This window comes from Microtus pennsylvanicus, chromosome 13, assembly GCF_037038515.1.
Source record: "Microtus pennsylvanicus isolate mMicPen1 chromosome 13, mMicPen1.hap1, whole genome shotgun sequence".
NCBI lineage: Eukaryota > Metazoa > Chordata > Mammalia > Rodentia > Cricetidae > Microtus > Microtus pennsylvanicus.
Genome location: NC_134591.1, coordinates 68,650,230 through 68,894,022, shown reverse-complemented (window position 1 = coordinate 68,894,022; position 243,793 = coordinate 68,650,230). Strand labels below are relative to the sequence as shown.

General features: G+C 49.1%; 5 protein-coding genes across 16 annotated transcripts in view; 2 read left to right on the top strand and 3 right to left on the bottom strand.

The window, feature by feature from the left end:
- Nucleotides 1-422: 422 nt before the first annotated feature.
- Hspg2 (heparan sulfate proteoglycan 2) lies at nt 423-101,478 on the bottom strand. Of its 9 annotated transcripts, none has more exons than XM_075946554.1 (103): nt 101,333-101,478; nt 67,327-67,462; nt 66,486-66,536; nt 60,519-60,628; nt 60,362-60,420; nt 59,784-59,944; nt 58,184-58,234; nt 57,679-57,807; nt 57,189-57,434; nt 56,985-57,104; nt 56,379-56,510; nt 56,039-56,183; nt 55,800-55,951; nt 55,548-55,694; nt 53,400-53,563; nt 52,931-53,110; nt 52,626-52,822; nt 52,371-52,518; nt 51,688-51,815; nt 51,279-51,365; nt 51,141-51,199; nt 50,940-51,007; nt 49,991-50,131; nt 49,691-49,867; nt 49,404-49,583; nt 49,194-49,312; nt 48,721-48,832; nt 48,492-48,605; nt 48,281-48,408; nt 47,898-47,984; nt 47,315-47,364; nt 46,932-47,026; nt 46,566-46,706; nt 46,097-46,288; nt 44,891-44,929; nt 44,328-44,429; nt 43,676-43,867; nt 42,327-42,410; nt 39,839-39,931; nt 39,489-39,569; nt 39,136-39,366; nt 37,067-37,180; nt 35,759-35,886; nt 35,571-35,657; nt 34,421-34,479; nt 34,083-34,247; nt 33,899-34,009; nt 31,569-31,669; nt 31,302-31,482; nt 30,668-30,793; nt 30,406-30,558; nt 30,185-30,327; nt 29,731-29,866; nt 29,495-29,649; nt 29,085-29,235; nt 28,267-28,412; nt 28,042-28,177; nt 27,298-27,449; nt 27,027-27,162; nt 26,779-26,930; nt 25,993-26,128; nt 25,653-25,804; nt 25,148-25,286; nt 24,912-25,063; nt 24,322-24,457; nt 24,051-24,202; nt 23,279-23,417; nt 22,225-22,376; nt 21,913-22,057; nt 20,722-20,867; nt 20,284-20,425; nt 19,645-19,796; nt 19,155-19,296; nt 18,896-19,036; nt 18,008-18,142; nt 17,709-17,890; nt 16,960-17,155; nt 16,583-16,762; nt 16,084-16,344; nt 14,290-14,494; nt 13,023-13,120; nt 12,357-12,623; nt 10,996-11,105; nt 10,681-10,828; nt 10,486-10,602; nt 10,153-10,170; nt 9,570-9,681; nt 8,087-8,231; nt 7,905-8,004; nt 7,638-7,747; nt 7,414-7,522; nt 6,139-6,237; nt 5,622-5,843; nt 5,056-5,300; nt 4,495-4,666; nt 4,278-4,400; nt 4,128-4,184; nt 3,243-3,318; nt 3,048-3,126; nt 2,828-2,895; nt 2,590-2,673; nt 2,053-2,156; nt 423-1,942 (listed from the first exon to the last, which is right to left on the bottom strand). In XM_075946554.1, exons 1-103 carry the CDS (start codon nt 101,393-101,395, stop codon nt 1,770-1,772), a joined length of 13,644 nt encoding a protein of 4,547 aa, XP_075802669.1. In that variant the 5' UTR covers nt 101,396-101,478; the 3' UTR covers nt 423-1,769. The 9 variants fall into 9 exon arrangements, with proteins under 9 accessions (XP_075802669.1, XP_075802670.1, XP_075802671.1 ...); XM_075946555.1 differs by having other exon boundaries at nt 66,495-66,536; XM_075946556.1 differs by lacking the exon at nt 10,153-10,170.
- A 15,913-nt stretch (nt 101,479-117,391) lies between these two features.
- Nucleotides 117,392-118,280, bottom strand: LOC142834303 (uncharacterized). The gene has a single exon (XM_075946653.1). It carries the CDS (start codon nt 118,269-118,271, stop codon nt 117,420-117,422), a length of 852 nt encoding a protein of 283 aa, XP_075802768.1. The 5' UTR covers nt 118,272-118,280; the 3' UTR covers nt 117,392-117,419.
- Nucleotides 118,281-138,724: 20,444 nt separating this feature from the next.
- Cela3b (chymotrypsin like elastase 3B) lies at nt 138,725-146,899 on the top strand. Its single transcript, XM_075946264.1, has 8 exons — nt 138,725-138,827; nt 140,275-140,360; nt 142,346-142,443; nt 142,551-142,685; nt 143,554-143,690; nt 144,004-144,146; nt 145,863-146,015; nt 146,812-146,899. Exons 1-8 carry the CDS (start codon nt 138,788-138,790, stop codon nt 146,827-146,829), a joined length of 810 nt encoding a protein of 269 aa, XP_075802379.1. The 5' UTR covers nt 138,725-138,787; the 3' UTR covers nt 146,830-146,899.
- A 36,797-nt stretch (nt 146,900-183,696) lies between these two features.
- On the top strand, nt 183,697-221,704 carry Cdc42 (cell division cycle 42). 4 transcript variants are annotated; one of them, XM_075946767.1, is made up of 7 exons: nt 183,778-183,804; nt 204,721-204,842; nt 206,032-206,186; nt 208,858-208,930; nt 212,695-212,804; nt 212,906-213,103; nt 220,216-221,704. In XM_075946767.1, the coding sequence occupies exons 3-7, from the start codon at nt 206,082-206,084 to the stop codon at nt 220,303-220,305; spliced, it is 576 nt and encodes a 191-aa protein (XP_075802882.1). In that variant the 5' UTR covers nt 183,778-183,804; nt 204,721-204,842; nt 206,032-206,081; the 3' UTR covers nt 220,306-221,704. The 4 variants fall into 4 exon arrangements, with proteins under 4 accessions (XP_075802881.1, XP_075802884.1, XP_075802882.1 ...); XM_075946766.1 differs by lacking the exon at nt 204,721-204,842 and having other exon boundaries at nt 183,697-183,804; XM_075946769.1 differs by lacking the exon at nt 204,721-204,842 and having other exon boundaries at nt 183,697-183,804; nt 218,720-221,704.
- Nucleotides 221,705-242,121: 20,417 nt separating this feature from the next.
- Nucleotides 242,122-243,793, bottom strand: part of Wnt4 (Wnt family member 4) — a 22,256-nt gene continuing 20,584 nt past the window's right edge. The window contains exon 5 of the mRNA XM_075945791.1: nt 242,122-243,793. This exon is cut by the window's right edge and continues 1,202 nt beyond it. The gene's annotated coding sequence lies outside the window, so the exon portion shown is untranslated.

The following is a 243,793-nucleotide window of genomic DNA, read 5'->3' as shown; positions in this document are numbered from 1 at the left end:
ATACAGGGAAGGACACCCATTGTAGGGGTACACTGGCCACCAGCAGTCGGTGGGTCTTAGATGGGACAGCGTCCTAATGTGGAGGCTTCAGTGCACCAGGGAGCAGGGTCCCCTGCTTGGCTTGTCTGAGCTGCTAACTGTTGGAAGCCAGCTCCTAGGCGACTGGGAATGCTAACTGGGCTGTTGGACTCAGCAGAGCCTCTCTGCAATTCTGCCTCTGTCTTCACTGGGGCCTCTACAAACCTTTCGCAGCTGATCTGTAACACAGCACACATGCACACATGTATATACACATAGATACACGAACAATGCTGTGACAAGTATCCTGAGATACCTGAGAAATAATATTAGTCGTTAGGATCGGAAGAAAATTATCTGACGTTGTCAAGGGCCATGTTTGTGAGTGACTTTGTAACCAATAATGACATAGCTTATGAATTTATTGTCAATTCAGTAAAACCTGATTTGTTGAAAGACATAATCTTTGTCTGAAGCATAGTGCTCATGACAGAGAGAACAGGTCGTGTGGGGTGGGCGCTGTGCTGGGCAGGTCCTGTAGGCAGGGGTGGGCACTGTCCTGGACAGGTCCTGTGGGCAGGGGTGGGCACTGTGCTGGGTGGGTCCTGTGACTGGGGTGAGCGCTGTGCTGGGAGGGTCTGAAGAGCAAGGGTGGGCACTGCTCTGGCCTGGGGAAGGGGTACCAAGGGCAGGAACTGGGCCATTATCTGATCGTGAAACTTATTTGGTTTTGCTTTTCCTTCTGATCTCAGAAACCCTGCCCTGCCCTCCACCCCATGCAATACTGAGTGGACCCCTTGTCAAAGAGACAGGAGACCTTTTGGCGGGGATAGCACCATTTATTAAGAAAAGATCAGATGAAGACCACGGGGGTTCCCTTGAGGACCCGAGGCCAAGTATCCCAACAGCCGTAGTCTGGGTCTGCTTACCCCTCAATTGGGCCCTCAGGCTTCCGGGTGGGCAGGGCATCACCCCTCCTCCCCTTCCCAATCTGAGGCCTCAGCTGCCCCCACCAAGACACTGGTCTTCCTGATTCCTGCTCCCCCACGCCCTGGGCCTTCACCTCCAGAAGAGTAGGGGGTACGGCCTGGTGTGGTGGGACTTCATTGCTGGGCTCTGCCTAGCCGGTGGGGCGGGGAAGAGTTGGTCTCCCTTGCAGCTCCTGAGGGCAGGGCCCTGAGCTGTGTGTGGGTAGTGGTGGGGAATGCAGGTGGAAGTGGGCTGGGTGGGAGGGAAGGCTGCCAAGGACATGGGGTTTCTGGCTAGGTGGGGGTGGAGGAAGCTGGGGTGTGGCCGGGTGGGGAGTGAGCTGCCTTCTGTTCCCAGCACAGTAGCTCAGGCCACTGCAATGTCCCCACATTCTGTGTGACAGTGAGGTGCCAGGTGGTAAACTGAGGTTGGCACTCAGAGCAATGAGGACTGTCCTGGGGCTGCTAAATGGACAGCCCAACTTTACTTTGAAGTGGGGAAGGAGGTGGAGCAGTTTTGAGCCCTACCGGCCTGACATCAAGTCCCAGTGGCCTTCTGAGGAAAACCTCTTCCAGTCCACCTGCCCTGCCCACCAGCCTTGGGGCTCTGCCCACACACGTGGGGGAGCTGGCGCACCCACCCTCCAGTCCAGCCCAGGGTGGTAGCAGCAAGCGTGGCATTGCCTCAGTCTCTTACAAAAAGTCATAATAATATTAATAATAATATACTCGACATTGTCAGGCTGGGTGCTGCCCAAGAGTCCGTGGGAGGGAGGCGGGTGCCTATGAGGGGCAGGGACGTGTGTTGGCCCCTGCTTGGGCACGATGCTGCAGGTCCAGGGGCTGTGGGGGTGGGCCTCCAGGCCGGGCTGAGTGCAGCACCAAATTCTTGATACAGCCTGTGATCCCAGAGGAGAACTTGGCTCTGGTGAGTGTGGCCACATCTGGGGCACCACCTGTGGAAGAGGAGCGTGACGGTGGGTCAGAGTGGCAAGGAGGCCAGACTGTAGCGCTGAAGGCTGCCATTCCCTCCCCGGCCTGTCTCGACACCCTGCGGGGTACTCACCAATGAAGACCATATCCTTTGTGTTGACCGCTACATTAGGACCTGGGGACCGGCCGCTGACAAGTTCCTCACCGTCCACTTGGATGGAGCCTCTTTGGCCCTCTCTGCAATGTGACAGGGTCAGGCCCATTGCCCTGAATTCCCATCCTCCACAAATGTCCTCTTCTTGTCATTGAGACTCACCATAGGTGGACAAATCTGGCCCCTGCTTACTCTCAGGTCCCTCCTCACCTACTGGTTATACACAGTCACCTTCTGAGTCCCAACCTCAGGTTGCTTCTCTTTAAAAAGTCAAGGCTGGGCTTGAATTCAGGATCTTCTTGACTTTACCTCCCAAGTTCCTGGGTCACAGGTGTGCACCACCCTGGACCCTGGTGGAGCTCTGCTTGCCGGCAAGGTGTCCTTCCCACATCACCTTCTCATTCGGTCTCTAGGATCTCCAAGCCTCCTCCTCTTTACCCTCCCCTCTGGAGGGTGAGCTCCTGGTCCCATGCCCACCTCTGGTCCCTTCCCCTAGTGCTGAACTGGATTTCTTACCGCAGTGCCGTCACCCGATGCCACTCGCCGTCATTGATGGGGTCCTCAGAGACAAGACGGGCCTCCCCACTGCCCAGTTGGTAGCTGGGGAGATCCACGAAGGTGTGAGTTATGGGGTGGGACAGGAGGTTAAAGGTGCAGATGGCATTAGGGGTGTATGGCTGGGACACCTGGAGCTCCAGCTTCCCGTGGGAGAAGCCAGGGATGGAAGAGGGGGGATGGAGGTGCTAGGATTCACCTGAAGACAAGATGGCCATCTTGCAGTCCAAGGCTAATGAAGTCTTTGCTGCGGCTGGCCTCTCTCACCTGCCAAGGAAACGTAGGGTCTCTAGGGTCCCACATTGGGGAGCTGAGACCCTGCAGGCTGTCACCTCGACCTTCCTGTCTGCACTTCCCCAACCAGGAGGCCAGTTTCCAGCCCCAGGGATCCCAAGACCCCCAGTTGGTTGTCCACTCACCTCACCCTGCCAGAGCAGGAGCCCATTGGCTGTGCTGGTCCGAACCTCGAATTCAATGGTCTCAGGTGCTTCAGGAAGGCTGGGGAGAAGCGGGGAGTGTGGGGGCGGGGCAGGAAGCAGTGGGTCAGGGGAAGCCTGAGTCTCAGACTCCTGTTAACCCTGCTGGACCCAGAGGGTCAACATCACCTGTCTTACCTCCTGGAGAAGATGTTGCCGGGGAGGCCTAGGAAGCCATTGTCGTGGAAGTAGGCTCCATATTGCCCAGGGGCATCTGTGCAAGAGTAGGGGACAGTGAGTGTGCACCACTGTGCCCATCTCATTTTATTATTATTATTATTATTATTGAGCTTGTGTATATGATGTGTGTGTGTGTGAGAGAGAGAGAGAGAGAGGTGTGAGTGTGGGCGTGATTGTGTCACAGTGTGTGTGGCGCTTGTGCAACAAATTTAAGGGGTCAGTTCTCTCCTTCCATCAAGGGTTTCAGAGATCAAACTCAGGGCATCAGGTCTACACGGACCCACATTTTTACTTCTTTTTTTTAATTTTTAAATTTTATTTATTTGAGATGGGGTTTCTCTGTGTAACAACCCTGGCTGTCTGGAACTCATTCTGTAAATCCGGCTGGCCTCAGATTCACAGAGCTCCACCTGCTTCTGCCTCCCAAGTGCTGTAGGTCTGGAGTCACAGGCAGTTGTGAGCTCCCTGATGTGGGTGATGGGAACTGAACTCGCGTCTTGGTAGGAGCCTCCAGCCCTCTGAACTGTCTCCAGTTCCACACATTTTTACTTTTAGGTATGAAGAATTCCAAAGCATGAGCCCTGGACCGTTCAAATGTGGCACACAATAAATGCTTGCTGACTGAAGGATCTGACATCAGAATAGTTTGAAGGCCATCCCAAGGTCACCTTGCTGATAAGTTGTTTATGACTTTGTCCTTCTTTGTTCCTGCCTATCTGGGCCCAGTGAGCTCCTCCCATGGGCTTGTTTTACTTGAGGACCCAAACTGAGGTATAAATAACTCAAGGAAAAGGGCTGAGAGACCAAGACCCGTTTGCCTTGCTGGCCACAGGGAATACTTACCATTGCCTCCACTGCCTTCAAGGTGCCAGTCAGACTCCACTACGTTGTACCCAGCGCCTGTGGGGAAGGGTGGGATCTAGTTGGTGGACACAGATACCCAGTGACTGTGTCTGGCCCCAGAGGAGGGTGGATACAACTCAGAGTAAGTACCTTGTTGGCAGCGTGGACCAGAGAAGCCAGGAGGACAGAGGCAACGGGTACCCCGGCAGGTGCCACCATTCAAACAAGGCTCTTGGAGCTGGCAAGGGTTTTCCTCATGCTCACAAAGGTCTCCTATGGGCCAAGGCAAAGGCGGGTGAGCAGGAGCTAGAGTTACCCTCCGACCCTTGGACCCACGTCCTGTTGTGTCCTGGGCTGGCTCTGGTACCTTTAAAGCCATCTTGACAAAGGCACTGGAACTCATATTCACCCGCAGGCATGCATGTGGCGCCATTGCGGCAAGGCTGGCGCTCACACGGGGAGCTGTCGTAGCATTGGCCCACACCCTGGCTGCCCAGGAAGCTGTAGGTAAGGTCCAATCGCTTGCCATTCACAGACACCTGCGGGCAGAGGAACACCGAGGAACTCATGGGATGTGGAAGGTAGACACATGGGTGTGTTAGCAGAGAGAGCCTGCACTGGAAAATGTCTGGGAAGTCGGGCATGCAAAGTAGCGTAGGACCCTGAGTGTGGGAGGCCTTGAAGCTGAGTACCTTCTACATAGCCAGTTCCCAACATGACTTTAAATAGTAGGGACTTTTTTTTTTTTGGTTTTTCGAGACAGGATTTCTCTGTAGCTTTGGAGCCTGTCCTAGAACTCAGTAGGGACTATTATTATCGCTATTTTGAAGAAACCGACTCAGCCGAAAATGTGTAGTCCCAGGACCCTGTGAGTGGTAAGTGGTCCCACAGTGAACCTCCCTCTGTCCCTCTGGGGGCTACTCCTCACCTCGCCCACACAGCCATGGAAGTGGGCACTCATATTGGTGGCTGGGGACAGCTGTATGGAGGGCTCCACGCCCCCCAAGTAGAGCAGCGTGTGCAGGTTGAGACCCTGGCTCTTTCCTGGTGAGGAGCGCAGCACAGGGCGCCCTCCATCCACCCGTAGGCTGCCATCTTTGTTGAGGCGCTCTGCAGACACTCGGTGCCAGCGTCCCAAGGCCAGTGGCTCATGGCTCCGCAGAACAGCCAGACCTGACGAGACCATAGGTGGCATTGGGTACTGGAGGGACCCTGACACTCCCCCACTCTAGGATGTGATTAGTGGGACACTTCTCATATATTTGCCAAATCTCTGATGACAAGTTTGTGCTGGACTTGAACTCACAGAGATCCACCTGCCTCCTGAGTGCTGGGATTAAAGGTGTGTGCCACCACTGCTTAGGGGTGGCCTTTAAGTCACACAGAAGGTCTGGCTCCTGTCTTACCCCATCTTGCCTCTTGGCAACATGGTGACCCAAAAACAGTGCAAAGCTTGGTACCCAGGCTCATCCACACGAGGCACTCAGTGCTTACCTGACCCTAGCTCATAGCGGAACTCCAGGTGGCCGCCAACCATCGCTAGGGACACAAAGTCTTCCACGGGCCCACTCTTGCCACCACTGAACAGCAAGAGACCATCAGGTGCCAGCGGCTTGAACTCCACATCCAGGCGTAGCTCATGGTGGGTATTGGTGAGAGCCGGTAATACCAGGTAGGAGCCAGTGCCAGACATAGATGGGGTAGTCACCGTCACACCTGTAGCAGCGATAGCTTAGCTAGGAGCAGGGGCAACAGCAGAGTCCTGGGCAGGAGTCCTCCCTTGCCCAATCCCCTACCAGAGCCTCAGGACCAGCCCTGACCATTAGGCTGAAGATTTCTGGGAAGAGAGAAGAAGTCCTCTCGGGGAATCCCAAGTAAGGGACTCAGGTTAGACAGTAGTGTAGCCAGCTGGCGTTAACATCTTGCTTTAGACTAATTTTACTCCTCACAGGACTGTGATGGCCCCAGTGTGCCTTGGATAACGTCCCCAGCCATCGTAGCGAATACTCACCTTCCTCACACCTCATCCCTGAGCGGCCCAGGTGGCAGCGACAGGTGTAGCCTCGACCATCTGGACGGTTCACACAGGTGGCGTCGGGCCCACAGGCCTCTGGAGACATAGTGAAGAGACAGGGAGATAACTCAGCAGGGGAGATTATTGTGCCTAAACTAAGCCTCCCACACCCCTGGGGACCTTGTTAGCCTGGGAAGACTGTCCAGGTCCTTCATAAGAAGGACACTGTCAGAGAGGACCTGCAGGGACAGCTGTGGCATTAAGTGACTGTATCTGTGTTTGTTTTGCTGTTAGGCAGTCTTGCTTTGCAGCCCTGGCTAGCCTGGAACTTACCATGTAGTTCAGTCTGGCTTTGAACTGGTACACGATCTTCCTGCCTGTGCCTCCTGAGTGCTGGGGTTATAGCTAAGTGCTACCACCCAGTAGGCTTTTTGTTTTTTTAGATTTGTTTTCATTTGTTTGTTTGTTTGTTTGTTTGTTTGTTTATTTATTTATTTTCCGAGACATCGTTTCTCTGTAGCTTTGGAGCTTGTCCTGGAACGTGATCTGTAGACCAGACTGGCCTCAAACTCACAGAGATCCGCCTGTCTCTGCCTCCTGAGTGCTGGGATTAAAGGCGTGTGCCACCACCACCCAACTTTGCTTGCTTTTTGAAACAGGGTTTCGTGTAGTCCTGGTTGGCCTCAAACTCACTATGAATCTGATGACCTTGAACTTCTCACTCCCCTGCTTCCATATTCCAAGTGCTCGGACTACAGACAGGCACAGTACACCTAGTTTATGAGGTACCGGAGACTGAACCCAGGGCCCTGGGAATGCAAACATTAGGCAAATACTCTAACCATTGAGTTAAATCCCCAGCCCTGTTTATGGTTTCTTTGAGACAGGGTCTCTCCCTTTGTCATCGAGGACTGCCGGGAGCTCATGGTAATCCTTTTGTCTCAGTCACCCATATCCTGGGATTATAGATGTGTGCCACCATGCCCAGATTGCAATGGCAAGCTTGGGGTGGGGTCAGGGCTGTAGCTAGGTGGCAGTGCACTTGTCTAGCATGCGCAAGGCCTTGGGTTCAATCGCAGCAAATACATTCACACACAAGACTGTGCCTATGTAAGAGTGCAGGGTACGGGTGCCTGGCTCAGGTAATGGGTGGGGGCAGCAGAGGCCTAGATGGCAGTGTCTGGGCTACTGAGAGAGATTAGTTACCATCATGGGAGGGCTCTTAAATTCTTGAGGAGCAGGAGGAATGGAGAGCTGGAGTGGGGTACTCACCTGGGTGGCAGTGCAGGGCTTGTGAATGCTCACAGCGGCTGCCAGTGAAGCCAGCAGGGCAGACACATCTGTAGCTGCTGCTCTCTGAATCATGGCATTGGCCCCCATTCTGCAAAGCAGTAACAGACATCAAGCCAAGGAGACCACAGTCCTCTCCCTCCCTCTCCCCCCGCAGGGGCAAGCCATGACTCAGGGCAGCAGGGGAGTGGTATAGGAAGAACCACCTGGCAGGGTCGGTCCTGGCAAGTAGGGCAGTGGGAGATGCCATGTGTTGTGAGGTTGAGGTCGTGGAAGATGATCTCCTCGCCTTGGATGCGCAGCTCACGCACACAGCCTGGAGGGGGAGGCAGGATTGGGGGAGGCAGGGTGAGCATATGGAGGGACGGGAAGTTAGTCAGCTGCACTTCATATCTACTGTGTTCCTTTAGCTCGGGCGGCTCTATAACCATCTGGGAAAGCTTAGCTAGGGAGGTGGGGAGAAGAAAGCTCACCAACAAAGCCACTGCTCAGCCCAGCCTTCGGGATGGCACCATAGTCGGGATAGCCACCCAGATACAGCTCCTCATTCAGGTCTAAGCCTTGGAACTTGCCCTGTGGAGGTGGGTAAGTCAGGTCCAGCTACTGGGGTAGGTAAAGGCTGGGAACCGGAAACAGGGGACAGGCTGGCTCTCACCTGGGAGGTTCCGTTGACAGGGGCCAAATTGCCCACAATCAAGGATCCATGAGTGAGACTTCGGAGCAGGGTCACGGTGTGGAACTGGCCTAGGGCCAGCGGTGTGGGGTGGCGAATGGTGGCCATGCCAGAGCCTGCATCAAATCTGCTCCGTAGGGTGGGGCAGGGGCAAGAGAGAGGTTTGTAAACACGGCCTCAGACAGACCCAGGCTGGGCAATGGATCCAGGGGAAGAACAACATTCCCCATGGTCCTGGCTTTGAAATTCTCTTTGATTTGTTTTTCCCTTCATTACCCAACCCAAGCTATCCCCACCTCTTCTGAAAGTTTTCTCCTTCACCACCTTTCGGTGGGAGCATCCCCAGAGCAGGCTCTTAGGACTGGGGGGAGTTCTCTGCTCTGAGGCCCTGCAGACCAGTCCTTAGCTTCACTGCATTTCCTGCTGAGATGGCCTTGCTTTTCTTTGTTACGGTTTGAAGTCCCCCAGCTAGAGTGGTCGCTGCTATAGGGAACAACCTATCTTGTTCTGTTAATGCCTGTAACAGCACCTGACACATGGCAAGAGTCAAGCAAGTAATTATTGGATGGATGAGTGACTGGTTAAAGGATGAGTGAGAAGATGGACGAACTGATAGACCCATGAGTGACTAGATGGATGGGTGGATGAGTAGAGGAACAGGTGAGGAGAATGAATGTTTGAAGATGGGTGGGTGGGTGGACAAATGAGATAGAGAGATGGATGAATGAATTGATACATCAATGGATAGATAGATGGAGGGAGGGATGAGTAAATGGACGGACAGGTAGATAGATGGATGGGTGGATGAGTAGAGGAACAGGTGAGGTGAATGAATGGATGAAGATGGGTGGGTGGATGGACAAATGGGATAGAGAGGTGGATGATGGGTGGATGTATAAATGGATAGATGGATGGATAGAGGGATGAGTAAATGGATGGACAGGTTAATGAATGGATGGATGGGGTAGATGATGGATAGGTGGGTGAATAGATGTATAAATGGATAGATGGATGAATGGAGGGATGAATAAGTGGATGGACAGGTGAATGGATGACTGGATGGATGGATAGATGTATAAATGGATAGATGGATGTACAAGTAAGTGGATGGATGGATGGATGGATGGATGGATGGATAGACGAACGGATGGATGGACAGATAGGTGGAAGGATGGATGAGATAGATGGGGTGGATGATAGATGGATGAAAGGAGTGGATAGATGAAAGAAGGAACAAGTACACGGATGAGTGGAAGAATTCTGCCTACAGTAGAAGACCCCTCTTCTGCCTGCTCAGGATAAGGTGCCTCATTCAGTAGACTGACTGGCCATCAAGGGAAACAGTTGTAAACTCTTTCTATAGCTTCACCATAGTATAACTCAGCCCAATGCAGAATACGTCCAACTAAAACCTGTGTCCAGTTCCCAGTCCATCCCCCCTAGAAGATGGAGGGAGAGATCTCACCGGAACTCGGGCCTTCCGCCCACAAGGCCAAAGGAGATGAAATCAGGCTGCCTGTTGGCCAGGTTGGTGGGACTCCCTGGGATCCGCTTCTGCCCATTGTACAGCAGCATCCCTGGAGGGCATAGGAGTGTGAGCAGTCTCCCCTCTGGTCACCAGCCCTCTGTCACAGTCACCTAAGTTCTTGGGCCAGTGGTTTTCAACCTTGCTAATGCTGTAACCCTTTAATACAGTTCATGTTGTGATGACCTCCAACCATACCAATTTTTTTGTTGTTACTTCATAACTGTAATTTTGCTACTGTTATGAGTCATAATATAAATATCTGATTGCAGATGGTCTCAGACAATCCCTGTGAAAGGATTGTTCGATCCCCCAAAGGGATTGTGACCCACAGATTGAGAATCTCTGTCTTGAGCCTTTCTGATCTATGATCCCTCACTCCAGAATGTGGTTAGGAACCTCACCATCATAGCTTCAGTGACCTGAGGAGAAGAGCCTTGCTAAGAGCTCCGAGATAGAACAAACTTGTTGGGCGCGCATCTTTAGGGTGTGTCTGAAGGAGGGCAGGGAGGCAGAAACTCACCTGAGTAGAGAAGAAGGCCTGGGCAGTGAAAGTGAGAGACCAGCAGGATGAGAGAATGAGGAGAGAGAGAGAGAGGGGTTCATCAGATAAGAAGAACATTGAGCAGGACAGGAAGATGGGCCAGGAGGGCTGGGCACCAAGGCAGCCATGCAATAGGACCAGGTAGAGGCCGGAATGTCACAGAGAGACTGAAAAGCAAGGGGGCATGAGAAACCCAGTGGACTCTGGACAGTTCAGGGCTTCTGTTGGGATTCCTACTGCGATGACAAATCCAAGAGACAGGTCCCCACCCCACCCCAGGCCAGCCTCCAGACCCACTGGGTGCCGGTTTACCATCTGCAGAGTCTGGGCGGAAGGTAATCTTGATCTCAAACTTCCTGTAGGCGTCTTTGATGGTGGGAAGTGGCAGGAAGGAGTAGGGTGTCTGGGTGAAGTAGGGTACCACTCGCTCTGCAGAGAGAAGACTGTCAGAGAGACACCTGTGGACGAGTTAGCACATGCTGCCCATTAGGGCTGAAGTTGTCCTACCTGGCACCTGCAGATAGGCGAAGGCTTTGACCTTGCCCTGCCGGTTGGTGGCAGTGCACACATAGGTGCCGGCGTCCTGGGGGCGAACTGAGGGCAGCATCAGCATGTTGTTCTCCAAGCGGCTGCCGGGTGGCAGGTCACCATCCACCTACAAACACTGACACTGAAGGCCTGATCTTGGCTCATGCCCCCTACTCTGCTCCAGGACCATCTTCAAATTGGGCATTCATTCTTGACCAGGTCCTGTGGTACTGAACCGGCTCAGAGCCTGTCCTAGCCAGGAGGACTGTCAGCTGGCACTTGCCCAACATTTACCTTGCTCCAGGTGATGGCAGGAGTCGGGTACCCTGAGGCCATGCATGGGAAGACAGCCGCAGAGCCAGCAGGTACTCGGACCTCTGGAGGAGTTGAGATCTGAGGCAAGGCTGAGGGGACAGACAGACGTCACCCGTGTGATGGTATCCGCCAACTTTGTGCTAACTTATGCTTTCTAGACTTTTTTTACTCTGGGAGAGAGGCACTGCGTCCACTGTACGAATCGGGGGACTATGGCTCCTCATTCCTGGTTGGACAGAGGCGACCAGGCTGGCTGATATCACTTCCTGCCTGAGCGGACATCTGTACAGCTCGGGGGTGGGGAGTGGAGGAGGAGGGAAACGGACGGGCCCTGAGAAGGGGGCACTAGGGCAGCGTATGTGAGTAGGTGTAAAGTAAGTCTCAGAGTTTGAGGTTAAAAAAAGTAGTTTATGTCTCTACTGTGTTTCTACAGGGTTTTACTTCCATGGTGTCTTATTTATTTATTTATTTATTTAAAAATTAATTTATTTATTTGTGTGTTTACATTTGTGTATGTGTACACATGCCAGGCATGTGTGTGGAGGTCTCAGAGGACAACTTGCAGGAATCGGTTCTCCTCTTCGTGGGTCCTGGAGCTTGGCAGCAAGTGCCTTTACCCCCTCTCCACACCCCCATTTTTTTTTAAAAAAAGGCTGGGTCTCTTGTAGCCCAGGCTGGTCTCTACCCATTCTATGTAGCACAGGGTGGGCTCAAACCTATGATCCCCCTTGCCTACACCTTGGAAATGCTAAATTATAGGAGTATGTTTATTTATTTTGAGATGGCGTCTTACTATGTAGCCCAGGCTTGCCTCAAACCCAAGATCTTTCTTCCCCAGTCTCCTGTGTGTTGAAATGGCAAGAATGTGTCACTACTCTCTGTTTAACACTGTCTGTTTCTTTAAAGTCTACCATTGGACTAGGGTGGGGGTCTCCTCCATCAGAGTCAGGGTTACTTCTCCTCCTTTTCCTGGAGACAGGGTCTCATTTACCCCCCCAGCTGGCCTGAAACTTGTTCTATAGACCAGGCTGGCCTCAAACTCAGAGAATGGCTTGCTTCTGCCTCTGAAGCCAGTGAGCCCAGAAATCCACCTGTCTCTGCCTCCCCAGAGTCCTGGAATTAAAGGTGCGCCACCACACCAGGCCTACTTTTTCTTCTTGATAGCCCTTGGCATGCCACTTGCTCATATCCATTCATTTGCTGGAAAAGCTATCCCTTAAATATAGACACTAGGAGATCCCCAGGATAGCACAGAAGGAGAGATGTAGCAGAATGGAGCTGGCAGCCCCTCAAGGTCCTGTCCCTCCCATGTCCCTTCCCTAGTTCCTAGTGGTCTCTACCTTGTACGAGCAGCAGCACGTGGGACTGGGTGGTACCAGCAGCATTGGTGGCCGTACAGCGGTACTGTCCTGCATCAGCCAGATCCACATGGGCAATCCTGATGACACTTCCACTTTGAACAATTCCAGGCCTTAGGTGTCCTCCAACTTTGCTCCAAGTTACCTGAGGCTTAGGGTCACCCAGTGCCAAGCACTCAAACTCCACAGAGTGGCCGACTACCACGGAGTGCACAGAGGTGCGGACATTGATGAGCACCGAAGGCAAGGCTGGAGGAGAGGCAGGGTGGTGAGCCCGGCTGAGGAAGGCCAAGGTTGGAGGAGGGACAGGGAGATGAGCCAGGCCACACGAGGTCAAGTCTGGGAGAAGGACTTGCTTTTCGTGTGGCCACTCACACACCCAGTTGCTAAGCGTCTATTTGTCCATGCACTCGAGAAGCTGCTAATTCAGTCTGCACTGCTCTGCAGAGCACCCGCTCCCCTCCCCTCTCTGCCTCCTCACAAGACTTGTCATGGCCATGACACCGGGCAAGGTGCAAGCAAGGATAATAGAATAATTCTCTATCGTGTCCATTTACAGGGTTTCCTGGGGAGCAGGGGCAGATCCCACCACCACCCCTTTCTTATCTCTGGCCCTGCTCTTAGCAGAGGCCAGACGCCACCTCCTACCTTGCACAATTAGCTGGGCACTGGCCTGGGCTTGTCCCCAAGGCCCATGGGCCTGACAAACATATGTCCCTTGGCAGCTCTGGTCTAAGTTCTGGATTCTGAGGAGAAAGAAGGGTGATATCATAAGTAGAGCTATGGAAAATGTTTGCAGTTGTGTGAGTTAAAACAGACAGGCCACAGGACTGGAGAGATGACTTGAAACCAGGTGTTTAATCTCTGGGTCCTACATGGTAGAAGGGCCAGTGCCAATGACCAGGATGTAGGTGGACAAGGTAGTGTACCGCAGCATCTCATATCTGTCTGTTTGTCTGTCTGTCTATCTATCCATCTATCATCTATCAACCTATCATCAATATCTATCTATCTATCTATCTATCTATCTATCTATCTATCTATCTATCTATCTATCTACCAACCTATCTATCATCAATATACATCTATCATCTATCATCTATCTATCTATGATCTATCTATCTATTAATCTATCTATCTATCATCCATCAATCCATCCTCTGTCTACCTATCTGTGATATTAGGGATTGAACTTGAGGCCTCACACATGCCAGGCCAGTGCTCTACCAATGAGCTACATCCTCATTTGATTTCCACTTTATTTGGAGCCATGCTCTCAACTAAGTTGTCTAGGCTGCCCTGACTCACCCTGTAGCCCCTCCAGCCTCCCTATTACAAGTCTGTGCCATGAAGCTTGGCTACCACATCCACCTCAGACACAGATTCTTGCTCTAAGCTCTCTGTCACACTGACTTGAGGTCTCACAGTGACTGAGCTGCAGATCTCTGGCCCCATTTTCTTGCGTTCAATAACAGTAGGGGTTTTAATAAACTCAGGGTTGGGCACAGCGGCTCCCATCTGTAATTCCAGTACTTGAGAGGCTGAGGCAGGAGGAGGCCAATCTGATCTACATAGTGAGTTTCAGGCCAATCTGAACTACAGAGTGAGACCTGGTCTCAGAAATACCAAAATACCAAAACCAAATAATACTAAAAAACAAACTAAACCAGAATAGAAGGAACTCAGCCCACTGTTAGCAGATGGCCTTCCAGGTGCTAAGAAAGCACTAAGCATTTTAGAGAAAACAGTACTTCAATTTTCTTGACCATTGTAAGAACTAAGGCTCAGAGAGGACAAGCAGCTCGCTCAAGGACATTGCTCTGTGGTGGGTCCTATAGGTACGTAAAGTGACTCAGCCCCACTGAGCCTTAGGTTGGGAGGTACCTGAGTCCAGTCCACACCCAGCACCGCTCACCGGAGGACTCCATCCTGTACACTGTGTCCAGGAGGCAGCTGACCTCCCTCCTTGAGCCATCGAAGGTGGGTGCCCCGCTCATTGGGCACAGCACAATGGAACTCAACGCTGGCCCCGATGTTCTTGGTCTCTAGCTGAGGAGTGACTTGTACGGTGTGTACGGATCCTACCGGGATGGAAGTGCCAGGGAGATCGCCGGAAGGACCTGTGGAGACATGGGAGGGTGACTGACTGACGATTGATTGATTACAACAGGGTCTCATGTAGCATAGGATGACCTTGAACTCTGAACTTTGTGTTTTCCTGCCTGAATGCTGGGATTACAAGCACAGGTCACCACATCTAGTTATGTGGTGCTGGGGATTGAACCCAGGACTCAGTGCATGTTACACAAGCATGAGCCATATCCCCAGCCTAAGTGCATGAGGTTTTCCATATAGGGTTTTGAGATGAGGTCTCTCATCTGATGTCCAGAATAGTTCTGAGCTCTTAGGCTCCAGGGCTCCCTCAGCTGGGTATCTTGATGAGCTTGGACTAAGGTCCACACCATCACACAGGACACCTAAGGTTCTTTTCTGTTTTTTTCTTTTTCTTTCTTTCTTTCTTTCTTTTTTTTTTTTTTTTTGATTTTTGAGACAGGGTTTCTCCGTAGCCTTTGGTTCCTGTCCTGGAACTAGCTCTTGTAGACCAGGTTGGTCTCGAACTCACAGAGATCCGCCTGCCTCTGCCTCCCGAGTGCTGGGATTAAAGGCGTGCGCCACCACTGCCCGGCTCTAAAGTTCTTTTCTATACATGTATGTGTCATATCCCTAAAATGCTTGGGTACCAGGATACCCTCATCTCAACATTCAAGGGACGTTCTCAGATGGCCTCTCTAGCCAGACAACAAAATCCTTTCAATACAAAATCATTCTTGCTTGTTCTTGTTCTCACAGTCAATCATTCGATGACATAAGGGCCAGTGTGGGGCTGCGCCCTTGGATGTGGAAGGTGGCCTAGGACATGAATGGCCAGGAGGGATACACTTTTTTTTTTCTCTTTACATATGAGAAACACTGAGGTTCAACATGAGATAACATAGCTAAAGTTATCTCTGAGGTCACAGTCCAGACTCTTGACCAGTAAGTTAGGCTGTCTGCTGCTTCTGGACTTTTGTGTCCAAAGACTTGGGTGGCTCTGTAGTAGCCCACAGGGATGTTAGAGTCCTCTTAGTCATGCTGGGGTCCTGGGCCTGTAAGAGATGGTCCTATTGCCGGGCGGTGGTGGCGCACACCTTTAATCCCAGCACTCGGGAGGCAGAGGCAGGTGGATCTCTGTGAGTTCGAGACCAGCCTGGTCTACAAGAGCTAGTTCCAGGACAGGCTCCAAAACCACAGAGAAACCCTGTCTCGAAAAACAAAAACAACAAAACAAAAAAAACCAAAGAGATGGCCCTGTCACTTATTTGCTGCTCTTTCAGTCAAATGTTTACTTTCCTGAGCCTGCGGTGGACAAGCTCAGGGCTGCTGGGACAATAGGGAACAGGTCTTACTCTGAGTGTCCTTCCTGTCCGGCCCGTGAGCTCATTTCCTAGCAAGTACAAAGCAGGGTAGAAAGTGACCTGAAAGCTAGGGAGCTGAGAACAGTATTGGCGGGAAGGTCTTCCTGGACAAGGAGGCTACCTTAGGTCTCAGAGCAGGACACTGAAGATGGGAAACAGCTGGAGGCCTTTGTGTCCCAAGTGGACATACCGGTCAAGAAAAGGCCCACAGGGAAGCTAACCCCTGGCTTCCCACTGACACTCCAGTTGCTTACCTTGGACCAAAACTTGGGCAAAGGCCTCAGCCGAGCCCACCTTGTTGGAGACCTGGCAGCGGTAGCGACCAGAGTCTGCAGGGCCTGTGGGCTCCAAGCGTAGAAACTCATTTCTGGCAACAGCCCTTTCAGGGAGGATGCCGTCCACACGGCTCCACTGGAAGGTGAGTGGGTGTGTGCCGTGAGCCAGGCACTGCAGCTGAACCAGCTTCCCTGGCTGCACTGAGGTATGCTCTGGAATTATGGTGGCATATGGAGGACCTGAGGGATACACAGAGAGATCAGGTGGAATAGAGCAGAGCTCAGGATCACAGCCGGTAGCTGGATCCATGTAGTGCAGTCAAGCCCGTAGGGCCCAAGAGGAGACATGGGTGGCTGCCAGAGCAGGCTTTGGAGTCCTCTAGATAGATAGGGATTCTGCCCAAAGAAGAGCTTGGCAGGGGAACATAGAGCCCCGTGCACCACAGACAGAAGTCAGGAGAGAGTATGGAGGACTTACTCTCCACGTGCAGGACAACAGTGGCTTCAGCATGCCCAGCAGTGTTGGTGGCATTACAGATGTACTGGCCCGAGTCCTGCTGGGCCACCCGGGGAATGACCAGAGTGTTGCCTTCTACCCGGTGCTGCCAGGGCAGTGGGGAGCGCAGCTTGGACCAGTGGATGGTGGGCGGGGGGTTGCCTATGGGGTTGAAGATGGCATTGGTCACTAGGTTGTTCCAGGGACCAATCAAGTGTGGGGTGATAGGAAAAGGTTCTAAGCGACCTATCCCTCCATGGGATTGGCTAAGTGGATGCTTCCTGGGTGTGGCATCATCATGGGAGAATTCAAAACCCCAGGGCTGTCCAGCTCGGCCTTTCTGTGGGTCTCCACTACACCTGTGGCTGAGCAATGTAGAGTGGCCGTGTGTCCAGCCTCCAGGGTCAGCTCAGCTTCTTCAACTTGGACCTGGGGGGCACCTGGGTCCACAGTGCCAGTGTCCACGATCACCTCCACCTGCTTCTGTGCTGTGCCCAGCGCATTCTGGGCTAGACACACATAGGTGCCTGCATCTGATGGCTTAGCTGATGAAATCTAGAAGAAAGCAGAGAACATTGATATTGATTCCTTCCTTTGCATTTTGATTATTGTTTTTGTTTTCTGAGCTAGGGTCTTACGTAGCCCAGACTAGCCTCAAACTCTATGCTTGATGGCAATCTTGACCTCCTGACCCTCTTGCCTCCACATCCTGATGCTTCAAGTACAGGTACATGTCACCATGATTTGCTTACGTGGTTCTGGGAATCAAATTTAGGATTTGGTGCATGATAGACAAACAGCTGAGCTATATCCCAGATGCCTTCCTTCGTCTTTAGCTCCTCTGTGGGCTGCTGGAAGGCTCACCTTCATGACTTCCCATGAGACCCCCCTCCCGTTGCTTAGCTACCAACCTACCCATCATCCAACTACCCATCCACCCAGGCTTCTGAGCCATTCCTTCTTCCTTTCCTTCTCTCTTCTCCCATCTTCCCATCTACCCATCAAGCTCTTCTTCTCTGTCCACCTACTTATGCCCCGTCTAGGCACCTGCTTCAGTCAGCTCTTAGGAAGGACCTCAGTCCCAGACGTGGAGCAGGCCCAACCTCACCTTCAGCATCGCATGGCTATTCATGAGCCCAAACATCCGCGGCTCCAGTTTGACAGGGGTGCCGAGTCGGGTCCAACGGGGGGAAGAGCGGGGCTCCCCAGCACTGATGCACTCCAGGGTGATGTCTTTACCCATTTTCACATGAACAGGGCCCTCGGGGAGCACAGACACTGTAGGAGACCCTGAGGGAGGAATGACATTTAGAGCTTTGGGTTATATAAGGCAGTGGTGGGGCAGGTTTTAAACCTGTAAAAGTTGGACTGGCAAAAGGGGAAGAGCCATGGGTTGGTGTCTCTCACCTTGCACACTAAGATTGACGACACTCTGTGCCACACCATATGCATTGGAAGCCACACAGCGATAAGCTCCATGGTTGCTGGGCCGGGTGCCCACGATGGTAATGATGGAGCCATTGGGGCTGATGTGCACATTGTCTGTGGGGTTGCATTGGGAAAGGGTGATGGTTAGTGTTAGCTATCACTTGACAGATCTAGAACCTCCTAGGTGACGGGCTTGGGAGAGATTATCTTGACAGACTAACTGGTATGGGAAGTCATACGCTAACTGTGGAGAAAGTTACTCCCTGGGCAGGGAATTCTGGACTGCATAAAAAGAGAGAGTGAAGGCCAGGGGGTAGTGCGCACGCCTTTAATTCCTGTACTCAGGAAGCAGAGGCAGGCAGGTATTTGTGAGTTCAAAGCCAGCCTGGGTTTACAGAGCTAGTTCCAGGACAGCTAGGACCATTACACAGAGAAACCCTGTCTCAAAAAAAACCAAAATAATAAGTAGTGCTGAATAGTGGCTTTCATTCATCCCTCCCTACTTCCTGACTGTGGATGTGCTGTGAAGGGCTGCTTCGACTTCCCTGCCTTGACGGAGCAAGCTGTGGCCTGAAATAACCCCTATTTCCCCCCGAAGTTGCTTTCATCAGGGTATTTTATCATATCAACACAAAGGAAGGGAAGGCCAGGGAGGGATCCTTGATATGTGGGCAGAGGATTTGAAGTCACAGATGGCTGTAAGAGGGAGCCCTTGGAGTCTCCAGTGTCACACTCCATCACCATACAAATGGGTTCAAGCCTCACTCAGAGCCACTCGAGAACACGGTATGGGCCCAGCTTTCCACCCTGACCTTCACACGGGATGGCCCTCCCTGCTGCCTCTAGCTCAGGCAGCTAGCCACTCACCCTCCAGCTCCTGGTTCCGGGTCTTCCACTCCAGGTTGATGGGTGTTGCTCCGTCGTGGATGAGGCACTTGAAACTGGCATCTTGGCCCTGCTGCACTGTCATGCTGGGCGGCTCAATGGAGATGACGGGACTCCTGAGGCCTGGATAGAGTCCGAGGGTCAGATTCTAGGCTCAGTTGGGTGGGCAGGCTCCACTCAGGTACCAGGTCCTGCCTGGGCACCGTCCCCTTTCCCTACTCCGGGCATTCGCCATACTCACGATAGGAAGATCCTGCACTGGGCGGGACTGTGATTGTGAAGGAAGCTTCATGCTCAGGGCGGGAGCTACCAGCCACTTGGCACACGTACTCGCCAGAATCAGCAGGGGAGATATGGTTGAGTCTCAGCACGGAGCCATGAGTCTGCAGAAGAGGAAGAGAAGGAAGCCATCAAGGGTTCTGGAGATGAGGTAAGTTTTGAAGTGAGGCTTAGGAGCTAGCCCTGCAGCCATGGGCTAAAGGAGCTTCCAGCATGGAAGTCCTATCCCTTCCCTTTACTGAGAGGGAAAAGGGTTCAGATGCGAGCTGTGAAGCAATGCTAGGAGGAAAGCCTTTCAGCCAATGGTCTCTTGCTCTGGGGCACTCTTCCCCAGTGGGTACCTCTTTCCCATGATCCCATGGATGCGGGAGTCTGCATGAGGCTAAGGTGCAGAGGAAACCACAGGAGGAGACCTTGCTAACCCTGGGCTTCTCCCCAACCTGACCGAATACCTGGTGTCGTGCAGGCAGGCTGCCCCCTCGTTTGTGCCATGTGACCTGGGCATGGGCTTGCCCTGGAACCACACAGTTTAGATCCAGAGTTTGTCCTTCAGCCACGTGAGAGGAGGAGGACTCTATATAGACAGGTTGGGCCAGTCCTGGGGCTGCAGGAACAGAGATGGGGAACAGTCAAGGCTCCTGGGGTGAGGGCAAGGACCTAACTGTGGTGATCTTCTTCAAGGTGACATGGATAAGCCATATCAACCAAGGAGGTCTCCCTCCCCTGGGTTTGAGGGGTCTTGCTGAGAACTGGGTTCCCAATGATTGAGGGTGTCTGAAGGATTAATGACCCAGGAACAGATTATAGGAGCTTTGCTCTGGGTGGGCTTGATCCCCAGCCATAGGAAAGCCAATGCCCCAAGAACAATGCCATGCTGACAATTGTCTGTATTTCAGAATTTGAGACAGAAAGGGATACCATGAGTTTGAGGAGAGTCTGGGCTACAAAGTGAGACCTTGTCCCACTCCCATCCCCCCCACCCCCCAAAAACGATAACAATCACAAAATCTACCAAAATAAAAGCTCTATGTGACAAAACAAGGCCAGGAGAGCGCCACCCCCAACCGCACCCACGGCTCCATGTCACTCACCAGGGATGGGGCTGGGGTAAGAGGCCTCGATGGTGACCAGGACAGAAGCCTCCAGAGTACCTGAGCTGCCAGTCACCTGGCATGAGTACTCGCCAGAGTCAGCTGGGGACACACGGTTCAGCCTCAGTATGTGGCCATGGACCTGGATAGAGGGGAGAGGGCGGGGAAGGGCTGGGAAGCCTCCAGGTGCCCCACTTTGGGCCACATTCAACTCTGCCTCTTATGCCATAGATGGTAGAGTTTAGGAAGTAGGGTGTTGAGGAAGTGGTGTCCTCTCTTATCTCAAGGTGCTGGGTACTGGTGGTGAACCTGTTGTGCCCAGTCTGTTTGCAAATGCTGGCTGATGGCTAGGGCCACCCTCCCTTCAGGGATGGGCTGAGGAAATGAGAGTTGGGGCTGAGGAAGAGGGGCACATGCTGTTGTCTCCAGGCTCTGTACCTGGTGCCCAGCGGGCAGACTGCCTCCACGTTTGTGCCATGTGACCTGGGCGTGGGCCTGCCCAGGAACCACACAGTTTAGATCCAGGGTCTGCCCCTCAGCCACTCGGGAGGAAGAGGTCTCGATGCGGATGGGCGGGACTCCACCTGGGCCAGGGCACAGCTAGTGGTCAGTGGCTAAGGCGGTTCAGCCTCTCCCGGGGTGCCCTACTGTGCAGACTGGATTTGAAGGGAGGGTTGGCTTTTTTCCCTTTCCGGGCCCCTCAGACTTGGAGGGTAGGACTTCCTGAGGATGGGGGTCCCTCTTTCTCCTAGCCCCACCCCCAGAGTCTCTGTGCCAGGCACATCCACAGAGTCATCGATATTTCCCAATCTCCAATAGGCGGTAGGTAGCTAAGAGCTCAGACCTTGGGGCCAGACAGCAAGAGCTCAGCTCCTAGCATGGCCACTTAGTGTGTGATCTTTGAGAAGCTACCTCTGTGCCTCCATTTCCCCAACTGTAAAACGGAGAACAATCATCCCTCCTCAGGGCTAACAGGATGAAATGCGGTTACCATGAAGATCATGAGGATTGGTATCTAGGCAACTCACATCCCATCTGATCAGTTTCCATCATGCCTGGGTCCCTGACCCCCACCACTGTCGGTTCCTGTGTTTTCCTTTAATTGAATCATTTGTAAAACATTTAAGTTCCTAGCCTCACTAGTACTAGTAATAACTACCACGAACCACAACAGAGGCGCCACAGTTGTTGGTATACAACCACAACTAATGGATACGCTCACTAAGATACACCTCAAATGACTTCTAACACCCGGCAGGGCATGTCCAGGCTTTGGGAACTCACTAGATGCCCTAGACATGGAGATAGTAGAGGGTAAAGACCCACTATTCTTCATCGAGGACAGTAATGTGAAGAGGCAAAGTTCTTTGTGTGACATTTCCAGATCTCTCCAGGTGGGGACATTGGAACCCAAGTGCACTGATACCACACTTGAAAGTTCTCAAGCCCGTGAGAGAGAAAGGACCCACATCGTATGACCCGGCCCTCTGGTGTGGGACAACGAAGGAGGGCAAGAGACAGGAGGCAGAAGTCTGGGACTCCAGGTCTCACAGAACCTTTCTTTTGCCCAACTCAGCTGCTGTTCTCCCTCCCTCGTCTCTCTTTCCAGGCCCATCCTGGGATCCTCACCAGGGACATGGCTGTTAGAGGTAGATGCTGTAATGGAGACCAGGACCGAAGCCTCCAGAGGGCCAGAGCTGCTCAGGACTCTGCACACATACTCGCCGGAGTCAGCTGGGGACACCTGGTGCAGCCGCAGCCTTGAGCCGTGGGTCTGGTCAGGGGTGGGGCAAACAGAGGAGCAGGGGAAAGATGTCAACCAGGAGGCCTGGGAGGTTGGGAGCCAGGGTGCAGCCTCCAATCCAGGAGTGTGAGGTCATGCCTCCTATCTGGGCAGAGCAAACCAGCCAGCATCTCTCTCGTTTCTTTTCCAGTTTATACCTGATGACGAGCAGGGAGGCTGCCCCCTCGCTTGTGCCATGTGACCTGGGCGTGGGCCTGTCCAGGGACCACACAGTTCAGATCCAGGGTCTGTCCTTCGGCCACGTGTGAAGAGGAGGACTCGATTCTGATAGGTGCTGCACCGGCTGGGGCTGAGGACAGAGGAGAGCAGGTGGGCTTACGTCAGATTCTCAAGTGGGGTTTAGGAGCCACAGAACAGGAAAACGGTAGCCCTTAGTCGTCTCAATGATCCCTTGGCAGCACTAATAGGGAGCCAGACACTGCTCTAAGGGCCCACCTCCTTGACTACTTAACCCTTTCAATTCCAAACCCTGGGATGATAGAAATGGCCTCTTATGTGGGCTTTAGTTTTTATTTATAGGTATGAGTCACCATGCTTGACATAATATGAAATTTTGTGTGTTTATATGTGTGTTTGTGTGGCAATCAGAGGTCAACCCTAGGTGCTGTTACTCGGAGCCATCAATCTTGATTTTATTCATTTACTTATTTATTTTGGAAACAGGGTTTCACTCTGTAGCCCAGGCTGGCCTCCAACTCAAAGATCTGCCTGCTTCTTGTCTCCTGAGTGCCAAATCTTGTCATTTTGAGACAGGGTCTCTTGGACAGCTGGCCAACGAGCCCTCCTGCCCCTGCCCCACCCCCACAACAGGACAACAGGCTCTCAGCATCACATCCAGTTTTGTTTTGTTTCCCCCGCCCGAGACAGGGTTTCTCTGTGCAGCCCTCGCTGTCCTGGAACTAGCTCTGTAGACCAGGCTGACCTCAAACTCACAGAGATCCACCTGCCTCTGCCTCCCGAGGGCTGGGATTAGAGACATGCCCCCGTACATCTTTCGCTGACAAGAGACTGAGACTATAGGCCAAGTGTAAGTTCCTCAGTCCCGGAGCGACACAGTAGGATTTGAACACAGAGAGCCTTTGTCAACCTTTGCCCTCACCTCCCCCTGGGTCTGTAGGCTTCAACTCCAGACTCCTCTTTCTAGGGAACTGTTTTTCCCGGTCCCTTTCCGGAGTCAGGAGTCAGACTCACCAGAGGGGCTGTTGTTGCTGGGAGAGACGGAGATCACGATGGAGGTCTCCTGGGCATCAATGTTGTTGTTGGCTCGGCACACATACTCGCCGGAGTCAGCCACTGACATCTGGTGTAGCCGTAGCCGAGAGCCATGGGCCTGGGACGAGTAGGGATAAGACAGAGCGAGCTGGGGTCAGCAGCCACAGGGCCCCCACTGACTCCAGCTTCCCTTCCCAGGCCTGCTGAGGCTGTCTCATTTAGTGTCGTGTATGTGTGCTTTTGTGAGTGCGGTGTATGTGAATGTGTATGTGCCGGTTGATGCACATGCCTGTACATGCGTGTGGAGGACATCAGGTGTTCTCCGCCACCACTATCCACTTTGTTCCTTTGAGGCAGGGTCTCTCTGTGAAAGTGGAGTCTTCTGCCAGCTAGGCTGGCAACCAGCGGTCTCTGCCCACCTCCATGTTAGGATTGCAGGCAGGCACCGGACCATACATGGCTTGTTATGTGAGTGCTGGGACTTGAACTCAGGTCCTCACGCAGACCACAGTGGCCTTGGAAGTTACTATACAGCTGAGGATAACTTTGAACTTGTAATACTTCTACCTTCACCTCCTGAGAACACAGCATAATTTCCGGTTGTATGCAGGGCTAGGGAGAGAGACCTCAAGCAACGCCAGTGCTCTACCCGCTATCCTTAGTCTGCTGAGACTGCCTTTCCTCTACCCAAAAGTACAGATGGTTGGAGGGAGAGCCCCTGCCACCCCATTGCCTCAGGTCCTCTCCGTACCTGGTGTCTGGAAGGCAGGCTGCCCCCACGCTTATACCATGTGATGGTGGCCTGGGGCTGCCCAACCACCACACAGTTCAGATCCACGGTCTGTCCTTCCACCACTGTGGGAGATGAGGTCTCAATCCTCATGGGTGGGGAGACACTGGGCACTGGGGACAGAGTAGGGGAGGCAAGGGAATGTACTCAGATAACAGTGACAATACTGGGGGGACCTCTGTCTCCCCAACACTCCCTCGCCCAGCCCTTGTCCACCACGTTACATTCTCACCATGGGAGGGACCTCTGCTCTCGATGGTGACAATGAGTGAGGTCTCCTGGGAGCCAACGCCATTGCTGACATGACACACATACTCTCCAGAGTCCGCTGGGGTCACTTGAGGGATGCGGAGGCGGGAGCCCACAATCTGGAAGAACACATGGCAGTGGGTGAGGTGGAACCTAAGTACCATAGACCCCACAGCCATCGGATTCTGGAAGTCCCCTCCCCGACCTGGCTTGGGTACACTCTGCAGCAGCCTCAGGGACTTCTTAAGGCTGCTGGTATGACCCCTCTGGGTCCCGTGGAAGAAGCTGCTAGTCTTTGTGCTGTTCCTATACTTCACCCCTCCAAAGGCCTTCTGACAGTGGGTCCCACCTGTCACACCCTGCTGTCATTTAGTATGTCAGCTTCCCTTTAGACCACCAGCTGTATGCAGCGCCAGGCACAAGCAGTGGCTTCAGAGGAGCTCGAACCAGGGCCAGCGGGATCAATCTACACCCCAGCGCCAGTCCGAGTCTATTCAGCAGAGATGCTCAATGTTTTTTGAGTGACTGAATGAGCGAAGGATTAGGGGCTAGACTTCACTCTGGACTTCCTACCTGATGCCGGCTGGGTAAGCTGCCTCCACGTTTATACCAGGTGATGGTATGGGGGGCGTGGCTAGCCACCAAGCAGTTCAGTTCCAGAGTATGCCCATTGGCCAGCGAAGGTGACGAGGACTCGATGCGAACAGGGTGCACCACACTCTGGGCTGGGATGAGACAGAATGCAGGCTGAGGGTGTAGCCAGGCCCCTCGCAGCCCCTGCTAGTCTCTGCAATCACTAAGACACTCACAGTGGTAGGGGCTGAGCTGCTGCTGAATGCTGACAAGGACAGAAGCTTCCTGGGTGCTGGAGCCACTGACCACACGGCACACGTACTCCCCGGAGTCAGCCGGGGTCACCTGGGGCAGTCTCAGCCTTGAGCCATGTACCTGAGAGGAACGGGATGGAGGCACCAGATTCAGAGACCAGCATGTCGGCCATCCACCAGCCTAGTTCCCTAGTTCCCTGGCTCCCTCCCAGCCTAGCTAGCTAGGGATTGTACAGACTGGTTAAATCTCAAGACTGCCATGAGATTGCACACGCAAGCTTGCTGAGACTCAGCCAGCACTGGCTGACAGGAAGTCCATTTGGCAGGTGACCTGAAGAATCAGAGAAGTCAAACAATAGGCCCAAGGCTGCCCAGCAGGTGAGTGGCAAGCGTATGGGAACTGCAAATGCTTGAATTCACAGCCTGTGCTCTTTACTTCCTAGCTACCAGGGATCTCTGGGCCCTTCCTTAGCTTCCCACCTCCTACCTGATGCCGGGCAGGGAGGCTGCCCCCACGCTTGTGCCAGGAGATCTGGGGGTGAGCCTGTCCAGCAACAAGGCAGTTCAGATCCAAGCTCTGCCCTTCTGCCACATGGGAGGAAGATGACTCGATTCGGACTGGAGGGGTGACCCCAAGTGCTAGCAACAGAGGGCAGAGTGTCAGCCTCCAGCAGACGAGAGGTGTGTGGCTGGGACAGGGGCCCACTGGACTCATGGGGGCACGGTAGGCAGTGTTGTCTCTGGGGTCTGCCATGGCTGTGGTGGGCGCTTCCTTGTGTGGTATCCAGTCTGTCTGCTTCCCATTCCCTCCCAGCATGGCTACTTACCAGGCACAGAGCCTGCAGGCTCAATGGTGACCAGGACGGAGCTCTCCAGAGGCACGGGCCCTCCCTCCACTCGGCACACATATTCTCCTGAGTCGACAGGAGACACCTGGTGCAGCCGCAGCAGTGAGCCATGGGTCTGCCCAAGAGAGCGTGGCATCAGGGGGGAATACCCTCAGGACCCTAACACAACACCTCCAACCTGCTGCCCTCTGTGAGCCCCAAGGCTTGGCCCTCAGCTCTGGGTCAGTTCAGCCTTGTGCTAGGAGTGGAGGTCGCTGGGAGAAGCCCTGGAGAACAGGCACGCTTCTTCCCACCCTGCGTCAATGCTAAGCACATACTCTCCAATCCTAGCCAAGACCCCCTGCAGTGGGTGTCTGATGACTGTGAACATTCATCCCCTCGGGGACACAAAACACAGTGCATGACATAGTCAGTGGAGTCAAGAGCCTGCAGACCCCAGCACGTACGCTGATTAGCTGCAATTATGGCTCAGTACTTTCGCAAGCTGACTTCTCTGCAAACACCCAACTGAACTTGGTCCCGAGATAACTCTGAAAACAGGCACGACTATATCCTTGTAGACCCTGAACCTCCAACATGGAGAGGTTGAGCAACTTGCCTAAGGTCACAAGCCTGGGTGGTAGATACAACTCATACCTAGGGTGCCCCAGCCTAGGCTTTCGGTCTAGCCACAGCAGGACACACCTGAGTGATGGGGCCCATGCCCCCAGTTCTCCCCACCCAGAACCCCCATTCTTCTTGTCTCCTTTGCCCCTTGTCCTCTACCTGGTGCCGGGCGGGCAGGCTACCACCTCGCTTGTGCCATGTGACTTGGGCATGGGCCTGTCCCTGCACCACACAGTTTAGATCCAGGGTTTGCCCCTCAGCCACGTGAGAGGAAGAGGGCTCAATGCGAATAGGTGGTGTGCTACCCGGAGCTGGAGAAAAAGTCATAGTCAAACAAAACAGATTCTCTAAAGACACCCCAGCCTCCCCTCCCGCCATATCCTAGCCCAGTCAAGTGGGCTACTCACGGTAGGCAAAGTTGGCCCCTTGGTTGCCTGTGACCTTGACTGTAATGGTGGCCTCCTGCCCATTGCCTGCCCGGCAAACATATTCTCCCGCATCTACTGGAGAGGCCTGGAAGATGTACAGGCGGGAGCCACGGACCTGCACAGCCACGAGAGAGGTATAAGGGGGCCTGGGCCTCCCAGAACCCGGCAGGAGCCCCGCACTTGGCTGCCAGGCTGTGACCCCTACACAGCTTACCACCCATGGACCCTTCCACATTCTAGGAGTGAGTACCTGGTGTCGGGCGGGCAGGCTGCCCCCACGCTTGTACCATGTGACCTGTGCATGGGCTTGTCCTGCCACCACGCAGTTGAGATCCAGCGTCTGACCCTCAGCTACTGTGGAGGATGAAGACTCAATTCTGACAGGCAGGACAGGTCCAGGGGCTGTAGGGACAAGGGAAAGGTAATAGATACTTCCCAAGAGAGAGGTCTGGGATTTCCTCCTAGAGCTGGCGCAGCCTTGTAATCTGAGGTCAGGCTCCCATTGCAGAAATTTGACAGCCCTGGCTTGAAGCCCTCCGTTCAGTAACTCTGTTGGAGATCCCAGAAGGAGGATCTCACGGGAAGAGGGAAGAGAGACAAAACAAGTAAATAAGACAGGCAAGGGCCAGATGTAGAGGTGCACGCCTTTAATCCCAGCACTCGGGAGGCAGAGGCACATGGATCTCTGTGAGTTTGAGGCCAGCCTGGTCTACAGAGCGAGTTCCAGGACAGCCAGTGCTATTACACAGGGAAACCCTCTCCCAAAAAAACAAAAGACAGGCAGGCAGTAAGGCTAGGGTGGAGAAAAGGAGGCAGGAGTAAAAACCAAGGAATGACATGGCCAGGAACAGCAGGATAGGCAATCTGGGTCGCTCACACAAAGCAGTCTGCCTAAAGCCAGAGCCTGGGTGGCCTACTATTCCCAGGCAGCAGCAGGAGTCATCGAAGGGACATTACTCCCTGGCAGGCTTCTGTATCACTGGGAGCCACTCACCAGGGATGGACTCGGCAGGTTCGATGGTGACCAGAACGGAGGTCTCTTTATGCTCAGAGCCGAGGACCACATGGCACACGTACTCGCCTGAATCGGCAGGGGACACCTGGTGTAGTCTCAGCAGGGGACCGTGGGTCTGTGTGGATGGAGTGGATTGAGAGTTAGGGAGGGCCCAAAGTGTCCCCACCCGCCCTCTCTAGCAGGCTGGCCCTGGAGTGGCTTTACCTGGTGCCGGGCGGGAAGGCTGCCTCCGCGTTTCCGCCACGTCACCTGTGCCTGCCCAGGCACCACACAGTTTAGATCCAAGGTTTGCCCCTCGGCCACATGGGAAGATGAGGACTCAATGCGGATGGGTGGGGTGCCGCCAGTGGCTGGGCACAGAGAGGGTAGTTAGAGGCCCAGCCTTGTACCTTACTGGCACCCTGAGCAGAGTGTTGAACATGCTTTCTTTCCCACCTCCAGCTCCAGGGTTCTTGCCTCATCTACCCTTGTGACAACTCATAGGGATCCAAGAACTTTATCTCTCAGCCAGGCAAGAGGATGCACAGTGACGATGATGCTCCCTTCTCAGAATCCTACCATAGTTTCCCGACATGCCTCACGGGCCCCGCGTCACCTAAGCATACCCTGCTGGGGTCACAGTTCCCATCAAGTTAGGCACCCTGACCTGACAGGTCATAAAATCACACCCATGCCCAGCAGGTAGCCTACAAATGGCATGGTCTGCCCAGAGCAGGAAAATGGGGTTGCCAGAGGCTAGAGAACCAGCTTAAGGTTGAAAAGGGGGCAGATTTGAACCCAGGTCAGCCTAACTCCCAGTTCAGTGTGGAAGCCCATACTGCTGTTTGTACATGGTACCATCTTCTGGAGCTTGAGGCAAGCTGGATCAGTATCTACCCCCAAGGCTTGTGGCTTCCGGAGCAGGCAGCAGAGGGTAAGAGACACCTCTGTATCCTGATGGCTAGCCCGAGAGATCACAGCACCCTTCCTTGGCCCTGGGAGAGCCTATGGCTTTGGCCCTCTCAATCCCGCTGGCACCTCACCTGGGGTGTAGCTGGGGCCTGAATGAACGCCATGAAGGACAGAGACAACAATGGAAGCCTCCTTGGGTCCCAAGTCACTCTCTACTCGACACACATATTCTCCAGAGTCTGCTGGTGAGACCTGGGGGAGCCGCAGCCTGGAGCCGTGGACCTGGGCAAGGTGGGGCAGAGGTAAATGAGGATGGGGCTGGAGCTGTGCCTACCACTCTGTCTGAGCCTCAGTAGTTCAGACACACGAGCTCTACTCCAAGCCATTCACACTAGGCTGGGAGCCAGCGGGGAGGGAACTGTCTTGGTCCTACAGCACAGGAGGGCTTGGCAGCTGAAGCACCAAATCCACACTCCCCAGGGCTATCCACAGTCAGTGCCTCTGTTCCCTGGTCCCAGCCCCAGGCTAGAAAGCCTCCTACCTGGGCATGGGGAGGCAGGCTGCCCCCTCGCTTGTACCATGTGACCTGGGTATAGGTCAATCCCATCACCGCACAGTTGAGGTCAAGCGTCTGTCCTTCAGTCACAGACGGTGATGAGGACTCAATCCTGACTGGCACGGAGCTGGCACCTGAGGCTGTGGTCACAGAGGGATCAGCAGGCCTCAAGGGAGCCTCGGCTCACCTGACCCATCATGTCAGCCCTGGAGGTGCCATACCTGAGAGGACGACCACCTGGATGCGGGCCTGAGCAGTGCCGGTGGGGCTGGTGGCCACACAGAGGTAGAAGCCAGCGTCAGCAGGTGTAATGGCTGGGATGATCAGCGTGGGGATGTCTGTGTTCTCTGACCGGGCCTACAACATGGAGAGAGTGCTAAGGTACTTGGGAGGGGGCTTGCCAGGACAGACTCGGAAGGAGCAGGTCCTAAACCAAGATCAAGGCCCAATGGCGGTTTCAAGAACCATGGAATTGGGAACTACGGGGATAGAGGCACATGGAATTGGGGACCACGGAATCAGGCAGTAAAAGGGTGAGTGGGGTGCAAGGGTGACCGGGGTACGGGACCGAATTAGGAAACAGAGGGAGCCTGAGGAGAGAAAGAACATGGACGGACAGGTGGTTGAGCGCTGAGACTGTTGATCCCACTGACCTGAGATGGCTGGCTGACTCACCTGTGGGGGCAGGCTGCCTCCCTCCTTCCTCCAGGTGATGCTGGCACTGGGGACTCCAGCTGCCCTGCAGTATAGCCTGACCGTGCGGCCCTCGTGCACCTGGGTCCTCTCGGGGCTCACCTGGACCCTGGGTCCACTGCCTCCTGCAGACAGAAGCCCTGTGAGGATTCCTCTATGAGTCTCCTCTAGCCCCAAGCCCACCTCAAGCCCTGCCCTCTCACCGTGCACCTGAAGCATGGCCCTGGCTACATGCTGCCCAGCGCTGCTGAGGGCGCGGCACAGGTACTGGCCCTGATCTGAGGGCTCGATTGCTGGCAGACGCAGGATGCCACCGTGGATCTGAGCCTTCTGAGGAAGCTGGCCACCAGGACCTCCTGGTGTGGAGACATGGGTCAGCACACCCTGGGACTGCTCTGACTGCTGCCCTTGTCCTCCTCACTGAGGACAGCCAGGGTCTGAGGGTCACTCCCATCATGACCTCACCTGACCATTCCAGAGTGGGTGTGGGGTTCCCTGTGGCGCTACAGCGGAACTCAGCCATTTGTCCAGGCTGCACAGTGAGCTGTGGTGGATGTATGGAGACCACAGGTGCAGTTGAGGTGCCTGAGACTAAAAAGCACGGAGAGCAAGGATGAGGTAAGATCAGAGTGGGGACTGATCTCCAGCTCACAGCTATAGCCCCTTGTCAGTCTTGGCTTCCACCCTAGTCCTGCATAGCTGCTTGTCCACCCGGTAGCCAGAGGGGGCTTTGAAGGTGGGCCTTGTTGCTTCCTTATCTGAGGCCTGCCCATAACGCTCTCCTTCCTCTGTTTCAGAAGAGGGCTCACAATGCCACCTTGGCTTTACAATGCTCCTGCCCCAACCTCCAACTGCTGGGATTACATCTTCCCCTCATTCTGTGCTCTCCAATCCCTTTAATCCCTCTTACCCCTGGCATCTGTCACCACGCACGAGTGTCCTGTTTCTGCTCTTTCACTAGGGTTGCCTCAATTACATTTCCCCCGACATACAATTTAGGAGGCCTGAGATACAATTTGTCTTTCTGTCTCCTGCTTCTTCAGAGCCTAGAGCATGTAGGGGGATCCGTGGGGCCAGACTAGATCACAACAAGGCATACCTTGAACATGCAGCGTGGCTGTGCCCTGGTCCATGGCGAACATGTTGGAGCCAGTACACACATAGGTGCCTGCATCACTTGGCTGTACGTTGCGGATGGTCAGGATGCCATTGAAGTCCATAGCACGAGAGGGCAGCTTCCCATTGTGTAGGCGGGTCCACACCAGGGTGTAGGCTGGAGACTGCAGGGCAGCATCAGGGTGAGGGACATGCGTGGGCTCAGGAAGCCCATGAGACAGACTTCCCCCACCGCTCCCTCTCCGCTCACTTTGCTCTTGGCTGTGCAGATGAAGGTGACATCAGCTCCAGGCCGCACACTTTGGCTCCGTTGCTCCTCCACTGTCACTGTGATGGGCTTGCTGGGAGCCTCTGTGAGTGGGAAGTCTGCAGTGAGCTCCACACCCCTGTTCTGTGTTCCGTTTCTGTGTTACTTCCTCTTAGGCCTGCTGTCCCCATCTCTTCTATGAGACAGGTCTTATTCTGGATCACTGGCTGGCCTGGAACTCACTACGTAGACCAGCATGGCCTCAGACTCAGAGATCTTCCTGCTTCTGTCTCTCGAGTAAGCTTACTCTCTTTTAAGATGGAGTCTCATGTACTGCAGGCTGGCTTCAAACTCCTTATGTAGCTAAGAAAGACCTTAAACTCTTGATCCTACTGCCTCAACCTCCCAAGTGCTGGGATTACTGGTTTGTGCTACACACCTCGTATTTATGTAATAAAATATATATTTTGAAAATTACATATTATAAACTATTATATATAATATTGTTATATAGTATGATATGTATAGATGCCTGCAGAGGTCAGAAGTGGGTACTGGATCCTCTTGAAGCTGGAATTACAGTGATTGTAAGCCGCCTACACTGAAAGAGCAATGTAGGCTCTTAACCGCTGAGCCATATCTCCAGTCCCAACACCTAATTTTTGTGTGGTTCAAATGCAAGGCTTTGTGCATGGCTGGCAAGTCCTCTACCTGCTACGCCACACCCTCAGCCCACTCCTCTGGGCATGTCTTCTTTCCTAGTATAGCTGGGTTGCCATTCCACCTCCTGGTGCATCCCTGGACTGCCCCCCCCCCATGTCTCTCCCTGCTGGCACTGAGCAGCCAGCATGTGGCCCAGCGGGAATGCACTGGTCCCAGTTCATCATCCCAGGCCACAGATGTGCTCTTAACACTTCACTGCAAGCAGCTTCTCCATCTGCTTCCAGACAGCTACTTCTCACCTCCTCCCATCTCCCTCACCCTCTCCACCCGTCTTTCCACCTTACAACCCATGGCTTCAACTTACACTTGTTCAGAAAGCTGAAGCTACCAGTCAGGTGTATGTCTACCTTTCCCACCCCCAGTGGGAAACCCTTCCTTACTCCTCCCTGGTCCCTGAAGGACGGGACCACGATTCTCTATGCCCCCACCCCTCTCTGCATTTCAGAACACTGGGCCCTTCCTTCCTCCTGGGCCTCAGCCATTCCTGTTTCCTGTCACTGCTTCACAAGATAAATGTGTTCTAAAAATTTCCGCATCTGAAATGTCCCCTTTAGTTCCATGTACTGCCTCATTGCTTACTTGACTTCCCTTCAGAGCTAAGATGTTTTCTTTTTTTGGGTTTTCGAGACAGGGTTTCACTGTGTAGCCCTGGCTGTCCTGGAACTCACTCTGTAGACCAGGTTAGCCTAGAACTCAGAGATCCATTTGCCTCTGCCTCCCAAGTGCTGGGGTTAAAGGTGTGCGCCACCAGCACCTGATGACTTTTTCCTTTTTTCTCGACAGGGTCTTGCTACATAGTCCAGGTTGGTCTCCATCTAGAGATCCCCCTGCCTCAGCCTCCTGAGCATGGGTACTAAAGGTAGATCCCACCACACCCTGCTGTGCTTCCACATGTTCCTTGTGTCTACTCCAGTTGAGTTTCCACCTCTGTCCATCCGTCATGTCCGGGTCCAGCCTTCCTGACATTTCCCTGCCCATCCCATACTTCCTTTAGTGGTGCTGGATGAGCGGCTCTCCCAGAAGCCTTTGCTCTAGCTCACATCACTTCTCCCCTACTTCCTCCAATCTCCCTGGCTTCTCTTCTGGCATTTTCTGCCCTTCCTCTCCAGCTTGACAGGTTGGCCTTGGAACTTAGTGGATGCCAGCCTAAGTCCTGTCCTGAATAGGACTCAGCCAATGACCAAGATGAGCTGGCACACACAGACCAGATGGGCCACGGTAACTCCGGTTTTCCAAGTTTCCTCAGCGACATTAAACAACTTGGCAAAAGCTGCTTATGGTCGCCATTCATTTGACCTTGTCCTCCCTTCCAGTCACTTTTTCTCTGCTCCCCTCCCTTGTTGGAATTCTACACGGCCTCTGTTTTGGAGAACCCAAATAAAGACACTTTCCAGGCTGAGCCTCCCTCATCTCAGTAAATGGTACCTTAGACCCCAGGTGTTAGCTTTTCTCTCAAGCCTTAAGGATTATAGTGAGTGAGTCTTGCAGATTCTGCCTCTGAAACAGGCGTGACTCCATCACCTCCCCCATCTTCACAGCTATTGTCCTTGTCCAGAGGCCACTGTGCTCTCTAGGCAGATGCTAGCAGGGGCAGGGAAGAGGGGACTCACCAGTGACCAGGAGCTCAGCCCTGCTGTTGCTGGTGTGATGTAGGTTTCGGCAGGTGCAGATGTAGACACCGGCGTCGGAGGGCTGCACGCTAGGGAAGTGGAGCTCAGAGCCTGGTGTGGGGAGAGGCTTGTCAGGGTCCAGCTCCACATGTCCAGTGGGAACAGGCTGCAGGGCTGTGACTACCTTGATGGCGCTGCTGAGCACCGCTGGGTAACGGCTGCCCATCTTCACGGGACCAGTAGAAGTAGTGAGGTGGACTCCCGTTGACCTGGCACCTCAGGGAGTGTGGGCCGCCTTGGGGAACTACGCTCCGAGAGGGATGGACCTGAACCTCCAGGGTGTCTTTGGCTAATGGAGTGGGGGAAGGAGACCATTCAGCCAAGAAGGCCCCATAATAAAACAGTATCTCTGACACTTTGGTCTCCCAAAGCCACAGGTCCCTTACCTCAGAACTCTATCCCTCAGACTCCCTAGGGTCTGTGACTTTCTCTCCCACCACCCTGGGTCATGGTCCTACTTACTCAGTGGCTGGCACCGGCCTCCCTGCACATTGGGATTACCCACGTAGCCTGGGGCACACCTGTTAGGAGGAACAGGAACCAGCACTGTAATCCCCAAGGGATCTAGTGTCTAACAGTGAATTTGAGAAGCCAGTTTCAGCCAACTGCTCATGGTATGTGGAGGAAGCTCGATGGGTATGTGGAGGAAGCTCCGGATTCGAGAGGGGCTCTGGGAACCGGAGAAGTTCCAACACAGCCCCTCGGTGAGCTGAGACAGAAGTTGCTTGTGGGCTGGGTAAGCTTGCTTGTCTCCAGGGAAGCATTCATTCAATAAACATTTATTAGGGAATAAGTATGCACCAGACACCACGCTCACAAGAGGAGACACGGCAAGGTCCTTGGTCTAACCAGGAAAACGGCATAGAAACTGCATGTGAAGTGAGAATGAGGAAGGGCCCAGGGGCCATTCGGACCCAGGGAGGTGTGAGGATGTAGCCCTGAGACTACAAGCACAATTCCTACGTTGCTATGGATCTCCTGGGGTGGCGGCACACAGCTTCCAGAGAACTGATCACATCTGGAAATGTATTCTTGTAGCTGTCTTTCCCCCTCCCATTCACCTCCTATTTTGGGATGCGACCTCTATTCCGACACAGACCTGCTCTGTTTGTCTGTTTATCCTTAGCAGCTTCAGTACACAGAACACACGTTAGAGGCTCAAAAGAAGTGTGTTGAGCCCTACATGGCAACCACTCCTGTAATTTGGAGGCTGAGGTTTCAGACCAGACTGGATTACACGGACCCGGAGGCCATCTTAGGTTTATACTGAGACCCTGTCTTAACCTGCCCACCTCCTACAAAAAGTGTTCAATAAATGAAATAAGCTGAATCTTGAAGGTCAAGAGGGGTTAGTCAGAAAAGGGAGGGTTTGGGGGCAAAAATGTTCTGCAGACAGGGACATCAATAAAGACTTGAGCACTAGGGATTCAAGAAGTTGCCAGGTACATATCTGCAATCCCAGTACTAGGAGCAGTTCAGCCTGGGCCACATAGTGAGGCCTGTGCCTTCAGCACAGCCTGGGCTACATAGTGAGGCCTGCACACCCTTCAGCATGCTCACCTTGGAGTCTCTCATTTACCCCTTCTCTTCCCACTTCCTTCTGAAAACTTACTGCTCACAGTACTGGCCGGTGTAGCCGGGTTCGCAGGCGGTGCAGCGGTATCCTCCGGCCGCAAGGCTCTCACAGGTGCGGGAGAACCTAGGGCAGGCAGATGAACATCAGGCCCAGAAGCCCACTCCCCGTCTTCCTTCCCCATCCTTCAGCAGGAGTTCATCCTTGGATCTGAGCAGGGTACGCACATGTTCTCTGGGTTGGTCAGTGGGCAAGCACACGGCTGGCAGTCCTCAGGTGTCCCAGCCGTAGCATCCCCGTAGTAGCCGGTTGCGCACAGCTCACAGAACTCTCCGGCAGTGTTGTGCTGACATCGCTGTGGGGGACAAGGGTATCAGACACCAGCCATGAAGCCACACTCACCAAAACCCCCCTCATCCAGAAACACCAATCCTACAGACTTGTCTTAAAGGAGAGTCGTGCAGGGGGCCGGAGAGATGGCTCAGTGGTTAAGAACACTGATTGCTCTTCCAGAGGACCCATATGGTAGTTCATACCTGCCTGTAACTCCAAGTTCAGGGGAACCAATACCCATGGCAAAACACCAATGCATATTTAAAAAAAAGTCATGGAAAATTAAATTATAGTGATGCCCACCAGCTCAGCAGTGCTGAAAAAAATATCCATAGGGATGCCGATAAACCAAAAAGTCCATCTAGGCCTGGGCTTGGGATGCACCGATAGCCTGGCAGGGGGCAGGGAGAGGGTAGGGAGAGGAAATCAAGAATTCCAGGTCATTCTTGGCTACCTAGTGCGTCAGATCTGTCTCATGAAAAGAGTATGTGTGAGATTACTAATTATTAATTCCTGTGGAATTAAAGAAAAACAAAGGTATGTAACTGGGCAGAGCCTTGAAGATACAAGTGTCACTGTAATAAATACATGGAGGGTAACTGGAGAGATGGCTCAGTGGTTAAGAACACTGGCTCCTCTTTTAGAGGACTCAGGTTCAATTCCTAGAACCCACATAGTGTCTCACAACCATCTCTAACTCCAGCACAAAGAGATTTGATGCCCTTTTCTGGACTCCATGGGCACCAGACATGCACATGGCACACAGATAAAGGCAAGACACCCACAAACATAAAAATTCAAACAATATGCAATATCATCCAGAAATAGCCACACCTGTGGCATTAACATAGTGTGTTCCTTGTTTCACTTTGAGTCTGGGACCCTGTCAACTATCTGTGCCCTGGCCATGTGCTTATGAGGACAGACACATACCACTCCAAAGAATGGATGAAAAGGTGTATTTACCAAGGCTTGCTCCCCAGCACCACCAACACCAAAGACAAACAAAAACCCCCAAAAATCTGGCTCTTCTACAAAGACACTGGCCACTTGGGGACAAGCAATAAGGAGCCATAGCTTTCTTTATAAAGAAGAACGGTGTTCCATCTTCGCCTGCTCCATTCTGCCAGGAGCTGTCTTCTATGAACATCCCCCTCCCCATCCTGCTGCCCACCCCTGGCCTTGCCCTGCTTGCTTCTCACCGAGCAGGCTCCAGTCTCCGGGTGACACAGGTCGGAGTGGCCGTTGCATTCACACAACTCGCAGTGGCCAAGGTACAGTCCGCTCCCAGTGCGCGTGTAGCCTTGGGCGCAGTCCTAGGGGACAGAGGAAAAGTTGGCCTCCGTTGCCCACAGGGTTCTAGCCAGAGCCAGGAGGTCTAGCCTTCTGTCCCTCCTGCATTGTCCAGTGTCTAGGCTCCACTGGCTCTAAGGGAGGTCACCCCAGGCTAGCCTCCATCCACAACCTCTCTTAAGAGCCAGCCTGTCGCTCATCTTCACGATCACGGCTTTAGAAGGAGACAGAGCTTGATCTGCCCAGGCAGTGTTAGCTTAGTGAAACGTAGTATATCCCGAATGGGGAACCTGCCTCATTTCAAGACCTTGGTTCCTGAAAATCCTGATGGGAAAAGACTCTATGGAAAAACATCACCGCTAACTGGGGAAGTGAGCTGGAGAGGCCCATGGGAGAAGGGGCCTTGAAGATATTTTTACATTTATTGTGTGTGTGTGTGTGTGTGTGTGTGTGTGTGTGTGCGCCACAGCACATATATGGAGGTCAGAGGACAACTTGCAAGAGTCAGTTCTCTTCTTCCACCATGTGGTTTCTGGGAAATAAACTTTGTTGGAGGTGCCTTTACCATCTAAGCCATCTTGCCAGTCTTTATCACTGGGTTTGCATTCCCAAAGTGCTGGGATTACAGGCGTGTACCACTAGTGATGGTTGATGGGAGGAAGATACTGATGTTAAAGGCTAGCCTCTGATATATATATATAAAATTTCATATATATGATATATACATATATGTACACACACACACACACACACACACACACTTGCGTGCGCACGTGTGTGCATGCCAATCTGAGTTGCATGAGCTCCTGCCTTGAAACTTCAAACCAAAACCAAAATTCAGTAAGTATAGTGATAGAGGTGATAGTGGTAGCACACAGCATCACGGACGCTGGTGCAAAATGGAGATGAAGGATCATAGGCCTGAAGGGCAGTCCTCTCTCTACCCCTTCTGTGAAAGCTGCCAAGGGCCTCCTCTCTGCATTCCTGGGTCAGTTTGTGGAGCTCTTGGGGCTAGGCTGCAACAATGTACACAGGCACATCCCAAGAACTTCTCCTTCAGATGAGGCCATCTTGGGATCTTTGAAGAGCATGAACTTCTACACTGGGATTTGAGAAGTCTGGGGCCCCAGAAAAGGCACACGAACATTAAAGTGCAGAGATACAGACTTGCTACAGCTGTACCCATTCCTGGCATCCCCGGCTGCCCAGCTGGCAAGGGTCCTGTCATCTCATCCGATATTAAGTGGGTCATTGTCATGTGTAGGATAAACTCCTATTTACCAGGAGCTCAGAGCTTGGGCCAGATTTAGTAGAGGCTCCCAGGAGCTTCAGAGTGACAGCCCTCTGTCCGGCCTACTGACCCTCCACATAATACACCATGCCTTGATTTCTTTCTCTGCACCATCCATTTTGTCTACAGCAGACAGACACATCCTTGTCTGGCTCTGATTATGAGATGCCTATAGCAGCATGACATCCCCACCTCAGGGCACTGTCCTAGGTTGGGCACAGGGACCCTGCTGCAGGCCCGGTCTCCATGTGCTCCTCCTTCCATGCTCATCCTCCCTTAAGCCTGCAGTGCCACCCATTCCGTGCTGTGCATCTGAGGCACGTCCCTGTCACCCATTCCGTGCTGTGCATCTGAGGCACGTCCCTGTCACCCATTCCGTGCTGTGCATCTGAGGCATGTCCCTGCTCAGCTCTGGGCCTTCTGTGCTTTTCTTGGTCTCCCCATCTGAAAGTGTGCCATTCTTTAGGCAGTGCTGTCTAGTGGTTAGGACACAGATCTAGGTTGAGGTGGCTCTATGCCCTTGGGTAAGGAACAGCTTGGCTCCTGAGGAAGTGATGGCAGCAATGGAAGAGCAGAAGTCACCTGGCTCCGGGAGCAGTCACCGCCTACTGCAACGGTTACTGACCAAATCACCTTGCTCATACTATGTCACTGTCGCGAAAGCAGCCAGGCCGGCCACACACTCACCTGGCAGGACAACCCGACATAGCCTGGAGGGCAGCGGCATTCTTCCACCTCAAGGGCTCGGGGTCCACCAGAGGGTCCTGGCTGGGCCACTTCTAGGCTCACGGCGCTGATACTGGCTGCCCGTGGCACTGAGGAGAACGTGGCCCGAATCAGAAGTTCATCCAGATCCGCCAGGGCCATGAGCAAGTGCTCACGGGTCGCAGGCTGTCCATCTGGCCTCCGCCAGAACTCCTGGGTGTGCAAGGGAGGACAGCAAGTGTCAGTGGACGCTCTGGGCTTGGTCTGCTGAACTTGTAGCCCTGCATACACTCTGTCGAGGGGAGGACAGGAAATCAAAGCCAAGCGCTACCTACCTCTCGGAAGATGATCTCATAGCTCTTTCTCTCTGGGCCCTGTGGTGCAGGCTGGGAGGCCACCAGCATGATGTTATTGCCCTGCAGAAATATCAGAAAAATTAGCCAGGGCAGTTAGTGTTATTAGAGGCAAGGGTATCCACCACCTCCGGACTCTCCAACCATTTGCCTCCTACCTGTCCATACCCCCAATCCCATTTGCCTGCCCACTGCTCCCATGCCTAGCAGCCAGCCTAAGATCTGAGGGAAAAGCCAACCAGGCAGGGGCAAAAGGCCCACATTGGGCTAGCTGGGTGTTGAAGCATGGCTTCCATCTTCTGTCTGACGACTGTGGGTTCTAACAAGCTCACCGTGATCTGGATATCGGGGTCCGAGAGCGGGCTGCCCTGTGGCCCTGATGTGTAGGAGAGGGTATACCGTAGCTTCCCACCATAGGCCGCCACCTACGGGGAGACAAGATCACACAGGTGAGGGGCAGAGCCTCTGGCTCCCATGTGTTGCACCCTAACCTCAGAAGGCCAGAACTTGTAACACGGAGAGCTGGGCAGCAGGCCCGCTCTATCAGTTCCTCCCTAGCCTCACTCATGGGAGGACTTCTCCGTTCTCCATTGCCTGGCACTCACAGTCAGCAAGTCCCTTCTATGTGTAGGCAATTCCCACAGAATGACAAGAGTAACAACAGTGACTGTCAAGATCTGAAGTGTTAGCCCTGGGCTTGGGGCTGCACGGGCTCTGAGGCCTCATCTCTTGAACTACTTACTGGCTTTGAGTCCGCCTAGACTCACTTCCTTCTTTCTGTAAACTACATCCTTGTTCCTTCTCTCTGTGTCTTTTAAAGTTATTTACTTTGTGTGTGTGTGTGTGCCTATTCATATATATGTGAGTAGAATGAGCCTGGAGTGTATAGGAGCCTATAGAAGTAATAAGAGGCTTTGGATCCCTGGCACTGGGGATCCCCTGGCATTGGAGCTATAGAGGGTTATAAACCACCATGTGGGTGCTGGGAATTGAACCCAGGTCCTCTGAAAGAGCAGTCCATAATCTTGACTGCTGAGCTATCTCTCCAGCCAGCTCCTTGTTCTCTTAAAACAAACAAAACAAATCTTTTACACTCAGGTCCCTCCCAACTGCAGAGGGGAGCAAGCCAGGCCCGCCCAGGCAACACAGTTCTGGATCAGGAAGACAGATGGGATAGGGTCAGTGCTAATGTGACTGAACACGATGAGGCGAGGCGTGGCGTGGCGTGGCGTGGCGTGGCGTGGTGTGTGCTCCTCTCCCTAGCTAGGGAAGGACCGATGCACAGAAAAATTCTCATCTCCCATGTGACCAGAAGCTACAAAATGACACCAGCTGAGAAAAAGCCCCAATGAATACCTGGATACAGCCAGCGTCCCCAGACCCCATGGTTGTATGAGCCATTCTGTTTGCTTATTTGTTCGTTTTGTTTTTTGTTTTTAACCATAGGCAAGTCAGCTGGACTTGTGTCTTTGTAGGCAGGACTAGAAGGCTTAGAGGTTTGTTGCCAAGGGCTTTCATTTTGGCAGCTGAGGTCCCGGTTCTGCCCACTGGACTTTCCTTCCTCTCCATCAGCAGGGCAGCTGTCTGAAAACTACCCAGTGCAGGGTGTCCCTCTGGTTCAAGTGTGTTCATTCAGTGGGTGGACATTTATCAAACACCAACGGATGGCATTCCAGGCCCTGGGTGACACAGGCCCCAGGGCCATTCTCTACCAACTCAGGGTGTGGTAAGGAACTCAGCGTAACCAGATTACAACAGAAAGCCACTGGTTTCCTGTTTGTTTTGGATGCCAGTTTGTTCAGAGTCCCATCTGGGATCCGCTTTCTAGGAAGGGAAAAGCGTGTGCCACACAGGGATGCAAGACAAGGGTGACAGTGTGAAAGCCAGGGTTCAGACTCCAGCTCTGCTGTCGCACAACTGTGGGCGAGCCGCTCAGTCTGAGCCCGACTTTCCTCCTCCGCAAGTAGGAGTAAAAATAATGCTGTGAGGGCACCCTGAGGACTACATGACCCAGGACACATACAGTGACACACTCATCTCAGTGCAGAGAATACACTTGAAGGCCGACATCTCTCCACCACTTCTGGTACCAACCCAGACTCTGGTAGACTCTCCTCGCCTCACATCCCCTGGACCTGACTGGCCTAGCCAGGACTCTGAATGCGGTTTACATGTATTATTCATACCATGACCCCTCCCCTGCTGCTGGAAGCCAGACCTAGGCCTTAAGAGTTCTACCACTGAGCCAAAGCCCCAACCCCTTGGTACCCACACTCTGAAGTGGCTCTCTCTGTCACATGGGGACACAGAGGCAAGATGGAAACAGTATCCAGGGTAATAGTAACAACATTCCGGGCTGGAGAAATGGCGCAGTTGGCAAAGTGCTTATTGTGCAAGCTGGGGGACCTTCTAACACTGGTGAGACAGAGAGAGGCTGATCCCTAGGACTCCATGGCCTACTACTAGGTGAGCTTCCGGGCAATGAGAGACGTGCCCAAAAACCAAGGTGGGTGGTACTTTCTGAAGAATGATACCTGAAGCTGTCTTCTAGCCTCCATAGGCTCAGGTGCATGCGTGCACACACACACACACACACACACACACACACACACACACACACACACATGCATGCACACAGAAAGTGACATCCAGGATGCAAGATGTGTAAATGAGAACAGTGAAGAGTTCTGGGAGGCCAGCGTGCCTCTACAGTGGCAATACAGCATATAGCAAGTGCTTAATGAGTGCACACTAGGTACAGCGACCCTCTGATAGCTGAGGATCCTCTGACTACCTACGACCCTTCCACTTCCTGGTTACCTTGTTCCCTAGGAAGGCTCGGGGCAGCTGCCAGTAATAGAGGCTTCCGGGAAGCAGAGAGAAGCCCTCATAGGAGAGTGCGAACTGGAGGAGAAGAACGGAAGGTAAGAACGGGGCACAGGCACCCCAGCAGGGACCCGGGACCCACCCACCCAAACTCTACAGCGCAGGCCCACCATGCTTTCTGGGCAACCTGCTTCCCGCTCTGGGTCCAGGTCCTCCGGCTGCTCTTGGTCTGTTTTGCCTCACACATGCTCTGTCCTTCCAGTAGACCCCAAGATCAATGTAAACACTTGAAAATTCAGTGGCTCTTTTGTACATCTATTTTAAGATGTAGATGGAGTTGAATGTGGGTATATATGTTTAATCGTAGCATTTGGAGGCAGAAGCAGGCGGGTCTCTGTGAGTCGGAGGACAGTCTGGTCTGTATAGTGAGTTTCAGCATAGTCACAGCGTCACAGCTATATAGTGAGATCTTTTTTTTTTTTTCAGATAGGGTTTCTATGTGTGACTCTGGCTGTCCATGGAATTTGCTCTGTAGACCAGGCTGGCAGAGATCCTCCTGTCTCTGTCTCCCAAGTGCTGGGATTAGAGGTGTGCATGACCTATCGCCTAGCATGTGAGAGCCTAGCAAAAAAAAAAAAAAAAGGAAGGAAGAAATAAAAAAGAAAAATGTATCCAGAAAAACAATCATTCCGTCAGAGGCCTGTGGATGTAATTCAATTGGTGTTTACCTAAGTTGCACGAAGTCCTAGGTTCCATCCTAAACATGGGATAAATGGCATATTAGTACATATTCATTATCCCAGGACTCAGGAGATACAGGCAGTAAGATCAGGGGTTCGTGGTTATCCTTGGCTATAAAGTGGTCAGTTTAGGCTACAGGGGACTATCTCAAAAAGATAAAAAGTAGTTGGGTATGGTAGTATATGCTTTTAATCTCAGTACTTGGGAGGCAGAGACAGGAAGATGGACTCAAGTTCAAGGCCAACCTGCAACCTGCTCCATATAGGGAGACCCTGTCTCAAAAAAAAAAAACAAACAAACAAAAACAACAACAACAAAAAACCCAAAAATAAAACAAAAAAACCAGGCAGGCATGGTTATTATCCCAGCACTTGAGAGGCTAAGATAAGGATTCTGAGCTTGAGGTTCGGCTAGGGCCATTGTGAGACTCCGTCTCAAAACATAAGCACAGCTATAATTGACTTGGTATCTGGTGAAGTTAAAGTGACATCTGAAGTCAATTATGGTTCAGAGAGTCTCAGGAAATATCAGACTAGTTTGGAAATGACCAGAGTCTTGGAAGCATGGTGGGCCGGTCCTTCAGTGAGTGACTTGGTACATACCTGAGAGCCTGCGGAGGAAGACAGAGAAGTGGAGATAGAGGAGGAAGAGGAAGAGGAGGGGGGACCTGCTCGTAGAGCGGCGGTTAGCTGGGGGTGAGGGTGCAGCCCACGAGCAGGGGGTTGGGGGTGGGCAGCAAAACTGGCAAGGAGCTGCCAGATCTCAGCATCCACCCGCCTCTGAGCCTCATCCACCTGGGGGAAAGGAAGGATAGGTGACAAGACAGATGGACAGAAAGACACCATGAGGCTCTGCCTTACCCCAGCCCTATCCAGTTCCCCAATGTGGGCCACCCATAGGCTTGCATTGATGTCCGCCACCCCTTCCTTGTGTCCTTTGCCTTTTTAGCCTAGGACTCAGGCGGAGCATCCTGGAATGAGTAGCTGGAAGTAGGCTGGGTCTGCTGGGGAGGAATCCTGCCCAGGGTGTCCCGCAAGGACAGAAAGTTCTTTACAGTCAGGGCTGACAGCCATGTGAGTGTGGAGGAGGGACAGCTTCCCACACCACTATAAAATCCATTCTGGGGCGTATGTAGAACTGGAGCATGCTGGCCTGGACAGGCAGGGTGGGCGGAGGAGGCCCAGAAAAACCTGGGCCTTGGTTCAAGGTCTGATTCCTTGGTCCCCAGACACAGCCTGCCCTGCCCTAGGTTACCTGTGATGCCCGCTGTGCCCGGCCCCTGCCCTCTGGGCCCCCAAGGATCCTTCCAGTGGTCACTGCTGCCCGCCACTGTTCCTCTGAGAGGGATGTGCGGTTCTGATGGGGTGGAAGTCACAGGCCAGCTCAGCCCTCATAGGGCTTAGACCTGAAGCCAAGGACAGCTCTTTCCGCAAACATGGTGTCAGCAAAGACAGCCACAGTGATTGGTTAGGGAGGTATGCCTTATCTCCAGGCCAGCACACAGGGTCACTCCAGGCTACTAGAAGGGCACATGCTGGCAAATACATGAGGAAACTGGGGAGCTCGAAACAGGCACACGGATTAACATAAGTTAGTTTTCCTGTCGGCAGACCTCCAACTATTGTGACACCAACTATAAACACACCACACGGCTGGTGGGGCACAGCAAAAAACACGCCTCTCCAGATTCTCCTAGCAGCAGTACAGGCTCAGGCAGGGCATTCATGGGTATGGGACATCTCCCATGCAGGGCTGAGGGCAGCCACGGACACGTTCTGTGTGGCAACCCCCTTTCGCACCACTTAACGAGGGCATACCTGGTGAGCCCGGCGTAGCCGTGCAAAGTGAGCCTCCCTCTGTGGGGCAGCAAGAGGCACCAGGGGAGGAGAAAGAGAAAGGTCTGAGGGAGGCCAAGAGAGAAGGAACGAAGGGGAGGAAGGCACCAGAAGGCAGCCAAGTTGGTGAGGGTTGGCGGGGCCTCTTTCCCTCCAAGGAGCAGGGACTGGAAGGCCTCCAAGCGCCACGGCTGAGGGGATTGAAGTGTGGCTGATTGTGTACTGGCCTCAGCTGGTGGGAGACTTATACACTAAGTAAGTCCCACTTGTCCTGGTACCGTGGCCGTGACTGAGCACCACACGTGGGTGCTCTGGAGTTCACTTTTTATTTATTATTTTTATTCTTGTGCATTGGTGTTTTGCCTGCATGGATGCCTATGTGAAGTTGTTGGATTCCCTGGAACTGGAGTTACAGATGGGTGTGAGCTGCCGTGTGGGTGCTGGGAATCGAACCCGGTCCTCTGGGAGAGCAGCCAGTGCTCTTAACCGCCCAGCCATCTCTCCAGCCCCCTGGAGTTCACCTCTTAGACGGTGCCCTTCACAAGACCATCCTTGACGATGCCGCCTTCCTAGCAGATCTCGCTTCAACGTCAAAGGACGGCTCTCTTGCCTAGCTCAGCTTTTTAAGGGCAGGTCTGACCTGGGTGTAAATCCTGCCACTATTGCCCACTAGCTGTGGGACTTAGGTCACATTCTTGACTTTTCTCTAACTTTACTTCTCTCTGCTAGGAAATGGCAGCGAGGTTGCCTGGTTCACACAGTTGTAACTTAAGATGCCTGCATGAGTGTTTAGTCAGAGCTCGATAGAAATGACCCGAGAATCACCATGCAGGCACCCAGCACTCTGCCTGTGGCAACCCCCAGCACAGATGAGCCATGGGGGGTCTACACTGAAACTGTGTCACCATGCACGTGTTGCAGCCTGTCCTGAAAGTGCAAATGTCACCAGTAAGCTGAGCGCTCAGTGTGTGTCAGGGAAAAACCTCCCAGTCACCCTGAGCTGGGGAGGTCGGGTCAGGTGTCCAGCTATGAACAGCGCAGCTGAGATGTAAAGTGAGGTCTGCTGGACCCGAAAGGCCACATACTACATGACATGGCAGCCGTGACCCCATGCTGACTCCACGTTCAGCATGGACCTGGCTTAGAGCTGGCACTCGGGAGGGGCTTCAGGCCCCACTTAGATCTTACCTTGTCTCCCTGGTATGTATCCGGAAGTTGCCAGTAGAAGGACTCCTGGCCAAGGTGGGCGAAGTTGCCAAAAGAGAGCTGGGGCCCACCAGGCACCGATTCCACGGTGAAGCCTCCTGTCAGCTGGCTGTTGCGCTGCGGGTTCACCAGGGCAAAGCCTTGGAAGTTCCCAGGAGCAAAGTGGGTGGAGATCTGGCAGCGGGAGAAAAGACAGGGGTCAGCTAGGTGAGGGCTCAGACGTATCAGGATGAACAGGGCAAGACATGGGGCTCGCTGAGACCAGGACTGAGGGAGACATGATGGAAGGGCATCGGGGCTAATGAAGGGGTGTGCTCAGTGCCGGGATGAGCAGTAACAGAGACCCAGAAGCTCTTGGGACAGGAGTCAGGTCACTGGGTTCAGTGCCGAGGCGAGCAGTAATGGAGGCCCAGGGATGGGTATCCTTGGGAAGCTGGCACTCAGCTCTTACCTGGTGGCGTGAGTAAGAGGAGCTGGCACACTGCTGGGTGACACCCATGCAGAAGCAGGGCAGGCAGCCTTCTGGGTTGCTGGCACTCAGGTAGAAGTGGTGGGGCCGGCAGTGGCTGCAGGTAAGACCTTCCACCTGGGCCTGGAAAAGATGGGAAAAAAAGATGTGGGAAGGGACTCAGGGGTGTCTGCTGGACCCCAGGAGCCTCTGAAGCCAGCCTTCCCAACCATTTCTTGCAGTTGTGAGCAGCTCTGCCTATCCATCCCACGACCAGGCCTGAGGATCCCCTCAGGTACCATCTGACTTCTATTTAGCCCCAGGGGTGGACTGAGCTAGACTTCATAGAAGGCCGGACATTGAACTCACCTTGCATTGGCACTGGCCAGCGGCGTCACACTGGTTGCTGACACTTCCATGGGGGTCACAGCCACAGCCTAGTCCCTCTGGGACTGGACCATCTCCTGAAGTGTAAAGAAGCCACAGATGGCATCCTCAAACCAGACACAAAATACCCCGATCTCTGCCCCTCTCTAAGCCTGTCACTCAACACCAAGGGGGCCTCTACCTGCTTCTGGGGATGTGGGCAATATCTCTTCCCGACCCCACGTGACAGATGGAGAAGCCAAGAATTAAAAAGGTAAAGCCACCTCTCCCAGGTCCCAGGGACACCAAGGGCCTGTTCTGGCTCCCCTGGAAAGAAAAGCACCCCCACCCCCGCCATGCCCTCCCAAGTCTGCAACTCTACTCACTGTGGCAGGGCTGGCCCTGACTGGGGTTACCATGGTAACCTGGGGCACACCTACAAAGAGAGAGAGAGAGAGAGGAGTCCTGAGAAACTGGTGAAGAGCCTAGGTCCAAGGGGGATCTGGGCTTGGACTCAGTGACCCCCACTGTAAGGGGAAAACTCATCAGCCATGTGCACCCATTTGATAGATGAAGCATGGGGGAACCAAAGCAAGGTGGGTCCAAGGCACAGCCGATGAGTTGATTCCATCAGACCTTGACTCAAAAGGTCAAGATCAAGAGGCCTAATGTTGGGTTTGGTGGTGTGAGCCTAAAGCACCTCCAGGACAGGGAGGTAGGAAGTAGTTCAAGGCTATACCTGGCTACATAATGAGTTTGTAGATAGCCTGGACTACATGAAACTCTGTATCAAAATAGCCAAACAGCAAAGGGTCTAGTGGGAAGGGCTCTGGCCTGGGTAAGCAAAGGACGGGCTGGGAGGTGGGCAGCAGGCCAATGCCAGGCTAAAGGGTGAGGCTCACAGAGAGGAGAGCTGATAGCTCAGGTGTACCTTCCTGGGCCCCCGGCACTCCCCACTGCCCTTCTCACCTCTCACAGTGACGCCCGCTGTGGCCTGGTGAGCACGAGTCACACGTGGGGTGACCATCTGTGTCCAAGAAGCAAGTATGGGCAGCCCTGAGAGAGAGGGAAAGTTCCGTCAGTAAGACATCGACTACGCCTACCGGGGTCTTTCACAGACCAGGCAGGCGGGTGAAGTCTATGCCACGAGTCCCTTTCCTACCACCTCCCTCAGTTCTACTCAGGGGCTAAGGGGGGGTACGCTGTCCCCATTTAGGGAACCAGGGCTTTGAAAGTGAGGCTATCTGTCTCCAGTGACACACTGAGATTTAACTATAGTCTCCCCAGTGCTGGGCAAGTGAGAAGGTAGAAGGGGTGGTAGGTACTTCAGGAAGAGCGGAGCCCAGACTCACTGGCCAGCAGCAGCGGCTCCATAGCATGGGCAGGGCTGGCAGTCCTGTGGTGTACCCCGCTGGGCATCCCCATAGTACCCTGGCTGACACTGCTCACAGCGATCTCCCACCGTGTGGTGCTGGCAGCTCTGGAGAGACATGGGGCAGATTGAGGCTGGGCCCCTGGAAGCCAAGGCTATCTGAGGATTGAGAGTACAGGGGCAGGAATCACCTGGCAAATACCAGTCTCGGGCTCACAGATCTCTGAGTGGCCATGGCAGTTGCAGCGTTCACAGGTGCCCAGGTAGAGCCCGCTGGGCATGCGTGTGTAGCCTGTGTCACAGTCCTGGGAACAAAAAGATCACCGGTGGGGGGCTGACCATATGGGGGGAGACAAAAGAGGAAAGGCCAGCAATCACTGTGAAGGAAGTTGGGTGGATAGGTGGGGGAGCCAGGCTCACCTGGCAGGAAGGACCGCGGTACCCGGGTGGACAGGTGCACTGTTCTACTTCCAACGCTGCGTCCTGGCCGGTGTTCTCTGGCACAGCCATGTCCATGCTAATGCCAGAGATCCTGGATGTGACAAGACACATGGTGAAGGGATGCTCACTGTGTCCTGGGAATACCCAGAGTCCTGAGCTCCATCACCACGTGGCCTTCATTCTTCTGCAGTCTCTTGGGCTGCGGCCAACCGCTCACATCTGCTGCTTCCTCCAAAGAACTACCCTCTCCCCTCCTCGCCTGGACATGCTACACTACCCAGCTCCTCTGGGGACTGCTGGAAAGCTGATTCAGGAGATACTGGTCCCCAGCTTCTTAGGATTCTGTAAGGGAGGCAGCAGCATGCTCTCCGTTCTACAGGCAGTGGGTGAGGGGTTACACCATGTTTCTGCTTAGTCTGGAGACCCCTCTGCCTGGCCCCAGCCCCAGCTACCTGCTCTCGGCCGGATGCTGGGTGTAGGATGCTTGGATGAGGAGGATGTCGATGTCTGCCAGGGCCATCAGCAGGTGCTCCCTTGTGGCTGGCTGCCCATCAGAACGCTGCCAGGCTTGCTGTCAAGGAAACGACATACGATCCATTCCTACCCTCCTTTGTGTTGAGGCCCCGAAAGAGAGGAACAAGAAGGGATGGGATGGGGCTCACCTCTCGGAAGGGCACTATGAAGTTGGTGGGCTGCCCGGGGCTGGGCTCCCTTGAGGCGTGGTGCTCCAAAGTGATGCCATTCCCCTGCAGTACCACCAGTGGTTGTCTGTGAAGGGGTGCAGAACTGGGCCGGGGCCGCTGGGTTACGGTGAAACGCAGCTCTCCTCCATAGGAGGTCACCTGAGATGGGATGGGCAGGTTTTCAGTTGGAGACGTTAAGTCAGGTCAGATCATGTTCTTGCTATCCTCTTAATGCCCTGCCTGTTTTGTTCCTCTGACCCACCCACCATGTCTCCTCGGAAGCTGGCAGGAAGGCTCCAGAAGTAGGGTCCAGACAGGAGGTTGTGGAAGGAGGAGAACAACAGCTCCCCAGGTGCAGGGGACGAGATACCCTCACTGGTGGTGTGGGAACCTGCGGCATTCGTCAGGCTGAACCGAGAGGGCTGTTCGGAAGCCCCGAGGACCTGGAAATGCAGAATGTTGGAAAGGGGCAATGGTGGTGGTGGTAGTGGTGGTGGGATTCCCCCATTTGTCCCCCCAGCCCCGGGCATGGCTGTCCCATCCAGCTGCCACCCTCTTGTGGGTACCTGGGCACGGCTCCAGGAGGAGCTGCTGCATTGGCGACTGACTCCCATGCAGAAGCACTTGAGGCAGCCGTCGGGGTTCTGCTTGCTCAGGTGGAAGAAGCCATCTGCGCACTCATTGCACAAGCGCCCCACCACATTGTTCTGTGGACACAGAGTCAGGAGCTGCAGGATGGCCCCCGGGAGACGCTGCCTGGAACTAGCAGCTGAATCCACCCACGGTCTAGATGGGGGGGGGGGTGTCCCAGAGCACCATGGAAAACACATATGTGTGAGGCATCACCGCCACCAGAACAATCACCGCCAGATCATCGGTGCTTACGGAAACCGCTATCCCTTTTCTCATTGGCTAAGAGGCTCACAAATAAGCTAGGATTTGAAACAAAGCAAGTCAATTGAATTGACTACCATGACAACTTATGATGGAAAAGCCCATGTACCATGTGAGTGCCTCTTCAGCCACCTCACTCAACTTGCATTAGAGCCTTGAGAGGAAGGTGGAGATTTCTCTATTCTCATGAAAGCGAGGCTTGAGACATGAACCAACGCACATGGTCACTCAGTGCGTTTTATCTACTCTTCGTTACAAGATTGGGAGTGCCTGACTGCAAAGCTCGCCCGGTTCCTTTCTCCACTGACATCTGAGTCTCCCACTATTGCTGGGACATCAACACGACACCTGACAGAGTGATGCAGGTGAGGGTCAGAAGGTACACAACAGCTGCTGAGGCCACGTCAGGAAACTGAACTCAGGGCGGCCGACTCCTTAACCAGTGCTCCTGCCCAAGGCCGGGACTTCCCTCATGGCATAGAAGACCAGCCAGCCTGGCCTATGGGCCTCAGGCAAAGCCAGCGTCCACTCGCCAAGGTACCAGAGAGGGTAGGCTCTCCTTCCTCCCTTGGCCACAGTTAGGCTAGGATCACGGTCTTGGAGAAAGCAGAGCGCACACACCTTACAGCGGCAGGCCTCTCCCGTGGTGCTCAGGCTGCCTCGCTCATCACAGCGCACGATCTCCTGGTCTGGAGGCAGAAGGAAAGCATTGGCAGATTGGGTTAGATGGGTGGCTCTCCAGGGATTCTGGGCATGAGCCGAGAAGGGGCAGAGGTGCCCCCCTCCCAGCAGGTTATGAGAAGAGGTGGTCACAATACTCACTGGTGGGTCTGCACTTCCCGCCTGGCTGGATGGGGTTGCCTTCATAGCCAGGGGCACACCTGTGGGAGACAACACTGTCACACCCAGCCGGGGCATCCTGTCTCCACGACTCCCAACCACACCCTATCAGCTTCTCACCTTTCACAGCGACGGCCCGTGTAGCCTGGGGCACAAGCATCACAGGTGGCTTGGCCATCCGTGTCCAGAAAGCAAGTGTCTGAGAATCTGTAGGGATCAAGTGGTCAGGGTGGAAGGGTAGAACTGGGGGCCTGACATGCTCATGCCAGGAAATGACCTCTGTTCCCACAGACACATGGAGGGGCATGATGCCATTTCCCGGTCCCTGTTCTTCCTCTGTGGCCTCATAGCAACTGTAGGACAGGAGATGGGCCCATTATACAGAAAGGGAAAGTGAGGTCCACAAGAGATCAAAGAGTATGGGACAACTCGGTGAGAAGGTCAGGACTGGAATCCGTGTGGGTACCCAGTTTTCCTGACAGAGAATACCCCTACTTGCCAGACTACCATATCCTGAGCGGGGTCTGACCTTCGAGAAGCATCGATGTATGGGCAGGGGCAGGGCCGGCAGGCAGTGGCTGTGGCTTGTGTGGCATCCCCAAAGAAGCCAGCCTTGCACTTGTTACACTGAGGTCCTTCTGTGTTGTGTTGACAATTCTAGGACAGGAGAGGGTAGCGGGTAGCTCAGGTCCTACTGAGCAGAACCGGGTCAGACAGGCTCCAGAATGTTTCACAGCTGTGTAGACAGTAGCCTCAAGGTGCCTCCCCTGGCAGTGGTAGCCCAGCATGGAAGCCAATAGCATCGATGGTTCTAAGCACCTCTTGACATGGATCCAAACCTGCCACCCTCTTCCAGGCTGCACCCAGGGCCAGTTCTGCCCTCGAGTCCATTCTGTCACCCCAATAGCTGCTCGGGAATCTGAAGACAGTGGCCTGTCTGTGCCTTCTCTTTGATCAGCTCTGCAATCCCAGTCCTCATCACTATCCCCCAGAGGGAAGGTGTAATGTCTGGACTATGCTTCCTACAGCCCTTGCCAAGGAAGAGAGGCTTTCGGCTCCCTTGTCCAGATACTGTATCTCTTGTTAAGGTATCCAGAGGTCATGGTGATTCACCTGGAGCCATCCGAGCCATTCTAGAGGTCATGCCATGCTCATGGAGACAGGGGAGCCCCACTCCTGTCCAACGTCCAAGTGGCAGCTTGAGCTACTCACCAGGCAGTGGCCATAGACAGGATCACAGGAGCTGGCATGGCCATTGCAATTACAGCCAGAGCAAGTGCCTAGGTAGGGTCCTCCAGGCACCCGGGTGAAGTGGGCATCACAGCTCTCGCAAGACAAACCAGAATAGCCAATGGGGCATCTGTGGGGATCGGATCAAGAGAATGGCTGCAGTAAACACATGCTCTGCTGTTTCACCTCTACTCCAGATAGCATCCCCACGATCCACAGCCGACCAGGGGCAGGTACCTGCACTCCTCCACACTGTGAGCACGACCGTGGTTGGTGGTGTGGGTGGCAGTGGTGTCCATGACGATGTCACTCAGTCCCACACTGGCCATCTTGGCGTTGTACACTGTCTGCAGCAGTATAGCCTCCAGGCTCGCCAGTGCCTGCAGCATCTCAGCCCGCTGCACGGGACGGCCAGACTCGTGGACCCAGTGTTCCTGGAGGGGATAAGGTGTTTTGTCTATCAGTGCCTGCGTGGCATGCATCACTCCGTCCAGGCTGATCCTCCCTCCTAGACCGACCCCTGGGACTCAGGTGCCACCAACCTCAGACAGCTGGACCTGGCGCTGGTTCAGAGTTCCGGGCTGGGTGGGTGTGTGGCCTCGGGAGTGGAGGCGGTAACCTGCACCCACGAGGATCACATCTGGTTTCTGTACTGGTTCCAGCATGCCTCGTGCCAGCTCATAGCGCACCTTGTAGCGCAGGGAGCCACCATAGGAGTCCACCTGGCCAGGACAGGTAAGATCAGGGACGGGCAGCCATCCTGAAGCAGCTGCATCCTGTCCTCCAGTCCCTCACTCTGTTCCTCTGAGGCTCATAGAGTGCCCGGCATGGAAGGCTCATAGAGAAGTGGGCATGGAGAACCCAGACCATGGCAGACAGCACATACCCAAGGAGGCCAGTACAGGGCACTCTGGCCAGCCCAGAGTAGGTGGTCAGGGAAGAACCCAAAGTGGGTTGAGAGGGCAGCAGACAGAGATCTTGCCTTGTCCCCAGAGAAGCAGCTGCCCTCACCTTGTTACCCAGGAACTGCTTGGGTAGGGCCCAGAAAGCATCATGGATGAGGAAGCGGCGTGACAGGTCAACCAGCTGGAACTCCTGCACGGCCGGGTCGACCTGCAGCTGGGTGGAGGAGAGGGGGGGCACACCGGGCTGCGAGGGCATGGTCACATTCACACCTGCAAGGACAAAAGGCGGATGAGGATTGCAGCCCACGATTAGTGGAGAACAACCACTCTGGAAGCAGGGACCCAGGAAGGGATAATAGAGAGAAAATAGAGGCATCTCTCTCTCGGGAATTTAGGAAGCAGCCAAGCAGAGCTGGGCATGGAACACACTGGCAATCCCAGCACTCCTGAAGGATCATGAGTTCAAGTTGGAGGCCAGGCTGGGCTACATAAAACCCTGTTTTAATCCACCCACAAAGAAGCATTGGCTCTTTTCCTTTTCTAGTCATTTGACCTCCTGAAGTTTTGGTGCATGGCCTAGGGAGGGCCAACATGGGAGCCATTAACGAAGCCACAGTCAAGGAAAGGGCAAGAGGCTCTCTACAGCAGGACTTCCCAGAACCTTTGGACCATCAGACTGGGAACAGCCCACTGAGGTTAGCAGAAAACTATTTGGGGCTGAAGAATAGAAACCCAAGTCCTGCTTCCACCATGTTCCTGGGGCCTGAGCCTGGACAAAAGTCTCAGTTTCCTTATCTATAAAATAATGATCCTGGTGGCCCAGCTCATGGACTTATGAAGACAAAATGCACAAGCTGACTTGGTTGGGAGCACTGACTGCTCTTCCAGAAGTCCTGAGTTCAACTCCCAGCACCCACGGGGTGGCTCGCAACAATCCATAGTGAGATCTGGCGCCCCCTTCTGATATGCAAGCATACACACAGGCAAAACACTGGATGCATGATAAATAAATCAATCTTAAAAAAAAAAGTTTTAAAAATGAGGGCAACACGAGGGAGGTGCTCAAAAAAGGGCTTGATTTTATTGTTACGGGGTCACTGGTCCAACCCTCTCCCGACATGTGCACCACCCTGAAGCTCCCATGCAGGATTTCTGGGCAGCACCCTGCCTGCCCCCAGGCAGCACCCTTCACATGACAACAGGAACACTGGGTACCTACACTCTGCCATTGGATGCTCACATGTCATTGGTGGCAATCCAACAGTTTGGCTTTTTGTGTGGTGTATATGTGTGTGGACATGTTTGTGTGCAGATATATGTGAATGTGTGTGTGTGTGTGTGTGTGCCTGTGGGGAGAAAATAACTACATTTATTTATGTGTCTGCATGCACATGCCCCAGCATGCCTGTGGAGGTCAGAGTTCAACTTTAGGCAATCATCTTTTACAAGCCCTCTAGTTTTGTTTGGTTGGCTTGCTTTTGTTTGCTTTTGTTTTTGTCTTTTTACATAGCCTTGGATGTCCTGGAGCTCAGTATGTAGACCAGGCAGCCTCAAACTCACAACTGCCTGCCTCTGGCTACCAGTCTTGGGATTAAAAGGGCGTGCCACCATGCTTGGCTCCCCCACCTATTTTTTTTAATGATTTATTTTCTTTTCTTAATGTATGTATACACACAGAGGTGCAGATGCAAGCAGAATTCAAAAGAGGATGTTGGATTCCCTGGAGCTGGAGCTACGGGTGCTCGTGAGCTGCCTAACCGGTGCTGGGAACTGAACCTGAATCCTTTGGAAGAGCAGCAAGCGCTCTTAATATATTCCCAAATCTGCATCTATTTTTTTTTGAGACAGGGTTTCTCACGGACCCTGGAACTAGGCTGACTGGCCACACCCCTAGGAGTCCTTCCATTTCTGCCTCTCCAGGGCTGGGGTTTCAGGCTCATATTATTGTATTTGGCTTTCACAAGGGTGCCGGGATTTGTGGCAAGTACTTCACTGACTCAGCCATCTCCCCAGCCCTCTTTTTAGTAGTGCGTGTGTGTGTGTGTGTGTGTGTGTGTGTGTGTGTGTGTAGGCACAGGGCCTAGGATCCAGAGTCTGTTCTCCCTACAGCCTGAGGCTACAAACAGGGATCTGGCTTGTCCTAGAGGTTTTTCTGACATAATTCAGTGTTTCTGGGTCACTCCCTGCTCTTTGGCCCTGGTCCTTCTACACCTGTCCCAGGTTCCCGGGAGCCTGGAGCCCACCCATCACATACCCTTGAAGTCATTGGGCTGGTCAAAGCTCAGCCGGATCTGGTCCCGGAAGCGCCGACTGCTCTGGCACACATTGGTCACACCAAAGCAGAAGCAGGGCAGGCAGGAGGCACTGTCCTCCAGGTAGAAGTGTCCATCGGGGCAGGGGCCTGCTGGGAGGCAGGGAAGAGGCTATGGCTGGCCACCAGGAGGAGGTCCTGTGGTATTGGTGTTAGTCGCCCACCCTACCCCACCAGCCCACCCGCCTACAGCACCTCGCTGTGGGACGAGCTCCAGCACGCCATCTGGAATGCCGAACACCATGCCACGTGCATTCATGGCTTCACAGGTGTATGCGCCCTGGTCTGCCTCCTTCACATCTCGGATGGTCAGTGTGCCACGCCCTCCCTCGCTGGTCATTGTCACCCTGGTAGGCCCCAAGAGAGTGGTGGGTTAGGTATGAGCCACAGACTCCACCTCTTCCACAGGCCGGCCACTCCCACCTGCATCGCACCTGGGATGGACAGGGATGTGGCCCCAGTTGAGCCTCCAGTTGATGAGGGGTGTGGGGACACCAATGGCTACGCAGGTGAGAGTCACTGTCTGGCCCCGGGAAGCCTGGATGGAGTGCTGGGGAGGGGTCACCACCTGGGGGGGCACTGGGGACAGGAGAGCAGGAGTTAAGTGTTTAATCAGCAATTAGGGCAGGGAGTGCTGGGAGACTGGAGACTGGTCTAAGAAAACAGATGGAAAGTGGTACCCACCCAGTGCCATCCCACTTCATCCCTAACCCCATCCCTACTCCACCCCCAGCCCCATCCCCATCCCCACTCCACCCCCAGCCCCTCACTCACTACAGCCAAACTCATCACTGCGATCAGGACAGTCAGGTTCCTCGTCGCAGTGGAAGCTGGCCGGGATGCACTGGTTGGTGGAGACACATCGGAACTGTGTGGGCGCACATTCTTCCCCAGGCTCCTTGACAGCTGGGGACAAAACCAGGTGGAGTGAGCACAGGGCACTGTCTGCAGGGCAACACGGCTCAATTCCCACCTTCAGTTACCTACGATGCCTCCAAAACTGAGCCAAATCCAATGGGTTATAAAGTGACCAGGCTCTAGCACTCTGATACAACAGCATAAAATAGACTGAGCAGCCCGTGGGTTAGGCTGTGACCCACACACCGGTCCAGGACGCCATCTTCACAGAGATCTGCTCATCCGGTTCTCTTACCAATACCAGCACAGTGACAAGGAAAAGACTAACAGTCACTCAAATGCGGCAAAGCAGGAGAGACATGGCCAGCAGCTGTCTGCTAACACAGTTCCAAACACAGAGGACCTTGGATGTTTGTCTGCAGGGTCCCTCGCTGACTAATAAGGCCAGCACACCTCCCAGAGCAGGGAACAGACGAACACAGACTAGAAAGACAGGGGCATAGTGGGGCCTGCTGTACTCACGGCAATTGGCCTCGTCTGTGCGGTCCTCACAATCAAAGTCTCCATCGCAGCGCCACAACTTGAGAGCGCAATGTCCATTTCCACAGGGGAACTCGTTAGGTTCGCAGGGTGGAGGGGGCCCTGTGTGGACCAGGCAGGGAGTCATGGCGGTCCTTGGTGGACCGGAGTCCAGTCCCCACGCCCCCCGCCCTACACGGTCCTCACCACAGTCCAGTTCATCACTGCCATCCTTGCAGTCTTCCTGACCATCACAAAGGTAATCTTTGGGGATGCAGTGCCCGCTGTGGCATGTGGCCTCCTGGGGTCCACAGGCTGCGGGCACAGCCACGCTGGGAAACAGAAATGGAGGCCTATGCGTGACTGGAGGTGGAGCTGTTGCGGCTGCCTCTGGTAAAGGTGACACCTTCACAATAGCAGGTGGCAAGGAGCTGAGCTCTGGGACGGCCTCCTCTGTGGACAGAATCCCTTGATGTTTAGTGACTGGGTGGCTCTCACCCCTCACCCCACAGTCCCCCACACTCCCTGAAATCCAATCCACAACCATTCTCTGCCATCCCTGTGTCCCCATCTCCACCCTCTCCAGACCTCTGTGCCTGCACCAAACCCGTACAGCCCAGATGACCCAGAGACTCAGATGTAGCCCGACCCTGGGCAGGCCACCAGGGACCCCTCGAGGTTCACAAGACCTCCTCACCGCAATCGAGCTCATCAGACATGTCCCTGCAGTCAGGTCGCTGGTCACAGCGATACTCCAGAGCCACACACTCGTTATAACTGTGGCAAGCAAACTCCGTCTCGGTGCAGACCCTTGGGAACCAGGGCACTGTTGGTGGGGGAGGAGGCAGGAGGGAAGTCAGGCAGCAGGCAAAGGCAGCTAGGGTTGTAACAGACAGCACAGTCGAGGCATGGCTGTAAGTGGCTCTGGTGTCAAGTCAGGCCACTGTGGCAGACAACAAGAGCAAGAAGCGCTTGGTGGGCACACACATGGCACACGTGGAGCACAGGGCAGAACTCCTTACATGGACCGTCACACAGGTGACATGCCACACGCATGCAGCTACCATGCCATACGCGTGCAGGCTACAGCCTGGCCCAGTGAGGGCAATAGACAGTGGGAGGAGGCAGGCATGTGGCCTTTGTCCTCCATCTATTAGGTTCTCTAGGAACCCCCTGGACCTCAGTCAGGCTCATACTCTCACCTGGTGTCACTGTGACCCCCACAGCAGCTGGGGATGGCGGGGGGGTCTGTGCTGGAAAGGAAGCTATAGTCAGCAACTATCCCACCAGGGACCTGGAAACCGAGGCCCGAGCCGAGCCTGCCGCTGCCCCCTCCCGCCCCAAGAACTCACTGAGGTGAGAATGATAGCTAGGTCTCTGGCAAACTTAGGCCTGGGTCTGAAAACCCAGCAGAGCAAGTTTGATTTTGGGGTGCACTGATAGAGGTTTTACATGCAGAACGAGAGAGCTGATAGCATACTATTGGTTTTTCCCTTAGACGACACCATTGTGGGCCTGGAGTTTGTCCCATCTAGAGCTTCACTGAGTCAGAGGCACATAACATGACAAGCGAGAGCCCGCTCGGTAAGGACGCTGCGTTGGAGAAGGGGCGAGTACCACAGCCTATGAGGAATGAACCAGAACTGGCCCAGGAAAGACTCAGTGGATCAGACAGGACAGCAGGCAGAGTGACAGGAAACATGGGCTGACCCTGAGCACCCAGGTCTAGCTTATGCATCTAAGACTGTGACTTTGGGCCCATTTCCTGTCCTCTCTGGACCGGTTTATATTTCATTTCCCATCCGGCATGGGTTCTAGAGAGAGCGGCAAACACACGGATCTCGTTTGCATCCCCATTGGTGTGGATGACCACTTTTCCTTTCTGAACCTCAGTTCCCTCATCCTGAAAACAGGAGGAATACTTCATGGAACTTGGGAGGCCTGAGTGGACGCTAGGTATCAGGGCCCTGTGAACAGGGCCTACACTCACTTGGTGCTTGAGAATGATGGGTTTTAGGTATAAAAAAAAAGGGTGTGTGTGTGAGAGTGTTTGCATGTATAGATACATATCATAAAGATACACATACATGCCGGGCGGTGGTGGCGCACGCCTTTAATCCCAGCACTTGGGAGGCAGAGGCAGGCGGATCTCTGTGAGTTCGAGACCAGCCTGGTCTACAGAGCTAGTTCCAGGACAGGCTCCAAAACCACAGAGAAACCCTGTCTTGAAAAAACCAAAAAAAAAGATACACATACATATATGTGACATGCCTGAGACTGACAGTCTTCCTTGATTGGTCACCATCTTTTATACTACGGCAGGGTCTCTCTCTTGAATCAGAGCTTGCTGTTCTGCAATCTAGCTAGCTAGCTAGTTTGCTCTGGGGATCCTGATTCTGCCTCCTGACAGCTGGAATTATATAGATGGGCTGCCACATCTTTGGGGTCACATGGGTGCCAAGGTAACACTTCTTTACCTGCTGAATCACCTCCCCAGCCCTACAACTGCTGGTTTTGCTGAATGCCAATGTCTTTTGACTGGGAAGTGCTGAATGAAGGGGGAGTTTTAGCTACTATCAATATACGAAGGTCTGTGAGGATACAGCTTCATGGGTCCTGGTGGAGGGAGCAGTCTGGCTCTAACCAAGCAGAAAGACAGGTAAGCTGGGGCTCCGGATGGAGTGAGTATCCTGTCTCCAGGGGTATGCTAGTCTTAGTCGAGAAGACTGAAGGTAGAGACACCAGAAGGGGCTAGAATCTGAGAAACTGGAGGAGCGACCCCAGTTTGGAGAACAGGCTCACCTCTGCCCAGGTGTCGGAACTTGAATCCCCAGGGAGAGGTGACGTAGGGGCCAATGGAGCCGCTGGAGACCACTTTATACAGGACCTCCTGAATCTGAGGCCCATCCGATTTCTTTTCGGAGCCCACATCAAGCTCAACAAAGACCCAGCCATCCAGCTCCCTAAAGAGAAAGAGGTCTATGATCTCCATACCTCTGCCAAGTTCCTGCCATGGCCAGTCCTGGACCTAAGCAGCCTGCACCTAGGGTAGGGCCATTTCTGGAGCAGGATACCCCATCTATGCTCTCTGAATTTCCATCAAGAGTGACCCATCCCTGCTGGGCAGTGGTGATATACAACCTTAATCCCAGAATTTGGGAGACAGAGGCAGGCAGATCTCTGTGAATTTGAGGCCAGCCTGGTCTACAGAAAGAGTTCCAGGGCAGCCAGGGCTACCCACAGAAACATGGTCTCAGAAAAACCAAAAACGGTTCATCCCTTCAGACCCTCCCTGCCCTGCTCTTGGGAGCCAAGCCACTTCCCATCCCTGACCCCTCCTGGTCGCTCCCACCCCTTCCATCCCCAGGAACCCATCTCACTTGATGAACACCACGCTGACGATCTGGTTTCCCGGGATCTTCATATACTCTGTCTCCAGCTGTGGAGATACGCCAAGCATCAAATGCCTCTCACATACTCTAGTACTGCCCTGCCACCCCCGGGCGCCCCCAATCCCAGGTACTCGCTCCCTCGTACCTTATTCACCACGGCCTCCGACACCTCTCGGAATGTTTTGGAGCTTGCATTCTCCAACTGGGGGCTGTACTCAAAGGACCGAGTAAAATTTACCAGAGCCCGGAAATAGACTATGGAAGAGAAAGTGGAATGTCATGGTGAAGGGGCCCAGTTTGATAGGTGGGAGCCCAGACGGCAGACTGAAAATAAGGGGTTGGACTCCCACACAGGCTGACAGACACCTGTGTTTCCACAGAAAGGCCCAGCACTGCCTGCAACAGCGTAGCCTGCAGCAACCTGAAAGGCCTGCCCAGGACTCAGAGGAGGCTGGCAGGAAGGGGCAGTTTTCAGGGTATGGCTAGCACAAGGATCACCCCTTCATCGTGATGTTTTCCCAGCCGGTTCCTATTCATCCTTCTGGACTAAGCTCAGCCACCATATTATCTGAGAAGACCATCAGGGCTGCCCTGGCTGGTGTGGGGTCCCCACTCTGGGCTCTCACAGAACCTCGACTTTCCACACTGGGAACCTTCCTTCCCTTGTCACCTCAACTGTGCTGGGTACACCTGGGCCACACAACACCACAGGAATTCTCAAGTCCTGAGTCGGCTACTTCAGATACTGACCCATCTCAGCAAGTCTCATTCCTTCTTCATAATATGTGGGGAGGAGAGAGTCAACCACCTTTATATCCCAGGGCTGCTGCCTGGGGTAAAGGATGCTCAGCTTCCCACACTGCTCCTGTGTGCAGAGCTGGCACTTTGAAAGGAGAAGCATGGTCACCTGTCCCCCTGCCCCACCAAACCAGGAGCTCCAGGAGGAAATGAGGACCCTACCCATTCATGACCCAAGGGACTATCTGTGTGTCATGGCCAAATAAACGCATGCCATTCTGACATGACTATAACATACAACTATTCCCGTCAGAACAGGATGTATATGACACAGTTTATAGCCACCGATAAGCAGTCGGCTAGGGTTTGAATCTCAAGTCTCCCTTGATACAGGGTTTCTCTGTGTAGCTCTGGATGTCCTGGAACTCACTCTGTAGACCAGGCTGGCCTCTAACTCACTGAGATCCGCCTGTCTCTGCCTCCTCAGTGCTGGGATTAAAGGCGAGCACCACCACCACCCAGCTAGTCGTAGACCCTGCAGTCATCTTCCCAGCCTCTGCTTGTTGCTATTGCTGTAGGGGGTGGAACCTAAGGGGTGGAAGTCAGGTCACTGAGGGCCTGGCCTTGAAAGGGATATGGAGACTCAGCCCTTCTATGTCTCCCCGCCCCCCCCCCCACCTCCCAGACAATATTAGGCGAACCAGACTCCTCTGCTAAACGCTGCCACCATGGTACACTGTGCCAGCACAGGCCCAGAACAGCAGGGTGAAGTGGTCAAGGTCTAAAATCCCCGAAACAGTGAATCCAAATAAATTTTTCTTCCTTAAAGTCTTTTGTCACAGGGAAGGATGGCTGAGCAGCACAATGCTCTTGAGTTAGAAATGGGGGTTCAACTCTCTATTAGCAAATGAGTCAGACGTTTGTATGTGTGCATACAAGCATACCCACATGCACACGCACATACATACACATAGAGCTTGATACAAAGAATGACCAAGCCAAGCTATGCCATATCCTGCATCACACAAGAGAATGGTGTGTGAACATAGATGAACACACTCTCCCATATTCTCAATTATTTCTTTGTGTGTGTGCACACATGTGCACACGTGCTCATGCATGTGACTGTGTGTGTGTGATGCACATGTGTATGCAGGTGCATGTGCCCATGAGCCCAGGAAGGCCAGAGGAAGACATGGAATGTCTTGTTCTATCATTCTGGTCTTTTCTCTTGAAACGGGGTCATGGTGTCTCACTGAACCTGAGGATTGGTTGGCAGCCAGCAAGCCCCAGTCATTTTGCCTCTGTTCTGATCAGAGCTGGGGTTAAAGGGCTGACCAAGGATGCTGAGGATTTGAACTCAGGGCCTCATGCTTAGGCAACAAGTATGCTTTTTTTTTTTTGGTTGTTTGTTTTTGAGACAGTCTTTCTCTACATAGCCCTGGATGTCCTAGAACTCACTATGTAGACCAAGCTGCTCTTGAACTCACGGAGATCCACCTACCTCCCAGGTGGCCCAGCAATGCTCTTATTCAATAAAGCCCTTTCCGCACCTTGTTTGCCATTGTTGTTGTTTGAGACAGGGTCAGGGTCTCAAATTAACTTTGAAACAGGGTCAGGGTCTCAAATTAACTTTTTTTTTTGAGATAGGATCTTGTGTCACCCAAGCTAAGATCAAATATAATATGTAGCCTAGGGTGACCTCAAATTTCTGGTGTTCCTGAATCCTGGGATCAAAGGCATGTGCCACCATGACCAGCATCCCAATAATTCCTTAAGTCCCTATTATGTACATACAGAATATTTTTGTGTACTCGTGAGTTTAACATGGGTTATAAATATCAGATTAATAAGAGTCACCAAGTAGTCTGAAGTGTGTGCACAGTGCTCAGAACACTCCCCGGCACAGAGTGGGCACAACATGACACCTACTGTCACCGCATGGAGGTAGGGAAGCTCACCAGTTAAGAGACTCACTGTGAAGCAGAATGGCCACTGATGGCCTGGGACGTTTCTGAGATTTATTGTTGCGTCTATAACCCGAGGCCAACAGTGCCCACCCCAAAGGCTACTGGTTCCTGGAGCGCAACAAGGGAGCAGGGTGGACAGTGACTTTTAGCTCAGATCTTCAGGACAAGCCCTAGGACCAGCCCTAGACCGGAAGAGCATCTGAGTCACAAGCAGTGTGGAGGGTCTACTGTGTGCCAGGTGGTGTTCTAGGGCAGGGGGACAGCGATGGACTCAAACAATAGAACTTCCCATCCCCAGGGAATGCAGCTTCTAGTGCGGGGAGCAAGAAAATAAATCAAACCGGTAAGAATGTGTGGACTATCAGGAATGGGGGCTGGGGAGGACACATTTTTCCGTGGGGTTCAAGGAAGCAGTCTCCCTGAAGGAAAGGGGTGAAGCACTTTCAGTGTCTGGGAAGTGCACTGTACACAGAAGAACTGACAAGCGCAAAGGCCCTGAGGCTGAAGTGAGTACGTGTGACATCTGGTCAGGATGTATGTGACATTGTGGGAGGGGCCTTCTTCCACTTTACTCTCTATCCTTCAGACCTAGAGGTGTGTAGACCCCAAGCCAGGATGCTCTCCCTCTACAGTTCAAAATAAGAGGGTCCTTGGGGTACCGGGCCAGGTACTGGAGTGGATCCTACACTGTGAGGGGATACTGTGTCTGCTCTGAACCACAGCCAGTGGTGGGGCTCGGCTCCTGGGTGCTGAGTAGGTGGAGCTTGTGGGTGGAGTGTGGGGCTATGAGCTCCACCACAGAGGCCTCTTGTGTGCAGGCACAGAGGCCCATTGAGAGCCCCCACCCCGGCCCCTGGCCTCAACCCACGGCCAAGTTCGGGTGAGGAGGCCGGGCCTCTGCCCAGGAATGTGCCCACTCCCGAAGTGTTAGAGTGCTACAAAGCCCCTTTCTACCAGGGCCTGGGAAGGGCTGGAGTCCTCCAGCCTGACCCCTTTCTGTGGTCTCAAAGCAGAGGCGAGCCAGGGTGAGCACCCTGGGTGGGTCACTAGCCTGAGCTGAGACCCCACCCAGAGCCGAGGGACTGAGATTGCTGGACCTGTGAGGCTGCCTGGGAGAGGGGATGCTCTAGACATCTGTCCTGACCAGGCCTCCCCCACCTGGCCTCTGACCCTGGTTAATGTATTCACTGAGATGGGAGGCTGGAGCAGAGGAAGATTAAGCTGCAGAGTCCCGGTGTGAGTGGGAGGCACGTACCCCAACCCCTACTGGGCCACCCCAGCTCCAAACACCCATTCCTACTCAGCAAAGTCCTCATCACGACTGGGCTATGTCTCTAGAGTGGGATGCTTGGGTGGACAGCATACCAGCCTACGCAGAGGTTGAGACAAGCTGCTCCCAACTCTACAGCCTGGCTGAATCCTGGCCAGCACCCCTAGAGGAAGAACAGCAGGGTCCCAGCACCATGTTCCAATCTGGAACCCTGGTGGGGAGGCACAGGTACTTGCCTGGCCTTGGCTCTTTATTCAGAGCTATGCCTCTTACTTCCTGTGTGACTCTTGGCCAAGGTGGGCTGTGCAGAGGAACACAGGGAGAAAAAAAGGACTGAATGTCAAGGGTGAGCTGGGAAAGAGGTCTGCGGAACAATGACAGGCAGACAAGGCAAAGGAGACAGAGAGCCAGAGACACTGGGGGAGGGATATACAGAAAGCAGAGTAGGGAGATGGCAGAGGAGCATGTAGACAATGACAAGGATGGGGAGGAGAGAGGGAAGACACAGTGGTAGAAGTGGAGATAGGCAGCCAAGGAGAAAGTGGACAGACGTTTCCACAGAGATGGAGAAATAGGCAGTGGCCAAACCAGGCCCCCAGATGGAGAGCGGGGGAGGCTAACAGGAATGTTAGCAGCTGGAATGGAAAAGGAGAGGAGTGAGGCAGATCCAGGGGTGAAGGGTGCGGTCCAGATGAAGTTGGGAGGAGCTAGAGAGACAGTCCTGCCTGTCAGCAAGAAACACCTCAGGAGCCAGGCGGTGGTGGCACACGCCTTTAATCCCAGCACTTGGGAGGCAGAGGCAGGCAGATCTCTGTGAGTTCAAGGCCAGCCTAGTCTACAAGAGCTAGTTCCAGGACAGGAACCAAAAAGCTACGGAGAAACTCTCTCTCGAAAAATCAAAAAAAGAAAGAAACATCTCAGGGGCTGGGCTCTAGCGTCAAGTCAAGGAGGACAATCCAAGCAAGGCCTTCTCAGAGTCAGCGCAGCCTTCCTTGCCTGCACAGAAAGGGCACAGGTCCTGAACAAGCCAATGCGATACACACTAAGACCTTGGCCATCAGGATGCACGTCTGTGCCTCCCAGGACTAAGTCTAGCTGGCTGGCCAAGCCTCAAGGGCAGTCACCTGTGCAGCATTGGGACTGGAGAGCTCAGGCCCTGCCACAAGCCACAAAGGAAAGACAAGTCCCTGGGCTTGGACTCTCCCAGTAGCTACCCGGTTTCCTGGCTTCCCCACCTCTGATCTTGCTGGCCTGCACTTCAGCATCTCAGAGGAGAAGTGGCCGCCAAGGAGCATGAAAAGGAAATATAGTGCAGAAGGCATCACCCAGGAAGGCCCTGGGTGCTCTAGAAGGAACTAGATCAGTGGTTCTCAACCTTCCTAATGATCCCTTTAATACAGTTCCTCATGAGATGTTGACTTATTCTGTTGCTACTTCGTAACTATAATTTTGATATTGTTATGAATCATAATATAAATATCTGACGTGCAGAATATCTGGCATACAACCCAAAGGGGTTGTGAGCCACAGGCTGGGAACCACTGAACTAGATAGACCAAAGCCTCAACAGGAGGCAGTTCCCAGGGTACATAAGCCCACCCTGGGATATTGCTTATGTCCACAACACCACCTGACTTCTGTCCCTAGCCAGGTACCAGGCATCCTGTGGCCCTGCAAGGACCTATGGGTAGGAAAATTTCAGGCAGCAATCATGTCCTGGTGCCATGAGGTCATAGTTGGCCAGGTATCCAGGAGCCAGTCCTGCATGCAGTGGCCCAGGTAGGAGGCCACTCTCAGACATATGGATGTAGCAGTTTCTCCTGCTCTACCAGCTACGGAACAATGACCTCAGTCCTGGATATATCTAACCACTTTGAACACCGAGAGGCAGGCTGACTTAAGCCCCAATCAGAACTGAGCTTCTGGGGGTCACTATCCTGAGTTTTGTGCTGGTGACATAGGAAACTAGCCATTCCCAACCTTGAGGGTACTCGCCCATCAACTCAACGACTGCCATTCGACAGAAAAGGGACGGTCCCCACAGGATCATCTCTCAGGACCCTTCGGTCTTTAGCCAAGAGATTGGGCCTTTGCAACCAATAGGCCTGCTCTGGAGCTCCGCTCAACAACTTACCCCACTTACCCATCTCGAACCCGCTGCCCATGTCTCCACTGCCCAGGTCATCTGCACACAAAAGGGAGACTTGGTTCAGGATCAAATACTCACTGAGCACCAGCATGGTACAGGGCACTACTACAGACTCCTGGCCCAGTGGTAAAGGGTCTTTCCAACCTAGAATAGCTACTCTACTCCCACCCCATGCCTAGTTAGTTTGGACTGAGGCCCCAAATTCCAGGGACCATCTAGCTGATGGATGGGAGTGGAGAGAGGGCAAGTGTCCCCTACTGTGCACTGTCAGCTATCTTCCCCATCAGTCCTGATGGCTCCAGGTGGCAGAGAAGAGTGGTGGCCAGCCTAGGGTCATGGAGATTGCAAGTAGAGAATACTAGAATCATGAGACCAGGGTTCAGGACACACATCTCCATATCTTTTTTGTTTGTTGCTTTAAAAAATATACTTATTTGTTATTAGTGTGTATGTGTTTGTGACCACACATGAGTCACAGTGAGTATGTGGAGGCTCTAGTTGGCTCTTTCCTTCCTTCTGGGGTTCTGGGATTGAACTGATGTCATGAGATTTGGTGGCAGGCACCTTTACCCAGTGAACCATATCACCAACCCTTGTCTGTGTGTGTGTGTGTTTAAGACAAGGTCTTATTTATGTCAGACTGGCCTCGAACTCATGTATACAGGGGCTAGCCTTGAGCTCCCAAGTTTAGAAATTAAATTAGATATGTACCACCACACTCAATTTATAGTCCATCTTTTAAGGTCCCATCTGGGGTGACTTTCTTGGGCCTTTCAGAAGCTCTGGCAGAAGGAGCGGTCCTCCCTCCAGGGAGACCCCGGCTTACCTCCTGATGCATCATCAGCCAGCAGGTCCTCATCGTCAGAGAGGTATGGGTGGGTCCAGCCAGCGTGGCCAGCTGTGACGGTCTCTGTGTCCTCAGGCAGGGAAAGGCCATCATACGCCCTCAGGCCGTGCGTCACCTGTGGGAGATGACAGTCCGTGAGTCACCCTCTCCAGTTAACTGTCAAACCCCAAGGCCCTTCTCCTCACTTCAGAGGGAACCCAACAATCCATCCCAAAGCCCCACTGGGTTGTTAGACTCACTGTGTGGCTAAGACAGCCAGGAGGAGCCTGAATCACTCTTTGGGACTCAATTTCCCCAAATCTCACCAACCTCTGGCCTCCAAAGCCAGAGCTCATTGCGCAGATTCTCAAGGACTCGTCAGATAAAGCAGACAGAAAAAGGAAGGTGACTTGGTAAAAAGTGGCTTCTTTTTTTTTTGGAGAACATTAGGGACACCCAAAACATGAGTGGGCAAGGGGAGAGACACAGGTAGGTATGGGGTGACCTGGGTCAGCAGAGGCAAGAGACATAAGCAGGTAGAAAAGTGTGGCCACTTTAAGTGTTTTGGAGGGGACAGAGGCAGAAGTGAGGGGATTGATCTATAACAGTTCATCCTCAGGCCTTGGCCTTCCCTACCAGGTCTAGTGTCCAAGCCTGGCTGCAGGCAGCACATTCCACTGCGGAGCATCCTGCAGTTAGTCTGAAAGGAGGCGAGACAGACAGCAACTCCCCATGACCTCAGGCTAATGCTAAACTCATCTGGATCTGAGGCATCTGTCCTAGGAAAGCTGGAGCAGGGTGGGTGGGTGTGTGTGTGAGCGCGCCCACGCACACGTGCACGCTTGTGTGTGTATATATGGTGTATGTGGTATGTGTGTGTGGTGTGTATGTATGTGTGGTGTGTGTGTTTGTGTGTGTCTATGCATCTATGCGTGTGCTTGTATGCACACGTGTGTCATCTGTCCTAGGAAAGCTGGAGGTGTGTGTGTGTGCTTGTGTGTGCGTGTGCGTGCAAGTGTATGTGCTTGTGTGTGTGTGTGTGTGTGTGCATGTGTGTGTATGTATGTGTAGCAAGAAGGAAGCCCCCGTGTCCATTACCCAGACTTTTCCAAGAAATGGCAATGATCAGTGAATGCCTGCATGCACTGGGACAATATCAAGACATTTCAAGATGTTTTCAAAGGCGTAGTCCAGGTAACGGAGGTGAAAACCACCCACTCAGGAAGCCCAAAGCTGAGAGGCCCCAGGCACAGAAATACAGTATTCAATGGCCCTAGAACAGTCCAGAATCCCTGGTAAAAGGGCCTCAGGCGCTACCGGGGCTCAGCAGTGTCTGAGCTGCCTGGATTGGACAGAAAGAACTCAGTTGCCTGTGAAAACCAAAGAGCTACACCAGGTAGCAAGGCCCAAGCTAAGCCAAAACTGCACTTCCATACCGTCCACATTCCCCATGCCTGATGCTACAGGGCCCTCTGCCACGATGTCCTCCCCTGTTTTTGGACCAAATTTTATTACCCTCTACATCTATCTCTCTTAGCCATCATCCCTCTAAGTGCCCAGGAACAAAAAAGCACGGTTATCCCGGTGTAGTGGCTCACACCTGTAATCTCAATTTAGCAGGTAAGGGCAGGAGAATCAGGAGTTCAAGGTCAACCTTGGCTGCAGAGCAAGGTAGAAGTCAGGCTGAGTTACCTAGGACCTTGTCTAAACACACACACACACACACACACACACACACACACACACACACACAATGGCTGTGCCTGGCAATTAGAATGACCTTCAGTTCCTGTGCAAAGTGACAGACTCAGTAGATAACAAAAGACCCGGGGATCATGTGTCCACTTATGAGGACCTGAGGTAGGAAAGGGTAGGAAAGGACAGATCAGCAATTTCCCTGGGCTGTAGACTAGAAAAGTGGGTCGGAAGGAACTCAAAACATTTTGGGGAGATGGTTCCGGTGTATGTTTCAGGCTCACATGTATTAATGACCTGTAGGCTTGAAGCAAGCCCATTTTACTCTGAGTCACCTGGGCGTCACAAGGAAGACAAAAAAGAAGGTTCTAGAGAGATATCCAAACTCCTTGTCTTTCACGGCCACCTCTGCCCTGGCTGGGTCCTGGGTCCTGGTAGGCTCACACTGCGGCCATCTGTACCATCACTAGACAGAAGCAACCCGAAGACAGAGCAGTGACTGGCTTAGGTCCACTTTCTCAGCAAATACAAGCAATCCTTGAACACATGAGTAAGAGATCACAGCTGTGACCCAACCCACCGACCTATGTGTATCTCCTGCCCCCAACCCCATCCCCGGGCTGGGGAATCCTGGGTTCAGGGACTGAGCATCACTCGGCTGCTGAGTTGCACTGCCTCCACCCGACACCCTAGTATTGCCTACAATTCTATCCTCACAGCCAGAGAGCCTTGCTACCACCTGATCCTTATCTCCCCACCAGGTAAGGGCTCATTCTTGCCCAGTAGTCAAAGGACTTGTGGTCTATGTCCCTATGCATACAGATATGTGGCTTCAGAATCTTCAGGACCAGTAACTGAGCATGGTGACACGTGCCTGTAACACTAACACTCAAGAGGTCAAAGCAAGAAGGTCATGAGTTCAAGGCCAGCCTAAGCCTTATTAAAATGGTGTCTTAAAAAAAAATAAAAATAAAAACACATACAACAAAAAAAAAAAAACAATGTCAGCTAAGTAGCACATGCCTTTTAGCCCAGCAGTTGGGAGGCAGAGGCAGGCAGATCTCTGTGAGTTTGAGGCCAGCCTGGTCTACAAAGTGAGTTCCAGGACAGCTAGGACTATTACACAGAGAAACTCTGTCTCAAACAAAAACCAAAAATAAGTAAATAAATAAACAAATTTTTAAAAAGGCTAGGATACATCTCAGGAGTTCAGTTATAAAGCTCATATGAGTAAGGCCCTCTGGCTTTGGTCCCAAGTATCACCATCACCAAAGCACAAAACAAAACAAACAAAAACACCCTCCAGGGCTGGTGAAAAACAAAGGTTTCCTGTCCCCTTCTCAGAGCCTGAGGCAGCTTCTCATCCCAGGTCTGACAGAGCTGTGCATGCCCAGGGGACTCTGACAGTCCACTGAAAACAGGACCAGAGGCTCTGTCTCCTTCCCCACCTGGGAGTAGAGGTGGCTGGAGGGTGAGTGTTGAGCAGGCCTTGAGTGAAGCGAAGGGACTAAGAGGCTAGGGATCGTGCAGGGCGCTGTTTGGAGAGAAGACGTCCCCGGGTCCTCTCCAGATAAGAGTCTCTGTGGCATGCATGCTCAACACCCTCCTAATGCCCACGCGAGCAAGGCTACGGGGGTGAAACATGAGGTGCGGATTCCTGGCCCTACTCAGACACTGTCGTCTGGAAAGGAAAACCTAAGCGAGTTCCAGAGCTTTTGTAGGGAGGAAGGGGGTGGGGGAGGACAGCCTGGAACTGGACAGGAAATAGCGAAGTGCGATTCAACAGGGAAAAACATGTCGGGAACACACATCTGCAGGAAGGCCAAGAGTGCAGGGCACTGAGTCAGAAGTCCCCCAGCTCCAGACACCCAGGTTGTGCATGCCAGCTGCTGTTGCTTATAGCTCCCTCCCCAGGTTCTGAGTACCCAAGGGCAGCCAGGGCCCCCTCAATGAGAGACAAGGCAGCCAGGGCCCTCAGTGAGAGACAAGGCAGCCAGGGGCAGAGACTTTATTTGCAAAACGCTGTCCATCTCAAAGCAGCTGTGTTTCACATCTGGGAGAAGAGACGGAGCCAGAGGGAAAGAGGCTCTGGAAAAAGCAGAGTCGGGCTGGACACCTGATGGTAGAAGGGACTCAGAGCTGGCCAGCCTAATCTTTGCTTGGGGATAGTCAGAGTCAGTGCTCACTCGCTCACAGACTGTGCCCTGCACACCAGCAATGCCCAGATGGGACAGAGGAAGATGGGTTTAACTGGAGGAGTTGGAGATCTGGTGGCCTGGCTCCCAGGCCTGGGCTTTCACCACTGAGTGCTGAGGACCCCAGGACTCCCTCTCAGAGCCCCTTTCTTCACTTCACTGGGAGAACGACAGCTCACAAAGATCCGCTGAGGTAGTGGGGCAATGGGATGCGGCCCTCACACAGACATAATCAAGGCCGGTGGGGAAGATCTTGCCTAGTCACAGTGGGCTAACCTCTGCTCCAAGATCTGTGCTAACCAGATAAGGCTGAAGCACTGAGCTTGACTTCACGGAGGCCTCAAGGACAAAGCAGACAGCAGCACCAGCATGCCCCCTAGACACCATCCCCAACCTGAATGGCCCAGAGTGGGTGCTGGGCTGGCAGCAGTCTGGGCTTGTGCAGTGTGTTTCTTAAGTCCTAAGGAGGCCCATGGGTAGCTCCAAGGTCAGAGGCAGAAATAGAACCCAGGCTTCCTGCCTTGTAGCCTGTCTCCGGCCATGCGGGAGCCCTGCTTCCTCCCAAAGGAATGGGAGCACTCAGGCAGGGCTGGAGGGAGATCTGAGCCAGTAAGGAAGGAGCCAAACTGAGAGGGGGATTTTCCAGACCTGTAGGTTGCTGAGGGATAGCACGGGCGGGGGTGAGGGGGTATGACTCATGCAGGCCAAGGCCAAAGTCTGTTTTAACATGCTAGGAACAAATACTTGAGGCAAGGATATAGGCAGGGTGGTCCCCCGTGGCAGCTATTCTCTGAACCCAGGCAGGTGGCACAAGGTACCACTCTCAAATAATGGGTGTGTGACTAGGCTTTCCTGGTGAGGACAAAGGACACATGGAGATGCCTCTAGGTCCATAGGGATAAGGAAAGAAGGGACAGAAACTAGGCCACTCTTTCTAGTCTCCATGAGGCTACAGAGGGAGTCAAGGCTGGCTAGGATGCTCTCGGAGTGGAAAGACATATAAGGCATGGAAATCAGACAAGGAAGCCAGCGGTGCAAGTCTTTAATCCCAGCACTCAAGAGGCAGAGGCAGGCAGATCTCTGTGAGTTCAAGGCCCCCCTGGTCTACAGAAGTGAGTGCTAGGATAGCCAGGGTCACACAGAGAAACCGTGTCTTGGGAAAACAAAACAAAAAACTAGACAAGGCACGGGGGCACTGTTCAAAGCTTACACAAGACCGCTTAAAGCTGGTGACAGCAGTGAGGGAGAACAATAGGAGCCCGAGGAGCCAGGGAGGTGACCCGGAGGGAAAAATGCTCATTGATCAAACATGAGACCCTGAGTTACACCACACACCCACCCACACACAGCCAGACTTCACAGAGGTTCTCTTAGGTCAAGCCCTTCCCACACACCATACAGACCAAACATACATCCTCACAGAAACCCCACAGGCCGGATAGTACAGAATGTCCCTGTACCCACAAAAAAGGAAAACCTAAGAGTTCTTCCTGCTGTTTCTGGAAACAGGGTTTTACTATGTAGCTCAGGCTGGCATAAACCCTCCTGCCCCAGCCTCCCAAGGGCTGGGAACATAGGCATGTTCAATCATGCCTAATACTTTTGTTTTTATTCTGGGTTTCTTTGGCTGTTGTTCTGTTTTTGAGTCAAGATCTCCCAGGTTGGCCTCAAACTCACTGTAGAGATAAGAATGGCTGGGCTTTGAAGTCATCATCCTCCTGCCTCCAGCCCCACAATGTTGGAATTACAGGAATAAGACACTGTGCTCAGTATGTTTTTGTTTTTCAGACATGGTTTCATCGTCTAGCCCTGGCAAGTCTGGAATGCCCTGTGTAGATCAGGCTGGCCTTAGATTTACAAAGTTTCCCCGTGTCTGCCTCCCAAGTGCTGGGTTTTAAGGCTTGAGACACTGAAACCAGTTGAGCTATGTGATTTTGGCAGTAATAGTCATGTTTGATTGTGGGGTGCAGCCCCAGGTCCCACTGCAGATGTCACAGCTGGTGAATGGTTTGGGTCTCCTTTCTCAGAATGAAACATTTCTAGATGCCAAACTACCTCCAGCCCCAAGAGTTTCCGTGCCACTGTGAACCTATTTCCATTTGATGAGTGTGGAGACTGACGCTCAGAGAGGGGAATCTGTACCTGGAATCAGGCAGGTGCAGTGTGAAGCGCAGCTATCCAGCAAGTGTCGAAAATGGAGGTCAGAGTGGAGGAGAGGGTGGGTGTGCCTGACGGGTGAGTGATGCTTGCAAAAGGTGGGTTGTGAGCTCAGGCCCGGGGTCACCTCTGGGTTTGGAATGAGAGAGGCTGGCGGAACGGTAGGGCCTAGGCTGGGGTGAGCCACAGCGCTAGCTGGGTTTCTTTTCCAGCTACCTGCCAACTCCGAAGGCTGCCAGGGCTTCTCTGAAGACATTCTTCACATGCCTTGGGTAGCCAGCTCTCAGCCTCTGTCTTCATGGCCCAGGTCTGGAACTGAGCCCCCTCCGCCCCCACAGATGGTCAGGAAGTTCTGAGCCCCTCCCCCTCCAAGCAGTCCCCAGGGTGGCTATGGCTGCCCAGGGCAAGGCTCCAGGCATCTGGGGCTGGAGTGAGCTCACCTCATCAGAATCCAGAGACAGTGGGGGTGGGTTTGACCACTTGCCTCCTTCTCCCATGGTCCACGGTCCACAGGCCACAGCCCTAAACCTTGGCAGCTCTGTCATGATGCCTAGGAAGACCCCATCAAACACAACCTCCTCCGCTCCAGTCCAGGTCTTTGGACAGGGCCAAGGCGCCCCTCCCCACATTGTCCAGTGTCCTGTCGAGGGCAACAGACGGCAGAGGGGAAGGAATCTGTTGGGGCAGCAGTTTGCCGTGCAAACTGCCAGGGGCGGGTAAGCACAACACAAAGGCCCAAAGGCCTTTAATCCCCTGGCAGTCTGAGAGGGGCGCCGGGCCGGAAGAGAGGTGGCTGTGCCTCTTCTGGCAGGCCCATGTGCCCGTGCCGCTCGGGAGGCCTGCCAGCTTCTCACACTTGGGCCCTCAAGGCGGCAAGCAGGACCTTTGCCAGGCACTCAGCTGGGAAGAATTCGCTCCCTCAAGGGAGGCCAAGGGTGGACACTCAGAATGCCGTGGTGCACCGGGTGCCAGCCTAAGGTCCTCATGGGGTGATTAGCACTCAAATCCATAACAAGTATGGAAGCCACGCACAGAGAGTCAAAGCCACCTGTCGAGGTCACACATCTAATGGGAACTACATTTGAAATCCAGGACTCTGGGCTTACCTGCCTGCCCCTACTAGCTCAGCAGCAGGGGCCAGGAGACCCCTGCTTGACCTCTGTCACTGTTCTCCCAGGCCTGGAATCTGAAAAGGCTGCATTCCAGGTGGGGGTGGGCACCAGGAAACCCCGAGGACCATTAGGCCTTTTGGCACAAGCCAAGGGACAGCAAGTTGGTTGGGGCTGGAAGCTTTATGGTGTGGCTTTGAACAGCACCCTCCTCCGGCTCCTTTCCCTATGGCAGCTTCAGGGGGTCACATTCATCCATGCACAGGGCTCACACGGCCCACTTTGGCTGCTATCTATACCAGGAAGGTGGTGACTTTTATTGTTATTGTGCTTTGCTATTTAAAATCATTTTATTTCGGTTTTTTTGGACACAGTCTCATTACAGACCCCTGGCTAGCCTGAAACTGTTGAACCCAGACTGGACTAAGACCTGTGGTGATCCTCCTGCCTCAGCCTACAGAGTACTGGGACGACAGATATGTGCCACCTTGCCTGGCTAGCAAGGGGAATCTGGGGCACATGAAGAAGCGTGGGCAGTGAACTCTGCAGCTGGCTACCCTTACCCCCTACCCCGGGAGGCCCTGAGGGGCTCACTGCTTAACAAGCCTCGTACATAGCTGGGCTGGAGTCAACGCCCAATGGCTTCTGATCAGACAGGATAAGAGAAAGCATGAGTTCTTTGCATACTGGGAGACTTGGAAGTGAGGTAGGGAGAGCCAGACCCATCACTCAGTCAGACACCTTGATTTCAGGCCAGCAGGCCACATTCTAGATGGGCAGACCTGGTTTCTCCATCTTTGGATGCTCAAAGTACAGCGTGCCACCAGCCAGACCTGCCCATTAAGACTGAATTCACGTCCCTTCGACCTCCACTTCCTGAGTTCTGTTCTGCCAGGCCCAGATAGAGGGGTGAAGCAAACCAGGTGTGCTAGTGTAGACCTATAATCTCGGCACTGGGGAGATAAAGGCAGGAGGTTTGCTGGGAGTTAGAGGCCAGCCTGATCTACATAGTAAATTTCAGGCCAGTGGGATGCACAGGGAGACCCTGCCTTAAAACCATCAAAAGCCCTAGGTTTTTTGCAAAGCCATAAACTGGGTATGGTGGTGTGTGACTGCAATCCCAACACCTAGGGGACAGAAGCAGGAGGACCAGGAGTTCAAGGCTATCCTCAGTCATGTAGTGAGGTTTTTTCTTTTTTTTTTCCTCCGTTTATTTATTTATTAAAGATTTCTGTCTCTTCCCCGCCACCTCCTCCCATTTCCCTCCCCCTCCCCCAATCAAGTTCCCCTCCCTTGTCAGCCCAATGTAGTGAGTTTGAGGCTAGCCTGGATGGACTACATGAGCTCTCTGAACTCTGTGGGGTCCAGACTAGTCACCCAGTGAAGAGAACATGGTGTGAGAAGGGTTGTGGGGGAAGGACAGAGGCTGGGGGTACACAGAGAGGTCCCTCACTTAGCCAGGGAGCAGAGAGGGAGCTGGTCTTGAGAAGTTTTGCCTGAGTGGATGTGGAGCAGGGGCACATGATGCTGGATGTAGGAGGGCATACGGGTTCAGAGGCAGGAGGGCCTGTGGCATGCGGGGGGCAGGAGGGCGCAGTACAGAAGGCATGTGTGATAGAGGGCACCAGGGAAACAATGCTGGGCGCTTTCTCACTTCCCATGTTTGGCCCTCAGCAGCGGTGCTGTGGACCCTGAAGGTTCTCACTCCCCACAGAGCCTATACTCCCTTCAGGCTCCCAAACACATCCCAAGAACAGCACCCTCCTGGAGGCTGGGGTAGCTACTGTCCAGCTCCACGGAGCAAACAGGAATCCCTTTGGGAAGTGTTCCTACCCCACCCTTAGGCCAGGTACAGTCAAGGATGGTGGTGGATAGAGCTTCCAGGCAGGGCTGCACAGCAGAAAGGTCCCTGGGGGCTGGACACTGTCTGCCAAGCACAGCCGGTGCCAACTGCTTGCAGTGTTCACGTGCCACCTCCTGTCCCCGGCCTGCCTTACGTCTTAGGTTCTCTGGCTCTTGGCAGCCCTGCTGCTGCGGGGCACTGGCCTCTCTGTAGGAATTTTAGGCCAGTCCCATCTAGTTGGGCCTGTCCACACCTGCAGATTTCTCTAATGAGGCTGGGGCTGCTCCCCCAACTTCTGTTGAAATAGGACACCAATAGTGACAATGCCTACCCTCTAAACCTATTGTATCAAGTCTTTTTGCTGCCTTCAGGCCACCAAAAGGGTGAGAAGAAAAGGTTGCCTCACTATGGCAACTGGTGGAGAGATGGACAGACGGACGGACGGACAAACGGACAGGCATACACACACATACCTGCCAACCTCTTCTGTTCCTTTCTCTCTTTCAGCTACATTGCCTTCTCGATAGTCTCCAAAAACATCTGGCCCCTTCCCACTACCCCAGGGCCTCAGCACTTGCACCATTCTCTGCCTCGATCCCTGCTCCAACACATTCTCTCAGTCAGCCCTCTTCCCCCAGTTTCTGCTTAACTGTCACCTTTTAGAGACCTGTGCAGGCTACACTCCAGGTCTGGAATCCATGCTAGCTCCCTCGTACTCCCTCCCCCTCCTGACACTTCATTCTGTTGGCACATTTACCTGTCCTCCCTCCACTCCACTAGAAGGTTCCACCCAGGCAGGGCCTCTGCCCACGTGCCCTGCAGCTGTTCCGCTAACACTCTGTCCATGGCAGGTGCTCATCATATTTGTTAAATTCAAGAACGGATGGGGGTTGGGGTACACTGCAGAGATGGCTCAGTGGTTAAGAAAACTTTTCGTTCTTGCAGAGGACCTGAGTTCGAGCCCCAGCACCCATACTGGACTATAACTCCAATTTAAGAGACGGGATTAGAGCCCTTGGCACACATCCACACCCGGCACCGGCACTCATGTGCATATCCTCATACACATAATTAAAAAGAGTGAAAATTAATCTTTCTTTCTTTTTTTTTATGGGTGGGGGGGTGTCTCCAGACAGTTTCTTGGTGTAACAGCCCTGGCTGTGCTGGAACTAGCTCTGTAGACCAGGCTAGCCCCATATTTTTTATTTTACGTAGATGTATTTCCTGTGTGTGCAGAAGCCCAGGGAGGTCAACAGAAGGAGCTGGAGTTAGAGATGGTTGTCAGCTACCCAATACGGGTGCTGGAAACTGAACTGGGACCATCTGGAAGAGCAGAAAGTGCTCTTAACCACTGAGTCATCTCTCCAGCCCCAGCAATAAATCATAAACAAACAAAAAGCCTTCGCTGGGGTTTACCAGTGAATAACCTGAGGCTCAGAGAGAGTCAACTTGCCCATAGTGACAGACCTGAAACTTGAACCCAGGACCCCTGGGTACAAGCCTAGAAGGAACTCCACATCTAGTCCCACCTCCTGGCATCTCTTTGCCCCAGTGCCTGGACTTTCCTGCTGGATGTCCACCTCTCAAGGGCAAGTGATTACTACAGTGTCTGAAGAGTATCCCAAGGAACAGGCAGAGGCCTCAGAGAGGTGGAGCCAGAACTTTCTCGTGCTAGGTAGGGCCTTATTCAAGACAGCAGGCAGTCAGGCTTCCATGAGCTTTTCAATACGGTCGCTATGAGCATCTTCTACAGGAAAAAACAGGTTGAATGGCAGCTGGATCCTGTGCCAAGGAGGCCAGCATCCCTGCCCTAGGATTTCCTCATCTGCTTCCAGGGCAGGGAGGAAAGAGCAGCAGCCCAGGCCCATAGCTACTGTGCTGGAAATGAGCAGGAGCCCCTGTTTCCTCTCAGCAAATGTCCATCCCAGGGCACAGTAGCCCCAGGGCAGGATCTGTTTGAGGACCATGCAGACAAGTGCACCTGGGAAAGCCTGGTGTAAGAAAATGGAGCCAAGCACCCTGCCCCACCCCCAGCCTGTCTCCCTACCTCATGAGAGAAGAGATCACCTAATTCCCAGTTCCCAAATGTGTATAAGTTGGAACCTTGCCTCCCTGCAAAGTCCCTACTGTCCTTGCAGAGAACATCCTGAGCCTGGTTCCCAGCACCCACGTCGGGCCATGCTCAGCTGCCTGAAACTCCAGCTCCAGAGGTTCCCAGCTTCCATGTGCTCTGAGTTTCCTTCTGGCTTTGTAGCGTTAGCACACTGAAACCCCAAAACCTTAGGATTCTAAAATCCAAGCCTCAGCAAAAAAGGGGTTGGCTACTGGGGGTGATGGCAAAGTCAGGACAAGCCAGGTCATAGGAGTTGGACTGGGGTCTCCCTACTCTTCCTGCTTCGGGGAGCCTGCAAAATGAATGCACAACAGCAAGAGGAAATAAATAAAATACACATCGATCTGTCAGAACCCAGGGGTGGGCAGACAGACAAGCCTGACTGACAGACACACTGGTCAGTCAGTGCCAAATCTCAGGCTTTCCAGTGGTCCGTGGGGAGTAAGAAATCCAAGCCATCCAGGATTCCATGTCCTGATTCTTAAGAGGAACACAAATATTCCTGATCCAGTGAGTAGGGTCGCTCCTAGGAAGAGGCCGCTCTGATGAACTCTGCCTTATCTGTGGAGCTGGCGTCCCTCACAGTCCTCTGACTGAGACCCTCTGGGGCTGAGGCCAGAGACAGGCTCCAGGGATCAGGGTGGCAAGGATGGAGTGGAGAGAGTGCCCTCCACACATCTCATCCCAGCATCAATGGTCTAGTTAGGATCACCCATCACTCTGCAAACCTAAACGTACCCAGTGCGCAAAATAGCCAGAGCTGGCAAAGGTGCCAGGAGGCCCTGGGCGGAGACTGGGCTAGGCCTGCCCATAGGAGGGCCCTGTAAGCCAATGCACATATCCCTCATACACAAAAGGGCACGTTACCCCAGGCACGCAGGCCTCCCTGGGAGTCCCCACCCACTGGCTCCCTCTTTGGCAGCACCCTTGTTACTCATGCTCCTACCCAGCCCTTCCCAGGCCTTCCTGCAGGAGGCAAAGGGGAAAGTATTAGCAGAAACATAGAAACACCATATAGGGAAACATCCTGGACCTCCCGCCCCCACCTCCAAGCCCAGCCTCCCTCAGGATCAGCTAGGCTCTGCAGCGAGCTCTGTCTCTCTCTCTCTCTGTCTCTCTCTGTCTCTCTCTCTCTCTCTCTCTCTGCCTCAACCTTGGGCCGAGACAATGGGGGCTATTCTGGGTATCATGGAGTATTTAAAGACCTGGCTGGGCCTCCTCCCTGGGGAACAAGAAGCTTTGCCCTCCACAAGACCTTCCTGAACTTTGTCGCTGCCCAGACCTCAATGGCAGCAAGCCCTAGCACTTCCAATGATCTCTTCAGGCTGGGGCCCTGGGGAATTGAGCGTTAAGTGTCTCTCACGCTCAGCAGCAGTAGCAAGACACAAGCAGAGTTCTAGGCCCTGAGCAGCCGTTGCCCATGATCTCTGGGTCTGAGAGCGCTCATCTGCAGCCCTCATGTGTGTGGATCACAATACCCACATGTTTGCAGAGCTGGCCAGAGACTTCTGCGGTTAACACGAAGGCGTGTCTTTCCAGTCACTCCAAGAGGACTGGGGCAAATGTGAGCAGGGGGTTGGGGAAGTTTGGTCAGTTTTTCACTGCTCTTTCTTCCAGCACCTAGCACACAGTAGGTGTCAAATATTTACCGAGCGGTACAAATGTTTGTAGGATGTGTCTGGAACCCCTGTAGCGCGTACAAATGATGAGCACGCTATGATGACCACGCTGCCTGCTCCTATGAGCTCTGTGGGTGAGCCTGGGCTAAGTACCGCTGTAAACTCATTCTCTCATTTAATTGGCTCAATTTTAAGAGGCTGACACTACGGTCATCAGACCTTAGAAGCAAGAACATGGAAGTCCCATCCGAAATGATCCATCAGTGTGCCTGAGTGGCCAAGCTGGGAATGGGATCGTGAAGCTTCTGTCACCTTGCATGAATGAGCCTTCAAGATAGGAGAAGAGGACACTGAACTGGGGGCCAGAAGTCAGAGGTTAACGACGATGAAGCTCTGTGACTTTCGGCAAGTCACTTGGCCTCTCTGAATCTGTTTCCTCTTGTATAAAAACAGGACGTTCAACTCGGCGTCTTCAGATCTTTAGTAAGATCAAAGGAACTAAAGGATGTAACCATGCCCCCCCCCCATGTGCCCCAACCTCTTCCAGAGGCTGAGCTAAGGACAGTGGGAAGCAGAGGAGGAGGGTGTGGACTCGGGAACAAGTACTGCCCCTGATGACAGTGCTGGGCTCGGCCCCAGCTGAAGGAGAGGAGCAGCCTGGGAAATCACCTCTGGCCCTCCTCTGTCACCCTTCCAGGCTGACAGCTGCTGGGGCTTTGGGGCCAAGGGCCCCACAGCAAGCTGAGGAGGAGGAGGCAGTGCTAGCTGGCTGGGGTTATCTCAGTTCTCAGGCCGCCACTGCCCAAGTCCCAAGGGCCTAGCTGTCCCACTGGCCAGGATGCCAGGCTGGTTACCCCACCTACCCCCAGCCCTTTACCTAGTTCTCTGGGAGTCTGGCGAAGGGTGGAGGGTTGGAGCAAAAGTCTGCGGGTGGAACATGGCCTGGAGGCCCTACTGACTTTTCTGCCCACAATCCCCTTTGCCTTTTGTGGGTACTTTTCGGGGGTTCTTCTTAGCAACTGCGAACTTGGCCTACCTCTGCGCTCCAACCCCAGTCAGCTGTAGCCCACACGCCTCTCTCTCCTCTGAACTCTTGCACAGCCATAATTAACACTGACCATATTTTCCAAGGCAAAAACTCAAGAAATTGTAGAACAAAGGCTCTCTGGGCTACTTCCGGGTGCTGAAGGCAGCTTGGGAAATGTAGTTTGGACACAGAGGTGTTCAAATCACTGCAGCATGTTGGTACTTCTAGGGAAAGACTAAGGCATTTAATGTGCTCTATTAACACATCGGAAGCCATCCTAGGAAGTGTGTGACAGCTATGTGCCACTTCCCACCACTGGGCACCGGACACTAGCTGGGCAGTAAGCTGTCTAGCTGTGTGATCCTGGGCAATTCATTTGACCTCCCTGAGCCTCTATTTCGCAACTAGAAAATGGAAATAAAAAAATGACATCTTGTTCAGCAAAACCACTTTGTATCGGGCACTTACTTTTCCCCCTCTTCCTTCTCACCCCTCCCCCTCCCTCAAACCCACCACCAAGAGTGTGCTCCCCAGAACTACCAGGAATAACAATTCCTGTCACTAAGACTCAAGAGAGAGACATGGACACATGGCAAAGCTGGGTGCAAGGAGACCCGGCTCTGGAGAAGAAGGGCCTGCCAGGCACATGATGGGGTAGAATGACCCAGGATGTTCGGGAGCATTCCCAGAACCTAGGCCACCAAGGGCTGGAAGGGATCACCTGAGCGGGTACCCTTCATTTACCAGAAGGGACAAGAGAGGCACAGAAAGGGTTAGTAAGCATGGTGAGTGGGACCAGCAAAGGTGGAAGGGCCTGGTCAAATGCCATCTCAACACTGCTGGCTGCTAGGACACAACACTTGAGCCTAATTTTCTCATTTCGAAAGCCCCGTGGCAGAGGTCCAGGGCAAAGTGGGTGCAAGGAGATCCCGGCTCTGGAGAGGAAGGGCCTGCCAGGCACATGATGGGGTAGATGACCCAGGGCCCAGGCTTTCTGTCTGCTAACACAGAACCTATCACCTTCCATAGCCACTTCTTCCCTTCTTGGGGACAGGGGCTCCCGAAGGCTGGGAGGAGGGTTTGAGGAGTACTGTGGCTGGGGGTGGGGGTGAGATGGGACCTGGGTCCCAGGTTTCAACCTCTGGGACTATAGATGTCCCTCCAGCAGCCATCCAGCCCCAGACAGGCCAGCCCAGAACAGTAGGAATGGCTAGTAAGCAAGAGGAGCGCGTCCTTGGCAGGGAGAGCTATGCTGCTGCTGCCGGGGACTCTGCTTACCGGAAATAGTAAATCTCCCTGCTGCCTGTCACCTCTGACTAGGAATGTCTGCTGCCAGGGGAAGGGGAAAGAGCATCCTGTCCACCTGCCCCTAAACACCCCAGGAGCACTGGGGACCTGGGCCCACTTTTTGCTCCCTGTCCTAGCCTTGGGACCACAGGGCAACTACTGTTCTAAGTCAGAAATCCCGGCTATAATTAGCCAACCCCAGGAGAGAAGGCAGAAAGTGGGATCCAAGAGATGGACATCACCCCTAAACCTAGTCTGTTAGATCCAGTTACAAGTGGCTTCTGAGGCCCCAGTTGGGGTGAAGGCCTTGATTTGTTAGCCCAGTACACAGGACAACACAGTATGAGTTTGGGGCTGAACCAAGCAGTCTGGCTCTATCACACACCAGGTGGGTGACAGTGAGGTTGTCACCACAGCCCTTTTCACTCTTCATCAGATTCAGAGGTCCCAATGGCCCCTGCTGAGATCTCTGTTTCATTCTTAATGATGAGCTCAAAGCACAAAGGGCTGGGCGCTAGGGCCAGTGGGCTAGCATGCTGAGGAACTCGACTGGGTAACTCTGGAAGAGAAGCAGGTAAGGGCAGCACATGCCTCAGCCCTCGGGGAGCTGATAAGCTGTGGTGAGAGACCATAAAGTACCTTAAAACGTGTCTGTAAGACGGCAAGAGAAGCCGGGCGGTGGTGGCGCACGCCTTTAATCCCAGCACTCGGGAGGCAGAGGCAGGCGGATCTCTGTGAGTTCGAGACCAGCCTGGTCTACAAGAGCTAGTTCCAGGACAGGCTCCAAAACCACAGAGAAACCCTGTCTCGAAAAACCAAAAAAAAAGACGGCAAGAGAAGAAAAGTGGCAGGGTGAGCAAGCAGAGCGACTGGATAGAGGCTATTAGTCATGCCTGCAAGGGAGGGCCACGAGAGAAAAGGAGGAATGGGTGCCTGCCGTGAGGAAGAGCAGAGGCGCATCAGCCCTAAGACAGAAGGATCCTAAGAATGTTCTGGAAACTCTTAAGGGTTGGATCATCTACAACAGCCCTGGAAGCTGAGTGTTCTCACCGCCCCTCATTCTCCTGGGAATGTGGAGGGGCCAGGATTCTACTTCCTCCCCTGAGAAGTGCTTGAGTGCTCGGGTATAGGTGTCCTTAGTTCTCTGGCAGGGGAGGAGCAGAATGGATGAAAAGTGCAGAAGGCAATGGAATCAGATCTCTGGTTTCCACCCAGGCCAGCCTGGGGCTCTGATAAGAAGTCTCTTCTTGTCAAGTCTCACATCTTCTCTCCTCATGGACCAGCATGCCTGGTCCTTTTATCTCCTGTGGGATTGAGGAACAGCCAGAAGGGGGGGAAAGATGAGGGGCTGAACATCAGACGCAAAGATGAAAAGCTGAACCTCAGCTTTTCCACTACACTAGACCAAAGCCCCTCCCCAACAGGTACAGGTGTGAGGTAGAGACCACACTCACGTGAACTGCCCAGGGTGGTGATCTCTAGCCTGGTTCCTAACAGTACACAACCCTGCCTATGACTGCCTGGGCCTTGTCCCCACTCAGCACCCAGGATCTCGCCACAAGTGGTAGAACATGTCTCTCAGCTCCAGAATTCAGCCCAGGCTTAGTTCTCCACACTCCAGAGCAGCCTTTGTAACCAGGGTGCCAGAGCAGAGCGGCCCTTGTGGGCAGAAGGCCAGCGCAAAGCCTGGCCAAGTGCAAACAGCACGCTTGGCGCCCAGGTTTAGGAGCACTGGAGCGCTGGAGCGGGCAGGATGCCCATTGCCCCCGTCACAACAAACTATCCACCCTGTTGAGGGGCCCAGGCAGCCAGCACCCCTGCTGGAAGCTCAGGACACATAGCAGAAGCCTCTCTCCCTCCCCCTCTGGGAACCAGTAGTGGGAATCTCAGAGGCTGTGATAGAAGGTCCAGATGCCAGCAGCTGGACAAAGAGAGCAGTAGAGCCAGGCTCAAAGAAGTGGAGTGTCAAGGGATGGTGATGGACAGTCACAGATTTGCTATCGTTATGATGATATACCAAGGGGAAGGATGAAAGGACTTGACCATAGCCGCTGTGAACATTGTGTTTGGCCCAGCATAGCAAGGACAGTCTAGTTTGGCTCCATTTGAGACCTGGTGTGGCGCCAAATGGGACGGAGAAGTGTAGAGATGATGACCCGGACAGCTCCTTGTGGAAGGCACACAGTACTCCCCAGAACACATCCGACCCAACTGCTTTCTGCCAACATGACAGGGTCCCGCTCCTGCACCAACCAGCTAAGGGAACACATGCCACACTTGACTACTGAGGACTTGTCACTAAGCAAATGAACAAAGGCACTGTGGACTTTAAAATCTTGAACATTCCGTCACTAAACTTCATTTTTTAAACAGCCATATAAGGCTCTTGGCTACCACAAGCAAAGTCCGATGGCGCCATCACAGCCTCCATCCACAGAGGAGGAAACCGAGGCTTTGCCCGAGGTCAAAGCTGTGTAGCTGGCAAGTCACAGAGGAGATGGGAGTGCGTGCCTGGCCCCCACCCAGCGCTCCCCACCCAGGGGTATGGTCAGCGGCACTGGGCAAGTCTAACGGAAATCATACATATGCAGGAGATAAGGCCACCTCGTTAATCAAGATATCAAGTCCCTTTGCTTTCCATCCCAATTCTGCCGGCTACGAGGGTTATCACACAGAGACCAGAAGTCCTGGTGGCCATTTGTAAAAGGGCTTTGATTTTTCTGACATGAAGAAAGGGCAGAAAGATGACAGAATATCCCAGCTGGTGAGGGTCCAAGTCCCTATGGACACAGGGACTTTTTCCTTGTAAGAACAGGGAGCTGTGTGTCCTTCTGCATCACCCTAGATCCCATGTGGGCCACAGAATTGGATGGTACCCACACCGAGGAACACAAGGCCACTAGGCCTTTGTGTGTGTGGTTCCTTCCTTGTGGGGTGCTCTGAGGCCCTCTGTGACATGTCCATCATCCAGGCCAGCTCAGCTGCAGTCTCTACTTTAAGATCTCTGACCAAAGCCACCTTTCTCTCTCAAACTTCTGTGGGCCTTAATTTCTACCTTACAGTGAGAGAGACTGGGTCCTAATTACAGTCATTTGAGTTGCTTTCATTTGGAGCCAAAGTCCCTTGGGGACAGATATAAGTTTTTTGGTTTGGGGGGTATTTTTATTACATGTGTGTGTGTCGGTGTGCGTGTTTGTGTGTGCACATTTTTTTTTTGAGACAGGGCTTCCCTGTGTAACAGCTCTGGCTGTCCTAGAACTCTCTTTGTAGACCAGGCACTCTTCCAGAGGTTGTGAGTTCAGTTCCCAGCAACCACATGGTTACTCACAACCACCTATAATGAGACCTGGTGCCCTTTTCTGGCGTGAAGTATACGTACCAGCAGAACACTGTATAGCTAATAAATAAATAAATCTTGAAAAAAAAAAAAAGATCAGGCTGGCCTCAAACTCAGAGAGATCCGCCTGCCTGTGCCTCCCAAGTGCTGTGATTAAAGGCGTGCGCCACCACTGCCCAACTTTATATAATGATTTTTATGGCGTTTATTTACTGTGTGTGTATGTGTATATATGTGTTCACCCATGTGCGAGTTGCACGCTGTGGCAGGCTTGCGGAAGTCAGAGGACAACTTTCACGAGTTGGTTCTTTCTTTCTACCACGTGGGTTCTGGAGATAAAACTCAGGTCATTGCATCAGGCTTGGCAGCAACCTTGCCAACCCTCAAACATATATATTTAAAATAGACAGATACATAGGTAGTTTAGTTTCTTCATTCTTTCTTTTTCTTCCTTTAGTCTCTCCTAAATAAGACAAAGTCTTATTTTGTACTGCAGGATGGCCTCAAACTCTTGGCAGTCCTAGCAGTACAGGGATGCACCACTACGTCTGAGTTTATGCAATGCTGGGGATTGAACCCAGGGCCTGATGCATGCTGATAGGTACTCTATCATCTGAGCTGCATCCCCAACCCCCAAGACAAAAAAAACACTAAGTCAAGAAAAGAGAGTGCCAATTAGCTACATAAATAAAGGTCAGCTTGGCTCATTTTCTGTATAAAGAGGTGACAGATTTGGGAGAAACAGGATCCTACCCTCACTGTGCCTCAAATACTTTTTGTTGGGCACACTTAGTCTGGGACACAGCAGTAAGGGTAGGAGAACACAGGAATAAGGTTAACCAAGGCCCCTCTGGCTCTCCTTCCTCCTCCTGCCTTCCTATGAGAGAAGGCTCTGTCACCACTACAGGCCATAGCAGCATGACGTTCCTTTTCTGGGACAGGCGTACACGTTGGAAGTGATTCGGGAACACCAGTATCTGGGAGTATCAAGCCTGGGAGTGAAGGAGAGTGTCCTGTGGCCTCAGGAGCTGCTCCTGCCAGGGCTCTGACTCCCCATCCCTCAGAACCCCAGCCCCCAGGTGGACCAAAGGAGAGTGTGATTGGTTGGCCCTGCCAAAGCATCTGACCATCCTACACCACAGGATGTTTTCCAAGATGAAACAGGATGGCCAGCAAAGCCGGGCTTCCCACAACACCTTGGGAACCTTGGGTCTGCTCATCTGAGCTGGGGCTGAGGTCACATTCCTAAAGATCTCCCAGGTGAGGTCCACCCTGCAGCTACAGAAGCCTCCCCTGCAATCAATCATAAAACCACAAAGGGCTCAGACTACACTGTGCTCTCAACAAAGAGCTTCTTTCACTGGGCCACGAGCGCCAGTGGCCTGCCTGGGAGCCTAAGGCTAGAGAGAGGCAGAAGCAGGATTCAAGGCCAAAACTGCCCATCCATCCTTCCCACGTATCACACCACCCCAAACCCCACCCACGTCGGGCAGCAGCCACAATCAAGGAGCTGTGGAGGCCAGCCCTCAACCCTGCTCCTTGCTAGGCCAGCCAAAAGAGGCCATGGCATTGCCCCCACCCCTCGGCCGTGGTTTCCGTCAGGTTCCCCTCCATCGCCTTATAAAGAGGTCCAAACTGCGGTGTCATTTTGTGCAGAGTGACACGCCTTCTTGTGCTATCCCTGCGGCCCCAGCGGCCAGACTCCTCACACATTCCTCCTGGAGCCTCATTGCCTAATTTAACCAGCGTCCCTGCTCCCCGAGGCTCTCAAAATAGCAGTTGCCAGGATAGGGAAATGCCCTAATAGCCCTAGAATAAGTAGTCTGCTTTCTTCTAGCCCCGGGACCCAGCTCAGGAGTGAGCAGGCTGGAAGGCTGAGGTGGGCTCCAGGCCCACCCCTACCTGGATCCCATCCTGCTGTTTTCTTTCATCTTGCCCCGGCGAACCTCAGGCTTTCTGTGTAGCTGAGGATGATGTTCAATTTATAATCCTCTTGCCTCTACCTCTCTTCAGCACCTGCCAGGGCAAGAAGTGAGGGGTGGGCTCTTAGGAGAGAGAACGACACTGGAAGCTGTCAGAGGGCCAGGATCACAGCGAGTGCCAGGATGGCAGGCAGCGCCATCATGCCTGGCTCACAAAAGGCTGGGGATTGAACCCAGGGCTTTGCACACACTCAGCAAGCATGCTACCAACTAAGTCACATTCCCAGCTCTTACCTGCCCTTCTTCATTCATGCAAGCTCCTTGTATGTTTCCATCCTCCTTCCTCCTCCTCCTAAGCCCTCAGGCTTACGTGCGTGCATGGGTGGCATTGCCCTGATTACCCCACTGGGATTCAACTTTCACTTTCTCCTAAGTGGAGCGCTATAACAGTAGCGGGTAGCTGTGCCATTCAACAGCTATTAACTATAACCTAAACACTTCCGGCACTTGCAGAGCAGGGGTGAGCCCTCCCTTCTTGGAGATAAAAGTGTGCGCTCCAGACAGGGAGGGGACTTACCCAAGGTCACACAGCCCAGAACAGGCAGGAGGGAGTAGGGAGCCAAACCTCATTGTCCCAAACCTCCCACGGGGAAACCACCTGTAGGAAGTGGGCCTTGAGAGGAGCATGCAGGCTTCAATGTTAGAAGCAGCCTGTTGGCCTAGGATAATATTCGTGGGTATGCTCACATAGACACTAACCACAGTTCACCCTGATGTCACCCTAAGCTCCCAGGAGAATAAGCTGTGACTCAGGGTCCCCTTCTCCACCCCAGGGTCCCAGAGCAGGGCTGCCACATTAAAGCAGGGAACACCCAGGCCGCTGACATAGTGGTTAGGGAGCTGGGAGGGCGGGCACACACACACACACACACACACACACACACACACACACACACACCCTGCAGCCAAATCATTAACCAAAGCAGAACAGGCTAGAAAAGCGATGCCAGTTCCTCCCAGTCTGGGTGTGGGATGTCCTGAAGGCACACTTCTAGGTCAGTGAGGCCTGGGGCACCAGGTCACTAGCCAATTAAGACTCATGTTTTACCTGCAGTCCATCACCAGAGCAGGCTGGTGTCTGGAGGGTATCAACACAAATCTCTCAGCAAAGAGGGGTGACCTGGGGCTTGAAGCTTCCCCCAAATTAAAGGGAAGTAAACCACAGCACCTAGGACTGGATGGTGGTAAAGGGAAAGAGGAAAAGCACAAAGTAACAGTTCCTATTAGATATAAACAAATGCCTTGCTCTGGTTGAAAGTGATTTATATACAAGGTCAAACCCCTGCAAAAGAGCTCTTACCACTTCTACCTGATAGGCGATGTTCAGAGAGGTTAACCTACCAGCCCAAGGGCAACAGCACCACGTTAGAGCTGGAATGAGACTCAGTGTGCCCTGCCTGCTTTCCCATGACACAAAGTACAACCTGTAGAACTTGGGGGTGGGGAAGCTACCTGCCTAGTGTAAAGGGTCCTGGGGCTCTTTTCTGGACTGAGTGGTATACTTCAGCCTGATTAGAATCCTAATTCTGGTTTAAGTGATCTAGGCTCAGACCCCGGCCCGGGCTCAGAGAGCTGAGACGGCGACCAGGGACGTCGGGCTGCTAGAGACAGTGCTCCCACACCTCAGGTGCCAAGTAGAGGTGGCTCCTGGCATCTCCAGGGCAAGAAGTGGGCCTGGGGGGTGGGTGGAGGGGAACTGCAGAGGGGGGAAGAGAAGCAGTGGGACTTGGGAAGCTTTGAGTCCAGCCTCCTGGAATGTAACCAGTAGGAAGGTGGGACCCCACACCAGCCCCCATCCTCCTCCCCTGGGAGGTCAGGTCCTCCAGCCTGGAGAATTCCCCACAACTGCTCAGGTGAAACAGAGGTGAGGCCCCGCAGGCAGCAGGCTTTGATCTTATCGTGAACATTCCTATCCCAGTGTCCTGGTTCCCTCCCCTTCCCAGGCCCACTTAACCCTTTCCTGGCATTTCTACACCTCAGTTTCAGGCTTGAACTCACCTCTGCTTTCCCCCATCTAGGAAAAGTGAACGAAAAAAGTGGAGGGGCTGTGGGAGCTCCAATCTCTCTCTCCCCTTCTTTCCGTTCTTTTAAAGACAAGGGGGTCTTTAAAGGCAGGGGTGGGAGAGCCGCACACCTTTAATCCCAGCACTCCAGGAGGCAAAGGCAGGTGACTTTCTGAATTCAAGGCCAGCCTGAATTACAGACAGAGTTCCAGAACAGCCAAGGCTACACAGAGAAACTGTCTGGGGGTGAGGGGACACGACTGCTAAAGACAGCGTCTCCTCTAGCCAGGCTGGCCTCGAATTCCTTGATCTTCTGGGATTATAGGCATATGCCACCATCCCCAGCTGTTGTGTTGGTTTTGAAGACATGGCATGTCTAGATAGTCCAGACTGCCCCAGAACCTGAGATCCTCCTGCCTCAGCCTCCAGAGTACTGGAACTATAGGCATGAATCACCACACAAAGCCTCTTTCATATCACAGAGGCTAAGCCCAGCCTGAGGTCTGAGAGCCACTTCCTGTCACCCTAGATAGAAATGCCCAGACTCTGTATAAACAGCCCTTTAAGATTCTTCCTGTCAGCCGGGCGGGTGGTGCACACCTTTAATCCCAGCACTCGGGAAGCAGAGGCAGGAGGATCTCTGTGAGTTCGAGACCAGCCTGGTCTACAAGAGCTAGTTCCAGGACAGGCTCCAAAACCACAGAGAAATCCTGTCTAGAAAAAAAAAAGATTCTTTCTGTCCTGAGACTCACTCATACTGAACCAGTACACTCCCATCCTTTCTAGAATCTTCTCCTCTGCCCTAGCAATCCCAGGCCCCCTCCTCCCACCAGCTCACTGGGGGGGAAAAGGGATGCAGAAGCAGTCAGTTGGTAGCAAAGGGGAGCTGGGACAGGCTAGAGAGCGCAAGACTCCTCTAGGCCTCGTCTGGGAAATCTCTCCTCTGGCCCTCTCTCCAGGGCACTGGCAGCTCCTTTAGCCACACTCAGGACACGTGCTCAGGACGCGGGCGTGTCATAGAGAGGGCACTTAAGGGAGTTTTGTAGAACAAATGAATGAATGGGTCCATTTTGCATCTGGAGATTAGGTTCCAAGAATCTAAGGTTGGCCGAGTAGCCCACGCTTCTGGCACTCTTGAGACTTAGTCCAGTGCTTAACTGCCAGACACTAACGGTGACTGTGGCTCTTTGCCCAGCATCAGAGACCCACAGGACACGGAGGTCAGGGTCAGATCACCACAGGACTGACATACAGATGGACGGGACGGGTTCAAGGATGTCTTAGGATGTCTAAGAATGACAGAGAACACTCCCAGACCCTCGTTTATTTCAAGGCTCAGCACCTACAGGCTGGTAGCATCAAGAAAGGAGGATACGACAGAAGTGACGACCAGGAGGGTATTCCCAGGGACCACCCTGGGCTTGAGAACATTTTACCACTAACTCCTGGGAGAAGCTCATCCTTTACTCCGCCATAGGCTGGCAGAGGACCAAGGAGCAAGAACACGGCCCTCTGTGAGAGTAGGAAAATGGAGTCTCAGCGAAAAGGATGAAGCGCGCAGCTGTGGCCAAGCAGAAGCCAGGCCTCGACCTCTTGCCTACTTGTCTGGCTAGGTGGGTGGGGAATGCTGAGGTAGATGTCACCCTCAGCTATCTTGGGGACTTCCTCTCATTCTTCCCCCAGCTTTAACAACTCTAGCAGTAGACAAGAGTCTTTCCTTCCAGTTCCTGCGCTTCCAATACAATGGGGACAATAGGATCCAGGCTGAGGGGGGTTGAGGGGGCTGGGAACTCTGCCTGCTGCTTCCTCTTCCCTAAGCACATCCAAACCCACCCTGCTTTCAGAGCCACTTCCTCCAGGAAGCCTGTCCTGACAACAGGTACCAAAGTGGTCTCTTCCTCGCCTGACTTACTGTGGATGAAGAACTTCTGAGCTGGGCTGCACTCAGGGTGGTGTCCTGCCTCTCCCAGGCCTGAGGCTGCTGCGGAGCAGGAACCCAGCCTTCAAGTCCTTCCAGGAGGCAGTGATGCTAGTCTTGCCTCTGGCTCTGGGATATCCGGCAGGTCACTGTTTTTGAAACTACTCCTTATCTGGGAAATGTGGTGTACTCCCAACAACGTGCAGAACATTAGATGGATGACTAAATAAATGAGCGGTTGGACAGACGTCCCGTTGTCTGAGTGACAGTTTGGGACTCATCTATATTCTAAGTGTGTCTACACATGGTATATCATATATCATTCAGTCTTTTTTTTTTTTCTTTTTTCTTTTTGGTTTTTTGAGACAGGGTTTCTTTGTAGCTTTGGAGCCTGTCCTGGAGCTCTTGTAGACCAGACTGGCCTCAAACTCACAGAGATCCTCCTGTCTCTGCCTCTCAAATGCTGGGATTAAGGGCATGCACCACCACTGCCCGGCTCCTTCAGTCTTTCATTACTGAGGGTACACAGGCTGGCTTTACTCACTAGACTGAAGAAGCCCAATGGGAAGCTTGGACCTGGCTAACAAATATTACACGGTGCTCAATGCTGGTGCGAGTCACATACCTCAGCCTGGGGAGCTTACCAGGGTTGAGATGGAAGTCCAGGGGTTGGGGGAATAACCAAATTTGAGAAGCAGAAGCCAGCTAGACCCAGGTGGCAGATATGCACCTTGCTCAAATACTTTGCTAAGCGGGGCCTGCTCACCTCCTCCAGGCAGCACTCCCAGACTACCTACCCCCTCTAGAATCATTACGCTTGACCCATCAAGCAGAGAATAAAAACTGGGGAGTCGGGGGAGGGAAATGGGAGGCTGGGAGGAGGCTGAAACTTTTTTTTCCTTTTCTCAATAAAAAAAAACAAACTGGGGAGTCAGAGAACCTGGGCTCCATTCTCAGGGGTGCTACAGACTAAGTAGATGCTGGGAACACTCTGTTTCAGTTTGCTCCTCTGAGAGGAGCAAGTGCAAGGCCACAGACAGCAGGGAGAGCAGATGAGATGAGGGTCAGAAAGAAAAGGCTTTGCGCCAGACCGCCTCCTGAGGGTGATAGCTTTAACGCAGGTGTGAACAACTACAAAACACAGGCTAGTGACCTAGGCGATCGGGGTCAGAGAAGGGGTTGACCTATCTGGGAATTCTGGGGCTCGGCTCTTCTGGCTCCAGGGTCACAGGAAGGCAGAAGGCAAAAGTGGGTCGCAAGCTGGGAAAGTGACAGAGGTCGCTGGGACTAAGATTTATGAAGCCATGGTCTCAACACACCCCAGTCAGCCAGGACTCCAACAAGAGGCATGATCCCAGTTCCCAACTATTTGAAAACTGGAGCCGCCAAACATGGTCAGGGATGAGTCAGCGGTTAGGAGGGGCTGCCAGGAGGTGGGGGCTGGGCTGGCTTTATGGGAGAGGTGGGCTGGGAAGGGGCCAGAGGCAGCTGGGAATTCCCAGCCTATCCCCAGGAGAAGCATCTGTGGAGGTCACCCCAGGCCACCTCTGAAGGCCTCCCCTTGCCAAGCCCCTGGCTGTCTCCCCTTCCCAGTGACCAGAAGTTGAGGAAGCCGGGAAAGATGTCAAGAGTTAAAAATGAAACACCTGGGCGTGACCCACCCTGGTAGGCAGTGAGGGCTGCCTGCTGCATGCCTTGCCCAATGGGCAAGATCACGCACCCTTGTGTATCCCTCTTCCTCCCTAGTCCTGATGACTCTGAGATCCTACAAGTGCCAGATTCAAAGCTGTATGGTGCCCCTGTCCTGGCACAAGAGGGTGGGCTATCCCCTGGACAAGGTCCTGAATTCTCCAGGCTAAGATTGAAAAGAGGGATTGTGCTGGGATGGGGTCCCAGGATGCCCCCACTCCTGTTCCTCTCAAGATGCTCCAACATCCTCTCTGTACCCACGGGAGCCATTTGGCCACACCTTCTGCTGCTGGGAGCCTACCGACTGCACACAGCTGGGAAGGGAATGAATTTATCCAGAAGCCCCAGCCTTTCCCAAGCCACACCCTGGGGTGTGACCCCCCCATTCTTTTCCCCCTCCAGGAAGGAGCAATCAGGATAGAAGGGTGGACTCTGTCCTGCAGCTGTGGCCTCAGAGAGGGAAGGAGGGCAGGGACTATCAGGCACAGTTGCATCTGGGGCTCCAAGCCTGAAGAAGGAAGGCAAAGGGAGCCGTGCCTACAACAAGCCCAGGGTTCCTTCAATCTCAGGCACTAGGAATTCTACATCAAATAGCATGTTGGCCTTGCCCTGCATAGGAACAGATCTAACAGTGGTCACTAGCTATCCAACACCTACCACATTCCAAGTATATCCATCTGGTCAACCTATAACCACTACGACACAGGCATTGCCTATTTCAAAACTGATCCAAGGGTCAGAAAGGTCCAGCAACTAGTGCAAGGTCACACCACCGGTCAGGGATAATCTACAGAACTGAAAGCAAGCTTATCTGAGCTCACTACTTTGTACCACACACCCAGGAAAAGAGGTTCCAGGGAGGACACAGACGAGGGAAAGAGCTCGTCCCACACCCCCGAGGCCACAACAAAGGAGCAGTTGCCGGGAAGTTAGCTCATCTTAGTCCAGGGCCAGAGGAAGACCCTTCCCAACCCTCCATAAAACCATGACTTTATTCACTGGACCAGGGTCTGCCAGCTCTCTGCCTAGCCCCTAGTAAACCGCAACAAGGCGAGCCAAGTCCCTGATCTCATGCTTCATAAATGCAGTTCCCCCATGTACAACAGATCAGGGGCTTTGCTGTGGGCTCTGAGGAATCCTTACTGGTGAGTTCTACAAGTGGACACAGTGCCCTCCGCTCTACCCCTATGTTACCACAGAGGCCTCAGCCTGGGCAGAAAGGGGTTCCGTGGCTGGAGAGGACCAGAGCCCACTGCACTGGCCTTGTCATTAGTCAGTCACACACACACACACACACACACACACACACACACGCCCACACTGCCCCTCCACTACCTATCACATTCCATTTTCCTCCACGCGGCTCTCTGGAGTTGTCCCATGCTTCCAAGGCAGCTCTGTCCTTCTGGATGCTCAAGCCCGAGACCCTGGAGCTCTCCCCTCTCTATCCCACCCATTCCCAAGCAGTCAGTCCTGTGAGCCCAACTTTCAAGACGTGTGGGAGACTTGGCTACTTCTCTCCATCCATGGGCCTGGCACTAGCTCCACCATGTCTGGTCCAGGTTAGAGATTCCTTGTTTTGCCTTTGACCTCCACAGCAACTACAGTCATCCTATTAAAATTCCATGGCTGGAGAACTAGAGAGACGGCTCAGCAGTTAAGAGCACTTGCCGCGCTTGCAGGGGACCTAGGTTTGGTTTCCAGCACCCACACCAGGCAGCTCATAGCCACCTGTAACTCCAGCTCCAGGGACTCCAATGCCCTCTTCTGGCCCCTATGTTCACATACACACACATACAAATAAAAATAGTTTTAAAATGCACCAGGGCCCTTCAGGACCCCAGAACTTTGCCATAGCCAAGTCTGTGCCATCCTGTTGCTGGCTTCATAGGCATCTCACTGCCTACCACTTGAATGGTGCCACAGACATGCCAGGCACACCCCCACCCCCAGGCTCCTTACTGACCATTCATCTTGCCTGGATGGCCTTCCCCATACATCCGCCCAACCCTCTCTTCCTTCCGCTCCCCAGAATGTGATATCAGGGCTTTTCCTACCCCACACCATCACTCTCTATACCGTTTTCTGCTTTATTTCCTTCCCCCTCTGGGTAGAGCTGGCTTCTGTACTGGCTAAAGCACAAGATCCAGAGGGAGTGAGAATTTGACTTCTTTGATTTTCTGCTGCAAACTTAAAACATCTAGAACAGGGTCAAGTACAGAGACGATGCTCCGTAAATATTTGTTAAGTGAATTTTAAGTGTGATACACACCCGCCGGCAGCTGTGGTTAAAGCCTGTATACCAGCCCACACCACTGGCTCACTCACCAGTCTAATCCACACTGTCAGCCTCTGCACAGGGAGCATCCCTGAAAACCAGAGCAGTAGGAAGCCCTCCTCTATGCCCCAAGGAAAAAAAGGTGCTAGCGGCTGGTCCTGGGGATGTCTCAAAGTACACCAAAGGCCCCTGGGATGCTAGGATGTCCTTGCAGCCCTGGCACAAGCTAGCATCATATGAAAGAGGCGAGCATGATTCTGGTGTTGGCTCAGACTCACATTCCCAGGCTTCAAAGAGCTACCTTGTTCTCGGGGCTTTCATGATGGTGCCCCCCAGCCCAGCCACCCCTGGGCAGCCATGAGCCACACCCCTCTCAAGGCCATTATTGACACTGCCTGACGCCACCAGGCTGGGTAGTGAGGCTGGCGGCTCCCCACGAAGTGAGTTCCACACATATTTCTGGGTTTCAGTCAGCCAGCTTCAGGCTCTAGGATCAGGAGGGGGTGGCAGGGCCAAAAAGGCCAAGGCTCCGGCTGGGGTAGACTTACAACAGGGCAGGGACCCTCAACCTAGCTCCTCTTGTCCTTGGAGGGAGCAGGAGGGAGAGCAAGAAGGTACTGGCAGACCACTAGGAAGCCACTGGGAGCTGAGTCTCATTCTCGGTCCTCCTTCAGCCTGGTCCTCGCAGCTGGAACTGGACCAGAGGAGAGAAAGGCTAGGGCTGGGAGCCACCCCTTCCCTCCCAAACTCAGAACGAAAGTCCAGAACTCCGAGGTCTGGCCTCCAAGTTGCCTATGATTCAGCACCCATATCTTTCCAAATCCCACCCCCAGCTTCCAATCCAAGGCCAGGCAGTCCTCAGGCCTCTTCTGAACCATCCTAACCTCCAGACGCCAGGGGAGCAGCTGAGGAACAGGGAAAGGCTCCCTGCAGGTCAGTGGGGCCCCAGGCCATATGTCTCCCTCATCATGAACAGCACATAGAGCAAGAGACCTTTCATCTCCTACAGACCTGGTCCTCAGAGCCTGGCCCCTTCTGCATGCAACTGCCTGCAGGGCCTCAGGAGCCATTGACAAGCCTACAAATGACTCCTCCGGGGTCTAGCTCTTGGCATCCTGACCCCGGGTCAACACCGTGCCACATGGGGCCAGAGTTCTTACTGATAATGACACCAGTGACAAGCTTCATCAAAAATGAGATGGTGGGGCCTGGGAGGTGGCTCAGTGGGTGAAAGGGTCTGGACACAAGCCTAAAGACCCAAGTCTCATCCCAGGACCCACAGGTAGGAGAACTGACTCCTGCAAGGTGTCCTCTGAACATCGCGTGTGTGCCTACCATATACTTTATAAATATATGAATTTTAGGAATCTGACGGTGGTTGGCTGCAGGCAGGTGGGGCATTGGGCAGTGTCAGGGGGAGCTTTGCCTACCTTCAAACTTGACTCTTCTGAGTGAGCAAGTGGGTGAGCCCCCTAACCTCTCTGTGCCTCCATTTCCTCTGCTCAGATTCTAGGGACCACGCTAGTCTCCAAGGCTTAATGCATTTCAACAGCTACACTCAGGGAGCACTTACTATGTCGGTTAGCAAAAACAGACGGAGCAGTTACCTGCACTGAGGCCTGCACAAGGCTGGCCCTGTCAGTCATGGGTGGAAGAGGGACTCTGGGAGGCACACCCCCTCACTGCTGAACTTTTGGCTGTGGATAGATTCCGGGAGATGGGGAACCACTGTCTTCAAGCATGTGTCTGCTGCAGAGCCCACCAGATTCCACTGGATAACTCACACAAATAGACTCGGTTCAACTCAGCGAGTCACAACACAAAACAGACGGGAATGTCAGAAAGAGTGGGGGGCGATAGACAGGGAAGGTAAGAGAGTGGGGATGAGAGCGACCAGTTTGCATTATATATGTGTGTGAAACTGTCAAAGGACAAATCTAATTAGAGTATTAATTGAAAATATTCAAGCATCACAAGAAATGAATAAAAACAGAACAGGCAAGACAAATGAATAAATAAAATTCAGCTAAGAGGGCCAGTGGTCAACCTGGCAACCTAAGTACATCTCTGGTACCCACAAGACAGAAGGAGAACTAATTACGGCAATTTGTCCTCTGACCGCCACACATGTACCACCCCCACTACACACATACACAGAAAACAAATAAATACGATTAAAAAAAAACAAACAGATGAGGTCTTGTTATCACAGAACTTAAACAGAGCAGAGGAGATGAATAAACAAGTGAACAGATTCAGGTTGGAGGGCGACAAGAGAAAAAAAGTTATGGGGCTAAGGATGGAACTCAGCCTGGAACATACGGTAACATGTGAGAAGCCCTGCAATTCTCAGTATTGCAGTTGGGAGGGAGGGCAGAGAGCAGAGGGATCGAAGTGGGTGAGTTTGGGCTTGAGGGGCAGGGCAGAATTATCAAGACCTGAGAAATAGAGGCAGAGGGTGCTGTGGATTCAGGGACCTGTGTTCCAAGCTGAGGGAAAACCAGATGCAAAGGCCCTGGAGGTAGAGTTTGTTTGGCATGCTCAAAAAATTTAGCCAGGCACGGTGGCTTAGGCCTGTAATCTCAGCACTTACATGGGGGAAGGCAGGAGGTTCAGGAGTTCAGGGTCATCCTTTACATAGTCAGTTTGAGGGAAACAAGCTTGGGATACATGACACTCTATCTAAAACATACCCCCGAAAAGGGGGGAAGGATGTGAGAGAAAATAACAGAGAGACAAAATGACCAAAATACAATTATAAACACATACGAATTGTCAAAAAAATTTAAAATGGTTTCAGAAAGAAAAAAACTAGCAAGGGAAAACACAAGACAAAACAGAAACTAAGTAAAGCACAAGAGAGAGTGGACAGCAGGGTCCCAGAGGGATCAGGGCCCTGAGGGGCGAGCTTCTAGTTCTCAGTAAAGAGGAGACCTGGTAAGCAGGAAGTAACAGAAGCAACGTGAGAAGTCCCTGACAAACTCAGCGTCCCTCAATCAACGGACACTGAATATATGTGACCCATCTACAGTGCTTTCCCTCTACCTGGCCTACACCCCAAGAAATCCCTACCCCGTGCTTACTGTCACCCAAATCCTGAACCTAATCATATTTGAGCAGTGTTTTTTTTAACCTTCTCCCAGACAGAGACTCAAGCCCACAGATCCTAACTTGCCTGCACTCATCCTGAGAACAGGCCCGGGCCAAGCCAAGCAAGGTCTGGGCGAGACTCCTCAGACACCCAGAGCTCAGCCTGGGAGATGGGGGTGGGGAAGTCCGGCCTCTGCCCAGACTCTGAGGATGGTCCCACAGCCTGATGCACACACTCTCTCGGCTCTGCCCTTTTCCTGGCACAGGTCTGGAACAAAGGGGGTAACGGTAACAGCTGGGGGACAGGGTAATCAGCTGTGTGGAGGGAAAGGCTGAAGTCACTCCAGGAAAGAGAAATTCCCCCGCTCCCACCAGCAGCAGCCTTCCCCGCAAGGAAATCCAAGGAAGGCAGGAAGCAGGTATTTCAACCACTTCCCTCCTAGGCCTGGAAAACACTGTCATTATTCCTGCCACCCCTCAAGATTCCTATCAACGGTGGGGCTGGGCCCAAGAAAGGAAGGGCTAAGACAGCCTTCGGAAGGAAAGGGTCAACAGGCCAGGGCAGGCCTGAGTCAGCCAGGCCTGGTCCCATCCTCTCCCCAGAACAGAAATTACTCCCCCACATAATCACAGACCCTGTCTCACTGTCCCTGTCTCCAGTGAGACTTAAGACTCCTGGGCCCAGTGTAGGCTGCCCTCTCGCACTGCATGATTCTGTCTAGAATTGAACTGAAGGGTTGAAGCGGTCAGGAGCAGTGGGCAAGACTTGCTGGGATGCTGGGCTGAAAACTGATCTTACTGAAGCTGCACTGGCCAGTGTCTCCGCCCATTTCACGGATGCTGACACTCGGACTTGAGAAGCTGGCACTGAAACTGGGTTTTTAAGGCCCTTAAGCTCTTTGGGGCAGAGGGGCCCAACTCTGAGCTGGGGTGGGTCAGTGATGCTTGCAGCATCTATAATCCTAGAGCTTCAGGACGGGCTGCCTGTTGTCTCCTCAGCATCACAGCCCACTAGTCTGAGTCCTAGAAGTCTTGGAATGGCGTGCCCCAGCCCACCTAGATCATCTCGCGCCACCAAGTGCCAGCGCACAATAGCTGTGCAGAAAGTATCTTCCCAATGAATGAGCCTAGGGGACTCCTAGTGACTGTCACAGAATGCTGCTCCATCGAGATTTGGTGAATGAACAAGTGAATCAGGCAGTGGTGGCAGTCGGAATTTCAGAATTCCTCAGGCCCTCCGCAAACAATTCCGCCCACCACTCCTGCCATTGTGCAGGTCGCGCTTGGGGGAGCCCTCATCAGGGGGTCGAGCTGAGGAGGGGGGTGGTCAGGAAAAGATGGCGCTCCAGGTCTAGGTCATTGCCTCGGGGAAGGGAAAGTCAGTTTTAGGAGCTGCAAGTTCAGGCTAAATGGGCAGCAGCAGCAAGCCGTTGCCCTGCTCTGTAGGGTTGGGGTGAGAGGCCAGACAGATTAAGGAAGAAGACTGCTTGGAAGGAGGGTGGGGAAGAGAGGTGCTGCGTGGGTGGGGCAGAAACAGTAAGGGGTCAGGCCTGGTGGGAGGTTAAGGAGTGACTCAGGAGGGCAGAGGTGAGAGCGAGCCAGCCAGGCAAGGACAGGGAGTCAGTCACTGGGTAAATACCGGCCCAGTTGGAAAAGTCACCTTCTTGGCTCTGAAAACAGAGGACAGGGATGGAGACTGTCTAGGAGAACCTGGGCTCTGTGGCTCACCGCAGCAGGTCCAGATGGACCCCACCCTCAGCTTCCACTCTGTCAACCCATCAGCTCCTCCCAGCCCTCCTTGAGGTCACTCGGGTCCTCTGGGCCTCCCCTGCCAAATGCCTTCTAGGTCTTAAGATTCCTGACTCAAAAGTTCCTTTCTCCTCCCTTTGTCCCCGTGTTAGTTCAGAATAAGGGCTGAACTGTAGGGGTACACAGCATCCCACTTTGGGGACCTGGGAAGAATACAGGGGGAACTCAGCTGCTCCTGGGCCCAGTCGTAACAGGCACTGCACAGGGCACTCATTCCATTCAGGCCCAGTTGCCCTGAGGCTTCCCATTCTGAGTTCCCTTTACCCACGTGGGACTACCTCCGAGAGGTGTTACGGAGACCTCAGTGCAAGGCAGTGATTGATTTAGCTCATGGCTTGGAGGACTCCAGGGTGCAGGGGGTGCTGCACACAGGCTTCAGTTTTGTTCCAAGTTTTTACGTATGACTGCCTGACTAGAGCCTCCCCAGAGGATAACATAGTAAAGTTCCAGCGAAGACTGACAGGGTCCCCATCATGATGGAATGCCCCTTCTGCCAAGCTGGCAGCGGAAAGGGGTACCCTTGTCCTGCCAAGTTCCCACCCTGCTAGAAGTTTCTCCGTCAGGGCCCCAGGAACCGCAGGCCGAGCCATGCCCAGAGGCGATCTGAACCTGAACAACGTGGCCAGAGACCCTCGAGTTTCCAAACTTGCAAGGACGGCCCCTGACCTCCACGCTGGGTCCCTGGGGCGTCCCCTAGGAAAAACTCGACGCTGCTGGGTGGCGCTGGCCAGTGCCAGCCCAGGGTCCTGCGCGGGCGCGGCCGTCCCGAGCCAGAGTCCCAGCCGAGCAGCCTCCGGTGTCCCCGCCAAGTTGGCGCGCGCCCCCCGCCCTCGGCCTTTAGCCACGCACACTCACCGAGAGCAGCCGCGCATGCAGCAGCAGCCCCAGAAGCAGCGCGCCCACTGCCCGCCGCCCCATGGCCGGGCCTCGTTCTCTCGCTCTCTCGGCGCCGCACGGAGCCACCCGCTTGCTGTCCTGCGGAGTCCTTCGGACTGCTCGCCTCCTCCTCTCCTACACCCCCGTCCCCGCCCTCCCGCATACTCCCCGCCCCCGGGTCTCCGGCTCCGCCCCCCGAGGCGCCAAGTTCAGAAGCCCTAGACCCCACCTCTAAGCCTCTAGTCACGCCTCTCAAGGCCAGGCTCCGCCCCTAAAGCTGCCCGTTTGGGTCCTCTAGGTCCCGCCCCCGCGCATTCTGCCACGCCCCCACAAAACAGGCTCCGCCCCCCAAGAGTAGGCCCCCGCCTCCGGGCCGCTAGCTAGGCTCTCTAGAGCTGCAGCGCGGCTGGCTGTGCCTTTGTCTGGGCCCCAGTCCCCCTCGGTGTGGGCTGAGGCCCAACCGGCTCCACGCCAGACGTGGCCTGGAGTGTGGGATGAAACTTGGACGCCACTCGGTAGGGCATCGAGACCTCTGCACACACCGCTCCTTCACTCCATGTGTTCCACACCGAGTCCACAGCAAAACCACTTTCGCGGGGGTCCCACAAGCACGCAACTTTCATAGAGTTTCACACTCACAAAGTTATAAGTGTACTTTGCGGAGCTTCTGCTTCAAGTCAGTTTAACTTTGTTAAAAGTCAATCCTATTGCTTCGAAACAATGAGGTGTTGGACCCCAGCTTGAGTGCTCTGTGGCCCTGAGCTGCCCCCAGCTGTCACTCCCACAGCTCATGCGCACATTTACTAACACTCTTTGGGGCTCACAAGCTCTTGCAAGACTTCTCAACCCTCACACACACTCAGCTGCTCACATCGACTTCGCGTTTATATTTACATTTTTGTTTACGTTTCAGGTATCCCAACAAGCTATGAAGCATCTTTCATTTATTAAATGTTTGTTTTGTGTACACGTGCACATGTATGTGTGTGTGCCTGCATACAGGCCACAGTGCACATATGGAGGTCAGAGGAGTTTTGGGAATTGATGATCTCCTACCACGTGGGTTCAGGGGATCCAACTCAGGTAGGCAATTAAGCTTGGTGGCAAGTATTTGTACCCACTGAGCCATTTCTCTGGACCATATGTATGTTTGCTCACACCAGTTCTTCATATGTTTTACACTAGGGTTTATGTATTTTTTTACACACTCACCAGACTCTATATTCTACATTTTTCTCATACATTCATCCCAGGCCTTGAGTGGGTGCTCGATACTGAACAAGATGGCCCTCCTACTCCTCCCTAGACCACAGACAATATGAAGCATTCAAAGAATCAGTCTGATTCACATAGATCATTCCCAGAGACACACCAGCTCTCATACCCAGGTTCATATACAGATGGGCTCTGCCACAGACTTGATCTCAGGTGTTCTTGGTAAATCATGGTCATCGTTGCACTTCCGCTATAGCCCATGGGCAGGCACATAAGCCTGGAGCCCAGGAGTGTCTCTACCATCTACTCAGGGCCCCTTTTCTGACTGAAATTTTCCAGGCAGCCCCAGGCTAGTGGGTGGAGAGAAAAATAACTGGAGTGTGTATGTGCACGCGCGCATGTGTGTAGGTTTGAGGAAACCCTTTGAGTAATGATAGAGGGAGGGGAATACAAACCCAAGTTTCCATTGTTTCCTGAGAGTTGCTAGGTTCCAGAGACTCCTGGCGGGCTTTGCAGCCAGGAGTGAGGTGGGCTGTGGACAGAAGGAAATGCCCAGTTCACTGGATGGCGCCAGCCCTGTCCGGAAAACATGTTCCCTGTGATAGGGGCCAAACACTTAGGGACCTGAGAAAACACTGACATCGTGACTCTTATTCCACAGAGACCCCCATCTCCAAAAGACTGAGTTCTTCCCTGTCCCACGGGCATAGCTATAGGGGACCAACTCAGAGCATGAAGAGCAGAGAACACATCCAAGTGGGCCTGCCAACGCCCTGGCCCCAGCCCAGGCTCCAGGCACAACACCTAATAAGGTCTGCCGCTGCTCCTGGCAGGGGGGTGGGACAGACAGGGAAGGCATGCCCAGTCATGGCCCCTAGTGGTCCCTGTTCTGATGAAGGGGACAAGGGAGGACACAACCCTGCCTCATGCCGTTCTCAGTCCGACAGAAAAGGCTGCTCAACCACCTAGCAGTGCAGACCCGAACAAACCACTCAGCCTCCCCTGCCAGTCTCGCATAGGAAGCAAGGGCCATGCTGACTTTCCTCAGAGTAAAGGCTAAAGTTAATTGATTGAAAGGGAAAGAAAAGGAAAGGGAAAGAAGTGTCAGGCTAGAGAAAACGGCTCAGCGAGTAAGGGTACTTGTCACCAAGTCTGACAACTGGAGGTCAGAGCTCCACCCTGGAACCTACATGGTAGAGAAGAGAATCTGTTCCAGAAAGCTGTCCTCCGAGCTCCACACATATGCTATGTGTGCTTCGGCATGAGTAAACCTCCCCCGGACACACACGCATAAATAAACACATTTAATTTGGGCTGGAAAGATGGCTCATCAGTTAAAGCATGCTCCACTCTTGCAGCGAACTTGAACTTTGTTCCAGCACCCACACTAGGTGGTTCACAATCGCCTGTGCCTCCGAGGGCACTGCACTCACGTGTACAGCCCCACATGTACACACACACATAATTTGAGAATAAAAGAAATATTTTAAAGGAGTTTCAAAAGCTGAGGATGTAGTTCAGTGGGCAGAGTGCTCGCCTAGCGTGCGTGAGGTTATGGGTTTGATCCCCGGCACCATATAAACTAGTGGTGTTTTCCTATAACCCCAAAACCTGAGAGCTGGGATGGTGATGGAAAGATTGCCACAAATTCAAGAGCAGCTTGAACTACATAAGACCTTGTCCCAAAAGAAGAAAGGAAACAGGGGAGGGGGAGGAGGGAAAGGAGGAGGAGTTGGCATATAGCTAACACTGAATAGGGGTGGACACTCTTTTAATACTTTCTTATTTTGAATTTTTTTTTATTTTCGTAAGTTAGGTTTTCCTATTGATGAATTGACATCAGGGGTGCTGATTGTCAGGACCGCTGGAACCTTTTCATGCATTTGGAGTAGTTGGTCTTGTCAGACTTTATTTTTCTCACTGCCAGCCCCCAATAATGACACAGAAATTTATTAATTATAAAAGCTTGACCTTAGTTTAGTCCTGTTTCTGACTAGCTCTTATAATTTAAATTAATGAGTTTCTATTAGTCTACATTTTGCCTCATGGCTTGTTACCTGTGCTCCATTCTGATTCCGTACAATCGACTTCCTTAGTGTTTCCCTGGTGTCTTCTGTTGGGCCAGATTCTTTTTTTTTTTAATTGTTTTCATTGAACTATACATCTTTCTTCGCTCCCTCCCATCCTCTCCCCTCCTCTTCTACCCTCTCCCATGGTCCCATGCTCCCAGTTTACTCAGGAGATCTTGTATTTTCCTACATCCCATGTAGTTTAGGAAGAAAGTTTGGGTTTTGTGTTTTCTTTGTTTTTGTTTTTCGAGACAGGTTTCTCTGTAGTTTTGGAGTCTGTTCTGAAACTAGCTCTTAAGACCAGGCTGGCCTCGAACTCACAGATCCACCTGCCTCTGCCTCCTGAGGCTGGGATTAAAGGCGCGTGCGCCACCACCACCTAGTGTGGTCACTCTTTTTAATCCTTTCCTTTTTTTTTTTTTTTTTTTTTTTGGTTTTTCGAGACAGGGTTTCTCTGTGGCTTTGGAGCCTGTCCTGGAACTAGCTCTGTAGACCAGGCTGGTCTCGAACTCACAGAGATCCGCCTGCCTCTAATCCTTTCTTTTTTTGATATGTAGCTCAGACTAGCCTTGAACTCACAACCGACCTGCCTTCTGAGTGCCGGGATTACAGATACGTTTAGCTATGTTCAACTCTGTTCCTATTTCTAGGTGTGCTCTCAATCTGATGAGAAAAAAAAAAAAAAACAAGGCTACTGCCCAGAAGCTTGAATCTGGGAGCGGAGCAGCCCCTGTGCCCTCTCCATCTGACGGTGAGCTGCAGCCCCTACCCAAGGCTCTCTGGCCAGAGGTGGGAGGACATCCTGGTACTATGTGGGAGGGAACTCCCTGTCTGATGAAGAAGGCTGACTTCAGAGTTGGCAATAGACCAGCCTGGTGGCAGGGTTTTTCCAAGGCCTGGCCTGTGTATGGGGAGGTCAGCATCCGTGACAAATCTCATGGCATGAGCTGCCTCCGTGTCTTTTCCTTACCTCAGGCCCTGTTCAGAATCACAGATTTAGCTTCTTGCTTGATTTGCTCATAGCTCCAGGGACAGGGGAACAAGCATGCCTTTGTAGATGTTTGGTCAAGATGAACCCAGGCCTATAGGCCATGCTTCCTGAAAGGGTTTGAGGAAAGAGATAGGAAAGCTGACTGGGGCCTGGAGGAAACCAGCTGACACCAGGAAAATAGGGCTTGCCCAAAGAAGCCCCACCCGTCTGGGGATCAGTGATCTACCTATTTATTCGGCATCCTCTCCTTTCCACGTAGGGGTTTGGCTGGCTGGTTTATAGAGTGCAGTCCTTAGCATCTCTAGTAAATGTTCTCAAGTTGTTCTGTCTCGGGCCAGGCTGTCGTCTCCTTGTATGGCTTAGAAGAGGAGCTGGGCTTTTCAGAGCCTCTGAGGTGCCTGTAACTACACCAAAGATGCTCGCAACTCGAGTGCTTGTCAGCATCTTTAAGACAGAAACAGCTTAAGCGTTTCAACAAGGTCCCGTGAGGAAGGAGGGACCATGAGAGCTGTGGAACAGGAGCTGGGAACTTTTAGAACAGTGGCTACAGTTATGGCTTGCCTCTCCAAATATGGGAGGAACAGCTTCTTCTGGTTTCTAATTGATTCCAAATCTTTTCCCTGCCTCAGATCCTCTCACCAGTCTAATGTTTTCTTTCCTCTTTCTTCCTTTCTTCCTTCCTTCCTTCCTTCCTTCCTTCCTCCCTCCCTCCCTCCCTTCCTTCCTTCCTTCCTTTTTCTTTCTTCTTTCCTTTTCCCCCCTTTGTTGTTAATTATTCAGGACCGCCCTGAACAGTTGAGCAGGTTGTTCTCATCACAAAGATAGTAGGCTTCCAAGCAAGCCAATAGGGTTCGGTGATGTGTCTTGTGGGCTCCATCTGCATCTACCGAGAGTTTTTTTTTTGGTAACATAAGTGAAGGTGCTGTGTGCACTTTAAGGGCTAGCTGTGCGCTATGTTCTTTGAATAAGAAAGCAGTTACTATGGCCAAGAGTTTCCATTGCCTGTGTGGGAAAACAGGCAGAGACAGGATCTGTCCTTGGCTTGGTCTGGAACCAGAAACTGATGTGAATGAGCTAGGGTTGATGGGAGGACTAAAGAGTAGGAGGAAGAGAAAAAGGCACCACCTTGGGAGGCAATAAACTTTCCCGCGAGCAGGGAAGGTCAGGCTGGGGTGACTGGCAAGATCCTGTCTTGCTCATCTTTCCAGTCTTTTATCACTGACATGCACCCACCTTGACAGAAGCCTTCCCCAGCTTCCCATAGAGGATGTATCCCTAGCTTCCTACAGTTCCACGCCCAAACATCTCGACCACTGAGCCAGTCTCAGAATGACTTGCTGTCACGAGGCCTCGAAAACAGCAGCTGGTACGCTGTTTTGCTCGGCCTTCTTTCCACTAACATCTCCACGAAGAGCACAGTGTCCAGTGTGGACCTGGCACCGAGGCCATTTTCATTTTCACATGGGTGAAAGAACAGATTGCTTTCAGCCGGCCTGCCTTGTGTCATGAGTGTTCCTCCTTTTTCGCTTGGTTTTTTGTGTTTTTTTTTTTGTTTTTGTTTTTGTTTTTTTTAAGACAGGGTTTCTCTGTGTAACAGTCCTGACCTCGAACTCAGAGATCTTCCTGCCCCTGTCTCCCAAGTGCTGGGATTAAAGGCATGCACCATCATGCCTAGCCAAATGTTCCTCTTCTTTTCTTTTCCCCTTAGTCCTGGGAATCGAACCCAGGCCCTCACACATGCGAAGCAAGTTCTCTACTACGGAGCTATGTTCTTAATCTCCTTTAATTTTTTGACACAGGGTCTCACTAAGTTGCCCAAGCAGACCCTGAGTAACCCAGACAAGTCTTGAGATTGAAATTCTCCTGCCTCGGATTCCAGAGTACCAGGAATTGCAGGTTTCTATCACCAGGCCAGGTCCTGGCTTATGCCTCAAGCAGAGAAAAATCCCTTCCACAGTTGAGTCAGCCTGGAGTCTTGTTGGATCTGACAAGATCCGAGAAGTAAACAGGTGTGGTTTTTGTTTCTGTTTTGGTTTGGTTTGGTTTTGGTTTTTGACACAGTGTCTCACTATGTAGCCTTGACTGACCTAGACCTCTCTATGTAGACCAGGCTGGCCTCAGACTCACAGAGATCTGCTTGCCTCGGCCACCTTAATGCTAGGCCATATCCCGCTCACTATTGTGTTTTAAGACAGGGTCTCAGGTAGCACTGACAGATCTCAGGCTCACTGTGTAACTAAGGATGACCTTGAATCCCTGACCCTCTTTCTTCTGACCCTCTTTCTTCTACCTCCCAAGTCCTGGGATTACAGGTGTGACCACCACACGTACGTGAGGTCTGAATCCAGAGCCTCGTGCATGCTAGGCAAGTGTACCACCAACTGAGACAAACCCTCAACTCTAACGTTTCCAGATGAGAACACTGAGGCCCAGAGGCTGAAGTGACTTGCTGAGAGGGCTCAGTCAGAAAAAGGGAGAGGCCTGGTTTGGTTCTTGTGTGATTCCAGAACAGAAAGTGATTCCTTTGGCCAGGGCTTTCGCCTTGCTAGCTGTGCCCCCACCCCACCCCCAGGGTCTTTACACACTACCTGCCATTTTCTTACTTCCAGGCAGAGTCCTGGGCTCCAGGCAGGGATCCCATCCTGCAGCTCCTGGGTCTCCTGCCCTCCCACCCAGATGCCCCAAGGGAAAGGGGTTCTTTGGGAATCGCTGTCCTTTTTTTTTTATTGTTATGACATCTGTATTGTGGGGGCGTGGCACACATGCTGTGGGTGCATATGAGGAGGTCAAAGGACACCTTTCATGAGTCAGTTCTCTCTCTCTGCCTTGTGGGCCCCAGAGATGGCACTCAGGTTGTTAGATTTGGTGGCAGCAGCAGGCAGATCCTCAGCTGCTGAGCCGTCTCACCTGCCTGGAAATTCTGCATGCTTTCCCACATTGTGACCATGTCCTGGCAAAGTGTCCACACAAGTCTTAAGTGGGTTGAACTTTTTAATCTGTCCCTCCTCAATGTATTTGTGGAAAGACCCCACCTGTTTTTCTGGGGAAAACTTTTTTGTTTTGTTTTTTGTTTTATTCAAGACAGGGTTTCTTGGTATAGTCCTGGCTGTCCTGGAACTCGCTCTGTGGACCAAGCTGACCTCGAACTCAGAGATCCGTCTGCCTCTGCCTCCCAAGTGTCAAGTGCTGAGATTAAAGGCGTGCTCCACCACTGCCCCGTGTGGGAAAAAACCTTTTACCATTTCACAGGGCCTGTGCTGTTTAGGACATGGTTTATGAATGCTACTCCAGAAACGGAGTGCTGAGCTGACCATAAAATGGTCTTTATCGTTTCAATCCGTCACTGTGGCCCTCACCCCACAGACCTCTTTAATCAAGCTGGAATGCTTGGGGGCCCTATCCACCCCCTCACATTCCCACCCACAAGGCCCAGCTTTAGCCCAGAAGGCTTCTATGCAGGCCACGAGTTGGACCGCCACCAATGTCCCTGCCCTCTGCTCCTCCAGGCAGGGCAGGCATTGTCCCTCACTGTATGTGCGCCAGTGAGGACGGACGGGTCCATGTCTTGCTTCTTCTCACTTAACACTCTTTTTATAAACATGGTTCAATGTGTCAGCAAAGACCACGGCTACTTAAAAATGAATCTATGGACTGGTGCCAGCCCCCAAACTGTTTATTACCAGTCTGAGATAAGAAGCCGTTGCTCCGAAGCGTCGGTCGACGGTGTCATTAAGCATCCTGTTCAGCCCAGCTGACGTTTTCTTCTTTCCACTCCTTCTCCATATTGCACACAGCACAGAGATTTATATTTTGGCATGAACTGTTTCCATCTCTCCATCTTTCTCTCCCACAGCTGTGGATGGGGTCCAGGGCCTTGTCCGTGTCCACTGGCATCCCTAGCTTGTGGTAAAGCCTCTTGTGTTAGATGGGAATCACTGGCAGTTTGTGAGCTGGTACTTTCGGATAGTGTTCTTTCCGTGTGACCTCTCTTTCTTTCTTTCTCGCCCCTCCCTTTTGCGACAGGGCCTCTCATAACAAAGGCTGGCTCCAGATTCACTACCTAGCCAAGCATGACCTTGAATTTCTGATCCTCCTGCTACCATCTCCCAAGTACTAGGATTACAGGGGTATGCCACCATGCCTGTCTATGCAGGGCTGGGGGTCAAGTCTGGGGCTTTGTACTGGCTAGGCAAGCACTCTACCTACTGACCTGCCTCCCTGGCCCACAGGTGCCATCAACCCTCTCCTGCTGCTGGGTGTTTGCCCTGTCTGCAGGTCTTGGTTACTAAGCAAACATCCTGGCAACGGCTCTTTGTACATCCATGTGTTTACTCTAGTAACTCCTTCCATGTATTTTTTTTTTTAGGTTCATTGGTGTTTTGCCTGCGTGTATGTCTGTGTGAAGGTGTCAGAGCGTCTGGAACTGGAGTTCAGACAGTTGTGAGCTGCCATGTGGGTGCTATGAATTGAACCCGGTCCTCTGGAAGAAGAGACGATGCTCTTAGCCCCTGAGCCACCTCCCCAGTCCAACTCCCTCCACTTTTAAGGACCACAAATCTGAGGCCAGATAGACTGAGAGACTTTCTGCAGGGACACAGTGGCAGGGAGAAATAGCCTTCCCCTGACTCCCCCAACCCCCACATGGGCCTCTTAACCCCTGGCCCCCTTGTTCCTTCCTCTGATCCACACTGCCCTTCCTACTGGGCAGACTTTCCGTTTCTTTGGTGATTTTTCTTTTACAAGGCTGTGAGCCCTCTGTACTCTTCTTGCATGTTGTCTTTTGCAGTCCGAGAGAAATCCTTTTGGAATGTCCTGTGCCTTCTCCCTCCAAGTTCCCGGCTTTGTTCAATTGTTCCCCAGAAATTCCTGCCTGGTTGGGGCGGGAGGGGGGGCGGGGGGAGGCTGTGCATGAGGCTGGTGAAAAGTTGGCCAAAAATAGTGAGAGTAACGCAGCCCTGCAAGAGCAAGGGCCTTTTGTTGTTGTTATTGTTGTCCCCCCAATCCCCAACTGCAGATCTCAAGCCAAAGGGAGGTGGGTGCAGTTTGGGATGAAGTGGGGTACCAATTAACTGGTATAGACAAAAAAAGCAGGGGAGAATAAGATGGGGCTGGGCCTGGGGAGTGCGGTGAAGGAAGGGTGGGCTGAGGCCTAGAAGGCCCAGGAATAGGATGTGCATCTGGTCCACAAACATCAGCAATTAAAGCAGCTATATTTCCTTTTCAGACTCTTGGAACTGAGATATTGGGTTATCTGTTTATAAAAGACAGTATTGAACTTTTTATTTTTTTTCTTGAGGCAGGGTCTTGGATAGTCCCAGCTATTCTGAAGCTCCTTAAGTTACTGAGGATGACATTGAACTCCAATCCTCTTGTCTCTCTGTCCCAGAACTGACACTGCAGGCACAAACCACCATGCTGATCCTTTGTAGTGCTAGGGATTAAACCCAGGACTGCATGCATGCTAGGCAAGTCCTCTACTGACTGAGAACACCTCTAGGCATAGCAAATTACTTTTTTTCTTTTTCTTTTTTTCCAACACAGGGTTTCTCTGTATAACAGCTCTGGCTGTCCTAGAACTCATTTTGTAGATCAGACTGGCCTTGAACTCACTGAGATCCACCTGCCTCTGCCTCCCCCAAGTGCTGAGATTTCCCGGCTAGTAAATTACTTTTAATGTGTAAAAATCGCCAGTATGATTCTCCTCTACCAAGTGGCATTAAATATTGAGGACCTTGGAGATCACATCTGGGATCAACAGTGGTTCTGAGGAAATTGCCCTCTCATTTACCACTTTCTGGAACACACCTGTTTCAGGTTTACTCTGTGCTGTTTGGAACCACGACACTGACGCACACTGTGGTATTACCCACTCTTTTTATTTAATCTTTAAAATTTTTAAACAATGCTTTATGATTTATTTTTATTTTATGTTCACTGGCATTTTGTCTGCATGTGGATCTGGTGAGGGTGTCGAATCCCCTGGAGCTGAAGTTACAGACAGTTGTGAGCCACCATGTGGGTGCTTAGACTTGAACCCAGGTCCTCTGGAAGAAGAGCCAGTGCTTTTCACTGAGCCATCCCCCAGCCCCAGGTGTTACACAGTTTTAATCACAGCACATGGAAGGCAGAGGCAAGAGGACCAAGACAAATTCCGTGCCAGCTACATGTTGAACTGTAGTCCAGCCAGGGACTCAAAAAGAAAAAAAAGTGGGGGACGGAAGATACACTCTTTGGGGGAGCAGCCCAACCCCTCCTCCAGTTAAACATCACCCATCATTTGTCCAATTCGTTGTATTTTGGAGGCCAAGTTCCCCTCCCGGCTTCTCTTAGGATCTATTCAGATGGCTCAGCAGGTAGAGGAGTTTACTACCAAGTCTGGCAACCTGAGTTCAATCCCCAGCACCCACTTGATAGAAGGCGAGAACTCCCACGAGCTGTCCTCTCACCTACACACGTGTGCCACGGGACTTGTTCGTGTACATATACACACAGGAAAAAGAAAGCCTGCGGGGACGCAGAGAGCCAAGACCCTAATTCAAGCCTGGAAAACAGTGGGAATGCCCCCCAACACTGGCACAGTGCAGCAGGTGCAAAGGACTTTCTTGTCCCCTCCCAGCCACGCTGTCACCCAGCCCAGGAGGCCACAGCATTGTTCTGCTGCAGGCATGCTGCTTCCTGTTTACATGGCTCCTGCAGGTGGGGGGACCTCCTGTAGCTTCAGCACGACTGGAAGGAACAGGGGACCTTCTCGAATATGTTTATATTCTCTAGGCTTGGGTTCAATAGCCTGTAGAAGGGACTTGTGACTAGCGGGCACCCATCCCAGGGCGCAGTTTGGATCAAGGGCAGAGATCCTGTCCCTACAGGATGTAATCTAATTTCCAGGCAATGGGCAAACTTCACCTGAGCACCTACTATGCACTGGGTTCTCTGACAATGTGTGGCATGCGTTATGTACCCACTGTTTGCATTCGCAGAGCACCTGCTCCTTTCCAGTGTCATCATGAAGATGAAGATGATGGCATACCCATTCCAGACGCAGTGCCCTCTGATGATGCCAAGGAGGCTCTGGAAGCCGCTGAGTTCCAGGCACCTGATTGAAATGATTTACACCAGGTCCCTCTGTGCCACGGTGTCCTGTTCCACAAAATGGCACCAGTGCTTTCCTTAAAGAGTCAATGTGGCGGGGCTGGAGAGATGGCTCAGTGGTTAAGAGCATTGCCTGCTCTTCCAAAGGTCCTGAGTTCAATTCCCGGCAACCACATGGTGGCTCACAACCATCTGTAATGAGGTCTGGTGCCCTCTTCTGGCCTGTAGACATACACACAGACAGAATATTGTATACATAATAAATAAATAAATAAATGTATGTTTTGAAAAAAAAAAAAAGAGTCAATGTGGCGATTAAATGGCTAGGTGTAGCCAGTGCGTTCGCTTAGGGCTTCAGAGGTCAGGCCAAGCCGTTGTCGCTTCCTTTCCTAGTGCCTGGGAAGAGCGTGGGGATGCAAATGGAGCCATGGTGCCACAGCTCCTGGTCTCAGTTCTACTTCTGACATAGGCCTAAGTTAGGTGAAACTGAGTCACGGCCCTGAGATGTCTGCATTTTAGGGACTCAACATATTTTGTTCTCAGACACGTGCACACTTTTCTGACACTTTTTCCTCCAGATACTTTTCTTGGTTGTTTTGAAGAAAAGGTCTCTTAGCCCAGGCTCGCCTCTGTGATTATGGGTACATGCTATTACCTCTAGCTTCTTCTGTTGTTTTAAAGAAAAGCGCAGTCTCTTTCAAGTCAAAATTTAGTGATTAGTTACTAGATGAACAATTAACAGGCAGCTCTCTAACAGAGAAGTTGCAGCATGGTGGTATATCCTTTAATGTCAGGACTCGGGAGGAAGAGGCGGGTGGATCTCTGTGAATTCTGGAGTAACCTGGTCTACATTAGTGAGTTCCAGGCTTGTAGTCCCGGATGCTTGGGAAGCTGAGATAGGAAGACCGTGAGTTCAAAGTCAGCCTGTAACTTGTCCTATAGCTCAGAGTCAAAGTGCTCTGCTAGCGTAAGGTCCTGACTCCAGTCTTTGAACTAAAAAGGAAGATTAAAAGGAAGCATTTTGAACCTAACTCCACAGCATGGAGGCATGTCATCTTATTGGGTTTGTCGCTGTCTGCTGTGTTTCTTACGGAAGGGTCAGCCCTTAGTCTCCTTTGCACCCATTCAAATGGTTTTTACTAGTTTGCCGTAGCTGTAGGCAGGACCACTCTCCTGGCCGAGGACCCTGGACTGCACAAAAAAGCGAGGGGAAGCCTGGTGACAGTGACACTTCATCCATCCTTCTGTTTATCCTGACTGTGGACTCAGTGGGACCATCTGCTTCAAACTCCTACTGTTTTGACTTCCCTAACACGGTGGGTTGCACCTTGAACTGTGAGCGGAAAGAAACCCTTTCTCCCTATATGGTTGCCAGTCATCAAAGCGACAGGAAAAGAAGAATAGAGTTACTTTTCTTTGTTTTTGTAACATCATGAAGAGCTATCTTCCTTTTGATTTTTTTTTTTTTTTTTTTTTTTTTTGTTTTTCGAGACAGGGTTTCTCTGTGGCTTTGGAGCCTGTCCTGGAACTAGCTCTGTAGACCAGGCTGGTCTCGAACTCACAGAGATCCTCCTACCTCTGCCTCCCGAGTGCTGGGATTAAAGGCTATCTTCCTTTTGAAAGAATTGAATATAACCAAAGCACTTTAGATAGTGCCTGGCACATAATTAAGAGTTAAATAGAGCCAGGTGGTAGTGGTACACTCCTTTAATCCCAGCACTCAGGAGGCAGAGGCAGGCGGATCTCTGTGGGTTCGAAGCCAACCTGATCTACAAGAGCTAGTTCCAGGACAGGCTCCAAAAGCTACAGAGAAACCCTGTCTCGAAAAACCAAAAACAAAAACGAGTTCAATGAATGTTGACTGGTGTTATTAATAGCATGAGTTACTGAACATCCACAAGTAAGGCTCTGTCATACTTCTGAGTGGATCAATGTCACCATTATGAAGCACCTGTTGGCCACGAGGTCCAGCGTTCACTAACATTATAAAAAGGATTTACTGTGAGCCAGACTGGGTCAGGTGCTGGTAATGTCAAGAGAGACAAATGTCGAGAGAGAGAGAGCCCTGCACTCCAATTCAAGGAAACTGGACCTTTTTGGAGGGGAACATTTCTAGAAAAGCCAGGGGTGTAGCCTGCTCTTCTGCCTGCCTCAGAGCTAGAGGAGCACTGACCCAGGTCCAGACAGAGGCGGATTTGAGCAGCTGCTGAGAGGGCACCAAAGTCAGCTCTGTTTCTCATGCTAGGGCAGAAAGGATTGTGCCAAACTGTTCCTGTGATTGTCCATCAGGGGAAGGGAAGCTGGTCAGTGTGGACTAAGTGGGCATCTTATGCTGGGGAGGAGAGGAATAAGGGACAGAGAACTGAGATTGCTGCATGCTGAGCCCTGAGCCAAAGAAGGAATCAAAAACAGAAGTGAATCCATGAACTCAAAGGACCAGAAGCTTGATGGCTCCTTTTTCCTTCCTCCTGTCCTTATGCTCCCATGAGGGGGATTCTTGGTCTGTTCCCCTCTCTGCTTGACCATAAGAACTTGCCAAACAGAGGCTTCAGCAGGTCACTGTTGTTTCTAAGCACAAAGGAATTTTGGGAGCCTCGAAGTTCTCTGTATTTTCTCAAGCATCCCCATTCTATACTCAGAGATGCTGTTGGCCTTCATGTTGCCAGGGAGACGAGAGTGTCAACAATAAAGACAAGGTCTCAAGTCTCCAGTCAGACAGAATTGGGCACAAAGGTGGGCAGTGACTGATGGGAAGCCCAGCAAGATGGCTGGGGACCGCAGGAACTAGTGTTTGTGTGGATCACTCTCGGTTCTCAGTCTAAGAGGCTCCAGGCCTGGTCTGGGACAAGAGGACACACTCAGGAACACGAGTCCAGGGGCACATAGATCACTGAAGCTATACATTCAAATTTGCAGATGGGGAAAACAGACCTGGAGGGCGGAGCGGAGGATCCGAGGCCTCGGGGGCGGCTAGGTTCCATATGGGGCTGATATCCCTGAATCTAAATCAGTTGGGATCTGAGTCCTCGGCAGCCCAGGCAATATCTTCCCAGACATTCGAGGTAGCTGAAGGAAAGACCACCTCATCCTAACCCCATCGAGCCCAATCCAGTCCGGATGGACTTGGTCACTTCAGAGAGCACCCAGCAGGGTCTCCTCCCTCCCATGGAGAAGTCTGGCTGCCATCAAAAAGGTCTGTTGTGTCCGTGTGAAGGAGGACACATAATGTTGAGTCTGGCTCAGTGGTTCAGGTGTTATCACAGAACTAACTCTGGAGTTCTTGGGCCAGCCTGGGCTACATGAGACCCTGCCTCAAAAAAGAGCAGAGATGAGAAAAGCTCCCACCGTTGTAGTAACAGTTCCTCAAGAGAGACGAGCTGGAGATTTCTGAGATTAGTGGGCTTTCCACTCACCCTGTAAGTCATTTTTTGTTCATTCAGAGGGCACTGTGACATTTGTACCTTTGTTCCTAACATTGGAAAAAAAAATCAGGACCTGGTGAGGTGGCTCAGCAGGTAGAGGCGCTTGCGGCTAAGCCTGAGGACCCGAGTTCAATCCCAGCTAGACTCGCACGTTAGGAGAGAACTGACTTCTGCAAGTTGTCCTCTGGTTTCTGTTCTTACGCAGTAGAATGAGTGCAAGTGCACACACACACACACACACACACACACACACTGTAATTTTAAAAAATCAGATCTCACCAGGTGGTGGTGCTGCGTGCCTTAAATCCCAGTGCTTGGGAGGCAGAGGCAGGCAGATCTCTGTGAGTTTGAGGCCAGCCTGGTCTACAGAATGAGTTCCAGGACAGGCTCCAAAGCTACAAAGAAACCTTATCTCAAAAAAGAAAAAAAAACTCAAACAGAAGCTTGTTCACACCTCTTAGCCAATAGAGAATCGGGGCTAGAAAAATGACCTTTGGGGACAAGGGCTCTAGCTCAGTGGGTAGCATGCATTAGGCCTTGAGTTTGATCCCAACCATTACATAAACCAAGTCTGGCAGTATCTATCTGTAATCCCAGCACTCTAGAGGTAAAGGCAGGGGGAGCAGGAGTTTTAGGTCATCTTGGCGACATAGAATTTGAGAACAGCCTGAGCTATATAAGACCCTCGGGCTGGTGAGTTTTTTAGGTCAACTTTACACAGCCTATAGTCATCTGAGAGGAAGGAACCTCAACTGAGAAAATGCCTCTGTAGGATTTGGCCATAGACAAGCCTGTAGGCCAATTCTTAGTTGTCAATGCAGGAGGGCCCAACCCCTTGTGGGTGGGAACACTTTGGGCTGGTGGGCCTGGGTTCTGAATGAAAGCAGGTCAAGCAAGCTACGAGGAGCAAACCAGTAAGCAGCGCCCCTCCATGGCCTCTGCATCAGCTCCTCCCTCCGGGTTCCTGCCCTGCTTTAGGTCCTGACCTGACTTCCTTCAGTGATGAACAGTGATGTGGAAGTGTCAGTCAAATAAACCCTCTCCTCCCCAAGCTGCTTTTTGTCATGGTGTTTCATCACAGGCCTAGGGACCCTGACTAGGACAGCCTTGTCTCAAAATTTAAAAAAGGGAAGTGGGGTGCTTGTGTCAGGGGGTCCAGCCTGAGCAACAGAGTTGAGACTCCATTTTGAGAGGAAAAAAAATCAGAACCCCTGGTTTGTCTTATGATAATTTATTTCCACAGTGTGGCCAGTGCCCACTGGACAAAACTGGCATCCATGTCACCACCAGCCCTCGGGCTTAGAGGTGGGTTCGGGGGCATTCCATCCGGAGCGTATTGCTTCCCAGACCTTGGGCAGACGACCTAAGGAAAAGAACCCATTGCCAAACAGAGGGATCTCTGGAAGTTTTACACCTTGCCTCTGAGGCATCTCGGCAGAGAAGCTCTGGTTATGAACCTGGTGTTGGCAGCTCAGGCCAGGGGAACCACCCACACACTGCAGCGAGCTGGTGTCCCGGTTGGAGGGGACCAGGCAGTTGTTGGTTGGATAGTGATGGGAGGCGGTGGTTATGTTTGTGCTGGGAGCAGAATAGCTGCGGGGTGGGGCCTGGTCCACTGGGTCCAGGTAGAACGAGTTGGCAGCTCGTTCCAGGCAGGTGGCCGCCAGCTGAGGCAAGCTCAGAGCTTTGGGGTAGCTGCTGCTGAAAATGTTGGTGGATCTGTCCAGGTAGTTGATGCCTTTGATGAGTTGGTCCAGGAAGGTAGGGCTGGAGGGGCTTGATGGATGGTCTGTGCAGAGCAGGCATTGAGGGTTGCTGCGTTGAGAAGCGGACTTTTTGGCCACCTTGGGGCCCTTCACCAGGTGACTGGGCTCTACACACCTGGAGTTATAGGGCTGGCCCATGCAGATTCTCCCCTCATGAAGACTTGTGGAGGCAGAGCCTAAGGACTGCTCGGAGGGGCCGCTAGGGGCACTGAACTCAGAGCCGCTTGGGAAATGGGTACTCGAGCCCTTGACATTGTTCATATTGGAGTACTTCGTCCAGCCTGGAGTTCTGGGAGGAAAGGAAGCATTGCTGGGATGGCTCAAATGGCTGTAAGTATTGGATCGACTCACCTGGCGTCCAGACATCTTGGCTGGGACAGGTTTCTGAGGTGTTTGGCTGGTCACCTGAACCTGCCAAAGAGAGAGTCAGGTCAGCTCTGGCTCCCTGTCACCTCCCTCTGACCTTCCTCTTCATGGGCTTCCTCTGCTGCCCTCTCTCCCTTCTCCTCCCAGGCTCAGAACTTCTCCAGAAAGCACAAGAGAAGCATGAGAAGTGAGGAGAAAGGCAGGGTGATCATTGTGTCCAAGACCTGACGACGGCGCAGGAGCTAGAGAGAGGGCTGCCTCTCTGGGAAACATGGGGCAGCCTGCTGAGACCTCATTTCTCAAACTCCAGAGCAGGGACCCCAGTAGACCACAAAAGCCAAACGACAGAGTCTCTAATGTTGAATGAAACGGAGACGGCCTTAGATGACACCGAAAGGCTGGCCCACAGTGCTAACGAGCACAAGTCATCGCTCCCAGACCCCATGCTGTCGACCCCATCTCTGCACTCGGTCCTTTACCTCCCCCATCTTACAGACTGCCACGTAAGCGGGGAAAGCAGTAGTCTAGTCTCAGGTGATGGGGCACCTACTCCCAGCACAAAGGAGAGAGAGTTCAAGGGCTGCCTTAGCCACATAGTGATTTCAAAGCCATCCTGGGCTACGTGAATCTCAAAAAATCCTGCCAGGTTGTTTGGTTCTAAACTTCTCTGACAGTATGGGATTTCTTCATTTGCCCCGCTTGAACAGAGAGACGCGGAGTTCCCACTCTTTCTGATCCTGAAGTAGGCATTTTATGGAGCCTAAACCTGGCCAGGCCACAGACATGCTGATTCCTTTAAGCTGTGTCCTGTCCCTGGGTAATGAAGTCCCTGTAGTTCCCTTTGCCCTGTCCTGTCCCTGGGTTTTGAAGTCCCTGTAGTTCCCTTTTGCTCCCATGGGTCTCCAATACTGTCCAGTTCTCCGCCCCCACTACTACCAGCTCTGCCTGACTTCTGATATTTACTTGGTGCCAACAGAGCAGTAATTGAGCCTGCCCCACCCAGAAAACAGCTGCAAATCCCTCTCGCTGCCCCGGCCCCTCAGCTGCCCTTGTCTTTTGGGTCTAAAATGGGTGGAATGTCCAAGCCCTGGCCTGTCTTCCCTGCCTGGCCCAACCCCACCTCATCCCCCATTTTAGAAAAACAAGAAGAGAGAGCCGGCTGCCCCAGCTCAAGTGCCCTCCCCTTCCTGGTCTGTGGTACCCTATCTGACTGCTGTAGGGTTCTTTCTCTCTTACCCTGGCTCTTAGGAGGTAGATGACATAGACCTCCTTGGCTCTCTGCTGGGGACACCACAGTTTGCCACTTCAGACTCCTGGCCATGTCATAGAATCACGGAATTCTAAGGCAGGGAAGGGCCTCCTGGGGTCATTCCGGCCAGGCCTCAGCCTCAGGGCAAGAACTCCTATGAACCTGCCAAGACAGATGGGCCCTTTTTTGAACCCAGACTAAGGTGGCTGCTTTCCAGGATTAGTTTTTCTTGTGTTGAATCGAGAGATTTGCCCTAGCGCTGACACAACCCAGGCCGGCTACACTGAGGCTGTCCGTTTCTCCTCTTGTTGGGTAGACACGTGTTGATTCAGCCTCCTCCAAGAGCTGTCTCTTTGGAGACCCACAGTAGGGGACTAAGAGCAGTCAGCAGTTCTTGTTGAGAACCTGCTGTGTGTCAGGCTTCAGGGGGAGCATGAAGTCTCCATTTCATGGAGACATTCTCAGTGTTTCTTTCTGAGCACCATGTCCCTGACTTGGACTGGGTCCCCAGGACTCATGCAATAAGTGGGTGCTGAGTGATGACCCACATCCTCCCCTAAGACCTCATGGTATTTCCCAGGCAGAGCTCCTCCATCCCATTTTACCTCATGCTGAAAGTAGAGTTTGGTTCTGAGCGGTCAGTTAAGTTTCTGACTAAGGTGTGACAGTATTTGTCTGTTATCTGAGCCTGGCAGAGAGAGGTCAGCTCCGGCTTCCTGCCTCCTCCCTCTGACCTTTCTCTTCATGGGCTTCCTCTGCTTCCCCCTCGCCTCTCCTTCCCGGCTCAGGACTTCTCCTGAAAGCACAAAAGAAGGGTGAGAGGTGAGAGGAAGGCAGAGCCCTCAGAGTGTCCAAGACCTGACAGAACATGATCTTTGCTTGTTCAAGACTTAGTATTTTGCAGGGCAGTGGTGGCGCATGCCTTTAATCCCAGCCCTTGGGAGGCAGAGGCAGGTGGATCTCTGTGAGTTCAAGGTCAGCTTGGTCTACAAGAGCTAGTTCCAGGACCGCCACGACTGTTACACAGAGAAAGCCTGTCTCAAAAAAAAAAACAAAAACCAATCAGTCAGTCAACCAACCAACCAACCAAACAAACAAAGAACAGACAAAAAGGACTTGGGATTTCAGCCCCAGTGCCACAGAAAACAAAACGGTGGGGAAGACTAAGGCACAGCTCAGTGGCTGCCAATACTGGAAAATCAGTCCTTCTCTCAAATAATATACATACATATATATATATGTATATATATATATCATTTGTGTGTATATCTATATATATAATGAATGTGTGCTATATAGTCTATGTGTATAATATACATTATATATACTACGTGTATATATGTAATATGTATATCATGCATATTCTGTGTATATAGTGTGCATATTGTTTATATTCTTTATTTGTGTGTATAGTGTATATATCATATATACTCTATATAGAGTGTGGAACATGTAATATATGCACTATATGTGCATATATAATATGTGTTATATGTATATATTCACTATACTCTATGTGTGTATGTAGAGTTGTGATAGATAATATATATACACTCTATGTGCACATATATATTTTTTCCAGTCTCCCAAGCTTGCTGAAACTTAGCAGATAATGAGCTGCCATATCCTCTCTTTTTTTCATTTTACTTCTGTGCCTGTTTGCATACAGGCAGGCATATGTCTTAGAGATCAGAGGACGGCTTATAGGAGTCACTTCTCTCCTTTTTTCCCCCGTTGTTTTCAAAGACAGTGTTTCTCTGTCTGGCCCTGGCTGTCTGGAACTCACTCTGTAGACCAGGCTGGCTTTGAATTCAGAGATCTACCTGCCTCTGCCTCCCGCTTCCCCCCAGTACTGGGATTAGAGGCATACCTGCCCCCTACGACTCAGTTATCTCATTTTGCCATGTGAGTTCCAGGGATGAAATTTGGGTCATCTGGCTCGGCAAGCCTTTATTCATGCTCACTGAGCTGTCTTTCTGGCCCCCACATGTCCTGCACTCGAATCCTCTGATTACACATCTCTTCCGCGCTTAGCACTTAAGTCACGCACATAAACATCACTATGCTGAGGAAGCTGCAGACAGCAGCAGCTCCATCCCTTTTGACTCCGGTGTGTATCTACATGCTGAGAGGACAAGGCTTCTCTCTAACTTCTCACAGGCTCCTGGTCCGGGGCATTTGACATTGATATAGAGCCTTTATTCAATAGGAAGATCTGTTGTGGGCTTCTGTCCGTAGAGCACAGCAGCCATTATCGTCTTAATCTACAAGACCCTGGAGATCAGGCCTGTTGATGTTCCCTCAAAGGAAGGGGCTAGGGATGGTCATTGGACCCTCCCCCAAGATTCCAGCCCCCCACTCCTGTGCTCCTCCCAGTTGCAGGGGATTCTGCTCCTGTGGTAAACGGACTTGGGAGGGTCTAGAGCACACAGAAAATAGGGTTAACTAAGGAGGGAAACACTACACAAATAGCTCTGGAAAGTCACCACCAGTGCTGGGGTGAGCTTTTCCATTGGTGTGGTTTTGGGGGTGTCACCCACACTCCTGTAAGTCACCCCCTCCTATGCTTCTATAAAAGCCCAATAAACCAAGTGGTGGTGGTGTATGCCTTTAATTCCAGGACTTGGGAGGCAGAGGCTGGTGGATCTCTGAGTTCAAGGCCAGCCTGGTCTATAGTCTATTTTATTTTATTTATTTATTTATTTATTTATTTATTTATTTATTTGGTTTTTCGAGACAGGGTTTCTCTGTGGCTTTGGAGCCTGTCCTGGAACTAGCTCTGGAGACCAGGCTGGTCTCGAACTCACAGAGATCCACCTGCCTCTGCCTCCCGAGTGCTGGGATTAAAGGCGTGCGCCACCACCGCCCGGCATGGTCTATAGTCTAAAGAGTGAGTTTCAGGACAGCCAGGGCTACACAGAAAAACTCTGGCTTAAAAAAAAAAGAAAGACAAAGCCAAAAATAAAGGAAGTCCAATAAATTCATTGTTTACCAATCTAACTTTGGATGGAGTTGTTTCTTTTTGTCTGTCATTGGTACCCTATCTACGGTGAGTAACATTCAAGTCTCCCCAGGAGAAGTTAACACATTAATCCAAAGTCAGATCTCACTAGCTGTCCCTCGAACGTTCATCTTGACCCACATGCAGTTAGTTCTCATGTCTCCTTCATCTCCTTCAGTCTGGAGATCTCTCTCTCACTGTGTGTCCACGTGTGCATATGTTCCTGTGTACATGTGTGCATGTGTGTATATTCCTGTTTGTGTGTGCATGTGTAAGTATATGTTCCTGTATACGCGTGTGCATATGTGCATGTGTGTGAATATGTTCCTGTATACTACGTGCACGTGAGGAGTCCAGAGACTGCTAAGTAGATGTCTGGTATCTTCTTCTGTCATTCCCCGCCTTACATTTTGAAGGCAGCTCACCCCACTGAACCTGGAGCTCATAAATTTATTAACATTGGTAGCTAGCAAACCCCAGGAAGCTCCCCCCATCCTGGGATACAGGCACACACTGCCACACCCAGCGTTTTACATGGATGCTGGGGACCCAGACCTCAGGGCCTCTTTCTCACAAACTCTTTACTGACAGAGACACCTCTAGATGCTCTCACCCTTCCTTCATCTTTGATGCCCCTGAGGGTTTAGAGCGGAGCAGACTAGTCACTGGCAGAATGGTCTCCAGTTTGGGTCCAGCCCATTTTTCCTAATGAACAGACACTGTAGCCCAATGGCCTGGGACCTCCTCTGTGTGCCGCTGCTGAGAATGAAGACCCGTCTGCCTCGGGGTGGGAGACAGCTAAGCGGAGTGCAGAGAAGAGGTACCCAGAGGCTCCTGCCAGATGAAGAAGAGTATGGGAACTCAAACAAGAGAAGCGGTGTGCACCACTCTCTTTAGAGCCCTGAGCCAGGGCTGGGTGCAGCACTGGGCTGGGGGCCTGGAGGGCAGGCAGGCAGGCAGCCAGCTGAGGGTGGGGCCTCTGGGCTGTTTGTCCTGATGGTATCCAGGCATGGAGAACGCTGGCCATTTCTGGCCTGGGCACAGGAGCGCTGGAAATAGCTGTAGGATTATTTCGGGAGGAATGCGCTGTTTCTCCTTCTTCCCAGAAAGCCAGGCTGTGTCTGTCCTAGGAAGATCAGCAAAGTCCCTCTATGAGGGACCCTCAGGACAGCTGGTGACCCACAGAGGACTTCATTCAGAGGGGGGATGAAGGACTAAAAGTCTCCTTTGCAGATGGAAGCAGGGTGGCTTTGAGACACTCGCCCAAGATGGGCCCATTAGGGTTCAAATGACGCCCTGCCTGGGAATGCGGGGTAGGCAGCGGTTAAGGACGCTGTTAGCCCTATCCCTGGCCCATTCTCCAAAAAGCTGACTCTTATGGGCCCCTACTGTATGCAGTAGAACCTGAAGTCATCTTTGCCAGGCTCTGCATGTCCACCCTCACATTTAATCTTCGCAGTACCCCTATGGGGTAGGTATTTTGTTTTCCATATGAGGTCATTGGCAGCTCGGGGAGGGAAAGAGGCTTGACAAAGCATGGCCAGCCGGCCAGAATCAGGACCTTACCTCTGGGTTCAGAGAAGAGGTTAAAGGCTTAAGTAGGAAGATGTGTGGGTCACTTTCTCACTCATGGGGGGGCGGGGGGCGTGCTCAGGAAAGTGACCCTGTGAATGAATCAGCTTTGGGGGGTGCAGAGTGGCTGGGAGTTGTAACTATATTCCACACTGAGCCCTTACCTGGACCACCTCTTAGCACCATGGCCAAACCAGGTACAAGCTGTGACATTTCAATTACCCTTGCCCCTCCTACCCACCTCTAAAGCCAAGAGGTCCCCCTTCTCTACACCCCGTCCCTAGGCATACGTATTCCAGGAAACCTTACTCAATCGGAGCTCCCTCAGGATTCTGGGAGCAGTCCTTCTCCTGAGACTGAAGACCCTGCCGCATCAGCACGCAGCCCACACAGGAACCCTTCATCAGCCATGTAACTTCTCTTGCTCCCCTGGAGATCTGAGATGTCCCTTTTACTTCATGACTCTTGAAAACATCCTGTGCAAACAAGTTCAGCTCAACAGTCACATGTGTGTGACAGCAGACAGGGACAGCGAGAGACATGTGTGTGACAGCAGACAGAGATGGCGAGAGGCACGAGAGCTTTGGTGCTCCCATCACGCCTGAAGGGCCTCTGTGCCCAGCCTGTGATGACTTCTGGCAGTGTGCCACCCCTGAACCCCTACCTGGCATTAAGCCAGCCTGCCTGCAGTGCTATAAATCTCTCCTGGGCCAGGAATTCTGCTCTCCCCACCCCCTATACTGCCTGCAGCCTTCTACCCACCAGGGTGCATGAGTCACACCCCAACATCTACCAGTACCCTCAGGAAAAAGGGCCCTTGTTTGTACCTACTGCCAAGACCAGCGCTTCCCAAGCCCACGTACAGCAGGTACAGGCCAGGACAGGTTCCAGTTCAGGAGGTCTGGGACGGGTGGGGCTTGGCAAGGACCCCAGGCAGCAACAGCTCTCCCCTGCCAAGCTGCCTCCAGGCCTTGGAGGCAGAGTCACCAATCTGGGAGGTGTCTGGGAAATTCCCTCTAGGGGGAAGATGGTCACAAATAGGTTTCTGTGCCGTGTTGCTGAGAGTGGCTGGGGCCCAGAGGAAGCAGAGCTGCAAGGAGCTAGCTGGTGCTGGTAGATGTCTACAGCTCTCAGTCTTCTGCTCTGTAAAATGGGCAGGAGGGTGCCTAGTGAACGTGGCACAAATTGTTTAATAGCAGAAGTTTACAAGACCTCCAGGCTCGGATCCGAAGCCTCCACCAACGCTCCAGCCGCTGCAGCGAAGGCCTGGAGCTGGCTAGAGCCATTTGGTCAGCATTCTGGAATTTGGTGGGCTATTTTCTTTTGTTTGCTTGTGCTGCTTGCTCTCTCTCTCTCTCTCTCTCTCTCTCTCTCTCTCTCTCTCTCTCTCCTCAAACTGTAGTTCCTGCCTGCTGAATACTAGAGTAACAGATGTGCACCACCAGGTGAGGCATGATAGGCTACTGTTAAGCATGGCACGTAAAGCCAGGCACAATGGGAACCTTCACCCCGGAACTAGCATGTGTAACAAGTTAAGACTTTCCTCTGAGACTTCGTTGCCAACACCTGAAGGCTGGCCAAAGGATCACCCTTTTGAACTTGTGTTTCCTCAGCTAGGGAAACCACAATAGTAATGTTATAACAGACCTATGCGCACACACACACACACACACACACACACACACAGAGGAGTGTGCCATGCACACACACATGTGCTGCACAAGCACACACATGTGGAAGTATACACATGCACACACGTGCACAAGCACATGCATACACGATGCTAATAGTCCTAGGTTATATGCTAAGGACCTCAGCTCATTTGGAATGTTATTCATGGTATCCATCAGTAACTCCAGTTCCAGCGATCTGATGCCCTCTTCTGGTCTCTATGGGCACTGCATGCACATAGTGCACAGACATGCATGCAAGCAAAACACCCACATACATAAAAACATTCAAGAGAAGATTTGCGCTTTTATTTTAGTTCTTTGAGACAGGGTATCACAGTATTAAAAACATCAAATTACACTTCATTATTTCATGTGTGTGTGTTTGAGTGTGCATGTGTATGTGTGCATATGCATATGTATGTGTGTGCGTGTATGTGTGCGGGGAATGTGCAAGTGTGAAGGTCATACGACCACTTAGGTCAGTTTCTCTTTCTACCACATAGGTTCCAGGATTTGAACTGAGGTCATCAGGCTTGCAGGGAAAATGCCTTTACTCTCTGAGCCACCTCCCTGGCCCTATTTATTTACTTGTTTATTTTGATACAGTGCCTTAAGCGTCTCAAGCTAGTCTAGAAGTCACCACACGACAAGGATGACCTTGAATGCCTGATTCTCCGACCACCAAAGTGCTGGGGTTAGAGGTGCGCACCACCACGCCCAGATTTAAGCAAAGCTGGGGCTGGGAATGGACTCTGGGGCTTCATACCTGTTAGGCAGTCACTTGATCCGCTGGACAGCACTTCCCAGCTCTCATATCTTTGTTTAAAGGAAGATCCTAGGCTGGGCATGGTGGCACACACCTTTGATCCAAGCATTCCAGAAGGTAGAGGCGGGCAGATTTCTATGAGATTGGTCAGCCTGGTCTAAAGAGCGAGTTTCAGGACAGTTGGGACAATGTAGAGAGACCATGCCCATAAGCCTGGGGAGACAAGGATGGCATCTGACTTGTGTGGGGCAGAGAGGCCCCAGAGACCACCAGCGGAGCTGAGTGGTAGTTTCCCAAGGGGGTTGTAGGAATCTATAAACATTCCTGTATACTTGGAGTCTTCATGATCAACTTGGAGAGAGAGGGAGTAAGGGGTAGAGGAGGAAGAGAGAGTGGAAGAAAAGGAAGGGAGGGAGAGAAGAAAGAAAGGTGGGAGGGATGGAAGGCAGGCAGGAAGGAATGAGAGGAGTAAGGAAGGTCAGGCGGTAGTTGCACACGCCTTTAATCCCAGCACTCCGGAGGCAGAGGCAGGCAGATCTCTGTGAGTTCAAGGCCAGCCTGGTCTACAAAGCCAGGACAGGCTCCAAAGCTACACAGAGAAACCCTGTCTCAAAAAAAATCAAAAGAGGGAGAAAGAGAAAGAGAGAGAGAGAGAGAGAGAGAGAGAGAGAGAGAGAGAGAGAGGAGTAAGGAAGGAAGGAAGGAAGGAAAGAAAGAAAGAAGGAAGGAAGGAAGGAAGGAAGGAAAGAAAGAAAGAAAGAAAGAAAGAAAGAAAGAAAGAAAGAAAGAAAGAAGGAAGGAAGATAAGGCAGTCAGGCAATAAGAGCCAAGAGTCCTAGACAGAGCTTCTGATTCCAGCTTCTAGTTTCTGTTATGTCCTTGAACCACCCTATGGCCTTCAAAAAGGCACATTCTGTGACCACACAGGCATCTCAGAGACCCTTCCAGCGCCAATGCTTTGTTGGCTTTCTCTGCCGGTTTCTGTTGCTGTAACAGAATGCCACAGACAGGACAATGTATAACCCACAGAGGTTTATCTCTTGCGGCTGTGGAGCTAGAGAGCCCAAAGCTGAAATGCCAGTGCAGGTGCAGCTTCTGGCCACATTACAGATGGCAGGAGCCTCCCTGTGATCACAGGTTCAAGGACAAGCACCTGCAGAGCCTGACGACCTCAACCAATCCTAATGACCTCCCAATGGCCTGTACACCAAATACCAACATATGAATTTGGGGATAAAGTGTCCATCACATGATTTGGGGGAGCAGGTACCCCAAATGTGGATAGTTTTTGCTTTCTTCAAGCCACACACACAATGAGTGTGTGTTAGACACTTATTTCTATAACTCATCTTTTTAAGAGCCACTGAGGTCCTGGGAGGCAAGGGCCTGGGTCCTTAGTCCTGTATCCTCAGTGTCCAGTACAGACATTAGCACTTAGAAAAGACAGAAAGAATGACTGCCAAGCCATGTCCTGGAACACCGCCGCTGTTAATGGACTTGGAGTCTGTGTTGAGGTTCCGCATCAGGAAGTCTGAGATCATAACTTGCAGGTTTTGAAGCCCCACTTCTGGAATCAGAGGCTTTACTCAAGCCTGGCTCCACTGTCTCAGCTCTGACCCCAGGAGAGTTCAGAGAACATAGCTAGACACAGGAAACCTGCCTCAGCTTGGCCTGGGCCCCCTAGCCAGGCCCAGTTCAAGAGAATCTAGCACCCTCTTTACCCCAGTAAGTCCTCGTCAAACCATTCAACCACACCAAATCAGCCCACTTGACCATGGAAGGCTGCTAGGTGGGTGGGAGCTTCCTGGCAGATGAGGGCTTCCCCTCAGCTCCTTGTCTCCCTGAGTCTCACCCTGTTCTGTATTCAAGGTTGATGTGGGGCTTCAACAGCTGGGATTAAAGTGCTGGGATTAGGGGTGTGTGCCACCATCGCCTGGAGTAACTTGGGTTTTTTTTTTTTTGGTTTTTGTTTTTTGTTTTTTGGTGTTTTTTTTTTTGGTTTTTTCGAGACACGGTTTCTCTGTGGTTTGGGAGCCTGTCCTGGAACTAGCTCTTGTAGACCAGGCTGGTCTCGAACTCACAGAGATCCGCTTGCCTCTGCCTTCTGAGTGCTAGGATTAAAGGCGTGCGCCACCACTGCCCGGCAGTAACTTGTTTTTCTATTCTGATGAAGGCTTCCGCAAAGTCACTGTAAGCACACAGGTACCTCTAGCTGAGAGATTAGTACTGTATTCTCCAAGGGAACCACAACACAGCCTTCTGTCGATACACATCCAAGCAGCTTCCAATTACGTTTTGCTCTTGTCATTCATTATTTGCTCTTTGAGACAAGGTCTCAGGCCATTCACCTAGCCAAGGGTGACCTTGATGATCTTCCTGCCTCTACCTCCCAGGTGCTGATAATACAGGTGTACCTAGCTCAGTTTAACCTCCATGAGAAAATGGGGAGGCCTTTCATCTCTCTCAAATATACGCAAAGAAAAATACCTGATGATTCAGGGATTAGGAGCACACTGGCTTTTCTGGAGGTCCTGAGTTCAATTCCCATCAACCACACGGTGGCTCACAACCATCTATGATAGGATCTGATGCCCTCTTCTGGCCTGTAGAGTACTCATACGTTAACTATAAAATTAAACCCATTTGAAAATTCCTGGAGACTACTGTGGCTCTTGGGCACCCTCTGCTGGTTATGTGTATATTACACCAGAGCAGGATAATTCCAGGTGCCTGTCCCAAAGGAGGGGCTCCACTCTGGCAGCGACTTCTACTCAAAAGTCCATCTTAGGGACACCTAAGAATGGGGCTTTTGTGGGAAATGGCATGGTATTTAAGCCAAAGGGCAGAGTAAAAAGCTATGGGAAATACGCTCGCTGGTGGCCAAAGTAGCCCATGACAGGAGGATGACAGTGAGTTCATGACCAGCCTGAGCTGTGCAGTTATAGAATGATATAGCGCTCTCCAGGGATGTAATCACATGAAGGGCAGATGAGTATCAACGTGTGGCCTTATCCCATGGGGTGTCACACATGTGCATGCATGTTCTATGACTGGTTATCAAGTGTATACCAACACCCACTGTATGCAAGGCTCCATGTAACAGCCATGACCTGGGACACAGTTAGGCCTGGTTCTGTGGTCAGTCCCATGATCTGTCTTTCTGGAACCTTATCCTCAGTCCATCTGCCCTTTTAAATTTAACCTAATTTTTTTTATGTATATGGGTATTTTGCCTGCATATATGTCTGTGTATCACATGTAGTAAAGCCCCTAGAACTGGAGTTAGTCCATGAGCTTAGACCCTAAACACTTGGAAAACCTGTAAGGTCTAGTCTCCCTTATGATGATCCTTTTATTCCTCCTACAGCTGTTTTCCAATCAGTAACCATGGCCCATCATTATTTTTTAATGGTGTGTGTGTGCGTGCGTGCGTGAGAGAGAGAGAGAGAGAGAGAGAGAGAGAGAGAGAGAGAGAGAGAGAGAGAGAGAGAGATGGAGTCTCTTGTAAGGCAAGCTGACTTCAAACTGAATATGTAGCCAAAAATAATCTCGATTTCCTGATTCTAAGGCTGGAGAGATGTCCCAGCGGTTAAGTGTACTGGCTGTGTTGGACTCTAGCGTCCAAACACGGAGAAGGAGTCGCCCCCAGAGACCATCTCACACACCACAGCTGACGCAAAAGCATGAGAATTTTATTAATTCTGTCATGACAGAGTCCCCCAGCATTCGGGAAGCCGAGGGACCCTGAGTAGCTGGTACAGTCTATTTTTAAAGGGGCCACAGAAGCAAGGGGGGTTGTTCTTTGACTATTCTGATTGGCTTATTTGAAAGGGCTATTACCAATAATTGACTGGAGAGCTGTTGCCAGATCAGATGAGGTAAGAGGTCATTTTGACCCCGTTTCCCAGGGGACCGAACCAAAACATACGTATATGGGTAATTGTTCGGGAACTGAGTACGTGCAAGTGTAGCTGTTAAATCCTTGGTTCCCAGGGGAGGAGGGGAAGCACTATGGCACAGAGGCTGAGAGGATTCAAAATTGTCAAAAATGGCTTCAGGATTGTCTTAAAGTCTTACAGCTGCTCTTCCAGAGGACCCCAGTTTGTGTCTAAGCACCCACAGGGCAGCCCACAACAGTTTGTAACTCCAGTTCCGAGGCGTCCAATGGACTCTTTCAGCCAGCATGGGCAGCAGACACACCTGTGGCACACAGACATATATGTGCGGGCAGAACATTCACATATATAAAATAAAAACGATGATAAAGAATGATTTTTCTGGGAGGGATATGGGAGGCGGTGGCGGAGAAGAGACAGAAATCTTAAATAAATAAATAAATAAATAAATAAATAAATAAATAAATAAATAAATAAATAAATAAATAAATAAATAGAATGATTTTTCTGGGGGTTGGAGAAAGGGCTCAGCCGCTGAGTGCTTGTTATTCTTGCAGGAAACTGGCTTTTGTTTTCCAGCACCCACGTGAGGCTGCTCACAATTGCTCGTAACTCCAGTCATCTCTGACCTCCATGGGCACCCATACATACATGACACACACTCAACGCAGACAAATACACATAAATTTTATGATTTTTTTTTAAAAAAATCTTTTAAAGTAAAATTGTTTCCTCTTGCTTGCATCTGAGCCACCACATCTGGCCATGGCATTACTTCAACGGTAAGATTTTCTCTTGCTGGCTCAGAGAGCAGAAATATGAAGGCAAAGTAGCATCGTGTTGTCTGTCCCTGACATAGTTTCGTTCCATTGCCGTGAGAAAACACTCTGACCGAGCTGGGTGAGGGACACCTTTAATCCCCGCGCTCAGCCTGCAGATGCTCACAGATGGATTTCTGTGAGTTCCAGCCCAGTCAGGGCTACATAGTGAGACCCTGTCTCAAAAGGCAAAACAACAACAACAAAACAATAACAACAACAAAAAGACCAAAAGCAACCTGAAGACAAGAGTTTACTTCAGCTCCCAGTGTACAGTCCGTCACTGACACAAGCCAAGACAGAGACTTGAAGCAGAAGCCATGGAGAAAACGTGTCTTGATCAGTTATGTTTATCTAGCTTTCTGTTTTTAGATATTTTGTTTTTATGTCATGTGTTTGAGTGTTTTGCCTGAATGTATGTAAGTGTACCCCGTGTATACAGTGTCCTCAGAGGCCAGAAAGAGGTGTCAGATTCTCTGGAACTGGAGTTATAAACATTTATGAGCTGTTATGTGGGTGCTGGGAACTGAACCTGGGTCCTCTGTAAGAGCAACGGGAACTTTTAATAGCTGAGCCATCTCTCTAGCTGACTGCTAGGTCTTTAGCTAGCTTTCTTTCCGTTTTTTTTTTTTTTTTTTTTTGGTTTGTTTTGTTATGTTTTTGGTTTGTTTGTTGTTTTTGTCTTCAAGATAGGTTTCTGAAACTCGCTTTGTACACCAGGTTGGCCTTGAACTCACAGAGAACACCTGCCTCTGTTTCCTGACTGTTGGGATTTAAGGCCTGTGCCACCGCTGCCTGGCTAGCTAGTTTTTGTTTGTTTTTTATAACGACCAGGGAGTAATATCACTCCCAGTGGGCTGGGCTCTCTTACATCTATTAACAATAACACCATCAGCTGGGAGAAGGTGGCTAAACAGAGAAACCCTGTCTCAAAAAACAAAACAAAGCAAGCAAACAAACAAATAAAAATAACCAAAAACCAAAAAAACAATAACCACAATCGCCTTCCGAGATGCCCGCAGGCTTATCTCATCTAGGAAATTCCTGTCTCAGGTGACGCTAGGCTGAATCACAGCTAACTGGGCTTTTCTGAGCACTCTGAGGGGCGAATCTGTTTCTGGTCTCTCTCCTCCACACACAGACAGCTATCTTTGTTTACTCCGTGTGTTTTTATGTCCCAGTATAATGGATGAGCCCCGATCCTAAGGAGCTCACCCCATTCCCATTTCCAAATGAGAGTATATCTCAAGGTTCTGGGGTATTCAGGCTTGGATGTTAAGTGGCCCCCAAAGTAGGTGTTGGGAACATGATAGAACTTTGGATTTTTACACATTTGTATGTGTGTGTGTGTGTGTGTGTGTGTGTGTGTTAGAGAGAGAGACAGACAGACAGAGACAAAGAGAGGGTATGTACTGTACATGTTTGGAGGTCTGAAGCCAACTTCCAGAAGTCTTCTCTCTCCTTCCACCACGCACACTTCAGGGTGAACTCAGGTGGTAAGGCTTGGTGGTAAGCACCTTGACCTGCAAGCCAGTTTCGCAGCCCAGGAGTAGAGCTTTAAGGCTGTGAGGTTGGCCAGGGGAGACTGCGGATCACTGAGAGTGTGGTAAAGGAGAAGTCTGTAGGCCCCCTGTCTCTTCCTTCTCCTTTTGCTTCTTGGCTATGAGTCAGTGCTCCTGCCTCACGGCACATCCAGCCATGACCCCTGCTGCCTCTCGTCGCACCCTCCAGACAGTGTGTTAGCAGATCATGAGGTGATAGCGCTAAACCTTTGATCCATGACACATCTCTCCTCCTCCTTTTCCTCCTCTTCCCTTTTAAAATTTTTAATATTATTTTTTGACACAGGGTCTTATGTGGCACAGGCTGGCCTCAAATTCACCACGCAGCTGAGAATGACCTTGAGTTCCTGATTTTCCTTCCTCTGCTTTCCAAGTGTGGAGTTCCAGGTGTGAGCCATCACACCTTTGTATACCATGCTGGGATCAGGGCCAGCGCCCCGTGTATGTCGAACAGGCATTCAACCAACTGAGCCGTAACCCCAGCCCCGTTTCTAAGTTCATCACCTCAGGAACGGGCTATGTCACTACCCAACAAGCCCCTTGGCTTCTAGCTTGGGACAGGGGTTGGGACTCCAGCAAGGAACTCTGGAGCACACAGCTTGACCCCACAACACATGCTTTACTGGTGAAGAGACCCCTGGGGCTAGAAGGGCATGCGACAGGCAGACAGTATCAGAGAGTGTGGGGGGCAGAGGAAGTCCTGAGTGTATATGTGCAGTTGATAAAAACCAGACATATCAAGGACCCTAGCCTGAGACCCTAGGCTCAGACCCTAGCCAAAGACAAAGCTTTCCCTTCTGCTCTGAGTGTGGATGTTAGTAGTTTAGTGTAAAGAATGCCTACCATCTGGTGGTCCTGGAAGGTATAAGAAAGCAGGCTGAGCAAGCCATAGAGAACCCCTCCACCATGGCTTCTGCAGAGCTCCTGCCTCCATCCAGGCTCCTGCTTTGAGTGCCTGCCATGACTTCCTCTGATGATGGACTAGAAGATGAGATGAAATAAACCCTTCCCTAGTTGCTCTGTGGTCATGGGTTTAATCACAGCAAGAGAAACCCATGACACGGAGGTTCCAGGGATCCACTCAGGTTGCCAGGCTTGCGCCAAGTCCCTTCTCCTGCTAAACGGTCTCACTGGCCCTCTGTCTCATTTTCTGTTATTCTGGGTCTCTGCTTCAAGGTTCGACCAAACCTGCATCAAGCCAAGGCCTTGGAAGGAACAAATGCCATACTGAGGGATTTCTCGGAAGGCTTAATCAAAGAAGGCACATGTTGGGAAAATGGACAAGGGGCCGTGAAGTCTCCTGAGGTTCATAGGAGAGGATCCTGTGCCATCCAAGGCCTGAAGGAGCAAAGGGAGGTGGGAGTTTGTGGAGCTAAGAGATGATGACCCAGAAAGAAGGTCGGAGGGCAGCGGTTCTCAACCTTCCTGATGCTGCGACCCTTTGATACAGTTCCTCATGTGGTGGCGACCCCCGACCATAAAATTACTTTGTTGCTATTTTATAACTGTCATTTTGTTATTGTTATGAATCATAATGTAAATTTTTGATATGTGATCCACACATTAAGAACCACTGTTGTAGGTGGAGCCAGGGCCTTTGTGGAGAAGCTGTGAGGGCCATAGGGGTTGAGGAGTATGCCCCCCATCTTCCTTCTTCACAGAACCATCCAGGTGATCAGGAGCACCCTGGCACCTCTCATGAGTCTAGCAAACATCTGTGGAGTGTACACTTTCTGAAGGAGCTGAGTGGACCTCCACCTCCACCCTAACCCTGCCAGCTCTCCAGAAGGCATGGCATACGCTGTGGAAAAAGGCTGTGCCCATTGCCCAACAACCCTTTCCAGTTCCCACTGAGGCAAGGCCTTCTTTGGGACAAGGGCCACCTGTGCAACTCCCAGCTCTAGAAGCCACAGATGGGCGTTTGCTCAATCTTAGGCGTCCTTACCACCACCACCACCACCACCACCACCACCATCACCACCACCACCACCATCACCCCTCCGCAACCTGACTGCCCCTCTGGGAGGAGTGGGATTAGTAGCTGAAGAACTAAGAACAATACAATACAGTAGGCTCCAGGGCACAAACCTCCCAAATATATGACCCACAAGTGAGCACAGCACAGCAAACGCTCTGAGAAATCCTGCGGGAAAAAGCATTTGAATTTTGTCCTATTTCACAATCCCATTGAAGCTTTTTTTTTTTCTTCCCCAGACAATGTTTCACTAAGTAGCCTTGGTTGGGTTGGAACTCACAAAGACCAGGCTGGCCTTGAACTCACAGATCCTTCTGCCTCTGCCTTCCAAGTGCTGGGATTAAAAGTGTATTCCATCCTGTTCAGACCATCAAAACTTTCAAAAACAAATTAGTTTGGTTTTTTGTTTGTTTGTTTGTTTTTTCCGAGACAGGGCTTCTCTGTAGCTTTGGTTCCTGTCCTGGAACTAGCTCTTGTAGACCAGGCTGGTCTCGAACTCACAGAGATCCACCTACCTCTGCTTCTCCAGGGCTGGGATTGCAGGTGTGCGCCATCACTGGCCTGGCAACAAATTAGGTTTTTTATTTGTTTGTTATTGTTTTTGTTTTTAGCAGATGTACTTTAAAAAAGACTTATTTAGTGGTGAGTGTGTGTAGACTCCTGTGCCCCAGCACCCCTGTGAAAATCAGAGGACAACTTTGGGAGTAGTCTCCTTTCACCATGTGAGTGCCAGGGACTGACGAATTTAGGTCATCATCAGGTTTGGCAGCCAGTGCCTTTATCAACTGAGCCATCTTGACAGCCCCTGCAGCGGTTTGAATAGAAATGGGCTCATAGGCTCATCTATTTGAATGCCTAGTTATCAGGGAGTAGAATTGTTAGTAGATAGGATTAGAAGGATTAGGAAGCCTTGTTGGAGGAAGTGTATTTCTGGGAGTGGGCTTTGAGGTTCCTCCGAACGCAGGCTCATTTAGGCTGACCTGGAACTCGCTATGTTGTAGTTCTAAACCATCCTCAAACTCCTGGTAACCCTCCTGCCTCACCATCCCCAGTGCTGGAATCACAGGCATGCAAGGTCCAGGCCAGCCCTAGATCCTGGTTCTTAACTCACCCTCCAGTACCCAGTCCACCAATCCCACTCAAGCGAGGGCTCATTTTACTTTGGCCTGAGGCCTGGCACGGATGGTCCCCCTCTGTTCTCCTTGGGCAGCTTCCTCTTTGGGGCTCTGAGGAGCCCACCCCAAGGACTGCTGCTATTGCTAACACCAGGATCTCTGAGGTTTTGTCAGTAGCACAGCTAACAGTATCTTTCCTGAGCCTTTGAGAAGAATGCCCACTTGGTCCAAGTGGGAATGAACAGTTGACCTCACAGAGGCCATCTCTGGAGACCCACTGCCCTGGAGTCACGCACCTTGAGCAGCATAGTAGTTCAAGGCCCTGTGGATAAGGGCCAGGGGGAGGGTTTCAACTCTTGTGTCCTTGAGCTAGCTTCTAGCTGGCTAGGAACACGCAGAGACCTTGATTGAGTCCCAGCTTTTCCCTGGGCTTCTGTCCCATCTGTCAGATAGCTGTTGGACGCAGAGGTCTGTTTCCAGTCCTCTGCCATAGGAACCACCCACCCCTCCCTCCCCCCTTCCCCAGGCCTGTCTTTTCTGCACCCCCCCCCCGACTCCTTCACCAGTGCAGGGTCTGGGGAAAAGCTCTGAGCATCCAAGCTGAGCAAATATGTCCAGGCCCACAGGAAGTAGGGAGGGCACAGCTATTTTTATCCCCGTTTGAAGGATTTTCACAGCTGTTTCTGTTATGTACACAAGCTGATCAACAGCCCAGGCTACTGGGGCGGCAGGCATCACTGTGGGCATGATAGACAAGAGGCACCGGAAACTTAAAGAAAACCCTCCTGGCCGCATAGGAGACCTTCTCCCATCAAGGGTCCACGTAGAGCAGCTACGTGTTGCCCTCCCTTGACTTCTACTTATAGAAGCCAGAGGAAGACTTCAGACATGCTGAGCCTGACGTGTGCTAAGGAGGGGTGATGAGGGGTCATGAGAACTTGCCTTATTCACACATGTTATGGAACCCTTATAGAATGCTGGCCCTAAGCCAGGTGGTGGTGGCACATGCCTTTAACCCCAGCCCTTGGGAAGCAGAGGCAGGCAGATCTCCAAGTTTGAGGCCAGCCGGACTATGGAGTGAGTTCCAGGGTAGCCAGAGCTATGCTGAGAAACCCTGTCTCCAAAAACAAAAACAAAAGAAAGAAAAAAGAAAAAGAAATGGGCTAATACTTAGAAGACAGAGGCAGGCGGATTTCTGAGTTCAAGGCCAGTCTGGTCTACAGAGCAAGGTCTAGGACAGCCAGGCCTATACAGAGAAACCCCATCTTGAAAAACAAAAACAAACAAGAAATGCTGGCCCTGTGCTGGTGTGTGGCTTGGTGGTGACTCTGCTATTTCACATTCATTCATGAGGCTGTGGATTCTGTCCCCACCAACTGAGGGCAGGGCTGTTGCAGAAGGAACAGCAGCAGGGGAGATGGTTACAGAGAGAAGGCAGAGCGTGAGGCAAATGCATGAAAGCCAGGCGGTCCTGGTGGCCTCCCTGCAATCCTAGCACTCAGAAGGTGGAGAAAGGGGTCTAAACCAGCCCGATCACAAGCCCTGAGCTCGGCAGGACAAAGTGCGGATGACGTACAGAGTGCTGGAGGAAGACGCCTGGCATCAGTCTCTTCAGCTTCTTTGGCAGCATCCTCACCACGTTCCTATTTTCGAAAGCTTTTAATTACATCATTGTTGCCTATATGGGAGATGGGAGGGGTGGCTGCATGAGTCACAGCACATGTGTGGAGGTCAGAGGACAACGTACAGACGTTGGCTTTCTCCTTCTACCTGGGTCCTGGGTATCAACTCAGGTTGTCAGGCTTGATGGACGCCTTTAACAGCTGAGCCATCTTACCAACCCTCTTCTTCCTCTTTTATCCTTCTGTTCCTCCTCTTCTTTTCCTTCCTTTCTTCCTTCTCTCCTCCTCTTTCTACTCCCCTCGTCTTCTCCCCTCCCCGCTTCCTGCTCCTCCTCTTCCTCACCTGGATGAAAGGAAGAGACTCACCCCACTGGGCTCTGCCTCCAGCCCTCTTTTGCTTTTTCTTTGAGACAGAGGCTTGTTATGCAGCCCTAGCTGACTTCCAACTCATAAACCTCCTGCCTCAGCCTTGGCGTAGCTGGGGTCCCAGACCACGACACCTCACCCAGCTCCACTTTGCCTGGAAGCTCCAGCTTTCCTGGCCCTCCTTTTCTTGGGCAAGCCAAGCCCAAGCTGAGCACTTCCCTTCCGTGGCTGGCTTCAGGACTCAGTCTCATATTGCCTCCTTCGTCAAAATGTCACTTTGTCCCACCTCCCAGGAGAATGAGCTACTTCCTCTCTTTCCAAGCACCTAGGTTTTATTTTCCAACAGCGCCCGCTCTCACTAGTGGACACAACTTCCTAAAATTTTTGTGGGTTCATCTCTGCATCACCACCAGACAGGCTCTAGAGAGGCTGGGACCACTGCTGTTTGAGCTCGCAGCCCTAGAAAGCACCTAATATATTAAAGTACTCAAAAAGCACTCTTTTATTGAGGTAGGTATGACTATCAATCCCGTGTTAGAGACCAGAAATCTGAGACTCACAGTAGTTAAACCAAGCATTCAGGGCTACAAGTCAGGATCTGAACCCAGGCCTGCCCAGCTGCCAGGCTCTGGCCTTCCCTGGGAGAGGCTGGCCTCTCTGATGGAATCCATTTGCCTATCCCTGTGTTATCAGCTGGCCGTTCGATACCACCCGTGCAGTGGGGTCCTTCCATCAGTTCCTGCTCCTTAATCTGCAGTGGCTGGCACATGGCCTGGGGCCCTGAAAAATCTGGTGTTCTGCCACCTGTTATGGGAGTGGGGCCTGACCCGCCCCCCTCCACCAGCCTCCCGCACTATATTAGAGCCCCAGCTCCACCTTCTTTCTAACCCCAAAGCTCACCATGCTCCAGTTGCTGAGTGCCTTCCTGCTTGTGGCCCTTGGTAAGCCCCCAGCTTGTGCCCTTGTCCCCATACTGCATCAGCCTGGGGGCCTTTGAAGTATGCCCCTCACTCTGCTCCCCCTGGGTGACACCCCATGCCTGCTTCTACAGGAAAGGGTCTCAGCTTAACTGGGATGCGATTGTAGGGGCTTCAGCTTGGTTCGGGGACAGGAGTAGGGGGTGGGGACAAGCATGGATGAACCAGGTGGGAAAGAAGACTGGGAACCCAAAGGGGAAGACTCCTCGAGGGAACAATGGACAGCCTCCTGGTTTAAGGTCTGGCTGGGCTCTGTGGCTTGTCGGTCTGAGCTGGAATTTTCCTTCTTCTGTTAAACGGGTCCACAGAACTTCCCTTGTCACCACAATGGTGACAGTCGGCATTTACTGAGAGCTTGCTATCTGTCAGGCGGGATTCAGAGGGGTCTCCTTATATGACCTCATGTAGCTCAGCACAGTGTGGAGCCAGCGGGGAGAGGAAGTAGCTCATCCTGAGCAAGTGGCCAAGTCGCACTGTGTACCCAGGCAGCCTCGTCACCTCCACTCCCCTCTTATCTTCTTTTTTTCCTTTCCTTTCCTTTCCTTTTTTCTTTTCTTTCTTTCTTTCTTTCTTTTTTTTTTTTTTTGAGAAAGTCTCATGTTGTTATAGTTCAGCCTGCCTTCCCTTGTATTCCTGGCAATCCTCCTGTCTCAGTCTCTCAAGTACAAGGCATGCGCTAGCGTGCCAGTTTTAGTTGGGGCTTTTTACTTTTTTAATTTTTTCCATCTCATTATTTATTTATTGGGGAGTGCATGTATATTATGGCGCTCATGTGGAGACCAGAGGAATCAGGTCTCTTTTGAGGGGTCCCAGGAATCAAACTCGGGCCATTAGCCTGGGTAGTAAGCACATTTTCTCGCTGAGCTATCTTGCCAGTCCCGTTTTGTTTTATGGTTAAAAAGGAAATCATTCTGTTAGTGATTTTGAGGCTGAGCCTCTGGACTCAGATTCTCAATGCTGGGATCACATCCACTACACCCAGCCTTTTAGTTCTCAAGTGTGAGGGCTCCCTGGGTACCAGAAACAGTTCTAAGTCTTCAGTCCTTGAGCAAAAGGAGGCCCTGCCCTCCCCCCACTCTGGAAAGCCCTGGCACAGTCTAAGTGCATAAATGCTAGTTCATGCATGGCTACTGAAGTCTAGAGAGGAGAAGGGGTTCACATGCGGTCACAAAGCCCATCCCTTCTCTTGTTTCCTCCTCCTCCTCCTCCTCTTTCATTTTTAGGCAGAGACTCTACTTAGCCCTGGCTGACCTGGGACTCACTGTGTAAACCAGGTTGGCTTCAAACTCACAGAATTCCGCTTGCCTCTGCCTCCCAAGTGCTGGGATTAAAGGTGGACGCCACCACACTGGAACCCCCTTTTCTTTGGAGGACACTTCTGGCTGACTGGCTTCTCTTCTGTCTCCTCTAGCCTCAGGCTGTGGCCAGCGTTCCTTCAACCCCTCCGGCCGAGTTGTCAATGGGGAGGACGCTGTTCCTTACAGCTGGCCTTGGCAGGTAAGAACACTACCAGCTGCCCCCACCTCCACTGTGGGCTCTGATGACATGGCAGCCAGACTTGACCCCACCGTTTCCTCTCTGTGCCCCACTTTGACTTCAAAGGGCCCCAAACCCTCGGACAAAGGCATTTCTTGGAGCTTGTGACTGCTCCATCTGTAATCTTGACTGGGACAGCTGCAATTTGAAAGTGGGATCTGGGGAAAGGGTGATGTTTAAGGGGTTGGCTAAATAGCAGTGGAATTGCAGGGGCTGTGTTTAGAGGGAGGCTTTGTTTCTAAACTCCCGAAGTTCTCCAGAGGGGCCAGAGGGCTGAGAAAGGCAAAAGGGTTAGGAAGAGCTCAGAGGGCTAGACTCCCTAACAACAGTCACAAGCCACGTGTGACTGTTTAAGTTGAATAGAAATTAAGGCAGACATAGTGGTTATATGTCTAAAATTCTAGCACTCACTAAAGGCAAATGATCAGGCATTCATTAAGGGCAGCCTCAGCTACGTAGCAAGTTTGAGGCCAGCCTGGGCTATGTGAGACCCCTGTCTCAAAAACAAACAAACAAAAAAAAAACAAACAGCCGGGCGGTAGTGGCGCACGCCTTTAATCCAAGCACTCGGGAGGCAGAAGCAGGCGGATCTCTGTGAGTTCGAGGCCAGCCTGGTCTACAAGAGCTAGTTCCAGGACAGGAACCAAAAGCTGTGGAGAAACCCTGTCTCGAAAAATCCAAAAAAAAAAAAAATCTAGTTTCTCAGTGCACCTCCATTTCTAGGGCTCAACAGCCACATGAGGCTGAGGCCAGCATGCTGCAGAAGTGCCGGGCAGTGGTGGCACATGCTTTAATCCCAGCACTCAGGAGGCAGAGACAGGTGGATCTCTGAGTACAAGGCCAGCCTGATCTACAAAGTGAATTCCAGGACAGCCAGGGCTACACAGAGAAATTCTGTCTTGAAAAACAAACAAACAAACAAAGAACATTTGCATCATCAAAGTTGGTGAGGACAGGGAGGGTCACAGCTTATTCTGTGAAGGACCAGGGCATGAATCCTGTAGGCTTTCCTGGCCACCCGCTGGTGACAACAGTGACTTACTGTGGCCGTCAGAGTGTAAAAACATCACAGCTAGCACGCAAGGGATAAGTGTGAGGAGGAGACAGGAATCTTTATGTATAGATCAGGCCTAAGCAGATCAGACTCATGGGTCATAGTTCCCTTCTGGTTAAGGAGATTTGTTGTTCTCTGTTTTTGATACAGGGTTTCATGTAGCCCAGGCTGTTCTCAAACTCAATACACAGCCAAGGGTGCTCTTGGCTTCCTGGTTCTGTTTCCACCTCCTGAGTGGTGGGGTTAAGCATGTGCCACCACACCCCACTTATGCATGTCTGGGGTTGGAAGGCAGGGCTTCGTGCATACTAGGCAAGTACTCTACACACAGAGTTACTTCTCTTTTATGTTTTTTTTTTTTTGAGACAGTCTCACATAACCTTAGCTAGGTTCCAACCACTGATCGTTCTGCCACTACTGCGCAGACGCTGGAATCACAGGCAGAGACCACCATGCCCAGCTGTAGAGGGAGCTTTTGAAAGTGAGAATGCATAGAAAAGAAAAGGCAGAGGCCTCTAGGTGAGGCAGACCCAAGAGACCTTGAAAGATCTAAGGTTCAGGAGACTGGGAGGCCTGATGGGACAGAGGGTCTTGGGGAGCCTTCAGGAAACACAAGGTTTGTGGATGCCCCAGAAGTCAGAGTGTTGTGGACCCCAGAGACATCATAAGGCCTGTGGTGGGGAGGCTTCGGCAAATCAAAATGTGATCCCAATGGCGGAGTCCCATGAGGAGTTGCGTAGGTGGTACCTACATATTTCAGACGGCACCATTCTTTTCCCTGTGTGAATAGCACCTTCTAGATTTGTACAGCGCACAACTCACAAAACCACTGGTATTGGGTCCCATGGTATTGGGTCCAGGTCACTCACGCTCTTTTCTTTTTGGCCACCAGATCTCCCTTCAGTATGAGAAGGGCGGGAGCTACCACCACACCTGCGGCGGCACCCTCATTAATGCTAACTGGGTTATGACTGCAGGCCACTGCATCTCGTGAGTTTGACTCCCTGTCCCTGCCCCAGCCACCGTCCCTGCAGCCAGGAGAAGAGGAGGGGGATGAGGTTGGCTCTAGGCTCAAACTGATGTTCACTCCTCTGCAGGAGTTCCCTTACCTACCAGGTGGTACTGGGCGAGTATGATCGATCTGAGGAAGAGGGCCCAGAGCAGGTGATCCCCATTAACCCTAACGACCTCTTTGTGCACCCCAAGTGGAACCCCAACTGTGTGGCCTGCGGGTAAGTGAAGTCTCAGGTTGGGAGATGGGGGTTCTAGTAAGACACCAAGCAAACTGAGAGTTCACTCCTAGAGACAGCTGCCTGAGCCCAGCGGGCACACACTGTGGGTAGCTGCGATGACAGTAATAAAGGAGTGGTGGGTGAAGACTCTAGCCCCCCTTGGCTGGAATCCCAGAATGAGCGGAGAGCTACATCAGACTCCACTGAAATGACTTGAGTGGCAGCTAGACTGTCAAGATGGAGTGTGGTGTAGTTACAGTGTGATACTGGAGGAGGGGGCAGCAGCAGCATCCCCTGGGGACCTGTCAGAAATGTGGGCTCTCAGACGCCAAAATAGATCACCGTACTGGAAAGCACTAGGGTAGGAGGGCAACTGTGTCCCTGAACCTTCTAGGTGACATAGCTGGATCATGGGAGCACAGATGACAAGGGTTATCAGGGCTAAAATGACTATGAGGTGGATTTGGTGTGGTAGCATGTACCTTTAATCTCATCCACTGACATGGGTGGATCTCTGTGAGTTATGGGCCAGCCCAGTCTACACAGGCTAGCCAGGGGTTACACAGTGAGATCCCCATCTTAAAAACAATGCAAAATAGGCTCCAAAACCACAGAGAAACCCTGTCTCGAAAAACCAAAAACAAACAAACAAACAAAAAACAACGCAAAATAAAACAAATGGACTTAGGAAGGGTTGGGGTGTAGCTTGGTGGTGCACCACTTGCCTAGAATCGTAAGACCCTGAGTTCGAACCCCAGCACCGCAAAAACCAATCAATAAGCGGATTCAAAATCCAAGGAGCAAAGGAGGTACATACTATGGGTCCATCAGGAGATCAGGTTTCATGTGACTCCCATGTCCCCCCCAGCAATGACATCGCCCTGATCAAGCTCTCAAGAAGCGCCAAGCTGGGAGACAAAGTCCAGCCTGCCTGCCTTCCTCCCGCTGGTGAAATCCTCCCCAATGGAGCACCCTGCTACATTAGTGGCTGGGGCCGTCTTTACAGTACGTGCTGACCTTTCTACCTGGCCACAGAGAACAGGTGTCTAGGGCTAGTGGGAGGGACAGAAGGTCACAGAGGGAGCCATCTTTGTGCTGCCCAGCATTCCTCTCTGGCTTCTACTTTCTCCCCGATCCTCCCAAACACAAATAGGGTCAGTAGGATATTTTGAGGGTGTTCACTGTATGCCCAGTACTGAGGATGCCACAGGACACAGAGCAAGCAAGACCCCATGGTTCCTATCAGGCTAATGGAGCCTTCGAAGGCTCCCACTCCGCCACTCCCAGGTGTCCCAGGCAGTGTTCTCTGTCTCCCCAGCCAATGGGCCTCTCCCCGACAAGCTGCAGGAGGCCCTGCTGCCTGTGGTGGACTATGCACACTGCTCCAAGTGGGACTGGTGGGGTTTCTCCGTGAAGAAGACCATGGTGTGCGCTGGAGGAGATGTCCAGTCTGGCTGCAATGTGAGTTGGCACCTGCCGGGGGTGGGGTGGGGCATGTGTAGAGGTCCCTGAAGTCCCTCCACCATCTGCCCTAAGGTGGACAGACCTTGCCGGTTTGCTTCATGCAATCTCCAGGCCTGGTGGGATGAAAAGGGACTCAACTTAGTTCAGAGGTGGCAGCAGGAGTTTGGATTCTAGCCTCACTCCCACCTGGCTTGACAGGAGTCCCAGCCCTTTCTGTCCCTTTTTTTTTTTTTTGAGACACGATCTCACAACGTAGCCTTGACTGACCTGAGCTCACTATGGAGGCTAGGCTGGTCTCAAACTCATGACAATTATTTGCCTCTACCTGCCTCTGCCAGTCACTACTTTTGTTGCTGCTCTTTTGTTTTGTTTTGATTTTGTTTTTTTTTTTTTTTTGAGACAGGCTATCTCTGTGTAGCCCTGGCTGTCCTAGTACTCACTCTGTAGACCAGGCTGGCCTCGAACTCAGAGAGATCCACCTGCCTCTGCCTCCTGAGTACTGGAATTGTGGTGCGCCCCTACTGCCTGACCCAATCACTCTTTTGAGACTCTGGTGTATCACAGGCTGGGCCTCAAACTTAAGATGTAACCAAGAATGATCTTGATCCTCCTGTATCCACCTTTGAGTGATGGGCTTACAGCCATGACCACTATGTCCAGTTGGTGCAGTAATTAGAGCCCACAGCTTCGTGCATGCTAAGCAGACACGTTACCAACTGAGCTGCATTGCCAGCCCATATCTGTTGTGGCTTTGAAGTGAAAATTCGACAGTGAGGGTGCTCTCACTGTGAACAGCGGGGTGTGAAAGCATATGCTTAGCATCCCAGTCTGGTATCCTAGCACCCTGGAGGCTGAGGCAGATTGCAAGTTCAAAATTAGCCTGAGCTACACAGTGTCTCCATCAATCAAAACCAAAGGAAACCATAACATATTAAATGTGGAAAGAGGTTCCAGGACAGGCTCCAAAACCACAGAGAAACCCTGTCTCGAAAAACCAAAAAAAAAAAAAAAAAAATAAATGTGGAAAGAGAACAAACAAGGAGCACCCTCTTTGGAGAACTATCTCGGCTGGGTGACTGTGCTGACATCTTGCATTGTCTCATTAACCCTTATGACGTGCCTTCTCAGCCTTCTGAATGAGGTGACCCTTTAATACAATGCCATGTTTTGGTGACCCCCAACCATAAAATTACATTTGTTGCTACCTCATAGCTACAATTTTGCTACTGTTATGAACTGTAATGTAAATATCTGATATGTAACACCTGTAAAACAAAGAGGTGGCCACCTACAGGTTGAGAGCTGTTGCCTTGGGGTTTTGTAAGCCGGTGTCCCTATGTCCAGGGAAATGAAGTAGTGTGAATGTTTCTTCCTTCCTTCCTTTCCTTCCTTCCTTCCTTCCTTCCTTCCTTCCTTCCTTCCTTCCTTCCTTCCTCCCTCCCTCCCTTCCTCCCTCCCTCCCTCTCTCTTTCTTTTTCTGTTTTTTTGAGAAAAGGTTTCTGTGTAGCTTTGGAGCCTGTCCTGGAACTCATTTTGTAGACCAGGCTGGCCTCGAACTCACAGAGATCCACCGGCCTCTGCCTCCCAAGTGTTGGGATTAAAGGTGTGTGGACCACTGCCCGCTATGTGAATGTTTCTGGATGTCTCTGAAGCTCAGAGCCCACTCCTTATCCTTCAGACACAGCTGAGTCTCCACCTTTCTGGTCATTGCAGGGTGACTCTGGAGGACCTCTCAACTGTCCTACTGAGAATGGCACCTGGCAGGTCCATGGTGTGACCAGCTTTGTTTCCGGCTTGGGCTGCAACACCTTGAAGAAGCCCACGGTGTTCACCCGTGTCTCAGCCTTCAATGACTGGATCGAGGAGGTGAGGCAACAAAGGAGCCTGAAACCTGTGGGGGACCCAGAGGAGGGCCTGAAGCTCATGGAGGCAGGGAGGGACCTCTAGGGACATTCTGGAGAACTTGGGGGGTGTTTGATTTGGCTGTGCTTCCAGAATCTAACAGATATTGAGACGTGTCCCCCTGGCCCAGGTCCTTCCTAGTCATGGAGGACAGAGCCACTTGGTGGTAAGAGGATGGGAAAATGGACAATAGGAGGAAAAGGTGGTGAGGACCATGATGAGGGTACTTGGGCTCAGTGAAGGTGCACAGCAGACCATCTGGACACAGGTGGTCCAAGACAATGACAGCTCATCCTGACGGTGGTCCTAGTTATGATTTATACATCCACTGTGCTAAAACCCTTAGCTAAAAGCTCAGTTAAGACTACCCGTGAAGCTGGGAGTACGGTGGTGCACACCTTTAATCTCAACACTTGGGAGGCAGAGGTAGGAGGATCTCTGTGGGTTCCAGGCCAGTCTGGTCTACAAAGCCAGTTCCAGGACAGCCAGGGCTGTTATACAGAGAAACCCTATCTCGAAAAACAAAACAGACAAAAAAGAACACCCAAGAGGCAATTTCTACTATTACCTCTTCTTCTATGGAGAAGAGGAAACTATGGCTCAGAGTGATCAAGTCACTCTCCCAGGGACACACAGCAAATAAGTGACAAGAGTAGGCCATTTCCACTTGAGCTCAGTTCCCTCCAGGCCCAAAGTCTGTGCTCTTAACTAAATTATTCTGTCCTTGTCCAACCTTCTGCTTTTTTTTCTTTTTTAACAGACAATAGCAAACAACTAGAGCCAAGACTCGGCGGGCAGTGCTGACCCCAGGTCCTCTCAAAAATAAAGATCCTTTTGAAAGTTCCAAATTGATTCTTGCTGCCTTCACTGACATAACACTTGCCCTCTGACCCATATGTGAAATCTTAGGTCTGAAATGCAGAGATGAGGCCAGACCCAGCCTCTCAGGTGAGGATGAAAAAAGACTGAGTCTCAGAGAGGAGGGAGCTGGTCACTGTGGGGTGACCAGCCATGCTAGGACGTAGGACGTCAGATGCAGAATTGAGGAACTTTCAGGAAACCCAAATAATTTGTCGCCTTAGCGGTCACACATAGGGCTGAGAATATAGTCAGTGATAGTGGACAGTCACACAGAAATTGGAAGCTTTTCGAGGCAGAAAATCTGGTCCTGCTGAAAATCGTGGGAGAAAAGAAAAGACCACGTGTTTTCTGTCTGTGGAAGGGCCAGAGAGTGAGGAAGACACACAGTTCTGTCCTGAAGTGGCTCTTATCAGGGTCACTTGTGACACTAGCCAGAGACTTGCCTTGTGTCAGGTTCCTAGCTGGGCTCACACAGGTGGGACAGGCCCCTTCAGGAGAATGCTGGCTGCAGTGAGAGGGGAGTGACCCACCCAGGGCTCCACACCAGGCCGTCACTCAGCAGGTTCTGGAGGTCTGGAAGATGCCTGCTTTGCAAATAAGAGCAACATGAAAACAGCAGGGTGGTTTGTGCTTCTCCTCAACAAAGTGTGACCCCCGAGGAACACATGCAGGAATTCCTACACTTACTATGTATCTTCTTCTAGATATATAGTCCCAGGGTTGAAACCTAACAGTTGCTTCATTCTGTGTTTGCCATGCTGGGATGGAACCCAGGCTCTTGAGCATGTTAGGTCAGCACTCTACCACTGAGCTACATCCCTAGTCCTGCTTTATACTTAAAAAAAAAGTGTTTAAGAGCACTGGCTGCTCTTTCCAGAAGACTCAGGTTCATTTCCCAGGCCCCACATAGCAGCTCACAACTCCCCCCCCCCCCATTACTCTAGTTCCTGGGGGTCTGATGCCCTCTTCTGGTCTCTGTGAGCACCAGTGATGCATGTAGTACACAGACAAACGTGCAGGCAAAGCACCTATATGTGTAGTAGATAAAAGTAATACAAGTGGTAATTCCAGGACTAGGGAGTTGGCCCTGTGGGTAAAGCACTGTGCAAGCCTGGATTCGGATCCCCAGAACCCATAGCAGGACATGCCAGTGCACACGTTTCCCATCCCGGCATACATACCTGATGGTGAGAGTCCAGGACAGGAGATCGCAACAAGCTCTGGGGACAGCTGAGCTGGCAGATGCAGCAGTGAGCAAGAGAGACCCTGCTTCAAAACAAGGTGGAAGCCAGGCAGGCCGGCACATGCCTGAAATCCCAATACCTGGGAAACAGAATAGATTAATTACTTTCTACTGTTGTGATAGACACCATGATTGAGGCAATTTAGAGCAGGAAGGGCTTATTTGGGGTTCCAGTCTCAGAGGGATTAGAGTCCACCACCATCTTGTCAGGGAGGCATGGTTTCAGCCATAGGGGCAAGAAGAGCCAGCTGAGAGCTCACATCTTGAACTGTAGGCAGGAAGTAGCTAGCAAACTGTGAGGCTTTCACTTCTCAAAGCCTGCCCTGAGTGACGCACTTCCTCCGGTACAAGACCGCCACACATCTCCAAAGTCTCCCCAAACAGCGCCACCAACTGGACACCACAACAGAGAGGCACGCAGATCTCTGTGCTTTGAAGGCCAACCTGATCTACTTAGCAAGTTCCAGGGCAGCCAGGGCTACACAGCAAGACTCTTGTTTCAAGCAAACAAAATGAGACTGACAGCCAGGCGGTGGTGGCACACGCCTTTAATCCCAGCACTCGGGAGGCAGAGGCAGGCTGATCTCTGTGAGTTCAAGACCAGCCTGGTCTACAAGAGCTAGTTCCAGGACAGAATCCAAAGATACAGAGAATCCCTGTCTCGGAAAACAAAAACAAAAAAACAAAATGAGACTGACATCTGAGGTTGTCATCTGTTCCATGGCGTACACACGACTGCATTCATATAGAAAGCACACACACCCCTGAGAGAGAGAGAGAGAGAGAGAGAGAGAGAGAGAGAGAGAGAGAGAGAGAGCATGTCCGCAATACACTTAATTAAGGCAGAGAACCCACACTACTCTTTATTTTTCCTAGAGGTCATCGTTATTTGGGTTGGGTTGTCAATAATCACCCCGATTGCTGCTTCTCATTTGGGGTACATAACATAAAAACCTTTGCATGATCCTTAAAGGACTTTGGCCACATATTTTTCCTGACTTCGGTGAAGCTGAGAGAGACACGGTGACCTGCTAGGTTATCCTTCCCTCTGCTGTGGCAGCGAGTGGCTGCTGATCAAACTAGTCCCAGAGGGAGAAGGCATCAAAGAGCTGTCAACCCCCATGGATAGATATAGACACAATCAAGAAACAGCTGTCCCAGCCGTGATGGAGGAAGGTCATTGGTTAAATAAAAAGAAACTGCTTGGCCCTCATTGGTTAGAAGATAGGTGGGAGGAGTAAACAGAACAGAATGCTGGGAGGAAGAGGAAGTGAGCTCAGACTCCACAGCTCTCCTCTCGGAAGCAGATGCCTCAGAGAGACGCCATGCCCCAGCTCCGACCCAGGATGGACTTAGGCTAGAATCTTCCCGGTAAGACCGGTGTTCACAGATTATTAGAGATGGGTTGATCGGGATATCAGAATTAGCCAGTAAGGGCTAGAGCTAAAGGGCCAAGCAGTGATTAAATGAATACAGTTTGTGTGTTGTTATTTCAGGGCATAAGCTAGAGCTAGCTGGCAGCCAGGCGGCTGGGGTGTTGGGGACGCAGCCCCGCCGCCCTTATTACTACACAGCCGCTGTGGTGCTGGACACTGTCTGTCATGGATGCATGGACTTTACCTACCCTGACTGACAGAGGGGGGGCTTGGAGCTCATCTTCTCCCTGTGCTGGATTTTTATCACATATACAAATATCCACAAACAATATACTATATAGTTTTGGGTTTTTCTTATCTTTTTTTCTTTCTTTCATGTGTGTGTGAGTGTGTGTGCAGAAGTCAATCTTCTTCAGGTACTACCCACCTGCTTTTTGTTGTTGTTGTTGCCTTTAGTTATTTATGTGTGTGTGTGTATATATATGCACACACACATATATATGTCTGTCTGTATGCATGTGAGTGTCAGTGCCATAGCACACATGTGGAAGTCAGAGAACAATCCTCAAAAATGGGTTTTTGACTTTCAATCTGTGGGTCCTAGGAATTGAACGCAGGTCAACAAGCTTGTCAGCAAGTGCCTTAACCGGCTGAGCCATCTCGCTGGTTGTACCTTGTTCTTTGAGGTAGGGTCTCTCACTTGGAACCCAGAGCTCTTCAATCAGGCTAAGCTGGCTAGCCAGTGAGCCGCAGAGATCTGCCTACCTCTGTCTTCCCCGTACTGGGATCAGAGTGTATACTACCATGCTCAGCTTCTTATGTGGGTGCTGGGATTGAACTCAGGACCTTATGCACAGATGCCAAACACTTCAACTGAACATATCTCCCAGCACCAATTTTGATTTTCAAAAATACATAGATTTGGGTATAGTGGCCCAGGCTTATAATCAAACTGCTTGGGAGGCAAAGAGGATCAGGAGTTTAAAGCCAGTCTGGGCTACATGGTCAGACTGTCTCAAAACCAAACCATAGGGGGCTGGAGAGATGGCTCAGAGGTTAAGAGCACTGTCTGCTCTTCCAAAGGTCCTGAGTTCAATTCCCAGCAACCACATGGTGGCTCACAAGCATCTGTAATGGGGTCTGGTGCCCTCTTCTGGCCTGCAGGCATACACACAGACAGAATATTGTATATATAATAAATAAATAAATATTTTTTAAAAAACCATAGATACAAAGATACAAACAGCAACAACAATACACCACTGTTGGTACCTATTTACTTATTTATTTGATGGTTTTTTAGAGACAGGACTCTCTATGAAACCGCCCTGACTGTCCTAGAACTCACTCAGTAGACCAGGCTGGCCTTGAACTCACAGAGATCCATCCGCCTCTGCCTTCCAAGTGTTGGGATTAAAGGTGAGCACCACCACTGCCCAGCATAAGTGAGTTTTTAAAACCCATTCAGCTTGCTTCCTCGCTGTCATGTGTTGAGTGTCAATGGCTGCATTGTGGCCTCCAGACTGCCGGTCTGTGTGAACGCCTGATCCAGCATTGCATTGTGGCCTCCAGACTGCGGGTCTGTGTGAACGCCTGATCCAGCAATGCATTAGTTATTTTTCCTCCCCCACTCACTGATGGACATTTCGAGTGGGGCCAGCTTTCTGTGGTCACAAACAGGGCTTTGGTGAACATCCTTGGACCCGTCTCCAGGTGCACATGTGTACGAACTCCCCGGGGTATATTCCTAGAACTGCAACTCCCGGGTGGGAGGGCATTTGTCAGCTCTGCCAATGACCTAATTCTTCTCCAAGATGACTGTGTCAACAATATTTCTCAACATTCCCCCTTCTCTCCTCTTCCCATCCGCTGCCCCCACATATTACAAATGGCCCCACATTTTTCTTCTAGAGTCATCCCTGGGATATCATGCCTCCCCCATAAAACTCTCTTTCAGCTCTTTAAGGAAAAAAACTCAAAAATGGTTTTGGCAAAGGCCTGAGTCAGAAGGAGGCAGGGTCAGGGCAGGGTGAAGCTGAGGACCCGTTGGGGCAGGGAGGCCTGAGGAAGTTCTGAAGCAGGCTGGGGTGCCATTAATCAGTCTTACTGAGTCAGATCACAACGCTTGGCAGCATGAATCTACGGGGGTTGCCAAAGCCGACCCTCTTCTGCCCACTGGGTCAGGGAAAAACCCTTGGATAACAGCCCCAAACAACTTCCAAATAAAGACTAGGGAGACATTTGGTGCCTCAGACTGCGCAGTGGCCCCAGGGACCTCACCCAGCCTCAAGGGGGCCGAGAACAGCTATTACCCACTTCTCACCATACACTGGCGGCAGCAGCAAGTCAGGAAGTCGGTCGGGTAAAGACTTGATCAACAACCATGTCTTCTTGGTCTTTGGTCTCCCAGTCTCAACAATTCAAATCTTTTAGAGTCTGTAGCTCAACTGCTTCCCACGATGATGATCATGGACTAATTCTTTAAAACTTGTAAGCCAGCCCCCCAGTTAAATGTTTCCTTTTATAAGTTGCCTTGGTCATAGCGTCTCTTCAGAATAATAGAAGAGTAACTAAGACAGGATTGTCCCCCTCAGCACCCCAGATTTTTGAGCCCTTTACTTTAGGAAAAAGATTTGTATTTTTTAATCTCCCCCTGTGGATTGAAGAGGTATGCCCCCCTATAGATGCCAGTGTTTGAATGCTTGGCCCATAGGGAGTGGCACTATTAGGAGGTGTGGTCTTGGAGGAAGTGTGTCACTGTAGGAGGGGGCTCTAAGGTCTCAGATGTGCTCAAGTCATGCCCAGAGTGACAGTTCATGCCCTGCTGCCTGCAGATCAAGATGTAGAACCCCCCAGCTCCTTCTCCGGCACCATGCCTGCCTACACGCCGCCATGTTGATAATGGATAGTGGATAAAGCATGGAAAGTTACATGCTTTCTTTTATAAGCATTGCCCGCTATAGTTGGGCGGTAGTGGTGCACGCCTTTAATCCCAGCATTTGGTAGGCAGAGGCAGGCGGATCTCTGTGAGTTCGAGGCCAGCCTGGTCTACAGAGTGAGTTCCAGGACTGCTGAGGCTACACAGAGAAACCCTGTCTTAAAACAAACAAACAAACAAAGAGTTGCCTGCACGGTCATAGTGTCTCTTCAGAGCAATAAATCCCTAAGACACCCCCTTTGCTTCTTCTCTTCCACAGCTGCTGCTCCTTTGACGGCCCTGTTCACTTCTATTTAGAACTCTTGTCAATAATTTGATTCAATGGGCATGAGCATCTATTCACAAAGGAAGGCAGCCCACCCTCGGTGAACCCCCATGGCGGGACACAGATGCTGGATCCCACCAGTAGGGTTTGTAACTTGGCTCAAAGTCCCAAATGTCAAGAAAGTTTTCAGGGTACGAGCCTAGATCCTGGAAGTAGGCTCACCATCTGTCCCCAACACATCAGTAAAAGAGACGAGTAGGTAAGAACAGAAAGCATAGAAAGGTTATTTGATGTGGTCACATCGGGAGGATGAACAAAGAAAGATATAAGAGGCCAGTGACCACCCCACCAAGTCCATCTGCTGGGACCTGGCAGGAGGTTTAGAGATGTGAAAACTAAGCAGTTCTTGTTGAGGTGGCCCTGCCCATCCTTGTCTCAGCTCCATTCTCTCTGCATGGTGGTCTGAGAAGCTGGCAGACCGTGTGAAGTCTCCTTCTGAGGCACCAGGCTCACTCCTTCACGCAAGAGGCTCCCAGGGAAACTGCAGGTCCTTGGGGAGCATTGCTTCCCCACTCTGATAGCCAAAGGAAGGGACACAGATGTCTCTTTTCACTCTTGCCAGGACGGTTACACAACACACATTGACTGTGATATGGGGCTCAGGGGAGCTGGAGCCACAAGGAGGCGAGGTCATTGGCCTTTGCCTAGGAGGCTTTTACTTGCAGGTGCTTGAGGCGGCATGGGATTCCCAGCAACTGTGAATCTGTCAAGGCTTTGGTGGGGCTGGGGCGTAGCTTGGTGGAAGGGGGCTTATAGAGTCAGCACAGCTCTGAGTTCAACTTCCAGTCCTACCAAAGAAAGACAAGAGAAAACCATTCATGTCAAAAACACAGGCGGTGCTGAGAGCCCTTTGCTTTCAAACGTGTCAAAAACTTTGCTGTTTGAAATTGGTCTTGAGGTCAGGACAGCCTCTTTTTAGCATGTTGGAGCCAGATCCCACAGAGAAGCAGCCTAGATTCCCGACCCAGGTGCAAAGCTTCAGAAAAGGGTTTTTTGAGCACAACAATCTATATTTATCTTAACTGTGTGTCCAAGGAAACAGAATCATGAGTCCAAGTTTTAGCCCAAGCCAGATGCTAACTCCTTTCAGAGAGCTGGGTTTGCTGAGGCCCAACCAGCATTGCTTCCTTTCAACTTCTCAATTCTACTCATCCCCAAACCCCAGCTTTTCCTTTGGCAAGACTTACCACGGTTTGTTTTGTGCTGTTTTCTTTGATGCACTGAGTAACTAACTTTAACTCTGTTAAAATACAGCTGCGTTCCTGGTGGGCTCCATCACATGTGTTTTATCACAGAATTCAAGCCCTCTCTGTCCCTTGACCCGGTGATTTGGCAAACATTTGCAAAGCCCACACTTCAGATTATTATTATTATTGTTGTTGTTTATTTTTTGTTTTTCGAGACGGGGTTTCTCTGTGTAGCTTTGGAGCCTGTCCTGGAACTCGCTCTGGCCTCGAACTCAGAGATCCACTTGTCTCTGCCTCCTGAGAGCTGTGATTAAAGGTGTGTGCCACCACTGCCTATGTTTAAGTTTTGGGTGTTGGGGACAGAGCAAGGCTTGACACCACATGCCCGTAGTTTATGTCAGACACTGGGGCAAAAAGACAGTGATGACTCAGACTCGGTAGAGTTCACAGTCCGACAGTGGCAGGAGGATCACATGTTCAAAACCACCCTGGGAAATTTAGTGAACCCTTGTGTCAGTGGGTAAAGATGTTTGCCAACAAGCCCGATGACCTGAGTTTGATTTACAGGACTGACACAGTAGAAGGAGAGACCAACTTGTGAGCTATGGTACAGGAATGTGTGTATACATATACAGATAAATACATAAACATGATTTTAAAAAGTAAAGAAGGCAAGGAAAAGAGAACAAGAGAACAGGGAACAACACAGTAGTAGGGCACTTGCATGCATGAAGCTCTAAGTTCAGTTCTGATAGTATCAGCAAGACACACGTGTGATGGAAACCTGACAGTGACAACCTAGACAGAGTCCCCGGGTTCATGGACCCTTTCTGGAAGGAATGAATGAGATAAAAAATTAAGAGGCATTCCTTCATCTCTCACTTTCTTATTTATTTGTTGGTTGGTTTATTTATTTATTTAGTGTTTTTGAGACATGTTTTCTCTGTGTAACCACTCTGGCTATTCTAGAACTTGCTGTGTAGACCAGGCTGGCCTCGAACTCAGAGATCTGCCTGTCTCTGCCTCCCGAGTGCTGGGATTAAAGGTGAGCAATGACATCACCACCTGGTCGAGATTTATTTTTTTATCCTAGGTGTACATTTTGTCTTCATGTATGTATGTATGTGCACCACATGCGTACAGTAACTGAGGTGGGAAGAAGAGGGCATCATCAGATCCCCTGAAAGTGGGATTATGGATGCTTGTGAGTCACCGTACAGGTGCTGGGAACCAGACCCCTGTCCTCTACAAGAGCAGCAAGACCTTTTCACCCTGAGCCATCTCTCCAGATCTTTTTTTTCTTCTTTACAAGGATATGTGTCATTAGCTGATTCTGTCTTTGCTCCAACATTCCAGAATGCACTTCTATGTAGAAGTGGACTTCCTGTTCCTAGTATCCTGCCAACTCCTAACCACTATGCTCCCACCTCCCACTTCCTGTTTCAGCCATCTATACGTAGGCTAAGAGGGTGACTATGTCATCAGGTGAAAGAACTCACGGACCCTCTGGAGCACAGGTGCTCCATGATTAGACAAAGCTCCCCAGCAGCTGGTGGCTATCGCTAGGATGGAAGGATGGTGCACTCCTGGGAACGGTGAGGGCTGCATGGTGACGACATTTGGGCTGATCCTGGATGAACAGGTCTCAGGAAAGAGTGGCCCACTCCGGAACCCGCTAAAGAGCTCTTCAGGTTTGCAAAATCACAAGAAGCTCAGAGTGCCTAGAGAGGATGGGTGGACAGGGGAGCGTGGCTCAGGACACAGTGCAAGTCTTACCTTGAGTGACAGGCAATTTACACAGAGCCCTGGCACATGTACTTTCACAGAAATGTCTACAAAATCAGGAATTCTTTTTAAGGCAAAGTGTGTCTCTCTCCACCCCCACGGTTTGCCGAAGCAGTCTGGAGAACCTTCTGGAAGCCTAGGACCTAGCACACCCTCTCAGTTTGCAGGCAGGGAAGCTGGACTGAGTGAAGTGGGAGGTGGAAGCATGGTTGTAGAGGTGGTGAGAGGACCCACGGCTGCTCTCAGGGGTAGAACAGGGCCAGAGTGAGGTGTCAGCCATCTTTTTCTCGTTTTCTTTTCTTCCTTCTCTTCTCTTTATTTATTTTTTTGTTAGTTTGTTTTTGAGACAGCTTCTTTGTATAGCCCTGGCCACCCTGGAACTTGCTCTGTAGACCAGGCTGGTCTCCTACTCACAGAGATCTGTTTGCTCTTGCCCCGAGTGCTGGGATTAAAGGTATACAACACTGCCCGCCCTCTTTTCTTTTTCTTTCCATTTTTTTTTCCCAAGACAGGTTTTCTCTGTGTAGCCTTGACTGTCTTGGAACTCATACCATAGACCAGGTTGGCCTCAAACCCTGAGATCTGCCTGCCTCTGCCTCCCAAGTGCTGGGATTAAAGATATGTACCACCACCCCTGGCTCTTGTTTTCTTTTAAGATAAGGTCTCATTAGGTAGCCCAAGCCAGCTTTGAACTCATGATCCTGTCTCAGTCTTCTGAGTGCTGGTACCCACCACAGACCTCTCTCTGGAGTCCTGGTCCTTGAACCACTAGGTAGAGTAGCCAACCATCCAGGGTTTACAGATCAGTAATAGCAACGCTGGGTCTGGGCATTAACTTGGCAAACCAGTTTCCTAATGTCTCTGACTCCTCTAGGTCACCCCATTTGGGCCAGTTGGAAGACAGAAGTGAGCCAATGAAATGCTATCTTCTAATAGCCAGATCCCTCTCCCTTCTGTGGGATAAGGGCAAAGCCAGCAGGCCACTTTGGTTGGCATCTCTGCACTTCCTGTTCCTGGCTTCTGAGCTCTCTGGCTTGCCTGGCCAGTCTCAGACCAGATCCGTATGACTCTAAAACTTCAGCCCTTATCCATCAGGAAGTGGGACTTAGTATGGTGGCAATTGGAAGTGTTGGGGATGAGATACCCAGGGTTAGGATTTAGCCTCCTAGACAGAGTCATTCTCTGAGTAGACCGGGCCAGCCCCCAGTGCATATACATTCACTGCCATCTGGGCACACTGAGGAAGGGTCTCCTAGTTTCCTGAACCCAGCCTTAGTTACCTAGGAGTCTCGGGTGGGAGAGTGCCTGGAACAGACTGGCCTGTGGGCATATCCTTGAGGTATTTTCTTTTCTTTTTTTATTATGCAAACGGTGTACTACCAGTATGTATATCTGAGTGCCAGAAGAGGGCACCAGATCTCACTACAGATAGTTGTGAGTCACCATGGGGGTGCTGGGAATTGAACTAAGGTCCTCTAGAAGAGCAGCCAGTGCTTTTAACCACTGAGCCATCTCTCCAGCCCTGAGGTATTGTCTTAATTGTTAATTAATATAGATGACCCTAGCCCACTGTAACAGGGCTAGGAAGGTCGACCTGGGCTGTATAAGAAAGCAAGCAGATAGCTGGGCTGTGGTGGCACATACCCTTAACCCCAGCACTCGGGAGGCAGAGGTAGGCGACTATCTGTGAGGCCGAGGACAGTCTGGTCTACAAGAGCTAGTTCCAGGACAGCTTGGACTGTCACACAGAGAAACCCTGTCTTGAAAAACCAAAATAGATAGATAGAAAGATAGATAGATAGATAGATAGATAGATAGATAGATAGATAGATAAAAGCTAGCAGAGGGGCTGGAGAGGGGCTCAGCGGTTAAGGGCACTCACTAGTTGCTCTTCTGACGATCTAGCCTAGATTGTCAGCACCCACATGGAGTCTCACAAGTCTGTAAATTCAACCCCATGGGTTCCACTGCTTGTCTTCTGGCCTCCACGGGCATCAGGCATACAAGGAAGCAGAACAACGATATACATAACATTTTAGAAAAACAAATACAAAAACGAGCAAGCAAGAGGCAAAACAGTGTTGGAAACGAATGAATATTCATGAAGTTGCACAAAGAAAACATTCAAACGCAGTGGCAGTTAACTAGTCGAAACAATTTTTATTTATTTATTTTGTAAAACACCTCCGCCAAGACCCAAACAAGGTAAACACACCGGGACAGAAAGTTTATTCTAAGGAAGGTGGTGACTGTGTTTGAGCCCATTGGTGCAAGCTAAACGCACAATCTCATCTGATTGGCTAGTTCATAATCAACGTGAAAGAAAGGGCAGAGTGTTTGGCTGCTCTGGGTCATCAAATTCTGGGACTGCAGCCGAACGAAAGTTTTCCTGGGTGGGGGAGATGAGAAGATATGAATTTCTTTGCATGAAAGTTTTACAAGGTGTGAGTGATTTGGCTAGCCATTTTTTTTTATTAAAAAACAACAAAACAAAACAAAAACAAAAACATTCTCTCACCATCGAGCAGCGTTCCTCCCTGGTTCCGGCTCTGAGCTCCTGCCCTGGCTTCCTTGGATGATGGACTGTAACTGTAAGCCAAAATAAACCCTTTTCTCTCCAAGTTGCTTCGGATCACAGTGTTTATCACAGCAACAGAGAGCAAAGTAGGACACAGGGCTTGTCCAGTAGACCGCGCCCAGCCTCATCTAGACTGACCCCACCCCGGTGGACACTGTCCCTTTCTGCCTTTATCGAGTGACATAGATGCCCCAGGATGTGCCTCGGGGAGTATCTGAATTCTTGCTCATCTCTTCCCATTCTGTCACTGGGTCTACTGGGACGGAGGAAGACGAAGCCCTTTTCCTGGGGGAGAGACGCCACTAGGGCTAGAATATAGTTTTGTGCAGGAGCATGGACGAACATACATGAGTTAAAACCATAGAGTCGCGCAACACAACAGAAGCCTAGAGCGACGCTGCAGCTAATCTAGCCAGGCAGTCTACTTCCGCTTCCGGCGAAAACCAGGAAGTTCCGCGATAGACTGCTGGCGTCCCTTTTCCGGACTCAGTTTAGAGCTGTGGCTGTGCTCTTGGCTTGGGTTCACTTGGACTGCCATGTGGCCGCTGTGGAGGTAGATGCTCCGCTCCGCTCCTTCCTTCCGTCTCCGTCCTCCGCGCTCCTAGCCTGAGCGAATGAGGAGACCCTGTCTTGGATCTACGGCTCCGCGCCCGGCGCTGCGTTGACCTCCCCGGGGCCGGAAGTCCACTTCCGCTCCGCCTGGGCGGCTCCCGGCTTCACGCCGGGCGTCTTTTGCGGAATTGAACTCTCGCACCGCCTTGACCCTTGAGCAGGTTCCTCTCTGCCATCCTTTTGCGTGTCCATGAGTGTGGATGACAGTGTCTTGAGGGAGACCAGAGGACCACCGAGAGCTGGGCGTGGTGGCGCACTTCCGTCATCCCAGCTCTTGAGGGGCAGAGGCAGGAGGATTACTGCAAGTTAGAGGCAAGCCTGAGCTACATAGCGAGTTCCAAGCCTGCCATAGCCATTTAGCAGGAGCCTGTCTAAACACAAAACACCAAAATAATTATAACTCTGGGTTAGCGAGAGGATTGGGTGAAAGGCTGCTGGTTGATTCCTAAAACCCAGCTACTGTGAATGCAGACAGCGGGGCTTGCAGTTGTATTAAGAGCTGAGGCTGAGGATGGTGGCAAGGAGGGTGGAACAGGAAAAAAAAAAGCGTCCTGTGGAATTTTGACCTGTCGGGAGATCTTTGCACTGAGCAGGTGGTTTCCTGAAACTGACGGCGTTTCAGTTGTGGAACTGGTCCTCTCAGAAATAACCTTTAAAACTGGCCTGATGATTTAGAGATTATTTCTAGACGCCAGTGTTGTGGCTATCTTGGGTAATTAGAATTAGTGAAAGGGAGCTTTCCTAAGTGGGTTTGGGATCTTGAGTGAAAGGTTTTGGCAGGAGGGGAAAACCTGAAAAGTATCTCCTTCTTGACTTCTTGTATTTTTGGTTTTTCGAGACAGGGTTTCTCTGTAGCTTTGGAGCCTGTCCTGGAACTCCCTTTGTAGACCAGGCTGGCCTCGAACTCACAGAGATCCTCCTGCCTCTGCCTCCCAAGTGCTGGGATTAAAGGCGTGCGCCACCACCGCCCGGCTTGACTTCTTGTAAAAGCAACACGTTTTAAATAATAATAAACCACAAAAATGCACAGTGAAAATACTTCTCTCCTTGATTCTGTGTTCAGAAGTACAGCTAATTTAATAACTTCCAAGTACAGTTTGTGGATGTGTTATACATGTGGTGGTAGTGTGTTTTTAATTTCCTCTGATGGTTTCTGTATAAACTGATATGGATATGACCACTCCATGGGTAAGGGGAAGGTTTTTTTTTTAAATGTAGATATTAAAGAACAGCCAGAGGCCTTTGGAAGAGTCCAGAGCAGAGAGAAGGTAGACTGAATACAGTCTACAGACTGGACATGACCATGGCAATCTAGGAAATAAAGCAGAGAAGCAGGAGCCGAGGGGAGAGAGAGAGAGAGAGTGGAAGGAGCATATGGAGAATAGCAGGGTTATAAGAATTAAAGAGTAGCTGGGGATGGGAAGCCATGAGCTGGAGGGAGTTTAGGATAAGAGCTGGTGAGAAGGGCCAGGATGACTCTTTGGTGGGTGGGAACCAGTTTCACAAGTTCCTGAGGAATGCTGGCTTTTGTCTAACCACCAGCAGTCCTATAGTTCCACCTGAGTGCATTGCTGGATATTTGAACTGCCTTTGGAGTTTGGAGAGTTGGAATTTCCTGTGGACCTGACAGTTTCATACAACTGTTGATCTGTACCTTGTTCACGTCGTGATGTTATAGGTGACTTAGCACTCATGGCTTCACTCCATTCGTTGTAAGACTGCAAAGCATTCCACTGAATAATTGACAGTACCTTACTCATTTTCTGGTTGATGGCCACTTAGATTGTACCCAAGAATCTTTCCCCATCAATCATTCAGCCTTTCCTTGACTTAATAGTTCCCCTTTCTAAAAAAAAAAATCTAAAGCTTTTGTTCTGTTTTATCTTGTGTCTATATAAAAATATCAGATTTTAGACATTTTATAAAGAACGAGGTTCATTTGCTGCACAGGTTTGGAGGTGTAAGGGCATAGTACTGCTATTGGCTGAGCTCTGGGTGACATTACAGTGAGGAGAGCGTGTGTGCTGTGGGGAGATCATATGAGGAGACAGGACAACAGAGAACAGAAAGGCATCAGTTTGCATTTTTAAAAAAAGATTTATTTATTATGTATACAGTATTCTGGCTGCATGTATGCCTGCATGACAGAAGAGGGCACCAGATCCCATTACAGATGGTTGTGAGCCACCATGTGGGTACTGGGAATTAAATTTAGGACCTCTGGGAGAGCACAGGCAGCCTGTGCTCTTAACCTCTGAGCCATCTCTCCAGTCCTCAGTCTGCAATTTTTTAAATAATTTATTTAACTTTATTTTATGTGCATTGGTATGAAGGTATCAGATCCCCTGGAACTGGAGTTAGAGACAGTTGTGAGCTGCCATGTGGGTGCTGGGATTTGAACCTGGGTCTTCTGGAAGAACAACCAGTGCTCTTAACTGCTGAGCCATTTCTCCAGCCCCATCAATTTGCAATTTTATGACCTCATTCTAAAGAACTAGCTCAAAGCCAGGCGATGGTGGTGCATGCCTTTAATCCCAGCACTCAGGAGGCAGAGGCAGGCAGATCTCTGTGAGTTGGAGGCCAGCCTGATCTACAGAGTGAGTTCCAGGGCAGGCTCCAAAGCTACACAGAAAAACCCTGTCTTGAAAAGCCAAAAAGAAAAAAAGAACTAGTTCAGGCTAAGTTGGTAGGGCAGTTATCTAGCACTGAGAGGAAGTTTTGAACCCCAGCCTTTCATACAGTGGATGTGGTCACCCATGGTTGAAATCCTAGAGCTTGGGGGAAGGGTAGAGGTCAGAAATTCTAGATCACCTTCTGCAAAGAGAGCCAAGCTATCTTGAGCTAAAGACCCTGTCTCAAAACAGTTAAAACTATTTCCAGGAAAGTAATATTAGTCCTTCCTAAGGGCAACTCCCCACAAGACCTAATTGTCTGCCAGGCCCTACCCATTATGCTATTTTTTTAAAAGACAGCCTCTAGTAGCCCAGGCTGTCCTTAACTTGTTATGAAGGGGAGACTGACCTGGAATTTTTGATCCTCCTGCCCTCTTTCTCCTGAGTGCTGGGATTTACAGGACGTGGCACACCATGTGGTTAGGTCCTACCTCCTAAGGATCCTATCACCAAGCCAGGTGGTGGTGCACGCCTTTAATCCCAGCACTTGGGAGGCAGAGGCAGGTGGATTTCTGTGAGTTCCAGGCCAGTCTGGTCTACAAGAGCTAGTTCCAGGACAGGCTCCAAAGCTACAGAGAAATCCTGTCTTGAAAAAAAACAAAAAAACAAAACAAAAAATCACCTCCTAACATCACTGGGAACACACACATGAGCACACACTGGCTATCCCTCAGAGGCCAGAGGCACCAGATCCTCTGGGGCTGGAGATACACTTGGTTACCTGACATGAATACTGGTCCTCTCCAGGAGCAGTGCAGGTTCTTAATGACTGAGCGGACCAGTTCCTAGCACCTGGTTACTAAGCTGCTCAAGGTTCTCTGACCCATCTTCTAAAGCTTAAAGTAATTCTAGTCCCTGTAGCTAAGATACTCTCGGGACCCAGGCCAGTTCTTATTATCTGGGCTTTTACTTACTCAGCAGAGTAGCTCATCCCTCCCCAAGCTGTGATAATCTAGAATGAGATGGAAAGGCAGAATGCTCTGTAACTTGGCGGTACTGGTAGTTCTTTTAGATTATGTTTATTATTTGTTATAGGAGGGCAGTTGGTGGGGGTCACAGGACAACTTTTGGGAGCCTGTGCTGTGCTCTCCTGCCGTATAAGTTCCAGGAACTGAACTCCCTTCATCAGGTCTGGCAGCAAGTGCTCTCACCCATTGAGTGAGTCTCACCAGCCTGTGGGCACTACTGGTTTAGGAGTGGTCTGTGAAGCTAAAGAGATGTTCCTCTAGCTGCAGGGGTATCCAATGTCTCTGGTCTCCAAGATCATCTTTTCCAGGTTAAATTCCTAGAACCGACATGGTTGCTAACAACCATCTGTCACTCCAGTTCCAAGGCTATACTTTCTAAAACTTGTGTGTGTATGTGTGCGCACGTGTGTGTGCGTGTGTGTGCATGCACACATGCACATGGGGGTACCACCGTCCTTGTGTGGAGATCAGAGGACAACTTGTGGGAGTTAGTTCTCTCCTTCCACCATGTGGGCCTAAGGAATCAAATTCAGTTTGTCAGGCTTGGTGGCAAGCACTTTGACCTCTGAAACATGACAGCCTCTGTGGCAGTAGTTTATTTTAAAGTCTTGCTGTTCCTGTCACAGAAGAGCTGGAGAGTGATTAAAACAATAAAGAATAGCCAGTAGATGTGTCGGGGAGTATTATTTTAAGGGGTGTGACTTGTTTACGTTGCACTTGTGTAACTGTGACGCTGTGATTCTTTGCCTGTCTAAAACACCTGATGGCCTAATAAAGAGCTGAACGGCCAATAGCGAGGCAGGAGCAAGGATAGGAGGGGCTAGTAGGTAGGTAGTGTAAATACAAGGAGAACTGAGGTGAGGAGCAAGAGAACGAGGAGAGGAGGACTATGGGCCAGCCACCCATCCAGGCATGGAGTCAGAGTGAAAGTAAGAGATACAGAAGTAAGAAAAGGAAAGAGCCTGAAGGCGAAAGGTAGTTGGGGACAATTTAAGTTAGAAAAGCTGGAAAGAAACAAGCCAAGTTAAGGCTGGGCATTAATAAATAAGAAGTCTGTGTATTTATTTGGGAGCTGGGTGGTGGGCCCCCCAAAAAGCCTGAAGAGTGAAGAGCAAAAACAACCAACAACATAGATGTAAGTGGGCAGAACATTTTCTCATTTATTTCCTTTTCATCATGTTTACCTCAGAACTGGCCAACAATGTTCCCTAAAAATAGCTGGAGAAAGGAGATGGGAGAAGGCTGGGTTAATTGAGTGCTTGCCTAGTATAAGAAGCCTGGGTTCGGGAAGAACAAGTTCAAGATTAGCATGGACAGTTGGCTCAGACTTAAGAGAGTTCCCAGCACCCATATTCTGCTGCTCACAACTATCTGAACCCCAAGCTCCAGATGATACAATGCCCTCTTTTGGCTTCTTTGGATACTCATGTGTATTTATGTACTGTTAGCATATAGTGGAAGGGAGAAATGGATGCAAGTTTGCTAGCAAGTCCAGGATTCTTAAACAAGGCATGGTGATGCAACTTGAAATTCTGGGGACGTGGGGGTGTCGCACACCTTTAATCCCAGCACTGGTCTACAGAGCAGTTCCAGGACAGCGGGGGATACACAGAGAAACCCTACCTTGAAAAATAAAACAAACAACAGCAACAACAAAACCCAACCTGAAATCTTGGCATTGGGACCTAGAGCAGGAGGTTCAAGAGTTTAAGGCCAGCCTGGGCTTTTGAGACCCTGGCTACAAACCATCAGAAAGGTCAGCATTCTTCATTCTTTCCATTTTTAGATTCTCCAGCTCTCATTTGGGTAAGCCATTATTAACACATTTCCTCAGCTGCATCTATCGATCCAGCAAGCAGCCAGACAGAAAAAGACTTTGTTGATTTATGAATAAACCTCTTTAGGCTTGGGATGCAGACCCAAGAGATCAGGGTGGCTTAGCAGCCTTTGTGGTCCACTCTTGTTGATCTTGACTTTACTCTGTGCTTAGGGATCTGAAATGCACATCCCCCACCTCCCACCCCACCGCTGCCCCAGTTCTAGGATGGAAACTGGAGAAATAAGAGCAGTCCCGATGGTCAAATAAGGCCATGGCCAAATGACAAGGTGGCTGAAGAGCCAGAAGTCATCCTAACCCTGGCTTCCCAGGTCCAGGTTCCACCCGAGAGCCTTGAGGAAGACTGCCGAGAGCCTTGTGACCATGGCAGCAGAGTCCTCCCATCCCCCATCCACAGGAAGTTCCACTGCGGTTTTGCAGCTAGGCCCAGGACTGTCCTCAGCCATCTCTACTAATTTGCTGGACAATGGTTGAGACTTGCTAGCTGCACAGAGGAGCAAGCAGATGGTAGAAATGCTGGCGAAGAGGCAGTTTCTGGGCTGCTCTGTCCCAGAGCTCCACGCTCAGGTGGCCAAGTGTCGGCCTGGAGTCAGAGTCTCAGACAAATGCTTGTTTCAGCTTGCTCTGCCTGCGCTCCAGAGAGGTACACCACAGGCTTCCTTTGACGCAAGATCCTACTGCGGCCGTGAGAAATCTGAGCCCCTGTCTTCTTGGAGCTCGGCTTTGAAGGTTGAGATAAAAATTCACCAAGCTGTGACTGTTCTTCTTCTTGGCAGAGGAAACTTTGCTTCTTGAGACTGAATTCTGGGAGTCTCTTTGCCCTCTTGTTAGGACAGTGAGCCTGCTGCTTGGGGCTGTCCCAGGAGGCTGGTTTTTATTCTTTCCTAGATGGTTCCATTTAACTTGGGAGTTTGTGATTTTTGCTTTTTGGCATGGAAGGAAGTTTATGCAATGGTTTTGAATGCCCTAAAAATACTTGGTGCCCCCACCCCGTGCTTGGGTGTGCTCACTACATAACCCTAGCTAGCCTCAAACTTGTAGGAATCCTCCTATCTCTGCCTCCCAAGTAAAGTTTGGCTCTTTATAATATCCTACTTGTTACTGGGGCCCTCATACTTGTAATTCCAATTCTATAGAGGCGGAGACAAGAGGCAGCAGAGACAGGCAGTTTTAAGGTCAACAGGGCTACACAGCAAAGCCCTGTCCAAAGCAAAACAAAACAAAACATGCCATGTGGCAACAGATCAATTTAGTTCTTAGGAATCTACCTTTGAGGAAAGAGGACGAGTGCTGGGGAAACAGGAGCCCTGGCTGTGGTGCTGGCTGACCTCGAGCTGGCCAACAGGAACAGTCCTGGCCTTTGTTTTTAAAACCAGGAGCAGTTAAGTTGCCTGGAGTGAGAAAGGCAGGGTCCCCAGAGGTAAGCCAGCCTAGGGAGAGCCGTGTTGCGTTTTCTCTAGTTGCATTTCCAGCCCCTTTGTTCTGCTTGTCTTCCTGTGGAGGAACTTGCTCTGAAGCCAGCTGCCCTGCCCTGCCCTGTCCTGCCCATAATGCAGGTCAGCCTTGCCTTCCTGCATGTGGAGACCTGCTTTCTGGGCCGCAGCTGACACAGCAATGGTGGCTGTGGCAGGCAAAGGGGACAGACAGGAACTGCTTTCCCAGCACAACCCACTCTATTTCTCTCTCTCTCTCTTTTTTTTTTTTTTAAAGATTTTATTTATTATGTATACAACATTCTGCCTCCATGTATGCCTGCAGGCCAGAAGAGGGCACCAGACCTCATTACAGATGGTTGTGAGCCACCATGTGGTTGCTGGGAATTGAACTCAGGACCTCTGGAAGAGCAGCCAATGCTCTTAACCTCTGAGCCATCTCTCCAGCCCCACAACCCACTCTAGAGAAAACTTTCTGCCACAGTGACCTGCAAGACTTTTGGGCCCGAAGATCTGCTGCAAGCTTGGCATCACTTGAGGCTGACTTCCTGCTTGGGAGTGAGGTAGTGCTCACTCTGCTGATGTCTGCAGGACGCCCGTGCCTCCTGGACCCATTTTGGCATTAGAATGTAGACATGCGGTGTCTTGGTTTCTGTCCCTGTGGTTATGATCAAAGTCTCTGCAAGCCATCAGTACCTGGGCACCATGATGGCTTAGACTCATGTGACAGAAGGAGAGGCTCCAACATCATGCATGGTACAAGTGAGCACACACATGAGCAAGTAAATGTAATAAAGAAAATTTAAAAAGCAACTTACAGGAGGAAGGGCTTGCTGTTCAAAGTACAGTCCATCGTGGTGGAAAGTCAAGGCAGCAAGGACTCGAAGGAGCTGGGAAAACCGAGGGGGACGAACGCCTGCTACTGCTCCGCTCGTTTCCTCCATCTTGTACAGTCCGGGATCCCTGCACAGGCAGTGTCTGTCCACAGTTAAACAAGTCTTCCCATGTTAATTAACCTGATCAAAATATCCAGATCCCTTATGGGTGTGCCAAGATGGTCCTAGGGTGTGCCTAGGAGTCCCGGTTCTGTCAAGTACACAACACTAACCACCACCAGAAAACAAACTAACAAGCAAAAAACAGTTTTAAGGAAAAAGGTAGTTTTTGAGGGGAGAGGAGACATTCAGGTATTGTGTGGAAATTTCCTCTTCCTCTTCCTCCTTTTCTTCATTTTAAATTTTGAGACAGTAGCCCAAGCTGCCCTGAAATCACCTTCTAGCCGAGAAGATGACTTTGTACCGTTGATTCTCTTGTCTCTACCACCCAAGTGCTAGGATTTTAGGTGTGGGCCATCACTCCCAACGTGTTTCCTGTTTTTCAACAAATCTTAAAAACAGAGAAGAGAGGTCATAACCAAGTTGGGAAGTGACGTCTCAATTGACCTTTAGTAGAGGGCGGGCCCTTCTCAGACAAAGGCATGGAAGTGCAAAGGCTTAGGGTCTGGGAACTGTACTTTTTACTAATTCCAAGCTAACCTTTTGATTGTTTGAGACAGGATCTCACTTTATAGCCCAGGCTAGCCTAGAACTTGGTATATAGGCAAGGATGACCTTGAATTTCTGAGCCACATCTCTTCCTCTTGAATGCTGTCATTAAAGGTGTGTGTGCCCCACCACTCCACCTATGCAGCTAGAGACTGAAACCAGGACTTCTTGGTTGCTGAGCAAGCACTACACCAACTGAGCCATGGCCCAGCCTTCATGGGTTTTATGGCTAGGCCACAGAGGTGTCTTTTCTTTCATGGGCAAAACTTTGGGGGAGGGGAGGGCATTGTGGACAGGGTCTTGCTCTACAGCACAGGCTGGGCTTGAACTCATCATCTTTCTGCCTCTGCCTCCCAAGTGTTATGAATACAGCGGACCTTAGAAACCTAGTGTAGGATTCCAGCCTCAGCACTGTTGACATTCCGGACAAGGTTTATTTGGTGTGGGGGCTGGTCCCATGCCTGTGAACATGCTCAGTAGCAGCCTTCACCTCTACTCATGACATGCTAATAATATCCTTCCACATACACCAAGCTCTCATGTCTCCAGGTATTGTCAGCTGTCTCTTGGGTGGCAAAATTACCCCTGGATGGGGCTGGGGAGGTGACTCAGCTGTTAAATCCTTATCATGTAAGTGTAAGGACTGGAGTTCGGATGCCCAGAACCCATGTAAATGCCAGGTGGGCATGGAGGCCCATCTGTAATTCCAGTCTCAGAAAGCAGAGATGGGATCCCCAGAGAAAGCTGGCAATGGAGACCAATCTAGTCAGTGAGGTCTGGGTTTGAGTGAGAGACCCTGCCTGGATTAATAAGGTGGAAGAGCAACCTTCTTGAGCCTTTATATATATACACACACACATGCAAAAGCATACACACATACTCACATGCATACCACATATACACACCAAAAGAAGAAAAACTGCCCCTGTTTGAGAACCTCTGGCTTAGTAGAAGGCAAGTTCAAAATGGACAGTGAAGGGGACAGTGGAGAAGGGAGCTCAGATTTCTAGCCCTAGTTTAAGGTTGCATTAAGAAAAGTCGGGAGAGCAGTGTGCACTGGGCTGTGTATTCTCTGTTAAGTGTGACTGACTCCCCCCTCTGTTTTGTGTGTGTGTTACTAGGGATTGAAGCTAGGGTCTCCTGTATACTAGATAAGTGCTCTACCACTGAGCCATATCCCCGCCCCCCCAAAGTTGACTTCTTTCTTTTTTGAGGGGTTTTTGGTTTTTGGAGACAGGGTATTATGTATCGCAGACTGGCCTTGAACTCAATATACAGGCAAGGATAACCCTGAGTGCCATTCTGGAGCATTGCTTTGTTGTTGTTTGGTTGTTGTTATTGTTTGAGACAGGGTCTCATTTTGTAGACGAGGCTTGTTTTGAAGTCACAGAGAACTTCCTGCCTTTGCCTATGGAGTACTGGGATTAAAGGTGTGCGCCACTGCACCAAAGTAGAGTTTGCTTTATTAGAAGAGAAAATAAGGGCTGGATGGAAAATAAGCTCTTGGGAGGCAGAGGCAGGTGGATCTCTGTGAGTTCGAGGCCAGCCTGGTCTACAGAGCTAGTTCCAGGACAGCCAGGACTGTTACATAGAGAAACCCTGTCTCGAAAGACAAAACCAAAAGATAGATAGATAGATAGATAGATAGATAGATAGATAGATAGATAGATAGATAGATAGAAAGAAAGAATAAATTTGATTCCTGTACAGTGGCATACATACACAAGATTTGGGAGGCTCAGGCAAGAGGATTGGGTACACAAAAGACCTTGTCTAAAGAAATTTTCTTGCTATTGTTTGTTTGTTTGTTTCCTAGACAGGGTTTTTCTATACATCCTTGACTGTCCTAGAACTCACTCTGTAGACCAGGCTGACCTTGAACTCATAGAGATGCTTCTACCTCTGTCTCCCAAGTGCTGGGATCTAAGGCAAGTGGAACCACTACCAGGCCTTCCAGTAGATTTTTTGAGACAGGGCTTCAATATATAGCTCTGGTTAGCCTGGAGCTTGCATTGTAGACCAGGCTGTCCTTGAACTCACAGAGATCTGCCTGCCTCTGCCTCCTGAGTGCTGGGATTAAGGTGTTCATCACCATGCCAACCCTCCAAAAAGTTGTTTTATTCTTTTTTAAAGACTTGTATAGGGCTGGAGAGATGGCTCAGCAGTTAAGAGCACTGACTGCTCTTCCAGAGGTCCTGAGTTCAATTCCCAACAACCACATGGTGGCTGACAACCACCTATAATGAGATCTGGTGCCCTCTTCTGCCTACAGGCAGGATACTGTATAAATAAATAAATAAAGAAAAGACTTGAATAGTGCCTCCTTAGTCACAGTTCTGTTGCTGTGAAGAGACACTGTGGCCAAGGCACCTCTTACAAAAGGAAGCCTTTATGAATTTGGGGCTTGCCTACAGTTTTAGAGAGTTAGTCAACATTTATCAGGGCAGGTAATATGGCAGCAGAAAGGCAGGCAGGCAGACATGGTGCTGGAGAAGCAGCTGAGAGCTACATCCTGATCTGCAGGCAGCAGGCCAAGAGAGGAGAGGCTGGACCTGGCATGGGCTTTTGAAACCCCAAAGCCACTCCCCAGTGATGCACCTCTTCCAACAAGGCCATGTCTCCTAATCCTTCCCAAACATTCCACTAACTAGGGACCAAGCAATCAAACGTAAGAGCCTATAGGGATCATTCTCATTCAAATCACTGCATCACTTATATGGCTTTCCAGTAAGATGTGTAAATGTCAACTTAGGTGGGGTGGCTTGTGTTTGCAACCCCAGCCACTCAGGAGGATGAAGCAGGAGGGTTGCAAGTTCAAGACCAGCTTGGAGAACTTAGTAAGATGGGTACCATCTCAGAAAAAGTAGGCAAGAAAAGTGGGGGTGAAGATGTAGCTTAGTGGTGGAATGTTTGTTTCAGGTACACAGAGTGATGGGTTCAATCCCCAGCACTGAAACAAAGAAGACCACAGGGTTAGAGTCAAGTCTCTGTAGCCCAGCTGGGGTTGTAGGGGAAGGACAGAGCCAGGGTCAGCCTCCTTATGGAAACCAGTGCTGTCTCCCAGCGCTTGTAGTACCAGCGCTTTGTAGAGAAACTAATTTACAGTGACCCCTCAACCACCCTCCCTAGTGGAATGAAGAGGCTGGAATTCCTGGCCATTTTGTGACTCCAGTTCCCTGGGGAGTCATGGGTTCCCTACAATCTTCCCTGTTCCCTTTGTCAGATGACCCTTGAGCTGACTCAGCGCATACAGTCAATGCTACCTACAATCCTCTGTGTCTGTTATATCGTTTCTTTTTTGTTTGTTTTGTTTTTGTTGTTTTGAGACAGGTTTTCTTCGTGTAGCCGTGACTATCCTAGAACTTACTGTGTAGACCAGGCTGGCCTCAAACTCACAGAGATCTGTCTGCCTCTGCCTCTCAAGTACTGGAATTAATAGTGTGAGCCATCACAACTTGGCTATATCTTTTTGTTTGTTTGTTTTTGTTTTTCAAAACAGGGTTTCTCTGTAGCTTTGGAGCTGTCCTGGCACTCGTTCTGTAGACCAGGTTGACCTCTAACTCACAAAGATCTGCCTGCCTCTGCCTCCTAAGTGCTGGGATGAAAGGTGTGCACCACCACTTGCCCAGCTCTGACTATATCATTTTGAGACAGGATCTTGTGTAGCTCAGGCTAGAGTCAAACTCACTATCAGCCTGAAGATGGCATTGATCCCCTGTCTTCCATCCCCTAAATACTAGGACTGTGGGCATGTGCCACTGGTGCTGAGGATGGAACCCAGGGCCTTGTGAGTGTTGGGTGAGCATCTACCAATTGAATCCATCCACTCCCACCCTCAGGCTTTCTCTTGAGTCAGTACAGACTGAAATTCTAAAGAACCCTAAGACTGTGTACCCTTGCAAGTGATGGGGACAGAGAGCAACCCTGGAGAAATACTTGTACATTTTGTTTTTAACATGCCTGCTGTTGTTGAGAAAGGCTCCTACTTAGCAACTGTTGGGGTTACATGTCATCTGAGAATCCTCACAACTGGCTGGTGCCCTGGAAAGCAATCTGCTAGATACAAATGGTGGCCAGGCCCTGGCTGTTGGGGCGGAGTCCAGCTCCAGGACTTTCGGGGGGGCCTTGAGGACGTCCACTGTGAGGGGGCCAGGGAATGTGAGTGCAGGTGGCCTTCCCAGAAACGTCATGTTAGTCGGTTTCCAGGGGCAGCTCAGCTCAGGCATTGACAATGGCTTGAGTATTTCAGCTCACATTCTCTTCCCACCCACTGCCATGCATGTAGTGGATATTTCTCCTCCCTTTGCCACCCCCAGGCTTCGCCAGCCTACTCCAGTTCATCTATTCATTCTTTCCTCTCGTTAATAGCTGGAATTTCACTATGATGCTCATGCTAGCCTCTAGCTCCTAAGCTCACGTGATCTTCCTGCCCCTGCCTCCCGAATAGCTGGAACTATGGCTTGTGCTACCATGCTAAGATTTCTTTTTCGTGTGTGTGTGTGTGCGTGTGCGTGTGAACTTGCATGTGCTATGGCTTCTGTAAGTTAGAGAGGACAACCTTTGTGTAAATCCTTGCCTCTCATCTTATCTGAGCAGAATCTCTTTACTGGTCTCTGCTGCATATGACAGGGTGGCTGGCACAGGAACTTCCAGAGAAATCCCTGCTTCCTGCTTCCATCTTGCTATAAGAGGGTGGGATCACAGATACACATCACTACGTCTCTCTATCTTTACATGGGTCCCAGGGATTCAAACTCAGGTCTTCATGCTTGCTCGAAAGGGCTTTACCCACTGATCCATCCTAATTTTCTTATTTCAATTTTTATTTATGATTAGTATCTGTATGTGCACGGGCACAAGCACGATATGTATGGGAGGCACATGTGCCAAGATCAGAGGGAAACTTTGTGGAGTTGGCTCTTCCCTTTCACCTCTACATAGGATCCAGGGATTGAATTTAGGATACAGGTTTGTGTGGCAAGCACTTTTGCCCACCCACTGAGACACTTTTTTTTTTTTAGACAGAGTCTTATATAGCCTAGGGTAGTCTTGCATAGTCAAGGGTGACCCTGAACTCCTTATCCTCCTGTCTTGTCCTACAAATACAGGTGTTACCAGCACCTCCAGTTTCCTTTTTTCCTTTCTCTTCTTTCTTTCTCTTCTTTCTTTCTTTCTTTCTTTCTTTCTTTCTTTCTCTTCTTTCTTTCTTTCGTTCTTTCTCTTTTTCTCAAGACAGGGTTTCTCTGTGTAGCTCTGGCTGTCCTGGAACTCAAACTCAATCTGTAGCCCAGGCTGACTTTGAACTGCCTGCCTCTGCCTCCCGAGTGCTGGGATCAAAGGCATACGCCACCACTGACCTCTTTTTTCTTTTGACTGCCTCTCACTCTATAAAGCAAGCTGACTTAGAACTTTTAATCCTGCCTTAGACTCCCAAGTGCCGGAATTACAGGTACTGCCATGCCAGGTTCCCTCCCTCCCTTCCTGGTGGTCGGTCCTGGATTTCTTTCTTTTTCCTTTTTTCTTTTTTTTTTGCTTTTTATTGTTTTTTGTTTGTTGTTGTTGTTTTTGTTTTTTTGAGTCAGGGTTTATCTGTATAACAGTCCTTGCTCTTGCTGTCCTGGAACTTGCTTTGTATACCAGGCTGGCCTCAAACTCATGGAGCCTCCTGAGTACTGGGATTAGAGACATGCACCACCCCTGCCTGGCAAATCCTGGATTTCTTGCATGCTAGACTAGCATTGTGTCACTGAGCAACACCAAGCCCTTTTATTATTGTCAATTAAAATTTATTTTAAGTGTATGTGTGTCTTGCCTACATGTACATATGTGCTAAAGTGTGCATGATATCCTTGGATGATAGAAGCAGGAGTTTGATTCCCTGGAACCGAGTGACAGGTTACAGATGATTGTGAGCTGTCCTGTGGCTGCTGGGAACTGAACCTGTTTTGGTTTTTTTTCCCCCTAGAGCAGCCAGTGCTCTTAACTGCTGAATCATTTTACCAGCCCCTACCCAGCCCCTCATCATTGTTTATAACACTGATGCTAAAGCTCTTTTGTGACTTCTGACTTGAAACAACATCTGAAGACCCCCTGTGGGCTCCTGTGACATCTTAGACTTGGTTTCTCAGTCCCTGTTCCCTCAGCAAATTTGTATTGTGTGCCCAGTGTTCCATAACACATCCTGTTCTAGGTTTGTCTCACAGCACATTCTCCTGGTTTATGTCTCTGACTCCAGGAGGAGCGACTCTCTTCATCCTTGTCACTGGCCTAGTGTTGGTACAAGGTGGGAAACTCGTGGTTGCGCTCCAATCTTAGGGGATCACAAATAACTTCAGTTTAGAGGTGGCCGTTATATGTTATGCTGGGGTGAGAACAAGGAGTAAAAGAAACTACTGCTTCCTGTGATAGGGATGGGGTAGAAATAAAATCAGGAAGAAGAAGGAGAAGTAGAAAAAGAGGGATGGGGGAGGCTACTTCCTTCTCAGCCCTTGACCGCTCTGTTTGAAAGCTGGAGGACTCTTGGGTACTTAGCAACAACTGTGACTGCCCAGCAGAGAAACTGGGTGTGTCTCCTGGGCAGGAAGCCACTAACTCAGCCGAAGCAGCCACTTCCTCTAGCCACAAACTCCGCCCCTTGTCAGCTGATCCTTAAGTGGGTTTTTTGTTGTTGTTATTTTCCTTTTAGACAAGCCTTTACACAGTAGTTCAGGATGCTCTGGAACTCACTATGACATCCAATCTGGCCTCCAGCTCATGGCAATCCTCCTGCCTCAGGCTCTGGGGTGTTGCGATTACAGGCATGAGTCATCACATCCAGCTTGGGTCCCATGATCACTCCTATCTTTAATAGGGTATGTGAGCTCATACACTTCACACCTCATCTTTGAGCTCCAGTTCCTATATCTGTCTCGTTCCCGTCTCATTCTCAGGTAGGAACGGCCTCGTATAACACCCGAGGTGCAGACTATCTCACTCAGCATCTGTTGTGGTAGCATCTGAGCCTGCAGCTCGGGAAGGATCAAGGAGTTCTTTCTCAGCTGCCCCTTCATCTTGTTCTTCTGAGCCCCTCTTAAACCAGGGACTGTCTGCAGTCTTGCAGTTTCTCTCTCTCTCTCTCTCCTCTGTCTCCGTCTCTCTCATTATTATATTCTCGTCTTTATTCTTATTACAATCTGGCTGGCCTGAAATTTTCTATGTAGACAGGCTGATCATGAAGAAATCCATCTACCTCTGCCTTCTAAATGTGAGGGGTAAATATTTGTGCCACCATGAATGTATTATTATCATTATTACTATTACTACTTTGACCTAATTGCTTTATGTGTATGAATGTTTTGGGGTTTTTTTGTTGTTGTTATTTTTTGTTGTTGTTATTTTTGTTTTGAGGCAGGTTTCTTGGCTGTTCTGGAACTAGCTCTGTAGACCAGGCTGGCCTCGAACTCACAGAGATCTTCCTGCCTCTGCCTCCCCAGTGTTGGGATTAAAGGTGTACACCACCACTGCCCAACTGTGTGTGTAAGTTTTACCTGCATGTATGTATGTGCACCACATGCATGCCTGGTGTCTGTGGAACACAGAAGAAGACTTCTAATCCCCTGGAACTGGAATTAAGGATGTTGTGAGCTCTTGTGGGTGCTGGGAATTGAAACTGTGTCCTATTTAAAAGCAATAATTGCTCTTAACTACTGAGCCATCTCTCCATCCCTTCCTCCCTTATAATAATAATAACAATGATTATTATTTATTATTATTATTTTGAGACAGGGTCTCTCTACATGGCTCTGGTTGTCTTATAACTCACTTTGTAGACCCAGCTGGGCTTGAACTTATAGAGATCTGCCTGCCTCTGTTTCTGGTGCTGGGTGAGGTTTTCTTTGGTGTTTTTTTGTTTAAACTTCTCATTTTTATGTTTCACGAACTGAATTCTAATCTTACCTCTTTCCTTTCTCTTTTGGTTTTCTATTTCCCAAGGTCAGCAAATCTCTCTCTCTCTCTCTCTCTCTCTTAAATATTTATTTATTTAGTATACAATATTCTGTCTGTGTGTATGCCTGCAGGCCAGAAGAAGGCACCAGACCCCATTACAGATGGCTGTGACCCACCATGTGGTTTCTGGGAATTGAACTCAGGACCTTTGGAAGAGCAGGCAATGTTCTTAACCTCTGAGCCATCTCTCCAGCCCCCAACAAATCTCTTTATTAAAACTGCCAGCTGGGCTGGGTAGTGGTGGTGCATGTCTTTAATCCCAGCACTCAGGAAGCAGAGGCAGGTGGATCTCTGAATTCAAGGCCAGCCTGCTTTACAGAGAGAGTTCTAGGACAGGTCCCAAAACTACAGAGAACCCTGTCTCAAGAACAAAAAAAAGAAGAGACTGCCAGCTGGATCTGTCATTCCAGCGCTCAGGACGCTGAGGCAGGAATATCAGGAGTTCAAGGTTATCTTTGCCTACTTAGTGATATTGAGACCAACCTGGGCTACTTAAAACCTCAAAAAACAGTGCCCAACCTCAAAAAAAAGTCTCAAAAACAGTGCCCAACCGGGTGCTGGTGGCGGACGCCTTTAATCCCAGCACTCGGGAGGCAGAGGCAGGCGGATCTCTGTGAGTTCGAGGCCAGCCTGGTCTACAGAGCTAGTTCCAGGACAGGCTCCAAAGCTGCAGAGAAACCCTGTCTCGAAAAACCAAAAAAAAAAAAAAAAAAAACAAACCCCCAAAAAACAGTGCCCAAATCTTTCCTGAATGAGTCAGTGCATTCGTACTTAGCTAGTATTGCACAGTTCATGTGTGGAGGCCAAAGGCCAACAGGCAGGAGCTGGTTCTCTCCGTCCACCATGTTGAGTCCTGGGGATAGAACTCAGGTAGTCAGACTTGGCAGCAAGCACCTTTACTACTATGCTATCCCATTGGCCCTCCACCCCTCTCTCCCTGTTGTATCTCCCCTTCTATTTTGTTCTATTGTCTTTCTTACCCTCTCCCTCAATTCTCGAAGGTTCCTTACTAGTTTCCTGTCCTTCACCCACCTTTATTCCCACATGAATACATGTCTATAACAACCAGAGGCAAGGATCTGCATTTAAGGGGGAGCAAATGGTACCCTTTTGTGTGGGATCCTCTTTTGGGTCTGAGTTATCTCAGTATAACTTTTTACATTTTTTTATTCATGATGGAATCATATTCTGTTGGTTACACATGCCACATTTTTCATATCCATTCATTGGCCAGTGGCCGTCTGGACTGATTCCATGACATTGCCATGTGAAAAGAGTATCAGTAAACATGACGGAGTATGTGATGTGTTTTGGCAAGGAGCTTGTACCCTGGCAGGAAGTCCTTGGGCAGTCTTCTTTTGTTTTGTTTTGATTTTTGGTTTTTGTTTTTCGAGAACAGCATTTCTCTATAGCTTTGGAGCCTGTTGGGCGGTGTTTTTAACAGCAGGAGACAGAGCATAAGAAAACTAGAGAAGTGAGATCATGAGATAGTGATAAGCCCAGAGAAGGAAGTGAAGCCGTGTCGGGGCTGGGTGCCCCTTAAGCCCAGTCAGGGGAGGGTCTCCTTAAAGAGGTAAGCTTCCTGCCAAGACTCTAGGGAGGGATGAGCTGACTGAAAGACAGGGCAAGCACAAAGGCATTGGGAAGCAGGCTCGATAAACACTGGCTGTGTGAGGAACAGCAAAGACAGCAGCAAGGTTGGAGCTCGGTGATCAAGTGTGGGTCCACACGAGGCAGAGAAAAGACATACAGGGCCAGCCGTGGGGGGGGGGGGGCTCGTAAATTACAGGTTCCGGGTTTTGTTACAAAGGCCGGGAGGAACTGTCAGAATAGGAAGACAATTCTCAGACCCGCTCCTCTCAGAACTAGATCTTTGTGTCGGGTCTCCCTGAACCCTGAAGGATGAAGGCAGAGCTGCTTGGAGATGTCTGCGTTTTCTCTCTTTCTCTTGCCTCTCATGTCACCTGTCTTCAGCACCCAGCTTCCCAGCTTACTTCCAACATAGATGTGTATCTGGATGAAGCGGGCAAGCCTGGGCCAGTCGAAGGAAAGTCAGTCAGAGAGCAGGTTCAGTGAGCCTTCTTTGACTCCTAAGAGAGATCCAGGACCCTGAGCCAGCCTCTTGATGTGGGCACCAAAGGAGGAGGACAGCAGGAGGGGCTGCCCAGAGTGTGGGTACCTGGGTCATGAAGCAGGCTATGATGGCAGCAGCTGCATACCCACCTGGGGTGGCAGGCCATTCCAGGAGGGTTTCTGGAGTCCAGCAGCAGGGTGGGGCTCCTAGCAAGGCTTGGGCTGGGTAGTCATGAATAACCTTGAACTTCTGGTCTTCCTACCTCCACTATCCCCCAAGTGCTAAGATACAGTATCGCCACTCTGAACCATCTTCCCTGTTATGCTTTTTTTTTTTTTGGATCAGGCTCAGACTGGCTGCAACTTGCTATGTGAGTATGTAGCCAAGGTTGCTCTGGAACTCCTGATCCTCCTGTTTCCACCTCCCAAGTGCTAGAAGTACAGATAGGCAGCATCAGCATCTGCATCAGCATCAGCATCTGCATCTGCATCAGCATCTGCATCAGCATCAGCATCATGCCTGGCTATTAAAAAAATGTACAGTTATCTATTCATTTTTGCGGTGAGGTGTGGACTCGAAACGCAAGAGTGGAGGTTACGGGACAGTTTGCCAGTTGGCTTCTTACACCATGTGGCTCCTAGGGAGTGGGCTCATGTCTTCACACTTGGCAGTGGGTGCCTTTACTTGCTGAGGCGTATCCCAGGTCCCTTTTTAAAAATTAAGATTTGTTAATTTTTAGTTTATGTGTTTGAGGCTTTTACGTGCATGCATCTCTGTTCACCACATGTGTGCACTGCCTCACGAGACCAGAAGAGAGTGTCAGATCCCCTGGAACGGAGTTGGAGTTACGGACAGTTGTGAGCTGCCATGTGGGTGCTGGGAAGTGAACAGCAGGGCTCTTAACTCCTGAGCTCTCTATCTCTCCTGCCCTCTCTTTTTTAGTCTTTTTCTTTTTTTTTAATTTTTGAGATTGTAGTTTAATTACGACATTTCTCCCTTAACTTTTCCCCCCCAAACTCTCCCATATACCCCTCCCTGCTTGCCTTCAATTTTATAGCCTCTTTTTTCATTAGTTGCTATTGCATGCATATATATATTTCTATACATAACCTGTTGAGTCCATATAATGTTATTAGTATGTATATTTTTAGGTCTGGCCACTTGGTGCTGGGCGACCAGTCGGTGTGTCCTTCCCTAGGGAGGACCACCTCTCGCGCTCCAGTTTGCCTGCAGCTCCTTGTGTAGGGTCGAGGCCTCATGAGATTTTCCCGGTTCAGTCTGGCATGTTCACTGATGTTGTCCTTGCTCTTGGTCATTGTTGGGCAGCCATATTGGTGAGACTTTATAGGTAGAGGCTCTGATGTTGCTAGGAGACACACTCTCACAGCAAAGTCCCTGATCCCTGGCTCGTGCACTCTTTCCACCCACTCTTCTGCAATGTGCCCTGAGCCTTAGGTGTGGGAGGGTTTTATAGATGTATCCACTGGGGCAGCCCGACTCTGCATTTTGATTGGTTGTGGCTTTCTGTAGCCGTCTCCACTAGCAAAGAGAAGTTTCTTTGATGGGGGGGGGGTGAAGACTACACTTATATATCTTCCTCACCTTTTAAAAAAGGCACAGATCTGGTTGTGCAGCCCAGGTTGGCCTAGAATTTGCAGAAATCCTCCTGCCTCTGCGTCCCCTGTGTAGTTTTAAAGGTATGTGACATTGTGCTTGGCCAAAAGATTTTTTAACATAATTTTTATGAAATGAAATTTATAAAATATTACCTGTGAGGAAAGCCTATAAGACAGATAGACAAATACAGTGGAAGATCATGAGGCAAGTACCCATGCATGGTCCTCAAGCCTTAAGAATTGTCCTGCTACATCCCTTGTTCCCTCATAGACAGAAGCCCCTTGGACAATGCCGGTAGCTGGGTTTTTATGAAAATTGTTGTTTCTCTTTGTACTTTTGTTAACTATAAGTCATAGAGAAAGTTTTCAATTAGGGTTCACTTGGGTAACTCCTATGAGCACAATGCAGTCTCCTTCGTGCACGGCCTGGATCTTCCTGCTCCACAGCCACTGGGGACAGGGAGGATTCATTCAAAGTCTCCAGGCTCCCCCTGCCCAGTCTGCTCAGCCCATGTTTCATGTTCAAGGCATCTGCAAGCTGCTGGGGTACCACAGCAGACAGAAGCAGCCTGGGTAGTCCTGGTAGAAGAGGCTGGGGCTTATCCAAGGACTCCCATAGTGCTTTGGGGGCTTTGAAAGAGGCAAGGATCATTTCTGGCAGTAGCGGGGTCGGAGCTGGCTTTGTGGAAGGAGTACCATTATGGTCATTCATGTGTCATTTTGCAATCTTAGTGTGTGGGGTATTATGAGAGCACAACCTGTATTGCAGGCAAATAATCTCCCTCTTAGCTATAACCTTCACCACATTTATTGCATCGTTTTTCTTTTGAGACCCAAGTCTCATGTAGCTCAGGCTGAACCTGAACTTTAAACATGAAAAAAAATTACATTTATTGAGTGTGTGTGTGTTTGTACACGTACTCGCACACTGAGGTGCCCCTGTGGAGGTCAGAGAACAACTTGCAGGAGTCAGCACTCTCCTTCCACCTTTGTGTAGGTTCTGGGGTTTGAACTCAGGTCCTCAGGCTTGTGTGGCAAATGCTTTACCCACTGAGCCATCCTGCAGGCCCTGTGGCATCCTTTAAATTAAATTAAATCCTTTCATTCAACTGGACAGTTCTCACCAAGTTCCATAAGAGAATCTCACTGGGTCCCATGCCTGCTGGTGATTCAGCAGCAGGTCCCTCTGCCAGGCTGAGACTGGTCAAGCCTGGTCTACCCGTCTATTCCTTTAGGCTCCAGGTTCATCTCCAGAGTCACAGGAAAGCTGGAGTTGAAGCTGTTTCAGTCGAAATGGCCACGCTGCCACTGCCAGAGAGACAAGGAGTAGATGCTTGAACCACAACTACCAGTGAAGGAGAGTTGGGGAACACTGTGATAGCCAGTTTTATGTCAACTTGGCACAAGCTAGAGCCATTGGAGAAGAGGGAGGCTCAGTTGAGAAAAATGCCTCCCTCACACCAGGCTGTAAGTAAGCCTGTAGGGCAGTTTTTAAATCAGAGACTGATGGGGGAGGGCCTTGCCCATTGTGGGTGGTGCCATCCCTGGGCAGGTGGTCCTGAGTTCTATAAGAAAGCAGGCTGAACAAGTCAAAGCAGCATCCCTCCATGACCTCTGCATCAGCTCCTTCCTCCAGGTCCCTGCCCTGTTTGATTTCCTGTCCTGACTTCCTCCAGTGATGGAAGACAAAGTGAAAGTGTGAGCCGAATAAACCCTCTCCTCCCCACGTTGCTTTTGGTCATGGTGTTTCATCACAGCAGTAGAAACCCTAAGACAAACCCTACAGGCTACCTTCCTGTTAATTTGATGCAGCTAGAGCCAGGGGACTAGGAAAAGGAGATGCAAGGGTCTGGAGTCTCGGCTGGCAGCAAGAACTGGGTAGACTGAGGTCAAGGAGTAACCCCACTCCAACTTGGGGTGGTGGAAAGGCCAAGGGTGCCTTCTGACAAAGCTCAACACAAAAGACCAAGTGCTGAGTGAGTCCTTGTCCTCAGAATAAATGCAGGCAAGGCCAAACAGTTGGGTGACACCCCATCAAGATAGGGCAGCTGGTGGAAAGGGCAGGCATTGTCTGGGAACATTCATGGGACTGTGAGGCAGGATGAGAGAAAGAAAGGACATAGCCAACCAGCCTTGGAGACAGAGAAAACCAGCAGTTTCTCTCAGGCTGAAGAGAGGGATGTGTGTGGTAGTGAAAAGTTGACATTGTGGTAGTCTGAGTGGGAGAGCAATTGCCTGGCACTTGGTAGGCCCTGGTTTCTGGCACTGAAGGAAGAATTACAATAGGCAAAGCAGCCTAAATTCTAGCAGGGTGGGGTTGCCCACTGAGGTAGAAAGCAGCCTCGGTAAGAGGGGCTTCATTTGACATGGAGAGATGTTTACAGTGCAGCTTTGAGAGAAGTAGATTGCATCCTGGGACGTGGCTTGGTGGGGGAAATTGCTTGCTGTGTAAGTGTGAGGACTCGAGTTCTAATCCCTGGAGTCCACATAAAGCTGGATTCAGTGGCACATCTGTAAGCTCAGAACTCTACCTCCCAAATGCTAAGATTACTGACATGCAATGACACACCCTCCTGCATACAAAGTCATGCCCAGCTAAGTGAACTTCTTTTTTCTTTTATTTTTAGATAGGGTGCTACGGACAGACTGAACTCCATGTGCCACCGAGGATGACCTTTGATTTTCCTGCTTGGGAGCTCTACCTCCCAAGTACTGGGATCACAGCTGTTCATCCACATGCTTGGTTTATTAAAGTGGTACTGAGAATCAAACCCAGGGCTTTGTGCGTGCTAGGCAAGTACTCTGATGACTGGGTTACACTTCCAGCCAGCAAATAAACATGATTAGGATAAGGTTTCTTTCAATATTGGGAAGCATCTGAGGCTAGGCTAGGATCTCTCTTCTCTAGCAGCGTGCACACTAACAGGGAAGACAGCGAATAAACAGGAGCCAAGGAGACAGGAAAGGTAGGAGGATTTGAGAGACCAAAGCTGAAGGGACTAGTATTGGGCACAAGACACTCCAAGACCAAGTCCTCAGCACAAAATAGATTTATTTGCCCCAGAGGGACAGAGCGGATTATGAGACAAAGATAGGAGATAGAGAACCAGGGAGAAGGGAAAGAGAACAAGGGAAAGGGTATTTGTCCCAGAGGGACAAAGTTCTGCCTCTGGATAGAGAGGAGACAGACATGGCCCATAGGCAAATGACAGTTTATCAAGGTAAAAGGGGAAACCCTGTGTTAGCATGAGGTGTTTGATTTTGATTGGACAGGTTAATTAGGACAGCCACAAGGGGGCTTTTGATTGTTGGACTACAGAATTTTGATAGCTGGACATTGGTAGTCAGTTTCAGGAGGAGGAAGTGACCAAGTAAGGGAATAGATCTTGGTGGCTAGCTTTAGGACTGTAATCTAATGGTTTTTTAGCAAGGCAGAAGGGTTGGGGAGAAGGGCAAGGCCTGTCAGAGCCATGTTTACCATGCTCGGCTGGCTGGAGTCCCTTCAAGAGCCAGGCAAAGGGGCCAGGGAAGCGGAGCCAGGCAGATTAAATGGAGGGCCTTTTTGAGGGGGCAAGTCTCTAGTTCTGAACAAAACCCAGGCCTATATTCTATTCTCACACCAGGACAGGCAGGTTATTGGAGGCCTGTGGGCTTCAGAAAGCTGTGCACAGCAAGACACTACTTCTCTTTGAAAAGCAAAAAGGAGCTGGGCAGTGTTGGTGCGGACCTGCAATGCTAACACTTGGGAAGTGGAGGCAGGAGGATCAGGAGTTCAAGGTCAACCTCTGCTACAAATCTGTGCTCAAAGCTAGTCTGGGCTACATGAGATCCTGTCTCAAATGTCATTTTAAAAAAAAGGTATTCTGGGCAAGGGGACACACAGCTTTAATTCCAGCACTCAGGAAGCAGAGGCAAGCAGATCTCTGAGTTCCAGGCCAGCCTGGGCTACACAGCAAGTTCCAGTACTACAAAGCAAAACCCAGTACTACATAACAAAACCCAGTCTTGAAAAACAAAAACAAGACAAAAAAAAATAAACGAAAAGACAACCAGGCATGGCGCTGAATATCAGCACTTGGGAGACAGAAGCAGGAGGATCTCTATGAGTTCTGGGATAGTCTGGCCTATATAGTCCGTCAAAGGCTACATAATGACACCCTGTCTCAAAATAAATCAAAACTAAGATATATAAACAATGCTCTTTTTCAGAGCCGGGCGATGGTGGCGCACGCCTTTAATCCCAGCACTCGGGAGGCAGAGGCAGGCAGATCTCTGTGAGTTCGAGACCAGCCTGGTCTACAGAGCTAGTTCCAGGACAGGCTCCAAAGCCACCGAGAAACCTTGTCTCGAAAACAAAACAAAACAAAAAAAGCCAATGCTCTTTTTCACAAAGTTTCAAGAATAAAAATAAGCTTTAGTGACAATACTGTGAACATTTCTGTTCAGAGTTTCATTACGAATAAAATCACTGCTAAAAGGTGTAGAGCGCAATCCTGAGTACAAGAATGCAGCCCGCGCGTCCGCGGTATGGGGCGGAGCTGCTGCTAAGCTCTGCCCACCTGGGGGGCCTATTCCAGCCCCTTCTCAGTCTTTGTCCCTCCCACTTCCGCGGGCACCCAACCGTGCGTCCCCTGCGTGCTGACGTCAGGCGCGTGCCCCTGTCCGGCAGCCGAGGAGGCCCCGCGCAGTGCTGCCAACGCCCCGACGGAGAAGCTGAGGTGAGTGCGGGGCCTGAGTAGGCTCCCCGCGGGAGTGGGTTATGCACCGCTCGGTCCCAGTCGCGCGCCCCCCGTCCTCCCTCGGTCCTCGAGGGTGCTCGCGGTCGGGGGCATCCCGGTGCCTGCGGGCCTCGAGGGAGGGATTGCCGGGTTCGCGTGCGCTCGCGGGCCCGGGTTCTGAGGGGAACGAGGCGGGGTCGCGGAGGGGCTTGGGGCCGGAATGGCGGCGAGGCGCGGCCGGGGACGGCGGTGGCCGAGGGCGCCACCCGGTCGAGCTGTCAGTGGCGGCGAGAGGAACAGGCACACCCATCCCACCCGCTCCCCTCCCCCCTCCGGCCACCCGCGGGCTCCGCTCCGGGGACGCCGGGTTGCGGGACAGCGGACGTAGGGCCGGGTCCCGGAGGCCGGGGGCTGCCGCTACGTTGTCGGCCTCGACTTCCTGCTTCCCGGGCTCCGCCGTGGACGCGTTGCGGCGGGCGGGGGAGGGGAGCGGAACTGCGGCCGCAGGGCCGGGCCGGGGCCGAGGTGACGGACCGGGCGTCTCTGCGCTTGCGCCCCTCGGCGGTCCCCAGCCCCGCGCTGCTGTGTCTGTCCTCTCCTGCCCCGCGGCTCCCTGGGCTTCCACGACTGGGCCGGCCTCCTCGCCTTCCGGGACCTGCCTAAGCACCTCCCGAAACCCCGCCTGGCCTCTTGCTCGGTTCCTCATTACTAGCAGGAAATTTTCTTTGTTGGTTTTTTAAAAATTCCTCTTTCCTCCCCTTTAAGTCCGGGAGAAATGCAGTGTGGAAGATTACGTCATCGCAGCATAAGGGGTGAGAGTTTTAACTCCTACAAGTCAGGGCTCACCAAATTAAGACAAAATCTTGCTTAGTGGGTCACTCCACTCAACACGTCGGTTCAGAGTAAGATGGTGGTTTTTTATTTTATTTAATTTATTTTGTTGTTGTTGCTGAAATCATGTTGCCCTGATGGCTGCCCGAGATGCACCTAAAATATGGGAAGGTTAGAAATCTTAGGGTTAGGTTATTTTTGACCAGAGGATACACTGTCTGCAGCCCCTTGGGTAGGCATGAACTTTAAAGGGCCCCTTGGCTGTACTCGGGTCAACTTTGTTGTGGGAGCATTTCTTTGCTACACTAATTGTGAGTCAAGGAACCTAAATTCAGTGCATGGTGACCTTAGAGTGAGCTGCAAAGAGAATTTAGTTATACATCTGATTTGTCTTTGCTAGGATTGCAACTTAAAGTTGCATGCTTTAGTTTTACCTTTAAAAATGGCATTTGGATTTAGTTTTTATTTTGAAACAGGGTCTCCAAATTTAGTCCTGGCTAGCTTTGAACTTAAAGGGACATTCCTTCATTCTAAGTCTCTCTTTACAGGACTTTTTTTATGTTCTGTCAGGGGAAACCGACAGATTAAGTGTCTTGTCTCCCAAGTACTGGGATTACAGAAATGAGCTATTTAACTTACCACCCTTGGTTTTCATTTTTAACCCCCAAAACTTGAGTAATATTTTTAGATTTCTGGTATTGTGTCCTTTGATTATAAAATGCAATAGTATTGGATATTAACATTGCAAAGTAAATGGGATGCGGTTGTGTAATGCATCCTTGTAAGGGTGGCTCGTGTTTGAGAGTTTTCCCATTATTGTTCATTTACATAGAAAATAACATTGCTTGTTAAGAAACACCAGAGTGGTGTGTTCAGATTGGCTTCCTGTAGTTCAGCGATATGGTGCTGAATCTTCCAAAATATTGTTATCCTTAATGTGACATAGGAGTATAAAATTGGAGCACTTATCTACTACTGTATTTTTTAGCCTTCTGTATTTAAAAACTTTATATAGGTGAATTTGTATCTATTTAAAAAGTTTGTATGTGCACAAGTTAGCTTTTTTTTCCCTTTTGAATGAAGTAGTCTGGGCTGGTGAGATGGTTCAGTGGATAAAAACCCTTGTCAGGCAGGCCTGACTACTTAGCTGGATTCCCAGAACCCATGGTGAAAGGAGAGACTCCTGATTGCCAAAAGTTGTGATCTAGCCACATTTAGTGGTCCATGTTTTCAATCCTAGAGCTTGGGAGGCAGAGGCAGGAGAATCTCTTGAGTTTGAGGCCACCCTCGTCTACATAGAGAGTTTCAGTACAGCCAGGGCTAGAGAGATTCTGTCTTGAAAAAACAAAACAAAAGCTTTCCCCTGATCTTCACACTTGTTGCCATTGTGCATGTGTACACACTTATAAACACACACAGTAATAATGAATACAAATAAACAATTAGTTTGGATTTTTATGTTTTAGACTGAGGCAAGGAAATAAGAGATTGGTAGTTAATTGAGTATTAAAAAGGAACTTTAAATAAATATATATACACACACATATATGTATATATACACATTTATATATATACAATAATTTGTTCAAGATCCGAAGATGCCTTGTTAAATTCTCTTAAGATGTTTTCATATTGTGAGCAACCCCTGTGCTTAGTAAACATATTTCCCCTCTTTAATAATCTAAGCTAGCCCATCAGGATTAATCCTGAAGTTTACAAAGTTTAAAAAATGTCAGGATTTGTTTTCTTAGGATTTTTTCTTGCACTTGAAATATTTTTTAACTGTTTATGTTCTTTCATATTTTCATACATGTATACAAAGTGTTTTATATTTTGATCATATTCATCCCTATTTCCCTCCTCTGCCACCCAATCCTGTCCCCAACATATTCCCCTCCCAACTCTGTCCTCTTTTGTAATGCGCTGAGTCCAGTTAATGCTGCCCCAGTTTTCATCTTATGATCTATGAGAGAAACATTTCTAGTTATTTTTATGTGTACACTGATAAAAATATTTTCTCTAAAAGCCATTGAATTTGTAAAGTTATGTACTCTTTTTGGGAAGGAGCACTGATAGGCCTTGGAAGCTCATGTCAAACTGTTTTGATTTATAGTGCTACAATTTAAATGGAGTTCTCTCATTTCCATTTTTTTTTTTAAGGAGGGTAAAAAACATTTAATCATTTTAGGCCACAAGATCTCTTATGAAGGGGAACAGTTCATTTTGGGTGCACTTTTCTCCTATAAACAGCTCTCTGTGTCCCTCAATGTTAAAGGCTATTCTGTATTTCTTGGATAGTGCTTTTTCAGTCTTTGCAAAATGTTTGCTCTCAGTTTCCCCTGAAAGAACATAAGTCCTGTGAATCCAGGACTTTGACTTGACATGCTCATCTGTATTCCTTTAATAAGTATTTGTTGGATCAGTGAATTTGGTAATGTTTGAGGGTTACCATTCTCATTTTCTGGGCATCCTATAGGCCTTCTGTTTTAAGGTAACTTTATTGCCTGGTCAGCCATACTCAAATCTGGACTCACTGAAACTATTGCTAAGCTCCTTGCTTGACCTTGTCAGTCTGTTTAGTGCAGCTGCGGAAAGTTTGCCATCAATTAGGAAATCATCTGGTAATTATTCTCTTACTCTCTTAAAATGAATCCAGACTTAAAGTCTATTTCCTCATCTTCCTGTATTTCTTTGTTTGTAAGCAGTAGCTTATTTTTGTTCCCTTCTTCCCTCTTGCAGTGTCAAGTTTCCTGATCACATGATGTTTTGCCCCTCCTGAGTTTCTACTTTTAGTTGCTCATCTCTTCTGTCCAAAATATTTTACTGAAGTGTTTTTATTAGTGGCATTCAGCTTTGTTTGGTACTGCTGGTATTGTAGTTCAAGGTGTCAGAGTTCCTCTTTATTAGTTAGTTACCTTGGGACATTGGTGGTCTCAGACTGTTTATTTCGTGAAGAGACTCCAAATGTTTTGTTGCGGAAATATGTCCTTCCTTATAGTTGAGAAAAATTAAGCTGGTCAAGGTAGCACATTTCTATAATCTTAACACATGGGGAATACAGGAGGATGTGGAAGAAGTTTAAGGCCAGCCTTGGTGACGTGGAGTTCTAGACCAGTCTGAATTACGTGAGATCAGTCTCAAAAAAAAAAAAATTCAGGTTTTAATTTTTAAGTTATCAGGATTGGCCTTGAACTTGCTATACTCTCATCTCAGTTTCTATCAGTAGTTAGGATTACAGACCTGAGCTATCAGACTCAGAGTGTGTGTGTGTTTAGATTTATTTTATTTTGAGTGAATGAGTGTTTTGCTTGCATGTGTGTTTGTATGTGCATGCCTGTTGTCAAAGGTCAGAAGAGGTGGTTCGATCCCCTGGAACTAGAGTTAGGGCTGGTTGTGGGTACTGGGAACCAACCTGGGTCCTCTCCAAGAGTAGCAAGTGCTTTTAGCACCTGGGCCATTACTCCAGCCTGGTAAGTTTCTTTTTAAATTTAATACCTAGTGTTAGTTGTTATGCTGCAGTGTTGGTGGATTGTCACAGGAAGAGAACCTCTGACTTGACTGTTTTGTTCATTATTTTTCTTTAACACTTTGTAGTTTAAAACATTTTCTTTTTTTGATTCTCTTTATTCTTATCTGCTGCTTTAGTTCTGCTTTGTGTTCTGGAGATGCTGCTGCTTAGAGTGCTTAGAAGCCTAGGCTTTGGAGTTGAAATCCTTGATCTGTCATTTATTAGCCATGCCCAATCTTAGGTCATGCTTTGTGACTTCAGTTTATCAGGTAACTCAGGCCTGTAATCCTGAAGGAGGGTTGGAAGATCAGGAGTTTTAAATTCATAAGCCTTGGCTATAGGAGTTAGGTGCCAGTCTGAGCTACATGAGACCTGTTTAAAATAAGAATCAAAACAAAAAATGAGGCCAGTAACAACACCTGCTTCACAGTGTGGAAGATTGTATCAGTTAATGTATATGAAATGTTTTAAGACTAGTCACCTGCAGGCAGAGCTGTGTAGGTGTTTGCTCTCACTACCTCTTAGGCCCCACCCCTTGACCTTAGAAGCTATGTTTATTTCACACGTAAATGTTTTTATAACCATCCTTCCCACCCTTCCCACAGACTAATCTCATGAATCCTAAAAGAAATCCAGGTGGAGATTGTTGTCTCATTTACATTTTTATCTTTCCTACTGTCACAGAACCAAATTCTCCCAGGAGGCTGGCTGTGTGGCCCCACACAAAATCATAAACATAACTTAAAATCTGTGTACGTGTGTGAGAGAGATTTAAAAATTTGCATATGCACTCCTGCCATAGCTCGTGTAAAGTTTAGAGGGCAACTTTGTTGAGTCTATTCTTAACCATTAATGTGCGCTCTCTCTCTCTCTCTCTCTCTCTCTCTCTTTCTCTCTCTCTCTCTCTCTCTTTTTCCAGGCAGGATCTCATGAATCCCAAGCAGACTTTGAACTCTGTGTAGTTAGGGATGACTTTGAACTTCTGATTTTCTTGTTTCCACCTCCCAATTGCTAGGATTAGAGGCATGCTAGATTTATGTGGGTGTTAGAGATCAGGGATTCATTATGCTGGACAAGAACTCTGTTAACTGAGCTACATCTCTAGTACATAGCCTATTTAAAAAAAAAAACACAAACATTTTTACTGGTTATAGTGGTACAAACTTTTTTTTTTTTTTAAATCTTTTTAAGACAGGGTTTCTCTGTGTAGCTTTGGTGCCTGTCCTGGACTGTCCTGGAACTCGCTCTGTAGACCAGATTGGCCTCGAACTCACAGAAATCCGCCTACTTCTGCCTCCTGTGCACCACCACTGCCCTGCCCCAAGCCTTGAGTCTTGATCCCAGCATTTGGGAATTGGAGACAGGTAGGTTTCTGTGGGTGCTGGACACAACACACATGGTGCAGGCAAAACACACATGCAAAGATAAATATAAAAAAAAAGTAGGGGTTCAGGTTCCAACGTGTGTTTATTTTAAAAGGGACTTAGGGGCTGGGCAAATAGCTCAGTGGGCAAATCAAGTGTGAGGAAAGCCAGTGTTCATGATAATCCCACCTAATAATACCAGCTTGAAAAGTCAGAGGTGGGATTCCCCAGAGCAAGCTGATTAGCAAGACTAACCATATTGGTGAGCTCTGTGTTTGACTGAGAGATCTTGCCTTAGTGTATTAAGGTGGATGATTCTGATTCCCAGATAACAACCTCAAGCTCCCGTATACACATGGAGCATACATACACACATGTGTACATACAGGAAACTGAGAAAAGGAAACTAAGTATATGTTGATGGTGGAGAGGGAGGAAGATAGAAATGAATTTGGGTTTTCCCACATGGAAGGCTTTTGTGCTGAGATTGGCATTGTGTCAACATCAGGGAATCCCTCCTCCTGAGAACCAGCAGAGAACAGTGCTTTCCTCCCACATCAGTAAAGTTTGGGAAACAGTCTGTTAGTGACACATGCTTCTCTTTCCATCCAAAACAATGAAGTGTTCTGTCAACATATCTTAACAAAAATGCAAAATTAAGTTCTGCATTTTTATACAATTTAATAAGGTATGACAAGTCACTAGAAGTACACATTACCAAAAAATGCACACACTCCCATCTCCAGTGCCTTCAGCTTTCTGTGCTTGGTCTGTTTGACATCTAATTTTTTGCACTGTTCCTATTCTAATGCAAAGAGGTACCTTCTCCACTTTTTGTAGAGGCCTTATAGACAGCCCTGTGTCTTCTAGCTTTTGTTTTTCCCCTTTCATACTTTCCTATCAGCCTTTGTTTGGGCAACACCATGATGTCGGTGTTGAGCACAGGATGTGTGAATGACTTTGGTTTATCTGAGGGTGATTTTTTTTTTTTATTGCTGTGTCCTGTGTCTAATTTCTTTTTGATTCTGTATGCAGATAGTAATAGATCAGGAAGCTAGAGGGAGTATATTATAAAGAGTTTATTTTGAGTCCAAAGAACAAGTTTTGACCTGATGCATATCTAAACCACACTCATTTCGTTGTCTTACTAATTCAGGAACTTCAATGCTCTTTGAGTGTTTGCTTTGTGAAAGTTACAGTTCCAAATATTGGTGGTAGACCAGTGACTAGAAAACGACCAAGACAGATCTGTCATAAAGTTTACATGGGAGTTATAGATAAGGAGAAAATGAAGAAGTAGCTAAGACTTGGTAGCATGTGCCTTCACCCACTGAGCCATCTCCTAGGCCCCAGTATGTTCTCCCTCCCTTCTTCCCTTCTTCTCTTTTTCCCTCCCTCCTTTTTCCCCTTCCTTCCTTTCTTTCTCTCTCCCTCCCTTCCTCCCCCCTCTCTCTTTTTAATGTACATTGGAATTTTGCCTGTATGTCTGTGTGAGGATGCCACATCCCCTGAAACTGGAGTTACAGTTGTGAATTGCCATGTGGGGGCTGGGAATTGAACCTGGGTCCTTTAGAAGAGCGGCCAAAGGTCTTAACTGCTAAGCCTTCTCTCCAGCCCATCCGTCTTTCTTCTCAAGTTCACTGTGTAGCCAAGTTTGAACTTGAACTTCTGACTTTGCTGCCTCTATGTCCTGAGTGGAGGGTTTCAGGTTTTTGCGATCTTGCTGGTTTTCTGTGGTGATTGAGATAGGGAGCTTGAACTCAAGCTTTGTGTGTTAGGCAAACACTCTACCGTCTGAGCCTTCTCCTCAACCCTTAGTTGTTTTTTTTTTTTAATCTGCAGCCTTTACCTGATATTTCATCTAACTAGAGATTTATTCTTTCTAGACTGTCTTTTGTATTTGCTACTGTTTTGAATACTGTTGGCACTTGTTTCTAATGTAAATCTTTAGCAATCTGAGAATCACAATTTAACAGTTTTGTTTGAAGCTAATAAAGGTGACATATTTTGAGCATTCTAGCATTATATAAAGTGCAGTGTATCTTTTCAGTAAGTTACTGAAGGCCTCTAAAGTTTGTCTTACTCAGTATACTGCTATAATAGGCATTTAAATATCTTGCTGGCTTTCATAGTTAATATAACAGAAGCCCATTACAATAGAGGTTGTAATTACTAACTTAAATTCTGGTAGATCAGATCTCTTAGTTGCTTAGATTTTATTTATTTGTTTGTTTGTTTTTTCAAGACAGGGTTTCTTTGTAACAGTCCTGGCTATCCTGGAACTTGATTTGTATTTCAGGCTGGCTTTGAACTCACTGAGATCCGCCTGCCTCAGCCTCCTTAGTGGCATACAGGCACACGTCACCAACTGTCTGGCTTATTTATTAGATTTTTTTTTTTGTAATTATCTTTTTGGATACAGTCTCACTGTATAGCCCTGGTTGGCCTGGAACTTGCTGTGTAGCTAAGGCTGGCCGCAAACTCAGCAGAGATCTGGAGTTAAAATTATGGGTCATTAATAGTAAGCTTGTGTTACCATGTTGATGTTCTTCATAGTTTAAAAAAGCATAACATTTAATCTTGTGGTGTATTCTTATTTTTCTGTTGCATCAACTCTCTTTTTTTAAAATATTTATTTATTTATTATGTATACAATATTCTGTCTGCGTGTATTCCTGGAGGCCAGACGAAGGTACCAGATCTTATTACAGATGGTTGTGAGCCACCATGTGGTTGCTGGGAATTGAACTCAGGACCTTTTGAAGAGCAGGCAATGCTCTTAACCTCTGAGCCATCTCTCCAGCCCCTGCATCAACTCTCTTGATCTTACGGTATTCCATTCTAAATGTGTGTTTAGCATAAGGGTCATACATGATGGTTTTGAATTTTTAATCTCCTCCTTTCTTCACCTCTGGAGTGTTGAGATTACAGGTGTGTGCCACTGACCTTTCTAGGGATTGAATTCAGACCTCTGCATGCTAGATACCTTACCAATCAACCCTCAACACCAGTCCCTTTGTCTCTTTTTAAAAAATTAATTATGTTTTAAAAATTCAGTATGTATGGGTGTTTTGTCTACATGTATTATGTCTGCACCGTGCATGTGCCTGGTGCCTGCAGAAGCCAGAGAAGGGTGTTGCATCCCCTTGAACTGCAGTTACAGACTGTTGTGAGCCTCCATATGGGTGCTGTGCATCCAACCTGGGTCCTCTGGAAGAGCAGCCAGAGCTCTTAATTGCTGAACTATCTCTCCAGCCCCCTCTTGTTTCTTGATAAACTATTCTTCCTTTTGGCGAAATGATCTGAAATAAAATTATTGAGAACTAGGAATTTTTTATGGCTCTTGAGATATCCTCAGGAACTGCCCTTGCCACTTGGTTTTTAAAATTTTATGTATTAAGAAATCTCTAATGGTGCTGTAAAGGTTTTCGAGGACTGTCATAAAAATCACAGACTTATCATTTAATTACAGTTCTGGAGGAGATTGTGTTGATATGGATGTTCTCTTTTGAGGGTTTCTTTTCCATTATAAATGGCCAACTTTGAGTGTTACCACACAATGGTCTCCTTGTCTTCCTCTCCCTTTCCTGTGTGTGTGTGTGTGTGTGTGTATGTATGTGTATGTATGCACATGCTCCTGTGTATGTGTATTCAGAGGCCAGAGATCTTAACTGAACCTGAAGCTCACTGATTGGCTAGGCAAGTTGTGGTGCCCCACTCCCACTCTACCCCCATTTTCCTGTTTCTTACCCCCAGCACTGGAAGTACAAATGTATTCATTGTTTTTTTTCCCCCCTAGTTTTTTGAGGCAGGGTTTCTCTGTAGCTTTGGAGCCTGTCCTGGAACTAGCTCTTACAGGCCAGGCTGGCCTTGAACTCACAGAGTGCTGGGATAAAAGGCGGGTGCCACTACCGCCCAGCCTGTTTGTTTTTTGAAATAGGGTTTCTCTTTGTACCCCTGGCTGCCCTGGAACTCTCTGTATACCAGGTTGATCTCAAACTTAGTTCCACCTGCCTTTGCCTCCTGAGTTTTGGGATTAAAGATATGCGCCACCACTGCTTGACCAAATGTACTGCTTTTAATGTTGATTCTGTGAATCTAAACTTGGGTCCTTACGTGTGAACAACAAAGCACTTTATAAACTAAGCCATTTATTTCCTCATGACCCCTCTCCCCCAACACACACAGGGTGTGTGTAACAGCCCTGGCTGTCCTGGAACTCCTGAGTGCTGGAATTAAAGGTGTTGTCCATCATTTTAAAGTTAGTCTTATTCTTAATCATGGCCTAGCCTGGTTATAGTTCTGTTCCCGGGCTGACCTTGAAGTTGCAGTGATCTTCCTAATTTAGTTTACCAAGTGCTAGGATTATAGAGGTGTTCTAACACTCCTGGTATGTTGAGGGGTGTGGTGTCTGTCCCAGGGATCATACCTACTCTTGCTTCTGCAAATGCTGTCACTGCATCATAACCTTGTTCCTAATCTTCTCTTAAAATTATACTATCGTGGATAGGGCTTACCATATGACCTCATTTTCCTTTATTACCTCTTTAAAGGTAATGCCACTGAAGACTGTTTTCCTTTTTTTTTTTCCTTTTTTTTGAGACCAAGTCGCACTGTGTATCTCTCTGACTGGCATGAATTTACTTTGTACATCAGTCTGGCCTTGAATTAACAGGTTTGCCTTCCGGATGCCATATTAAAGGCATGTGCCACTGTATCCTGCACAGAAAAAATTCTGAAGTACTAGAGGTTAAAACTTCAACATACACATTTTGGTGAAGACCTAATTTTCCCCATAGCAGGCAGCAGTACAGCTCATGCCTTAAAATATTTTCATGGCATTTCTTTATAACTTCCTTACAGTTTTCTATTGGGTGTACCGTCAGTCTTGTCTTTTGCTCCCATTAGCAAGGTTACTGTGTCTTTTTTTTTAGTTCAGATAGACTTAACAATGGAATTGCCAAGTAAAAAAATACACAAAATTTGAATTTTTTTACCCTGGCATGGCATGGGAGATTTCTTTTCAGTTTTGACACACACATGCACACACAAAAAGTTATTTTTACTTTTAGGTGTATGAGTGTTTTCTTGCACGTATGTCTATGTCCCATACATGGTGCCTGTGCCCCACAGAGCCCATAAGGCATTGGATCCCCAGTGACTGGAGTTATAGGTGGTTGTGAATCCAACAGATGGTGTTGGTAATTGAACCCAGATCCACTGGAAGACCAACCAGTGCTCTTAACTGTTGAACCATCTTTTCAGTCTCTCAAATAATTTGAAAATAAACATGGGTCAGGTGCACACACATTTAATCCAGCAGGCAGATCTCTTTGAGTTGCAGGCTAGGGTTTCATAGTGAAAGCCTGTCTCGAAACAAAAAACACCCAGTACCACCATTACCAACAACAGTAACAAAATAAGTTCTGACAGTTTTTATTTTAAAAGGTTTCCTGGGTTTATTTTTCTTCCATCTGTTTTAGCATGCTTCACAAATTAGAATGGACCAATTAGGTAGCTAGTGTGCTCCCTCTGTGGTATTTTCCACATACTGTGCCCAACTCAGTATTATTGCTCTTGTAGTGATGGACACCAGTTTTGGTCAGCACAACTTAGTATTCTGTTTTAGATTTCCTCACTGCTGGGATACTTGTTGGCAAAAATGAGCAAATTTGCTCTGCCTTTTCAGGTTCGTCTTCAGAGTTGCCTGTACCAGCATATACATTGCACTTTGCATGGCAAATTGGAACCCTCTCTAGAGACTTTTTTGTCTTTGTGGCCACCATTTTCCTGCTTAGGTTTGGATGGCCTTCATTCAAGAGCAGCTGCCAAGATGACTGAGAAACTAAAGTCTGGTCCTGCTATGTTTTTTAAAAGCAAGTGTTTGTGTAGTAGGTCCTAATAGTTTGAGGGCAATTCTTACTGTAATCTTCTTTCTTACCAATTAGTTTGTTAATATTTACTTTGTTTCCAGGACTGTGTATTTGGCTTTTACTTCATGGTATAAAACACTTCTTGCTATGACAGATTGCTTAGTTAAGAATCTTTTAGGTTGGTTTTCTTAAATTACAGATTTAAGAAATTACAGATTTTATATGCATGGATGTTTTGCTAGCTTGTGTGTCTATGTACCACATAGACTACAGAGGCCGCTGAAATGGTAGTTATAGGTGCTTTTTAGCAATCACATGGGTGTTGGGAATCAAACCTGGGTCCTTTAGAAGAACAGCCAGTGTTTTTTTTTTTAAAGATTTATTTATTTATTATGTATACAACATTCTGCCTCCATGTATGCCTGCACGCCAGAGGAGGGCGCCAGATCTCATTGCAGATGATTGTGAGCCACCAGGTGGTTGCTGGGAATTGAACTCAGGACCTCTGGAAGAACAGCCAGTGCTCTTAACCACTGAGACATCTCTCCAGCCTCCCAGCCAGTGTTCTTAACCACTGAGACATCTCTAGGCCCAGTTTGCCCCCTCCTCCTCAAGACAGGGTTTCTCTGTTTAGCAGCTTTGACAGTCCTGGAACTTGCTTCATAGACTAGGCTGGCCTCCAACTCACAGAGATCTGTCTGCCTCTGCCTCCCGATTAAAGGTGTGTGCCACCACTGTCCTGCCCAGTTTTTTTTTTTGTTGTTGTTGTTGAGACAAAGTCTTTTTTTTTAACTTACTTAAAAAAATTTTTTTTAATGCGTATTGGTGTTTTGCCTGCATATCTGCGTGAGGGTACTAGATCCCCTAGAACTGGAGTTAAAAACAGTTGTGAGCTGCCATGTGGGTGCTGGGAGTTGAACCTGGGTCCTCTGGAAGAGCAGTCAGTGCTCTTAAACTCCAAGCCATCTATCTCTTCAGCCCCTGAAACAAGGTCTTACTTGTAGCCTAGGCTGTCCTAGAATTCACAGTGTTGCCCTCTTTTCTCACCTTCACAAGTGCTGGTGGATTATAGAATGCCACCATGTCTGCTCTTGTTTCACGTGGGTAATGGGCGTGCATACCTGAATGTTAAGTACTGTATATGGAGTAATCCAGTTTTGACAGACTGCGTGGCTGCTGATACTGCTGTCACACATGAAGTGATGAAGTTACACAGTCATACACATGTGGTTAATGGTTTTATGCCATTTGGCTTGAAAACTAATGATGCAGCTGGTAGGGGTTGCTTTAATCCCAGCACTCGGGGAGGCAGAGGCAGGAGAATCTTTTGAGGCCAGCCTGTTCTGCAGAGTGAGTTCCAGGACAGCCAAGGCTACACAGAGAAACCCTTTTTGAAAACAAAATAAAACAGAAAACCAACTCATGATGTTTACTCTTAGACTGTTCTTGCACATATATGGGGACTAGATAAATACTTATTTTGTGATTAATTAATATTGTTGTCTTTTTGTAAAATAGAGGTGGGCTATAATCTTTTCTGTACCACTCCTGGTCATTGGGCTACAGATGACTGATACTTAAGTTGTGTCTAAGATCAGAATGAGGTTTTCCAAAGGATTGATCAAGTTGAAACCCTGGCAAGTACAAGGAAGGAGAGTTCTCTTTATTGGTAGTTACAGGTATACCATAGGACTGTTTTGGTTTTGACAAGTTTCAACTGTAAAGTGTCAGTTACTCAGCCCTGTGCTAGGTGCTATACTAGTTACTTTATATGCATTACCTTGTTTCTCAGTTCTGTGAAGTAATTTCATTGGATATATAGGACCCTATCTCAGGAAAAATAAAAACTGGTGAGGTGGCTCAGCAAACCTGACACTGGAGTTTAGATCCTGGAATCGATGGTGGAAGGAACGAACTGACTGGGAAAAGTTGTCCTCATCTCATGTGCACCATGGCACGTGAACACATTGTATACACATATATACATTATTACAACAACTTAAAAAAGTTAATGTTACTTGGCTTTGAAAACTTCATGCTTCCCCAATATTTATTACTTTAGATAACAAACATTTCGAAGGTATAAAACATTTTTAATTTTTTCTTGCTCTGTATTGCATTAGGTGCTGTGAGAGGGAGACAAAGAGGAGCCTAGTCCTTCAAGAGAGTGTAACCTGTATTAGAATGAATGAAAGTGCCTGGGGATAAGGTAGTTTAATTGATTCAGTGGGTGAATATCTACCATGTAACTGGTATCTGGACAAGAGCAGAATCCTTTCCTTGCGGATTTAGTGGGAAGCATCTTATTTTTTGTACTTTCATTTAGTGGGGAGTGAATCTGTGCCCAGCATAGCGCTAGCAGTCAGTTTCTTCCATCGTGTGGGTCCCAGGGATGGAACTCAAGTTGTCAGGCTTCATAGCAAACACGTTTACTGTACCATCTTGTTGGATCTGTCTCCCTTACTGTAGCAATACAAGTAAATGAGATAATTAAAAATTACAACCATTTTATAGGGAAAATAAACAGAAGTGCTATAGAGTGTAAGGAGGAGGTATTTTAGTTACTTTGTATGCTGTGATAAAACATCATGATCAAGATGACTTACAGGAGAAAGAGGTTACTTGGGCTTTTGGTTCCAGAAAGAGTCCACTGGGAGGCATGGCGGCAGCAGTCATAGTAGTAGTATCTGGAACAATAAGCTCAGAGCTTACATCTTAAACCACAAGCAGGAAGCAGAGAAGGAAGAAACTAGGAAAACTCACCCCCCCCCCCCCAATACTTCCTCCAGCAAGGCTACACCTTCTAAATCTACCCTAACAGTGCCACCAATTGGGGACCAAGTCTTCAAATTTCTGAGCCTCTGGAGGTCATTCTCATTTAAACCACCACCAGAGGAAACTGAGACTTCAGATTGGATGGTCAGGAAAATTTCCTGAGTACATGATTTAGACTGAGATGTGAGGGATGAGAATCATCTGCCAGAAGAGTGAGAAGGAGGCGGGAGAGTTGACTCAGTGGTTAAGAGCATTTGTTGCCCAGGTGGAGGACCTGGGTTCAATTCCCAGTATTCATGTGGTGACTCATGACTACCTGTAATTTCAGTCCCAGGGAATCCAGTGTTCTCTTCCAGTGCCAATGTGTACTTACTTGCACATGTGGTGCCACACATAAATGCAGGCAAGACATGTATATATAAAAGTAATTTATGTTATTTTTAAGAGAACAGCGAGAAAGGGAGTTTTGTTAGAGACAGCCTGGCATGTTTGAAGAAATGTGAGGCCTAAAAGCAAGGAGACCAGAGAGAGTCAGGGAAAAAGGTGAAAGATTTAGAGCCAAGAAGGGCCTTGTTGGCTTTGTTGTGGAAGGTGTCTTTGGGTTGTGATAGTTAAATACTGAGGACTAGGTAATGCGGAAGCTAATTTTTCTTAGTCTGGAAGGTAGAATGTTCAAGATCAGGGGGCTGGCAGACTGTTTTCTGTGGGGCTGAGTAAACAGTGTTTTCTTGTTGCTCCTATACTCCAGTTAGTACTTACTCCTTTTCTCAGAGGCCCCTCCTGTTGCCACTACCACAGGATTTAGGGTTTTGTCATGAGATTTAGAGGGATTCAAGCATTCAAAACATAGCAGGAGGTCAGATAGCTGGCAGTTTTTGAAATCTAGAATAAGTAGGGGAGGTTTTGGGTGGAAGGTTGGGTGATGATTTGAATAAAGACAGACTTTGAATAAGCACAAATCATAGTGTTCAATTGAAGTGGCTGTTGGTCATGGATTAACAGATTATTTTGGCAGTGTGAGAGATCTTTAGAAGCAAAGTAAAAGATTGTAGCCCTGATGCCTTCTGTCTCTTTTAGAGCTGAGGTAATGCAGGTGTTACCTGGTATGTGTTATCTGGTTTTTTAGATGAATTGTGTGAAGATGAACCTTTAATCCAGATTTTTTTGGGTGGGAAGCTCTATCTTAGTTCTGGGCCACAACTTCTAGTATAGTTTATATAGAACATGGAAGAAGCTCTTGCTCATTGTCAGTGTGCTCTTGCTGGCAAGGCAATTCCTTCACTGGCAAACAAAAACAAAAGTGAACTAACTTCTAGCATCTTAGAATATGATGAAGGACAACAATATACTCAGTAATGGGCTCCAGATGTGCATAGTTTAAAGGTTTCTAAGTATGCCCTGGAAGAGAATCTTCTCCCCAGCAGAGCCCAAGTTATGGAAAATGAAACCCAAACCCTTATTGTAAGACTAGCTGAATTACAGTGAAAATTCAAGTCACTTTGTGTGGGATTCTGTAGTTTGGGATGGAGAAGTGTGTGAGGACCCTATTGAGGCTGAGAACTTTAAATTCTCAGATTCTTAAGGGTTTATCTCAGTTGAGGAAATAGTCTTTCCACCTTCATCAGAAGATGTACTCACACCCCACCCCCTAAAATACTGCCTTTCCCACCTTTGACTGGGGAAATTAATCTGTCACTGTCTGCTAAATCAGCAGTGACTTTCTACAAAGGAGATGCCAGGCAAGACAATACTGATGTCCTTTAGGGCCTACCAATTGTTACCTCTAGAGCTATAATCAGATTAAAGGCTTGGAACTTTGGGCTGGAAAAGCCATTAGGTGTTCAGAGCTTGGTGAGCTGTTCCGTAGAAGCTTTGAAGATAAGAATGTTAAGAGCAGTGCAGACAGTGGAGGCCTGACCTGTGAAATTTCAGAGGCATGTTTGAGAGACTGGAAGTTTGAGATACCTGCAATGGTTCTGGTTAGCTGGGGCTGAAGAATCAGCTGTGGTTATCAAGATAGTAGACCCCCTAAAGAAAAACCTTTGTTTTGCTGGGATAATTGATGTTGGTCAGCTGGGGAATAATGCCATATCTGGGGCTCAGTGTTGGTCTCTGCTGTAGGCAGATCTGGCACTCAGCAGCAGCTATAGGCAGGTCCGTCTTGGTGAGTGGAAGTCCATGTTGTCAAGCCTGTATATAATCCTCATCTCTGTCACCATGGCTTCTTTGTTCAAGGGACCATTGGGCAATGACAGGGGTGGTTAGAGAAAGACTGTCCAGAGAATGGGTCCTTCTATCTACTATTTATCCTCTGCTGAAGTCACCTTTTGATGAACATTTATATGGGACACAGTATCTTCGTATTCTTTGCTTATCTGGAGAAATCTGTCTGTATCTTCCCTAGATGTTTTCTCATCGATTTTCCAATCATTCTCTTTCCAGTCTCTGACCAGCCAGCCAATCTATTGTCTTTAGCCAATGAATAATCACACACCTGGCCGTTTTTCAGTCCAAACAAAATGTATGACCACGTAAACTTCTGGAAGTTCTGCCCATTGTGAAGATGTCCTCCTGAAAGGGTTGCAACTGTTCACTTCTGAGTGGTGCCTGTATAAGGTGCAGAACCATCAGTAAACCAGGCCAAAGTCTTCCTAAGAGAGTAGAATTGTTGCCTCCCTTCCCCCTTTTTTGCTTATTGTGGATTGAACCTGAGACTATGCAAATTAGGGCAGTGGCCATGCAAATTAGGGCAGTGACTATGCAAATTAGGGCAGTGTTCTTCTGAGTTCCCGTTGATTTTTCTAAAAAACTGCCTAGAAAGATATCAGTTATCAGTGATATCTGGAAGGAAGAATATATGGAGTTGATAAATGCATATTATTTGTACCCAGTAGGCTTGTTGTCTTTAGGGGGCCTGAACTTTGTTCCACACATTAGAGATGGCTTTGTATGGTACAAAGTTTGGCACATATCAGATTCTCAAAGTTTGCTGAATGAGTGAAAAAAATTATAGAGGGAGAATTTTAATCTCCATTCTCCTAATAAAATGTTTTATGGTATCTTCATATATTATTGTGTATTTTTTCAAATTATTTTGAAATAGCTTATTTAAATATTTATCAGTTGACTTGAAAAACAAGTGCTGGGGATTGAAATCAAGGCTTTGCGTTACATTGTCTATTAATAAGCTATACCTCAGTCCTCTTTACTTAATTATTTGAGCAAGTCCCCACCCTCTCTGCCCCCATTTCAGGTAGCACAGACTGGCCTCAGATACATGGTTAGGATGGCCTTGAAATTCTGATACAGTTGCTTTTGTTTTCTCAGTGCTAGGGTTACGTTACAGGCATTTGCTACCATGCCCTCCTTTTTAATTTGACTTTTGAAGAAGTATAATTCTTGTTTACTGATGGTTCTGAAAACTAAAGTTTAAAACAACTCTGTGTGACATATATATGCATGAATGTGCACTCACAGGTAAGTTTTCATTATATAGCCCAGGTTGGCATGGAACTCATGATTCGTTTGCTGAGATGGCATGTACCACCATTTGTGTAAAGTTCAGAGTTGGAAAAGAATGCTGTGATACATGTATGTGTATACTAGCTTTCTGGTTTTGAGGGAAGTCTTTCAAGTCAGACTCCTCTCCTTCCTTCTTTCTCTTCATGTTGCCTCAGGTTTATACAGACAGACTTTCCTGGAATTTGTCCCAGGTGTTGGGACTGTAGGTGTGAGCTACCTCACTCAGTGCATACTTTTCTTACCTATAAAATGGTGGGCTGAAATTAGTTTACTAGAAGACCTTCATGTCTGACTTTCTCATTTTTCTTGGTTCTTTGGAGAATTAATACAAGTTGAAATATTTATTCCAACATTTTAATGTTTTTCTTTTTTGGGGAAAAATGTAGCTATGGTTGAGGTATAGAAGAAATTTTTTTGAAACTGAGGATGTTGTTCAGTTGCCTTGCATGTACAGAATTTTGACTTCTGTCCCTAGCTCTGAGGCTAGCTGAGGATACATGAGATTCTGTCACACTTTTTTTTCCCCCAAGATATGGTTTCAATGTATAACAGCTTGGCTGTCCTGGAACTCACTCTGTAGACCAGGGTAGCCCCTGACTCAGAGATCTCTGTCTCTTCTGCCTCCCAAATGCTGGAATTAAAGGTGGTCATCACTACCTCCTGGCATCAAAATTTTTTAGGAGAGGAGTTCCTAACCGGTATTGTGTTTTTAGAATATTTGCATCAGCCCATGTGTTGTGTGATGTAGAACCAAACAGGACAATATACATGCATGTAAATGTGTGCTGTTTTGTAGTATGAGAAGTTTTTGTGTTTGTTAATGTGTACATATATGAGGCCAAAGATCGATATCAGAGGTGTCTTCCTCCCCTCTTTCCATCTGTTTTTTTTTTTTTGTTTTGTTTTTCGAGACAAGGTTTTTCTCTTGTAACAGCTCTATCTTGGAGCTCACTTTGTAGACCAAGCTAGTCTTGAACTCACAGAGATCCACCTGCCTCTGTTTCCCTCCTGAGTGCTGGGATTAAAGGTGTGCACCACCATGTCTAGTTTAAGTGTTATAATTTTTTTAAGCTGTATATAGATAATCTACTACAATTTATGCTAAGGTTGTGTAAACTACAGTCTCCAAGGTAAGTGATTAGACATGGGAGAGAGAAGGAAAGGAGGGAATGTCTTCCTTTTATGTGTTCTGTCTAATCTGGTAGTCAGGCTAATCATTCTTTTGAATTGACAAGGAAGACCTGTAAAATTGAGTAATTCTTTTCTGGTTTCCTGTAGAGTCTTCCTCTTCCTTATATCCTAGATAAAATGGAGTACTTTAGGGTCAAGTGCATTTAAAATGAAAACAACTTTAATAGTATTTTGGGTTTGTGTGAATGTAATAATGTTTTTTCTCACACCATGCCAGTTAATGTGGTAACTTTGACAGAATACTAACCTATTTCTCAAAACTGCCCTTAACCTCCAGCACTAGCTGCAAAAGGGTTCCAAGGCTATTCACCTCTTCTCATTTGACTATGGATTTGGTGGTCACCATGGTTTTGTGTTTTGAGTACACATGTCTGAAACTCACCAAATAGGCTAGTATAGCTAGTTAGTAAGCTTTAGTGATCAGCCTTTTTCTACTTCCTTAGCTTTGGAATTACAAGTGTGTACATCATGCACAAAGGTGCTCAGCTTAAAGTTTCTTTCTTTCTTTCTTTCTTTCTTTCTTTCTTTCTTTCATTCATTCATTCATTCATTCATTCATTCATTCATTCATTCAGTGTGTCTGTGTGTATCTGTGTCTGTCTTTGGGATTTCATTGAGTGTCATATGGTGTGGAGGTCATAGGAGAACTTGAGAGTTGGTTCTTTGCTTCTGTGTGTTCTCAGTGTTGAGCTCAGGTCATTAGAATTGGTGGCAATTGTCTTGACCTGTTGAGCCATCTTGCAGGCCCCAACCTTTGTTTGTGTTAGGCGTGTTCTGGGAAACAAACTCAGGTCCTAGTGCTTACAAGGCAAGCATTTTATTGACCAAGCCTCTTATCTTTAAGACAGTCTTGCCTATGTATCTCTGGCTGGTCTGGAACTTATTGTGTAGCTCAGGGTTGCCTCAAATTCAAGATTTTCCTACTTCTGCTTCTCAAGTGCTGAGGTTATAGTTGTTGCCACCATGTCCAGCTTATAGTTTCTATGTAACAGGAGTTTATATCTCCTGTGACTAGCGATATAGTTTTATATTCTGTGAGTTTTGTATTCATTCATCAGCTTATAGCTTGCCAGTCTTAAGTGTTTAAAGTACAGTGGTGTGGGAAGTGCTGTAGGCGCCTATACAGAGGTATTAATGAACATTTATAAATTGTGATTAAATGTTGTGAAGGGAACTAGTTTTAGAAATATATAGGTCTAACATCCTATCTTTGGGTTTATATTTTTTATATTTAACTCGGTGGAATCTCTCTTTGTGTATCTTTACATTGATTTATGAGGATAGGCCTATATGTGCCATGCATAGTATGCATGTGGTCGTTAGATGACAACTTGTGAAAGTCAATTTTCTTCTACCATGTGGGTCCTGTGGATTGAACTCAGGTCATCAGGCTTGGTGGCAAGTGTCCTCTTTGGCCAAACCAAAGACTATATTTTCATGTTGAATAAAATGGCAGCTCTAACCAGCAAGAAATTGTGCTCCCCCTCCCCCCGGGGATTATGCAAATGGTTTGTTTATTTTTCTCAAAGCTGTTGGGAGCTGCATTTGTTCCTTTGTGGCTGAGGGAGATTACTCAGTTGGTAAAGTACAAACCTGAGGACTTGAGTTCAGTCTCCAGAACCCACATAAAAAAGTTGGTACTTGATGCTTGCTCAGTTTTATCTTTTCTACTTGGTGAACACCAGGCCAATGAGAACCCTGTTAAAAAAAAAAACATGCTGGGTGGCAGCTGCAGAATTGACACCCGAGACTGTCTGTGGCCTTTACAATTTTGCTCACAGTGTCTGTGTACTTATATTCAGACACACACACAAACACAGACATACAAAGATTTCATATCTTAATTTTGCAGATGTCCAAATTGGAGGGAGTGCTGAGTAGATGGCTCAGTAGTTAAGAACTCTTGTTCTTGCAAAGGATCTGGCTTCCATTCTAGCTCACAACTGTCTCTTCTGATTTTCCTGGCCACACATGGTAGGTGCATAGGCATACAGATGAACAAAACACTCATACATGTAACTTAAAAAACTTTTTTGAGTGTATTTCAAAGTTAAGTACAACAAATTCTTTTTTGTTTTTTTGAGGCATGGTTTCTTTATGTAGTCCTGGCTGTCTTAGAATGAGCTTTTTAGACCAGGCCGGTCTTGAACTCTGTGAACTTGCTTCTGTTTGCCAAGTACTGGAATTAAAGGTGTGTGCCACCACTGCCTGGCAAAATTTTAATGCCATAGCCGTTTGCAAATCTTTTTTTCCCCTTTTACAGTAAATTCTCGGTGTATTTTTAATTGTGTGTCTGCATGTGCTGTAGTGTGCTATTGGAGGTCTGAGGACAACCTTGTGTAGCAGTCCTTGCCTTCTACCTTGTGTTTTGTATGAATCAGGGTTTCTCTTGTTCACTGCTTAGTGTGTACTATCTAGGCTGCAAGCTTCTGCTTCCCACCTCCTTGTGGGGCACTCTGGGATTCCTGGCACTTTTACTACTGCACCTGACTTTTATGTGATTCTGGAGATGAGATCTGAGCTCAGGTTGTCAGGCTTGTCTGGGAAAGTGCTGTGACATCTGAGCTATCTCCCCAGCTCATGTAATTATATTTTGAAATAAATCTTTATGGTTAGAAGAGCTGATACTTTCATTTTAAATATGTAGGTTGAGACTCTTCAAGCTGTGAGTAACAGCTAGGCTAACTGGTGCTACCATAGCTGCTATCATTGTCCAGTTCCTTCTCACATATACTGGGGGTGGTGGTCAAGGGTTGTGCTGCTTGTTACGTTCTGAGTTGCTGCAGCCCTGAGGCTGGATAATGAACCATTGTTTACAGTGTTCTTTGTGTTGCAGTTGATCTTTCATATAGTGCATGTGTGTTCATCCTACAGCAAACTTTCATATACCACATGTGGGGCTCTTTCTCATATCTCTTCTCTTTTGTCATTAAAAAAATATACTGATCTACTTTGGACTTACAATCAGGTCCAAAAACTTAGCAAATGGACCCTTGTAAAAACTGCTGCTCTGAGCAATTGCCATTTTTCTTTTTAGAGGTTTTTAGCTGTATCACTAATGCTAGTTCTCTTCTTTGAGTGGCTGAACTTGTTACTAGTTGAGAGAGAAAGATATGTATATAAATAGAAATCAATAGAATAATTGTTTTTAATTTCTTTTTAGGTCAACATCTAATTTGAAATATTAAAAGTGGATACAAAACTATTTCCGCAATGCAGACAATTAAGTGTGTTGTTGTCGGTGATGGTGCTGTTGGTAAAACATGTCTCCTGATATCCTATACAACAAACAAATTTCCATCAGAATATGTACCAACTGTAAGTATAAAGGCTTTCTGATAGTAAAAGGGATGTCCGTTGAAAAAATTTTGCCTACCTGCACTGAAATATTTTGTCTATCTTTGCCCTTTAAAAACACATTGAATTTACCTTTATTTACTTTGTGGGGTGTGTCTGTATGTACATACTGCCTTGGCGCATGTATGGAAGGCTGAGGACATATGAAGGAGTTCCTATGGGCTCTGGGATTGAACTCAGGTTGTCATGTTTGGCAGCAAGTGCCCTCACCATCTTGGTCATTATACTAGCCCAAGTTTTTGGCTTCTCATAGGTAATTACACTTTAAAATTAAACAGCTGAGGGTGAAGAGATGACTCCACAGTTAAGAGTACTGGCTGCTTTTCCGGAGGACTCAGATTCAGTTCCCGGCCACTGCACCTGGCTTGACTAGTGTCTTTTGGAATTAACCAAAAAGAGTCTGGAATCTTAGGTTAATCTTCAGAAACATAAATAGGGTTATCAGGTTAACATGTTGATGTTGGCTTCTGTGATAGCACAGCTGGTGTAGGACTTAGACTAAAGCTACATTAAGAAAAAAGATGAAGTTTCTTTGAGGGGGTGAGAATTTAAAGATGTAATTTGATAGCTGGGTGGTGGTGACACATACCTTTAATCCCAGTATTCAGGAGGCAGAGGCAGGCAGGAGGATCTTTGTGAGTGTGAGGCCAGCCTGGTCTATAGAACTAGTTTCAATACAGCCAGGGTCACACAAAGAAACTCTGTCTCAAAAAAAAAAAAAGGCAATTTGGTAATAAAACTACATTTTTGAGTCGGCCCATTAATCAGAAGATATTTTGAAGTTACAGGGGGCTTTTGTAGATCTTGTCTGAAGCCATTGGGAAATCTGCGTCTGAGTTTTTAGTTGTAAATGTGATTTCTAAGACTTTTATGACTATTTGCTGTGAGCTTCTGGGTGTTTTATATGTTTGTATATCATCGGGGAAAGAATAGCAGTGGCATAAGTTTTGAAACGGGCCTGCTTAGGTTAATTGTGTGTCTATGGTGTTTATGTCGGCATGGAAACGGACTTGGTATACAGTGCATATTTATGCCCATCTGTGGACTGAGTTACCATTTAGAGGATAGAGATCAGAGTTGAAGAAATTTACACATCACCTTTTCTTCCGTGGGAGAGAAAATTCAGATCCAACTTGCAGATGAGACTTGGTAATAAAGCTTTACTGATACTTTTTTTTCCTCCTTCTGAGGACTGGGTCTCAATCATGTAGCTTTCCTGGAACTTGCTTTGTAGACCAGACTGGCCTTAAACTCACAGAGGTCTGCTTGCTGCCTCTGTCCAATGCTTCCTGATTCTGAATTCCTTCCTTCCTTCCTTCCTTCCTTCCTTCCTTCCTTCCTTCCTTCCTTCCTTCCTTCCTTCCTTCCTTCCTTCCCTCCCTCCCTCCCTCCCTCCCTCCCTCCCTCCCTCCCTCCCTCCCTCCCTCTTTCTTTTCTTTCTTCTTTCTTTCCAGGCAAGGTTTTATCATGTTGTTAATGTTGGTTTCAAGTGACCCTTCTGCCTATACTCTGAAGTAGCTAATCTGGATAGATGCACCTGGCACATTTCTGTTTTTTTTCTTTAATTAATTATTTAATTTTTAATTGTGTGTGGATGATATTCACATGCCTGCAGGTGCCCACAGGCCAGAGGTGTTAGATTCCCCTGGAGCTGCAGTTACAGGGGGTTGTGAGCCTCCTCATGTAGGTATTGGGAGTTGAAATCAGTCTTCTGAAAGAACAGTACAAATTCTTAACCACTGGGTCATCTCTCCAGCCCAGTTTCAGTTCTGAATTAAAAGGAGCTGTCTGTTAATAAATACTTTTTTAGAAATTAGATCGAACATAGTGGAAGCTAAGCACTGTCTTAATTTTTTTAGACTTGAAGGGGAGTATTTAAAATTTTTATTATTTATTTTTGAGACAGTCTTATTTATTTTGAGACAGCCCAGAGTAGCCTCAAACTTTCTAAGTAGGTCAGAGTAACCTTGTCCTCTACCTCCTAAGTGTTGGAATTATGGGGTGTTCTACCATATTGTTTGTTTTTTCCTTTCCTTGTATTTTTTTCTCAAATGTTTTATGTATGAGTGCTCTATCTGTGTGTATGCCTTTATGTTAGAAGAAGGCATCAGATCACATTAGAGATGGTTGTAAGCCACCATGTGGTTGCTGGGAATTGAATCCCAGACCTCTGGAAGAGCAGCCAGTGCTCTTAACCACTAAGCCATTTCTCCAACCCCTTCTTTTTCTTTGTTTTAAGCTGATTTTCATTTAGCCAAGTGTTTTATTCAAAAGCTTCTCAATACCACAAGTTGTCAGAAAGAGTGGATGTCACCTTTCTTTTCCTGTCCAACCCTCTTGAAGATGGATGGAAAGGTCCTCTGTAGTCAGAGACCTGGTTTCTGTGATACCACTTATGATTTTGTTTCTCATGTAGTAGTTCATCCCATGATACAGTCTTCCAATTTTTTTTCTTCCAGTCCCCCCCTCCCCCCAGAACCATTCAGCTCATGCAAGGATATAGTTGATGAAGATTGGTAACATAAAAAGATTCTAACTAAGGGAAGATGAATTTCCTTCTTGGGAAGGAAGGAAGTGACTAGGAATTGTACTATCTCACTAACAGTGTTGCATTTCTTTGTTTTAATTTTAGGTTTTCGACAACTATGCAGTTACAGTTATGATTGGTGGAGAGCCATATACTCTTGGACTTTTTGATACTGCAGGTGAAAACTTAATGTCTCACAATATTTTGATCTGTAACTAACAGTTGCTACTGCATGGTGTCTTCTGGGCACCATGAAATTAGTATATTAGTAATTCACTTATGTTTTGTTATTAGGGTTATAATGATGGTTACTGGCATGGTGGCACACACCTATAATCCCAGGATTTAGGAGGCAGAGGTAGTCAAATCTCAGTTTGAGCCAGTCTAGTCTATGTAGTGAGTTCCAGGACAGCAAGGGCTGTAGAGAGACCCTGTCTCAAAAAACATACACACACGCAGAAAGATGGTTGATCCTGGATGGCTAATAGTAAGTAGTGAGTGTGGAATGCCCTGGGTGGATGGTATGGGAGAAGATGCAATATAATCTGAGACTCATTAGGTGAACTCCAGTGGGTTTGGAGACTGGACAGAGACTGAGGGTCAGAAACCATGTCTGCTGATCATTTCATTTTACTCCTTTGTTCAGATCTCACAGTTCGGGACTAGAGGTGTAGCTTAGCTGGTAGCATATTTCTGTACATGCGTGAGGCCCTGGGTTCAATCCCCAGCATTACCACGTAAATTTGTTACGACTCTAATCACAGTGTTACAGAAGCAGAAGCTTTTTCTGGATAGAAACAGGAGGTTCAGAAGCTCAAGGTCATATATAGCAAATTCAAGGCGAGGCGGAATATATAAGACTCTGAAATTAGTAATCTTTGTTTCCTAAATATAACTAAACTTCATATTTATTTTTATTGTCTGTCTGTCTGTCTGTCTGTCTGTCTGTCTGTCTGTCTGTCTATCTATCTATCTATCTATCTATCTATCTATCTATCTATCTATCTATCTATCATTTATTTATTCGGTTTTTCAAGACAGGGTTTCTCTGTGTAGCTCTGGCTGTCCTGGAACTCACTTTGTAGACCATACTAGCCTTGAAATCACAGAGATCCACCTGCATCCACTTACTTCTGCTTCCCAGTGCTGGAATTAAAGGCATGTGCCACAACACCTGGCCAGTTGTAAACATTTTAAATCAGTCCTTCAAAATGTGTTTTATTTTATCTTTTTTTTTTTTTTCCGAGACAGGGTTTCTCTGTGGTTTTAGAGCCTGTCCTGGAACTAGCTCTTGTAGACCAGGCTGGTCTCGAACTCACAGAGATCCGCCTGCCTCTGCCTCCCGAGTGCTGGGATTAAAGGCGTGCGCCACCACCGCCCGGCTTTATTTTATCTTTTAAGACAGTATCTTCATGTAGTCCAGGTTAGTCTTGCATATAAAATCTCTTTGCCTCAACCTCCTGACTTCTGATACTATGCATATGTTCAGATAAAAAGAGTATAACAATAAAATTTGTTTTGGTAAATGTTAGGTTTGGTGAATTTTATTGGCCTCTATCATAATCAATATATTTACCTGGTAGATGTGTCTATTTTTCCATTATCTAAATCTGTCTATATCCAGCCAGCCAGCCAACCACCCACTTACCTATCTGCCCATCTGTCCATCTTTTCATCTATCTATTCATCCACCCAGCTACCCACCCATCCACCCACCCATCCACCCACCCACTCATCCATCCATCCATCCATCCATCCATCCATCCATCCATCTAAATTTTAGTATCATAAAATTTTGCTTTTGCTTTTAAAACTTTTTCTTGACCTTGACAGCCACAGATGGACTTTGAGGTTCCCACTATTTTGCTCTTTTAGGATTTCTTGTGAATCCTGTGTGACTTGTGATAGCCATCCATGCATGTATGCCTTGGTTCTTTGTTTTTATTGTTAAGCACTATCCTACTCTGAATATAGCATAATTGTTTATCTACATACGAGCTGATGTGTTTGGGTTCCAGTTATAAGCTATTTTAAATATTGGTGCTATGAACTGCTTCTGTTTTGTCTAATGCCAGTAATGTTTATATGAAAATAGGTTTATAGAAACTCTACTTTCATTTCTCTTAGCTGTATATACCTATAAATGGAATTGCTGGATAGTGTAAAAATTCTGTTTTTAGTTATTTTAGGGACCTCTTTTTCAAGAGCTGTGTCAGTACGTTCCTGCCAGTAATGCATGAGGGTTATATTTTCTTTAGAGAAATGTAAATCCTCTGCCTTTTTTTTTTAATGAATTGGATTTGTTTGTAATTTGAATATTAGGAGTTCTCTAGATATTAGTCTCTTTTAGGTCAGGAATTGCAGGCTGTAGCATGAGTTCTAATAGGTCTTAATAATAAAAGTCTGGAGTCAGATATAGGGGAAGGGAAAATGCTGAGAGATCAGAGAGACAAAAGAGCAAAACTACAGCCACCTTACCTACTCAGACTGAGCTCCTGTTTCCTCCTGCCTTATCACTTTTTCTCTCTGCCCAGCCATGTTACTTCCTGTCTGTCTGTACAGACCTTCAGACCTATGGTTAGCTAGTGACCAGTTTTGCCCTCTGATCTTCAACAGTGTTTTTTATCCCTCTTTTCATTTTGTGAATCTTTGACCTTCCTGGTTAATTCCTAAGTATTTCATTATTTTTACATATCCATTGACTTTTGCCTAGTTCAGTTCATTTTTCTGAGGCCTTTCCAGTTTCAGATATTGGCTTTAACATGTACATGTGGACCAAGTTTGGTAGTTATTATGGATAGCAGCTGTTTCCAGTAAGAACTTTACAATTAGTATTCTATTAGGCGGTTTTACTGTGACTGTAACATAATCAGAAGTAGATTTGATTATTTTTTTTAAATATTTATTTATTTATTATGTATACAATATTCTGTCTGTGTGCATGTCTGCAGGCCAGAAGAGGGCACCAGACCTTGCTTGCTTGTGAGCCACCATGTGGTTGCTGGGAATTGAACTCAGGACCTTTGGAAGAGCAGGCAGTGCTCTTAACCACTGAGCCATCTCTCCAGCCCTTAATTATTTTTTTTAAAACTATACCTGTAGCAGTACTCTATTGTTACTACATTATTATTGAGTTACTAACAAAGATCTAAAAACTAAAAAGCAAATAATATGCCAGTTTTCTTGCTGTATAAGTTATTGACATATGTAAATAGATTTAACTCAGAAAGTATTGTTCAAACAGCATATAATATCAAGCCATACCTTTGAGTAGATAACTTGCTTTGTTGCTAATGGGCAGTATGCTATGAACTGTACTCCTGAAGTGTTGACAGAGCTGTGCCCCCCTCTCCCTTTCTTTCTGAAATAAGTGTTTTTCTATGTTATTTTGGCTGGCTTGGATCTTGCTTCGTAGATCAGGCTGGTCTCAAACTTGTGGTTCTTCTGCCTTTGCCTACTGAGTGCTGAGTTTATGGGTATGTTCCACTATTTCCTTTTTTTTTCTTTTTTAAATTTTCTTTAAAAAATTTTCCCTTTATTTATGTGAAAACATATGCCATAGCATTTGTGTATGGAGGTCAAGAGGGTCACTTTTGGGGGAGTGGAAATCAGGTTGTTAGGCATGGCAGAGCCTAACTCATGGGTACCATCTTTACCTACTGAGTGATCTTGCTAGCTTCACCATTACCCATCTTTGACTTTTTTTTTGATACCTGATCTCATGTCATTCAGCCTTTTTACCTCTGTCTCCCTAGTACTGAGATTATAGTCTTTGCCAACCATGCCTGATTTTAATGTGCTATGGGGGTTCAACCCAGGTCTTTATGCATGCTAGGTACTCACTACTTTCTAAAGAGCTATAATCTTAGCCCTTGACCTGCGATTTTAATGCCATGCGGCCATCAGATTTTAGTTGCTAATTTCTCCTAACTTTTTCTTTAGGGCAAGAGGATTATGACAGATTACGACCGCTGAGTTACCCACAAACAGACGTTTTTCTAGTATGTTTTTCAGTGGTTTCTCCATCCTCATTTGAAAATGTGAAAGAAAAGGTCAGTCAGACTCTTTCCCTTGAAACCTGTACAGATGTTCTGTTGCCCTGTTAGTTTAAGAGGCTTGTGGATTAACAAGCATTTTAAAACCTTCCTTTTAGTGGGTGCCTGAGATAACTCACCACTGTCCAAAGACTCCTTTCTTGCTTGTTGGGACCCAAATTGATCTCAGAGATGATCCCTCTACTATTGAGAAACTTGCCAAGAACAAACAGAAGCCTATCACTCCAGAGACTGCTGAAAAGCTGGCCCGGGATCTGAAGGCTGTCAAGTATGTGGAATGCTCTGCCCTCACACAGGTAAGGACTCTGGAACCTCTACGTCTATGTAGTTTTGTTTTTTTTTAATTTTAATTTTTATTTTTTTTGTTGTTTGTTTTTTTAGCATTAGGATAACAAAGGCTCTTCCTTTTATTTTTTTTTCTTAAATTAAAAAAAACATGTCTGTGAATGTATACGTGAATGCAGTTCTGCAGAGTGTGTAAACTGACAACATGACCATTCAAGGCATAACTGAGAGGGAGATTTTTTTGTAGATATGAGGGAGAGTGTAAACAGAGGCATCTGGATGGATCCAGAGCGGAGAGAGAAAACAGTAGGTAGGCTGGACATGGCCAGCAGACTGGACTTGGTCATGAGAGAGACAGGTAGAATGAGAGAGGAAGAGAAAGATGACCAAGAGAGGGCTAGTGAAAATAGCAGAGTTATAAGGTAATGAGAAGCTGAGGGGAGGGAAGCATCTGAGCTGGAGAAGTTTAGGGTAAGGAGTGGGGTGAGAAGAGCCACAGACTCTGAAATGTATAGCAGGTGCTTATGATCCTGAGGGAACCTGGATGTCAGCATGTGCTAAGGAGCACCAGAGGTAGCCATTTGTCCCTGCTGCCTGAGATAAGGAAATGGCTTCTTTGGTATACAGGATCTGTCAGAATTTGGACCTAATGTTCCCACCTTTTGTTTGTGGTAAATGGCAGTGTAATCTCTTTTGCAACTGCTTCTTAACTGAAATTAGGACTTTGTTGTCAGGGCCCAAGAAAGCTAGAATGTTGGTTTAAGGATAGGGGTGGGGAGGATAGGCTGCTTTGGAGTAGTCTAGAATGCTAGTCCAAAGCAGGGGCTCAAGCCTGTTAGAAATTCTGTCAAAGCATCTAGTTTACATTAGCTTTCAGCAAGTTCAGGCCTTGCTGGTTCTGAAGGACCACTTGAGGCTGGCATGTTTGGAGCGCTTTGAATTCTGCAGTTGTTTGGAAATCTGCTGGGATAGATACAGGACAGGAATAGAAGGTAAAGATAAGAAGCGTAGGGGAGAATCTTTATCTTGGATATAGACTTGAAACTTCAGGGCTATGGTCCTAGTAGTTGGGGGCAAGGAGTGGTTTGGTGGAAGGAGTCTGGAGACCAGGGGAAGGAGAGAGCTCATTCTCAGGGATAGGCAGTAGGCAGGGGCACTTACCTGGTGTCTGTTTTACTTCTAATAGGTGGATCGAAGTCTTTACTTCCTGAACTTACATTAATTTTTTCTTAAAGTTTACAAAAAGATAAAGGTTTAGCATTACCACTGTTTGTAATCTGCACTGAAGTCCTCATTGTAGAAAAAGCAGTTAACAAATGTCTGTAAGCCAAAGTTGTTTTCAGTATAGTGAGAAATACTTTTAAGTCTATATTTAGAAAACAACCAAAAGAAAAAAGATGAGCCTGCGACTATAATAGTAGTCAGTGCTTTACCAGATCTCGATCGCTAACTTATCAGAACTCCACTGATTAATGTTAAAATTTCAAATTTTTGAAATTTTTTTGTTTGTTTTTTTCCTGAGACAGGGTTTCCCTGTGTAGTTTTGGAGCCTGTCCTGGAACTAGCTCTTGTAGACCAGGCTGGCCTCGAACTCACAGAAATCCGCCTGCTTCTGCCTCCCGAGTGCTGGGATTAAAGGCGTACGCCACTACTGCCTGGCTGCGTGTTTTTTTTTTGTTTGTTTGTTTGTTTTGGGGTTTTTTTTTGTTTTGTTTTGTTTTGTTTTTAGATACTAAAATTTTCCTTTCTTGCTAGTTCTGACAAATGATATCACACAATTCCTAGGGTAATTCACCTGGGATAGACAATTAATAATTGATACTTTTGAGTCACAGGAGGCTACTGTATGGGCTACTTTTGCCATAGTCATCAATCATACATTATATATTATCTTCAGTTCTGTGTTTTTTTTCCCCAAGATTTATTTATCTATTTTATGTATGTATACAGGTGTTTTGTCTGCATGTACATCTGCACCCCAGAGAAAGGCATGTCATCCCATGGGACTACAGTTAAAAGACAGCTGTGAGCTGCCTTGTGGGTGCTGGGAATTGGTCTCAGGATCTCTGGAAGAGCAGTCAGTGCTCTTAACCACTGAGCCATCTCTCCAGCCCCCAGTCCTGTGTTTTTAAGGGTATTATTTCCCTTTTGGAATTTTCCTCTTGACATTTCTGAATGATGTGACTGGAAGTGCTCTTGGTTGGAGCTGAGTTCAGGGAGCAGTGAGAGTTTAACATGTTTGTGACTTCAGTCTTCTGGGGCTTTATAGCACTGTGTCTTAGTTCCTTCTCTTGCTCTAGCAAAATACCCCAACCAAAGCAGCATACAGGAGAAAGGTTTTTTCTGGCTCACAGTGTAAAGTTCAGTCCATCATGGTGGAAACCAAGGTGCTGGATCTTAAGCGCCTGCTCACACTCATTCAGTCAAGAGACAGAACAAATGAACGTGCTAGTTAGTGCTCAACTTGCTTTGTTCTTATCCAGTCCCAACTCTTCTGCTCAGGGAATGGTTCTATCCACATTTAAGAAGGTTCTGCCAGTGTCAGTTAATGTAATCAAGTTCATCCTCCACAACCATACTCAGAGGCCTTTTCCCAGGTGTGTCTGGATTCGGTTAAGTTTATAGTTACTAGCCATACGTTGTTTTGAGTGTGATTCTAGGAACAAAGGAAAGAATTTGGAAATAATTAGCATTGGACTCACTGATCTACATACCTAATTAAAATAGAGGTCACTAATATGTTAAATCTAATTATATTCATTATACTTTTTCAGTTATTGTTCATTTTTTCATATGTTAGGTTCTTGATCCAATGTATGCCAGTGATATATGTATAATTATACATAGTTAGATTTTTATGAGAGATTTAGTGTATGTAGGACCAGATGCATAATTTAAACTCCCAGTTTTTTGCTTTGTTATGTATGAAAGCTTTTGTACTTAACCAGATTTCTGTAGGATAACTTAAGGCACAATTTCTTAGTTTCACACCCCCAAGCCCAGTTTAGCAGTTGATCTCATTGTAGAAGCAAGTATTTAAAAATTCACAAGAACTTAACCTTTTCACATAGCACAAACTGAGACAAAAACCCAAGTAGTGTTCTAATACTATCCCTTGAGAAATATGGCAGGATAGAGAGGTGAAGGCAGGTATGGGGTATGTGTGTAGTAGGGAGGAAGTGTGTAGAACCTGACCGTATGTATCTGAGACGTGCCGTCTGTTCTTTAGATATGGGCTTCTTTGGGGAAATAGAGGCAAGTAGGCCATGTGAACCCAGTTTTAGGTCACTGGTGAAGCTTATTTTAGACAGTTGGATACTTCATGTAAGATTTCCACAGTATGAGCAGATTATCAAGTTTCTTAGAACTGGAAGTATGGTGAGTTACACAGGAGAAACATTTTTCTTTCCAGATTTTGAAGTTAGAAGGAAAAGAGGTAAAAGATAGAAAATGCAGTTTGTGGTTATGTGTAGAAGTTCAAACCAGGTTCTGTTTTTTGATTCCTCTATAATTAAACGTTTATTGTAACAAGATAATAGTAAAGCCAAGATTAGCCTTGATTCCTAAGGTAATTCTTTTCCCAAAGTAAATACACAAGAAAGGATTGTTGTTTTAATTATTAAAAAAAAATTTTTTTTTTTTTTTAAGCTGGACAGTGGTGGCACACACCTTTAATCCCAGCAGTTGGGAAGCAGAGGCAGCAGATCTTTGTGAATTCGAGGCCAACTTCGTCTACAGAACTAGTTCCAGGACAGCCAAGGCTGTTACACAGAGAAACCTTGTCTTGAAAAACTGAACCAAACCAAACAACAACAACAACAATAATAATAATAATTTTTTTTTTTTTTTTTTGGTTTTTCGAGACAGGGTTCTCTGTAGCTTTGGTGCCGGTCCCGGAACTAGCTCTTGTAGACCAGGCTGGCCTCGAACTCACAGAGATCCACCTGCCTCTGCCTCCTGAGTGCTGGGATTAAAGGCATGCGCCAGCACCGCCCGGCCTAAAAAAATTTTTTGAGACAATTTTCAGTCTGTAGCCCAGCTAAGAGTCTCCTTGCTGAGTGTTGGGATTAAATCACCTCACCTGGCTAGTTCCTTCTTCAGTGGGTTATATACCCTATTTCTAGCAGTCCTCTTCCTCTGTTTATAGTCCTTGCAAAGTATTTCCCTCCTACTCTCTCGTTTCTTCTTATTTGCCTGTGAGTGTTTATACAGATACATGGACAGATCACAGAGGTACTTTAGTGTTCATATAATATTTCTACTGGGGAAAAAGGATGTAAAAGAAGAAAACTTTTAAATCTCAATTTTTTTATATTTATTTATTTATTTATTATGTATTTATTATTTATTATGTATACAATATTCTGTGTGTATGCCTGAAGGCCAGAAGAGGGCGCCAGACCTCTTTACAGATGGTTGTGAGCCACCATGTGGTTGCTGGGAATTGAACTCAGGACCTTTGGAAGAGCAGGCAATGCTCTTAACCACTGAGCCATCTCTCCAGCCCCTAAATCTCAATTTTTGATTGCTCTCATTTATTTTCTATCAAATGGATTGTGTGGGTATGGTTCCTCTGGGGGTTATGTAGGGTATAAGGAGGGCAATGCCTGGGGTAGTCCAGTGGATGACACCACTGGGGCTATCTATGTTCTGGAAGTTTTGAGACATTTTCTACTTAAGATCAAACTGACTTAAATAACATGCTCTGGGTGGTAAACCTGTGACTTCTCAAGGGTAGGTGAGTTGTCTGGGCTCGAGAGGTCCTCTGCTGCCAATTGTAGTATCCTTGGAGTTTCTGGCAGAGCTGTAAGTGTATTTGTAGTCTAGTCCCTTTAGATGTGAGGATGTTCTGTTTCCATTCCATGCTACATGCGCTGGACCCATGCAGACATCTGAAAGCATCGAATTGCTTGCTGACTCTCATTCTGAAACCCCATTCTTTGTTTCCTTATGACCAGGGTGGTGGTTCCTTGCTCTAATAACATTGCTGAGTACGTGAAGTGCATGCTGTTTCTGGGGTAGATTTTTTATAAACTCCTATAGTTGCTGCTACTGTTGCACAGGGATCCTGAGTGACTGGGAAACTGACTTGCTAAATCTCGATTAATCCCATCCCATCCAGATATGTCATTGAACCTAGAAACATGTAGCATGCCTGTTAGTTGCTGTTTGTGCCCTTCAGTTATTCAGGGGCTGAATTCACAAAAGCCTGGAATTCTAATAGATTTATTTCCAAAATAGTCGTCAGCATTAGTAGTAATGTTGGGGGAATCTTGAATTTTCCAACACATCTATCTTGTGTTTACTTAGCTATTTTTTTTCTTTTTGAGATTTTTATACCAAAATGTAATACTAGATTTCAGTATGTGATTATTTAGACGTTAACATACTGCATTTTTCATTAGTTTTTTTTTCTTGCTTAGTTAACTTTTTTTGAGGTGAAATTTCTGTTCACTTATCTACCCTCTCAGTATTCTCTCACTTACAAATGAGCATTCTAGTGTCTCCTTTCCTTGAGCATGTTGCTTCTGTGAATTCAGCTCTTTTAACCCAGACTGCTGTTATATCTGCTAGTCTCTAATCCTCTAACCTGGCTGCTATTCTCTCTCCTCCCCTCTGTCTTGTAGAGAGGTCTGAAGAATGTGTTTGATGAGGCTATCCTAGCTGCCCTCGAGCCTCCGGAAACTCAACCCAAAAGGAAGTGCTGTATATTCTAAACTGTTTTCTCCTCCCCCTCTTTGCTGCTGCTTCCTGTCCCACTACTGTAGAAAGATCATTTAAAACAAAGGAATAAAACCATCCTGTTTGAAAGCCTCTGCGTCTTCTTACTCAACACATTAGCGCAAACTCTGTATTCATTTTTCATCATGAATGCAAAATCTTAGACTATTTTTTGTGATCAGTTGTCACATTAGACTTGTTTAATTTTCTGCTGCTTGAGTTGCCTGATGCTCAGAGCTTTTGTTTTGAATTATTACTGCAAAAAGGAATGTGGTCTGGCATTAAGAATGATGTCTTGGAGAAAACAAGAGTTTTAACACTTCTAGATGTTAGTTCTAGATGGAGAAAGTATCGCTAAACATCGTTTTACTCAGTAATTACTGATTGTTAATTGTAATTGCATGACAAACTATGAAAAGGTTGACTTGCTAGTAGAGTGTATTGGGGAAGGGAGGATTCTCCTACGGTTTTTCTGTGTGCAGTGAAACATTGTGCTGCTCTTGCTTTGGCTGTTTGTGCTGTAGGTGGTGTTTGTCATTCTGGGATGGGGAAGGTATTCATGTATCTGCTACTGCTTTATGAGTTTATTGTTGTTACACATTATCTCCTAATCCTAGCATCCATTTAACAATTAACTTAAGGTTTGCTGATGTTGAAATGTATAGCTACTGCCTTTATATTTTCCTGCTTTTGATTTTATTGTTGTGAGGGAAACATACAATTGTGGTTATCTTTACATTTTGAAATTAAAAATATACAATTGTTTGTATAAATGCCTGGTGAAGCTTTATTCCTATTACATTGACTGGCTCTAACTTCACTTTTCTATCAGGTACTCACCTCTGTCTGCTTCCTTGAATCTCCTTGGCTCTGTCTAATTAATTAGTGGGATAAAGGGAGTTCAGAGTGAATATATTTATAGCTGCCATACCCTTGCTGCCTACCCACTGCCTTCCATATAACATGGATGCCATTGCCCAAGTGTATTCTCTGTTTACATGCTGCTGTTCCATTTGAATGCAGAGCTGCTTTCCTTGTTCCTACATACACTATTTTAGCATTACATCACAAAACTCATCGAATGGTCATATGACACGTGCTTGTTTGCTTCTTGTGATATACATGTATGTATGTATGTGTGTGTGTGTGTGCGTGTATTTGCAAAAACTTATCTCAGAGAACTACTCACAAGTATCTGCTCCTGTGCTAGCGTTGCTGAATCTCTCCTGTACCCTGATGAGACAGCTGGGTGAGGCAAGATTGTTAGGTCAAGTTGTAGGTTTATTAATGTTTCTTTGTTTGCCCACTGTCTTTGGGGCTTGACTGTTGTAAACATGAACTCCCCCTCTGCTGTTATACTGAAAATCAGATTGCCCATTTTTTCTTTCTTACCCCTTTTCAGAAAGGCCTAAAGAATGTGTTTGATGAAGCAATATTGGCTGCCCTGGAGCCTCCAGAACCGAAGAAGAGCCGCAGGTGTGTGCTGCTATGAACGCCTCTCCAGAGCCCTTTCTGCACAGCTGGTGTTGTCATCATACTAAAAGCAATGTTTAAATCAAACTAAAGATTAAAAATTAAAATTCGTTTCTGCAATAATGACAGATGCCCTGCACCTACCTACATGCATTTATGTAAGACAAGGCCCATTGGTATGCCCCCTGCCCTTCCAGTAACAGTTAATTTTGAATAATTGTGTATTGTCTGAAAAGTGATGAGTGCTAGTTTTTGTTTCCTTGTTTTAAAAAACAACAAAATCCCCACCCACAGTTTTCTTTTGTTTGTTTTTTGTTTTTTTAAAGCAAAGCATGCTTGTGATGACTTTGTAACAGACTAATTCAAATTGTCAAAGCTGCTCCCTGGTTCCATTTTGGAGAGTAATTTGGGGCATCTTGTGTTTCCCTACCCCCAGCCCTTCTCTCCTTTTGGGGTGTGTGGGGGGTTGTTTCTTAGTCTTGTTTTTTAAAAATTTGTTAGCCAGTGGACAGCCCTTAGGGAGGAGGACAGATTATTTCCACATTCCACTCCCCAGGCGTAGTTTAGCAAATGTGTCCCCACCTGGTGCTCTTAGGAAGGAGTGTAGAAATGCCTCGTTTAATAACATGCTCCTTCTTGAAAGTTGCCTTTTTTCTCTACCCTTGAGTGGATCTAGTCTTTGAAACTCATGAAGGTGGATGGAAGCTGTCTTACCCCTCTTTCTAGGATGCACTCTGTATGTGACTGTGACTTTCAAGGGTATTTGTTTTCCATTTGCTGATTTGGGGAGGGGGGGTAATTTCTAACTCTTTCATTGATAAATGAAAAAAAAGTATTGCACCTTTTGAAATACACCAAATGGATTGAGTTCCTAATTAAAAAAAGTTCTTTTGCCCCTGTCATTTTCTTATATGCTTAGTATTTTATAACTCACTGTAGTTTTCCTAGATTCAGCTGAAGACCTGGTACATAGGCTTCCTTAAGGGATGGTGCTAGAAGACAGTGGTTACTGATGCTTGCCATCTCCTTTCAGGTGATGATGAGGTTACAGGCCATTTAAGAAGCTTCATTAAGAAGCTGTGAGCATGTGGGGAGGGGAGCATACTTAACCAACATGGGGACCAGTCAGGGCTATCCCCTTTTTTTCTTCCATGCCTATGAGGAACTTTTGAACCACGGACTGAAGCTCTCTCATTGAAGAAAAATGTCAAGAGTCTCACGACTCGTCATAAGTGTTAATAGATTTTATCAGATTATTTTGTTTGCAGGTTCCAGTCTTTAAAAATGTTTAGGTAATCTTCTCCTTCCCCAGCCCTAATCTTGTGGATTCGTCAGTGCTGAACCAATGCTTCCTTGTGTCTCAGTTCTTTGTAGATGAATTCTTTTCAGATGTATTAAACAAACAAAACCCTTCACAAGCCAGCCTGAAGGTCGTTGTTTTCCCTTCGCCTCTTTACTTTTCAGGTATTTAGAACTGAGGACGTGACTGCTACGTGACATCAGCATCTAACAAATTTTGGGATAAAATTTTAAAACTTTATTTTTGTTTTCTGGCAGTAAGCTTGTGTTGTTTCCCTCCATATGTTCAGGTTTATGCCTTTCCTCCTAAATTTGAAAGCTAGCTCAGAAATTTCTTACCTTGTATGCTAAGTAGTAGGTCAGAGAAGTTGTTAGTGCAGATGTATTTATGAAGATCTTGTCTCTTGTTGTTGGAAGGCAGCATTAGCATACTCCTATAGTGCAGTGAGAAAGTAGACCCCTTGTCCCAGCCTGCCTGCATTGGTGACTTTCAAATCTGAATACTTAAAAAAAGTACAGTTTGCATAGCGAAATCTACAAATAGTTCCCAGGCATTTCTAAAAAGCACCCAAGTTTGAGATCCAAGATACTAGTCGTTACTCTCACATTACAAAATTTTGTTTTGTTAATATGATTCATTTTCTTTGGTCAGCAAGAATGATATATTTACTTAATTGCATTATACCAATTTGTTTGAGAAGCTTAGAACTTAGTCCAGTTCAGTGTAAGCTCACTTTTCCATAGGGATTTAAGTTTGGCATGATTGTATTGTGTTAGAACTAAGCAGGGCTGGGTAGGAAGGAATTTGAAAGAAGCACAGTGAAGCTCTACTGGTTTTTATTTTTAATTACAGTTTTAGTATTTTGTGAGTGTTTGTATGAGCATGCCATGGCACATGTGCTTGTTTCTCCTTCAGCAGGTGGAACCTATGACCAACCTCAGGTTGTCGGGTTTGGCACCAAGTACCTTAGCCAGCTGAGCCATGAGCTGCTATCTTGTTGGCTCCTTGCTTTACATGTTTTAACCAGTGCATCTTGCTTTTTGACCATTCTAGGGAGAGGCAACTGGATCTTGCCATGATATTTTGGAGAGCAGAGATGTGTGTCCCAACATCTTTGTGGCTCTATGCCTGTCTTAGAACAGTGCTTAGCCCAACATTTGGCTGAGAATAGTTATTGAATTTAAGCACATGATTTTGAGAGTGAATACATAAAAGCAGGCCATGTGATCATCTCCGCAATTTTTTTCCCTGGATTTCTTTTTTGAAACAGGGTATTGCTATATGGACCCAGCTGTCCTGGAACTTGCTATATAGACCAGGCTGTCATTGACCTCAGAGATAGATAGAGATCCATCTGTCTCTGACTTCTGGGTGCTGAGATTAAAGGTGTACACCATCACTCTTGGCAGTGATGGTGGATTTATACACAAGAAGAAGGGTGATTGGTAATTGAAGTTAAGTTTAAGTATTTTTTATTTTGGCTTCTTCGTAGTAGAAGACCTACATGGGTAGCAAATGGATGGAGGTAATGTGGTTTTTTTTTTTTTTTTTTTTTTTTTGTAATGTGGTTTTTTACTTAAATACTGTTTTCTTTGACTCAAGAAGTTTGCTTATAGTCTTGACTTGTTAGGTTAGTGATACTACTCTGTTGTGTGTGTGGGTTAGACTCAGGTGTTTTCAACCCTAAAGGCAATTTAAATTTGTGTGTGTGTGTGTGTGTGTGTGTTTGTCTGTCTGTGTCTGTGTCTCTGTAGGACTATACATGCAGGAGTGCAGATACCTCTTTAGGCCAGAAGAGGGCATTAGATTCCCTGGAGCTAGGGTTACAGGTGGTTATGAGCTACCTAACATGGGCTTAGGGAATTGAACTCTGCTCTTCTGTAAGAACAGTACTCTGTTTTAACCACTGAGTCACCTTTCCAGCTAATGTTCAATTTTTTGACAGTATGGCTTGATCATCTATAAATATGTTGGCCAAATTCATAGATACCCTGGGATACATATTAGCAAACTTAGCTTGTAGCAGAGTTTACAATATTAACACATCACTGGTGTTCTAGAGAGCAAGTTATTGGGGCTGGGGATGTAGATCGATTGGTAGAGTGCTTACTCTGTATGCATGAAACCCTGTTTTCTATCTCCAGCATGGGAGGTAGAGGTCAGAAGATGAGGTGTTCAAGGTCATCTTCACCTACCTATAGCGAGTTCCAGGTTAGCCTGGGTTACTTGGGACATCTCAGAAACAAATATTCTGTATACAGTGGCTCTACTTAAGGATTTAAAATCAAGAATGATAGCACATGCCTGTAATCTAAGCACCTGGGAGGTAGAGGCAGGAGGATCAGAAGTTCAGGATCATCCTTGGTTATATATGAAGTTGAAGGCAACAGTTCGGGCAACATGAGGCCATGAGGTCTCACTCCTGCCCCGACTACACCTTAAACCTCCCATATAAATAAAAACAATTAAACCTCCAAATAAATAAAAAACAATTTGAAATTTGATCCTTGCTGGTCCTGGCTTTCAAATGGAAGTCTGTTACATAAATTGGAAAGATACCATCTTACTTGGAAATGGCAACTGTAATCTTTCAGGAATGAAAAACTATCCCTGAGTTGAAGGAAAAGGGCTTCCAATAACAATCTCTGTTAGGTTTTCTTGCTTTCTGTAAATCATTCCCTGTGTCCACCAACTTCAGAGCATAGTGACAGAATTACACAGAGAAACTGAAGACCTCACCAAGTGCGTTCTTTTCTTGCCACTGCCATTTAAGGTGTCGCTGTGAGTTTCTTACAAGTGCCCTCACCTCTCTCTAAAGCCTCAATTTAGTAACCATGCCATGATAGTGTGCTGTAAACCACAAGAACAGTAGTTGACTGTAGTATTTCCTTTCTTGAGTTGGATCATTTGCACACACCTCTAGTTTCAGGTTGTACTCAGCTGGGCTCTGTATTTCTCATTACAGAACCTAGCTCTAGAGAGCAGTGACTACCTATGAGTGACTTCTCATGGGCTGCATGTGGGAGTGGAGGGGACCACATTTAAGTACATTGAAATGTTCTCATTCTGTTGCTTGGAGGATGGCAATGAGCCAAGCCAGCTCAAAAAGTGTTATTCATTCTCAGCTGTCATTGGTAAATTTAATAACGAGTATATTTAAAAGCACTTCATGAAAACTTGGTGTAATGGTGCATACCTTTAATCCTACCACCCAGGAGACATTTCTCTATATGAGGGCAGCCTGGTCTACACAGAGTTTCAGGACAGCCAGGGCTATATAGACTCTGTCTTAAAAAAAAGAAAAAAGAGAAACACTTAATACACTGGAGAATATAACAGAGAATCAAGTAGCTAACACCTGCCATCCAGTTGGAAGTTTCTTTCCCTTATGGTTTTGACAGCTGCCCCTTCTTGAATAACTGTGTGGTCACATCCTACTTTGAACTGCTCCCAAGACAGTCAAAGGCTTGCCTGTGTGCATACCATGACACATTCATTTCCCAGTATTAGTGAGGATGTGTCTCGTGGGGCAGTGGAGATACTAGAGAAGAGTGTCAAGTGGTGCCTATATAAGCAGGCAGGGTAAAAATCTCAGTTCCCCAGTAGATTGCTTTGTTCACTCTCTACTGTACATGTGCTTCAGTACCCATAATACTCTGGAGGCCATGATTATTATGTGGCATACTATCAACCTGCCATAAGACTTTGAAAGACAAAAAACAAATTTTTGCCAGGTGGTGGTGGTGCATGCCTTTAATCCCAGCACTTGGGAGGAGGTGGCTGGCGGATCTCTTGAGTTTGAGGCCAGCCTGATATAGGGTTCCAGGACAGATTCCAAAGCTACAGAGAAACCCTGTCTCGAAACCCCCCCCCCCCCCCAAAAAAAAAGAACATTGGGTAACTAGCAACATTTTTTTCTTTTTTTGAGACAAGGTTTTCATTATATAGTTCTGGCTGGCCTGAAACTTGCTTTGTAGACCAGGCTGGCTTTAACTCAAGAAATCTGCCTTCTTCTGCTTCCCAAGTACTGAGATTAAAGATATGCACAACCATATTCAACTTTTCATTATATTCTTATGTGATTGTGTGTTTTACCTACATGTGTTTTTCTGCACCACCTGCATGTGCCTGGGGAGGCCAGAAGAGGGCGTCAGATCCCCTGGGACTGGAGGAAGGGGTGATTGTGCACTACCATGTGGGTGATGGGAAATGAACTTGGGTTTCCTGGAGGTGTAGCTAGTGCTGAGCAATGCTCTGTCTTGCTGAAGTGGTTTGTTACTTTATGTCAAATTTAGGTAGGAGAATTTAAAACAAACTAAGACAGCTGGGTGGGCGAACAAACAGTTTTGTGGTTCTTTCATAGTCCTTGTATTTTGTAATCACAAAATTGAGAGTTGTTCATATAATCCCTTAATTCTGTGTGTGGTGAAGAAAATGAGGCAATTTAGACATCTTTTCCCTACACAGCTATATGAAAGCTGGGCCCACATCCCTGGCTTTCACTTAAAAGTGTTTACCTATAATTTATTAGCCCCAGGTTTGAGTGATAGGGCCCCATCCTAGCACTGAGCACCGCTTTCCATCTCTGCTTTTTTTCTAGACTCTTTTTCTACTATCTTGGTGCCTTTGGGTAATGTGGTCATTAGAGCTAGCTATTGACAGAATTGTTAAACTTTGTGACAGTGGATACTATTAAAAGTATATATATTAGCGTCTTGGGTTGCAGGAAGAATGAACTATATGTCTAAAGGGGAGGCTTAAAATTATTGTGAAGATTAGTGAGGCCAGGCCATAAAAAAAGCTCTGTAGTAAGTGTGGTGTCATGTTGTCCTCATTGTAATCTTTTTTAGAAGTAAAAGGGACAGGTTTTGAAGGTAAAGGTGAGTGTAGTACTCTGTTACCTATTAAAATACACATCAGAAGCAGCCCTGGCTGCTCTGTCACATCCTGTCTAGCAGCATTCTCTGAACTCCGGGCCTTGACCACTGTCTGCTCTCTGTAGGAATCATTGACCCACAGGCAGACAGGCATCCCTTGTAATGAAGCTATTGTGTTGATCCTGTTGAGCTGCCGTCTGGCTTTTGAGTTCCTGGCCTGGCTCTTTGCTTATTCTGCTATGTTTACTGAAGTATGACATCAGGTACCAGAAGCTTCAACATGCTAATCTTAGCCACTCACCCCCTGTATACCAAGTAAAGGTGTGAATAGTGCCAATAGCCAAGATAGGAGATTTAGCTAGCAAGGCCATGTTGGTGAGTACTGAAAAAGGGATATATTGACTCCAAGTCCATCTTTGGGGGTAATGACTTAAACTTTATAAAAGAGAGGAAGAATTGGGCAGGGTCTAGAGGCATGTATAATTAAACCATGATCAAGGTGTGGTCTGTTTGGTCAGTGAATCAGCTCAGGTGCTGCAGGGTGGTTTGGTGAAATTACTGCTTGAGGCTCTATTCTGGTTCCCAGGAGATTACAGCTACTGCTGAGGGTGATCTCATCTGGTGTGATCTGTTTGGGGGCTTTGATGGTCTGAATCCAGGGTAACTGCAGGTTTAAGACAGCAGCACTGAAGGCTTCCAGGTACTTTTAATGGGGATCTGGAACCTGGACACTAAAAGCTGACAGTGAGGTGTATCAATTACTCTTATCTTTGTGTCTTTAGCCTCAAAGGAAAGTGAGATAGGTATGCTGGCAGGTCAGTGATTTAATATGTCTGTAGCAGAGTATCACTTTGACCTAGAAACCCGAACAGCCGAAGGCAAGCAGACTTCTGTCCTGTTTTAGTTAAGTGTGAATTAAGTGCTCCAAGCAAAAGCACTTTCTAGTACCTGACAGTGTGTTTGTATGAGTTTTCATGAAAGTTGGTGTGTTTTCTCAGGAATATTTCAGTTCACTCCCAGAGGGAACACAGTAGCTGATTCCAGGTCGTGTGAATTAGTGTTGGAAGTGAATGTGAACTAAAGCTGTTCTCATGGGCTGAGTTGGGCTTCTAGGAAATGTATAGAAACAGTGTGGTTCTTTGCTTAAAGATATCCTCACCTCTGTTATCTGTCTCACTTCACCTTTGCACAGCGTCAAGCCAGTGTTACTGCTGCTCCCTGTTCCATCAGTTGTTGGGAAAGTGTAGGTAGATTGACTTTTTTCTGATTATTTATTTAGGGTTTTTCTTTTCTTTTTTTTTTGTTTGTTTTTGTTTTTTTCGAGACATCGTTTCTCTGTAGCCCTGGCTGTCCTGGAACTCTGCTCAGTAGACCAGGCTGGTCTTGAATTCAGAGATCCTCCTGCCTCTGCCTCCTGAGTACTGGGATTAAAGGTGTGTGCCACCACAGCTAGGGTTGATTTTTAGCTGTAAAGGATTGAGCAGGTAGTGCCTGCTTTTGTGGATTATTTTGACAATCAATCAGTATTGATTATGGCAGAGTCTTGGCTGTTCTGTCTTGACTTGTGGTGAGCTGTAACTTAGGTATCTAGCCAGTCTTGGAGGCAGAACTGGAGGATATTACTGAGCTAGTCTGATTGTGAGCTTTGGAGAAGCTTTAGGAAGGCAGGAAGGCCTGTGTTAACACCACCCTGACTAGTTCTTTACATAATTATTCAAAGAGAAACTTTTGGCTCTGACCCCTGAGTGAGTTCCCTCCCTCCCTCCCTCCCTCCCTCCCTCCCTCCCTCCCTCCCTCCCTCCCTCCCTCAAATCAGTGACAGGAAGTAATAGAGCTGACTTTAGTATCTTGCTGGACTGGAAAGACTAGTTCAAGAGGTCAAGAGTTAGTATAGCTGGGTGGTGGTGATGCACACCTTTAATCCCAGCTCTGGGGAGGCAGAGACAGGCGGATCTCTGTAAGTTCGAGACCAGCCTGGTCTACAATGTCAGTTCCAGAACAGCTAGGGTTGTTACACAGAGAAAGCCTGTCTTGAAGAACAAAAAAGTTAGTCTAGAAATTTCACAGGCAGTCAAAATGTAAAATCCACGGAATTTCTAACTTAGGGAAACTGCAGAGCCTTGACTGTGCTGTGCAGTCTCAGGACAGTGTATGAATAACCCCCATACTTCAGTAGGTTGGAAATAATGGTTGAATCTGCACCTGAGTGTGAGGACTGAATGAGATCATAGCCCTTGCTGTGCAGTGTTAGCAGTTTGTAGATTTGCATTGCAAGGAGAACATGGTGTATGAAGTTCTGACTGATGCCACTGTGGTGTGTGTTAGAGATTTCATATTTTCTCTAGCCAGCTATAGAGTCACTTACTTGTTCTCCTTTGAGACAGAAGCTCATGAACTCCAGGTAGGATCTCTTGTATCCTATGCTGACCTTGAGCTTTCTATATAGCTGAGAAAGACCTTACTTGCCTGCATGCTGTGATTACAGACATAGACTGCCACATTGTTTATAGTGCTGGAGGTCAAACATGGGGACTTGAACATGGTAGGCAAGCACTCTGCCAACTGAGCTACATTCTCAGTCTCAGATTCAGTTTTTTTTTTTTTTGAGAAGAATGTTAGCAGTGCAAGGAAGTTCTACTTCCTTTAGGAAGAGCCTGATGAGGGGTGATATTTCTCCCCAGCTCTTTAATTTCATAGAAGTACGTCATTTGCACAGTATTTAGTTCCTGAGAGCTAACGAGATCTTGCTCTCTGAAATGGCTTCTGTCCTTTTTAATGTCCCTGGATAATCAGTGTCTGAAGATAAGACAGGCTGTGTGGCTTTCTGTGTCAGAATGGTAAGGATTGTCCTCAGGCTGGCTATCACAAGGATCCTACTAGAAGGAATAAGAAATGCTTAAAGCCGCACATACCCCAAATGGCTTATGTGTAGAAACAATTTTCATTTTAAAAAATTGCTGAGAGGTTTTCTTTGAGATAGAAACCGGGATGAAAGCTGTCATAGAGAGGATGAAAGTAAGTGGGGAGTCACTGACCCCTGTAGAAGACATCATAGTTGTGGATATACAGGAAGGGGGGTAAGATAAACCAGGAAAGGCTTCTGCAAAAAACCAAGTGTCAGGGCTGGAGATATAGCTCAGTGGTTGTTGCTTGTGCCACTGCTCCCAGCAATGACATTTAGTTCTTTTAATTAATTGACATGCAGAAATAATGTGATATGTGAGAGTGTATGTGTATGAATTAGGTGCAAAGCTAAGAATTTCTGGGTGGGAGACTATAAATATGGGAGCCTGGGCATGTTAAGGGGTAGCCAAGAATCTTGCTCCACCACAACGTGAGGACAGGTATGTGTAGTGGGAAGAGCTGGCTCTCAAGGGGCATAACAAAAGGGGGGGTGGCATTTCACACTCAGGATCATAAAAGAAACAGCACCTGTCTGCTGTTGGAGTAATAATAGCCTCTGAAGCTGATGACACAGTCATTGACTAGAGAGGGACTCTGATTATAATTCCTCATGTCTGCAGCCAGAGATCTTTCTGATTTGGAACCTGTGGGTTTGACTAGTATTCTGTGGAAATAAAATCTGTGTGACTACTCACACAGCTGAACATTGTCGACTGAGTAACTCACAGTGGTTAGGGCCAACAGTGCTGAAAAAGGGAAGCAGCATTTTAGAGAAAGAGCTTTAGGGCCAGCACTAGAGTCAGGTACCCCTCGCATGACTTAGAGCAGTGACCTCCTTGACAAACCTGTCTTCAAAGTAATTACAGTTCATAACAGTAGCACAATTGCAGTTATGAAGTACTAAGGAAAATAATTTTATGGTTGGGTGTCACCACAACATGAACTGTATTAAAGGGTTGTAGTGTTAGGAAGGTTGAGAACCCCTGAAAGAGGATCTTGAAAGGGCAGAGGGTGTAGCTGAGTGTGGAAAGCAACTGCCCAGCCTACCCAAGGCTCTGGGTTTGATTTAGCACTGGGGGGGGGGGGTGAGTTTTCAATTTTTTTGGCATCTTTAGGTGACTTTGGTACAGACATGTAATCCTAGCATTTGTGAGTTAGGGGCAAGAGCAGGCTGGGCCTAGGTGAGTGCCCAAGGCTGGGAATGGAAATGTGGCCCTAAATTCTGCTTCCCTACCCCCCCCCACCCCAGATTAGGTTGGCAGTTGGATTTAGGTGCATCTTTCCCAACAAGGGTCTCAGCCATTTTGGGTTTGCTTGACCATGTCACATCCCTGAGGAGGGAGGCAGGGATAGTTGGTGAGAGTGAAGTTAGACAACTTGGATTGTAGTACTGTGCAGATTGCACATAGAGGCTTGGGGCTCGAGTTTGGCTTCATCACTCCCCTGATCTCTATTTTGAGGCAAGTAAATAAACATTTCCCTGTGCGAAGTGAAAGTAGTTATGTTTTGCTGAGAGTAGAGAATTGTTGTATGTAAGGCTGGAAAGGGGTGGGTAGCACCATCATTTTCCTTGTCATTGTCAAGCAGAGCCAGAGAGATCTCTTGACTGACTCCTGCCCTTGGGCTACTCCCTGAATGAGGGGTCCTCCATGTTCTGTTTGTCTCTGTCCCTCCCTCCTTCCCTCCCTCCCTCCCTCCCTCCCTCCCTCCCTCCCTCCCTCCCTCCCATCCTCCTATCTCTAGCCAGTTCTGAAGGTGTGGGGAATGTGCTTGAAGCTCTAGACTTACCCTGGAGCCCTGATGCCAGCCATCTGGCCTTTGTGTAACATCAGAGGACTGCCCTGTCCTGGTCTGAATGGAGGGGATTTGGGGCTTCCTTTCTGGAACACTTCTAAAAGGAAGTGTTTTCTTTGTTAGCTAAGGGGTCCTGGAGTTAGAGCTATCCCTCTACCTGAATAGTAGACAGTACTTGCTTGGCCTCTGGTGGGAACTACTGCCAGTAGTTGAGTCTGCACTCATTGCTTTTGCTGCTGTAAGGACTCTGTCTTGGCTGCCAGATTATTCCAAGTCCCCCGTGGGCCTTGAGCCCTGGTGTGCTTTCTGCTGCATGGTTTTTGATGTTCCTTTCACTTCTCCCACTGTCCTGATAGTACTACTGGAAAACGCTCTGGGAGTTGGAGACCCACGTTCTATTTGGGGTGTTGGATTTGTGTGGTAGAGCCCTAGTAAAGAAACAAAAGCTAGTGTGAAGCAGCTCCTCAGCAGTTTTGCTCTGCACTACTGCTCTAGCCAAATTGAGCTGTGTGCTCCTGTGCATGGGGTGTTGCAACAAGACTTAAATACCATTGGTGTAGGCTTTACTCTAGCTGCTTAGCTACCCCCACCCTCTGTTTTAATAGCTTGGGCTAGTCTGGAACTCACTCTGTAGAGAAGGCTGGCCTTGAACTCGCAGAGATCAAATTACCTCTGCTTTCCAAATGGTGGGATTAAAGGAAAGAATCACCATTCCCAGAAGCCCTAAGAAATATTTGCTAGCTGTGGATAGATAACTTCCTACACTGCTACATCTACTTCTAAGCAGGAGGGTCCTACCATGCTCGGTTTATGCAGTGCTGGGAGCCTAGGCCTTGCTACATGCCAGGAAAGCACATACTTAAACTAGCTGACCTGCATTTCCCACCACTCTGGGTTTGTGGGTGGGTAGTGTGTGTGTGTGTGTGTGTGTGTGTGTGTGTGTGAGAGAGAGAGAGAGAGAGAGAGAGAGAGAGAGAGAGAGAGAGAGAGAGAGAGAGAGAGAGAGAGAAAGAGAGAGAAGGAAAATATTTACAACTACAGCTGTTAGGGGAGGTTTTATACACTCAGAAGAGATCCAGGCTTACCTTTAGTCCCTCTGTTTCTGAGAGGTCAGCTTGAATTTGAATAATGCTCATTAGGACTAACCTAACCTGGGTCATACAGCCCTGGTTAGGGGACAGGACAGCAGGTTCTCCTGAAGGAAGTTTTGCTATTGAAGAAGAACTTAATAGAATTTAAATATATCACAGGAAACAGAAACTTCCCCTGACAGTGCAGGCCAGCTAGATTCCACCCAAGTCCTTGGAAGACTGAGGTAAGAGGAGAATCAGGAGCTGGGACTGTTATTGTTCTGAGTGCTGAGGCTATTCCTAATGGCTCACTCTGGCCTGATGTAATGCATTCAAATATTATCTCCACTGGTACACAGTACTTCTGAACACACCTTCAGGAAAGTGAAAGACCAGGGGAAATAGTTTAATCTGATAGTGTTCAAAAATTTGTAGTAATTCTAAAATCATATCATGAGAAACATCCCCCAGTCTACCCCATTGCCTTTGGAGCCTCAACAGCCTGTCTTTAAAGGAATCAACTGGCAGGAAGCCTCAACTTCTGTTCTCGTTTTTCTTCTGGAGCCCACAAGTATTCCAGAACATTGTACCTCATAAAGAAACTCCCAAGCCCCTGAGCTGTTCCATTTGAAGCCCCTGCCCCTTCTTTCTAGTCCTAAACAGCCACTGGGCTGTCTCTCATCATAAATTTTCTCAGTTTTATGTATACAGGGTGATATGTAGTATTTTGTGTGTGGCTTCTTTTACTTAGCATGTTTGCAAGGACCTTGTGTATTGCAATGCTTGCTTCATGCTTTATGTCTGTCCTGTGACTGTCACATTTTGCTTATTGACCATGAGTTGGTAATACTGTTTCTACCTGTTATACCTTCAGTAAACCCAAATACACATTTTTGTACGGCCTTGTAGTTTTCAAATGGGGAAATTAATGGGGCAATGTGTCTATGTGTGTCTGGGGCTTGAGGAGACTGGGGCCATCTGTTTGCTTTGGCTGGTAACTGGCCAGAGGGAGCATTCAACATGTAGAGACTTGGAGACGAGCTGAAGAGTTGCTTTGAGTTTGGAGCCTTCTGTCTCTTCAGAAACAATTGTATTGCCTGAGGGACTTTGGCCATGTGTTTTCTGCTGTCTTATGCAGCCTGGGATGGCTTCTCTTTCCCAGATCAGCCATTCGCAATCTATGGGTAGAGACCCCTTTGGGGTCACATATCAGATTATATTATAATTCATAACAGCAAAATTACAGTTATGAAGTAACAACAAAAGTAATTTTATGGTTGGGGTTCACCACAACAATGAGGAACTATTAAGAGGTTGCAGGACTATTGAGAGCCACTACGTTAACTGAAAAAGGGTATTTGCCTGCCTTGCAGTGTTGTGAAGTAATGAAATCAAACATCCCTTAGAGTTCCTGTCTGAATGGCACCACGGACCAAAGAAAGTGGCCTTGAAGTAGCTCTGCAATGATGCAGAATATCCACTAGGTGGCAGAGAAACAATAAGAAAAGGCTGGCAGTTGATGCCCAGGACTTAAGACTACTGGTTTGTTTTTCTCATTTCCGATGAGAGTACACACTCCAAAACTGCTCTGAAAACAGCTCATAGCTCACAGTCTTGTCACCTGCATTCTGAGGAGCTCCACTAGCTCCCCAAACCAAAGATCCTGTTTCCAGTTCTCAGATATCTTGCTGCTCCCATAGTCCCCAGTCTGCTTGATTCTTGTGAATTTGTTTGCTTTTTAGGTAACCTTCAGCCAGGTTCACCTTTTTTAAATTGAGTCATGCTAAGTTTTTGATTTTGACTGGTTCTGGGGAGGTTTTTGCCTGAGACAGCTTCTGTTGTTAGACAGACATAGGAATAATTTAGGAGGAATTGGTTTATTTCACAGCTGGTCAGAATATGCAAGCAGGACTCTTGAGAGCATACATTCGGATCCTTGGAGCTAACAGCCTCCATATTCTCATGTGGTTCAAAGCCAGAATGGGGAAATAAGGAAAATGCTTAGCATTTTCTTGGGCCACCCAGGATTTCCTAGTTTGTTTTCTCTTAGTGGCCTTCTGCTCTCAAGGAGGGCGGTTGTATACCTAATAAAGTGGACGCTCCCTAGTTTGCAAAGTGCTATAGATAGAGGTTGAGGAGATCAGGGATGAGGCTAGATTGCTAGCTCTGCAGCTGGAAGCAGCCTCAAGATATCAGTGGTCCCACGAAGAAGGATTGGATTAGGGAGACACTAAATCTCTCCTGCTGAGGCTCAGCTGTCAAGTGAACTGAGAGTGTCTGGGCAGGCCTGGAGCTTAGACTGACAGAAGTAGACAGATCTTGGCCCTTTTTGTGCCTCAGCAGGTCTGTTCCTGCAGTGCACTAGGAACCAGCTGGCTCTGGGCTCATGCTGTGTGCTATGTCTGTTGTCTTAGCAGGTATTTGAGCGTCTCCTTGGCACTTTTTTTTAATGGCTATAGAGAAGGAGGATCATTCCCAGGTTTTTGTGCATGTCGAGCTAATGTGATATTGAACATAGTGAGTTTAGATGTTTGACAAGAAGAAAAGAAGGGAGAGGGGGAAACCAGGAATGCAAAAGAAAACAGTAAGGAAAAAAAGCACATGTGGGCCGTGATGTCATCTGTTTATGAAGCTGTCACAGGCTGCTTTCATGTTCATCTTTGCAAGGGCCGATACGGCCAATGGAACAGGTGTTTATTTTACAAATGAGAAAACTGGTTTAAGAGTTGAGCTTTACAGGATTTCACAGGTTGAATCTGGGCCTGTAGGTTCTGTGCCCAATGCTTCCTCTGCTTATATGTATGTGTGATGCCACTTTCCAGCCTCTGAGGTTAGAAAGGTCAGGCATAACCTTCCACCTGCAGTGTGCCAACTTCATCCTTAGTTCCTCTCATGGCCTGTGTTCCCTTCACGAAGTCGTCACTCACCCTAGTGACAGGCTGTTGCCATTACTTGGTCAGACTGAGCTGGAAGTGAGTCATGGGCGACCGGGCTGTGGCTTTGGCTTCTAGATTTGCCTCCCTTGTATGAATTTTCTACTTCAGATGTTAAAGGGGAGTCTCCCTTCCCACTGGGGTTGAGACATTGGAAGTTAGGGAAGAGGGAGCATTGGGAAGAAGAGAAAACAGCATCGGAGTTACTTCAGGAGTCCCAGGCTTCTGAGTTACAGACATGGGAAGAATGATTCCATAGCTTCAAAACTTATGCAGAGTAGTGTTAGGTATCTGCCGTCCAGTAGGTATGACTTTGGAAAAGCCTGCCCACCTCCTGGGGGTTTTGTTTTCTATCCTAAAAGTTATAGGGCAGTTGAGAGCTAGAGACTAGTGTGCAGAGAATGGTTGACATGCCATAGTTGTGGTGTGTGATCACTGCCTAGTTAGCCACCCTTTCCTGTGCATTGCTAAAGGCTGGGTCTTTGATCACCTCTTGCTCTGCTGAGCTGGGAACAGGAGTCCAGCCCAGGCCTGGCTCTTGGGAAGCTAACCCCATGGGCTGTAGAATCTGATGAAACTGTACTTTCCCAGGAGAAGGGGGAGGATGTCTTTAAACTTGCTGGCTGCTGAACCCTGGGACAAAGGGGAGACAAGCCCCAGGGCTGAGACAGTCATGTCTTTATTATCTCAGATGTCTCAGGCCTGTCCCCCCTCCTGGAGATATATGGCCGGGAAGACTAGCTCCATGGCCTCGGCGTGATTCCAGGTCCTAGGAATGTCTGGCTGTTTTATAGCAAACGGGATCACGCACAACAGCCCAGCATCCAGGCATCTCCACCCTAGCAAGCTAGTTCTCCCCGCCAACTTGTAAAACAGTGGGACCTACAGCAGTGACACAGGCTCCATGGCTCATGGGGTCCCAGCAGCTTGGCACGAGACAGCAGTTCTGGGCACTGGTGAACCCATCTGAGGCTATAGGCACAAGGCCAGCAGTGAAAGCCTCATTGAACCCTGGGTCCCCTTTAAGGCCAGACCCTGCCAGCTCAGTTCTCACTTGTAAGCTGTAGGCTGCCCTGACTCTAGTCTGTTTCTCCCCCTTTTTGACCCCTTTGGGAGCAGCTGCAGGGAGCCACTGAAAAGCCATGTTTACAGATGCACTTGGCATAGGACAAGGAGACCAGCCATAGTTCTTGAGTTCCAATGTCCAGCTGCTCCCAGGTGCTGAGGAGCCTTCTATTCTAGGCCCCAAAGAAACAAGCCCACACTGTTGTCTTTGGCTGAGGCTTCAGGGACTTGGAGATGAGGAGGCCCAGAGACAAGATGGGTCAGATGGCCATTCAGGGCGTCATTTATAATAAAGCCATGTGGACAGGCCTCCAGGGAGGCCTTACACAGGGACCAGGGGTCACCTCCCAGGCCAAGGTTCTCTTCTGGGGCCCTGAAGGGGGAATTATGGGGTCCTGAGCTTCAGGGAGAGTGATGAGTGGATTCTTGTATTCTGGAGGAAGGTCTAGAGCAGTGGTTCTCAGCCTGTGGGTTGAAACCCCTTTGGGAGGTCACATATCAAATATCCAGCATATCAGACATTTATATTATAATTTGTAACAGCAAAATTACAGTTAGGAAGTAGCAACGAAATATATGGCTGGGGTCACCACAACATGAGGGTCTGTTTTAAAGGGTCGCAGCATTAGAAAGGTTGAGAAGGTCTAGAGTAACAGGCTGTTGCATTGCAGAACTGTGACAGACCAGAGCCCACTCCCTCCCCTGCTTTCCCTTATCAGCTCAGTCTGCCTTGCACCTGTGTCCTGCTCCAGTTGATTGGGCAGCCTTTCCCCTGCTTCATGCCTCAGCTCATCTGATCTTTATTCAGTGCTCCCCTCCATGGAACTCAGGCAAAGTATCTTACTCTGAAGGATTGCGTGGTTGGGGGTGCAGATACAAATACATAAACAATAAAGTGTGTCATGTCCCTATGTGTCCCGGGTGTGTGTTAACTTGCTTTTATCTTCAGTGTGGGCATCCTTCCTACAGTTTATCTTCAAGGTCCACAGCTAGGGAGTTGTAGAATTGGGGTTTGCTGATTCCTAAGCTCTTTCCCACTAGACAGCCCTGAGGGGGAGTGACAGCATAGTTGATGGCCAGAAGGGATATACAGCTTAAAATATCCACTTGGAAACTTGTTTATTTGTCTCCCTAGGTCCAGATCCTCTTGCTCCAGCAGGGGAGCTCTGCAGGACTCTGGCTTCTAAGAGGGAATTGGATGGGGGTTTCTTCTCATCCTTCTCCTTATGCTGGAACTCTACTTAAACTGGGGTATATTGAATATATCTCAGATTCGCGGAGACTATTAGGAACTGTGTGTGAAGTGCCATCATTGTCTGGCTATGCCCACTGGCCTGGGTGGAGGGAAGAATGCATGGCTCGGGAAAAAGAGAACTACTTACTGGATACCGACCTCTGCTTTTCAGTTCTCCCAATGGAAGACTGAGACTCAACAGGAGCTAACCTGTCTTGAGGTCACTTGGCCAGGGTGGGGATAGGCTAGAAGGGGTGCACACCTACATCTCTGCAGCAGAGGCTCCTAGGCTTCTCCTACTACTCTGAGCCTGTAGTTTTTGTTTTTGATGAAGGGTGAGTCAGGTTCCCTCTTCTTTCCTCTTCTGATTTGAATGACTGAACTGCTCCTATGCTCAGCCTCTTCTTGATCAGTCAACTTCATTGCATCACTTCTCTAGATCTACTGCAGCTCCACAGTGATCCGGGTAGTTACCCGCCCTGCCCCACTGTGATAACCATCAGCCATTCTTGAAGCATCACAGGTGGCTCTACCTCTGTCCAAGAAAGGGATGTGGGAAGGAGTACATGTTGCAAGAGGTGCTGGAAGATAGGAGGAGGGATGAGGGGGTTCAGAGAAGGAAGACCCAGTGGGTCCTAGTGTCTGCTGAGCCTGTTGGAACAGGCCTTACAGTGCCACCCCTCCTGTCCCACCACACACTTCTGACTCCTGAGGAAAGGGTCAGGATACTTACTGGCTGATGACTGTCATCTGGACCCTTTAGGGCCCTTCCCAATCTGTGTGAAGACTCTACCGTAGCCTGACTTGGTCTTCCCATATTAGAAAAGTGGAGAGTGGGCATATAGATACAAACTTTGGAAGACCCAGTTCTGGCCCTGGCTCTGTGGTCTTTCCGTTTTCAGGAGGGAACCAGAGGTTACTGAATTGCTTCAGGTTCTGCAGGCTGCTGGCTGAGGAACTGTCCGACAGACAGCCTGTCTCCACAACTCTGGTTAGGTGCTAGCTGAAGCCAGTCCTGTTGAGGGATCTGCTTGTTTATATGTGCTTACATAGGTTTTCGGTTTCCCAGTGAAAGATCTGTTGTGGAAGTGACCTCCTTCTTTGTATGAACTATCGGGGAAAGGACTCATCTCTTAGACCTTATTCTATGTTCAATGTTGTAGAGCAGTGGTTCTCAACCTTCCTAATGCTGTGATCCTTTAATACAGTTTCTCATATTGTAGTGACCCTCAGCCATATTTTTGTTGCTACTTCATAACTGTAATTTTGCTACTATTGTGAATTGTAATTGTGTGCACTTTCCAATGGTTTCAGGTGACCCCCTTGAGAGGGATTGTGACCCACAGGTTGAGCACTACTGTTTTGGATCCAGGTGTTGTGTAGCCCAAAGAGGATGGCATGGTGGGTGTCAGTGCCTGCATCCTGCCGGCATGAACCTGGGAGTCCACCTGGCAGGGTTGGAGCAGGGTTTAGAGTCTGCCTTGTCATCTGGGGGACTATGGAGGGTTGCGGTGGGCTGCTCCAGCTTCTTCCCTCTCTGCCTTGAGGAGAAAGCTGTTTGCAGGTTCCCTCGTGGAGACAATCAAGTTCCACATAGCAATAGACACTGCTGTGTTATGGGGAGGAGGTGGACTCCAGGCTTTGTGGCCCTCTGGCTAGGAAGTGACAGAAACAAGTGTAGGGCATTGGCTGTTACTGGAGAGACTGCTGGGACTGGGCAGGGCCCCTGCTGACACATTGGCATCTGACCAGAAAGCCAAAGCTATCCTTAAGCAAGTGTCTTCCTTTCTGGTGCCTCATTCCTCAGCTTTAACATGCACATAAATCATACATGCCTACGAGCTGGCCTGTCTGACAGGAAATCCTTATGCTCAGCCTGTGTCTGTGACAGATGCAGGTAGGTGGTTTTCAAATGGGCCTGATCCACAGTAGATGAAGTGCTCTGAAGATGGCAGTGTTGAGTACTTGGTGATCCACTCAGTGACCCCAGGGGACCTGAACCATTCAGGCATGGCTGTTATTTTCCCAGGTGGAAGCTCCAAGGAGCTCTTTCCTCCAGAGTTTATCTGTAGCCTCTGTCTCTCACAGGAGCCCTATGAAGACTCAGTGGGTGAGGGACAAGAGGGTAAGGAACCAAACTGAAAGTAGAGGGTTTGGCGTCAAGAAGACATCCCAGGTTTAGTAGAACTGATGAAGATGGAACTTGTGTGGAATCAACAAGTGGGTTCTGAGAGGACCTTGTCTGAGCTGTCTAAACTGACAGAATACCCCTTACCTTACCCCCACCCCTGGTCTAGGCCAGTTTGTGGCTGTCCTCCTTGGCACCATCTCCTCCATTTGCCAGGTTTTGGGTCTCCGCTTGTTTTTTCTCATGTACCAGCATGCCCTTCCCTTTGTCTTGGGAAGTCACCTTTAAGCTTACCAGGTCATGAGGTTTTGGCTGTGCTTTGGGATCCAGTCTGTTCCTTCACTAGACTGGTGATGACTTTTTGAAGGCAAGGGCCTGGTCTGACTTGCCTTTTGGCTCCCAAGTTCTTCAGGAGCCTGCATCCTTGGGCCAGGCCAAAGTGTCCTGCTCCTGTTGGCCTCAGTTGTTGGGTTGGCCAAGATGGCACAGGCCTTCTCCCTCACAGGTGGCATGGGTGGAGGAGTGTACTGAATCAGAATGCATGGCTCCCTATGTCTAGCTTCCTCTTCCCTGCTGGCCCAAAACTTGGGAACAGTGGCTGTCTTTCTGGGGCAGCTAGAGCATCTGGCCAGAGCATGCTCTGTTGGGCACTGTCAACCCTTCAGCAAGGCCAGGTCCTGCTTTTAACCTAGAGAAGGCCCTGGGTTACTGATGTTGTTCTTGGCGGACCACCGGGCCCCTCAGCAAACAGGGAGGCGAGTATGCACCCGGCCTGGGCCTGTTTGTGTTGGCCCTGCCAGGCGGGGGATTAGCTCAGCTGGGCTGCTAATTGCCTCCGAAGTGCCGGCCGGGATGCTGACAAGGGCCGGGCCTTTAGTCCCCTCCTCCCTAAGCAGGCACTGTGCCAACCTTGGGGGTCTGGCTCAGAAGGGCCCCTTCTCTCCTCCCCTGTCAACGCCTGCTTGGCCTAGACCCTTGAGATATGGGTAGGGGGTCATCAGTATCGACTCAAGAAGAAATGGGGGTTGTCTATGAAATCATCGCCTGGACAAGGCCAGGCCACAGTCCTCACCCTTCTCTCCTGCGTTCTTAGACACCTCCACCCCACCGTGATCAACGCTGAAGCTCAGTGCTTTCTCCTCTGACCTAAGAACCTGCTGGGCTTTAGCTCAGCCACCACCCATAGGGTCTCAGTACCATCTCATGCTTTTCTTCCTCCCTTGTGTACACACACACACACACACACACACACACACACACACACACACACACCCCCGCCATTTCCTCACCCAGTTTCTAGCCCAACTTAGTACCCTCAGCCATCCATTTCCCTCTCTTCCCTTCTGCTTTCACAAGTCCCGTGTCCTCAGCCTTGCATGACAGAATTGACCAGACCTGCCTCTGGTGTCTCCATACTTCTGGGGAGGACTTATTCTCAAGGCCTTTTCATGCTCTCCCCAGAGACCATTGAGCCCGAGTTCCTAGGATGCGACCCAGCCCAGGGCCGAGAGCTGTCCACCGTTGAGGGCCCACCACTTGTTCACTCTGCAGTGCTGATGCTCCCACTTCCACTTCTCACCACACTCTTTGGCCCTGCTTCTTGACCACTGTGGAGTGGGGTGACTCCTAGCAGTCCCTAAGCTGCTCAGTGCTCTCAGCTTGCTAGCTGCTGCCCAGGTGTCTGGGCTTCTCTGCTCCCCGACTGTCTCAACTCTGGGAGACAGGCATGTTTCTGAGCCTTGGAAGGATGCCGAGGCTAGAATGCTGCCTCAGCCCCTCACCTGTTCCACACCCCTGCCTCAGCCTTCTTCATCTGTCTACCTTAACTGCCTATCTTCCTGAGAAATAGATAATGGGCACACTCCTTAGGAGTTGCCCTTCATTTAACTTTAAGTTCTGTTACATAACCCATATGAAGTGTGTATTGTGGGAAGCTCCTATTACAGACGAGGAAATGAACCCCAAAGAGGACAGTGAATCGGCTAAGGATCTGGCCACACAGTGAGTTCTAGGAAGTGACTCGCATCCTACTTCCTCACATCTCCAGTCCTACTTGCCTTAGAATCTGATTTGTCCTTTTCTCCCTGTCCCTGACGTCAGCTTGCCTGTTGGTCGCAAATGCATGTTGTCCCTGCCACCCAGAAAGCACACTCCTTCAGCCTCTACTGTTAGCAGGTATTTAGAAAGGCAGACACACAGCCTAACTGTTCGCAGGCTTCTTCACCTTCGTTTCATGTGAGTGGGGACAGGCTGCGAAAGGTGAGAAATTTACCAGACCTGGGGGCGTTCCTCAGCTGAAGATTGTATGTGTGTCTGCCGTTGATGACTGGTTTCAGATAGCATATAGATGGCTCCTGGTGTAGGCCTCAGACCACTTCTTCCAAAGCAAAAAGGCAAGGGTGGGATGTTCCCATACCTAGAATTCACTTTATAAATACTTACTTAGCAACAGTACTGCTTTATCCATGTCCTTCTCAAAGTCTCTCTCTTCTCCCTATTCTATTAAAAAAAGTCACAGCTACAACTGCCAGATAAAGAAATAACCATTTTATCGTGCATCTCAGACTACGCCATGGGGATGTCACAATGCCAAGGAGCCTCATATAAAAACTGGAGGATGGGGGTGGGGCAGCAGAGTAGGGTAGCAGCATCCAGAGCTGGTTTACCCAGCCCTGGCCTTGGAGAAATACCACTTTTGCCTTGTGACAAGAACAGTGGAGAGTGGTTCAGGTAGGATGCGGACCTTCTGGCCAGTTTCCTGGGTCCTTTGTGGCCCAAGTGTGTTGAGCTATGTCAGCCCTCTGCCAGCTCTTTGTATTTGAGACAGTTTGGAGCTGGACAAGTCCAACGAAGCTCTTTTTCTGTGGCTGTGGAATCCTTTGGCCTTGGCAGTGGTTCGAGCCTGTGGTCTGATTCACCTGGTAACAGCCTGCAGAACCCTGGGAGGATCATCTTAGGGGAGCTAGATACCCTCCTTCTTGGGATAGTGTCCATCAAACGAGTAAGCAGTCTGGACCCAACTGCCCCTGGATGGAGTTCCTGGCTCAGCATTCTCTGAAGGGACAGCTCCCCTCCTTTCTTTGTCTGGGGCGGGCCTTGGAGGGGGCCATATCTTCCCTGGTTCTGAACTAAGTCTACCAGAGGATCAGTGGGCCCAGCTGGGCAGCTGTGGGGACCCGTGGTCAGCTCAGCTTTCATCCACATCAGAGACAGCCTGCCCAAGATTATCCCTGCATTTGAATGTGGTTCCAGCATCTCACTTGGTTTTGGCTGCCTCTTCAGATGGACAGTGAGCAGAGACCTTGGATGGGGGCCAAGGGTGTTGACCCTCTTCGTGAGGGAGCCAACGCTAGGAGGCACAAACCACAGGCCCAGAGGAGAGTTTGTGCAGGCCTGAGCCCATATTCGGAAGCCTGGATTTTGCATTCACACCACCCAATAGCAAAGGGCTTGGGATTTCAGAGTCCCCAAGGGGATCTCCGAGCTGAAGACATCAAGCCTGGAGTCCTGGACATGGGAGCAACTTGGAGACCATGCTGGGAAGTTCCTCTGAGTATTGGTCACCCAACTGAGAAGCAGTTGGGTCTGTGTGTGTCCTGTGTACTAAACACTTGGTAGGTTCTTAACAGTTTGACTAGTGCATTGGGCCAGGCACCTTGGCCCTTGGGAATCTTTTGTCCTTATCCATATTCAAGGCCTCTGAGACCTTAGGTCTTGGATGTGGGGGTGCCTCAGATTCTGAGAACTCATTAATCAGCCTTTAACTGTTCCCCTTCTTGCCTCAGCCACTTAGCCCTCTGCAACCATATGGGTTCCAGCCCAGCCTGTGGTCTCTGGCTCCTACTGCCTCCCTGTACCCATTGCTCAGACGCAAGGAGACCTGTCATATCTTTGTCTTTGGATACAGGGGCTAAGGACTGGCTCTGCCTCTGCTAAGGTCTTGTGAGGCTGAGGCTGACAGGCATGACTACCTGCTGTAAAGAGGGTGTGTGCCTCTGTATTTGTTCCCAGGATAGCTGTGGTCACCAAGGGAGATAGATATCCCAGGACAGGGCCTGGTGCATAGTGTTTGCTCAATAAATTTTGTTGAGTGAGTGAGATACCGCAGGGTGGGATCTCTGCACAGCCCTTCCCTGTCTCTGTGTGACATTTCCATCCTCGGCATCACAGAGGATAGCACTGTGAGGGTGACTCACATGGGG

Coding starts and splice junctions, on each gene's coding strand:
- Hspg2 (XM_075946554.1), bottom strand. CDS start 101,395: ATGGGGCGGCGGGCAGTGGGCGCGCTGCTTCTGGGGCTGCTGCTGCAT. Junction 51,008..51,140: donor CGGGAAGTGCAGACCCACCA/GTGAGTATTGTG, acceptor TTCTGCCTCCAG/ACCAGGAGATCGTGCGCTGT. Junction 2,157..2,589: donor CATCGGGTGACGGCACTGCG/GTAAGAAATCCA, acceptor GTCACATTGCAG/AGAGGGCCAAAGAGGCTCCA.
- LOC142834303 (XM_075946653.1), bottom strand. CDS start 118,271: ATGTCTGGACGCCAGGTGAGTCGATCCAATACTTACAGCCATTTGAGC.
- Cela3b (XM_075946264.1), top strand. CDS start 138,788: ATGCTCCAGTTGCTGAGTGCCTTCCTGCTTGTGGCCCTTG. Junction 138,828..140,274: donor CTTCCTGCTTGTGGCCCTTG/GTAAGCCCCCAG, acceptor TGTCTCCTCTAG/CCTCAGGCTGTGGCCAGCGT. Junction 143,691..144,003: donor TGGCTGGGGCCGTCTTTACA/GTACGTGCTGAC, acceptor CTGTCTCCCCAG/CCAATGGGCCTCTCCCCGAC.
- Cdc42 (XM_075946766.1), top strand. CDS start 206,082: ATGCAGACAATTAAGTGTGTTGTTGTCGGTGATGGTGCTGTTGGTAAA. Junction 206,187..208,857: donor CATCAGAATATGTACCAACT/GTAAGTATAAAG, acceptor TTTTAATTTTAG/GTTTTCGACAACTATGCAGT. Junction 208,931..212,694: donor TGGACTTTTTGATACTGCAG/GTGAAAACTTAA, acceptor CTTTTTCTTTAG/GGCAAGAGGATTATGACAGA.